Source organism: Larimichthys crocea, chromosome XVII (genome assembly GCF_000972845.2).
Source record: "Larimichthys crocea isolate SSNF chromosome XVII, L_crocea_2.0, whole genome shotgun sequence".
Taxonomy (NCBI): Eukaryota; Metazoa; Chordata; class Actinopteri; family Sciaenidae; genus Larimichthys; species Larimichthys crocea.
Window position 1 is genome coordinate 6185952 of NC_040027.1, and position 264558 is coordinate 6450509.

A 264558-nucleotide genomic window follows, 5' to 3' on the forward strand; every position below is an offset into this window, starting at 1 on the left:
TAATGTATCAATAAATGATTTATTAACCATTCACAAACCCATTAGTTGCAATTGAACCCTTTAAGTATGCTTTAGTAGAAAGTTGCGGTCATGTTGAACCGCATGATTCTGCTGTAGATCTTACTTTACAGCCAGACTTGACATGTTTGTGTTCCTGGCCCTGCTGCTAATTCAAACGTTTAACACTGACGTCATGAGGTAAGAGGAGTGAGGAAGGTGCGGACAATGGCGTCACCGCCAATTGGGCCACAGGCTCTATTGTTACCTTCAAGGGAAGTCGGAAATATTAATTTTAGCAGTTGAAGTTTTAGAAATGACTGCTGTGTATGACAATTGTGACCTCAAACAAAAATAATTGTAATAATAATAACAATAATAACATTCAGGGTGTTCTGTTCTATTCAAGTCATAACAGCTAGCCAGCATGATACTGAAGCAACTTAATGGAAGTAAGAGTAAAATTTCTAATTTAGATTCTTGATCCATACGTGTACATTTTTATGACATTTATTTTTTAAATAATAAATATGAAATGAATATCACACAGATTGGAGTGTAAAGATACGTTTTCGGGTTTTTTTTAATTGTTATTATGTTGTTTTTTTAAACTAATATGTTTGTTATGTTTCATTCAAATAGAAATGAATCAGACTGAGGTTTGTGTGACAGTAGCCTATTTTAATTGTCTACTTTCAGTGTAACTTAGTTTTCATCCATTTTCTTTTTTTCTGCATGTGTTAAAATCTCAACAGCCCTGATATGTGTCCATTTACTGCTTCTCCTTATTTATCCACTGCAGCACATCATATATATTTATTCTTTATCTCATTTTAAGATTCATTTCTCACCTTTCCCTGTCTGGAAATAGCTGCACAGCTTTTTTTTTCTACCTCGTAACCGACTGGGGATCAGATAATAAGACCAGAACCTCAGGTAGAGACCTGGGTGAGTGGCAGTGGTAGGGACTCTCACCAGCAGATGGCCACATAGCCAAAGTTATTATTATTGTTATTCATCATCACTCATCACTAAAGCACAGTGTTTGTTTTGAAGGTCAGGAATTTCGAGGTTGTGCACGGCACCTGAAAGCCTCTTCGAGGGCACAAGCTCGTTCCTAGACTGCGCATGCGCCGCAGCTTCTGTCCGCTCCTTGTCTGTGTAAAGAACCGTGTCACGGGCGGCGGACGGCGTGCAGCGGTGATGTCAACAACATCGGTCAGTGGGTCAGCCTGTTAATTCAAATAGTACTGCTTGTTACCGAGCCTCGTTCTGGCAGAGTCAGCGGCTGCAGTCACTGTCCACAGCTCGGCTTGTTCTCGCGGGCTTTTAACAAGATAACCAACCAGCCCGTGTCAGCTAGTGTTAGCATGCTAGCCGCGGGAGAGTAGTATTATTGAGCTAACGGACAGAGCGTGCAGCGGAGAGAGAGAGAGCGAACACACACACTAACAGAGGTGTGTGTGAGTGTGTCTGTGTGTGTTTCACACCGGACGTCAGCTGCTTTTGAATAACTGAAACTTCTAGATATATTTCCAGAGACAAACCGGGTTTTTCTCAGCGGCGCGTTCACCTGGAAGCTCGTAGAAGCGGCTCATGTTTTATGGAAGCTGGTATTGTTTTAATAATGCGATGAAATGCTTTTCTGGGTCAGTCAGCAGCTGGTCGCGGTCATCTCAGCCCGTTTCAGTTGACTGTCCTCACGGAGAAAACAGCGCCTCTCCGGGCAGCAGCGGCTGGTGTTACGGTTTATCTGGCGACCCTATTAACTGGCGACCTTCTGCCGAACGTGTTTAATACGTAGCTGTCACCGGATCAGGTATTTTTTATTTTTACATTGTAACGTTAATAGAAACCAACTGAACAAAGAGACATTCGTTGGACTGGTACGTAGCTTGTTAGCTGTCATAACTACGGCAACCACAGACTCAGTCGACTGACGGTCTCAAGTTAACACGGTCGCTCGTTGAACCGAAACACCGGTAATCACGTCAGGTCACCTCGGGCAGAAAGGTGAAGCTGATTCAAACACATCAAAGCGTCCGGTCATGTGCGGCCTTGGTGTGATCCAGCATTCTAACCTGTGTCTCTGTGCTCCTGTTGTGTTGTGCTCCTGTTTCCACAGGATGACACTGGCTTTGTCATCCTCTTCTGTCTCTCCCTCTGTCAACAGGCTGAGGTCTCGGTCTCTCCTCGGCCTTAGAGAATATAACACACCATGATCACGACAGAGGCTGCGAGAGACTTCCAGGCCAAAGAGCGCAAGTACAAAGAGCAGCTGAAGAGATGTCTGTCATCTGCTTTATCTGCAGACCTAAGCGGGTAAGGCATGTGACAGTATGCACTGAACTGCAAAGGCCTGCTGATCATGTACACATGTCAGTAACAAAGACCTGTATCGGATAGTGATACTGAACGGGTACAAAGAAGCTTTAATCAGGGACATCTCTGTCATTTGAAACAAAGATCAACAACAACAAGAAACTGTCTGATTAAAATAATTCTTCCCACTTTTAAAGAGGCATTCCACCACCTCAAACAGTACTGCTCAGCTTGTAAAACAGTTCTGTAATGTGTTATGGTGGGAGGGAAATGACCCTGATGATGTCATCATGGTAACATCAGCACAGTCAGACATAGAAACCTAATGAGAAAATCTGCATTAGAAGCACTGCCAGTAAAAAGAACAGACAGTGTACACGTGACGTCACCCACAGGTTTCTGAAGAGCTGTTGTGAAGCTCAAAATATGTGGCACTGACCTCTTCACCCACCTGCCAAAGCAACCACACTGTTAATTCTGCATAACCTTAAGCCTTAATATAATTTGAACAGGTGAGTTCTTATGGAGACATTTCTGTAGCCAACCTCAAGTGGCTGCTTGAGGAATTACAGTTTTTGCCACTGTCGCATTGGCTTCATTTCACAGCCACTGAGGCTGGTGCTTGGTTAGAAACTAGCGAGCTAGGCTTTGAGAAGGACGCAGAAAGTGCACTATGGGACTTGTAGTGTCCAGGATTTTAAACGTGATCAGGGTATATCTCCTCTGCTGCTACTTCAATTTTGACCTCAGGTGATGGAGTGTTTTTGTAGTTTTGTAATAACTTTCCTTTTAGTTTTATTCTTTCAAACTCCAATGAGAAAGACTAAAGACGTGGTTGAAAGCTTCAGAAACAAGTTATTAATTAAACCTTGAGTTTTTTTTGTCTCCAAGATCAGGAGTGGACTCTCACACTCGGGTTTCTATTTGTTTCTGTGCTAATGTAAAAGGAGTAGAGGCACTCCAGCAGTCAAAATGAATGAATTTGTTTTTGTGTGGTGTAGACCTTAACCCTTCTTAACTCATCATATAATCGATTTACTGGATGTCCCCATCTTTGGACCCAACACATGCTGACAGCCTTTCACATGCCAGCAGACAGATTTTTTGCAGTAAGTGGTTTTACGGGGTAGTGTTGTGCAATAAACTACTAAAATACGGCTTTAAGTCACAAAATACATCATTTTGTTCTTTTATAATCGTATTATTATTATTATTATTATATCACAGCCTTTCCTCAGATAAGAGGATCAGTGGATCTAGAATCAAAAACCTTACACAGGGCAGTCCAGTAAATTTGAGCTCACGTGGATTTAAGCAGTTCACTGCGCTTTAGTTCATGGGGACGTGAGCCTCCTTTTCGCACGAGTGTCTCATCACGTTTGGCACTTCTCATTGGAGGGTCACAGTAATGGACACAGTACCAGCATCCAAACTCATACCACCACGACTGGCCTTAAGCTGACTGATTTCTGGGTCACCCAGATCAGTCATTGAGGCGGGAAGAGAGATAATGATGGGGAAGAAGAAATGAAGCGCCTCAGGAGGACTGTGCTTGTGTTATTCTGAAGTGGAAAAATAGGCCATCGTATTAATCTTTGAATCTCATAGATTGTGTAGGTGTTTAGTGTCTGTCTATAGTGGCTCTTAAATGCATGTTTTATAGGAACATTTTGCCAACTTGGCTCCAACTATACTTTGTGTTATCTAGTCACTGATCACTGATGATAAAGTGTTGTAATGTATCTCCCCAGGTTGCTGCAGGAGGAGCTGGAGGCTGATGTTTCTCTGTATGCCAGCTCAGGCTCGCTCCGGGCTCACAGGGCTGTACTGTTGGCCAGAGCCCCTCATGTTCTCCAGGGACAGACGCACAAAGAGCCCACCATCATTCATCTGCCTGACTATGAGCTGCCTGGACTAAAAGATTTCCTTAGGTAGGCAGTGGGTTGAAGTGATTTGATGATCATAGCAGATGTTTTTTTTTTTTTTAATATGACCTCTATTTGCCCCTGTAAGAGAACGCTTACAGAGAGTGGTCAGGATGTCCTTCATTCTCAGTGTTACAGTTTCACACACTCTCTGACAGAGGGCGCCAGGCACACCTTCTTTAATCCGTAGCATTTGCTGGTGTTTGCATGTTTGTTTCAAGGAGCCTGGCAGCTGCTGCAGTTACTGAATAATAAATTGTGCATTATATTTTCATGTTAATATGATATACTGTATGAGTGTTCATAATCATCTGTAGTGCAGTTTTCATCAAAGCTCGGTGGTCTTTGATCCACCGATTTATGTCCATGTTCGCAATTTATAATAAGGACTAGAAGAAAGTAGTCAGCAGTTTGTTAAACTACTATAGAGTTTAAAAATGTTGAAAATGGAAACATCGCTGCGTTCAAGGATTGAGATTTAAGACCGGGAAAAATTCACTGATTACCAGTATGTCAGAGTCAATTTTTCAATGTGGATGTTGAAATGTTGATAAAAAGCACTCCGATAACTGCATGCTTGAACAGATCATTGTAATCAACCCTTAAAACCACTTTTTCAGCTGAGAACCATTTTTAGTAGTGTTGTTGATCAGTCAATCAATTGATCCAAATTCAGATCCAAATTGTGACAGTATAAATCAGGGGTAGTCAATTATGACTTCAGGAAGATAGAGATTTCCTCATGTTTAGGTCCGCAGCATCAACAGTGTCAACCTTCCTCCATTTAGCACACACCATGGCACATTGACTCACAGTTTGGCAGCTTGGCCCGCCCTACACTGCCTGTGATTGGCTGACATTCTTGCCCTCACTTTGACCAATCTCAGGGTCTGGTCGAATAGTCAATTTTGCTTATGAAGGTTCCTCACTGAGTGAAATGACCCAGAAGTATTAACGTAGCCGCCATTATAAGAGCTGTTTGAATTCTCTAACTGTTAAGGAAAGGAGCTCCAGTGCTTCCTTTATTTTCTCCTTTAGCATGGGATACACCTGACCATTCTTTACAAAAAGAAAGGAGGTAATGCTGTCCCACTTACTGAGATGCAGATCATCATGAAGTTACCCTTGCTGATTAATCATATCTTTGCCATAACTTGCTAATATGTTTCTAAATGAGTGGACAGGAGGGTGAGTGACCATACCAGTGTAACAAACACTTCATTTGATTTCTGTGACAGGTGACAATATTCATTTCTTATTTGTATTCTGACATTGATTATGAAGTCAGATTTTTCACCGGGTTGTCCACGTTTATATTTCCTGCATGAAACAACGTGGTCAGAGCGCACAGGGAGTATCTAGGGAGTATCTCAGATGAAGCGCTTTGTAGTCCATCTTCTGAACTTTGTACCACAGATCACGTCAATAACATTCACAGTCACTTAATGACGTAGTCTAGTGTGAGTGCAGTCGGATTCTCTGAACACCGCAGTTGTCTTTTCCTAACTTCTTATGAATTCTGCTTTACATCTTTCCTTGACCTCGTAATGTTTTCCATTGAGGTCAAGAAAAAGTGTTTAGGAAAGGACTTAGGAGCTATTTTTTTTACTATTCGACCGTGCCCTTAGTCATCATGCCTAAAGCCAACCAACTCAAACCAACGAAGGCAATGAGTACTGGCCAATCAGAGACAGGTAGGAGGTCCCTTTCGCTGAGTAGCGGTGTAGAAACACTGTCAGAAAAGAGTCTCTGCCAAAACTGAATAAAACTCAATGATATGTCAGTTCCATTTAGTGATGTCCTCTGCTGCGTTTTTAAAATTTTGCTGGAGGAGAGAGCGCTTTGGGGAGTTTAGTTATACTTCTAGAATATTTAAATAAAATATCCTTTAATGTGTTAAATAATTTAACATTTTTAACCAATTCTGGTTGTCATTATTAACAGCTGCTTCTTCTTCTCTCTTGCTCTGTGCTGCTTGCTGGAAGCAACCAGGATAAACACAGTTTTTGTCTCATCGCACATTGGATAACATGAACATTGATTCCTGTATATCTGCGACAGGCCAGTAAATTCTACAAAAGTGAAACGATTAGTTATTATTGAATTATTTATTGAATTATTATGTTATTCATTTGTTGGCCCCAGCCTCCTAATTGTGATTATTCCAGCTATTCCAGCTATTTCTGCTTTATATGACTGTAAATTAAATATAATAATTCAAATGAATTAAGTCCAACTTGAAATGGATGGCTCAGATTTTTAGTTTTCCTTTCTATGGACACACCTTGTTTGGTACCTAGGTTGTCTACCTTTGAGGGTCTTCTGTGAACAGCTGACTGGGAGGAGAACCTGTCATCGGCTGGCATTTATGGAAGTGGAAGAAGCTGTTGGGGCTGTTGTACTCAGACTTTTTCTACTGCGACTATGACCAGGGCAGATGACTTGAAAAAAGACAACAACACAGCCACAGAATGTTTCCGAACAGGTTGCTTCTGAGTTCAGGTTCTGGCTGGCCTGTGTGTCTCTGAAGTCACAGTGCATCAAATTTAAATAGGTGTGAAAGGCACAGTTTTAATTAACCTTTAGAGTCTCCCCCCCTGCAGACAAGTGTACACAGCAGACCAGAGCATGCGCTCAGCTGAAATAATCCCAGACACGGAGGGCTCGCTGCCAGTTCCCGACCCGGCAGACCTTCATAGTTCCACTGATTCAGGTAAACACATCAACATGCTTTTCTACAGAGAGTAGTTCAGCTGCCCCCTCCCTCCCTTTTCTTCACATCATGTTATCTTAGCAATAATCCACTTAGGAGATAATCGCATTTGGATCCCTGTTGTCGTTACTGCTAATTGCAGCACAGCCATGCTACGGATAATAGCTGTTTTTCACTATTTACAGTATTTTTAGTTAAGAGGTTTAATGATGGCGACCACTGCTTTTTCACACACACACACACACACACACACACACACACACACACACAATACCTGTGTTAAATGTCTCACCCACTCACAGCCTCTCATCACTCTCTCTCTCCTGTCCTTCCTCATTATCCCCCTGAACCTCACTCCAGACGCTGTTCTTGAGCCAGCCTCTGGCCTCGGAGCTGACCTGCTGGATCTGTACCAGAGGGGACAGCAGTGTGACATCACCATCCAAGTGGCAGAGCAGGTCTTCTCCTGCCACAGGTAGGACTATACATACACCCCCACCCCACCCCCACTACAGAGGTCGCACATCTGCTGTTGACTCTTGCCAGTGTTGAGCTGGTGGGTGGTCATTCAGTGATGCAGGGATAGTAGCTCCAGCCGGTAACCATGGAGACAGTGTCTCACAGCCTGTGCTCAGGGAGCAGCCAGGCAGCGAGAGCTAGTTGCTCTGCAGCAGTGATCTGTATAACGACACGATGTCAGCTGCTGCAGCTCTGATCCAGAGGCCTACTTTACTGTGTATGCACAAAAATACCATGTTTACATGTAGCATATAACACAGTAACACATATAAAACATGTTTGGAATGTGGGTTTGGAAGCAGTATTATATGAGAGGGTGTGCATTAACATTATTCTAGGCACGTAAGCAGCACTTAAGTGCCAATAATAAGTTGAAGCTCACCTTTGAATGTAAAATTGCAATTATACAACAATAACCAAATTAAATAAAATATATTTAAAAGATTCATATTTTGTGGCAATTTGCTCTCAAAATAAAAATGTTTTGCTCACTCTCTCTATTTCTATTGAAATACACACACATAAACCACACGTATAAACACTAAACTGAGTAAATACCACACATATAAACATTAAACTGAGTAAATACCACACATATAAACACTAAACTGAGTAAATACCACACATATAAACACAAAACTGAATAAATACCACACATAAACACAAAACTGAATAAATACCACACATATAAACATTAAACTGAGTAAACTTAACATGTATTTTTAGGTAAATAGAGCTGTATTTGCAACTTTTTATATAAAGTTAAAAGTTGACCCCTAGTATACTTATTCACATTTATTTACATGTCAGGATGTGAGATGGCAGAGTAATATTTTTAGTGATTACTCAGGTGATGTTGATTTGAACACATTCACATAGTTGACCAATCAGATTGCTTGGTCAGAACTACCTGTTGTATAATGAACTATAAATAATAGAAGCACTCGTATTAAGTTGTCACATTTGTACAAGTGTTTAGAATTTTTAAACAAAAATGTCAGAGGTTGTGCAGACAGATATTTGTACAGATGACACAGCAAAAAACAAACAGCTTTTTTACTTTAATCATATCACCTAAATCAAGTAAAATAAAAATAAAATAAACTAAATTCAAACTTAACATTCAGTTAACCATATTCTCAACACCATCAATTGACTAAGAAAGTTTATTGGTATATTTATAGCAGCTTGTATATAGTGAGTAGGAAGGAAAAGTCTGTCACTCCAGCAGCTGCCTGAGGGTCTGCTGTCCAGGTGAACATCGTCCATCACCCGATAACACCTGACAGTGTAACATGACCCACTGTATAATATTCTGTCACCTATCTATCTGACTGTCACATCATCTTGACGGCCTCCAATCCAAGTCCACTCACCACATATCCAATTTTCGACAAGTTTGTGAAGAGAGAAGTTTGTGGTGACTTGACTGGGAAGAGTTACTACTGACCGACTTCCAACACTAAGACTACTTAGACTCAGTATCAGGTTTATTGCCTAGTACATTTTCACATACAAGGAATTTGTCTTGGTGTTTTTGGTGCATGACAAACATTAGGTAAAATATATAAGAAAAACAATCAAGTATTAAAAAGATAAATATCTGTACAGTTAAGTATGTTTTAAGATGTACAGTTTGTGCAGGAATATACAAAGAATTTAGCAGGTAATGTGCAAAGGTTCACAGTCTGCAGAATATTTCAAATGTGCGAAATGAGATCGACCAAAAGATGTTAAATTAAAGGTGCGTGTTAATGTAATGTAGATCCTATGTTCATGCAACATGTAGCTTTCAGTGGGTGGAGGTTGAGCGTCAGAGTGTCAGAGAGCCCCGAGCCTTGTTGATGAGGCCAGTGGCAGATGGGAAGAAACTGTTCCTGTGGCGTGAGGTTCTGATGGATCCTGCCAGAGGGGAGTTATTCAAAGAGTTTGTGTCTGGGGTGGGAGGGGTCAGCCACAATCTTTCCTGCACACTTCAGAGTCCCGGAGGAGTACATGTCCTCAAGAAACAAAAGGTTATAGCCAATCACCTTTTCAGCAGAGCGAAAGACGTGCTCCAGTCTGCCCTTGTCCTTGGCGGTGACAACAGTTGGTGATGGAGGAGGTGAGGATGGACTCAGTAATGGAGGAGTAGAAGTGCACCATCATTGTCTTTGGCAGATTGAATTTCTTCAGCTGCCGCAGGAAGTACATCCTCTGCTGGGCTTTCTTGATGAGTGAGCTGATGTTCAGCTCTCTTGAGGTCCTGGGTGATGGTAGTTCCCAGTAAGCGGAAAGATGGCTTAAAGATAAGTCTGGCTTTATTCTATATTTCATTTTTCTTTCTGATTTCTCTACCCTGTCTTTGGGTCTCAACCTCAAAAGCCTGTCAGTTCCTCCTGAAGACTGGAAGCAGGTCACAAATATATTGTTTCATTTTTTAAATTAAGTCATTTCCTAACGCAGCTGCTATGTCCATTTTTAGCAAGAGAAGGGAATTTGTTGGGGCTATTTTCAGTTGCAGATTAATACAAATTTGGCATGCTGGTAAGTATGTCTGGCAGCAGGCTGAGTTATGTGGGATATGAAAGTACAGTGTGTGTGTTCATGTTAATGTCACCCGGTACAAAAGTGTGTCCCGTTGATGTGTTTTAATAGTTTTTGGACATCAATGGAGCTCTGTGGCACACAGGAATAAGATGTATCGGCTTTGGATGCAGACGCGATGCTCTTTAGTAGAATGACTTCTGCTCTTTATTTTTCTCCTCTCCATCCTTTGCTGGAGCTAATAAAATGCCCCTATAAAAATAAAAAAACACCTCAGGAACAATGAATTTCCACATCAGTGATACAATCCTGAGACTAACAAACACACACTTAGCATTTTTTGTCCAGCTTTGTCACTTTAAAGTCACTTAAATACATTCCAGCTGACCAGAAGATGTGAAATATTAAACTGCTGTGTGGATCTGACATGCAACTGCCCGCTTTATTGGGTTTCTAGGGCAATCCTGTGTGCGCGGTCTCAGTACTTCCGTGCCATGCTGAGCGGGAGCTGGATGGAGAGCTCCAGACAGTGCATCACTCTGCAAGGGTAAGCATCGTCTAGCAGCAGGTCACAGAGATCAATAACACACCTCAACTGCTGGCCTAACAATGCTACATTTCATCCCCGAACAATACAGCTGAATTACTGCATATGCTGCATTAATTATTCATGCCTTGAAACAGAGGTGGCTCTGTACAGTATGGGGTATCGCTCACAATGCCATTTTTTAACTCACACACACATACACGCACACGCACACGCACACACACACACCACCTACTGCCAGTGGAATCTCAGATGGCTCGCTCAGATTTCTACCAAGCAATGTTTGCCATGTTTTCTTTTGCGAGGCACATAAATGTCTCCTCATCCGCCCATCATCAGCACCACGCCCACCTATTTACTACCACCCGCAGTCTCCTTTCAGAGCGACAGAGGCAAATGAAGCCTATTTCCTCTCTCCAGGGAGAGACATGTCACTTGCTTCAGTATTACTGATTTGAGGGTAACAGGCGAAGACACGGCTGTCAGAATGGAGGAGGATTGACTTGACACGCAGGGAGAAAACCTGTGAAGTGGCCTTCGGGCTGCAGTCACATGGACTGAGTGCTGCATGATATATGGATTTAGTTTACAGCATTCCCACTTGTGTTTGCTTCCTTTCCAGGAAAAATGTAGTTTAGATAGTATTGACAGTGATCTGGGACTCCTCTGTCTCTGTCTGTGTTAGCCTGTAAACAGATTCTTTTGTCAACTGTTTCAGCTTAGGTCCAGATGAGATGGAGATCCTGCTCCAGTTCATGTATGGGGCCATTGTTGATCTGCCACCTGGAGCCAGTGCCAGGTACTGTATGTAAACAGACAACAGTCCAAAATTACAATCCAGCCACAGAAAACAAACTCACCTGTGTTTGGTGCCTCCTGTCCCACAGTCAGGTGGTGTTGGCGGCAGACATGTTGGGTTTGGAGGGGCTGAAAGACGTGGTGGAGATGGTTTTGACCAGAGACTACTGCCGCTTCTTCCCCAAGGTCAGATATACAAAAGGACAACTAGCGTGTACCTTAAAGGATGGATCTTCTAGTTACCTTTCTATACAGTGTATATGTGCCAGGTAGTCTCATATTTAGCATTATGTTGGCTTTAGGGCTTCACAAATCTGAATAAATCTGAATTTCTTTTCAGTATTCACACTTTATTATTCCTGATATGTTGTTTGAAATTAGAAATTAATCTTTCACCTTCATATATTTTTTTTTGCAAACATATGCAGTATATAACTCCCTTCAAATGTGCACAGTTATTGAACATTTAATAAGTGGCTTTTGTTTCCTAAACAGAAACATTTATCTACCACAATTTTACCACCAGATTTAATGCCTACGTAAACAATACAGTTGAATAACTTGCATCAAAATGATTTCACATGATTCTTAAAGAATTTTAATTTGGAAAAAGAGAGCATCACCACTTGACTTTAATGGATGCTCCAAGTTTAGATCCTGGAATTAGGTCGTGTTGGGCAGCATGGTGGCTTGGTTTGTGAAGATCCACCTGTCACCTGTCTCATAACTAGAAGGTCCTGAGTTTGATTCCTAGCTGGTGCAGGGCCTTTCTGTGTGACCAAGGCATTGGCTTAGGACTAGAGCTGCACAGTAGCTGCCCCCCTTCTCCTAATACAGATTCATACATCTGTTACTATGTGACAATACTTACTTGAAAGGCTGATCCTTCGAAAGTGATTATGCTAAATGCCATTATAGCACTGATCAAATGTTACTGATTCTAAATTGTGATTATAGTTCTGCTGATAATTTTTTAATTGTAATTGAGGTATGTCTGATCATGTCAGTCTAGTTGTTTGCCTGTTAGCAGTATGTGGAGTATCACAGCTGAAAATACCAAGAACAGATCCTCTTTAGTGCTTTGGCTTTACTTTTGTTGATTTTGTTCGCTCACTGTCAATAATAATGTTGTTTGACTTCTCTTTTCATTCTTTTTATTACAGATCACTCAGAGCAACACTTTCTAACATGAGCGTATGAATATAAATGTTCTCATTCTTTCCTTGTGCGTTTGCAGACGGTTGACGGCGTTCAGAGAACAGTTCTTGAGTGTCTGTCCCTCACACATGCCTTAGGCCTTCAAAGCCTCCACATGCTGTGCAAGAGGTGAGTGTCAGCTCAGCACTAATCGAGCAAGTCGCTTCTCGTTATATATCTCTTGTTATAGCTTTGAAACTGAAAATACATTTTGTATGTAAACATTTTGGGAAATTAGCCACACTTCGACCCTGAAATTTTAATTGCTGTCAAACTGACCTTAAAAATAAGTTAATGATGTAATTTGAAAAAAAAAAAAAGTGCAACACATTCCGACTTGTCTCCATTCATGCCACTGCAAGTTACATCTGCATCCTGTTGCTAGGCAACAGCATGTGGGTTCATACTTGTACTTCATTAAGTCGCTCGGGGTCAGGGTTAGTTGTGTAATACAGTTTGATTTCATATAAATTAAAACAGAAGTTTAAAGTCGAATAAACAGTATTTGCTATCCTTTAACGAATTACGCTTTATTTGTCTCACAGTGCTTCATTGATTTCATCTTTAACTTAAAAGGTTGAATTGAAATGAAGATGTCATAGACATCAGTGAAGCTTGCTTGTGCTCTTGGATCAGATTTAATAGGAAACCTTTATGGTATCATGTCTTTATTTTAACACTTTTCTTTCTATCCATATGTGTTCATACAACCTCACCATACTGAGTACACCTTACTTTAAGTTCTCCTGTATCTGTCTCTGTATCTAATCCGACTGTGCTAACGATGCTCTTGCACACTGCAGTGTGCGGGCAAGAAGGGTGTAAATGTAGGTCAGGGGGGTAGGATGTGTCGAGCAAGTCTGTGAGCTGGTTTTGTGTGTGTGTACGACGTTGAAGCGAGCTGCGGTGCTCTGTGCAGCAGTACGTACTGACCTTCTCATCCTCACTCATTGCGTTGTTCCCTCAAGGAAAGCTCTGCTGTGCTAAAGCCTCAGAGCCTGCGACTCATCTGGGTTACACTGCAGGAACAGAGAAATTTAATAATACAGCACATGCTCACAAAATGCTCACAAAAAGTTACAGGTAGGCCTAGTATTTGACACATTTAACCTCTGTTGTTATTACTCCTTTTTACATGATAGCCAGGTCTGTAAAGTGTGTATCTACATGCACACAGCCCATGATCATTAATAGGCTGTGCAACCATCAGCATCTCTGGGCTGCTTTGAGAATTCTTCTTGTGACTTCAAAAGAACTCTGCAACTCTGTTTTACCTCATGTCCAGTAAACCCACATTGAAGTGTCCTACTGTGCAGCTTCAACAAAACACTCTGAGGTTCACATAGGCGATCTGAGTAAAGGGCTACACTCCAATGAAACTTTTCCAGGACAAGGAAGAACAATGACTGAAACTATTCTCGAAACTTTGAGCATTTCCAGGGTTAGAGGTTATCAGATACTGAACTGACTCTAAAGCAAGTTATTCTTTGTATTTTCAGATGGGTTGCTGATCATTTTGTAAAGACTTGGTGTGAGAGAAACTTTTCCCTCTTGTCCCCTGAGCTCCACAGAGCCTGTCTAACGGCTGTAACTGACACCATGGTGAGTTCCTCCCTTGCAGAGTCATCAGCCGTGCTGTACTGTATTCATGTAATTGCACAAATATCATCAGCCCTATTCTCTAGTGTTTTTTTCCACAGGAAGGAAAGTCAAACATGATCAAATCAAAGATGACCTTTATTTAATTCTCAGTTATTAAAGACTGACTAATTTGGGAATATGATGTGCATGTAGACAGATGGGGAGTGATCCAGCCTTGTAATTGATAATTGAATCTTGAGTCTGTCTCTCATCACTACAGAAGAGGTGGTGCGCACTCTGTGAGCAAAGCAAGACAAATGTACTATTGTTCACTCCTGGCCAGCTGAGATTCAAAGCTGGCCAAGAACCATTACACAATCTGGGGAGTTCCTGCACTGATCAATAGGTCCTGGGCAAGAATAAGAGTTTTTTTTATGTAGGGTTGTTCATTTGTTTTTATTTTGTATTCTCACCTTTAGAGAGAGTTTCTTTAGCTGATAGATGTTTCCATTCAGACTGTACAGAATGCAGTGACCATGCTCTGTGGCACTGAGCAGTTGCTTGGCAGTCTCCCAGAAGTCAAGTGGGCCCAACAGGTGAGGAGTCTTGCCACAGAGCTACAGGAGGAGAGCCTCAGCGTCATTGTTCAGCACCTCCCCAAAGTCATCCGCACTCAGGCCTTCCAAGACCTCTGCAGGGTAAGGCGGCGTATGCATGCTCATTCATTGTAACATCCTTGGTGAAAAAACACTCAACACAGGTTTCTGTGCTTTTCTCAGTGTGTGTTACATGCCATTACAGAGGGAAGAGTTTACCCGAGAGCCCACATTGTGGAAAAAGCTGTGTTCTGCCATCAGAGAGGGCGTGACTGTGGACAACTGCTGTGATCTTTTTGCTGCTGTGTACTGTCTGTGTGGAGACGACATGGAAGAGGACTCTCTCCTGGAACAGGGAGGGCAAACGCAAGTAGTGGTGAGATGAAGTAGATTCATCATGCTGTTATTAATTGGTTCTATGTGGGTGTGATTTCTCATTCAGTCCTTTTCATAAAGGCCAGTATGAACACTGACATTCAGACTGTGGACCAAACAACCAAACAAACGCTTGAAAAGGTGTTTAGTGTGCTCAAACAAGTCTTCAAACCCTCTTAGCTTTTGACAGGGCTTTTAGCCACTTGTCTCTGCAACGGATAAAGTAAGTAAGTAAAGTAATTAATTACTTCTAATATACCTTAAGGATTTTAAATAAATAGTATGTCAATGAATAGATATAGATTCCAATTACTTACAATTCTCTCCAAGCAGCTGCGTAGCAGAGTTTGCAGCCTTGTTTGGTCTGTGTTATTGTTCTGATAACACTCGTTGACTTCTCTCTTCTCCATATAATGTTTTGTTTGTACGACTCCCTGGAGCTCCAGAGAATACTGTAATGAATAGTGTGCTGCAGAGGGCTATATGCATACAAGCTAAACAGTTGAACTACAATCCATTCCATCAGCCACCGGCGTCATCTTTTTGAGTCAGTTCATGTAACTCATGTTTGTAATAAGTCAGTTTGAACCCTCAGCAGACGAGTGTTAAAAGGCAACAATGTTTTTTATTGTTTTTAGTCTAGACCAAATGAACCAAACTGTAGGTATGATCACATCTTTACCTCTCCTGTTAGAAACCACCATGTGCTTCCATGTCCTTTACTTCAGTCTGGAGGAAGCGATTGTTGCAGCTTTGGAAGAGCAAATGCCACATTTACTTGGCTTTTCAGACCAAAGCATGGACTTGGGGTGAATATGTGTTTAGTTGCTCTGATTGTCAAAATGAGTTGTCCAACATGGCTTTGCAAACCTTCTTCAAACTTGGTTCTGATATGGGCCTGATGCTGCTTGGCTTTGGTATTGTGGTATAATGGTGGACAAGGGTTTTTATACTAACATATTTCAAACCTTTTTATAGTTGGTGATGGCTTCTGCTGTATACTTGAATATTATTGTGTACTGTAAGTTGTTGCATTATTGTTTTATAGATGAGTTATATCACTTCTACTGACTGTCAGATTAGAAAGGACCACCAAAGAACTGTGTTAATCTTTTATGGCTTTATTAGACGAGTGATGATTATCTGAAAACTGAATCTGTCTTTTAAATGAATGAACAGGAAATAGACTAGGGATATAAACATGCCATTGGCTAAATGTTTCACTCTGTTACTGTCGCTAAGGGAAACGGCTTCCAAGCTCGTAATCTACGTGCTAAAAAATGTTGAGGGTTTGATGAGGTTTTGATGAAGATTTGGATTGTGCAATGAGGCAGCCCTGCTCGTTTCTTTGGGTGAATGGTGGTAGAGATATAAAGGGATACGTTCTACAAGAGCTGCATCATCTGTAGCTTTAACAAGTCCAGTGAGCTCCTAAGCAGGGATTCAGCCATTGTAATGCCAAGGCTCACCTCTCCACATGCAAATGTTCCAGTGAAGCTCTGACAGTATTTTGCAAGGACACCACGGCTGCATCCTTGGCTTAGCGCCACCCAAGACACTTGTGATTAGTATAAAGAAATATAAACAAGCCAGAGTGTTTTTACCCCTATATCAGAATGATAATGAGTTGAGCTAGAACTGAAACAAAGTGTGGGAAATTGTCTGTGTGAGACTACTTGAATCTGTCTCATCACTGCTGAGGAGGTGGTCTGTGAGTAAAACAAGACAAATGTACTATTGTTCAGTCTTGGCCTCTTCTACTACTACAGACAACAGTAGTGAGTTCATTGTTAATCACACTGAATGTTTATATCTTGCATTGTTTACGTCCATGCTGGTGCACTGCAGTATATATACCTGTGGATTAGTGAGGAACCATTGGCAGGACTGTGTATTGTGTCACCTGTGTGTCTGTGTGCACATGCAGGGAGCCACTCTTAGAAACACTGCTCCATAGTGCTGCTAGAGGTCAAAAACTCAACAGGTCACCTTTAACAGCACATGACACAAATGATGCAACCACCCCCTTCAGTAACAAGAACATCATCCCTCCCAGTTTCATCAGAACTTAGACCTATAGCAGTTATGGTTAATAAGACTGACTGATTGATTGATTGTAGCTAATAATTTATTTGTGTCAAAATACATAATTTCTTCAACACCCAACTCCATTTCTCATCTCAGATGTTGATATGCTTGAGATGATGCATTAACAAGTATAAGTACATAAGTATAAACTTTTAATTACACGATTGAAGCCTCAGATAAACTGTAATCTTTGTTCAGTGTTGGTCAGATGAGAGATTACAAACTAACAAAGTGTATTGTGTGAGCAGGCGGGTTGAGCTTGTGAGCTGACTTTCAGGAGAAAGTGACCTGGCTGCACACAAGTTAAAGCACATAACCCCTGTAAATACTGTACAGTACAGCATAATGGATTAGGCAGAGGGAGGCTGTGACGTGTGCCAGCGGCCTTCACTAATCTGGCTGTGCGTCTGCTGGTTAGGGGCGTGTGGTTCATGCAGTGGAGGAAGTACAGATAGCTCCTCCCCACCTTCCAGCCCCGTTTTTATATTTAGGCGTGGAAACAGGAGTATGGGCATCAGCCGCTGACATCACTGATTTCGCTCAAGGGAGCTCGAGTGGATTCTGCAACAGAGGCAGAGGGGGGAGGGAGGGACAGAGAAAGGGAGGGAGGAGTGTGGGGTATTTGTTGCCATGGCAAAAGGTTCTTCAAGCAGCTGCTGATTCGCTTGTGCTGTAGCGCACCCCTTTCCATTCTTCTCCTCTGCGACTCTCTCTGTGCTCTGTGTTACCGCCAGCCATTCAGGCGAGAGATTTGTACGCTGTGCGGTCGGCTGTGGACCTTCCTGCTTCAGACCTTTTACGCGGTCCGCCACACGCAGGGATGGGAGACCCTGTCTTACAAGCACAGAGAAAGGATACTGGCAGGTAAGGCAGGATATCCTTGTTTCCAGCCACACACATGATATTTCTGCTGCAGCAGTGCATGTGGATGTATGTGTGTGTTTTTTGTTTTTTTCCCTCCATAACCCAGCCTAGCGCTGAGGCAGAGGCTCTGCATCACTACAGATGAACCAAAGCTCTCGGAGCAGATGCTGATGGCTGATTTAACACAGCTGCCTGGCCACTATTAATTCATTTAATGTTTGGTCAGTGCTTGTTTTGCTTCACGTGAGCCGTTTGAACTGTCTTAGGCTGAGATAAGTGGACGCAAACATGGTAAATGCACCAGACACGCCATGCTTGTTTAAATGGGTGGGAGTGAAAGGCAGGATTCCTGTCTTTGTGGGTCTGCACATGATTAGGAGCTTCCACAAATACAAATAATGTGTCGTTTCCTCAACGCTAAGCTAGTAATGTGTTGAAATGCACTGCATGAATAATTGATTTGGCTGGTATCAGTGTGTGCCTGTTACTGGTACATTTATTGCCAGTGTAATCAGATTCTTCTCACAAGGAAACATTACAAATGTACTTTATCAGAAAAAGTTAATATGACTTGATTTGCTTCTGATTGAATAAAGTAAATCAGCGGGCTCTGAAGTGAAGTGTACAAATGGCTGTGCTTTGTTCGGAATAGTCCTTGCCAGACATGGCTGACTGATCAATCCATTGATTTAATGTTTGTTTCCTGATAGTCAACAACCAAAGGGTAAACACGGGGTGTGGAGATGAGAATTTGTGAATGGACAGAATGGCTCCACTGGCTCACATAATGAAGAACTCAAGCAGCGTGTTGGAAAAAAAAAAATGGTGCAGCCTTTTTCATCTGTGTTGTGCTTGGATCTGAATATGCAGACAAAATACTAATTTGTTTTTCATCTTGTTTTGACAGAAGCTATTGATAAAGGGGACAATCGAAGACTTGCTAAAAAGCCTGTATTCACTAGCTCACAGGTAATATTATTAACATTTGTTTTATTTTTGTTTTAGGAACCATTGAAATATGAACTTTGACTTAGCTAATGATCTTACGGTGCCGATGCAGCTCAGAGAAATCCATTTAAGTTTGTATAATCCCCGACAATGCTTACAGTCTGTGGCCATCAGATGCCATATGGCATAAATGCCCCACCCTCACAGCAAAGACATCCAGTATGAAATGAGCAGCAGGGCCTCTCTAAGCAGATGTATAGCTAAGATAAGCCTGGCTGAAGTGATCCAGACAGGGACTGCCAAGATGTTAGGCATGAGTGGTTAAGAGCAGTGGCAGCTCCCACAGATCTCTCAGGACTCTCTTGGTTTGACGCAATCAAAACTGGAACTTTATCTGTCTCTAGGCTTTTTGTGCTGATTCTCTGAACCTGCAAGACACAGTTCACTGATGTAACTGCTCTACTGACACTAAAAGGCAATCATAAGTTTACAGTTTGTTTAGTTTATTTGCAAAAGTTCATAACAGCAGAACAAGAAAGAAGCATCATTTGCTAAAACTGCTAAAAGCTGAAAGTAACAAGTCAGACTAACTGCACAAAATGCATCATTTCAAGTGGTATACTTCAGTGGATTCAATAATCTGCACTACTGTTATTCAGTTTCATATGACTGTGTAGTCTTAAAGTTAGATGACTGATGTGTTCATTTGTTTCCTGCAGCCAAGGGCCGTAAGATGCCCTCCATCTGCTCCTGAGAGTCCTGTGCACAGGACCCAGAGAGTGTCCGAAAACACGACTTCTTCTTCCCGTAGTGCTGCATCAGCCATGAAGTCTGATGGACTAGGGACAGCTAACAAACCAGGAGATGGTCAGGCATCAAAGGCAAAGAATGTGAAGAAACCAGGAGACCGAAGTGTAGCAGCAAAAGCAAAAGCAGCATCAGGCAGCACACCAGTTGTCAATGGTACAGGAGCTACAGGGACCAGACGGGATGTAGCCAGTGCCAATGGCCCCAGAAGTTCTCACGGGGCTAAAGAGCAAGAAAAGAAGCCAAACCCAGGTGCAAGGCCTAAAACCTCTCCCCCGAGCTGCACGTCCACAAGCCAAACAGCGGTAATGAAAGCTCAGAAGAGTTCAGCGGCAAAGGCTGACAGCACTGCTGGCACCACCCAAGCTCAGCCCAGTGCTTCATCAGGCAGTGCCTCGCCAGAGAACGGTGCCAGCAGCCCTCGCAACGACGCCCACTCCATCCCAGGTTTACGCTCTTTATTGACTTCTACACATTTCATCATTGTGACTGACACCAATTACAATGTAGGACATCCCTGTAGCCAAGCTGCAGTGTCGGCAAGTCAGCTCCAGGTGTAACACTGGCTGGAATATGAAAGAACCTGCAAACTAATTAATATGATGAATGTTGTGGTGTGGCCAAGAGAGACTTTTGGAAGACAAGGGCAAGTGTCATGTATGAATGTTGATTTTTTTTTTTTTTTTTTAGGAAACCAACCACATGAGGCTGTCCTTGGCAGCCTGCTGGTGTTAGTGTACAAACTCACAGCAGAACAGCAGAGGTCAAAGCCCTGTACAGCTGTCATGGGGTGTGACTGATCACACTGAGCTTTTGTGCTGAGGATGGTTTTGGGGAGGTGGGGTAATCTCTAAAGTGGGCCTCAGCTGTCTGCCCTGCTGATACAAGCGCAGCATGTGTCATCGCACCTTGCCCTGAAAGTGACTTGTAAACGTCTGTGATGTGAGCTCACACACTAAAAGCACATTTCCCCACCCTGAAAAATGATTTGATTTATTCCTGAGTAAATCAAGGGTCATAGGTAAAGGACTTGTGTGTATTCTTGGTTCATTGTTCTCATTGTGGCTCATTTTCTGTGTTTTAGGTGCAAAGGCCAAACACCAGGCTAAGACAATGAACAAGTCTCCACTGACAAAACCTCCTCAGAAGTCCGATACAGCAAAGACCTGCAGGTAAGTTTAACTCCTCGTGTGTGGGCTTTTCTTTAATGGTTCAGGGGGAAAAGCTATAACTTAATAATTTCCTGTATGCAAGCCAACATTAATCCATCCATCCATTCTTTTCTGCCTATCTTAAGTATAGCAGTATGTTGTATGTGAATCCTTCATCAATCTTGGAAGTAATGATGATATGGCCTCTGGGGACAACAACCAGTATTTTGGGACTTTAGGTGTAGTCAGCGGATAACGGACATCCGGACTTCCTCTGCAGTGTAAAAATTTGATGTGCAAGAATAACTTTATGACAGATTTCTATAAATATGTTTAAAAAGATAATAAAAAGCTAAACCATCATCAGGCAATAGCCGATAGATTCAGAGGTTGTATTTCCGTCGCTGCATTCTGCCCAGTTTGCTCGTCCAAACAAACTCTTTATCTGCAACCAAGCCTGCGTAGTTGGTCAATATTACTCTGACTACAAACAGGAACATGACACCTCTGATTCACCTCTCTCTTCATAAGCATTAGTCTTACAGAGCCCAAAGTGCAGTGGAAAAGGTTGTATAACAACAGAAATGACTAAATGAGACGTATAAGGGTATATTAGAAGGACAAAAAACATTGAGGAGCCCAGGAGATCAAGATATTCCAAATCTTGAAGAAACATTTCTGTTATCCAGACAGATTGTTGAGAAATATTATACTTTTGTCCCCTTCACAGTCATCTACACTGAAGTAAACAACAATACATTCAAACAAGAAAGAACTATTTTTACTGTTTGTATCAGGTCACACTGCAGTCTATAGACTGTAGTTTGAACTTGAATTTAGTCTAAATAAGTACCATGCGTCCTCACTGCCGTTCTAACATGACCAGACCAAGATGCAATATGAGCCTGATGCCGATATATTCCCTCGTTAACCTGAAGCATTCTAACCAAAGAAACATATCTAACACTGCATGCTCAGTAACATAAATGTAGGGCGAATAAGACGGGTACAGCACAGTATCACCTTGTTGTTTTTTTTAGGGCACATGTGGCTGTCAGGCGGATAAAAGCAGCTGTGTAGTGTTTTCTGACAAGCCTCTTCTCCGTCCTTTTTTAAAGGTGTTTAAAAATAACCGTTTTACAATCGGCACCATCCAAACTCCATCTGTCCTGGAAGCACATGAATATTTAATAGTCTCCCTGGAAAGCAACCATGTACGTTTGCCAATAAAAAGCGGATAGCCCAATAAAGCAAATCTTGGTGTCTGTGGATTGGCTTCTTTTGAAACAGATGGTACAATTCAGATCTGTGTAGTAACTAAAATGTACGTTTCCCCTGCTGCAGCTGCTGTATAATTCACTCAAGGAGAGCAAGTAACATTGCACTCTCTTTAACCTAAAAATAGGTGACAGTTAAAGTGATTATTTGTACATTATGCATTTTTTAAACCTGATCTTCAATATTATAAACTATCATGACAATCCAAGCTAGGTTCTATAAAACTGTATTGTGTAAACTCGCTCTAAGATGTCACAGTGATGCATCAACCTTGAGCACACAGCAAAACTGTAAAATGTACTCTTTGTTCTCTTGTTCCTAAAGTTAGATATTGTTCAGACCAGGGAAGAACATCCTTCACAAGGGCACAAGCAACTTGAAATTCATTGCATTGATAATCAGCTCATGTCTCAGAGGCTTGACCTTGACCAAATGGAAGAAAAAACTGTGCTGCCCCCTGCTGGTGTTAAATATGAATTTGTGATTTACTTTACTCAGCAGCTCCTTATATTTTTAATGATGATGGAAGTCAGATGTATTAATTAATTGTGATCTTGTGGTAAAAGAATTTGTGGTCACTTTGATGTTTGTCATCTCTTTCACTAATCACAGTCCTTCCAATAAGTCAAGTGTGAGAGAAAGTGTCAAAGCCAAGACTGAGAAAACGTCTACTGGAGGGACAGCAGCAAGGGCAGACACCAAGGGAAGAGGCACACCAGACCACCATGGTGAGCTGTTCAAAGTCTGAATTATTCAGATGTCTGTAAATATACTGTGGCAGCGTATTAATGTTCTGTTCTGTCTTTGGTTTAGTCTCCAAGCATGGCTCGTCCATGAAAAAGCCAGCTTCCCCCAGGAAAGAAGACAGTAAAGATGGGTTAAAATCCTCAGCACCAGACAAAGCAGCCAGTGAAGCTCCTAAAAAGAAGACCACAAAACCCGTTCCAGCGACTGGCGCCTCAGCTAAATCCAGTGCTAAACCAGCAAAAACCTCTTTGGCCCCCTCCAAGCAATCTTCTGTAGTAGCTGCCAAGTCTGCCCCAAAGCTGAAAAGTACTACTGAGTTATCTGTGGATAAAGGTTCTCCAAAGTCTGGAGGCACTTCCAAAAGCTCAGTTTCTGCTGCCTCTAAGAGGTCAGGGACCAAAGGAAAAGAGGCAGTGAATGGTAAAAATTTAGACTGTAACACGGAGCTTGCTCCAATCGAAAACACTGGTGATGTTGCAGTGTATAAAGATAGTACAGAGGTGGCTGTATCTGTCCAGCCTGCAATGCACACAGCCAACAGCCATTGTGGAGGGGATCCACTCAGCCTTCAAGTGGAATCAAGCCCTAAGCAGAGTCTCCAGAAGACTGGAAAACAGTCAGAAAACACTAACAATGCAGGTGATGGGACCAGTGTTACACCAGCAGCTAACAACACCCCCTATATTAAATCTGCTCATGCAGCCACTTGTAAACAATCTTCAAGTTGTGTCATCCCTGCTCACATCGGCGGAGGGCAAATTCATGAGGTCAGCTCCCTGAATTCTCCAAGAGACACTGAACGTCCTATAGACACCCCCTGCAGCATGGGAAGCACCGACACTCCCTTAGAGGACACCTGGAGCGGCATCCACCATCAGGTCAGCCCTGAGTCTGAGACTGGCAGCACGCACACCACTTCCTCTGACGACATCAAGCCCCGCTCAGAGGACTACGATGCAGGAGGCTCACAAGATGATGACTGCTCCAATGACAGAGGGGTTTCTAAGTGTGGCACCATGCGCTGCCATGACTTCTTGGGTCGTAGCAGTAGTGACACAAGCACCCCAGAGGAGCTAAAGATGTATGAAGGTGGGGCAGGATTGAGGGTGGAGGTACGGCTGCGTGGTCGAGAAGCAGAGACCACTAGTGAGGAGGAGGGAGTAAGGCAGCGTCCTCGTTCCTGGTTGCAAAGAGATGAGGTTCCCGTCGAGGAGGAGCACTCAGAGGTCGAAGCCACTGTGACTGTCAAGAGTGTGCCCGACCACCAGCTCTTTTCCTCAGAGGACGAAGAGGAAGATGAAGAGGCAACGGAGGATGAGCGGTCTGAAGTTGAGGTGATTCCAGGTCATGGTCCGCCGCCACCAACTGAGGCCTCGCCACATTATCAGGGGATTATCAACCTAGCTTTCGACGATGACGGTGTAGATCAGGAGAATGACCAACCCGACTACCAGTCAACTTCTAACTTCCGTAGGTCGGTGTTGCTTTCAGTCGATGAGTGTGAGGAGCTGGGCTCAGAGGAAGGGGGCGTCCAAACTCCACCTCAGCATCCTGATGACGCTGCAACTCCCTGTGATGTTTTCGAGTCAGACTCCACAATTACCAGTGACCAACAGAACCACCTGCCATGCCATCTTGAAAATGCAGGTATGAAGCACAAAAAACACGACCAGGACCAAGAAGAAAAATCCTCTGTATTCCTCACAGAGATCCAGGAGCCCATGCAGGAGGAGAGCAATCACATCCAGGTTGATGGAGTGAAGTACAGCAGTCCCCTCCTGGATGCTGACACTAGAGATATCACTCCTCAGGAGCGCCCATGCCATCTGGACCTGCGGCACACTGAACAATACAACGGAGGGCTGCGCAAAAATCACACCCATCCCTCAGAAAGCAAGAAAGCTGATTTACATCTAGACTTAAATGAGCCTCAGCTGACAGGGGACTCTCCTGTACATGCTGCACAATCTCCAGCAGGTAATGTATGATCTACGGACTCTTCTAGACCCCAAATCTGACCCCATCTCTTATCCCTAAACTCCATCAGTGAAGGTATAGTTTATCCCTGCAAGATTCATTCTCTGCTCTGATTCCTAGACCTACATCCAACATACACCTATCCCTCTTTCAGAAAAAGGATATCATTGAGCATACTAGTTTAAAAACTAGTTATTAATAAAGTTCAAATTCAAATGAAATCAGTGGTGATCACATTTTCATGGCTAAAAGCTTCCTCTCATTTCAACGCATGGATTGCATAGCTGTTGTAAATTTGAATTTGCAACATCAATATCCTTTTAAAGATGGAGATTGGTCTCATCATAACAATCAACCTAAACTGTACATTTTAAACAACTGAACTACCTTTAGTCAGAGGCATTTAGGCCTTGGTAACTCAGTTTACACAGAAAAGGGGAAAGCAGTGTACTATTTACTAAGACTGATCATGGATTTGTCCAAAAGAATCTGCCTTGTGACAAGGCCTGTGACATAGGTATATAAATGCACTTTTATGTACATAAAAATAAGATTTTGATTATTTTTGTCATTTCTTTTATGCAGTGGAACAGTTGGCCCTTTGAAGCCATAGATAATTTGAGATATTTGAAGGTGATGTAGCATTTTAACATCAACATATCAATGCTAAATGAAATGTAATTTGTTGGTATAATTACTATTACAGTTAGACCATTGTTGGATCATTTCATATCATGTCACGGATAGTGATATTGATGAAGCTGGTGTTTCATAAAATTTAGACTCTACTTCCCGTAAACCACATGGCTTCTTGTTTTAGATGTTGCTTTTTCTTTAGATTTATTGTAAATGATAAATATGTTCTTCTTCTGCGCCTTAGCACAAACAAATCTGGACCTTGTGGTACAGTCATTTGCACTGTAGTGTCACTAGATGCTGCTCAGCGTTGCAGTGATCGTTCCTTTTTTCAGTAGTTATACTAACATCTTGATTAATTAATAAGACATGTTGATGTTAAAATGCTATATTAGCACCTTTTAAAAATTGTGTTCAGGTAAATTACAAGCAAGAGATTTTTTTCAAGCTTCTGTAAAGTGAAGCCCCTGCTTCAAGTGTTATCCTGGGAAACTTTTCCCTTGCATCTCCTTGCTGTTTCTCTTTATTTTTGTTGGAGAATGTACCTGTTTTTTCTTTGTTTTATTTTTTACTTTTGCACTGCACACATGCATGTCACTATTGAAATTCCTTTGTCATTGCCCTATACCATTCATCATTTAAGTGTGTGTGTGTGTGTTTTTTTTTTCTCCCATGGTCCATTACCTTTTGTCATACCCAGTAGACTTGTCTAGATGCATAGACGTTTTTAAGAAAAGTGTTTTGTTGTCTATAAGCTTTTGTTCAGTAGGTTTGTGTAGTGTCAGTAGCCTCCTCTGTAAAGTATGTGATGTGTCTCTCGAGCAGCTGTCATGGTTCTGCCATGTCTCTCTTTTTTCACTATCATATTCAGAAAAAGAAATCCCGCTGCACCATTACTGAGGGTCTGTCCCGATGCAAACATGTAAATGATTTTGTTGTCAACATCAAACAGTGATCAGTTACTTCATCTTTTTTGAAATTGTTAAAAATAGAAAACACAACAGATGTCAAAAGAAACTGAGTGGTGTGCCATCTTTTGTGCTGCTACAGTAAAAGCACTGTTGCTTGCGTTTTAAGTTTCTGTGACAGTATTTTAAGTCTGCTCGTTCAAAGACCTGCACGTAAATCTCAAAACATTATCGCTGTTACTTACTGACCAATGCAAAGTTCACTGGTGCTGGCAGTGCATGGCTTACTTTGTTTGAACAGGTGGATAAAGAGATTCATTCAGAAAAGCATTCCTCTGTGCTTTACCTTTAAGGCAACTGTACACCCTTTTCATCATTAATCATTCAGTCAGTTATGAATTTAAAAAATTAATTTAAGACTGTTAATGGGTATTTCCATTAACTGACTCCAATGTGACCATCAGTATCACTGCTTGGCCAATATGTTATCCTCACCTTACTTCACTATAGAATATCTTTTAAAGGACACAGTTGCATTAAGGGTAAACTTTCAGTAATGAGTGTTTTATTGTAGTAGGCAGTGACTTAATCTCTGAAATGAAAAAGAGAACTGTGGAGGAGTAAACCAGTTTGTCATTTTGCAGTATTGTCAATTGTTTTTAGGGGACAATGGTTGTGACAGACTGGATCAAACCTGCAAACATGACCGCCGACCATCCAAAGCCCTCTCTCCCATTTATGAGCTGGATGTGGGAGAAGCCTTTGAGCACTGCTTGGACAAGGACAGAAATGTTAAACTGAAGGCAGGCGAAGAAAAGCAAAGAGAAGATGATGACAAAAGCAGTGAGTTTGCAGAGCAGGACTGGAGCCTGCTCAGGCAGCTCCTTACAGACCACGAGTCCAGTCTGGGCATCATAAACCCTGTGCCTGAGGAGCTCAACCTGGCCCAGTACCTTATCAAGCAGACACTGTCACTGTCACGTGACTGCCTGGACTCACATGCCTTCCTGTCCCCAGAGAAGGAGACCTTCAAACGCTGGGCGGAGCTCATCTCGCCCATGGAGGACTCCTCCACCAGCATCACAGTGACCAGCTTCTCCCCAGAAGACGCTGCATCTCCACAAGGGGAGTGGACCATCGTGGAACTGGAAACACATCACTGACTGCACAGAGGAGAGCCTGCTGGACAGTTGATGCCTTCTCTATGAACATCTTTCCATTCAGTTTTCTTAATTTATTATAATTTATAAAATGATTCTGCCTCAATCTTTTTTCTTTTCCTGGACCCTGCAGAACTCTCTGGACTTTGCAGCAGCTTTTTTGCATTCCTCATGATGCCCTCTGGACTGTTTCTTGAACAAATGGGCTGTTATGCATGCTGATATTTTTGTATGTTTGACTGTTAAATTGATGTTGCTTCAAAGCCCTAGAAAAGAATAGAGTAAAAAAAAAATTTATTTCTTTCTCATGACAGTCTTCTGATAATATGTCGACTTAAGTTTCTTAAAGAAAAATAATATTGGCCTACTGGCTTGCATTTAATGTCATATTGAAAATAAAGATTTGTGTTTCTGGAAAAAAAAAATTAAGTGTTTCTCACTGTGAAGATTTGTGTAATTATTTGTTTGGGGTACATGGACAGGTTTATTCCTGTATGTATGGCATGCCATATCGAGAAAAGCACAGGCGTATCGATATTCATATTGCTCACAACAGGTGTGGAGCCTTAATTAATGTTATTACACCTGTGTATAAGTCAAACTGTCCGCCGTGTCGAGGCTCTGTGGACGAACTGCTACAAATGAGTCTAATTAATAAAGGCACACCTGTATCAAAAACTAACTATTAATCATACAAACCCACCTGTACCTTTTTTGACAGAAAATATTGTAAAAAGTTGTAAAATGTCGTTAAATGAAAGCACAGCGGCCTCTCGTGGCTGTAAACTGACGCTCGCGCTGCGTTCAGAGGTCTCGTGCGAGTTCAAATGAATGACGGTTTGTTTGTTTGTATTCTTAAACCAAACTACGCAGTTAATTTGACTTTGAGCTAGCAGCGGGTAATGACAACATACGAAGAAACGACTCCCCGGTGGAGAACAACAATTATACTCAGTACATCACTCCAGGTAGTGTTCAGTTAACTCTTCATTTGTTTATCAAATATTTTCAGGTTTTAGACAGAAATAATTACGAATATGACTTGTTAGCTATGTGACTAACGCAGTACCATTAAAATAAAAGTGTGCTACGATAATAACAAAGTGAAACGGTATTAATTTAACCTAGTATGACTTTTAACTAAGTTTAGAAGTCCATATCTATATTGTTATTATGTGTATTTGTTTTAGCAGAACCACGACACAAACAGGATGCTCAGCATGCAGCAGCACCGGATCAGGTTGTCAGACAGCGTCGAGTCTGGAGCCTTTATTTTCCCTCTGTCAGGTAAACCTGCTGTTACATAACCTCAGAGTCACTAACACCAACCTTACAGAGGACAACTAGTTCTACCTCAAACACAGCACAGTGTTCTTGATACTGTGTTCTTGATAAGCCGCAGTAAAGAAATAATGCCATTTTGATATGTATAAATGTGCCCAGGCGTTGCATTTCTGTTGGTCGACCCTCAAGACCTCCCAGAGCGTTTTGAGGAATCTGGACTCACTGAGAGAATCAAGACGTTTGTAGAAGTGCACCGGAACAGTTTCCTGCTTTTCTATGCCCCCTTTAACGGGGAAAGGGAACTGGAAATCTTGTCTGTGATTCAGCACAGGTAGATAAATGGCTGTGTTATGTCTTGTTTTGCTTGAAAGATACTAATGTAACTCTTAGATCATTGTATTTCTATTAACTGAAGAAGTCTGTTCCTCTTTCAGATTCTTTGGCAGTAATCTCAGGATCCTGCCTGTGCGAAACAATGTTGACATTGTGAGAGGCATGTTGACAATTGCCAAGGTAAGGATAAGAGGCAGAGACCAAATGTTATTTGGTGGTTCTTGATGATAAACTATACATGTTTGTTTGAAATAAGCCATTTGTCTCATAGGGCTCATTTGTTTGCAGGCCACCAGCAAGCCCTACGTAGACAGTATCCTCAACCGGATGGCTCTGGCTCGGGCTCAGATCGTTGAAAGCAGTCCTGTGTGGGAGATGCTAAAAGATCTTATGTAAGACTCAGCAGGTGATGCAGCACGTTTTCACAGACACCTCTGTTGTTTTATTTAGAACTCGAATATACAAAAAGCAAAGATGTGTGCAAAAGATGTGTTTCAGTATGTTAGCACAAAGTGTTCTGTTTTTACATTTTTGCCATATAAAAATTGCTTTATCAGAGAGAGCAAATAAAACAAAACCGTGTTTAGAACAATAATTCTGTCGTCCGATGTGACGCCTGGTTTAGTTCTGGGTTCTCAGCTTTTCCTCTGTGATCTCCTCGATACGGACGATAAGACTCTCCATCAGGTCGAATGTCACCAAAGCGCTCTGCAACACCTGAGACACAAAACAATAGTCAGCGTGCGGGTCCTACAGGGGCCAAAACCAAGGTAGTAATTAATAGGACAGAAAGTTTCTGTACCTGGTGCTGGACCTCTGGGGACATATTGGACACATTCTTGTGTTTCACTGTGATGCTTTTGACTAGTCTGGTGGATCTAGCAGCATCTCTGGCTTCTAGGGGAGCAGAAACAAAACGAGGTCACAGCATGAAGATGGACAATTGAGCTTTAATTTGTGCAAAGTTGCTTCAGTGTCATCTTGTTAGAAAGATTAGCAGCTAATGCGCACCTTTTGCTTTTAGCTTTTGATCCTCCCTCAGTGCCTTCACTTCAGCTGAATAATAGGTTCTTGATATGCCAATACACACACGCAGCATTTTAAGGTATTCATCTTTGATCCTGCACAGCTCTTCCCACACATCTGTCTGAAGGTAGGAGGAGAAGACGATCAGTTTTCTGCATTAACAGGCTGGCTGGCAGAACAGCAGTGACAGTGCTGAATTAGACTGACTTACATGGCTTCTCAGTTCTTTGTCTCTGATCATGAGAAAGCGGAGAAGATTCAGACTCTCCATTATCCTAGAGAAACAGAGACAGGGCATTGATTAATGGCTCAGTCTGGATGAAGTATCCTAGTTCACACAGGAAAGTCACGTTTCAGGAAGGTTTAGATGGCTCTGAAAAAACACAGGGGTCTTTACTCTCAATTAGATCTGAAGTTGATTTTAAATAGATTCAATTTTTTGTTAATTTTATGAAATGCAGTATTTGTTTTAGTTTTCCCATATATGTTACATAGGCCAAAACATAAACAGATACATATGTAGAGCTTGCATCTCTTGTATATATGTGGTCTGACCAAATAAAAGGATTTGAAAACATCTTCCACAATTTCTGTCTCACATGTGTAGACTGCCACTAAGTGACTTCCCCAACATCATCACATCACCTCAAGATTATGTAATGTGTGTGTTGGTTACAGTTATTCAATTATGCCTAATGTTAGTGACAAATGAGTCTGTGCACCAAACTGTTGTTGATGTTACTCACCTGTCCATACCGTTGAGCAAATCTGTGTCAGCACCTTGTGGCAAACTTAACACCAGTCCCAGCAATGAGAGAAACTCCACTCCCAGGAACCATTTATTGCCATTACCAAGCTGGAGGAAAGTTATTAAAGATTAAACACCTTAAATAAAATCAGCAGATCATACATTATCTGAGTGATCAAGATTTAAGGTGGAATACAAAGGCGGGAACTTCCGAATGATTCTAAAACGTAGTAACAAAATGACTTTATCTTACCTCCATAGAAAATTCTACTTGCTTCCTGATGTTCTTCACTATGTAACTCTCTACTCCTGCATGGCTGCTGGTTTTTAACATGCACCTGTTACAGAAAAGAGGACTTGTTAAAGGACTTCAGATCAGTGTGAGATGAGAGATAAAGCAAAGAAAAATCTGGGGATTTACACAATAAAATTGAGATATAGATCTAATTAAATCTGTTAAATGGAACATAAATGTGTAGTAGTTTAACACTGGAGCACATTAAGTATGATATATTGATGAAAAATATGAAAATGTTTGGATTAGCGCATAAGGTGGAAAACAACAGCTGCAGTTTCAACTAAGAACTAAGAAATGTTCAAAATTTCGTATAAGAATAGACCAAAAATAGATATATCAATAAACATATAAACCTCAGTGTATGGTAGATGCTGAATGCATTTGACGGGGTTGTTTTTTTAGACACGTGAATTTAAAGCACACATACAGATCATATAAATCTCATCCTAATGCACAGACTGGTGAGCCTCTCACCTGAAGAACTTGTGCTTTGCCTCAGCATCTAATTTATTGATGAAGAGCTGGAGAACCTGCAGTCCTGATTCCCTCTGTGGAAGCAGCAATCACACACACAAAAAAAAAATTCAACAAATTTGTTCTTGTTGCAGATGTAGAATAAATTCCTCTCATCAGTTATATGCTCACCAAGTGTTGCATTGGGCAGTCAGTAAGAAGTCGACGCAGGTTCTGTGAACAGACCACAAGTCACTGATTGGTAAAAAGTATTCATATAATTCATTTATTTAAGTCAACTACATCTGCTGTCAGCATGCCGGCTGGCTCACAATACTTATTATGGGCAGAACATTTGTAGTCTTAGTATTACCAGTAGATATTTGTTTGCTGCACATTTTATCAAACAATATATTTCAAAATGTTTAAGCTTAATCCTACAACCCAACTACAGTTTGACTACAGTCACCTGATTTAAGTCTCAGCACCTCCAGAAGTAATTGATGATGAACATACCTGTGCAGTTAAACTCATTTTGCGATATGTGACTGTAAAATTCTTAATGCAGCTTTAAGACTGTAAAATCTTAGCTGATGACATGCCACTCTTACCTGTGGTACACTATAGAAGCTCTTCAGCTCCAGTACACTCACTGGAAGGCTGTTGTCCTGCACACGCTCCAAGCTTTTTGCATACAATGCCTGACGGAAAATACACAATGAAAAATGAAAAAAAAATGACCTTTGTCTAATCTGTCAAAGAATCCCATTGACTCCTGTGACCTTACCAGCCCTTTGAGCGTGTGTGATTCCTTTTTGCTGTGAAAGACACAAGATTACAATAAGAAAGCAATCCTTTTCAAACATGAATTATATCGGCTCATATTGTGTTGACAGCATACCTACTGAGAAGTTGATTGATGTGTTCCATGTTGCACTGAAGAACAAATACAGGACTGGAACAGCAGAAAAGAGTACAATGTAAACAGTTTGTCACAGTTTCCTCTGTGTGTCAGTGAATGTGCAACATGAGCACGGCCAACATTGCTGGCGTTTGCTCTCACCTGAATACAGCTGGAAAGCTGTCTATGGTGATGAGCTGCACAAACAGTAGATAAGCGAGACAAGCTCTTGACTCTTTGGACTGACTGTCAGTATGGGCGCTTTTCTTCAAAGAGTCGAAGAACAGGAGCTCTGAGAGAGACTCTTGGATTGCAGGTAGTGTGACCTGGTTCACAGTGACACAGTTAAAATAATACATTCACACTGAAACAGCATCTAATGTTTAAATGCTTTCCCATTGATGGAAAAAAAATAAAGATTTTACCATTATCTCTGTCGCAAAGAGCCACAGGGACGATTTTTTGTCTTGGTTCAGCTGAGCCTCAAGCAAAGGTTCTCTCAAGCTCCTCATGCAGCTGCAGATAATAATACAATCTGTTTTATTAATGAGTGTTATTTTAACCTCAAACTAAAATGAAAAGTTATTCATAATAGTAAGAATTTACTCTGGAAAGTTTGAAACCAGTTTCAAGTCCAAACTATCATATTGTAAAACCTAAATAAGTAGTTTTTTTTTCTTTACTTCAGCCAGAAAAAAGGAAAAATGCACTAAAATAACAACAATAATGAAGAAATAATGAGAAATTAAGTACATGGAACTACAAATGTGAAATCATAACATAATTTAATTACTTATTACGTATAACTCCAACCAACCAACATTAAGACAGAAACCTACAACTTGAGAAGCTCAGTCCTCAGCTCCTTATCCTCAGAGGTGGTAACGTGGTTTCCATTTGTCCTCATCACCTCCTCTACGAAAGGCTTCGTAAACACAGCCAGGGCGTCGCAGCAGCGACACAGGCCGAACTCATCAGCCTCCTCCTGCTGCCCGGTGTAAGGAACAGGCAGCCGGGACAGCTGCTTCTGCAGGGCGGACAGAGCCAAGCCCACACATGCTGCTTTTCTCTCCTCCAGGCAAAGCAGCACTGAAGATGCAAGGTTGTTGTTGTTAGTGTTAATGTACAGCAGGGGGAGCCAAATATCATTTTTTAAAACTAGTACGTAGGGTGTTCATTTCCATCATTTCCATCCATTGTCTAACTGTAAACATTATGAAGACTTATCAGCTCTTTTCAGTGGAAGTGTCATCAAATGTGCTAGTGTGGAAATAATCATCTGTAAGTTGGTAACAACATTGCATCAGAAGTTGTGTTACCTGTTTGAAGGTGTGGAACAAGAGCTAAGATGGTCTCAGAAATGGCACCTGGTTCAATGTCTTCAATTATTTCAAGCAAGCTATGCAGGAGTTCATTAGGCCTGCAGGTCTAAACAAAAGAGCAAAAATTAAACTGATACAATAGGAAGCATGTCTCATTATGTACAGAACAGGGATCATTTGTACGTACCCTGGTCAGATGTGTGATGGCCACCTGGCTGTGATCAAAACTCTTCCCTTTTTTAACAACTTCATTTACAAGAGGTGCCATGAGAACACAACCCATGGACTTCACAATCCCCTACGTACAAGAGAAAACAATCAACATCCCTCATTAGTAACCAAAGAAACACGGATATTTGTTGGGTGTTTCCTTACCATTTGCATGCATTGCTACATGGTGCATGCAACAACTGCAGTTTCACACATTACCATGCACCCAAATAGACCAACTACAGGTTAAATTGTGATCTGATGGACTGATAAAAAATATTGCATGTGCCAAAAGGGCTCCAAGACTGTAGACTGTGAGCTGCAGAGAGAGGAAGGAAAAGGAAATGACACATGCTTCTAAAAGTACACTACACACAACTGCACGAAGCATGGAGAGATGGGACAGCCAAGGGCACTTAGAGGAGTGCTGTATTGAAGAAGGTTATCAGTGGAGCGAGAAATCTGACTAAATATCTGCTTGTTTCCTTCACACACCTCCAGGTCAAGAGGCCAGCAGGCACAGAGTAGTGGCTGCATGTTCGTGTTTAGCATAGTTGGCATAGCAGAGAAGTGGCTGCTGCTCGCTTCAGTAATTCAGTATGTAGCTGTTGTTACTCTGGAGGCTGCAGTGTATGTGCTTTTAGTGCTGTGTGATAGATTAACACTGTCAGTCTGCTTGTCACTGTCACTTCCTAGCTGTAACGTGTGACTACCACTAGTCAGAACTGAGGATTTGTCTCCGTGTGTTGTGTTGGTGAAGGGTGGACGAGAAATACCTGGTTGTTCTCATCCTGAAGGAATTTCAGAAGTTGTGTACTGTCACTCTCAGCGAGACAGGCAGATCCCAAACTCTTGAACATCTGGTAGTCTTCTGGCTTCAAATCATCTTCTGGAATGTCTCGCTAAATACATGATGAAGACAGAACAACTGTTATTACCAGATGTCAGCAGAATTTTACTTTCAGCATCAACCATGAGATACATATTTTAATGAAATAGATTTTGTTTTCTGACGTGTGATGTTAGTGAGCGGGAAGTATGGCGTGAGTATGATAGAGGGTTGGTCTGCAACCCTTTAGCTGACACCAGCAGCTTATTAATCAAATTAGGTGTGTTATTTGATTGATCTCTTAAAGGTATATTGTCAGAATATAGCAAAAATGGAATAAGAATATAAGGGTATTCAGTTGGTCACACCCTGTAACTTCACTACTCTATGCTACTAAATTCTACACACTGGTCCTTTTAAGTATACACTCACTTGAAGTTCATATGTACTACAGTGACTAAGAATATCGTTGACTCACCCATCTCTGAATCACGTCATCCACCTGATCTTCATCCATCATCAGTGTCTCCTCAGCCCCTCATAGGCAATCCTGTTATCGATATGTTTTTTATTTTCAATGCGGCACAATAGACACCGGCATCAGCAGCAGCATCCAAAATGACCAAATGTGTAACCCCGAAGGGAGCAAGAGATTCAGCCTGTGAGGAAGTCCGACATAAACCTCTTATCTCCCTTTGTGCTCAACATGTAATAGGATTAAACCAGAGGGTTTCTGTGTGGTCACAGAAAGTGTGGAACTGTCTGGAAGGATCCAGTCGAATAACGCTTTCAGTTCTGTAAAGGAAATAGTGCAGAGGTGGTCACACCACTCACATCCACTCGCTGAAATATTTGCTTAATTTCCTGCACTGTAGGTGGGGATATGCCACTAACAGTCTGTGATTAAAATAGAATTCATATGCATTTTCAACTTTTACTGTGGAATGCAACTGTCCCACTTTACACTTAACTCAAAGATTTTTTTGTTTTAGAACAAATAAAGTAAACCTGAAATACTGCTAACCATCTTTAAAGGCATGTTTAGGTGTTATTGTTGAAGTGTACATTACCTACTTTTCCAATGGCCACTGGTTTGCATTCATTTTACTGCGGTATTTAAATCAAATTATATAGACTTGGAATTTGTCTTCATCATCCCTTCTAACCCTTTTATCATTGTCAAAGATAGGTTGTCAGTGCGTGGTAATACTGTTAAAATATGCAGATTGAATTGAGAACAACAAAACTCACTTTCTAGTTGTAGTGAAACTAAAATGCTGTCCTGTAATAAATCCTCACGTAATGAGGGTCATAATGTTTTGGTGTTTAGTTATGCTCACTGACTTCCTTCTTCACGATGTGTCCTATATTTCCTCAGGAGTTTTAGCAACAAGAAGCAGGAGAAAAATGCACTTGAAAAAAATGAGATTTCTCACAATTTTTTCATTGTTGAAAACATTTGTGGAAATGTACACACCTCAACAAAAATATGACATTTTAGACCTTTAAACTTTAGCTTCTGGTTTGTGCTGCTGTGAAATTCTATTGATGCTCTCATATTTTGTCCATTAATACACCATGAGGGTAGGCTACATATTAGAAAACTCTCTCAGTATGAACACCCAAATCATTCTAAAATCGACTGGTCATTGCTGGGGCCTTTGTTTTAGACTGCACTAAAAGTGGCATCCTCGTGTAAATGACAGTGGTTTGATTTGGGAAAGGGTCAACAATACTATGATGTATGCCTGATTTGTTGCTTGCTAAAACAAGCGAAGCAACCGTGTTCCGCAGCACTGCTCTGAGCCTCATTGTAATCTGACAGCATGTTAGACAAATAAATCCACCTGTGGCGCGTGCTGACTGCTCCAGACTTTTCTATATAATTAAATAGACAAGCCTGTTGTACAGAGGAGCACAGGGATTAAAAATGCCTTTCCATGATTGCTTAATGACAACATATTGCTCCTCTGTGCAAACACAAAGGCTTCAAAGGAAGGATCATGGTTTCCCCCCAGCGTTGTCTCTCGTGTGTAATATAATAGAAGTACAATCACTGACTTCCTGCTCCAGCCAGTCTAGCTTCAGCAAAAAAAGCAGCTCAAGTCCTGATTTTACATGAATAGGGAGACAAGTGTGTTTGAACGGTCGGATTTAGCCGACATCTGCTGCTTAGGTTTGCTCTGTGTATTGCTGTGTGATGAAAGCCTTAGACAAAAGCCACAAAGCAAACACAGTACAGACTGCCGCTCACTCCATGTTTGTCACTGATTTTTGTCATTCGTAATTGCTGGTTGATGAGGTTTTATTTTGACAGTGGTTCAGGGTACAGGAAATACAAAAATAAATAGCATCTCACTATGTGTTTATGACATTGCTTGCAAGTGTTTTTTAAGCTTTCAGTTGCTGAAGTTCAGCAGATTAGATGATGAAATAAATGTTATTGAATGACTTCATTTCAAATAAAACAACTGTCTGCTGAGGAAGACTTTAGAAAGCTCCAGAGAAGGCGTGTACTTTGTAAAGTTTTACACACACTTTACACTCATTTCTATTTTCTAACTTTCTACTTTAAAAGCAACCATGTGAGCTTCAGTTTGGATGTATGTCTAAATGCCCACTTCTTTTCTTTGCTGCTTTCATAGTCACAGGCACAAACTACTGAGAAGCGCTCTGTAGAGTGAGTAAAAGCAGTGCTCCCTTTACAACTCAGGGGGGCACTGTTTGTCTGTATCATAACTGTGACATATCTATGGATTCCCGATGGATACAGGAGTTAAAAAAGCCTTCATTCATACTCCAGTAAAAACAAGAAACACCACAATGTGAAGATACTCCATTACAGGTAAATCCTGCATATACAGGCAGAGGTATCAGTTAAATGTACTTAAAGCCCCTAAATCATTCAATTTATTTCTCCTCAACATCTGAATGTATTTATTGTTAAAAGTTTAATTCTTTAAAAATGTTGGTGTGTGCAGTTTGATCCAATTTGATTGACTGCCACCAAACGACCTGCTAACTGTCATCAGATTCAAAGGGTGCTAAATTCTGATTGTTCATCCCATCTCAGAGGAAAACACAGAGGACAAAAACAAAGAATCAAATAAGAAAAAAAACTGATCAGAGGAGTGTGTTCACACATAAAAAGAACATTTCTCTGCCTTTAAATGATCCAAAATAAAAGAACTCATCATGACATCACTGATGCCTTATTTCTGTGTATTATTTGACTTTGTTTAAATAATATATACAGATACTGGACACTTAAATACGATGTGGCCCTTTCTGTATATTGCTACCTGTATCATTGTGTGAGAAGATAACATTTTCCAGTGTGAAATCTGACACACAGTCTGCAGCTTTATACCTGCAATTTATCTTAGAGCAGCAAGTACATTTATTTGGAAGCACTCGCTGAAGTATCCATTTCCATGAATGAATATCGCAAGCAGTCTTCAGGTCAGGTGAAGATACTATATGACAGTCTGAGTGCTGTCCAGGCATGTGGGGAGCGTTCGGCAGTGTTCGGAGGCATACATGTATCTCAGGTCACTGATATCACATGTCCATTTATATTTAATTTGCTGGACGACAACAACACAGCAGTGTAACAAGGTGCATAGAGGACGGTCTTGTATACATTCCAGCTCCAGTAGATGGGTTTAGGATCAGAGTTTAGGTTTCATTATTTTTCTCTGTAATGATATTTGAAGGTACACTATTTGTTTTTCATGGTTTATTATTACATGTTGATACATCCTGATTGAACATGTTTTGCTTGAAAGAAAGAGCAGGAATGACTGTATCATTTCAGTGGTGCAGCACATGCAGTGCAGTATTTATGGAGCAGTCTCGTATACAAACAGGCAGCAGTCCTATGAGAGCGAGATAAAGCCTCTCCATTTTCCCTTTTCCATCACATATTTCCTTAGTGACCTCTTAGACAACGAGAGGTTCTAAGTGAACTATTTATCCAGTCTGCTTCCCCCGGAGGCCTCCGCAGACTGCTGCAAAGCTCTCCCGTCTGCCCAAAAACCTCCCCAGGCCCCGCTGTGCTTGTCAAGAAAAGCTGCCATGTTTAGGGCCTGTCCCACGGGTCCTGCTTCAGCTTCACTGCTGCTTTCTGACACGCACACATGAATTTGATTTTAAGATATTTTTTTATACAGTCCAGATTTGCTTTTGTGATTGATGACTTACATTTTTTAAAAGGTCCGGCTCGGCCGAGTCACACAGAACAAATTATTCTTTTCATTTAAAATGTGGTGCTGTATACACAGTGAAGAGCTCTGACAACTAAAGGAAGAAAAACTCCTGCATTCAAGAGCACAAATATGATCAGAAAAATGTAAGCTCTTGTAAAATGATTCCTTATACATAACAGCCCCTTTCATTATATATTATGACATTATAATATTCTACTATTTCCTTTTTTTATTTGAAAAGTAACTGTAAGTAGCTGTAAAATAAATGCAGTGAAGTAAAAGGTACAATGTTTTTTAGTTGTACAGCTGTTGTGGAGTCTGTGGAGTATCTGAAAGCTCATCTGATGTCCACAGATTGAAAATACTTCATGTAAATACTGACTTGTTGTCTGATCGCTTGGTGAGCAAACTAAACACTCTACTTATCATACATACTGTCTGATGTATGTTATACATGTCAGTGTGTCAGTCTCAACCTTCTTTGTTCAAGTAGTAATGAATCTGTTGATATGCAAATATCTGATTGCTGATTTGCATTATCCATTGTCAATTACTTTAAATCAGTTTGTCCATGTCTCTGCTGGATAAAAGGCTCCTGTGCTGCATATGTGACACTGATGAAAGCTCTGCAGCTACAAATTAGCTTACAAGTATATAAAAATGATGCAACTCAGCAGTGTTCATCTGATCATTTTTCACCATTGTAAGAAGTTAGGTCAGTAACAAAGGTGTGTTTCTGTACAGTTGTTTTTTAATCATTTTCACTTTGACAAAAAGTCTTATCACAAAGCTTCACTTTCTTTAAGCATCAGTGAAGTTCCATTCATCTCAAAAGACATTTTTCACAGGGGGCATTTTGACTCATAGCAGGAAAAACAGCGGTGTTACTAATAACATTAACGATGGCTCAGTTCCATTCAAATGTCCCAGTGGGCCAACGTGCACAGTACCAAGAACCTGAAACTGAATCTGATAAATAGAATTCAGGCATTATTCATTTAGATCTGAGATTTACATCTGTTTTTTTTTCCTTCTGTGACATGTCAGGAGTGTGTGCAAGTATTGTATTGAGGTGGTAGCAGTGATCAGTGACATTAGACAGACAGCAGGTAAAGCTGATGTGCATGAAAAGTCCTCGTAGCATGGAGGCACTTCTTTGTGGTGCCAGGCTGGAAGTGGAGTTGAGAAGTAGAATATCTTTTAATCGGACAGATACTTCAGTGAACTGAGAGCTAATGGAGGTGGTGGTCTCACAAGGGAAAATCTTGACCTTGGCCCCTTTTTGTAAAAGCTTTGCTCCTGTAGCAAACAATTGTGGGGAGGGGCTGTGCTGTTTGAGTGTGTTTAGTGAGCATTTGTTTGAGCTCTGGCAGAAGCTGTCGCAGTAATGTAGTCCAGTCATTTTCATATCTTTCAACATGCTGTAAAGCTGCATTATCTACCAGTGTACTGTGAGGTGAAAGCTCCCAAGGTGAGACAAAGGCCCAGGCCGGACAGGACACACGCCTCAGTCTTTCCTGGGCTGCGTCAACAAATCCATACTGCCAGGACGAGGCAGACTTCACCAACGTCTGCTCAACCTTTTGTAAATCGGCATTTTGATGACAATTCCCAGTGTTGAGTTGTTCCCAATCAATACACACAGAGCGGACGCCTTAATAGACACAGATAACTGCTGCCTGTCTGCTGTATCTGAGGGCTGTGGAGACTGACACCCTGTCTGACTCTGATCAATAAGCAACGTGTGGCGCGGCGCACAAGCTCAGGCCTGCCCACTCTGCTATCACACACGGCCCCCCCCCCAGCAGCAGGGTAAAACTGCCCGGCAACTCCCCAAGGTGGATGAATCGGAGATGTTACATGTGAACTGGCTGTCAAAACGATTTTGTCATCTCCCCTTCTCTCCGGTGTTTAAAGATGCTGACACACTGTGTTTGGGGTACCAATGTCTTGTTGGAAGTGATGGAGGCTTTTAGCCTTTTTTTTTCTCCCTTTAACTCCCTTTATCCGTTTAAGTGTTCACTCGAGTGTTACAATTTGTATTTCACCTGCCACAGATGTCTCCTGGCACTTCTTGTCCACTCACAGCTTCCTTTCAGGTCATCTGATCCAGACCCTTCTTTGAATTTACAGACTTTACAACTTTACACAGAATCTTTTTATTTCACGTCACGTTTGTTTGTTTTTGTACATCCTGTATTATTAGTTAGTTCTCTCATTTATTTATGTTGAGATGACATACTTGTCATTTCAATGTATCCTAAAAATTGACACAACTAATCTATAGTTCCTTTGTATTTATCTCAGATGATGTTGAGTGATATTATCAGTATAGATAGTTCAGACTAAAGATAAAAGACTGCGTAAAGAAGGCCAGATCAGATTCATCTTGGGGTCATTAATGTTTCAGAGGATGCCAGAGGGAGAATGGGAGAGTCTCTGCATTGCTGGGATCCATTTCCTTTGACTGCGGCACTGTCGTTTTGGATCCATCCCACTATGTGCAGACCCATTGTAAAGTGGCTTCTCTCTAATGGATTGATTGGCAACATACTAGCACGTGATAAAAAGAACTAGAGATACTAGGTCAATGTGATGCTTTAAAGGTAGGCGGGCCCATGATTCACTGTCACCTCTCATTTTATTAAACAAGCTTTTCATTTATAGAAAGAAACAGGAAGTGTTCTTTAAAGCACAGACAGAACATTAATACAGTAACTATTCTACATCGTTTCTTGCTTCATCTTCCGTGGCCACGGCCCTGCGTAGACCTTTGGGGCTGTGGAAGTACTTCCCATCCTACTCCTCTATGCTGTGATCCCCACAATGGCATTACTCCGCTTTGATCTTGCTGCAGTCTGACACATGACCACACAGACCCCTGAATGGGCATTAGTGCAGGCTTCAGCAAACCCAACATCTGTGCCTCCCAGCACTGCCACTGCTCCAATCATTCATTAAATCAGAACACAAAAAGTAACTTTACTTGAATGCCTCAGCATAAATATTTGATCATGGCTGAGAATAAATCTTTGTCGTTTTGTACTCCTTCCTCCGGCTTCCCGGAGGTCTTTCCGGCCTCGCTCTCTCTTTGCTGTTTGGATACAGGCACATGCTTGGCATGGTCATTTGTGAAATGGATCTTGTGAATTTTTTAGAAAGATTTATAGCTGCAGTCAGGCCTGGTTAAGAGGATGACTGTATCACTAAGTCACATCTTGTGCTGCCATAATCGCTCACAAACCATATGCTGTTTGCATAGATAATATCAGCTGTGCTTATTTGACAGCTGCTCAACATTCCTCTCTCATAACACATCTTACTACTTCATTAACATTTTGAATACATGACCTGCAGCTTGTAATGTACATGCTTTGTTTTACTTCATAGAAAGTGTTCTCTCATTCATTTCATATTTGATGATGTTACAACACTGAATCAAGCTAGATTTCATGTGGCTCCTTGACACATATGAAGTTCATTACCAATACAAAATACATTTTCAAGTCAGTATTAAGGTGATGCAGTGTGATGTCGATTGTCCCCGTTCTTTTATGCAAAGCTGCCTGAGCTCTGTCGTGGTGCATGGGGGTCATGAGCAAGCAGCCTTTTTAAGACTTTGATCTGATTTGGCCACTCAAGGAAATGAACATTGTTGTTATTTTTATTTAACCATTGCTGTGTCGTTTTTAGAAGATGTCTTCATGGTTGATTTAACTGGACTTTAAATGTAAAATTCTTTTGTTTTCATGGTGGAGGTTTGGCCACAATACTCACTTCTAAAACTGCACCAGAGATGATTTACATGGTCCTACTGAAGAAGACGAAGACTTGTGCAAATGTGTATTTATGAAGTCATGACTGATTCATTTAGATGATGTTTCTGTTTCTGTTTCTCTCTTGATTAATGACAAAAAAAGACACATCTGTAGATCTATATCTACAAATCTACTTTGATTCAGTATTCTAATACAGTGTTTCTCAAACTTTTTACACCTTGTTCTACCTCAGAAGGTATTCTTCTATCCATGTACCACCATCATGACGGTGTAGGCTGGCCCTGTTCATCTACAGACAGGGGCAGGTGTATTCATAATAAGAAGCGTTTTAATTGTTGAGCAGAACCAGTTTAAGAACCAGAGCTGCTTGGGTGAAAAAGAGGTTCTCCTGATGGACACTTCTCTTCCTAATATTTCACGTTTTAACTCCTCTAACTATCTTACCATCACACAAGTTTTGTGCTACATGCATGACTGTGACTACAGATCAGCCTGATAATGAAACTAAATATTACAGGAAATGTAAAACTTATTTTTGAACTCGCTTGCATACCACCAGTGATATTTCTACAAATCCAACATGAGAACGGATTAATACTTTTAATAGGCACGAAGGTACATAGACATGTTTGCACTGGCAAAATAAGTTGGGCTCTGTACGGAGTGTGCTTTTAGCTGTTTTGTAGAATTTCACACATGGTGGCTCCATATCATTTTCATAAGAGTGTCGATACAATACTGTACCTTACTTTTAGTACTGATATCAGAAATACAAACAAGATGAGCCACACATTAGGAGTTTGTAACGTTTTCATGTGTTTTGTAAACATAGTCATTGGTACAAGTAGAATAATCTAAAAAATCTAAGATACATAAAATTATGATTTATAATCTCTTTGATAAAAGTAAAGGATGTTTTCATTGGTACCAAGAAAATATAAGAGTGTTACTTCTAGTATGTTACTGCACTGTAAACATATAGCATCTCTATGTAATCATCATCTATATCTTCGTGTATAACAGGAAAGGATTTGTGCATGAATCTCACAGCTTTACATTCCACACATCAAACTGTCAGCGATGTAAAAACCTTTTACGAATGAACAAGAATATCATCTACACACTAAAAGGCTACAAAGCTCTCTGTCATGTCACATGTTCTGAAGATTTGCTTTTCATGCGTTTCTTTCCCCTGAAGAGAAGAGAATCTTTTGTTATGAAGCCTTTTAGCCAGAGTGCATCCTTTTAATGTCACCTCCAGGATTCATAAGTTATTAGACATGACTTCAGATAAAAGAACAAACCAGGCCAACAAGGCAAAAGTGTGGTCCAGGAGCAGATGCAGTGAAATGATCAAACACAGTTTTTTTTTGTACTGTTACAGAATATAAAATGATGAATCCACTCAGAGCGCAGGGCACCGCGATGCTGAGTGGCCTTTGTGTTCTTGAGTGACAGCTCACATCCAAATTGTCCAGTGATATGTAATGCTAAATGAACCGGATAAACATGTCTTTAACCAACCCCCCTTTCATCAAACCTGTGGGTCCCCATATATCAATCCACCCCCACCCACCACCAGCAGCAGCAGTAGCTGCCCTCCATGGACTCATGCTGTTCAGGGCCCCAGACCCTCAAAACAGAGCCACGGCTAATGGAAAGCTTTCAATGCGGCCGGAGAAATATGTCCACTCTTATTTGGCCACCACCATTTTCTAATGTCACTCGTGTGTGTGTGTGTGTGTGTGTGTGTGTGTGTGTGTGTGTGTTTGTGTGTCTAAAACTGGGACCACACACACACGCACAGGCCATTATATACAGGCCTGAAAACTGAAAACAACAACACTGTTCTTCACCCCCACCCCACCCATCCTCAACACACACACATGCACTGGCCTGCATGTGTCATTTAAAATGTAAAAATCACTTTGTAATAATAGTGAGTCCATAATTCTTGTTGTTATTATTATTATTATTATTATTGTTATTATTATTATTATTCTTATTATTATTATTATAATATTAGTAGTTTTAATTATTCTAAACCTTTTTTTAAGCCAGAACAAACAACCAGGATCATGAAATAAAATAAGAATCACATAAAACAATACATGCTTTAAACCTGTTGATCAAAAATGACAATAAATCGATCAAATATTATTCAAAATGTGTATGATTCAGTGATGTCGCTTGTTGCCTGGCCATGCAATGCTTTAAAAGAGAGTGATCAAACTGGAACACATACAAAACAAGAACATTTAGACTGGGATCAAATGTTATGCCACAGCTCTCAGCTTGTAGTTCAAGAATCTAAAATACAGGATCAGAAGAGCTCTTCAAGAGATTCACCTGAAGGTTTACATCCAGCTTAGTTATGTGACATACTGTATATATGTGAGGTATACCTACATCTGTCACCAGCAGAAAAATGAACTGAACTCATCTGTGCTAAAAATATGACAGATGAAGAGCGAGTAAAAACAGGAAACATAGAACCAAGACTTAGTCTGATTCACTTCTGTAATATTTTCTAAACTGTTCAAATCCTTACCCAGCATGCAATGGACAAGAGTCAAGGTTCAGCCTCCATTCTAAACAAAGCTGCTAGGACACCAGTCACCTGAGATCTTTTTGGAAGACAAAATAAAATGCTTCAAAAATATCTAAAACAATAGTAGAACATTAAGGACGTTTCAGTGTCACACTTCTATATCTATAGTCTATATATATATATATGTGTGTGTGTGTGTGTGTGTGTGTGTGTGTGTCAGAACGAAGAGGCCGCCTCTCTCTCACACGTGTTCTGCCCGTCAGCTGCCTCGCTGGTGTCTCTTGTTATTATTTTCCTCTCATTCTGCTGCCTTTTCTTTGCCGAGTCATGAATAATTTGTGTCCGCGCCTTGTTGCTTGATGACAGCTGTGCAGTTGGTTTCAGTCTGTTTTTCAGATCAGGTGAATAATGAATAAGCCTCTGCAACAAAAGAGCTGTGTCCTACATCATGAGCCCTGCCTCCCTTCGTCTGTCCCAACCACCGTGGAGGGGACAAGTGAGGGGGAAAATTCTCCATGATGCACAAAGTCCTAAATGAAACGTATGTGTGTGTGTGTGTGTGTGTGTGTGTGTGTGTGTGTGTGTGAAAACATCACCTTCATCTGAGCATATTAATCAGTGCTCTCTCTCCGACAGCCTGCCGTTAGAAATCCTGTGTCTCTCTCAGGTTATCTCTCTTTGTAACTCCTCAAACCTGTGTGAAATCTGCTGAACCAATACCACATTATTATTACAATATACACAACAGGCCCGCTCACCCTCAGGGTGGTAATCACATTTGCTCTCTCATCACTGCGTGTAAAGTACATGTGAATCTGACCGTTCATCAGATGTTGCTGATGCTCAGCTGCATGTGTGTGATCTTATCTTATCTTGGAGGATAGTTTCATAAGCGTACTATTTTTATGTCCCATTTCAGGAGCTTGGTTTCTTTACATTAAAGGAAAATGTTTGTAAAAGGTGTTTGTAGATTTGAGATGAAGTCATTTTTACAGGCTGTACAATAATAAACGATCCAGTTTTAACATTAAAAAATCCAAGTCAAACATCCCTGAGATCTCTCTTCTATCATTTGTGTTTCGTTTTGTGATGAATATTGGATCATTTCAAATCACCAAACCCAGACACTGAAACTTTTTAATTCTAGCAAGCAAACACTCTTGCAGTCATGCCTCTGTTTGGATGCGTGTTGTGTGCACAGATGTGTATCTGTGTTTTGCATGAGTGTGTGCTCTTACAGACCAAGATGCAGGCCTAGATTTGAGCCTTTAAGACTGCAATGCTCTGATTACTCGCCCACTCCAATCGATCAAGACGTTCTTTATTCATATTTGATACATGCCTCGGGGCAGTGTGGTAATGCTTTAGAAAAAAAAATCCACCGCTGCCCTTTGAGGAAATCTGGTCAGCCTAATGGCACATTTGAAGGTCTTTGCTTGAAAAGCTTCTCTCTGAGATTGTGCATGAGGAGCATCTTCTCAGAGGAAATCATGCAACATCCTATGAGATAAAAACATCAGTCACAAACAAACTGCTTTCGAAATAACAAGCTGCAAAAGTTCTGAGAGAAGTTGGATGTCCCACCTGACGTGAGTCACCTGCCCAGCTGCTTCAGAGGGTCGTATCAGGCTGGGGGCTCGAGGCCTGTCTCACAGGCACTTAATGGCAAACTCAGCTTCATTCCAACAGGAGGAAACTCCCCTGAGACCAGATTCAACATCACCCAGTCTGAACAGAGAGTGTGTGCCCTTTTCACATGACAACATTTGTGTGTGTGAAGCTCAGTAATTTCCTGTATAAACTGCACATTTCCTGTCAAGTGAGCAACTCTCTTCTAAATCACACTTCACCGACGTGTTTCTGAGCTATGTTAAGATTAGGGATGTGAGGTTGTTGCACAAGTTGATTTTTTATTTAAAGAGAATAAAACGGCGTGGTTGACTCTGCACAGCAGCTCCATTAAGCTTTAAATGAGCTCGCCTTTTCCTCCCGTCTCTTCATCTTGGGGTTTAAAATATTCAGTGTTTTCGCAGGCCTGGTTGTTGTTGATTATTTGGGGGGAAGTGAGGCATAGAAAATCCTTGTGAGTCAGTGATTTCAATCAATGTCGACTAACTGATTCTTCCTCTTTCTTTTTCCTCTTCGAGAAGATGAGAGTGAAAGAATCAAAAGAGGACAGCTGTGAGGTCAGAGGCGTAGGAGGTGAGATGTTCTTCTGATAACTGTTGATTTATTTGTTTCAAACAGAAGTTTGGTACCTTCTGATTATGACTCATTGGAGCTTCTTCTTGTTAATCATCATACTTTTTGTCCATATTCAATCACTTTATTTAACCCGATTCACTTTATTGTCAGCAGCTTATCTGATCTGCAGTTTATCCACCTGAACTCCTCAAATGAAATCACTTTGTGCTCATCACTGTCACAGAATGTGAAGGTTCATCCCAGCAGCAGAGGATCACAGCTGCTGTGTCTGAGTCCTTTCTGTTGTTTTTTTTAAATAACAGCCATGAGGGTAAAAAGACATTTGGCTAACGGTAAAATCAGCTCAGGCTGTTTCAGGTTCAAACATGGCTGCAGTGGTCAAAACAAACAGGAGCAGAGGAGGCCTCTGGGCAATTACAATCACAGCAGTGAGACGTGTGATGTGCTCAGCCTTTGTTTTGGTTTGTTTTTGTGTTTTTGGTTTAAATTCACTGTATAAAATTATTTTTTTTTTATTTAAAAAATGGTTGTTGTTTTTACATTAAAAAGCTGTGGTTGCCAGAATTTCATTGTAATAAATACGACATGACCTTTTCCAACATTGCGGTTGTACAGTGCTTTACTGTATAATGAACAGTATTTATTCCCTTAAAATGCTGTAGCAATACAGGTTTGAAGTGTGACTGTGTTTTACTGTAGGGAAACACAGTCACACTTCATGGCATATTTTTGTTTTTTTGTTTTTTTCACTGTGAAATCTACAGGGATTTTTTTAACAGTGTAAACACGCTGAAAACAAAGATCTTATTCTCTTATATTTATATGTATATTATAACAAAGCACTTTACACATTATGCTATATTAAATAACACAAAATAAATTGACTCTCGGCCTGTGAGCTATGGGGTCTGCAAGGTGTCAAAAAATACTTTTCGTTGATGAAACCTCCGAAGAAATAAATGTCAGACCATTCCACTTTTACATTTTATTGCATTTTTAAAAAAACATTATTATTATTATTATTATTATTATTATTATTATTATTATTATTATTATTTCAATAAAAACCAAACAGAAAAGAACATTTCCTAGAGGAGAAAAATATTCTGAAAAAGTTAATTTTGACAATAAAATGTGCAAAACGTAAAAAGGTGGAAGGTAAGAGCTCGGCTGTTTGTTAAATCACACAGTGACGAGGCTGTTTTGCCAGCATCGTTTCCAAACCGACAACAGGGCGCTCTGTGGAGGAGCGCAGATTTTTCCCTCTGATGGTTTCACTGTCGATCCGGTTTTTCGAGTGGAGTACAAACATTTGGGCTTTTATTGTCCCATCAAGCTGATTCTATCACACGATGAAGTGACTGTGTCACACTCCATCATTCACGTCTGCAGTTCACAGCTTATCTCTGGTTGTCTGGACCTTCATGGAGAATAATTAGCGTTGCCAGAAAAATGTCCGTCGAGGTTTAATGTCTTTTTTTCCCTTTGTAAATAATAAATAATAAACTATATATATAACTATATATATCTATATACTCTATATCTAGTTATATATAGTTATATATATATATATACATATATGTTTCCAATGCTCCTTCACATTTTTACAAAAGAGGATCAAAGTGATCCAAGAAATGTCCAAACAAAGGCGCATTCGTCTTCAGTCTGTGGCGTCTTTGTCCTCACTCGTTTGAGGAGTGATCATAGAGACTCTGCAGTCAGATGACATGACATGGTTTGAGCAGTGAGGACAGATCACTTGAGTCCGTGCTGCGTCTCTTTGTGCCTCCTCAGGTCTACTTTTCTCTGGAAACCTTTGCCGCAGAGGTCGCAGCCGAACGGTTTGTAGCCGGTGTGTTTCCTGCTGTGGGTGATGAGGTTGGAGCTCTGGCTGAACGCTTTTCCACACACCTGACACTTGTGTGGCTTCTCACCTGAAGATAAAAACACATTTAAGTTGTTGTTTTTTTATTGAACGACAGCTAAATGATATTTTCTTTGCCGGGCAGATTTCAGACTTTTGCGCACAAGTTACGCAGATTCTTTGCTTTCCTAGAAATGTCACTTGAACGTGTTCTAACACAATCTGCCTTTCCTCCTCCACTCACCTGTGTGAATGAAAGTGTGTTTCTTCATGTCTGACTTCTGGTGGAACCTCTTCCCGCAGTACTGGCAGGGGTAAGGCCGCGTGTCGGAGTGGATGAGCAGGTGCGTCGACAACGTGGACGACCTCTTAAAACTCTTACCGCATATCTTGCAGTCGAAACTTCTTTCCTGAAACGTGAGCAGAGTCAGAGTCAGTCAGTGAGTTACGGATGTCAAGTCAGCACGGCCACCGTGACAGTGAGGTGTGAATATCAGGACGTGTGGGGTTTACCTGAGAGTGCACGGCTTTGTGTTGCTCCAGGCTGACTGCGTGCCCGAAGGTTTTGCCGCAGATTTCGCACGCAAATGGCCGGGTGCCACTGTGCGATCTGCGGACGTGGACCTCCAGACCGTGCGGAGTAGAAAACACCTGGGGAGAGAAAGAGAACAATAAGTTCTGGATGTTCTGGAAATAAGAAAGTTTTGCTTGAAGTAGAAATAATTTTTCTTCAGTAAATAAATAATTATTAATTATATAGTTATTTATATATATATACTTAATAATATATTATATCATATATCTTTAATCCCTCTCTTAAATCTGCTTGAGTCAGAGGTCAGGGGTCAGACAGAGCAGTGTGTTTTCTGACAGTCACATTGAGATCATCGGTTTTATATTGACTTTAGGTGACACCGGCTGCAGTTCAGAGGCTGTGTGACCCATCCCATCCTCACCTTACTGCACTTGACACACTTGTAAGCACCATTGAGGATCAGACTGGAGCACAGCAGGTCAGACTGGGCCTTCACATTGTGGGTCTTTCCATGCAGGCCTCCCTCAGGAAACAGCAGAGCAGTTGCGTGCCTCCTGTAGCCGCCGTAAGGCTCCTCACTCAAAGCCTGGTCCGAGTACAGGCCCGAGTGGACGTTCCTGTCCCCGTAGAAGGTCATCCCCGCCGGGCCCCTGTCCACCTCCATGCCAGGGTGGAGGCCCTGCTGCACAAGGGGCCTCAGCCCCGGCCCTGGGTAGCTACTCCATGCGTACGGCCGGAAGGGAACAGTGAAGGGCTGGGCCTCATCCACCAGAGGAGACAGGGATTTCTCTGAATCAACTGGAGAGAGAGAGGGGAGCAGAGGAGAGGTCAGATGAAATTTTAATGAAACCACTGACACGGTTGAAGCGGGGCGTTTCCAGGAACCCACAGGGGCCCGACGGGGGCACAAGGAGTCATGCAATGTTCTTTCAGAGGATGATAGTGTGGGAGAAAGCAGCAAAATAAGACAGAAAAGGTTTACTTGATAATAAAGTGTTTGTCTTAACATCCCCCAAAAGCTCAACACAGCTTCATTTAAAACAGATCAGCTGCTGTGATCAGTGAGTCTGAGAGGCTTCCTGTGACAGCACCGACCAGGAATAATACAAAACATTAAACTCTTTCATTCAGCTTCATTTCTACAGCACCAAATCAATGCACAAGTTACCTCATGACACTCTCCATACAGAGCCAGTCTAAACTCCTTACAGAGACCAGAACTTATGTGATCATCTAAACTGAAGTAATATTATGGCTCCAAAATGTGCTAAAGGATGAAAATCCGATTTCAGACAGACAAATATTCCTCCAGAGTGTCAGCTTATCAAGTGTGTTTGCATCCATAAGGTTTCACACTTTCTCCCCTCCGGCCTTTAATGTGTACACTGTTTTAGGTGTTTACAGGGTCGTAAGGTGTGTGTGTGTGTGTGTGTGTGTGTGTGTGTGTGTGTGTGCGTACCCGGTGAGGCAGAGGGGGACGGAGGCCTCCAGAAGTCCTCATAGTCCGTGGAGCGGCCGCACAGACTGTCGGCGCAGCTCAGCGGGGACTTCGGGGAGAAATCAGCAGCGTCAGCCAGGTGTGAGTCCGGAGAGAGGCCGTATCTGTCCACCGACGGGTCGGTGTCTTCTGGGAGCTTATCCGCCTCTGAGGGGAGAGACGGAGGACAGTCAGCGTGTTAACGAACAGGAGGCGAGGACACTGTGGTGCTGCTTTAATGCTGTATCACTGCGATCATACATTGCAATGGAGGAAACAGGATTATTATTAAATTAGAAAAATATTAGAGCTGAGTGATGAAATAAAATCAATCACTGTTTATTCATGGAAGTGATTTTCGTTTGCTCAAATCTCAGTGCTGATGTAAAAATCAGAAATTCCACTTTCATTTTTGCTTTTTCATTTTTAGGAAGTAAAAAAAAAAAATCATTTTCATTAGTCAGACTGTGTTACCAAACATATGCACATATTTAGATATATATCTATATATACATAGAAAAAAAAAACAAAGACAGAAATTGGATTTAAAATTAAAAATCTAATTAGAATTGACTGACTTTTGTTCAATAATGTTTCATAATAGAATTGATCTGTGGTCATAATAATTCTCCTGTAAAATCAAAAATTCATTTTAAACCAAAGAGAGAGAGAAAAAAGTCACATTTCAGGTTGAAAATAATATTTTTGAAAGTGACGCATTTTGCACAAACCTGAGCATATGTGCGCCAGAATAGTGTCCAGCCGGCTGTAGTCGTCCTCTAAACTCCGGGGCTGGTGGTAACTGTGCGCCTTCTTACTCTTCACCATGAAGGAGCGAGGCATCTCTGATCTGAGAGCACAACAACTGATCTGAGAGCAGAAGAAGGAGACGAGCCGCAGCAGTAATCCAGCTGCACGGAGCAGTGTTCGGGGTGAGGCGCTCGCTGCTCGCTGCTCGCTGTGAACCCTGCAAAGATTTGATCTCCACTGGTGGAGAGACGCCGGGGGCCAAGTTCTTTAAGAGATTTCAACCTGTCCACGGAGCATGCGCACACAGTACTCCGTCCCGCCTGCCAGGTGTTGGCGCGGACAGGTGTCTCTGCAGCGGCTCCTCCAGCTCACTGCGCGGCACGCAAAAAGCAGATCTGCCTGCGGGGTGTTTTTAGTCAGCACGTATGTTGTTACAGGTTAAATAGTGCGCGGAGGGGGCGACTTCTTATCACTTCTCCTTAATGCAAATACACGTGTGACGCAGTGTATGACTCTGTTTCAAGACACACCAGAGGACACATTCTTTATTTTAAGAATAAAACCAATCAGCGAGAATCTGAAGGACACACACACACACACACACACACACACACCTCCTGTCTTTGTGATCAGGCTGCAGCTCGTGTCTCCAGAGGAGCCTGTGGCAATAATCTAGAGAAGTGATACAGGCCTTATCGGCGCCTTACTCAATCTGACAGGGAGGGAGGAAACGCGGAGGCGCACCCCAGGGTGTCACAGCAAACATGTAGCATGTAGTGGTAATAAAAAGGCGGGGGGGAAGTCTGAACCAACAGAGTCCTTAATACAGATAATCCTCTTCACTTTGAACTGTCACACAGTCTGTACATCCCCGCAGCTTCAGGAGTTTTTTTCTCCTAAAATACGTGGAACAAAATTAGAATCCAGCTGTTTATTAAACAGGAATAATTCAGAATAAAATCCTCACATTAAACGCACATGACAGAAGTTTGGCATCGGTCTGGTGGTCAGCTGGAGGAGACTGTTATTATGTGACAGACACTCACCGTCCTCAGGCCTGCGGTGACAGTTTCACATTACGCTGGTCATTATACAGAGAAGAAAGAAGCTCACACACACACACACACACACACACACACACACACACACACACACACACACACACACACACACACACACAGTTTGCTTCTCTGTGCACGGATTGTAGCGCCTGTTCATGCACAGAACAAAGAGCGGGCCGTGCGTCCTGGTGCCTTTTATCCAAAGCAGATGCAACAAATGAATTTTTCAAAGCAGTGATGTGAGAAAGAGGAACTTTGATTACCACAAAAAAATAATAAATGTGAAAGCATTAATATTTCATTGGAAGTGTGTGTTACTGCTCTGTGTTTGTCCTTTTGTGCCGAATCTCATTTTTAAAAACAAATATTTTAGTTTGACCAATGCCCAAACATTTAGATCATTCTTTGACATTTGTAAGTTTAACATTTAACACAGACATATTTAATCCACAAATCAGCTCAAGTCAGTTTGGACCAATCAAATGTATTCTCGGATCACTGTGATGGCTCCAGGTCTCACTGGGGAAGGCAGAGCAGCCTATCAGTACATGAAGGACAGGAAATCAAAGCGCCACATGCCCCGGCTCGATTAGACGTTTGACGGCGTGATGGGCATCCGGACACCGTGCTGCTGAAGATATGAAGCCCGAAGCCGATAAAGGCAGCCGGAGAAGGTAGGCCCCTGCTGCCCGGAGAGGAGCGATAGGCCGACAGAGAGGACTGCGTAACAGTTACCAACTGTGACATCCTGTCATCACAACTTAAATACAGCACGGGCATAATAATGATCAAATAATAATAATGATAAAATAATAATAATAATGTTTTATTACCTGTTGTTGTGCAGAACTTTGTCTCGTCTGAAAAGAGTTTTGTCCATGTGTGTTTTTTGGTTGTGCTTGACTAAATTGATTTCCTTATTGTTTTTGCATAATCTAGTCAAACATGTCCTGCTCTATTTTGAAATTAAATTTATAAACCGCCTCTAGACGTGAAAGCACCAAATGATTCATGCCTCCCACACTGTGCCAAACTCTGATTTTTAACGTGCCTTGAACGTTTCAGGGCAAATATCAGGTTAGAAAAACCTAAATAAAATAAAAAGCTGTAGTATTAAAAATGTGTCATCTCATATCTGTTTGGGCTGAAGGAGATTTGATTTTCAATCATTTAAAATCCGAACTTACCGACTCAGGCTGAAATGATTCGGATTCAGATTTTTGTGGGCACAGTCAGGCACGTGTCTGTTTCAGACGTGAAGCTGCCCAGCAGTCAAACAGTTGACTAACTACCTGCCCTCCAGTGCACCACGAACATGCACGTTCAGAATATCCCGCAAGCATGATCAATCAGTGCAATATGAAGCAGAAAAAAAGACCCAGCGCTCTGACCATCAGCATTATCATCATCAACAGCAGCAGCCGGATCAATAAAACCATCTCCACAGCGTTCGGTGAGGATACAAACCTGGTTAATCTTTCGGTGCCCGGAGAGAAATGCGCTTTTAAAATGTGGTTTTCTGCATGAAATGATTAGTAAGTTGAGGCTCAGCTCTGAAAACCGCGAGAAATCACTTCCTGAAAGCAGCCAATCGAAGTCACATCTTCACAGAGGAAGGCAGCGCTGAGACAAAACATCCCACATGTGCTCACAGTCATCTGAACACTGCCTGCATTCACGAGACATCAGTCCAGCACTTTTTATCAAACGTTTTTATTGTGAACTCATCACACACACACGCACGCAGACATACACACAACACACTCAGTCTCATTTAGTCTCCAGAGTGTGCTGACTGCTCCATAGTGTTGCCATGTGTGTCCTTACTGCGCTGCAGACTCAAAAACAAAACAACAACAAAAAAGTGCCATAAACGTGTTCCTCTCCCACCAAACAACACATCTTCCACCACAACAACACGTCGTCCCCTATGATCATCATCATAGGGGACGACATCATCATCATCATCATCATCACAATCTTTTCTGGTTACTGGACATGAGTGCCAAGACTTCTGCGTTCACCTTTCACTTGAATACAGGAGTTAGTGTTCAATACAGACATTTAGAGAAATTAGTTACACATCCAGGTCCTTGCATGGAAAATCGAGAGGAACTGGCCCCGCAGATAAGCACTACGCTACACAGACACACAAAACACACACATTCTTAATATAATATATATATATATATATAAACAGACCTGTCGTGATGTAATGTGGTAAATATCTAATGTGAACATATACACATATACATACACACACATACACACACATATGTATATGTGTGTGTGTGTGTGTGTGTGTGTGTGTGTGTGTGTGTACATACATACATACGCTTACTTTGGTTAACACTGACAGCTCCTGGTTTCCCTCCACATCACGTGGGTAAAGTGTATTATGTGGTGTTATCTCGGTATCCATGCAAAACAAAATAAACGAAACACATTACTCATGTCATTACTCATGTCATCAGCGCATGTGCTGAACTGGGCTTAACTGCTGGGGCTCATCCTGAAAGTGAAGTCAGGCTGCGTTCAAACACCAAGAGCAGTTTAAAAAAAACCACCAGACTCCTCGTCTGCACTAATTCATCTTATTAATAAGCTGAATGATGACTTATTGTTTTTGTCCCGACACATTTCTCCTCTCTCGTGTCAAAAACAGGATCTGTGGTTGTGTTACTGTATTAAACTTATATGTCCCTTTTTTTCCTCAATCGTACAATATATTCTAAACACAGGATATGCAATAGATACATATTTTCAAGTTCAAAAGGAATTGAAAGAAACAAAAACATCATACACATTTACATATCTACAAGTATGCAGATGTCACATTGACCTCGCTGGTGAAAGGCATGCGGCATGTGCTAAGGCCAAAAAGATCAAGTCAACGCTGGCCAGTGGCTTTGATAAGCAGCCTCTGACTGAGCGCACTGAGACAATAGATATGTACACACACACAGACACACAGACACATACACACACACACACTTTGTACAATTCTTCCTCTGCATGATGGACACTTAGTAGTAACGGCATCAATACAATTTTGATGTTCATTTATAAAATGCTTAAAAATATAAAAACTCATTGGATGAAGTGTGTAATATAGCATAAAAGGTTTTATTGCACAGTCTCTTTGTCTGTGTTGTACCTACAGGAGGGGTCAAAGGAGTGACAGACCTCCTCCTCCTCCTCCTCCTCCTCCTCGACAGTTTGATTGGCTCCACGTTATTTAAATGTCTGCTTCTGCCAGTGGTGCTCGGTGTTTGCTGCTCTCAAGAAGATAACTAAATGAAAAACTACAAACAAACAAAGTAAATCCAGAAGTGTGATTCTTGTGATATGAAATGATGATGCATTTCCTTTCCAGACAAAGACTCCTCCTCTGAAATGGCTGCTGGAAACACCTCCTCGCCCTCAGCAGGCGCTGACAGCCTCTGTCCCAAACTGTGGCAGTCGTACAGCGGTCGGTGCTGGTCACACGGTGGTGGACTTGCTCTGTGGTACAGAGAGTCGCAGGGCCTCGTCATCTTCGTCGTCGTCGTCGCTGTCGGTGTCCCTGAGGTTGGGCTGCAGTCTGATACGGCCCCTGCTCTGCTGGGTGCTCTTCAAGGTGGGGTTCTTGACTCCGTCTTCATCTGAAGACTGGTAAGACCCATCATCCCCCACGTAGTGATTGACAATGTGGATGCCATCAAAAGTGGGCTGACTGGCCAAGCCCCTCTGTCCTTTTAAGCAGCAAATCTGTGGGAGTGAGCATGAAGAATATTAGGAGCACCGCAAAAGCTGAGCAAGCCTGCATGCAAACATGAGCCAAACACATAGACCGACAGATACGACATGGTTTATCATAATATGGTCAAAAATTTGGCAGTCAGTGATGTTTTAAAGTATCACTGGCACAAATCCAACATGCAGGCAGAGGTTCAACCAACAACCAAATGGGAACAATGGAGTAACATACGAGCTGTCTCCCAATTCCATGCTACATACGATAGTGTGCAGTAGTGCTTACTGTCACAGCCACCCTCTGCTTTCACCCCCCATTTCCATTTCATCCCCCATTTCATCTGGACATCACATGGTGGGTCAATAATGTCCATCAACTGCACACAGACATGTCTGGAGAGTAGAATCAGAATGTAGCATGGATTTGAAACAAAGCTATTGAAGACTTTCTTCATGAATGAGGGCTAGCTGTGTAGGAGGCGGTCCTGAATGAAGGGGGCTGTGCTCTGTTGTTCATCAACCAGGGAGGTCTTTTCTCTTCCAAACCAAAACTCTGGATGAACTTTAAGAACATCTTCATCTACTTTGTCTTTTTCTATTGCACCAAGCTGGACTAGGCTTCCTGCCTCTTGTGGCTGATGAAAGAAAAACACAGATTTCAGTCAACTGTCGGACTGCGGATGTGATGGGGTTTTTTCCATCAGCCACAAGGCTAAGCAATGAGACAGTTCAGCCTCACTCAGATTGCTAATTGACAGACCATCCAAATGGAATGAAAGACTAAAAGAATAATGGGGTAACTGGTTGGTCTGACTACTGAATATCAGGTTAACTTCAGATATGGAGCACCATCACGTCAATAAACGTGTCTAAGGATGCCTTCAGGACCGTCTCCCATGCTGTGAGTTAAACAAACCCAAATGGGGCTGGGGTGGAGGCTACACGATGGTCAGGGTCACTGGAGGTTACTGTTCCCACTCACCTGAGTCAGCCTGCCATGCGACAGACAGACATGTAGGAGAAGAGGCGTTCAGAGGCCGGTTCAGAGCACAGTACACAAGAAACAAAATCACAATATGCCTATGTTTATTGCCACGTCTTAGCGTTGAAAGACTGCCTTCCTGTCGCTGTGCAAAAAGGAAATTCTAACCTAATCGTCTGACTGGCTGCAGTCAAAATTTCCAGCAATACAATGCAGGTTGTGACTTCATACTGAGGAGGGGGAGGGTGGTGGGACTTGTTATTGAACCACTCGCTACTTTCAGGTTTGCTCACTGCAGACGATTTGTTCGCATGATTCATAGCAGGCCACTCTTAACCCAAGATGACCACCATGCAAAACCAGGTGAGAGGGGATATGAGTGCACTGCCTCAGTGTAGTCACAGGAATCAAATGCACGCAGTGCGATTGCACCACAATTCACCAACTCTACTGGTCAACCAGGGACAACTGATCTGCAGCTTTAAATCCATCCCAACAAAGATGGTCATCGACCTTCTCGTGTTCTCCATTACAGTTTATAGTTAGTTGATGATTTGCTGCTGCTGTGCATCTTTGTCTCTCTATCTCTATCACAGGTTCCACTGCTACTGTAATCATTTTATCATTCATTGTAATTCATTGTCATTTTATCATTCATTGTAATTCATTGTCATTTTATCATTCATTGTAATTGTACAGTATGTTTGTGTTGATTTGTTTTGTACACGTGACATCTATTGCATGTCTGTCCGTCCTGGGAGAGGGATCCCTCCTCTGTGGCTCTTCCTGAGGTTTCTTCCACCTTTTTTCCCTGTTAAAGGTTTTTTGTGTCACTCAAACCGAGGGTCTAAGGACAGAGGGGTCACTCCCTGTACAGATTGTAAAGCCCTCCAAGGCAAAATGTGGTTTGTAAATTTGGGCTATACAAATAAATTCTGATATGATTTGATTTACAATTTCTCACTAAACAAAGAATACAGTTGAATGTCTGAGTTGTACTTCTTCATGATCAAAGACAGTCTTAATGTTTAAACTGTCTTTGTCATTCATTTGGCTCTGCTCTGTGATTAGCTTGTTGTTCAAACATCTTGCAGTACCTTCAGACTAGAACTTAAAGCCGTGTGCAACGTAAAATGCCACACAGGAAGTTTCTGGGTGTAGTTAACACGTGTACTAATCTGTTAGCCTCAAAGTAAAACCATATCTGAGAGAATGTTGTGAAGTCTTCAAAAATGCGAGATCAAAGAGACGGCAACAACAAAATCTGAATTTTTACAAAAAGAAGAAGAAAAAAAGCTGCAGAATACGCAGAGCGGATACGAATGCACCTGAGGCTCACCTCATGTTTTAGCTCTGCTATCTGGTCTTTGAGGTCGCGGATGTACTGGCTCGAGTCTGTGTGATTCAGCTGGCCTTGCACCTTTCCTTCTTCTTTCTGTTGGTAGAAGACATGAGTAGGAAAATAAGCTGGAGGACTCAGCGATACAGGTGGTTTCCTAAATACTAAGGAAGGTCAAGAACTCTGCATCTGCAGAAGTGGTTAAACATGGAAATAAATGATAAATGTAGAATCTAAATCTGTGAAAACCCAGAGATATTAACTGTTAACAACTGTACAGGCAGGACAAACATCAGCAAGTACTAAAGCCACGCTGCTTAAAAAAAAAAAAAAAAAAGCAGTGGCCTCCTTGTGTGCAGGGGAGACCAAAGTGACAGATGTCAGGGGAAACAGAAAACGCTGTCATTTGTGCTTGATTTCCTCCTGGGGCCCTAGGGATGAGGCTGGTTGTTGGCTTTAACAGTTAAACAGCCCATGTGATGTTTACGTTCCTTACTGAAGACATCTGCAGGCATGGGAGACAAACATCACTATTTCAAACCTGTGAGACCAGCGAAGGGCACACGGAGGAGGTCAAACCACAGGCTGCAACACGTGAAAAAAAAAAAGGGAAGGTGTTTACACAGAAGTAGGGGTGGAGTGTCGAGGTAGAGAGGTGACAGAGTCTTCTCTGGCTGGCCAACACCCCAAAATACATACAGGTTGTTTTTTTATTCCAGCGGTGAGGTGGAGCTGAATATGGGTCCCAGTAGGCTGGGTTTCACACATGGACTAATCTAAACATGTGAGATCATTCCAAGAACCTGTTGTTTTTGAGGTTTGGCAACTCCAAAACACTTCAACGATAACAGGCAGGCAGTTAATGAGACTTCCTCGTGTTCAGCTGTGTGAATGCACAGGTGTCAGGCTGTGGCCGAGGACGTCGAACCCCTTAAAGTCTGTTGAACTTTGTTTTGTTCAAACAGAGGAGGAATAACAGAGCATGGCGACTTCAATTTGTTTATTGTACCAACAGCGGTGAAATGAGCAGCTGATTTAATCTAGCACATCCTCCTTTGAACATCACAAACATCATCATCACCACACCTCGAGCTAGTGAGCAAAATCACAGCCCAGAAAAGAAAATTCCCATTCGGTGAACTAGAATTTCATCTGATGACACGCGTCACATATCGTCGTGTATTTTTACACTGTACCCTTTATCGTGGTAATGACCAAATAACTTTTTTTGACTGTTCAAAGGATGTGTGATTCAAGTTACAGAGTAAATTGAATATATCAACTGCCTCATTTGTATCAAGTGCAATGGTGACATTTTAAAGTACAGACGTGTGAAGATGATCTGACGTACAGATGTGAGTGTCTTAGCATGATCATGTACATTTTCCATGAATCAATCTCCTTTATAGTCTAAAACATTTATTATAAATCTCTGAGCATGTCATAGAAACCTCAAAATAAACCATGCATGTCACCTTTGGTAGAGTTTCTGCTTCAAGATGAGAAACCACTTCCTATCAGCCCAGAGACAGTGGAGCTGCGGCATTAAACGGAGGCCATGACTGTGATAGTGAAACAGTCCTACACATGAACCTTTCTAGACATCTTAGTTTCAGTGACAATGTTTTCCATCATCGGGTGTTATCATTAATTTGTATCTGCTTACTCAATCTGTGCAGGTTTATCTAGTGTATTGTCGGACGATAACGTACCGTAACATTTGAATTCTTTTGTGATATCTGCCGCTGTTCTGCTGTACACACACCGAGTGTTGAGACAAAGCTAATCTGATCATACTTCTCACTTCATAAAGCCAGATGCAAATTCTCGCCACTGACGTGCGTCACTCTGTCTCTGAAGAGGAAGGCAAAAAAAAACTGATTTTTTTTTTTTCACAATTTCTTGTAATTGAAACAGTTTTTACCCACAACTTATAGAGCAAGTAACCAAACCACAGACCAAGAAGCCAACAATGGCACAGTGATTTCAGCCTAGGCAGAAATTACATTTCATGCCGTGCTTTTGAGAAAGCACGCTGTGCAACACCTCTGCTGCATGCCAACATGTCCTGAAAGTAAAAGAGTGTGTAAAAGGTGTGTAAGGCTTCTGCGGGTTATTGATATGCTCAGATGAGAGCTCACTGCGTAGATTCTGAAAGGCGTGAGGGGGTGCCAGTGGTAAATATCTGGTGTTGAATGTTTTTGCTCCATCACTTAGTAACAAAACCTCACAGACCACACACAGTCTGATGGTGTGCGCCTGTAAAGGGGAAGAAGGTGTTTTTTTGTAGGTGTCATACTTATAAATAGTCTGTGCCTCCAGCGTAGACCCTCTAAAGCAGCTCAGACTCAGAAATACATTTAGAACAATACTTTGAGGGACGTACTGGTGCACAACAGACCACAACTCTTTTCAACAGAGCAGTTCAAAGCTTCAACCACCTCATTTAGCATTTAAATAAACATTTCAGATGCTCTATAATGGGACTGTATGCTGATAGAAAGACATTTGAAGTGTTTATTAATGGACTATATTGTCATTTTGTCTTGTTCGTTGTCACCTATGGGTGCCCACAGGAGCAGGTATAGACGCTGACTAACACTTTTATCTGCTCATATTTACATTACAGTGCATTATTAACCATTTATATTATGTTTATGTACTGCTTATGAATGCTAAATGTAGCTTTTGTTAGCTCACTGGCATGCAAGGTGATTAAAAGTGTTACCTAGCATCAGTAAAATGCTTGTCACAGCACAGACATCAGTGTGTATCATGTGATGGATCAGATCTATAGTGGGAAGTGATGGTGGCGGATGATGAATGAGGTATAGAGTGTGTGACTCGTGTAAAGCCATGCAGACCATCTACACAGGTTTGAGGTGCTAAACTTCCTCTGCTGACACCGGAACGGAGATACTATTATTACAATCACTGCGTCAAAGATTTTTAATCAGCCATTCTTTTTTTCCATATGCACATTAATATGTGTTCAATACCAAGTAAAGCTCACACACTTACTCATTTGTGATGAACCAAACCTGTCTGTTGACTCATCCAAAGCCATTCATTTATTCAACCTGCTCAAGTCGACACGGAAACTATTCCAAAAAAGGCAACAACTAAACATCCAAACACATTTCATCCCTGGCCTCTAATGAAGTCATCACTACACATTTAAGCAATCACCAGAGAAACACATACCAGATGTGAATCTTTGATTAGATGATGAACACACGGATCTTCAGACACATATTTATCTCCCATTGTTATGAAAGGTGACATTCATTCCTTAACAGCCTGTTGACACACACTAACACTGTCTGCCTGTTCAGAAAACCCCTCTACTCATATGAAGTGTTGAGCCCACAAACAAACAGAATGATTTCTGATTTCTTTTGTCACTTTTATCTGTTCTCAATCGGGACGGCTGAGTGGCGGCAGTGCAAGAACAGGCCTGTATTTGTTTTGGTCACCCTTGTTGTGTGTAGCGTTACAATTGTTTGGGGATAAATACCACCGTCTTCAATCTTGTTTGTTGACAGTGATTCACACAGTTTGAATGTAAGTCTACCAAACATCACTAAATGTCTCGACAGTCACGTTCTAAAATAATAAAGTGAAATCAAACAGAGGCAAATAACTTTCTGCTCTGATTTTCTTTCAGGGAGCTCGAAGCAATTATTCTTGGTGAAATCACACATATTTAAGTTGGAAACATTCTGCTGAAGTAGATTTATCTTTTTACAAAAGTTTCAATTTGTAAAGTGAGACAACAGAAATCTCTACACTCCTCTGATTTGCTGTTCACCTTAAAGCAAAACCACTTATCTACGTATTCGTGCAGTCAGAGTCAAGCTGCGTTTAGACAGGACAAGGCACTGCGGTGAATCACAGCAGGGCTGTGCGGCGGTGTAGGGAGGGAGAAAACTACTTTCTATTATGGTTAGTATCAGAGTTCAGATAGTCTCTGTTTCAGAGACATTTCAGGCTAACTGTGGAGGTTTGACTGGTCTGAGCCTCCGCGGCGTGACGTCTGGCTACGTTTTTCCAACTTCTCCGCTACAGGTCGCTGTGTTTTTTGCGGACGCCCCTGCAGCCCACAGCCAAAATGGACGACTCCATATAAAGGGAAAAACCTGTGATTCACCATTCTGAATGCAGCTTGAAAAAACAAAAAGAAAAACACAGCTAATCTGCACTATCAGGACTGCGTGGGTGTTGTTTGATGTGATTTGACTGATATTGGGGTCTCCTTGGCAACGGAAGCAAAGAACACATCTGCTATCAGATTGACATTTTCATATTGTGAAATTATAATTAGTGGATAGAAATGTGTGGAGGGACTTTACCTGAATCTCCAGTTCTGAGATCTGTTGCTGGAGTTCAGCCATGGCGGCGATGTTGTCCGCTTCCCGCAGCCTCACTGCCATCACCTCTTCCTTACTCTGGAGAAAAACACAAGCCAAGGAGATGTCATTTCAATGAAAGCTGAAGAGCCAGTATAAAAACAAGTATCATACGGCATTTGTGTATTTTCTTTTTGTGTGTGTGACTCTTGCAGAGGGAATTTCCTGACAGATTTAGGAGCTGTGCTGTAGACAGCAGTTTAACAAAAATCTAGCAGCATCAGCAGACCCACCACACTGAAATATTACCACTGACAACAGAACACTTCCTGGTTTGGATCTGGATACTGACCTCATCACTTTTACATGTCAACACAAATGTTAGATTTTGCCACAACAGAGCTGCAGAGCTGCACAGAGCCATACCTTGCATTCAATCTCAGCTTGTCTCCGCTTGATTTCTTGTAGTTGCCCATGCAGGTCTTTATTTTGCACCGTCAGTGTTTGCACACACTCCTGGAGGCAGCGGCTCTCCTGCTCCGCCCGTCGCAGATGGTTACTGTGAATCTGATTCTGTGTGAGGACAGGTGGACCATTTGGGGATTAACAGATGAATAAATACATTTAAAAACATCTTTTACTTAAACTGTCTGCACTGCTTCACACGTTCTGAGCTATCTACAACAGATGACTGCTGCCCTCTGAAGGACACTGTGTGACAATACAGGAAGAGAACTCCTTTATGTTGATTAGACATATTTTAGATCCACCTAACTTACTCAAGTACAGTACACCATTAATTTCCTGTGATTATCTGAAAATGTAGCACACAGTATGAATCAAAAGAAGAAATTGGCTTGATCAGGGCAGACCTGTGTCTCCATCTCCAGCATCCTTTGCCGCGTCTCTCGAAGCTCAGCCTGGGCCTCAGCCTCGCGCAGCCTCACACTCATCAGCTCATCCTGCAGCTCGCTCAGGGTATTCTTCCTGGGGCTGTCCTTCCAGCGACCAGCGGTACGTGCCAAGTGGCGCTGAGGGGGAGGCGTTACAGTCACTTGTCCAGCATGTTTTGCACTTGTCCCACACAGATGATGTGTTTGAGTACGGATGTGTTGGTGCTCACCTGCCAGTGCTCTTCCAGGTCTCTGACTTGCTGCCTCAGCTCCTTCAGGCCCGTCAGAGCCTCCGCCTCTCTCAGCTTCACCCCTATCAGCTCTTCTTGAAGACGCGCCACGTTGGTGTCATCTGGTAGTGACGTGTTTCTCTAAGGAAGATATGCAACAGAGGTACAGTGATATAGCTGGGTTATATAAGACGATGTAAGCAGCGCATTGTGTCTCAGGCCACCCACCTTCTCCATATCCAGGATCTTGTCTTGCATCTCCTTGAGGGCACACTGAGACTCGGCCTCCTTCAGCCGGGCCTGCACCAGCTCTCTCTCCAGCTGCAAGACGGACTCCTCAGAGTATCGAGGGGCTCCCTTCTACAACAGGATATGAGTATGAGCACGGCCGGCAATGCAGAGCTACAAATGCCAACACGCGTGTGTGTGTGCTTAATGAAGGACTAAATATTCAGTCCTTGAAATAATCCCAGCTGTATTATATTTATTCTTTTGGAAGGAAATCCACCTCGATGCCTCTTCACACTACAAAGAACTCAACGTTCATCTCAGCTGACACAAACCATTTTGCCTTTCACTTACAGATAAATTATTCATGACTGCTCATTGTGGAGCAAGATACCAAATTATGTAAAACATTTTAATGCCTGTGCATAATCATCTGGAATCCGAGCATCAAAAATTAACGCATGTGCAGTGAGAGGATTCTGTGAGCAGGGTGCAATGTGTGAAATCTACCAGCCTGTGAGACAACTGCTTACACATTCATGAATACGTTTCACAGAATGCAGAAGACTGTAAATGGTGACTGAACTGTGTAGTACTGCGTGTCCCAATTTGAATTCATGCATGCCAAAACAGATCGTTACCCAAAGCCCGTGTACAAAGTGAGAAAAGCCCTGCTCTGCCACTGCTTGGATTTTGTTGCTAGGCAATATAATGCCAACTGGAAAGTGGAAAGGGGGGGGGTGTACCGTGATACACCTGAACTGTGGTGAAACACATGTTTACTGGCCCGGGTGTCAGTTCTAGCACACCACATGATCTTGAAATGCTCAGCCTCATTTGGGGGAAAAAAATCCCACATCTCATTGTGATGGCTGCTGTCCTGAACCGACCAGGATCTGAGCCGGTGCATACTGCCAGCTGGGAGCACTGTGGCCCGCCTCCTTACCGCATGTGGCTGCTGCTGCTGCTGGAGCTGCCTGATGGTTTTCTTGGCCTGCTCCAGCTGAGCACTGGCCTCCTCGCTCTGCTGTTTGATTGTGGCCAGCTCCCGCTTGACCAGGTAGTTCTCCTCTGCCTCCTGAGCTCGAGTCACTTGTCCCTTGGGACATAACGAACCGAGGAGGGGTGGAGTGAGCACGACAGCAAGTGAAACGAGAGGACGGAACGGATGGGCAGATCAGAAGTGAAGATGAGGGATTGGGGTTTTCTAAGGACATGCTTGTTTTATCTCTAGCACTTTATACTTTAATTCCTCAGCTTTGTTCAGTGTGATTTGAAAATCTCTCACTTTGTCTGCCACAATGTGGTACTTCATGCAATTATTCAACACTGTAATCACTTTTCATATAGTTTAATTCATTAGAACTCATCAGATTCTGTTATTACTGTCCCTCATTGTGCTAATCATAAGCATGCAATGCTAATGAAAGAGAAAGAAGAAGAAAGGTGCAACATAAGGGTAAAGAGAAAATGAGGAATATACCTGGATCAATCTATCTGCCAAGGAAGCACTTTCCTACAAAACAGAAATATCAACAAGAGACAGCAGAGAGACAATCCAGAGGACAGTTTAAAGCACACAAAAGAACAATTGATTGTTTTAAAGTAGAAATGCAATGTTCATTTCCCCTCCAGAAATGTTGGTTTGCAGACTGCAGGATGATGCTCAGGGGTAAAAAAGGAACATTGCATGCAGGTGTGGTGAAAAAGGTGCAAATAAGCTAGTGACAAAGTGAAAAAAACACAGTGGCAGGTTTCAGACAGGAAGAAGCACAGGACAGCACTAATTCTAGCAGAGAAGTGAAGTCTGATGCAACAAAAGCACAATGACAGTGTTGAAAGCTATATGTCGCTTGAGTGAATGCAAGCTCTGGTCTCTGATGTGGTTCATCCGAGCTTTTCCACAGTTAGTAAAGAGTTAAAAAAAAAGAGGCCCTGGGAGTTATGTGACAGAGACAGGTCAGAGAGCGGCAGCCTTGAGCTGGTTTTAAATAACGGACTCGATTAAGTGTTCCTCCCTGCAGGCGAATGTGGCGGAGAGGACGCCCTTGCTATCCACGGCAGACCTCATGCATGGTGCCTTTACCTGGCAGCAGCAGTGCCCATTCCAAGAGAAGGTGCAGAATGATACAAACAGTACAACTTGGCATGCGGTGCTTTGTATCGACTTCAAGCTGCCACTTGTTATACACTCTTTGCTCAGTTAGTGTGCCCGGCGAATTATAAAACTCACTACAGGATGTTATTTGTGCCACAGTCACCATGACACCAAGACAACATGAAGTCCAAGCTTCTGTTTCTGATAGAAAGTTTCTACCATCAGAAAATCCACCATACTGAACCAGTCAAGCAGCGACGGTTGATGCTTTTCACTTGCTTAGACTTTCAGCTAACACAGCACATTTAGTGAAAGACAAGACTCCGTCATTAGGAGGCGATGCATGATGTATGAGCATACACAGCTGGGTGGGTTAATGTAATGTTGATGAGCAGGGAGCACTGACTCATTGGTTCGTCTGGTGACAAACAATGTTGCACTCACTTTCTCTAGTGTGTCGATCCTCTGCTTCAGGAGCCTGTTCTCTGTGCGCAGCCTCTGCAGAACAACAAGTCATACCATCACAAAACTGAATACACAGTGGAGCCTTTGCAACAATCAATATTACTATCTGCACACACCTTTATCTCCACCTGCTCCTCCATCTCTTTAGTTTTGATTGTAGTGTATTCTTTCTCTAACCTGAAACAAATTCAAAGAAAAGCAGATGAATTCAAGACTATAAGAACATAGAAATATAACAATATAAAATGAGTCAGTGCCACTCAGCAAATGAAGATGAAAGAGAAATTTGTAGCGTGGTCTAAGTGACTAAAAAAACACTTCAAAAAGTTACGAAATTTTAGCAATTTTTCAAGCAGAAAACATAAAGCAATGCTTTAAGTTACTGAACATAAATGTCTTAGAAAGACCTGTGGAATTTGGTAATAATCATAGGGGAAATAGAAACAGTGTTCCATTGATGAACCTTCAGCTAATTCATTCCACTGAAGTGCAAGTGTAACGACAGAGAGTTGCGCTTACTTTTTCATCTTCTTGCCGTTGTATTTAACTTGATATGCAGCCTGGATGACCTTATCTGGTCCACTGTCGAGCTGGTGTGGGATGACCTTCTGAAAGTGCTGGAGCACAGGGACGAAACAAAGGCAGGATAAGTGCCTCACAGGCACACACAAAACAGTTACTTTCAAACCACTATGCACCTAGATTCCTCCCTTGAAGGTGGTGCACATTTTTTTCCACCAGAAACCTGACCTGGTGCAATGGCATGTTATGTGGAAGTCATATACCTGTAACATTCCCTCCATGTCAAGCTGGATGAGTTCAGTCTGGTTCATCTGGAGGATGGCCAGTCCCACACGAAAAACGATCTCCAGACCCTGAAGAGACAGATCAGCAGTCATCACTGAGGGGTCGTGTTTGAAAAGAATACATGAAAAGGTGTCGCAACTGCTCACAGATACTATTTAATATGTACTGTAGTGTTTGTTTTCTCCAACAGATGGCGCTAATGGATAACCTTTCCATGATGGTGTATCTTAGATGCAGCCATTCTTAAAGCAGCAGAAGAAATGTTAACCTTAAACCTTCTCTGTGAGGTTTACTGTTTCTTTTCTTATATTTCACGTCCACAGGTAAAAAAGCTCAAGAGTCAATGAAAAAGCCCTCAGACTATTTCTTCTAGAAAAGTCAACACATGTGAAAAATGCAATGTAAATAAACAATGAATATGCAAAGTCATAATACAAATTCTTCACAGACTGATACATGTAAGTAGATACCAGATATCACAGATATCATTCAAAGTAGGAGAGAGCTCTGAGAACAGCTACAGTTCCTTTTAACTGACCTCACACATGAAGATGTCAAAGATCCTCGTGGCGACGGGCAGAGGGAAGGAGGTGAGAAAGATGGTGAGGAACCAGGAGGAGGCGTACATGGAAGTGTGAAAGCTCTGAGCCTGGAAATGCATATGAAGCTCTGGGAGTTGCTCCTGTGTGGCAAAAAAACATGTGGATTTATACCGTTACTGCTGTGACATGACCCACTGTCATCACCCATCACAGAAGTCTTAATACCAAGTATAAGGCATCTACCTGGATCATACACTCAAACTGGTACATGCAGAGTCCCAGCTCGGCCATACTGGGTTTGAAGAGCTCTCGTAGTCTGTAGTCTTGCATTAACTTGACAAACACACAGAAAGCCTCCTCTTCTGGCATCTACAATAACAACATGACATCAAACCTCAAATCTGTGTTATTCACTAAACATGTTGAACGTGTTGTGGGAAGCTGGTGAATCACTGTGTTTGTGTGCACGTGTGGTGAAGACTGGATTATTACCTGCATGAGTAGCAGTCCTACAATGAACGCGCTCCCTTGGCAATAGCCAACCTCGCGATCGACCAGAGAATATGCCTGAGGTAACAGTGATTAGCTTTTGGTGAGTTTCAGTGATGGTCAAAAGTACAAGTTTCAACTCTAACTACAGTTTTTACCCCCGAAGCTGACTGTAAAAGCCAAAAATCCCTCTTTTTGTTATCTGTCCACACCACTATCAGTTTATCTGCACACATACAAACAAAGACTTGCCTTCATGACGTTGAAGAGCACTTCCTGGCCTAAGCTGTCCTTCTCCTTGAAGAATTCGTGTTCGGGGTAGGTACGGGCGATGTCTCTGCGAATTAGCTTCTCGCAGGGTGACGTCATCTTCAGGAGTTCGGAGTACTGATCCTTAATGGGCATGTTCTGGGCATTGCACAACAGCTGCCACACTATTGCCCGAAAGTGGTGCGGAACCCCTTTTCTGACAAGATCCTGTGGGATGAGAACAGAACAGACACTTTGTTACAAAGACATTAATGAGGTTTTTAAACGAGCATCGGGGACTGTCTGTCAAGAAGAAAGGGTCAGAGAACACATGGGCTTCCTGTGGAGACAAACAACAGACAACGAGATACAGCCATGTATCTATCTGTAGCTTTGTGCTCTAGTATTCATACGGTTTCCAATGTTTAGTTCAATCATGTCAGTGAGAGGTTTTCCATAGATTACTGTTGATACTATTTGATTAAGCAATTTCCTGTGCTGACAGGGAACACTGGTCTTTCCTGCTGTAGTGATATTTTGTGTGTGTGTGTGTTCAGTGCAGGGTGCATCTGGAGCAAAGGGGTCCACCCACACAGGCTTTCAGCAGGGGATCCCTCTCCCCGCTCCGAGGTCAGACAAGACAAATCAAGCTTTGTACTGGAACAATGCATGGCTTTATATCTTGACTGTCTAAGAGTGAAAGCTGCTTTCAGAGGCTTTACACCAACATAGATATCATGTAAATTAATTCCACTTATTTATTTATTTGATTTAATGACTTTTAACCAGATTAAATATATTCCTCTTCAGCAGTCAATGAAATATAAAGTATTGAAAACATGAAGACATCAGGGATTTTGCTGACACCACAGAAAAGTCAAGGTTCCTTCCTTCATGTAACAGAAACTGTTTCTGTGTAAGCCAAAGGGAAGAAGTCATCACATTTGTGGAGGCCTCAGCAGTTATGATTAATATTGCAAACTCGGTGCGACCATCTGGTCATTACAACTTCTGTTAAATTACATAATATCACCCATGCATGCTCACAGGTCCTTCGCAACACTTCCCCATTTAACACACGAAAAGGCAAGAGGCCTTACCCATGCAGGAGATGTTCCATCTTATTTGCATATGTGCGGCTTCATCGACACGTTCATGCAACAGCAACTTCATGTCCACACCTGGCTTTGCATGACAACAGACTACAAACCATGACAAAGACATGATCCTGGGGACTAAGCATGCGGCTCCTCCAGGAATGGTTTGAGGAGCGTTCAGGTCACAACAACCTGCTCACCACAATCTTTCACACCTTAGGACTTCCACAGCGGAACATTAAGAAACTACATGTTCTTTTGCAGAGTCACTGCCACCGACTTGTGCCCGTTATCAGAACGTTATCCAGCAAAATACTGAGCAGAGTTTCTGCTTGTTGTGTTTACACAACTCTCCTGTTACATGTGCTGTTTAAACCTAACTGCCATTGACAGTGACTGTGCGTATCACAAGACCTCAGAGGGTAACCGTAGAAACAAGCAGCCTAAAATTAGCTTCAAATGCCAAGAACTAAAATAACAAGTTCAATGACAACACTACGGGGTCACTAGGGACAAAGATAGCTTGAGGAATTATTTCTGGACCAAGTAAACATTCAAACAGACAGAACCATTGTAGCATTTAGGCCAGAACTGAATACAAATGCCTGTGAAACACACATATATCACAAGAGAGAGTGTGTAGCCTAGATTTGCCCTGAAGTTTACATCTACAAATAGTATAACTGCCCCTGTCTCATTCTTTATGACATGGAATACTGTTTTAGTCTGGTCATACTGGAAATGATCAAAAGTGTTTTTAACACATCTTCAGCAGACGGGTCAAATGTGTCTTAGTAAGCTGCTGTGTTTCAGTAAGCTCTTAAGCTGGCCAGCATGAGACTCGGCTGTCCCCTCGTAGGTAGTCGCGCGCACTCGTCTCACCTTAAGCTGCTTCTCCTTCTTCTTGCGCACCTCCTCCCACTCGTTGACGATTCGTCCCCACAGGATCCATGAGTCCTCCTCCAGGTGAGAGAGGTTGGAGGAGGCCGAGGAGCTGGACACCAGGGAGGAGCCACTGTTTCGCCTGGAGCCATTCATAGAGCGCAGTGACTTGCTGTCCGTCTCCAGCAGCCTGTGGTAAGGGCAAGAGGTAGAATGTACTGTTAACATCGTGTATACACGTACACACACATCTTTATTTTCCACTACCAAGAAATTCATCATTATCATTTAAAAAAACTTGAATGTCTTGTCAACAGACACTGTACATAGTTAAGAAGAGAGCAAAATAAATATATTTTGATAGAAAAACATTGAAAACTGACCGCCCAGCTAACAAACTGACCTAATGTTAGCTGACAGCAGCTACAGTCGAGGAAACAACAGGCTTATAGGGTGCAGAGAGGGAACAACTTGATTAAAAGTCAGTGCATCATTTAGAATATGCTCAATTACAGAAAAGTAATGACGTAATGATAGTAAAGTAGCTTTTATTAATATCTGTTCAACAAAACAAGCTGAAGTTTGTCAGGAGTGGAATTAAAAATGTCATGTTCAAAAGCTGAAAACACAAACAATGTTTACAGATGAATCAAAGCTTGAACTTTATCAGTGCAATAATCTAACATTTACAGTTAAAACATGTTGGACAGTATTTCTCTTGTTCTGGAGGTGGCACCGAACAAGCTGCACACTGAACATTTATACTGTCAGCTTAACCACTGACAGTATAAAGAACTGACAGTGTATGAGTGATGTCACCCACAGGTTTCTGAAGCACAAAATATGCTGCACAGGCCACCGCCATGTTGGCTTGTCCTGCTTCTTCCACCTCTGGCTGATCTAACAGCAAAGAGGTGGACCATTGGTGCTCCTGAGGCAGGCTAAATGACACCTGGGTGCTTTAAATAGGCCATCTGTAACAGCACCTACCAATTAGCTTCATTTCCTAGAATGTTGTTAACTTTCCAGGAGAACAATTACACAAGTATGACCGATCCCCAGATCAGAGAAAAAGTGAACACGTGCTGTGCCCTCAGATTCTGCTAAATGTAGAATCAGTAGCTGACAACTTGCGAGCTGTGTTGGAGGCAAACAGCGTTAAAGCCGCCCACATTTCTAGGGCAGTGCTAAAAATGGGGAGCTTATTTAAAAAGCCACTTGGCACTGATGTGTTGCAGCTTCATGACTGTAAAATGCACGGTTGCATTGCAGCACAGTGACTGTCGCAGCCTGATCGTTAGCAGTCAATTAGCAGTCAAATCCCCTTTCCAGATGTCAAGTGTAAAAAAATTCACACCGAAATTCTCTCTCTCACACGCACGTGCACGCTCACACAACTATAAATAAAATAAAGTCAGTCAGGTTAACTGCTGATTGTTCATCAGCCGTCACAATGGATTTATAAACAAGAGGAATTTAGGCACATTCTCGATTAATATAAGCCCCAAAAGCCTCTTAATCAGATTCTAACAATAACTAGCAGGTTAATACACACATTATAAACAACACTCTTATCCTGGCAGTGAGTGACTGCACAAAAGGAAAGTAAAACACTTTAAAGAGGAAGGCTGGCACTCATTTAAATTCCATTGGCATCAGCTTTAAGTGGCTAAAGACTAAACTACAAAAGATCTGTAAGAACCAACGATTCCACTGGAGGTCAGTGAAATATTCCCCGACTGCTTTTGTATACTTCATCCAGAGTCAGCATTTAAAGTGCATTGCTAGGAGATGAAGTCCAAACAGTGTGTTGTTTGTATCACTCTTATCAGTTTGTGGCTGGAGTTAATGACAGAGTGACCTGATCAAGGATCAGCGTGCAGAGGAAAGAAGCTGCGACTGTCCAACCAACCAGTGTGGCACCGGCGAGGCGCTCATGACAGGCACACAAAGGCTCAGACACCTGATCTCGGAAAAAGGCCGAGGCCTCTCTGCTGGAGCCTGTGACATCACTGAGGGTGCTCCCAGAATGGCTAGTGTTACAGCCAAATTTGGGTTGTGTGGGAGGAGTGAAATGGACGACCTAGCCTGCAACAGAGTGTCTTCGCTTGTGTGCAGCTCTGACGTGGAGCTAAGTGAATAACAGGGAACATCTTGTGGCTAGAATTTGGCAGGAATTGCAGGCTGTTCCAGCTTTTCAATCATCCTGTCGGCTATGGCAGTGCATGCTGCGCTACCAGACTGTGTTACACATGAACCTGAATATATGTCCTCCTCTGCTAATAATTCACCAGTAGTCAAACACAAGTCTGAAGCTTCTCAAGTACAAAATCAGACGAAAACAACTACTAAGCAGAATTACTTAAATCAAGCAACATTTGCACAGATTAAAGGAAGATTTGAACTGAATTGACACAAGCACAAAAAGAAAATGAGGTCTATTCTCTTTCAAATGTGTGGCTGATTCTAACACCATGACTTTAATTTGCAGTTCATTACAACAGGAGCTAAAAAAAAACACACCTTACCAAGATAAACTCATGATGTACTCCTCATATCTCTGGTTTCTATGAATTCTGGAGCGATGGCATGTCTGATTTACAGATTGCAGATCTGTCAGTAGTAGTCTTCCTCAACTGTGTGACAATACTGAAAGAATGCTTGTGCCTTTTTATCTCCTCTGCAGGGTGCAAAGGGCAAACACACATCCACATGAGTACCTCCCTCCTGTTGTTGCACCTGACTTGTCAACAAAATGATAAGACTTGTGTTTTTGAGGGATTCCAGTATGTTGCTACAGCATGGTTTTCGAAAGAAGAGGCTGCATTGTCGCTCAGAAGCAAAGTGTGGCAGCAGAGAAATGTGTCTTGTGAATAGGCCCAGCTGTGAGTTGGAGTCAAAGGGCAGGTGAATTATGAGCCCCCTCGACACTATGACCTCCGTTCTCCAGATGGGAGCCTGCTCAGAGCTTTATAGAGGATGATAGGAGGGAAATTAAACATTTCCCTGGTTAGTTTTGATCCCCCTAATGACAGGAAGCATCACAACAAGTGTCACTTGGCATTTTGGAGCGGTGGCCGTTGTGGGCGTACCGATGAGTCACTGACCTCTGGTCTCAACGGAGCTTTACTGTCTTCTTCACTGGAGTTAGCTGTGACACAATCCCGAACTCTGAACTGCACGCTTGGTTTCCATGCTGACCCAGAGTGCACTAGCCATGGGTGAGAGTAACAACAGAGGAAGAATTCTCTAAGCTGGCAATAGGGGAAGTGTTGCGTCATCCTCTAATGGTACTTCAAGCTGAACAATGGGGACCTCAGAGATGCCACAAAGAACACATCTTACTTTACAAAAGACCTTTACAGGTCAGCGTGTGGTGATTGTTACACCATACACCAATAGTTAGATGTTACATTCTATTTGTTGTAAGATATACATAGAGTTACACGACAACTGCAAAAATTCAAAGATGAGTGTGTAGGTTTAGTGACATCTAACAGACTGAAACCAGCTAAAACCCCTCAACTCAACCAAGCATGAAGGAGACACATGGTGGGCGTGAAAAAAAAAAAAGTCCCTGGATCCAGTTTGTCGTTGTGGGTTATTGAAACTTGGTGGTTCACATGGTGGAGTTAGTAGAAAAGGACCTGAGGCATCTGTGGATATACAAGAATCATTCTAATATACAAAAACACATCCATTGTTATTTTCAGGTCATCACACTAATGAAAACACGATATATTCCATTTTCTGCCATATTCTGTAAATAAATCTTACACACTGGACACACTTTATGACTCAGCATGCTATGATGCCGTTTCTTTTTACAAGTTCTAGGTTCCTGTTCCAAGAGGCACGTTTATTGACTTCTGCTCAAGTTGCCAACCAGAAAACAGCTCCAATCCTGACCTGGACCTGTTTTACTGAACACACTTAAGACGGATGCCTCGGTAAACTACAACAGGAGCCTGAACTAAAGCAGTTTGCAAACTGTGTGACCACGAGACATATTGTGTAAATACAACCGACACACACCTGGCTTGTTAGAAGCTGAGGAAGAAGACAGGAAGCAGTGGAACACTTGCCAACGCAGCACTGTGCAGTGAATCAGAAGTAACCAGAACAAAATCAGAAAATGAAATGCATGATGCATAACAGATTGGCACCTTAATATTTGATAGGCGGGGCCTCCTATTGCTGGCTCTGTTAGAGATGTCATTATTTAACCTTTCTCTTTCACTCCCTCTCTAACAGCTGCAGGCTGTGCAGTCTATCCTCACAGTGACTTTTAGGTGCTGTTAAGCCACTGGATGAGTCTTAAACGAGGCCACAGCCTAGAGAGCAAACCAACACATACACAGAGGGAACATCTTGAAACCAGCTGGTCCCAGTCTACACACTCAAACAAGGGACAGGTCAAACACCCTAAAATGACAAAGGAGCAAACGGTCAACTGACGATGAAGCATTAAAACTGACTCACGAGCACACAAAAGCAAAAAGTGGACAAAAGGACCCTAAAAGAACAAAAACTCTAAATCTTTGCCAACCAGCTCAACTCCAAAATCCACCAGAACCTGACAAACTGGAGACATCTGCTTCCATCATCTGTGTGCTCTCCAGTTAACCAGCTGGCATGTCCAAACCTGTCGAATGTCTCTCTCATGTCTGTCTGTGTGTAGATCAAGGAGGGGGATTGTGGAGGTGTCCACAGTGACTCTACAGCAGTCAGCAGTAGTGCACGTGTGTAAAGAAAACAAAACAATAAGATAATACTGACGAATACTGACATGAACATCTGAATGAAAGAATATCCAAATATTGGAAGTCAATCAAGGTGCACGACAGGCCAGCAGCAGCTGTGGAAGCTAAAGACAGCCTGCAGCTCTGTTACATTTCTGAGCTTGCTAATCTGCCTACTGGTGACAAGAGGGAGCTGTGAGCAGGAAGGTGAGTATGGACTCTATCCTCCTTATGAGCAGGCTGAGCTTCTTCCTTCAGGACTTGAAATTAGGTTATCATGAGCCAGGTCAAACCTGATCAAGCTCTTATATCCTGTGCCACTATACCTACTCAGACGGTAGACGGTCATGCTGAGCAGTGCATGTTCTTTCATGCATCTGACTTGATATTTAAGTCATCTATATATATATTTCATATTCTAAATGCATGTACAGCTCCTATGATTGACTGTGTTCTCCATCTCTGTATAACAGCACATATGGTACTGAACTGGACTCACACCGTCGAAAACCGGTTACGTTGACGGGCAGGTGAAAGACAGACTGCTTACCTGTTCTGCTCCTCGAGTTTGGCCAGGAGCTCCACATCGTCAGGACTGAGCTGCGCCGGCGAGGAAGGCGAGAGGGCGGGCGAGGACAGGGACGTAGAAGAGGAGGTGGTGGTGGTGGTCGGTAGGGACATGGGTGTGGCCACCTGGCTAGCCATCTGACTGACCGTGTGGGACACCGAGTTCTTCACCCATGAGAGAGTAGAACTCAGCTTACCAGCAACTTTGTCTGTCGCCACCTGCGGAGGAAGGACAGTTCATTCAGTGATAAAACTTTGTTTGGCAACAGGGTTAACATTTTACTCTGCACAGGGCACACAACGTCTTCACTTCTCTCCCTGTAAATAATGTGAAGCTTGCATTCTTGTTACAATGAATGAAATATTTATGGAAGCATCTAACTCAGTCAGAACTGTAAAAGAAAAAGCTCCACTGTTCTTATTTCGCAGCTGCTGAACATTATATCCAAACACACTTTGAGCGCTTCATGATCAGTTTGGTTGGAGCTGCATCTGTCGCACAGAGGCAGCAGAGTATCATCCGGATCAATACAGCTGCTTGGATTTCAAACTCGGCATCGGCAAATGAATTTGTCTATTTCAGTTTCCTCGATCGATACTGTGAGCGACTTGCTCGTCTTCCAGTAAAAGTGTTTGAAGGAGGGATTGAGTGACAATCAAAAAATAATTTGCTTTAATTCTGTCCTTTGATTTAAAAAGATAGACACTCCTCATTTTTTTTATCCTCCTGAATCACATTTCTTTACCCGTTACTGTTACCAAAGCGCTGCACATGGACATTTCAGAGGGAGACACTGCACATTCTGTTAAATGTCATAATAACCCACACTGCTATACAAATGACTATGACTGTGTATAAAAGCAGAGACTACAGTGAGCATGTGACTACCTGTTGGATAATATTGATGCATTTTTTTGTTTCTATTAGGGCCAAGTCAAAATGAACTGAATGGAGAATCTTCTTCTATACATTCCTACCTGCTATTCCAAATAATCCCAAATCACTGGCTTTCTGGCTCGCTAACACACTCCGCGAGGAAATCCGGTGTGTACTTCATACTCCACGGCAAGGATTAAAAAAAAGACGTGAAACTTTCTGTCCTGAAGGCAGTCTACTCTCTGAACCTTCGACTGATTTAATGACACACTGCTCTGAAGTCATATGCTGATCATACTGTCAGGGAGGGTCAAAGTACTCCACTACAGATAGGACTTCTTCAAGTCTTCCCTGAAATCAGTGTGCAACAGGAAGAGGATCTCTGTGCTCAGCAAAAAAAAATTAAAAAAAAAAAAAATTATGAAATTCACCTGAGGAAAAAAACAAAACATCACGAGCGTTCAGTTTCACCCCAGCAGGAAGTCTGGATACTGCCACCAGGCAGGAAACCAATCGCTTCATACATCTTACTGTGAGTAAAGCGATGAGTCATTCCTCTGCGAGTATCAGGTCTACAGAGGGCAAAAGACTTGACGGAGAGGGAGAGAAAAACAAAGGAGGTGGTGGAAAAGACTGTGGTAAGTGTGGTGACAGGAATGTGCTACAGTACAGACCGAAAATATGTTACCTAAGCTTTTTTTATCCTCCAGTACACAGACAGAAACACAGAGGGACTCTACTGTTACCACACAGCACAGAGATGGACTTTAAAACACTGCTGGTATTGCTTTTTTGAACACAATATCAATCAATACAATATAAAATGTCAACAGATTTCCCAAATGGAAAGAAACATTCTCATTAAACTGCACAGCTAAAAACTTAAACGCATTCAAACTTCCCAAAAAGTCAATAAATGTATGTAGGAATGGGAACTAATTAAAGTAATGACATATATTTTTAAAATGAAACAAGTTACAGTCTCCAGGTGCGGGTGGCCCAGTGGTTTTGATAGATTCTACTGGACAAACACAGGCTTAATCGTCTCTCCTACATTTCCTGTCTGCGTCCTCACCGTGATCTATCAACTGTAATGAAGGCAAGAGAACATATTTTCATTATGGTGAATCACAAAGTTACTGTACATATTCTATCTCGGTATGTGTATGTGCATGCATCGTCTGTGCCAGATCTATTCTGAAATGAGAGAGAATCAGGAAGCTGACACACCAAACTTTTACACCCTGTTCCTGAGCTCCCTTTGTGGGGGGAATATTTACTGACCTTCATCAACAATATGACATTTACAGCTAAACTAACAACTTCTACAGGCTGGCTGCAATAAATCACCATGACTGTGACCCCTATGCTCACATCGTAGCTGAAACACGTCACAAAAATACCAGTTTTGGTCTCTATAGCTAATTTCCCCGTTCATGACAACTGTACTGAGGGTGAATTCATATACAACTCACCTGTTCACATTATATTAAGGCTTAAAGTTATGCAGCATGGCTACCTTGACTGACAGGTAGGCGCTGTTACAGAGGGCTTGTTTGAGCACTCAGGCGTCATTTGGTCTGCCGATGATCCACGTCTTTCCTGATATTTAGATTAGCCAAGACGTGGAAGAAACTGATCTCTACATGATTTCTGAAAAACTCCAGTTCCAGTTTGATCACTCTCACACAAACTACTAGAATTAGACAACTTAAAGAGTGATTTAACTGATTCCGTGATATCGGTAAAGGAGAAGATTACCACGGGAGTACACAAACAGTGAGTCAATAACAATGAGTGTGAAAATGCAGGTTGCATTTACACACTCAGACTAACGGCAATAACAGGATCCACTGTGGTGACAGACATATCTTTATCCTGCAGTAATAGTTGTGTGCAGCATAAACTGACTCAGATGTTGATCAGCACATTTTCCACCGCAACAGCAGAAAGCATCCAATCCAACTGATTAATCCATTCAATGAGTTTATATTAAACGGCCACATTCATAATATATATGACTCATTTATTCGACTTTAAAAAGGATAACATAAATATATTCCATACAGTGTGGTGCATAATTCATTAATGTTACTAATATTAACAGAAACTGATGACCCTGAAAAATTCCACCCAATTTGCATCTTACATGAACATTTCATAAAGTCTTTTTTGCACAAGATGTGATGACTGTGTGGATAAAACCATACGTGGAGCTGGGTCAAGTTAGGCCTGGACCTTGCCTTGTTCACATCAGCTCTCATTAGCTCTTCCTGTGCCCTTATTAGTTCATTTGACTTGAAAATAAAAAAGCCCAGTGTGCTTTCATGTGATTTTTAAGTAGTCCAAAAAAAAGAGCTGAATAACACATTCATGAAGCAAAACATAAGCAGACCTAAACTTTAATCAGCTCAGCAAGGACAGGGGAAGGCCATGCTTTGAGACATGCCCATGTCCAGGTGGCTTTAGAAGACATTCCTGCCAGCAGGCCCAGCCAACTGAAGCAAGGCTTCCCTATAAATCCTGGATCCAGAGATTGTTTCTACTTTTGTTTGCCAAAGAACTCAAAGGGGGCCCTGAGATGCAGTGCGCATAGCTAATGAGACCCACAGCGAGGCAAGAAAAAAGCTTTAGCGAAACAAGACGATTGGGGAACTGAGAAAGACCAAAGGCAGAACCAGAGAAGCATTTCCTTTCTTTTAATTCAGAACGCACAGCAGCCAGCAGATACCTCACAGACCAGGCAGACACATAGTCACAAACTCTTACACCAGAACAAATTCAAAACTCAATCTGTAAAAGGTTTTTACAGCCATGTGCTGAGGTAAAAAAAATAAGACTAATTTATCCTGCCTTTCTCTGTCACTTGTTTTTCATCACATGCCATTTCTGGGCAGTGAATAAGAACAAACTGGTCGGGCTCAGCAGGAGAGAGCATGGTTATCTTAGAGGGGGAAAATACTGTCCATGTGCTATGTGAGGGTATTAAAACACAGGCCTGACCTACAGTAACACACTCACACTGAAGTAGAAAGGCCTTTTGCTTCACACACACAGAGGGAAGCTCAGATTTTCCCAGTGTACAATCAGCATTTCAATGGTCTGGCTGAAGGAGGTTCTTTGTTATGCAGCCACAGAATGAGAGCTACAACCACCGACTGATATCTTACAGTTGGCCTGCACTGCAAAAAGCAGCTCCCAAAAACATGTATTACAACTCCCTAATGTACTGCATGTTCCTCAGAGTGTATGCCGAGGCCAGGGGGGTCAGTGTAAATCTTGTGAAGCTTTCTGTCTAACTGCAACAAGTACAGACGTGTGTGTCCTCTGACACAGCCATCTCTGGTCTCTCACACGCAGCTTGCTGACTAACGAAAAAAAGGGAAGAGTTGTTATTTACAGAAGCATCTGGCCATCACTAAAGCTACTAATGAACGCACTGTGAATGAATTCTGAAGATTCATTTGTAGCTAAATCATCCGGGTTTGGCTGGAGGTGTACTGAAGCTGAGTACATTTCATCAAACTGGGAGCTGAATGCATTGAGAAACAGGAGTGCTTCCGTTTGGAGAGAGCTCATACTTTAAGAGTGATTTTTTCTACCATCCCTCACTGTGATTAATGGGATACATTTAGAGGAGCATTATAATTCAATTGTGGATGGTGCTCTGCCTCTGACTATTAATAGCCCCCACATTTAAATTTTCCCAGTTCACTGGATCAGCATGCTGTGAGGTACAGTATGAAGACTTCCATGGCAGCATCGGCCTATTTTGTGCTCTCCCTTATCTCTCCTCACACATCTCCATATCTTCTAACAATATCAGACTCTTTCCGTGGTGTTAAACCTGGTGTCCAGCACATCTCTGCTCAGGGCTGTGCTGTTGTTGCAGCTTGCAAGTCACCGCAGCCTGAGTTGAACACTGAGCACATAGCCTCTGCTGAGCAGCGGCAAACACAGGTCTGTCTACAGACAGTAACTTGAACAGAGGAGGGATGCATGAGACGAAAGGAGAAGTCTCTGCTCCTTTTATGGCTCGCTGCTGTTGTGAGCTGAAATGGAGATCTAGCATCGAATCCGACAGCACGGACAGAGTCTCGTCTTCCAGAAAGCTCGACGAGGCTACACGAACTTTAGCTTTACACAGTGATCGACGATGGCTGAACTCGACGTGACCGAGCAGGAAAAACAAATCTCACCTACCCTTAAAGTATTTTGTGTCCAGGCGATAGCCGGAGTCCTCGGCGAGCCAATTATCGAACTAGTTTTTCAACACTAAACCTTCATTGACAGCCTCGGTGAGCGGGCAGAAAAGCTAACACTGCGGCTAACCCAGTGGAAAAGTTCAGTTTGGACGCAGTCTGTTTTTTAAATGTAATGTCGCACAGTTCCCTTCAAGTGAAACTTAGCAGTCGTTTTATGAGTTAGTGTCCACTCCAGTAATTAGACAGAGCCCGAAAAAAAACAAGGGCACCCATTACCTTGAAGCGTTTTTAACCAGCAGCAGTGAACGTCGTCTGCTTCCCATGCACGAAAATGTAGTCCTGCTGTGATGAGAAGAAGACTGTTTGTCCAGCACTTCGCCCGAATACATTAGCTATAGTGTCCAAGTTAGCATAGCTACGTTTCCATTTGAAAGCTAGCCAGTGTAAAGTTAGCTAGTTCCCATTGAGTCCTCGGTCCAGCCCATGCAGCCGGAGAATACGTGTACACACTGTCTGCAGAGGCACACAGTCGGCTGCAGGCAGGCCTACCAAATGTTTACATCGCACAGAGCATGCGCCCTCAGCGCAACTCCCGAAACAACAGCACCACCAAGTGTTCGCGATCAGGAACTGCACCTGTATGGCTCTCATTCATTCATTCGTTCAATCATTCATTCATTCATTCATTCATTTATCCAGAGAGAAATATTGTATTTCCAAAAGAGCTGTTTGTGATTGTGAGGAAGGAAAATTAGAACGTCATTGTCGAGCAGAAGTGCAATTAGATACCTCCCGGGCTGCACCAGAGACAGCATCACTGTAGGCTCCTGTGATATTTGCATATTTGTTAAGGTACTAATGCACTACAGCACTGTATAATTATTACACTTACGTGCACTTTCCAACTGTAACTGCTGGACATATCTTAGTGTATTCATTTCACTCTGCTCATACTATTAATATATATTAATATTAATATAGTCTACTGTTACATATCTCTATACATATATACATTACCCTGCACTTTAGTGCTCTTACAGTTTTGGTTAGATGCTGAACTGCATTGCGTTGTCTTGTACTTTGTGCAATGACAATAAAGCTGAATCTAATGTAGTTGAGTACCATACTGTTGGAAAAATCTACTTTACTCCCAATGTACTTTACAAGGACATAAAAACATATGCTATAAAAAAAGCTCTTTTCATCCTTGGAGGAGATTGTCTTTAAGGTTACCAAGGAAATAACATCAGTGTAGAGTGTTTAAGTCAAAGCAGAGACTCTCAAGCTTTCTGTAGTTCTACATGTGTAGTGGTGAAATGCATATCTAAGTATCTGATCCTCAAAAACTTACCTGTACCATTGAGAGGAAAATACTTCAGTTTGAGCAGACTGGAGGTTCGAACACTCTCGTCTCAGTGCTGTCTCAGTCAAGGCATGTTTCTTTCTTCATAGTAGAATCAGAAAATGCCTTTAATCCATTAATGAAAGCACTGTTCTCACTTTGTGGTCAGTCCACACAAAATAAAACTTCAAATCTAAAATAAATAAATAGCAAAAAAAATATTAAATGAACTAGAAACAGTCAGGGTTCACACACCTGGCTTTCACTGAGCAAGAGCTGTCAACAGAAACTCACACTGAAGTAACCACATCAGAGCAAACGTGCTCTGATGAAAATGTGACTAAGCAGTCTTGATTCACATACCAAACAGCTATACAACCAACTTTTCAGGTTTTACATGGGAGCACTGACGCATATCTTTTGTTGTTTGTTAGACATTCCTCTGCTCACAGAAGCAGCTGACGTTGTAGGCTCGACTTGGCAACACCATGGAGACTGTGAGGCCACTCAGTCTGATACACTGTCTCAACAATTACATCTCAGCCTGTCAGATATAAATAATTAGATAGCTCTGAACACACAATGTGACAGGGTAGTTTGTGACGACACTGAGTCACTACAGCTTGCTGTCACACCACCAAATACTGTGTTTTGTTGCAGAACTACATAATTCAGGGCAGCACTGAGGTGCAGTGGTTAGCACTGTCACTTCACAGCAAGAAGGTTTCTGGATCGAACCTTGCATGTTCTCCCCTTGTCTGTGTAGGTTCTCTCCGGGTACTCTGGCTTCCTCCCACAGTCCAAACACATAAACCTGAACAGGTTAACTGGTGACTCTAAATTGTCTGTAGGTGTGAATGTGAGTGTGAATGGTTGTTTGTCTCTATGTGTCATGTGATGAACAGGCGACTTGTCCAGGGTGTACCCCGCTTCAGCTAGAATAGGCTCCAACTCCACCGTGACCCTGATGAGAAGAAGTGTACAGATAATTAATTCATCTCTCATGACATATTAACTTTCTCTACGGGTAATGCCTAAATGAGTATGTATTGAGCAAACGATAAGTAAAAACATACATCTCCATTTTTTATCTACATACAACTAATGCAGGGAAAATGTATAATTTTGTGTTTGACCACATTTGTAAGTTCACTTCATGGGGTCAGAGTTAAAAACAAAACAAAAAAACAAAGGTGGTAGAATTCAGTTTTATAGATGTTCGTTCTTTCACCCAAATTAATGGATGGATTCACCTAAATGAAAAAAAAAATCTGATTATCTGGTCATCTAGCATTTATTTGCAATGTTTATTGAGGTCATGTGCTGACACACTCACACAGTGAAGTGGTGCTTTGTGGTGCTCACAGCACTGAAAACTACAGTGAAGTGAACAGCATGTTCTCAGTCCATAGACTTTACACAGACAATACAGCAACCCTGCTGTTGACATTTCAGGACAATAGAGGAAAACAATTCCTTGTGTTGACAGGTATGTCTAAGGAGAAAGACAAATGCTCTTGTTCAATGCAGTGAACGCCACACATGAAATTCTATTCTCCTCCTTTGTAATGTGGTAACGTCAGAAGACTTACAGTAGATACTATCTTTAACATAACCAGTGAAACCATCGGCCAGATATCACCATCATTAGTAGTGAGAAAATCACTTATCACTCACAAATGTTTGTCCCCCCAAGGCTTGCCATATTCATTTATGTTTAGAAGCTGAAAGGATTATGAACATTTGGAAGAGTAGGAGTGTTAGTTGTTTGGTAGAAAGGAAAAGATGGAAGGAGGGAACAAATGAAGAAAATATAAAATTAGGGTTGGAATATGATCATATGACTGTTTATACCATGGTAACTCTATGGCTCTTTAAAATAAACTGTAAGCAATAATCTGTATTAGAAGGTTCATGCATATTTATTTTATCAGAAAACAATTGGGTTGTGTTTTCAAAAAATGTACAGTATCAAGATATACTGTTTATTGACAGTACACGATTGTAAAAGATTGTATCCACCTCACTCATCTATATCACTGTCAAACCAGTTGAATTTCACCCACCAACAACCAGGCACAAGAACAGTTTCTTCCAGCAGACCATCACTCTGATGAACAGTTAACACCGGACACACAAGGAAGGATGAGGAAGACTCCCCGTGTCTCAAACATCCACTATAGCTGTGGATGATTTACTGTTTAGATTCAGTTTTTGTTCTTTATACATGTATATATCATCACTCATACACAATGCACGAATGATACTGCACTCTATATATACTGTCACATCCACCTATCTCATGTATAGCAACCTGCTACATAGTGCATATTTATTTTATCAATCAGATCTAAAAAAGCTCTGAAAAGCACTAGAGCAGGTAGCTCTAAAAGAAATGACTTAGAACAGTTCCCATGGAGAGAGAAATGGAACATTTAGCCTTCAAACGAAAGGTTGTTTTTCACTGCAGTCATAAAAAAAGCACTGGTGTTACTAATGACAATAATTATGGCTGCTCTGTGCAAGTGTCTCTCATGAAAAAAGCCTGCTCTTCATGACTCAGAATGTGTCATTTCTATCACTGAATTTTGATGAGCGAGGTAAAAAGGCTGAAAGCAGGTTAGCAGGCTGGCAGCAAGTGTTTATGTGTCTGTATGTCTGTATATATGTCTATATGAAAATGTGAATATATTATAATGTCAAATAAGATAGATAGATAGATCTTTACAAATCAAAAACAAAATAAAGAAAAAATAGAATAACATTTTTCAGCATTCAGAACAGTTTCCCAATTTTCCTCAGACCATTTTAAATTAGATTTGGCCCAGAGAAGATGAAGGTATTTCTGGATCATGTTCACATATGGCTTCTTCTTTGCATGATACAGCTTTAACTTGCATTTGTGGATTTGGCACAGCAAACTGTGTTCACAGACAGTAATTTCTGGAAGTGTTCCAGAACTCATGCAGTGATTTCCATTCGAGAATCATGCTTGTTTTTAATGTAGTGTCACCTGAGGGCCTAAAGATCATGAGCATCCAGTTTTGACCTTTGACCTTGTCCTTTGCGCACTGAGACTCCCCTGATTATTTGAATGTTTGATGATATTTTACACTGTAGATGGTTGGATCTTCTTTGTAATTTTATGCAAAGAAGATTTTATGCTTGTACAATATTAGAAAAATCTGACTGTACCTGACCCAATATGCCACTCAGCTCCTGATACAGGCTACAGTCACCTCCCGCCTTGATTACTGCAACTCCCTCTTGGCTGGCCTACCTGCTTGTGCAATCAAACCATTGCAAATGGTCCAGAATGCTGCAGCGCGACTGGTTTTCAATCAACCCAAAAGGTCACATGTCACCCCACTCTTCAGTGACCTGCACTGGCTGCCTGTAGCTGCCAGAACTAAACACAAAGCTCTGACGCTAAGCCTACAAAACTATCTCAGGATCTGCCCCTGCCTATCTAAGCGTCTTACTAAAGGCTCACGTCCCGACCAGGGCGTTACGCTCCGCTCATACAAACCGTCTAGTTGTACCCTCGCCTCTCGCAAAGCGAGGTCACTCTAAACTCTTCTCTGTGGTTGTCCCCAAATGGTGGAATGACCTACCAACAGCTACAAGAACAGCAACATCCCTTTCTACCTTTAAAAAACTTGTAAAAACCTTTCTGTTTCGAGAATGCTTCCCTGCCTAACAAAACTAACAAAACTAACAACTACTCTGTGCTCCTTTACACCTTTGTCAACTTATGTCCTCCTCTGTAAGTCACTTTGGATAAAAGCGTCTGCTAAATGCAATGTAATGTAATAATGTAATGCTGAGGAACATTTTTCTGAAATTGTTACACCATTTTTAGACATAGTTTGTTGCACATTGGTGAACCTCTGTCCATCTTGACATCTGAGAGGCTCTGCCTCTCTGAAACGCTCCAGTCATGTTACTGACCTGTTGCCAATTAACCTAAGTGACTGTCAAATGCTCCTCCTTTTGTTGCCCCTGTCCCGATGTTTTGAGATGTGTTGCTGTCATCAATTTCAGAATGAGCTAATATTTTTCATGAAATGTTAAAATGTCTTAGTTTCAACACATGATGTGTTGTTTATGTTCAATTGGGTTTGTGAGATTTGCAAATCATTGCATTCACACACAGGGCTCACTTTAACTGACCACCCTTTCGGTTCCCAAACGATAAAAATGAGACATATACAGATCTGTTGCTGTCCAACAAGATTCTAAAAAATGATGATGTGGCCAGACTGAGTTCAGGTCTCTCCCTGACGCACAGAGTGCAGCTTCTCGGGTGCGTGGCCGCCCCGGCTCGATAGGGGGCAGAGTGGTAAATGTTGCAGCATGGCGTCTGCACGGCTCATCCTGTGACACGGTACTTACGGAGCATGCGCACGGAGATCTTCCTTTTTCCAGTGCAGCGGAGTCAAGCCCCAGTCTTTGGCTCCGGGCTCCTTCATAAGGAGACAAAAAGACTGCAAAATGGTTTGTAATCCGTCCCAATATGTGCCTCCATCAATACCTAAGACATACATGTTGTGCTGTGTGCTGTCAGACCTTTGGAAACATGTCGCTGCTTGTCAGATGAAGTTAGATTGGTTCCTGCTAATGCTCACCCGGGTCTGCCTTAAACGTGGCCTAACGGCCCCCTTCCCAAACTCACGGCTTCATGTCGGCAGTGGACTGCTTCACTGTCACATTTCCACGAGCATGTGACCTGTGAGCCCGCGACTCACACCCCCAAAACTTTAATTTGATCCAGTTTAACGTTAACGTGTCAGCTTATCGGCAGCGCTGCGTAGCCATGATGCTAACTCCTCTCGCTGGTTTCCATGGGCTCGGCATGCTAACGTTAGCCGGTGACACTGACAGTCCGACACTGTGGAGCCAGCGGACACACGTGGACCTGGCTTTTGTCATGTTAAATGTTTGAGGACGTGGTTTTCAGTGTGTGTCTCCTCCTGCAGGGTTTTGTTAAAGTGGTGAAGAACAAGGCCTACTTCAAGAGGTATCAGGTCAAGTTCAGGAGGAGGAGAGGTGAGGCACCCTGTTCCTGTCGTCTTCCTCTCCACGTCTGCTGTGTAAAGTGATGTTTGTGGAGGTAACTCAAGTGTTTGTCCCTTCCACTTCCAGAGGGAAAGACCGACTTCTTTGCTCGTAAGCGCCTGGTCGTACAAGATAAGAACAAGTACAACACACCCAAGTACCGGATGATCGTCCGTTTCTCCAACAGGGACATCATCTGCCAGGTGAACATGCTGAGATTCTGATTATACTGGAGAATCAACCTCAGAGATAATCCTATGATCAAATCAGTTATGTGTAGTCGTTTCTGACTTCAGTACAGACCATCAAATCAACATGTGTCGTATTCATATTACTACATTGTCACATGCAGCATGATGTTTGAACTGCTTCAGTCTTAAAGTAACAAACGTCTTTTGTTGAACACTGTCAGCAGTTGAGATTTTTTGGTCCGTGTCAACAATGTGCTGTAAATTCATCGTTTACTTGTCTTGCAGATCGCTTATGCCAAGATTGAGGGTGATATGATCGTGTGTGCGGCCTACTCACACGAGCTGCCAAAATACGGAGTCTCCGTGGGCTTGACGAACTACGCAGCAGCTTACTGCACTGGTCTGCTGCTGGCCCGCAGAGTACGTAGAAACCCGCCGTCTGCCTCGCGCTGACCCAGAGTGTTCAGAGATATCAAGCTCTCAGCAGTGCTTGGGCTACAGAATAACCAAAGCGCATGTTGATCTTCAACTTTCTGCCCACAGCTGCTGAACAAGTTTGGCCTGGATAAGGTGTACGAAGGCCAGGTGGAGGTGACGGGCGACGAGTTCAATGTGGAGAGCATTGATGGTCAGCCAGGCGCTTTCACCTGCTACCTGGATGCCGGGCTTGCTAGAACCACCACAGGCAACAAGGTTTTCGGTGCCCTGAAGGGAGCCGTGGATGGAGGCCTGTCCATCCCACACAGGTAACCTGGCACACGTGTTGAATTTGAACAGCTGTACTTGGTAATGTGTCTATGTGAGGAGAGGACGCAAGGTTTGGCTGGTCTGCTCATCATTCAGATCCTCTGATCCCTTTACTGTAGGGAAAAGCCACTCATGATCACAACAAAGGGACTATGAACTATATGATTATGTTGTAGTATAATATGAAGAAATTCTATGGTAGCAATTTAGATGTTCTTGTCTAGGTGTACATTTTTTGAAAGTGTTAAACTGCATTCCATTTAAACCCTTGAACATAACAGAGCTTTTCATAATGGTGTTGGTAAAACCCAACAATAAGTTTCTAAAGCTCAATGTGACGCTGGCTGCTGCCATGTGCTTCCGCCTCCCGGTTAACCTAAAAATCAGCAAAGGCATGGACCATTGGGACCTGAGGAGGCGGAATGACGCCTGGGTGCTCAAATATGCCATCTTGCTCTTAGTTGTTATCAAAATTCACCCTCAGTACAGTTGCCGTGAACGGGGAAATTAGCTATAGAGACCAAAACAGTTTTTTGTACCAGGCTGTAAACATGTTTATTTCTGCTGTGAAGCTGGATCTTCTCCAGTCACAGAGTTGGCACTTGGTTTGATTGGAAAGTTCAAATCTCCGCTGTGAAAAAGGCCGACTCATGCAGACTATCGGATTGGCTCATTTCCTCATCAGTGAATCTGAATTGAGTTTTTTAATTGGCGCTCTAACACTAACAGCAAACCTCACTGTTTTACTGCTGGAAGAGTTGTAAGGTGGTGAATGCAGTTTTGGAGTGAGACTGTTAAGTTGCTTCTATCGAGGCGTGCGTGTGCAGACAGTCAGATGTTGAGCTGTTTTTTTTTTTTATTTTTATTTTTTTTTTTTTTTTTTTTTTTTTTTTTTACATGAAATATTTATATATGGTCCTTATTGGCTTGTACAGCATTTATTTGGGCACAGTGAAGGGGTCACAACCACAGTGACGGTCTGAATTGTTCAATGTTCCAACCTGTCGCAGTGCTCACATTGGGTCAATGGGCGTCACCACTAGGGTTGGATTTCTATTTTCTGAATGGATCGAGTTCAGGATGAACGCACCTTTGACTTTCCCTCTCTGAGTTCTGGGTCAGACCCTCCTTCCTGTCAGATGTCTTCTAACTGCTGCAAACAGGGAACACGCGTTTATTGTCACATCTGTTGATTCTTGTATGTGCATGTCAGGGTGAATTAGATATCTAGTGATGCATGTGAACATGGATATGTAATAAAATGGAAATGATACTAAAACATGGTTTCACAGACAACTCGGTGAACTATATTAAAATGTGTACCTCTGTCCATTCTGCTTTTCGTCTGCAGTGTAGTCAGTCTGAGGCCACGTGTGGAGGTCGTGTTGTGGACGTTGGTTTATGTTCTCAGCCAGGTTTACATGCGTTGTACAGACTGCATTCATGAGAACGTTTGTTTGACAGGCTGCTTTCCTTTTTCACTGTTTTCAGTCACTGTGTGAACAGACTACAGTTGCCGATTAATACTCAGTGTGAACAATGTAACTCTGTAGTGACACAGCTGTAAATGGGGTGCATCTGTGCAGTCTTATAGATGTGCTTGCATTAGTAAGAAAAGGTGGACTGTACACACTGATGCAATGCTGTGTTCATTGTGCCTCAACATGGGACTTCTGGATGGTGATTTTGAATACTAGTCAATGTTTCACTGACCTGCATGAGATTTATCTTGTACACTCTTCTTTTCTCGCAGCACCAAACGCTTCCCTGGGTATGATCCAGAGAGCAAGGAGTTCAATGCTGAGGTCCACCGCAAACACATCATGGGCATCAACGTGTCTGAGTACATGAGCTACCTGATGGAGGACGATGAGGACGCTTACAAGAAGCAGTTCTCTCGCTTCATCAAGAACGGAGTCACCCCTGATTCGGCAAGTCCTCTTTGTGTATTAACATGCCTCTTGGCTCTGTGTTACGTTGTACCAAAGAGTCATGAGGCAGATGAACACTGGTCAGGGACGTGCATGAGGCTGGCCCTTGTGTGAACTTGTTAGCTCATGAGCTAAGAGCATCCACACATGTAGACTGTAGAGCTATCACATGAGTAATTCCTCATTAAAGACCTTGGTGCAGTGACCACATTCATTTATACAGGAAAATGATTAACAGTCTACTTGATTTTGGTCCAGTCTGCTTGTAAGATTAAGTGTCACTTAAAACGAGCCATTTTAATGCAGCCATAGTCCCTGTGTAATGAGGCCGAGGCTCCTTTTGTCAAAGTCATTATGACACATGATCCCAATGACTGTCTGAAGTTGTTCTTATGTTTTTGTTAATACACCTGCAGGTCTTAGCTTCAGTGCAGACATTTTGACATGCAGTTGCAATCCTTCCCTGACCAGGATCAGGACTGCATGGCATGTCTTTGGACTAGGCTAACAACATGTTGACCAGATGAATGATTCCACTTATAAATCATAGTAACCCAGGCCATATTAATCACTGCATAAAAGGCAGGAAGTTTGGAAGTGGGAGGGCGGGGGTGTTCAAGTGTTTGTGCCTTGTGAATCAGGAGCGGGATGTAGCTGTTTAAGTACAAAATAATGCTTCCCCACCAGGGGAAACGGCATCTGTAGTCTTATTAAATGTGTCCAGATGTACGGACTTAAGACAGAAGCTAACAGTGTAGTCATTTTCTTGGACATGAAAGTAAAACCTTCAGATTTTCTGAATATCTGGGGAAATCACGTGATGAAAATGTTTATTTTTTCCTTCAGATTGAGGATATGTACAAAAAGGCTCATGCTGCCATTCGTGAGAACCCTGTCCATGACAAGAAGCCTCCCAAAGAGGTCAAGAAGAAGAGGTGAGAATGTCAACATCTTACAAATATCTGACCACCTATCTTTCTAAATGAGTCTCAACCCTGCAAATGCTAATTCATTCGTTGTGTGACCTAGGTGGAACCGTGCCAAGCTCTCTCTGGCCCAGAGGAAAGACCGTGTCGCCCAGAAGAAGGCCAGCTTCCTCCGGGCTCAGGAACAGGAGGTTTCTTCAGACTGAGGAATCAGTCAGCCTGACGGATTTTCTGAAAAAAAATAAATATGTTGAAAAAGAGTCAAATCCCCTCGTGTACTTTTTGATATTACTCCTCATGATTCTTGTTCTAAAGTACCTTTAACTGGCACTACGGGTTATAGGCTCATATCTGATATCTACCCACTGACATGCCTTCTAAACACACGTCCAGTTTTGTGTGAATGGTGCTGACTCTTTGAGGGTGAAAATGGAATAAATGCTCAACCACCAGACAGTGCACTGCAGAGTTAAGCATACAGTTCATGTTAAATTTATTGATGTCTTTGTTTAAAAAAAAAAAAAAATGCGCTTGCTCCAGTATATTAATGAAGTCTACTAATTACATGACTTAATATGAAAGTGACATTCCTCAACAAGTGCTTCAGGATAAAATACATCAGTTAATCACATGAAGTTGAATATAAGAGGATATACTTGTTTCCACAGTGAAAATATTTCCAGTGTTTAAAAACTGAGTGACAGGTTTTGGTCTGTGCTTATTCATTAGGAGTCTTTTGTATGAGAGATTTTCTTCCATAACAAAGTCTTGAGATTGTTTAGAATTAACGAGTGCTCAATTTCCATCTGTTCTGTTGAACCTTTGAGTGCAATGCAAGCGTACAGCTGCTTCTCGAGCTCCTCTCTCACGTCAGATGGAGCCCCTCTCAGAATGTAGTCCTTCAGCGCTTCACAGGCTTTGGCTAAGTTTGGCCTGGTGACCTCTGTTGTACAGCGGTGCTTGGTGAGGTCACAGGAAGTGAGGCAGTCCGCCCCGTAAAGACAATCCTCGTCCACGTCGCAGCGCTGCTGTCTGATGCCTTCTTGGAAGATTGCTTCAGGAACGATGTACTGCGCGTCCATCACCTTCAGGTCATGGCGATCATTGTAGCCAAAACTGCTGGCGCTAATGTCGCACATGAGGAAGCTGCCAAAAGTACCGTGGAAAACGTCCTCGACCAGTTCCAGCAGTCCGATGGAGATCTTGGCCTTGTGTGGCCATGATGGGGTAAACCACTGGTCCATGCTGCGGCGTAGACCGGCGGGTATCCACACTTCGATGATCCAAGGCAGACTGATCCCGTACAGGGGAGAATATGGCACCTTCTCCATCACATACAGGTCTCCACAGAAGCCCAGCAACTTGGGTGTGTGCTCTCTGTCTTGCAGGACTAATGCTAACAGGAATTCATTGAGCTGCAGCAGAGCCCACGTGGAGCGAGCCTCGGGCAGCGAGATGTGACCGTCCTTATCGGCATCTGTTATAGACAGTACTTGGGTTGCCAGGTCTGCAAGGTTGGCCTGATCTCCCACTTTAGCCTGAAACGAATGAGAAACAGTTTTAAGACAGGGCTCATTCCTGGATTTTACTTGATCTAGTGTTCAGTGAGGGCTTGCTGACCTTCAGGTGGTTGAGAATCATCTCTCTGAACTTCTCCACAGAGGTCCCCTTGGTGGGCTTGTTGAAGGCCGCAGCCTCCTTCCTGGGCTCCATCTCACTTCCCAAATCATAATGAGGAGCCTCTTCCATCTGGCACTTAATGACTCCCTCCAGGTCTCCCCAGCTCCCAGAGTACACCTAAAATAAACAAGCTAGTCCTGAGGTGCAGTTGGATTAATAACAGGCAGTCTAGAGAGGAGTGTTTGATTTTCAAAGGGACTGACCTGGCTGTTGGGCTTGGCAGTGAAGCACTTCCCCAGATAAAGAGTGTCTTTCTCACACAGGCTGCTGCAGGCCGTGCCGTCAATGACTCCTTTTCTGTATTTGTCACACTGAAAAACAGTGGAAATGTTGGAATACAAACACAATACCATCCTGAGTTGAGAATATTGGACATATCAGATGGGTTGGTGTGGGAGAAATAAAATACTCACTATTGAATTTTTGCAGTCGTGCCCACGACACAGCTCTGTGTAGGACGAGTACTGGACATACACTATCCAGCTCCCCACAAACACTGCCAGCCAGGAGAAGAACAGGTACTTCATATGTAGGTAGGAAAACCTGGCCTGTTGGAAAACAGATTTCAAAAAGAATAAAAGCTTGAAACGTGTTAAAAATTCAGGATGCAGGAGAGGACTTGAGGACTTGAGAGGATCTTGTTATGTGTGGAGATTTAAGTGCATTAAAATGGCCACGGGTGATCTGAGGCCAGCCTGATATCATGGATTTTTCCGTTGACACACATCATAATGAAGATTAATGAGAGGACAAGAGCCATATTGTCTCAAGACCAATATATTTGTTCCATCTATCTACCACTTTGTGCTTACCATAAAAGTTCTATCTGGGGAACTGTAAAATACAGGACTGAAAAATAAAGCAAATGAAGATGAATGAAGAATCACTGCACTAATATTGACAGATCATCACCATATAAGACAGGATAAGACAAGATAGACTTTAATGATCCCACACTGGAGAAATTCACTTCACACAATTCACAGCAGCTCGTACATAAGGTGGATAAGTAATGACTCATAAGTAAGAAATATGTAGAAAAGCTCATGCTGGTGTTGAAGAGTCTGGCAGCTGTTGGCATGAAGAACTTGTGGTGGAGCTCCTTACATGGTGGAAGTAGCAGTAAGGCCCCCACAATCTCATGCAGGAGGTGAGAGGAATTGTTCATGATGGATGTCAGCTTTGATAACACCCTCCTCTCTCCACAGCAGACAGAGGAACATTAGCATTTCATTTTGAGTCATTGGCAACATGACAAATATAAAATCCAATATTCATTGTCCTTGTAGCTCTGTTTTCAGTCTCCAACAACTCCTGATAATATCTTCAATGATTTACTTCACTAGCTAGTTGCTAACTTTACTTAGTGTACAGTTGGTTTTATCTGTGGGCCCCTTAAAATGCAGGATGATTTTGAAACACTCCACAGAACTGAGTCAGGTGACAATTATCTGTGGGTGTGTAACTAATAGTTGCTTCTTTCTCAATACACACACTCATTTGACCCACTGTAAGTAAAAAAATATGAATGAACACGGCTTGAAAGGCCACACTGAATGCTAAAAGTATCAGAACATTTTCTGAACTTGTTGTTACAGGAAAAAATGTAACACTGAAAAGTATAAAATGTGACAGTTTAAAATACAGTTTAATCTCCTGTGACAGTGTCTAGACTGCTTGGCAAGAGTAAGACTTCTCTTTGGACCATGATGAATGAAATGTAACGTACACATGCTGTATGCTCAGTGTGCGGTCTGTCAGCTGGTTACAAGATGCTAAAAGTCAATACAGCAATCTTTTAATTTATGTTTACATTAAAGTCATTTGGCCTTTGAGTCGGGGAGATGGCCCGTAAGTGGAATATAAATGAGTTCCAAACTGAGTTGTATCACAGAGTACATCATTAATGCAGTTGCTTCTAAATAGGTGCTCAGTAATTAACAGTAAATGTTGTTTGTGGTCTGGCACAGCAACAGTGGAACATTTAGAGCGACTCCAGACTCATTACCTTGTCCTTTGATTTTCTTTCTAATTCCCCAGCTGATAAATACAGTCTACTTGGATCCATAATGGCATTCCTCCAATTGGAACAATTAGAACATTAGTGAAAAATAACAGACTTTTTAGCAGCCTTACTTTGCCATCTATTAATGATTTTTGTACTCAGTGCCTGACAGTGATGGACTTCCCCTGCCTCCACCTTCTGCCCCTTTCAGTTCCAATTTTCCTTATTATATTATCTTTATTGACATAAATCTCTCTATCTCCATCCCCCTTCTTCTTTATTCTCTCTGTAACACTGACCTCCATCTTAGTCTGAGATCTTTCAGAGCCAACCTTACAGCTTAATAGCAAATAACGCTCGTATCTGTCCCTAAATGGATCTCTTCAATTTTGTGCTTTTGACACCACATATCGAGCTTTCAGACAGCCTCTATATGTCACTCTGTAATCTAATTTCTCTCCTTTCTCGTGTTAGTCCTTATTATCCTCAATATGGACATATTATCACCATAGACAGTGTAAAACATGGACATATTATCCGTGACGTCACCCACCCACAAGAGCTGTTGTGAAGCTCAGAGTGTGATGGTACTGGCCACTGCCATATTGGTAGGTCTGTCTCCGACGCCTACCGGCAAAGATGCAGTGCGTGGGTGGAGCCGAACGGGGCCTTTAGAACCTGGTTACTGAAAGCTGCCACCTGTGACGGCACCCACCTGACAGTCAAAGCAACCATGATCTTAATTCTGTCTTAATATCATTTGAACAGGTAAGTTCCACATGGTGATTTGAGTTGTTAATTTAAAAAGAGTGCAGCTTTAAATTGAACAGTTTTGGTCAACAAATCAATTAATTAATTAAAGTATAATAAAGATATTTTGTATTTTTTTTGATACAGCAGTTAAAGAGTTAAAGACAATGTAATTCAAAGAATTTACAGAAAACATGATTTCAAGGTTCAGTGTGGAACATTGAGAAGGAACTATGGTGGAAATAGTGTAGAATGTCTGTAGTATCACCTAAAAATAAAAATTGTTGTATTTTTGTTACCTTAGAATGAATTTTTTTGGTGGCAGTTGGGGAGGAGGGTTGGGAGTGGGTAAAGGGTGTTAGTGTTTTATTGTGTGAAGGACTTTGTCCTACATGTTTTGTATGAAAAGTGCTATACAAATAAAGATTGATTAATTGATTGATTGATTTTTATATCTACAGACGCTGCAGATCTTCAGACCAAACACTGGCTCCAGATAGCACAGAGTTTCTCAGCCACTGAAGTTCTTCTACACACTTATAAAGGGAGGAGATGAGGGTTTGCATTCATATTGGACCTCCAATAGTTAAATTAAGGAATAAAACTAGGAAAAAATGATTGTCAGAGAACCACCAACCACCGTTGGTTTTATCTTATGATGTCTTCATTTGTGGAATACCTCATGATCACATCTTTCATTCCGACCTGCTCAGAATGCTTCTGCAGCTCTTTGTTTATTCTGGTTTATGATCTTAATTACAACTCTACAGAAATCAATATATAGATATATATATAAATTAAAAAATATATATGTGTATATATATATATGTGTGTGTGTGTGTGTGTTATATATAATATATTATATATATATATTAATATATAATATATATAATAATAATATATATATATAATATTGTGTAAGATAGGAAAATCTTACAGACACCTCACAGAAATAGAAAATGAGTTATTATCGATGACAAGCCATTCAACCCACACAATTTAAATGTGATTTCTGCTGCTTTATTCATTGATTGGTTTACTTACAAATCTGACCAGGCAGACCCCCAGCACTGACCACACAAGTAAGTGCTGCGTGTACCTCCCATTGATTTTTCCGTAGGTGAAATGCATCAACAGCAAAAGCATTATGGAAATAACACTCTACGGGGAAACAAATGTATGGTTGGCCTTTTTCTAATCGATATCTTGTGGCTTTCATTTCAACTCTGGCTGCTGCATTTCTATCTCTGGGATTATGTATTGAGCCTTTGTGAAGGGAGGGAGTTACACAAACATGGCTAATGAGGCGATATTGATTGTGGCTGCTGTGACAGCTATTAATTAGGGACTGACTAGAAACTGTGACCATTTGTTGAGTTGGGCAGAAAGAAACTGGTCTCTCTGATCTGGTTGAACTGATTCTTCTACACCCCCTCACAGTCGTGTTAGGGGAGCCTGCTGCTGCGTTCGAACCTTTTAACTCTGAAAGTTCTGTGAAATTTCATACAAAGAAGCAAGCACATGCTGTACGGTTACAGAGCACTACCTGATGTCGAACTACTCACGCAGAGAGGAGATTAAAGCTGATCAGGAGCAGCACGACGTTCTAACACTTGGTTTTTGCAGCCTGCACACCATTCATCCATTATGCATGGTTATAAAGCTATCCCTCAGAGGTTGCCGGTTAATGGGCTGCTGCGCAGAGCCGAGAAAGACATGAAAACAATGGAGATGGAGGGGGCTGGAGGAGTGAATGACAGGAGATATTTATGCAGAGTTTGCCTGATATCGCTGACAAATATACAGTATGTGCACAAAGAGCAATCCAGATAAAATATTGAAGGAAAGGGGCCATCTTAGAGAGTTACATAGCAGTAACAGTCCAACATGCTTCTCCACTTGTCACTGACTCTGCAGGAAAAAGGATGCCACGCTGTCTAAACAGACACTAAAAAATCTGACTCATCAGTCCAGACAGGCAGGCAACCCCCCCATCACATACACACACACACACACACACCACCACCACCACCACCACCTTCAACCTTCAACCCGCACATACAAAGCACGCACTTCCACACTGACTCAATACTGCGACATTAACATGACTATTTTTTTTATCGTTCTCTCTGTCATGATGCTGTAAATCGAGCAATCAAACATCAAAGCACGCTCACAGCAGGGGAAACCCCCACCCATATCTGTACCAACAAGTTAATGCAATGAGCAGGGCTGCTGAGGATTTATCTTCACAACACAATTTGTCTGCTCCAACATCAGTTCATACATAATAGGTTCTGTTCTTTTAAATCATTACTGAAACAAACTGTCATTTATAACTTCACGCACTGCTGCAGCTACAGCACTCTCTGTCTCTGTCTTTTGTATTGCTGTCTGCGATGTTGAACGCATGCCAGTGATTTTGTTGGATTAATATGCAGAAGTGGTTGTAATAGGGCCAGCTTAATGTCAACAACTGGCAGTTTGTGCAATTTATTTATGATCGGGAATGAACCTAAATATGCTGTGCACTTACCTAGAGAATATAACATCATAAATCCTGAATTATCCCATGATAAAATGCTCCATTTTGGAGACTATTTATATATTTATATAATATTAACATGACCTGATAATTGGTGTCGAAAAGTGAAAATGAATTCATCATCATCATCAGCTGGACTGATAGACACTAAGGTTTAATGGCCACTTAAAAACAAGTTCAATCAAACATATTCGTATCTGATCTGTACTTGATTGTAAAATAGATACCAAACAGAATCTGCATGTGATCCAGACTAATATTTCCGGCTTACAGGAATTGTCAGTTTTTGTATTTCGGTGGAAATAGCTTCTCTCCAAGGATCAATGAATGACACTTCTTAAGTTGTCACCGGGAGGCTGAGGTGGCCTAGAAAACTGAACGATGCTTGTGGCTGTCCCCTGAGATGGGCTGTTCCTCCTGCTATTCACTGCACTTGACAGTTTTTGTCTCTAACATGCAGGGACACGAACAGGAAGCACGCGGCAGCAAGCTAAATAGAGACAATGAATCGACCAAAATTAGTGAAGCAAATGGCTGCAGATGGATATCTCAAAACACAGACTGGATGAGCAGAAATATTCAGGTAGAACAGTCTGATTATGTTCAAGTTGGCTTTTTGCTTATGATCTAACTCTGTGGATCAGACATTTGGGTTCCTGAGACCTCCACATGTCCTTGAGGGGCTTCCCTTACAGAGTTTAATTTTACTTATGATGAATGCCACTGTGGACTTCACCCAATTTCACTTACACACTTAAACTGTTACATAATGTTCTTCAACATCCTCCCAGATAAGGATGATCAGAGCAGATTATCTGTGATTTCATATCAGTATGCATGACAGGAAACATTTGGAAATCAATCAAGTCAAAGTAAAACAGCCCATGCAAGAAGCTAACAAAATATCTTATGTAATGTGAGGTGATATTAAACTTTTGCAGCCTCACAAACAGCCTTTTCTGAATGGATGACTGATCCAGCCAGATGTATCACGGTCATGGTTGCTACAGCAACGAGCATCAGGAGGATGGTTGATTCCTGTAGAGCCGTCGAGCATCAAGTGACTTTATCATTCAAATGTACACAGTAATACCTGCAAATGAGCACCGATCCACATGCAACATGCGCCTCAATGATGAAGTATTTTAGTCTATGATCAGGCGCATCACTCCCCTTCTATAGCCCGGCAACATCCGAGTGTATACAGACCTACACGGACAGATCCGGGGTAGATTCCAATTCCACTTTCCAACAGAGTGCAGAGGGATTTCCCAGAAGCTTACCTGGATGTAGAGAGGCTTTCTGAAGAACCCCCATGGAAACAGATCTCTTGCCATGGCAGATGTAGAACATGTCACAAAAGCTGCTGAAGGAAGAAATTCGTCGGACACAACATACGGTGTCAGGCTACGCCTATAGGGCTAACCCTGGAAACGTTCCAAATATAAAACATCACTAATTCTGTCGGCGGCACCGCCAGCAGCGTGCGTTCGGATGCAGCGAGGCGGCAGACTGAGCTGCGCCCCCGACCGCAGCAAACGCAGCCTCATGTTGGCCATGAGCTCTACTGGGGCGCCCTGACCAATTACAGCAGGAGGGATGGGTAACAGTTTGTTGTTCATCTGAAAAAAAAAAAAATGGATACATGCTTGTCGGGGGAAATAAAGTTGTATATATAAAGTTGTCCATCAATGCATGACAACAATAAACTCTCAGATTAAGTTTGGATGGCATGCAGCTTGGATATGTTTTGGCTCTGTTTTGGGTTATTTATAGCCTAACTCTAATTCATTTTTCATGTAAACAGATATATATACACATACCATAAAATGCACAATGAGCACACACATTTTCAAACATTTGACATTTGAAACATTCATATATTGTATCACAGTAACACATATAATCACACCAGGAATGTCCAAAACCCACACATGCATACACTGCATTATTGCAGTAAAAATGATTTATTAAATGCTTATTGGTGTTTCTCGTGTGACAAAACACATTTCATACACTTCCTTAAAGGTCCAGTGTGTAAGAATTAGTAAGACCTATTGGCAGGAATTGAATATAATATTCATAAGTATGTTTTCATTAGTGTACAATCTCCTGAAAATAAGAATTGTTGTGGTTTCATTGCCTTAAAATGAACCCTTTATATCTACAGTGCGAGTGGGTCCTCTTCCACAGAGTCCGCCATGTTGAACCATCTGTTTTCTACAGTAGCTCTCAACAGACAAGCCAAACACTGATCTAGATATGTCCTTTTACTTTATTTTGTGACTCTCTCAGCCTGAATTCTTCCTACATGCGTGACAGGAGAGGGTGAGGAATGGGAGAGTATTCATTTGGTTGCAATCTGCAACTTCACTGCTAGGTGGCACTAAATCCTACACACTGGACCTTTAAAGTAATATTTTTGTAATAATGTCTGAAATGACAACATGAAATGTGAAATGGTTCATTCATTGTGACAAAGAAATATCACCAGACTGGTCTGGTGATATTTCTTCTTCTTTCAGCTCAGTTGTTTTGGTTTTACAGTCCGCAACTTTACTATTTTAGGTTTTTCTCACCCCAGCAGGCAGCAACTGTTAAACCTGCTGTACACCAGCACCATCCAGAAACAGACAAAATTAGTGACTGAAATGAAAACTGTGGAGCATTTAGAAGCTAGAGAGCCAGACATTTCCCTCAGGGGCTGATGGAAACCAAAACAGATCTAAAAGGAAAGTGGATGTTGGTTTTAAATTAATCTAATAAATGCTAGACAATGTTCACCATAACAATTTTGTGAGGTGATGAGACAGTAAGTCTGACATGAAGTTATCAGTGTGAAATGGCTGAATGCAGAGTGTACGATCTTATTAAGCTTAAGCACGTCTAAGGTGGCTAAAACTGCATTTTAGCATGGTGTTGTTGTAGCTGTATTGGTAAAGCAGAGGTGGAAAGAGTTAGACCTTCAAGCTTTTACATTTTGCTCTGCTGCATTTTAAAACAAACACACACAGCTCAATGGGAACCTCAGGGAAACTGGCTCCTCTGTAGATTTATGTTAGCACGGTGGTTTGAAAAAGTAACACACAGAATGAAAAAGTCATTTCAGGCAGACCAGGCAGACTATCACAGACTCATTGGGAGACGAGACAGATCTCTTGATGCATTCTTTATTCTCACAGCTCAGACGGAAGCTTGTGTCAGCAGGGGAGGAGGATGGAGAATAAGGAGCTGTCACATCCAATGTGGGATCATGAATCACTGCATCCATGTTTTGATTTATATTATATTATTCATTGTATTTTATAGTTTGTAGGTTTATTCACCAGCAGTATTAAACACGTGTATTAAATTCTGTCACTGAATGTGAGGGAAGCAGTGGGAAGAGGTGTCGAGCATCATCTCCTTTGTGTGATCTGATGATGAAGATTTGCATGTTAATATGACAGATTGAAAGCACAAATATCAAAGCATCACTTAGTCCATCATTTTGGACCAAAGCTACCTGAAGATTTGTAAAATTTCCAATATTTATTTTCCTGTCATATTCCTGTTGCACTTGATTCTGATCAATGAAGACATACAAGACTGTAAGTCTGCGTCTCAAGGGGCTGCACCAACAAAAGGTAATGGGCTCTCAGTTATACAGCACGTTAGCATGTGCATTATCATCCATCAAAACCAGACAACGGTCTTATTTTCTGTAATTCTGTTTCATGAAAAACTAACGGCAAGTGTGAAAACATAAACACAGTCTGTCTTCACAGTTAGAGACAACAGATTTAATTGCGCAAGAATAAAGAATTTGTGCAGGACAGCAGGGCTGTGAGAGCTGCATCACTAAATTCTTTCCAGAGAGTACATTAGAAAAGACAAAAACAAAGCTGGCATCAATGCCCAGAATATTAGATTTGCTGGGAGAGGAGCTTAGAGTTTAGAGGAGAGTGGATGCAGATAAGGTATTTTCTGTGATTATGTAATGCTGATTACCTTGAGGCACTTTGAGTGGGCAGATACAAAAAAAAATCTATTTCCATATAAGAACAAACAAACAACAACCTTGCTGATGTGGAGACGAAGGCAGTAGCACCACTGCAGTTCACACAGAATATGGTAGAGAAATATGGAGGTAGATGGGCTTTATCAATCAGATGTAGTCCTCTTTGGGTGCCTGATTAAGAATTATATGCACAATGTCTAATATAATGAAAGCTTTCTGTACAAACATAACCTCTCAGATTAATTAACACTGGAAAACATCTGCAGATATTTCAAATATCCATGCTTAAATCCAGTTTATCTTTCATTAAAAACAATAATCCCTATTTAGTCTCACAGCCCACACCTGCTCATTACCTTGTCGCTTCATCAAAACCAATAAGTTGCCTAGGCAACAAATGACAGGATGTGTCTGTCCTAGAGCCCACCAGAAATAATTCCAGCAGTCCTGATCTGGAACAATTTGTACCTGTGCTGCAGTTATCATTCACAGAGACAGAGAGGACAACCCTGAGGCAGGTGTTTGTGACAGTTTGAGGTTGACTATTCATTTTAAAGTGGATGCTCAAAATAAAACGATTTTAAAAAGAGAGATACTGCTTTATTAAACCTGTTTTGTTGAAAGAGCGTAAGAGAGAGCAAACAGGCATATATGCAATATAATATCATAACTGTTGTTAGCCTCCCCCCTCTTGGCCACACTCTTGTATTACAGTTGTACTGTTGTGAGTGGGTTCACTCTGACAGCGTCACACCAACAATGTGTTTCTTTTTCTGCAGCAATCTTTTCAGTGATTCCCGTCTATTTATCTGAACCAAGGTTTTTCAGATTGAGCGAGACTTCTAACCACAAGAGACACAATAACATCACCAGGCCTTTGAAGATGTAGTCTGGTGATTTTCTACATTTTTCTTCCTAAAACCAAAAGCAACAATTAATTGATCTTACTTACTTAAGTACAGTGTCTCTATGTGTGTGCCTCATATATCCCATTCCCTATAAAATCATTAAAAACACATCCTTCATGCAGACACACACATGCACACACACCACCTTGTTGCTGTAAATACTCACTTGAGCACCAAATGTGGAAGAATCCACAGCTGAAAATAGGCCCCAACAAAGTCTATTTAATAATTTCTCATTTCAGCTTCTTCAAAAGGGCTTGGAGACAAGTAACATGAAAATCAAAGTATTGGGCTTACACATGTTGGTTTGCTGATAAATGACTGCTTCCTGTTAACCGTCTTTTCTGATACCATCAGAATGTAAATAAAGATCTGCTTTTCTCATTCTCTGGATTACTGTATATGGAGAAAATGTTATGTTATGTTATTTATGTCATGTTATGTCATCTCTTGTCATGTTATTTCATGTAATGTTATGTTATGTCATGTCAGGCTATGTTATGTCATGTCATGTCATGTTATGTCATGCTATGTTATGTCATGTTATGTCATGTCATGTCATGTTATGCTATGTTATGTTATCTTATGTCATGTCATGCTATGCTATTTATGTCACGTCATGTCATGCTATGTTATCTCATGTCATGTTATGTTATGTCATGTTATGCTATGCTATGTTATCTTATGTCATATTATGTTATCTTATGTCATATTATGTTATGTTATCTTATGTCATGTTATGCTATGCTATGTTATCTTATGTCATATTATGTTATCTTATGTCATGTTATGCTATGTTATGTTATCTTATGTCATATTATGTTATCTTATGTCATATTATGTTATGTTATCTTATGTCATGTCATGTTATGCTATGCTATGTTATCTTATGTCATATTATGTTATCTTATGTGATATTATGTTATGTTATCTTATGTCATGTCATGTTATGCTATGCTATGTTATCTTATGTCATATTATGTTATCTTATGTCATGTCATGTTATGCTATTTATGTCACCTCATGTTGTGTTATTTATGTCATGTCATGACATGATATACATTTTATAACACAACATAACATTGCTATATAACTGATGAAATATTTTATACACCACATATGGAAAGACAAATATATTTCTGGAACATCATTTCTGGAAATATGCTGTATTTGCTCAGATCTACATAACAGATGGTGTGCATCGCTTTGAGTGTGCCTTATGTAAATTATGATGACTAATGTTTTCATGATGAGCCTGTAGAATTAGACATGAAATATTTTTTAGAGTGACCCTGTTGTGTGCCACTCTGTAATGCGATACATTTTGACGATTGCAACCTGTAACAAATGAAATTGTTGTTGCCTAAGTATGGCATGATTAGGTAAACACTGGCCAGATGGAAGTGCTGCAGGCTGAGGTGATAAATCACTCCGGTACCAGAGTCCTCTCAGACTTGAGAACAAGTCACAGCACAGCAGGAAGCACACTGCAGCAGGCACACAGGCCAGGCTTGTAGACACTGAGTTTCTGGGTCAGTCAGCTGTGCTCAACAATACTATATGCATTTTTTTTTTTGTCATGTGCATGGTACGGGGATTTCTAGAACACAATCCACTTCATTGTAGATAAGTGCATCAAATGTATTCACTGACAATCTAACCCAGCAGCCTTTTATGGGTCATTCCTCAAACTAGATTACCCCAAGGGAAGAGGTCTTTTTGTCCTGAAATAGTTCTTATGTGTTTTAATACTTTTTTTCTTCTTGTCAGTTTTCAAATTGGGAAAACATGTTCAAAACTTGTGAAAGCTGAGCAAAATGTTGTCAATTTAATTCAAGGCACAGCTTATAATTTAATATTTTATTGCTTTGAAATTGAACTGTGTAGGGACAAATGTTCAGCAGGTGGTGTGTGTGATCATCTGATGAGAGCAGGACCACCTGAAAACCACAGAACAAACAATTCAGACAACATTCAGTTTTAGTATTATATCAGTAATTTAAGTTTTTTTCTGTGATGCCTCCAATCTGTTTTTATCTCCACGAGGCTATGAAGGTACTGCATACTGATTCTCCTGGCTGGATGTACATTATATCCACAGCTTCATATTGTTTGGGTTTAGGTTTTTGTGCTCCTTGGAATTGTGATTTCGTTGATGTTTCTGCATGTGGTTGGCCTGGAGGAAGGAGACAGACAAAGTCCTAGTCACACTGCAGTAACAAGAAAAGAAGCGTCAGAACACCCAGGAGGTGAATGACCTTCATGCAGGGACATGTGGCAAAGTAATAATAGCACAGGAAGTTAAAAAGTTAGAGCAATGTGAATCCCTCATACAACTACAATATCATTTATCACGGATCATCAGCCTATATTTATGTCTAATCACTGCAATCAGCAGCCACTGATTAGCTTTGCTTGACACCAGAGAGATGCGCATACTACAGAGGTGGAGCTGCTGGAGATAACAGTAGAGGGGCACACCAGCAGCACAGTTCTCATCAGTCACGGTGCAGCAGTATTTGATGGCTCTCTGTTGGTATTTGTGCACTAAATCTTGACACCATAAATGCAGCATGGCTAGATCATCACTGCTCCTCCTCTCTGCACACAACCAGAACCCCGAACAGACTGAAGCCAGAAAATTCAAAATAAAAACTTGCCCGGTCACAGGAAAGTATCAATTTGAAATGGGCCCTTGTGAGAAATGTGATGTAACTATGAATAAAAAACAACAACTGCAAAACAAAATTCAAAACATAGTCCCCACTATGACTCCCAGAGAGGTACTAACAAGAAAATCTAATGTTTTATGAAGCACTTTAAGTCTTTATTTACAGTAATATTGTTCCTGTAAATACATATACTTAATAAACATAGACATAATTTGATACTTATGATACTTAATGTATAGTAGTGCAGAGTGGTACTGGACTGTGTTGAGTTTTTGTTCTGGAGTGCACAGCACAAACTCAAAACTATTAGATAAAGTTCACATCGGGGTTTGAGGTCTGCAAAAGGAATGAGGATAAAAGGGTACTGGCTGACATTATTGGCTCTCCTGGCTACATTCAGCCTGTTAGTAACTCCAAAGATAAGTCTAAAAACCAGAGGTGACCGAAGCTTTGGAGTCAAGGCCCCCTTGACTCTGGAACCACCTGCTGGAGCTCAGGCAGGCAAACTCTATTTCCTCTTTTAAATTTTGTAAAAACACACTTTCCAGAAGCACTTCTATTGAATAGTTCATTCTCCTGTTTTACTTGTTGTAGTGATTCATATCTTGCTTGCCAACTTTACTGTATCCATTTTGCTTTTATTGTCTGGTAATTCCAATTCAAGATGACAAACAGGCAGCAGTGAGACAAGATAATACATGTCCTACATAGCATCTTTGTGAAACATTGGAGAAATATGGTGGACACTCATTGTGAGTGGGACAGATTCTTGAATTGCTTGGTTAATGTAGTTACTGATAACACAACAACAGAAAAATTAGCTTAGGTTAGACTCTGAATCACTAAAATGTTAAGCTGTGATAACGGTTTAACGTTGCCTATAGACAGAGTCTACAACATGCTTCTGCTTTTTCTGCTGCTCAGGTGGATCATCTTTGTGCATCACAACCATTGTTCAAGGTGCTGATCCTGGAATAACCAGGAACATACAGTAGATGATCAATGTGAAGATCATTCACATAGAGCAGAACAGTTCTCCATTTACTTTCTAAGTAGGTCACTGACATACACACTGACTAAGTTGTTAGAACACTGCTCTATAGCTGTTATTGTTTCTTGCTAGGTGATCAGTTATAGCAAAAGCATACAGTACAATACACTGTGTATTTGTGCCACTTGAAAGACGCCTTTGTTCCTACAAAGTCTTTATTTTCATAGCACAGATCAGTCCAGAGTTTGTTTTAGATGCAGTATAATATCATGAATAGCTCACAGTTAATCTTTTAAAATTCTTCCTCAGGTATGATCTGTTCTGTATCATCTGTTTTCCTCCTAAGGGACAACGCAGCAAACTTTTGCTCCATAAGTACTTTATCACTTGTGAGTAAGTGTAAAAATGATCCATTTGCTTGAGGCTTTTATGAAGCCAGTCTTATGACTTACCATTTGTAATGGTGTGTACTGAGAATAGACTGTTTTCAGATGACTTTCAGACATGTGCTGAGGTTATGGTCTATAAAAAGCCAAATGTCACCAGCAGTGCACTTCATTTGCGAACAAAACCAGCGTTTCATTTGCTATAGCAGCAGAAAGGGAGGTCTATATTCCAGAGTGGAAAATTATTGGATGCTGAAGTCAAGTTTAGAGGCATCATCCTTGGGTCTTATGCTTACTGTGATTGCTGGCTGTTGTGTAGTAGGTCACTCAGCACTGCAGTTTTAGGTTGCAGGTCGTGCTGCTTAGATTTTTAACACTCGCCATGAGTAAGTATGACGGTGAGCTGACTCAGAGGGAGCAGGAGTTACTGAAAATGCGCAGAGACAGCGACACTAAGGCTGCCGAACTTGCCAAGATGGAGAAGATGCTGCAGCAGACCAAGAACCTGTTGGACAAGAAGACAGGGTCTGGTTCAGAAAGCATGGAGTACCAGGAGAACATGGGTCTGTATCACACACTGAACATTTGAATTGCTTAAGTCTTAAAATCACTTGCGGGTAGGTGTGGTGGATGACTGTGTTTGCTCTTGTTAGTGGAGGACCTGGAGGAGAAAGTGCGCTCCAGCAGACGATACAGAAGAAACTCCCTCCATCACACGCAGATGCTGGAGAGCCAGATGAAAACAGTGAAAGGTGAGCTGGTGGGAACGCTGGACCACCTTCAGGAGCTGAGGAACGTCCTGCGACGTTCACAGCAGAAAGCAGAAGAGCGTAAAGCTACGATGGAGAAGCTCGCAGCGGGGCTCAGGTGAACCTGCCCCGGTTGCTTTCAATTCCAGTCAAGGTTTTGACCTTTTTTGAAGCACCAGTAAACCGACCAAATGTTGGACATGACGCCCTGTACACTGCAAAGAAAGCTGTGCAGAGTTTACATCCAACAAGACCTAACCCATGCACTGGTGGGAGAAGACTTGAGCTGCTGTGTTGGTCTTCTGGTCTCTGCAGTGAGGTCATTGTTTGGCATTCAAAGACTAAATTCAATAGACTTATTCGTAGTATCTCACAACCTGCCTCTAACAAATGATTAAAATAGCCTCTTCTTCCTTACATCCACCATTTCTTCCCGCTCTCATTAATCTTCATGTTGGCATGCCTTGAATTTTGCTGCTTCTCTGTGTCTTCTGGATGATAACAGCTAACAGCTGCTTTTAACTCTGGGAAAGCCTCAGAACAGTTTTCTATATTAACTATATTAAATTACACATTATTCACAGTATTCCATATTTCTGTGATGTTCTTTTCAAGTCTGAAAGATGGAGATTGCACTCATATCACAGAAGCAATAATGAATATTATTTAGCATCTAAGAATATATCCTGAGCAGCCTTGATGAATGTTTTTTTCTCCGGGCTGCTGTCTGCACATCCATGAAAAGAATATATCCGTATGATCTACAATGTTTTCCGCAGAGAAAAACAAAGTTGCATGTCTTTTTCTGTAATGCATTTATATTCCCTCATGACGGAAAAGTGTCTTTCAGTGTTTGGACTCCCTCTGGGATCAATAGCCTGTTGTCTGTTTCCTGTGGTGAGTCATCTGAAAGCTGTATTTGTGCCTTCCCTGTGGCTGAGATGTGATCACACCTAATTTAGCACAGCTTGTTTCACAGAGTGTCACATGTTGTGAGGTTGACCCTGACCTATAAGCGTTAAACTGTAATTATAACACCATTACAGGGCAAAGTAATATAGGCTGTTCATTAAGCACAGCTTCTTTCTTGGGTTGACTTTTCCTCTCTCTCATTTTGAATAATGCTGACGATGAACTGAAGCTGATCTGTGATTATTTGGTGATGAAACAAGATAATGAGGCGGAAACAAATATTTATCATCTCATAGCGTTCCTACAAAATCGCTTTGTTCTTTGAAACACATCCAGAGCATCATAACAGATCAGTCTGTAGGGGGCACTGGAGACCTCTCAGAGAGCAGTCTGGAACTGGATCATGTTCTCCTCCTTCATCAGAGTGCATATTATCCAGAACAGAACAGATCTAAAATATAAGACAGATATGTGTTATACTCTATTTATGTATGTATATACCTTCAAACCACAAAAATCCTAAGTGACGACACTATCCATTTATTTCTTATTGCTATTGATGTGGTGTTATTACCTAAATACAGTCATCATCATCATCATCATCAGTACTTATTTAGTTTCAACAGAAGTGTAGTAGGAGGCCCACAGAAATGCATTACACTGTACCTGTTCTTTTGTGTGACAAATAAATTGAATTAATTTGAAATGAATGTATATATGAATACAGAGATGGTATATGTCAAAAGTTTGGACACTTTCATTCAATGTTCATTTATTGTTTTTCTACATTGTAGTTTAACACAAAACATCAAAACTGTGAAATAACACACATCCAAATTATGAGGTAAACAAAGTCAAATATGTTTTATATTTTAGATCATTCAGAACAGCCACTTCTTGCTCGGTGACAGCTCGGCACACTCTTGGCATTCTCTTAGTCAGGTTCATGAGGTCGTCACCTGGAATGATTTTCCAGTAGTCTTGAAGAAGTTCCCATTTATACTGAGAAAATTTGTTAGCTGCTTCTCTGTGGTCCAACTCTACTCAACGAAAAACCCTTACATAGTCTGGAAGTGTGTTTTGGGTCATGCAAACTGACTCGACTGAAACCAAAATTCTCAGTTTTTTACTCATCAGACCAAAACACAGATTTTGATTGGTCTAAGGTCCATTGCTTGTGTTTCTTTCCCCAGCAATTCTCTTATTCTTCTTGGTCTCCCTCAGTAGTGATTTGTCACATTCTTTCACTAACACAGTTACACACTATGCACACACACACTAAGCGTACAGAGGTGGGAAGATCTAGGTTAAATTAATAGACAAACTGGTACAAATGTGTTCTTTATTGTTGGGCAGCAGCAAGACAAATAACTTTTAGAGAAACGTTGGAAGAGGAGAAGAGAGGGTGTAAGGTGGACTATTCCATTCTATGTTTCTGTAAGTTACTTGTTATATTTTTTAGTAAGTTGACCTGAAACACCCAGGACGCACAGGGTTGTGGGATGAGCCATGCATCACTCATTACTACACACACTGTCTGTGTACAAAGATTTTCTGTCTCTATGCACATTCTTCACTCATGATTGTTCAGCTATTGCTATTGGCTACATTAATGAGGGGAAACCAGAGTGAATATTTAAAATTTCATAATTTCATAAAGAGCTGCTCAAGACATGATGTCGTCAAACTTTACTTACTTTTACCTCTCTTTTTTGGCCCCCTCCCTATGTTTAACCTAAGTGCCATTGAGTATAAGCTATACTGTATATGTGTATGTATATATCAAGTGCAAACAATGACCAAAGACTGTCATGATTGCACACAACATTTTAGATCTGCTTTTCATCAGGAACATTTAACTAAAACAGCTCTTCTTAGATTCTCTAATAACATAATGATAGCTCCTGATACGGGTCAGTGCACTGTTTCGGTGCTTCTGGATCTTAGCTCATCTTTTGATACTGTGGATCACTGCATCCTGATTAAGGCTTAGGGAGTGGGCGGTGTCTCTGGGAAAACCCTGGACTGGTTACGCCTCTTGCCCTAAGGCAGCTGGGATAGGCTCGAGCCCCACCATGACCCTGATGAGGATAAGCAGTTACAGATAATGGATGGATAGTTGATGAGGCATAGATGGGAACCTAATCAGGCAGGTCAGGGGGAAACTAGAATAGAATAGAATATCTTTATTGTCATTGTCACCTGTACAACGAAATTAAAAGTGCCATCCAGTCAGTGCAAAGATTTCACCAAGTGCAAAATTTACAAAGTGCAAGAAATACATCAACAACAACAACAACAGCAGCAACAACAACAACATCATGTGGGACAGATTACTGTGTGAATGATTGTCAGCGTGCCTTAGTTTTAGCAGCATTTAAACAGGTGATTGCCGTGGGGTAGAAACTGTGCATAAATCTGTTTGTCCTTGCCCTGATTGCTCTGTACCGCTTTCCTGATGGCAACAGTTCAAACAGGGGGTGGCCAGGGTGTGAGGTGTCTTTTGTTATATTGTGGGCTTTTTTCACACACCGCAAGCGGTGAAGATCTTCCAGCGTGGGGAGGGGGCAGCCAACAATCTTTTGGGCGGTCTTGATGACCCCCTGGAGCGCATTCCTCTGAGCTGCTGTGCTGCTAGCGTACCATATACATATGCAGTATGTCATTATACTTTCTATGGTGGCTCTAATCGCGATTAATTACAGAAATTTTTGCGATTAATTAGTTAATTTTTTTTAATCGATTGACAGCCCTAATCTATATACCTGTGGTATAAATGGTACTAGGAGGAGGGAGAGGAAACAGGTTAGTCTGCCTGTGAATCATTCAGGTCTTTGTTTAAAACTATTCCCTCCTTGCCTTGTGGCTCCAATAACCACAGACATTGTGAACTTAAATCTTTCTTGCACCACATTACAGCTGCCATATTTGGAATTGTTTGTGTGAGCTGGTGCTAAGATTACTTCATGTGCACAATGAAAAACATTGTCTACCAGAACTATGACAGATGTCCTTGTTGTGACAGTTCTGCAACATTCACTGAAACCAAAACTTGAATGTGGTGATCATAGCCTTGTTGTCACTGGATTTTTGAAATACTTAAAGATCCTTTTTTTAAAAAAAAATTTATTCAAGTTTCCAACAGAAAACATACTGCAACTAGTTTTGTTCAGTCTCTGAGACATCTGCTACTTCCTCAGTAGGTGGTGGAGGTGATTGGAATTTCATTTGGGGAGCTCACAGCATAGCATTTCTATTCAGAGCAAGTTCTAGCAGGGTTGTTGTCCTTGGATGAAAGTCAAAACCTTGCCAAGTAACACCAAAAATATTTCCTTAATCTTGAGTCTTTGAGTTGCCTGCCCTTAGCCTAACTTTAGCTATGGTATAATTACCCGACCAGACTGTAATCATAATTTATTTGTCATAATAATGATTTACGTACCATAATTGTCATGTGCAGATATTGTCAGATACTAATGTAATCCACTATTCTCCAGTATTGATGTTTTGTCTGACAATTAGGTTAAATGACCTGCAATAAGCAGCTGGGTGTCATCATCTTAGTATAACGTAGGTTTTCTGATACAAATTTGTGTCTTTTGGGCCCAAACTAAGATGTCATCATTATAACAGCCTCAGGGATAACTTTGTTCAGAGCCACAGAAGACAGAGTGAGTACACAGAGTACAGGAATCTTCTTTGCTTCCTCTGTCATCATCCTCTCCAGTCCCTTTGCCTCTGCTATTATGTCAGTAGAGGCTGCTGAGCCCAGCTACCTTACCCACTTGCCAAGGTCCAGTTCTAGCATGGCACCGGCTCTGCTCCCCTCTTCTCTCTTATACATCCCCCTGCCTTGGAGCTGAAAACCTCTTGCTGGTGGTCCAAAATTCCTGAGGTACACACTCCCCGGTGCTCTGAGCTCATGGTCCAGACAGCACGGCTAACAAACTATGCTAACACTAGCTAACAGCAGCTACAGTTGGCAGCAGTTTACTTCATTGTCCATCAGGAAACTATAAATCACAGAGAACTGAGGCGGAGCAGCCGGAGGACATCGAAGGGAAAACCAGAAAACATTCTCTCCATAAAATATGATCTAGTTTCACCAAAATCAGTGAAATAGTTGGTGGTGTGTGACTTTGTTGTTTTAAAGCGTTAGTTGTACGTGGAGCACAAAGTTACATAGTGCAAGAACAGCTTATGGGCGCAGAGTGAGAATGACAGATACCTGATTCACCCAATTACATGTCAGTGTAACATCAACAGGATGTTCACATATATAGAAGATTCAAGCCCATTTAAGTCTTAAACTGATACATTAGCAATGATCAAGTGAATCCCACTGAAGAGTTTTGTAGTGCTTCTGCAGGAAATAAAAACTGGTGAGATGCATCTGTAGGCAATTTTCTGTCTCGGTGGTTCATGTATTTTTCCCCTTTGCTTATTCAGGAAGAAGCCTTGTTATCAGTGTTCCAGTGAAATACTCCTGAGGGCTGCTGAGGGATGCCTTTGTGTGAGATTTTGTGGCCCTCTTGGTTAAGATTGCAGCCCATACCCTTCATAGTGCAATATGAAGTGCAGGAGCATTTGGACTCACTCAAGTTAGAACAAGTTGTCTTTATTTGGCAGACCGTTTACTCGCTATGTTATGATTGTGTGTGCACTTGTATATGTGTTTAGTCCTGTCGGGGCACAGTGGTATGTCTCAGACATGGACTGCGTGAGTGTTGTCTGCATTACACAATAAGGCAGAATGTGTTGATGCAGCACTCACATGGGAGTTGATGGACCTGCCCGAGCTGCCTGAGCTCAGAAGAATTATTTGTGCCTTTCCTGTCTGTCAAGCTGCCACATGGGAGTCAGAGTAGTCACAAATAGCAGATGCTGACAAGCCAGTGACATACAATCACACCCCAGACTCCAACACTCGCTAAAAACAACAACAATGTAATTGCCAAATCAACAATCTAACCAGAGAAGAGTTTTGTGCATCACAAAACTTACAATGTAATGACATCCCAGAGACAGAGATAACTGTTTTTGTCATTCCAGATCCACATGTGGAAACAGATGACTCAGCAGCCCATATTAGATCCAGTGTTTATGGATCTTACAGGCTATGTTGGTGTCTTCAATATGTTGTATGTATGGTTTTCCTTGCAACTTAAAGTATTTGTCTCTTTTGTAACTCAGAGTTCCATTAAGTCTTGCTGGGACAAGTTAATGAGATGATGACAAGACCTCCTGTAAGGCTGACATATGTCTTTAAATGCTTTCAGCTTGATAGATCCAGTTTAAGCCAAGTTTTAGTTGGATGGATTACTGTGATTTTTTTTTTTTTTTACAGACATTCATGATCCTCAGAGGATGCATCCACCTAAGTTTTCCACTATGGAATAATATATAAATATATGAAGACAAAGTTGTAGTTTTCACATGAGTTATGGCCTGCTCTTCTTCTACTGACGATGATTAGGGCCCAGCTGTAGTCTCGCTGACTAGGTGACACACCCTGAGATGACTTCCTGGATTAACAGGACTTTTTTAACTAACCAAGTAGTTTTGGTGTCATGTAGCAGACGTGTTGTGTAGTGTTTTTTTTTTTTTTTTTTTGGTTTTGCATGATTTTTGGAAGGTTTAAACTAACAACATATTAATTCATTTATTAGCTTCAGTTGTGCCGGTTAGCAGATTTTGTTACCAGGCAAGTTGCCTTGTTTACTTGTCTTTATGCTAAGCTAGGCTAACTGGCTATAGCCAGAATGAAAATGAGAGTGCATTGATTGATTGAATTTTTATTCATTTTCCTTTTGCAGATCATAAATTATCCTGATAAATGGCTATGATATCAAAATGAAGTTGCATAAACCAGTTTGCACTGATGATGTGTAAAAGAGAATGGAGTATTACAAGTAAATGCTCCTTAGTTGATCGGTCTATCAGTCTACCAGTCTGATCCAGTTGCCACTGTGATTTTTTGGTTTTAAGAGAAGGCCCATATGAATAATGTTATTTTTTAATCCAACATCAAGTAACAACAAGTTACCCAGGATTGTCTCTGCATGAAGGCAGTCACACAGCAGCCCTTTCTGCAGACTGGGTTGGGTCGCCCGGGCACGCCTCTCCGTCAGAACGCGGATGTTTGTGGAGGTTATAAAGCCGACCTGACTGCACACAACCTGCAGCAGCGTCAGCTCCTTCAATCCCGGCGTCTGACTTCTGTCCTATCCTCATCAGGTAAGAGAAATTGTTCATAATCCATAAACTGCATGTTTGTATTTGTTGTTTTGTTTTGTTTTTTTTGTTGCAAAATGTTATAGAATAGGCTAACATAATAACACCATGCAACTATTCAGATCACATTTATGAAATGACTTATTTAACTGTTTGATAAAGTAGTTATTATTATCATCAGTGGGATCAGTGGGATAAATAAAGTATACTCTAAGTATAATCTATTATTGAAGTATTCGAGTAGATGCACGCTCACATTGGAAGCAAATCGTTTGGACAATGTATGTTTAAAATGCATTGAAATATTCAGCACAAAGCGAATAAACTTGTTGTCCCAATGCAGCCAACATTGAGTGGAACACTCACAGGGCAGTAATTACAAACTGCACGGGTAGGGCCTATGTGTTTTTTGGCTTTGGCTGTGGGGAGTGGCGCTCCTTCCTCAATTATACTCTGCATCGCAGTTTGGCATTAAGAGGACGCTTCCTGGTACAGGTAATTCTTCACCACTTTATATCAACACACTACTGAATCATTATGTACCTGCAGTACAGATTAAGCAACAAGATGCCGAGAAAATACAACGGAGCACAAAGTCTGTGTTAATAGAAAAAGATCACTTTTAATGGACATGCAATAAAGCGACACAGTGCACTATGGACGAGATGACTGCTTTAATGATATAAACTGTTTATTTTGCCGTTGAGATTTTTAACATCAGTGTGGATGATTGTATTTCTAGAAAGTGAGACCATTTTATGCACCCATGTGAGAACCTTTTAAAGTATATTTATAGTTCTGGTTATTAAATTCCTTATGAAGTTTACTGTTATGGTAAGTGAAGTTTATTGTTAAACTGTATACGTGTGTTTGATCACCTCATTTGACCTCATTGCAAAATATTTGAGAGAATATTGGCTGATATATCGATATCAGTTTTTGACAGTGGTTCTGAAACTGTGGGGCACGCCCCTCCGATAGGGCATTTTGCCACTGCAGGTTGAGCATGGAATACCAGAGGAAAACTATGGCGTGATGCTGTGTTGATTGAATGAATACTTATGTAGGGAAAATATTAATGCTTAATTTTAATGCTATTATTCTCTCACCTTTATTTACTAGAACGGTTACTTGACTTCAAGAATCTCTTGGTTGTTGTTTTTTTCACAACTAAAGATAATCCGTTAATAATCACATAAGACAACAGAAAGGTGTGAATCTCCACATTTAAGGAGCTAGTTAAAGAATGTTTAAAGAACAACTGATTTGAGTTTTCTGTTGATCAAAAAAGGATCCATTTCTAATTGACCTATGTATCTATTTATAATTAATCATAATTCATTTGCTGTGTGATGGGTTATTTGTTAATGCAAGTGTGTCTCCTCTCAGGCCCTGAGCATTATGGTGCACCACAAAGAGTTTGAAAATGCAGGGTCAAAGCCTGGCCTGCAGGTGTGGCGGGTGGAGAAAATGGATTTGGCCCCTGTCCCTCGTGAACTTCATGGAGAGTTCTACTCTGGAGACTCTTACGTACTGCTCTACACCGGCCCTGGTTTTTCTTACAACGTTCACTCGTGGCTTGGTATTGGATTTAGATTTTCTGCCGACACCATAAAACAAACCTATTATCGAAAATACATCTGTTTTATTTTTATCTGTTGTACCACAGGGAAGGATGCTTGCCAGAATGAGAGAGGGTCTGCTGCCATCTTTATGACTCAGCTGGACGACTTCCTGGGTGGAGCCCCGAGACAGTTCACTGAGTTTCAAGACGAAGAGTCAGACGCCTTCATGAGCCTCTTCAAGTCTGGTGTTAATTACAAGGTAAAATATTATATATATATTAACTAATGTAAAGCCGTAAATGTAAATGTAGATGGATGTAAAGCTAAAGGTGTTTTGTTTAATTCTGTCTCTGTGGAAAGCAGAACTCGTCACAGTGTTATTTTGGAAACTGTGTGGCGTTGTGGTTGGTTGCTCCCTCGGGTTTTCTGCAGAAGGTTTCCGTGGAGAGTTTGAACCAGCAAACAAGCCAAGCACAAACCTGTTTTCTAATGCCAAAACACAGAATGGCTGCAGGTGTCATGAGATGTATGCCACTGAAAAAATAGACTTCAGAGACGTGGAAAATATAATTAAATTTAAAAAGATAATTAAAACACTAATTTTCTCAAGTCAGAATATTCTGATATTTTGGCAAATCTACTTATTTGCTTTTCTTGCCAAGAAAAGATTAATACCACTTTCATGCTTTTGTATGCAAAATATGAAGAATAGATTAGCAGACTGTTAATTGTCTTTTTTTCAGTGTTGTACAAACAAGCTATAATGTTTGTACATTTTTAGTTAGTGTGTGAGAGTGGTATCATCCAATTCTAACTATACATGTCAAACTGTTCCTTTAATATTAATCTTTACACCCATGATTAGCAGGCTGTGTTTTGAAATCTACATACAGTTGTATATTATAGTTCTAATGTTTTTTTGTCTTGACACTATTCCCGCTAAAGCCAGGTGGAGTAGCCTCAGGCTTTAAACATGTGGTGACCAATGACGTCAGCACCCAACGTCTGCTGCATGTCAAAGGTCGTCGGCAGGTCAGAGCAAATGAGGTGGACTTGTCCTGGTCGAGCTTCAACAATGAAGACTGCTTCATCATTGACTTGGGCAAGGTGATCAAGAAGAGGGACTAAAAACCTAAGATATGTTAGAATATAAAATGACATGCTTCATGTGCTTCATCATAACTTTATTCCCATCTTTTCCCCTCTGCTATGCTAGACTATCTACCACTGGTCTGGCAGTAAGAGCAATCCCTACGAACGCTTGAAAACCACTGAGCTGGCCATTGATATCCGTGACAACGAGAAAAAAGGCCGTGCGAATCTAGAAATGATTGTTGAAGGCTCTGAGCCTGAAGAAGTCATTAAAGTGAGTTTCTGTTTTTTAGATGAGGAAACCTCTGTGATAAAGAATTTATCAGGCACATTTACTTAGAAGGATGCAAATGCAATGTTAGAGCCTGTGTGTTTATTTATAGGTGCTGGGACCCAAGCCTGACCTGCCTTCAGCAAGCAGTGATGATGCCTCTGCTGATAAGACAAACAAGAACATTGCATCTCTTTATTTGGTAAATATACCCAAATATTCAGCTGTTAAATGAATAAATGTCACAGTATCTAAAAAGACCAGATGATAAATGTTTTGTTTATCTCTATTTTTTAGATTTCTGATGCTGCTGGATCCATGAAAACAACTTTGGTGGCTGATAAAAACCCATTCAAACAAGACATGCTCTCCCAGGATGAATGCTACATCTTGGACAATGGAGCAAACAAGAAGATATTTGTCTGGAAAGGTATTAAAACATGACATATATCCATTTCTGCAACCTCATGTTCTTTGCATACATGTTCTTTGTGTATTTATCAAAGCTCCAACTGGAAAAATATGAGTCTGAGTTGTCTAATCATTGCACCACACTACATATTGCAGGGAAGAATGCAAACGCAGATGAGCGTAAGGCAGCGTTTTCTGGTGCAAACAAGTTCATCCAAGACAAGAATTACCCCCCAAATACTCAGGTAATGTGGCCATGCAGTGTATGTCTGCCGATTATTTTTGCATATGCTTGCTCATCCTGTATATTTCTGACACAAACAGATCAGGGTAATGCCAGCAGGGGGCGAGACCACCGTTTTCAAGCAGTTCTTCTTCAACTGGTTGGACAAAGATGAGACCACAGGCCCAAGTCAGGCCTACATCATCGGTAACATTGCCCGTGTGGAGCAGATTCCCTTTGACGCTTCCAAACTCCACAGCAACACTTCCATGGCTGCCCAGCATGGCATGGTGGATGATGGCTCTGGGAAAGTCCAGGTAAAGTTTCTAGTCTAAACACACTCATGCTGTTGATTCATTTCTTTAAATTTTAACATAGATGTGACAATGGTGGGTGGTGGTGGTCTGTAGATTTGGCGTGTTGAAGAAGGTGATAAAGCAGCCGTGGACCCATCCACCTATGGACAGTTCTTTGGAGGTGACTGTTACCTGGTGCTGTACTCCTACAATGATGGGGGCAGAGAAAAGCATATCATCTACACCTGGTGAGTGCAGCCTTTTCAGCATGACCGGACTTACAACCCCATTCCAAAAACATTAAATATATAGCTTAAAAAATGTGAATCATTACAGAGTATATATAATTATTGCTTTTGCAGGGACCACAGATGAAAATGAGCCTTTCTGGCTAACTGTGGTATATTTTCAGAAATGTAATTAATATGCATTGTCCGTGTCATCTTAAGTATTTAAGGTATAAACCATAGATCAATATGATCCCACCAACCGTCCCACCGCTTTCCATTTCATAACTTGACAGTAATCTATCGCTGATTCTTGAGAGTCGGGACAAAACATGTCTCACATAGACAAGTCTTATTTATATCAAAAATAGAGAAATTAATAATGATTGACATACCAAAGTTAGATCTAAAGAACTGTGAATACTGATGTTATGTTTTAGCATAGATAATTAGTTTTTGGGGGGATATTTGTTTAAATGTATGACCAGTGGTTAGATGGCCCATGTTATTTCTCTTGTCCTCAGCAAGAGGTCACAATATTCACCAGCCCCCAAAAACTTTAAGAACCTCTACAATTGTGAAAACATTTATATCAAATCAAAGATATGGGTTGTAAATGTATAAAACAATGCATGCCATGAACATTTAAAAATAATTCTCTGCTATTTCTTATCAGTTATCACAATTATATCAGTTGTCAAACATGCAGAGTTCAGGAAGAAATCCTGAACATCTTGTGTTATACTCTTAGAATATTGTAATGGCTGTGTCTCCCACTACTTCCACTGGACATTGATTTTTTAAGCCAGTGTATAGATGTTTTCAACATCTGGTTGTAGGAACACACACTGCACCTTTAAGAGTCAACACCGTCAGATGTATGTTTTTGTAATACCTTCTTCAGTTTTTGTTGTTTAAGTAATAAACGGTCATCAGATCCACATCCTCTTGTGTCTTATTCACTTGAGGATTTTTTTTCTTTAACGGCAAAATAAAAGATAAAGTTTGAAAATGCACTTCTGTGTATTCATAACAATGTGAAATTAAGCCTTTAGTTTATATATTATATTTTATTGCATATCAGAGTAACAAAACACTATTACAACATACATCAGAACTTAAGATTCTTGTTGGGCTATTATAATTATATAATTATATACTTTTAGTGTGTCTGACGGAGTTAAAGTTTTTAAGGTAAACATGTGAATTTGTTAAAAATGTTTTTTAACCTCCAGCCTGTACCTTTACATGGTTAAATAGCACAGATCTTAATCTACATGAATACCTCTAATCAATATAGTGTAAATTTTCAAAAAAAGTTTTTCAGAAAGTGTTTTGTCTCAACTCAAGAATCAGTGCAATATAACAGTTTTATTCTATACTACATTTAAAATTTGAAACCTGCTGAGCTACATGAAAACATAAAGAATCAGCAAAGTGCAAAGCACAACATAAACGTCATGGCAATCCATCCAATAAGTGTAGCTCTTTATTAATCTCTCCTGGGGAAATTCCATTTTAATTAATTTAATTTAATTAACATCTGAAGACTGCAGTTAATTCAGTTCCCAGCTGACATGCAGTGAACATGAGGCTTTGTGACCTCCTGGAACAACTTTTCTGTCTTTAGGCAAGGGCAGAAGTGCAGTAAGGATGAACTGACTGCTTCAGCCTTTCTCACCGTCACCCTGGACGATTCAATGGGTGGAGTAGCTACCCAGGTAAGATATTTACCATGAGAACAGGTCTTTCTTTAAAGAAATATTTTCTGTAAGTTTATCTACTGCTTTGTCTCGGCAGGTTCGTGTCACCCAGGGCCAAGAACCTCCTCATCTTGTGAGCCTGTTTAAGGACAAGCCTCTGGTCATCCACCTGGGTGGGACATGCCGCGTGGGTGGCGAGAGTGAGCCTGCCAGCACGCGACTCTTCCATATCCGCCTGAGCTCCACCAAAGCAACACGAGCTGTTGAGGTCTGCTTTGTTTATTACAATGACTGTGCATGAACTGTTGGTTATAATGAACAATTCACACCATCCTCCCTCTATTTGTGTCTCACCAACTCAGGTGCAGCCCACTGCGTCCTCCCTCAACACAAATGACATGTTTGTGCTGAAGACACCTGACTCCCTGTTCCTGTGGAAGGGAAAGGGAGGAACTCCAGAGGAAATGACTGCAGCAAAGTATGTTGCTGACCTGCTCGGAGGAACTGTCACTGAGGTGGAGGAGACAGAAGAGCCAGGTGAATGCTAAAAAACAGCTTTGTTTTATGCAGGATAACTGTGTCAAATATTTTCTGTGTAAAATTGTGGTCTTCTTCTTCTTGTCAGATGGTTTTTGGACAGCACTGGGTGGGAAAGGAGACTACCAGACCTCCAAGTCCCTACAGAAAACAATCAAGGCCCCACGACTGTTTGCCTGCTCCAACAAGACTGGCAGGCTGATTGTGAGTATTTTTCTAATTCTTTCTTTCTTTTTTTTGTCTGACTTTTTTTTCATATAAAATTTATAATCATCAATCATTATAATCATCTCTACCTCAAAATCTAGGCAGAAGAGGTTCCTGGTGAGTTCACACAGATAGATCTGGCAACTGATGATATCATGGTCCTGGACGTGTGGGATCAGGTATGTCGCCTTCATTTTGAATGAAATGATTCAGTCTCACTTCTTGTAGATCAAATTTTTTATTGCCGCCTTATCCCTTAAACCCTTGTCATGACTCCTCCCTCCAGATCTTCATTTGGGTCGGAAAGGATGCCAATGAGACAGAGAAGGCTGGATCGCCCAAGATCGGTAGGACGAAAGGAGCTATAGGAGATGAGGAGAAATTGCATGAGATCATTTATTCACAAACGTATCCTTGTGTTTTATTTTCCTTTCAGCCCAAGACTATGTGGATTGCGACCCTTCTGGCCGCAGCGGTGTTGCCATCACCACCATTAAGCAGGGGGCGGAGCCATCTTCATTCACTGGCTGGTTCCATGCCTGGGACCCCAAGTTGTGGGACAAAGATCTTTTGGAGTGTATCCAAGCCCGTATCAAAAAGCAGTAAAAAAAACAATAAACATAAAAAAGCATCACATTTTCTGTTGGACAAAGAATAATCAACCTCTAAGCTACTGTAAGTTTGGAATTTAAAGTTCTGTATGGTTGGAGAGGAGCTCGGAGATGCATGGAGCATTAAGGTTTTAACTTGCATTGTGCAACTCTAATGTACTTAGTATCTGTTGTGTTACTTTTTTAAAGCAACACAACAAATTTATGATTCCGGTTGTGAAATAAGAAAAATACAGACAGAACTTTATAATCCACCCTCACAGTATCTTCCATATATTCAAACCTTTTCTGGGAACATTTATGGAATTTTCTTTTAAACTTGTTTTTGTTCTGTTTTATGCATTAAAATGATGGAACTGTTTACGATCAAGTGGAAAAGCATGATGCACTTGATGCATCAGTTCACTGTGACCTTTAAGGAAGAATTTTAAATTTAGAGTGTCATCAATGACATACCGACATTTTAATCTTAACAAATTTATTTCTGTTTTTGACTAAAAGAATGTACATTTTTACACAGAATTACATAGACTAGTATGCAAAGACAAATTTAGATTGCGAATCTTTGTGATTGAATTTGGAATTTGAATAAAAATGTTACCCTTTTACCCAAATCAGTTTTGTCTGATGTGCTTTTTCTCCCAAGTCTTTTTCTTTTCTTCTGGATTAAAAAGTGGGCTTTAAAAGTGCTGTCATGGCTATGTCTATATGTCTTTTTCTTCCACTACTATCTTCTCTTTTGTTCTCTTCCTTTCCCCACTGCCTCAGCTACAAGACAAACACTGACTAGGCACAATGACACAGAAGGTAGTACTTACTACAGGCTGCTCCTCTGGAATTGGCCTCGCCTTGGCTGTCTGCATCGCAAGAGATGAGAAAAAAAAGGTTCATGGGTAAAGTTGGCGCATTTTCTTTTTTTTTCAGCTGCACAGATCTGCCATCTGAGCATGCTTCAGTTAGCAGCTATTGGTTCAGAAATAGAGTGGCTGCCATGTTTTACATACTATGTTTTCAATATTTTGCCATGTGAAATCTCATCTCACTAATTTTGAGTCACTTTAACCCAGAAACACATTTTGATGATACTGAATTTTTCTCTTGGGACACAGAATGTGTTTCTGGATAAAAGTAATATTATGAAATATTATTTAGGGTGGTGTTGCAATGCCTTTCAAGCTAAGTGTCCATTGACAATTTTAGTAAAGTTAGAGAGGCCCTTAACTTTGGTAATGACAGATAATAACAGCAAGTTTGTGACTTCTACTTATACTACTGGTTCGTTATTGTTATGGAATTTTCTATCCTTAGGTTACACAAGGTCACGTGTGGGTCTTGAGGTCCTCAGTATTAATTGTTTGGCTTTGACTGGGTGCCAGTCTATCTCAACACTGTGGTGGCCAGTGTCAAAGAGGCCTGTTGCTGCCTACCTAGACATAATAGATAGCTGGCCGTTGACGTTGAGTTCGGGAGAATGTGAGACCGACTCAGGCACTTCTGATGTACTTTGGGGATGTAAATTGTACCAACACCAACTCAACTCAGATTATCCTGGAAGAGATGTTGCAGTTTGAGTTTAATAGTTGAGAGACAAATTTAAGAGAAAGCATCTGTTGTCTCTTGTTAGACTTTCATTAGCACTTTTGCACCCAATTTTTTGTTGTTGTAGTCTATGCCACCATGAGGAACCTAAGTAACTGTGAGCCACTGGTTGAGGCAGTTGAGGCAGAAACTCTGGGCAGGACTTTGGAGAACAAACAGTTGGATGTTGTGATGAGGCCTCCATCAAAGCTAGTGTGGACAGCCTGCATGAGCGCAGGGTGGACATTTTTAGTAAGCCCACAACATTTGGTTCAATGCAGTCAGAAATACTACAAGTACAGCTATGCATATTTCTCATACATAAACAATCATTCATAACATTCTTGCTATGCCTCTCTCTCACAGTAAGTAATGCTGAAATGGGTCTAATCGGACCCATCGAGTGTCACCCTATTGACGAGATGAAGACTGTTATGGACACCAATTTCTTTGGGTTTGTGCGGTTGCTGAAGGAAGTCCTACCTGACATGAAGAGGAGGAAAAAGGGCCACATTGTCATTATCAGCAGCGTCATGGGCATTCAGGGTGAGGACGAAACGCTGTCTTAACAGTGTTTCACTCTCTTTTGTTTTTCAGGAATTTTATTCAATGACATCTACACAGCATCCAAGTTTGCACTGGAAGGCTTTTGTGAAAGTTTAGCAGTACAAACCATGTGCTTTAAGCTCAAGTGAGATACATTTTTTAAAGCTGCTTCTGCACATTTTATTCCTTACCAGTTTCTCAGTGAGATTCACATTATGCACACAAAGCTCAGTAAGGGAAACATCATTCCCCTACAGAACCATTCCCCATTCCCCTGCAGAACCAGCACTTGTATGTATCAGAAACATTGCAAAACTAGACCCACCATTGTCTTACTGTTGAGAAAAAAATATGCTAGCCAAAGTGTGTCATGGCAAAAACGAGTACAGCACTTCCTGGTCTGGGGCAAGTCCTAACACACCGTCAACCAATAACCGAATATTAAAGGGAATAGCTCTGCAGGGTGGTGTCACATAGGAGAAGGGGAACAGGAGCATGTACCTAACACAAAATGTTCCATTAGAGCAATAGAAGTAGCATTCACTCTCAAGTTTGTTCTGTGTTTTTTTTACAAAATGTTGTTTGAGCATGACAAGGTCTTCATGCTGAATCTAAATCCTGAATTTCCTCAAACTTTTGCGCTGGAGATGCCGAAACCTTTACCTTGGAAATGACAACACCAACAAATAAAGGCTATGGCTTATCTATCATTATTTTTTGATGAGATACATTCATCAATTGTAATTACCCTGTATTTTATTTTTAGCTGTACGACTGATGAAACACTGAAACAATCATTATTGCAAACAAATAAAAATGATGAAGCCATAAATAATTCTAAAATGCTAAATCCTTTTAACGTGTGTCTGTGAGCTGCTGCTTAACATACATACTGATGCATTCAGCACTACCTTTCTTACATGTTAATTCTCAAAGCCCTATATTACACAATATGTAAGTACTGTAGTGAGCAAAACTATAAAGGGCAAAGACAAAGGCAATGCATCAGATAAAGCACTCAGATTGTTAGAAAGGCTGGACTTGTACATCAGTTTTACAGTTATTCTACAGAATAGCACATTATACACTGTATTCTTATTACCTTATATATTCTATTGTAATTTGGGGTTATACTGTTGTACATCATTTAAGATTATAAGTGTGAAGTTATAGTGTTAACTTTGTTTTCATGATATTCTGTGTTAATTATCTAATTAAGGTCTGCATCAGTGGCTGTAGGTTATTATTGCCAGTTAAGCTAATATAAGTAGTTTCTCGTCTTGTTAAGCCTCACGGGATGAATGTAGAAACTTTGTGTGTGTGCAAAGGGTGTATATGTCTGATTATACTGTGTTTGTTATCCCTTTAGTTTCTGTAGAACCACAACCAATAGAAATAGTCATCCACATCTGTCCTTATCACCATATGTACATCACAAACCTACAATAAAAGAAGCAGATCGGATCCTGGATTGTTTTATTGTGTTCTGACCAGCACACAGTGATACAGATCCAACAGCCTCAGTCAGAATATTCTCAGCTTCTCAGCTACACAAATAGTTCATAATTATACTGCCTTATTAAAGGGGTGATGTGTTTTTTTTAATGATTGTTATTATTATTATTTAAGACGTTTAAGCATTTATAAGAAATATTTAGTAATGTGTTATATTTTTATTTATAATTATTTTTATTTTTTTTTATTTTTAGACTGAGCTAAACATTAAAAGCTATTTTTAAAAGGTGTGTTTTTGTTTGGAGATTTGAAGGTGGGCAAGTCAGTACAGTCACGGATGTGTTTAGGGAGAGAGTTCCAGAGGGAGGGGGCAGCTACAGAGAAGGCTTCGGTGCTTGGTCCTGAGTGGTGGACTAAGAAGGTTTGCATCAGATGAACGGAGGTGAAGGAGGAAGATTTTGAACTGAATACGCTTGTGGAACCTGGAGCCAGTGGAGTTTCTGGAGGACAGGAGTGATGTGATCACGGGTGCGGGTCTGGGTGAGCAGACATGCAGCAGAGTTTTGGATGTACTGTAGTTTATTCAAAGTTTTGGATGGTGTGCCATAGAGGATGCTGTTGCAGTAGTCAATTCTGGAAGTGATGAAGGCGTGAATAAGGGTTTCAGCGGCCGAGAAGGAGAGTGATGGGCAGAGGCAATGTTCTTGAGATGAAAGAAGGCAGTTCTGGTGATTTGGTTTATGTGATGTTCAAAGGAGAGGTTATTGTCAAAGATGACTCCGGGGTTGCAAATGTGGGGGGATGGAGACAGGGTGGAGTTGTCGATGATGAGGCGGTACTGTCTGTGGTTTTGGTGAGGGATTTGGGGCAGATAATGATCAGGTCAGATTTGTCACAGTTTAGTTTAAGGAAGTTTGTCTGCATCCAGGATTTGATGTCGGCGAGGCAGTTGGAGAGAGTGGAATTAGTGGCAGGGGTGATGGAGGTGGTTGAGATATGAAGTTGGACATCATGGAAATGTTGCGAATGGTGTCGCCAATGGTGGTGAATGATGTTTCCAAGGGGGAGCATGTAAAGTATGAAGGGGAGAGGACCAAGCACCGAACCCTGGGGGACACCTTAGGACAGAGGAACAGTGGAGGAGGTGCAGTTGTTGATGTGAATGAATTGTTGTCGGCCTGTGAGGTATGATTTGACCAGGAGAGTGCTGTGCCAGTGATGCCGAGGAGGACTCAATGTGGGAGAGGAGAATGGTGTGGTTTATGGTGTCGAAAGCTGCAGTGGAATTCTAATCTGGTTGCCATTCAGAGGCCCTGATGAATACTTTTTTTTCATCCATCAATCTTCCTCGAGCTTCTGATACACAGAAAGAGCTGCTGAACAAGCAGATTACAAAAAAGGAAGTCATACAGGCTATCAATGACTTACAAAATAACAAGGCCCCAGGGCCAAATGGTTTGACCCCTGACCCCTGAATTCGCATTCCCAGGTCTTAATATGGCCCTTCTATGTGTGCGTGTGTGTGTGTGTGTGTTTTGTTTGTTTGTTTGTTCTTCGCTACTTTTGTGTGTGTGGAGAGTGTGTTCTGTGTTTATGTTGAGTATGTGTTTTTTTAAGAGGGTGTATATGTTTATCATGCCTCTATATTTGTAACTCCTTATCTGACCCTTTGAAATGAATAAACATAGTTTAAAAAAAGAAAAAGACCGGTGTAATTCACTTAGTGAACGGTAGGTGGCGGTAAAAACTAGCTAGACCACTCAAACAAAATTGGTGACACCATATCCGGCTCTTCGTTTGACGGTGTATCCGGACAAATTGAAGCTAATGTTGCCCAGAATATAAAATTATAAATGAATTGTTAGCAGCTTTAAGATTGTTTGACATGCATGGTTCATTTGGTCGATGCAAGAAAGAGTAACCTGTAGTGTTGCAGCGAGTTTTTCCAACTCGTCGCCTCTCCCCAGCCAAACATTCAGTCACTTCAGGCAGGGGCACTTCATTGTTAGCTTAGCTTTAGCCTAGCTTTAGCCATGCTCTCTGGGTTGCGGCTCGCTTGTGACGGGGACCACCGCTACTAGCCTGGCAGCTAGCTGTTTAAACACAGTTTTCCAGTAGTAACGCGTCGAATTGTTTGATTTGTGCTTTGGCGGTCTTTGGGCCTTTACTTTCCCGTCACACTCCGTGTGTGTGCGGCGGTCTGCAGGAGCAGCTCCTCGTTTTAACGCATACAATTCGCTCTTAGCTAAGTTGGCAAGATAGCCAGCCGGCTAACTTTGAGGAAACGTCTTTTTTTTTTTTGAAGACATAAGTTGGTGATGACGTTGTCCTTATTCGGGAACTAAACGTTAAGTCCGTGAACTGAAGAAGGCCTGACATACTTTGACCACTCAAGTCAAGACCCGGAGCTTTCGTTTCTTTTTGGTGTATGCTTATTTGCCTGCCACGATGGCTTCTTCCTCTGGAAACGACGACGACCTCACCATCCCCAGAGCAGCTATCAACAAGATGATTAAAGAAACTCTCCCCAACGTGCGAGTGGCTAACGACGCCAGGGAGCTTGTGGTGAACTGCTGCACGGAGTTCATACACCTCATATCTTCAGAAGCCAACGAAATATGCAACAAGTCCGACAAGAAGACCATCTCTCCTGAGCATGTCATCAATGGTGAGTCCTGGGCCATGTTTGTCTTTGCTCACTGAGGATACAGAGGAATGCAGGAGGGTGTGTGTCCGCCCCCCTGCCCTCCATCAGCATTTCAACCACAGAGAGTAATTATTTCGCTTTCACCTCTTGTTTTCTCACCACAGCCCTCGAGAGCCTTGGTTTCGCATCGTACATCACTGAGGTGAAAGACGTGCTGCAGGAGTGTAAAACTGTAGCCCTGAAGAGGAGGAAGGCAAGCTCTCGACTGGAGAACCTGGGAATCCCAGAGGAAGAGCTCCTCAGACAACAGCAGGAACTGTTTGCCAAGGTATGAAGTGAAAGAAGTCACTAACAAACCCTCAGTTCTCTGTGTATTGATATTGTGGATGAGCATCTCCATGTCACTGTGACAAAGTTCATGCCCACCCTGTCCCACAGTTTTGACCAATCACTGTAAAGATCTCAACTAGTTTATTTTCTCTACATAGGTCATATTCATTCATTCAGTCATTCATGTGTTTCCCTTGGACATCCATGCCCCACTTGCAGTATCTCTGTGTGTGGCCTGCAACACAGTCACTGATTTAATGTAATCTGGTGTGTGTGTGTGTGTGTGTGATTGTGTGTGTGTGTGTGTGTGTGTACAATTATGTTGGGATTGACACATGAGTAGTATTGCAACATGTGGTATTTAGTAAGGGGGTGGGGTTGTGATCTAATAATGTCCTTTTCAGTGCAGACTGTCTCTGTGCTCAGCTCTAATTAATGGTTAATATGTGTGCTTCATTCATATAAAAAAGCATTGCCCTTTTATCAAAAACTGATAGCAGTACTTTGTTAATATAACTCCAATAACCCTTCTTGCATTACATCATAATAATCAGCCTCAGTCATGTATTGCAAAAACACATATCATTCATATCTTTCATAAATCAGACATTGTTGCTCAGCTCTAATTTGATGTCAGACATCCCCACCATCGTCCTTATGTAATCGATTAATAAGCTCTTCACTCGCCCGTGTCTCTGCAGGCTCGGCAGCAGCAGGCGGAGCTCGCCCAGCAGGAGTGGCTACAGATGCAGCAGGCCGCCCAACAGGCACAGATGGCAGCGGCATCCGCCAGCGCCGCCCAGCAGGCCGGCTCTTCTCAGGACGAAGACGAAGAGGATGACATGTGATCCCGGGAATTTCATTTCGACTTTGTCCGAATCTCCTTCCTGGGGCAGCGTTGGTGCACAAATCTCCCAGCGCTGTGATCAGACAGAGACATGAGACGTGTTTTGACCGCTGGATAATGCACATTGGAACGGACAGTGAAGAGAAAGATGGTCACACGTTCAGACGCCAGTACCTGAAAAATGATTTGGATTGAGAGGGTGTTAATAAAGTTTTTGATTAATCTCTTCTTCCCCATTTTTTTCCCCCAGTTGCTTCTGTTTAATTATGTCTTGACATTTTGTTGTGAGTAATTTGTAGAGTTCTGGATGTGCTGTGGACACACTGAAGGCAGACACTGCCTGGAATTCGTCAGTGAATTTTGGTGATGATGCAGCAAGTGTTCGCTCTTCCAGGTACTGCACCAGAAAGCTTACTCCTGTTGTCCGTTGTTCTAGATCACTTTTGGTGGTTGAGGAGAGCCGCTCCAGAACTATTCTTGTGTTTGACGGCCATTTTTACTGAGACTGTTTTCTTCCCCCCAATCCTGGGATATAGGAACAATTTAGGGGTCGTACATATTGGAATTTTTTTTCGTTAAATAGCAAACTAAATGGACATTCTGTTTTAATTTGAGCTCAATCAGATACTTTACGTTGCATTTTCTTTCTACTTTGAACCATCCACAGTATTGCTAAACAGCCTCACCTTTTACAAATGGAATATTTTTGTCTCATAGAACCAAAGATCGAGGACAGCCAGACAGACGGATGTTTTTAAAGGTGTAGGTGCTACTGTGATTCTCGTTGCTGACTCCAGGTCAGTGTAAACAATGTTAAGGAATATTATTAACCGAAGACTTTGTAAAAGACGCTTTGATATCCAGGCTGAATTTGTTATTTCCCTTCTCGGGGGTGCAGTATCAAAACATTTGCATTGTGGCTGTGGTCCATCCTCAGTGTAAAAGATAAGTAACCCAGTTGTGACACATTCACTCGCCTATGCTACAAAGTTGTATTCTTTAAGCAATAAAGGAGTCATGTTTTATAAATGATTGTTTTGTGTGTGTGTTTTTTATTTTTTTATTTTATTTTTTAATTTTTGAATCTAAACACACGATGGCTTCACTCTTCCCCCCTGCACTCACTCAGCCTGATAATGATTTCTGACTCTCGGGAGAGTCAGGTGTGTGTGAGCAGGTAGACAAGCAACAGAGAAGCTCTTAACATGCTGAGACAGCTCACTCGAGTGTCGCTTTCTTAAATTTTATAAATGAAAATGTCAGGAGCAATCATAGAGAACATGAGCACTAACAAAGTGGGGTTTTTTTTTGGATTCTTTATTTTTGTTTTTCAAGTTCATGAGCGGAGCATTAATCTGTGAGTATTCAGATCTTATTATTACTCTATTGTAATGTAGTAAGTATTTTTTACATAATGCAACAAATGTTTAATTTGAAAGCTTTATTCCATCTACTCTTAACTGAGCTCACACCACATATCTCCTCATATCTCCCTCTGCCATAGCTCCCAGTCATGCCAGTGCCATTCGCTACTTGGCCACCAAGTGCATTAATCGCCACAGGGCTGCTGGCTCGTGCCTTGGGGACTGAATTAGTGCAAGCAGATCCACAGCTTTGATGAGCCTCTGGTAAAAATGCTGGATGCCAATGACATGGTTTTTGCTGTGCACATACTTCTTCCCAACAAGGAGATAAGCCCCTGGTTTCAGTACATGCTGGCTGTTCTACAGTTAGACATTGCTTTTAAAATGATTAATCAGATTGGTAAGAGATGTGTCTGTCATATGTGTAGTATGGATCCATGCTACACTTGTTCTTGTGGTGTCTTACAAACTGATTCATGTCCCTGTTTTTGTAGAAGATGATGTCATTGTCACTATTGATGCTGGCCTGGCATACAGGGATGATTTGATATTTGAGTGGACCACAAAGTTTTACTCAGTGGAGAAAAGGCCACTCAGGTGCGTCCTAGCAGTCCCTAAGGTAAACCTACATGACTGCATTTACTACATGCAAATGAATTCTGGTCAAATGTGCTTAGTAACCTGTAACAGTCCATGCTTTTGCAGAGATATGAAAATGAAGGCTGCTTTTATCACTGTGACCCTATACCATTGATGGAACTGGGAAGTGTGGCCCATCATTTTTTTTGATTAACCTGCGCTTGCCAGTGAATGACACGATTAACATCGGCATCGGAGCAATAAAGGACATCCAAATAGTGTTGAGATTAATTCTTAAAATTTGACTTCCCTTATATGTTTAGATGCGTGTGTTCACACGTTTAATGTCTGTCCTCTGTAAAGGCAGAATAGAGGCGTCACTAAAGTGTGGATGGGCATAAAGACTGTGTACAGTCCCTCGATATTTGGGGCAACAGTTTGGTACTGGCACAGGATCAGCAAGAATGGTGCTAAATTTTAGGTTAAAGGCACAAACATATGGAAGCCTAGAGTGTTGATGATGATGATGATGATGATGATGAGGTGAGGAAGTAAAATTATGAAATAAAATATGAGATTACACAAATAAATTAACTGGGAAAATGTTATGACATATAAAAGATTTCCATAATTAAAAACAAACACCAGTAAAAACTGATAAAAAAACAATGAATATAATAAGCTGATTTTGAGTAATTTCTCATTTAGTTTTGGTTCATACATATTTTGCACTTGTATTTTTTATTTATTTCAGATTTTTCTAAATTTGATATTGAGCTTTTGGGATTCCATACAGTCCCTACATCTGTACAGGCTTTTAGGTATTTTATTGCAGATTGGATACACTGTCATCTTCTTTAAAAGGCAGAATGAAGTTATACAACAAAGCTCCATTACTCAATTAAGAGTAAAGAACCAGGCTCTTTAGTCACTTAGTGCAAACTTACAGCCACAGGTAGACCTTTAGACATACTTTTAAGAGGTATCCAGTGCTTCAGTGTCGGACGAGAGCTGCGGAAATGAAAAGTGCATAACTGGCTTAAAGGACCAGGTCAATTCTCTGCCTGTAGCACAAGTTACTTGTCTTTTAAGAGCAAATGTAAGTCAGTATATTGTGTATTTGCCTTGTAGGGTGATCCTTGCTCTGGGTATCTCTATGACATTCCTGAATGTGCCACTGGAGTGGCTCTCATTGGGCTTTGAGTGGATGTGGATGCTGCTGTTTGAAGATGTTCAGCAGGGCATCTTCTCCTCCACACTCTTCTGTTTTTGGATCATCTTCTGCAGTAAACACCTCATGGTTTGCCTTTGATTTGTTCCTTACTACGCTTTTCTCTGTACTTTCATGCAAGTTGTGGAAATTTTCTCTCAAAAACAAACCTTTAGGAACAAAGTCAGAGGAATCGACTCTCAGTTGTGACGGTGGCAGGTTGGTCTGGTGGTGTTCGGCATATCTGTTCTCCTTATATTTGACCTGAGTAAAAGGTAATGACACGGCAACTTTTGATGACACTTGTGTTATGTTTATATCTGTCTTTAAATATGAATATGCTTCATCTCTGAGAAAGGGGGGGTCATTTGACCAACCCTTTCTACAGTGTTTGGACATCTAAAATAGGAACAAACTTCCTGCAATATCAGAAGTTATTTATATAACAACCTCTTATATTATAAGGTCTGATATCTTTACTTCAATATCACAAATAAAAAGTCAAACATTAGCAGGTGAAACTATATCCTGGCTGTTTTTACATTCTTGCTGGTTATAGCAGGGTATAATCTTCAGGTTCAAGTTTTTGATGCTGGTCACTCTAACGTGTGCAGCCATGACTGTCATCTTCTTCATCTTAAATCAAGTAAGCTTTACCTGTCTAATGATCAACATCGAAGTTGATCTTAACATGTTTGAGCTCTTAAAAATGATTTAAAATGTTCTTGTCTTCACAGGTCAGTGAAGGTCACTAGCACTACACTCTCCAAGTCCACAGTGCTTTTCTCACAGGGATCTATAGCATGTGGAACCTGTACGTTTTCATCATCATCTTCCTCTATGCCCCCTCACACAATAAATATAAAAGGTTGAAGAATAAAGGTGAAAAGTCAGAAATGTTTCTATTGATACATACACCCCTACATCACATTTAAGTGAGCTAGTTGCTCACTCACCGGCTTGTCCATGGCCTGAAACCTTTTCCCGGAGGTCCAAATTACCTGTAGTACACTAACACTCGCCCAGTGCACTGAGCTCACAGTGTGTCTGGCTAACAAACTGCGCTAACATTAGCTAACAGCAGCTACAGGCGGCAGAAGTTTAATTTACTGTCCACAAGGAAACTCAGTGAAATAGTTGGTGGTATGATAACCATGACTATGTTTTCATTTGTGTATGTTAATCTGAAAATAGGAATCATGTTTTTATTACTTTAGAATAAGCCTTTTATATCTACAGTGGAAGCGTGTCCTCTTTCATGTTGAACTACAACTACAAACTCAGAATGGACAAACGGACTAGACCGGACTAGACCTTTTCTGTTTTTCCTGAGTTTCACAGCCACTGTAGTTTACCCTAAATGCTTCAAACAGCGGGGGTGAGATGAGCGGTATTCAGTTGGTTGCAATCTGCAACTTAACCACTAGATACCACTAAATCCTACACATGAATGGAGCCATCGTTAATGTTATTGGCTTGTCCTGCTTTGACATATAAATGGTCTATATATCTGTTATCTCTTATAGTTACAGCATCTTGAAACCATTTGTTTGAGTCTTGATTCTAGTTGTCATTGAAATGAGATGTTACTCATGTTACCCTGGCTGCAGTGATATGCTTTTTATCTATCATACATTCGTTATCATACATTATCAGGTATGTGATTCAGACTCATAACATGAGTTAGTAGTATGTTCAATATGAAGTGATGTCGGCAGGGGGCGCTGTTTCCCATCCAAACAGGCTCCAGAGAAGAGTCCCAGCCCAGCAGCTGAGCAGCCGCCAGCAGCAGATGACTGTCCGCGTCCCTGTGCTTCACATTAGCGGCTCACTGTTTATTTTGTGCGTTGTGAAACTTTTCGTTCGACGCACTCACAATCCACGTTTTGGATGACAGCAGCTGCGCTCGCGTTATTTCATGGTTCGACTTTGAAGAGAACAGCAACTCCTGTCTGGAACCGAGAGGCTAGGTAAGTATCAGCACAGAGATTACATTAACAATCTTTTCAGCAACTGTAAGATGACATGACAGTGGACAGTAATAATGCTGTGGGGAAATAACAGCAGCTGGTATAAACTATGGCCTCCAGTCAACCAGCATAATCCAGACAAAAAAGTGAATGCACCACACCATGAGTGTTTTCATCAGGTCGACGTGTTACCTGTTTGATTAGAAGAGTTCCAGTCTGTGCGCTTTAAATGTTGATAAAGTCCACTCTGTCCTGTGTGCTCGGTGAACAGGTTAACACGAGTGAGCGGCAGTAGTGACAGATGGTCACACAGAAAGAGGAGTAAAGGCCTGCTTCTTACTAACATGGTGGTGGAAGTGTATTTCTGTGAAGTATGGTAAATTCTCTGGAAAAGTCAGAGAATCAGCTGGATTTAAAAACAGGTTTCTCATTAAATGATGGCATTTATTCCAAGGCCTACCTGTTGTTGTGCTTTCTCTGATTCAAATGTTTAGTAAAAAGACTTGAACTTGTAGGATAATCATGGAAACTTACAGTAACACATCAGAGCTACAGTGGAGTAAGAGTTTTCTTATGGTCTGTTGGAGTACCATAATGAGAATTAAGAAACATGTTGATTGACAATAAATTGATGCAACTATTTTGTATAGAAACTATTTTATGGATTTACAGTTACCATTCTCTGTCTGAGATGCAAAGGTAGTATTTTGAGGTTTTGAGCTGCTGATTGGACCATTTTAAAGACTGTGACAGGTATTTTTTTAAAGATTTTTTTAATGTGTTTGACTGAGCAAGTAATCGATTTGCTGAGAAATAAAAAATGAAAATAACTATTAGATCCTCTTCTAGCACTACCAACAACTGGAAATGCTGAATCCACCCCCCTCTACAACTGTCACTTGATTCTATCGGAGTACTTATTGCTGCACTAACATGTCCTTGTCACACCATACCCTAATTGTTTCTCTTTTTGTAAGTCGCTTTGGATAAAAGTGTCAGCTAAATGACTGAATGTAAATGTAATGTGACGAGCAACATTCTACTGGAGACAAGGCAAAACTACATGAATTATTAAGGCATCCATGCAGCTGTAACTAAAATAAAATCTGTTTTAGTGTTGTCTGAGGCATATTTCTAAATGTTATCGGAGTCACTGTGCACCTGATTCTGCTGTTCTGGCTTCTGGAGATGTGATCTTCCACACTGACAAGAACAGTTTATGAGATTGACTTCCAGGTGTACCCGTGACATTATCATCATTATCATAATAATGATTTTTACCGTTTGAACCAACGTGACCTTGTGCCTACTTACACAGGCAGAAATTACAAAAGAAGGAGTCACAAGTGGTAACTAGACAGTCAACCATCTAATTTTGTTCTTTTTTCAGGAAGAGGCTCTCACATATTAATTACCTTACCACGTGAACAGAAAGTTTTCACTTAACAGTGAGATCTTTTTTTGTAAAACAGCACAAATATTTAAAGGTTTGTTGTTCCTATGATGACCTGAGTCTGTCAATACTATTGTACTTCATGTATTTTATGTAATATATTTATAGTTAAGTGTAGAATTTAACATTTTTAGTCACTTGAACATCAAATCTTTGCTGTATCATGGCATTTCTCAAACAGTATTGAGTTCAGTGAAATCAAATAATGTGCTGTAGAGCAGAAACAGAGAGGAAAGGAGTGTTTTTAAAGGCATACCAGAATATTTTCTTTGTTTTTGTTTCAGTTTGCGGGAGATTTATCCACTAACATGGCTTCTGGCTATTGACTCTACCTGAGTGGGTTTCTGGTGCTGACATGGGTTTGGCTGTGTTGCCTGGTTACACCACAGTCACCGGTGCAGACTTTAGCGAGGTTTAATCTCGTGAGAGTGCCCCTCCACCCCCAACCCCTTCCCCCTCTATCCCTCGACTCAAATTCCATGCTCGGCCTCCGGGGAGCTCGCCTGTGCGTCACTGCTCTTGTCACAAAGACCTTCAGAGAATGGTGAAGCCGCCGTCAGCCATCAGCCTCGAGCCCTGTTAGTCCACAGCAATATGTGAAATATGCTCAGCCGCTTTGACTCACGGCAGAGCTCTCAGCCTCCTCGTGATGAGGGTGTTACACATTCACACAGGATGAGTAGATATGTCACAGATATGAGGCTGCATGAAACTCGAAGCATTAGTTGCTTATCAACAAGTGATGAAGGCTTTCACAATAGATGCCATGAGTTCTACTGGTTCCCCTTTTTTAAACTGATAGTATATTTGTATGCACACTAGTGTCCCTGTTATGTCTTTATCATATTCAGGATGGAACAAGATGTTACATATTGTAGTCTTGCAGACTGAAATGAATTAGCAATTAAGTGATTCTTCCTAAATACTTCATTGCCATGGTAACCAAGGTTAGGAGAGAGTCAAAAACCCATAGTATGGTTCCCATAGATCCTTGAAAGTTTGTTCATTTGAGGGAAAAAAAATCAAGGCCCTTAAAGTTTTTGAAATAGACATAGATAGACATGAGTCATTGAAAGTGCATGGATTTATTTTATGCAAGCATAGAAGTTATTTTGATATTTTTGTCTGCCTTCAATGTGACACAGTGTCAAGCCTCTCACCCCTTTTAATTGTATGTGAGCTTCTGTGAAGCTGCTCGTTCTCACTATAAAAATTTTCAGCACTGTAACAGTAATTAACCTTGATCCATGTCTGAAACTATGACACGTTGAGTCCTTGAAATTGAGGAAACTGGGCCTGGAAAGTTTTTTAAATCTCGTTAAATTTGCTATTTAAGAATGTGTGGGGAACTTGACATAGATATTTCTAAGAAATAACCCAGAATGCATATTTCATAGTGAATTATTGATTCAAACAAGAAGTCTAGTGTGACCTTTGTTACATTACATAGACTGTCTTTTATTGGTACAACATCTGAAGTGGATGTACCTGGTTGGGGAGAATATGCAAGCAAGGATATTTCTACCTTTTTGTGGGGATAAAAGCCGAGATCTGTGTGACTGGGGTGGGATGCTGATGTTAAATGGCTGAGTGCTGCCATGGCAACCTGGCTGTAGCATAGATGAAATTAGCCTTCTGTAGCTCTCAGCGTTGATGCTACTGGATTAGCAGACTGCACAGACACACAAACATTATGCTAGCTCATACTTTATTCTTACTGCCTATTCTTACATCGGTGTGGCAGAGAAGGAATTGTTGATTTCAGAATTGTTGCTGTCTGAATTAAGAGAATAATGAAAAACTTTTAAAAGCTTTTTAATTTTATGAATGAACTTTCATTGAATCCCTGGGACTAACTGGAAACTCTGGAACCATTATAAACGTTTCTAAACTGTTTATACTGTAATTAAATAGTGTAAGCAGAAAGTGCTGCCTCACTGTTGCTCTTCCTGTCCTCTGTGGCAGGATGTCCTTGCAGCTATCAGGTCAGCGCCCCCAGAGTGACAAACAGGCCTGTGTTACAGTAGCCAGGTCACCGCTTAATGTCATCCTGTAGGACCTGTCATCTTCCCGCAGTGGGCTATTTATAGGACATGTGCTTTGTCCGGTCCCGCATGATATGCAGCTCAACTGACACAATTACACAAAGCAACTCCGGGTCCCTGTGGTGCATCTGTGCAGCATCAGGGGAACGAGTCCTCCTAATTAAGCCATTGTCATTAAATTGAATTATCTTCTCTTTATGCCTTCCTCAAGTTGAATGCTTCCTGTGGGTGAGATATGCACTCATGAGTAATTGGCTAGTTGGGCTGCACTATGGATATCTCTTAGTGTGTTTTAATCAAGCTACACATATTGAATACATGTGACTCCTATAGATCAAAAAATCAAAATCATATACAATCAATACATATACTTTACTTTTTTTTCACCATGATAATAGAATATATGAGTTACAATAGCACATTTAAAGATTTATTTTAAGTAGGAAGCAAGCACAAGCCACGTAGATACCAATGTTATAAACACACTATCATGTTTTCCCCTGATATTGTCATAATGACTGAATGAATAATAACTATAATATCTAAAACTCATTAGCTAGTGAGGAAGCAGAACAGAAATCTTTGACACCCATATCTGCACTGTGTGTGACCTTTTAGAAGTAAGTATGTGTTGTTGTGAAGTGTGTGAAGCTTTAAAATGATGTCACATTCTTTATTATACGCTGTTTAGTCCTCATTAGGCTTCATTGTTGTTTATGCTGACCTGAAACGCACAGCAAACCCTACATCAACACCACCACCCTGCACTGATCCCGGACAGTCTGGTCAATTATAAACTAGACGAGGAAGTAAGAGATTGCTAAGCAACCGGAATACGGCAGATAATAAAACATCTCTGGTTTCAGCATTGTACAAAAACAGACCTCAGTGTGACAGTTTATTCTGCTGATGTTTTCTGTATGTGATGATTTCATTTCTATATCAGTAACTTGTTTTTCATGCCTTCGTCATCAGTGGTTATTAAGCTGTGGGGTGGAGTGGTGGATGACATGAAAATATGGATGGAAACTATGATGAATGAACATACAGTTTTGATAAATGGCCAGTATCAAGCAACCTGTCATGACTTCCTGGCCCTGAGGTCGTCAAGTGTTTCTTTGAACGGTGTGCTCTCTAGTTCACGCCACCAAACCCCGCCTAGACGTGTTGTATGGCGACACAGAGTCTTCATTACAAATGACTGGCCATCTAACTAGTCTCACTGGAATATGGTAATGAATGCAAATGGAGCAGAAGCTAGATTATCTTCACCCACAATAGATTTGTCATGTCAGTACTCAACATTTTCCCTAAATGAAATGTTTGTGAAGTGTACTGGTATTCCATCACACTGTGGGGGCTGAAACTCTGACAGTTTTGTTTCTATTCAGTGTTTTCTGACACCCACCACTGTTCCACCCTCACACACACTGGAAAATCTGACTCCCTGGTGCTGAAAACCTCATATTTCATTGTTTGTTTTGCTGTCATGGCCAGGTATTCATTAAAACTTCTGTGCTTTTCTTTCCAGATTTCCGCAGGTCACACAGACTGGGACTCCGATACATGCTCTTTGAGATCTTTTCCCGCACAGGTCAGTGTCTCTGTCAGTAGACTGGCTCCCATTTGTGTCAACTGTTGCCACCAGCGTCCCCAGTCTGTAATTGAGAGAAGGATCAGATAGCAAACATTGCTCCAGCAGTCAATCCATTATTAATCACATACAGTCCCCATGAGTCTTTCATATCTATTTAGACTTGAACAGCCTGTGAGGTGCTGCCCTCTGGTGATCAAAGCAGAGTTCACACTGCTGTTGGAAATGGCAACAAGTGGGTTATTACATTTTGACATAGTTCGCACATTTTCTAAGTCATACTGGGAGGTAAATAAGACACCAACAAACTACTGAAATTTCTTCTATTATTCAAAATGAGAAATCTTATGAAAGCCCTGAGAGGCAAGTGAGAAAAACAAATCTGTTGATTGAAGGTTCTCAGTCATTCCGGTCTTCTTTCTTCTGACTGACTGGTGGGGAGATCCGAGTATTTAGTCTAGGCAGGATTGTAGACCTGTAGACATAGTGGAGGCAAAGGCCAGGTCCAGAACTGATGAAGCTTCACTCATCTACAACCAGTCCAGTCGCCACAGGTCAAACCCTTCTTGAAGAAATCTGGTGATCGTAAGTCTGAAAGTGTTAAACCAGTAACAATGTTGCTTTATATTAGACAAAATAAAACAATCCTGTTTCACAGACGGATTAAAGTCATAAACACAGAAGAGAAGAACAATGAACAACAATGGGGATTTAGCTTCTGTTCTCTTTTCTTTTTATATACTGTCATGTGGAGTGCTACTCATTGGTTGCATTATGGGAAATGTATTATCTCTTGATTTGGACCACTGTATTTGGAAGTTGGACGAGCGCACAATTAAAAGGTCATAACAGCAAAACTTTATTTTGCTAAATGTTCCTGTTTGTAGATTCTGTTGAAGCAGTGCTGATCAAACATCTCAGCTAGTAACTCTATTTAAGGTTCAAATCTTTTTCTCACATTTAAATTCATAGGTTTCCATTTTTAGCCCTTAAGTTGATAATTGATTGATCATTGGAAATTTGCAACCACTTTGCCTAATCCTGCCCTTCCTACTGTAGTGTGAAGGAGTAACTATAATGGGCAACATAACATAAAGATTCACCCTCAGTACAGTTGTCATGAACGGGGAAATTAGCTATAGAGACCAAAACTGTTTTTTGTACCAGGCTGTAAACATGTTTATTTCTGCTGTGAAGTTGGACATTTTAATATAGGCGTTTATGCAGCTTGAAATGTTCTGTAGCCAGCCTCAAGTGGCCGATCGAGGTATTGCAGTTTTTGGCGCTCCCACATTGGCTCCCCTTTTCAGGTTTAAACTTGGTTCTTCAAATCCTTCTGAACTCTGTCCATCAGTAGACGAAGATGCACACACACTGAAGTAACTCACTCCTGTACTCATGCATTTTCTCCACATGGTGGCAGTATCAGGCAGTCCTTGATCTTCATGCCACAGGTTTAGGACAACCCTTCATCATTGTAGTGCACTGCCCACTACTAAACAGTTGGTCAAATAACTGACTTTGAGAAGAAATCCAAAAAACATCTTTCCTTATTTGGTCATAGCTGTAACGGTCAGTCTTGTACAGAATATCATCTGCATGAATGGCTCATCTGTGCATTGTATTGCATTGTGTCATAAACAACTGTACATGTGTTAATGAAGAACACAGAGTCTTTCATGCAGAGGATTTTCTCCACGTGTAAGTGTACAACACAACAAAACATCTTTCCATAGAGGGAATGTGGACTAGATTGTAGTAGATTTATGAGGACAGCTTTGAGCTCCGTTTAATAGATCAAGAAAATAACTATATTTATATATATATATATATTACATTCTGAATACTTCTGAATACACCTTTTGAATAAAATAGGTCAGTCACTCATCGACATGGAACAGACTTGCTTGCATGAACATCAATTATTAAACGTGAGAGTCGATACGCAGATGTTGAACAAAGACTCCTTTTGCCAGTGTACAGGTGTGTTATTAAGTAGCTGCAGGATGTCGGCCTATTGTGCACAGCTGGCAGAAACAGAAACCTACTCTGTGTTAATGGACCCAGCGCTGCTTTCCAGTGGTCAGTAGCTTCTATTTGGTGGCAAATAATCAATGCTCCCAATATCTGTTTGTAATGATCGTTACACAACAACAAAGTCCCAGGTAGGATGCTTAATGGTGTCAGGCTGAATGAAAATTTGGGCTTTGTGCAACTTGAGCTTTTGAGTGCCGGAGTGTGTGTTTATATGTGTAGGAGGAGGTTTACACGTTTACTGCATTATTGTCACACCCGAGGGAGATCCCAGGCCTCTTCAGGCATGTTCTCCTTCCTGTTTCATAAGCATCTGCTCATATATGGGCATCTTCCTTCCCTCTGCTCGGTTGCACTGCGTCCGCTTCCTGAACAACCACCACCCCCTACACTCACTCCAAATATGTTTCCTCCCCCCCCCCACCTCCCCTCCATCTCACACACACACATACACACACATACACACTCCTACTCACGTTGGTTAGCTGTGGGCAGAGGCGGGAGTGTCTCTTCCCTGTGCAGGAAGTAATGTGGTTAATACTCATTTGATCACTGCTTCCAATGGCTTGCATCCATAACCAGCAATCCAGCACTGGTTGTGCATTTGCCTTATTGTTTTCTGCCATCTACAGGTTCCACCACAGTGTGAGGACAATAGCTCGTACCTTGGTTCTTGAAGCTGTATGTTTACCTCATGCCACACGTGTCACGCTTCAGTTTTTTTTCTTGGAAGTGGAAGAAAATACCTATAAGAGACAGAATACATCCAAATCCTTTTGTTCCCATGTGCGATGCTCTTGGCAGCTTTCTTATGTTCCCAGGAACTACAATGTAGTCGGCACTGCTTGCAAAAATAAATCTTGGACTTTCAGAGATTTATATTCAGTTATTAATGTGTAACTCTGGGAATTCTAACCAGGACCGGTGTGCACTGGGTGGCCTCTGCGTGCTCTGGATGCATGTGAATACCACTCGAGATTAGCTGTCCTATCTGCGCGGCTATAATGTAGACACATGTTGGCTTTGAAGTAGGACAAACAGCCTCATCAAGTTTTTGCCAGAGGCCACAGAAAGTGAAGTATCACCAGTGTGCAGCTGGGATCCTTCAGCCACTGAGCTCCAATCTTTTTTTTCTTGTTCACCTGGGAAAATATTTACAATGTAAGCCACATGCTTTAGATTCATACTAAAAATGAATGGGCTTATTAGTAGAGGAACATATCCCATGTGATGCTTCGTGGGAAGAAAAACGAATGTCCGTCCGAGCCAGTGTTGTGCCTACACAAAAGCATTAGCGTGAATGAATTATTACTGCAGTTTCAGATGTGTAATTATCAGCCCCGCCCCCCCTTTGCCCCTTCCTCCTTGTTGTCTCCTCGTGACATATTATCAGCCCACTCAACAACTAGGTCACTGCAGATCTGTTTCCATGGTTAGAATTTTCACACAACTGCCTGCCAGGTGCTGACTACACTTCTGTTGCGAGGGGGGTTACATATATGTACTGTTTTAGCTATGATAGCATCATGTCTCTGGTTGGTCCAGTACTTAATACTTGAAATATCTCAACAACTATCAGATGGATTAAGATAAAAATTTAGTGCAGCCTTTGCGCCCCCCAGACGATGTATCCTAATGACTTTGTTGATCTGCCGACTTTTCCTCTAGTGCCAACATCGGGTCAGAATTTCAGTCTGTCTAATACTTTGGGTTACAGCCAGATTCCTGCAAAACTTAAGACATTACCTCAGCTGTACCTCAGTGTTGGTGCTGATCAATTAATGCTAGCATGCTATAAAGTTAAACTAAAAATAGTAAATGTTATACTTGCTAAACATTAGCATTGCCTTTGTGAGCATCTTAGCATGCTGACAGTAGTTCAGCCTCACAGAGCCACTAGCATGGCTTATCCTGATGCACAGTAAGGTCTTTGGGAGGAAAGTGCTTCTGCATAGCAACGGTACGTCCGCTGTTAAAAACCCTGTAATCATGACCGCGGGGTCTCGACAATAAACAGTCCACACAGCTTGCTTTATCTGCCTATGTGCGGCTGTGTCCGCTTTGAGACACTCCTGTGCCACGTGTCTGCCAGACAAGAATTCCATCCCTGATCTTTGCTGCTGGAGCCGTCCAGGGAATGTCGGCCCCCAGTTAACAAACATAAGGGTCTGGCAGTAAAGACAGGAAGACCAAGTAGCAGTTGGGATGTCACCCTGCCCAGCCACTGGTTACATACTGCTCTTTCCTGCTTTGATTTTTTTCTTAAAAACATTTTCCTCCACCAGACAGTGGCAAAGGAAATATTTTCCAGTCCAGAAATAAGTTGCTTTTAATTGCATTGCCTTGCAAGTGTACACTTGGTGGTCTGTGCCGCTGTAAGAATGTGCCTTTGATTGATGTTCATTAGAGGCGAAACAGGGTGGTATGCTGCTCGGCATTGCAGCCGCGTTCCATTGGAGTTACACTGATCTGAAAACAAACCGCTGCAACTGGCCCGCACATACTTTCCCTGTGAGATCCTCGTCGGTGCTTTGAATGAATACGGCATTATAATGCTCCAAAATGCATGACTGAAAAAGGCCCAGTCATCATTTGAAATCTCTGCATTCACTATTTGAATATCACATTGTGTAGGTCATTGTTGACTTTGGTTTGGGGAGAAGATGTGGAGTCATTTTGGACAATGAGCAGGTAATCATTGCATTCAACTGTGCATGTCTGCCCTTATAAGGAACAGGTCTCTTGACGTCTCTGTGACCTCATGACAGCAAAAGTGTTCTCAGTCATGTAAATGATTTACTGCAGTGTGATAATGTTTCATTGTCAAATCCTGTTCTGGCTGTTCGGTTTCACTTCCCGACAATGACCTAGCAGGTCAGGACACTTCAGGAAACAGAAGCAGAATAGTTGACACTAAAATCCTGCAAGAAATCCTGTGACTAGATTTTATGGATTGTGGTGGTTGGTAAGCATGTAGGCGTTGACGTGCAGCTTTCCTCCTCTGTGAATTTCTTTCATGTCATAACAACTGTCAGCATCATGTGTTTGCACTCGTGCTAGTGAGCAGCCTGCATTCATGAGCTAAACGTGCCTGTATGCTGGCATGAATGCACTCCGTAATGCCCTTTGTCTTTGGACAGATTTTATATAATAATATCACAGTCTGTTGATGGTGGAATGAAATCTCTGCACAGCAGTCCTTTAAGAAAGTCAGATTCTCCATCTGGTCCTTTCTCATCTTGCAGAGCTTCACCATGATATTCTGCACAAATTCAAGCAGGAACTCTCGTTCTGCAGAGTCTGATGGACTCTTCTCACTTTGCCTTGTCAGAGGATGTCTTTGTCCACCTGGCTGAGAAACTCTCTTACTCTTTGTTCCCTGAAAATGAAACTTTATAGAGCCCCAGTTGTGGAACAAGTACTCACATTTTCAGACATCAAGTCTTCATTGGCATCATCAAATAACAATGTGAAAGTTGTCTTATTGTATGTACCTACAGAGAATTGTCACCTGAGCCTGCAGCTCCCCTCGGCTCTGCAGAGATTTATAGTTGGGTTCAGATTCATTGTTTAGCTGTCGGACTGCAACTACTGTTCTGGTTCCCTCTTGCTGCTCTCAAAGCAGCATCTCCGGCAGTGGCGGCGGCGGGGCGGCGGCGGCAGCTCTTGAAACTCTAAAAAACCCACTGTACCTGCTCTGCAGCAAATAACAGACAAAACATAGCGGATCACTCAGCAGCTTGAGAGACAGGAGTTTGGAGAGACCAAAAAGGGGATAAACAAAAGAGACACATGATATGTAATGAATGATGGAAACTTTCATACAATATTGTTTCATTATTATTGCAGCATTTAAATGTTGTGGCTGCTGGTGGAGCACTTTATTGTTCTATTTGTCTGCAGCCATGCTAGCAGCTCTGTGAGGCTACACTTTGACATTTGAGCCAAATGCCAATGTCAACATGCTAACATGCTCGCAAAGACAATGCTAAGACACTGATGTTCAGCACTTATAACGTTCACCATGTTCACTGTCGTATAGCGGAGGCTGAGGATGCTGTTAGCACGGCTGTAATGCAGCATATTTTGTGGTCTCTTCACAAAATATCTCTTAATATGCAAATTAACAGTTAAATATAGCTGTAATATAAAATTAAGTAAGTGTTTCAGTCTAAAAGGTAAAAGCGCACTGTGCCATAAAACATACACCTGTTAATCAGACTGTGAAATTCATACATTTAAAAAATAAATCCTCCTGAAATAAGTGCTTGCATTCAGCAGGAGAGCTCCTCAGACTTTCCCGTGTGCTCACTCTAAAAATGTGCACTTTGCCTGCAGTGACCCTTGTGCACAGCTGGGTGAGGTGGATGTTTGGGATTCCTTCTCGGTTAATAATACCTGTTTCATTGCCGTGTATCTCTCAGCTCACTGTGTATGCAAACTCTGGTAATTATGTGTAGGGCCAAAGGGCGGATTACTGCGCGTCAAGACTGCAGGCTTACTATCAGGTGGCTTCCAGACAGTGAGATGTCATGAGACAAAAGCTGCATGCCTCCCTAAAAGGACACTTTGGACACGGTGTCCACCCCAGCGCCTCTTACGTACACAGCCCTCTCTCCTCTTGCCTCCCCCACGACGGCTCATTATGTGCAGTTCAGTGCTCACTCAGCTTTGAGGTGCTCCAAAGTTCACAGGAAGGAGGAGGTGGGTGTGGGGTGGAGAGAGGAGTCATTCCTGTTCCTGAGGTCAGAAGGCAGTGTTTTTTTGTCCTCCCCTTATTCTCTCTCTCTCTCTCTCTCTCTCTCTCTCTCTCTCTGTCTGTCTTTTGTCCATCATGATAAGCAGTCAGGTGGCAGCAGTGAAAAAGACTCCCCATCACCACCATCACCACCACTCTCTCTCTCTCTCTCTCTCTCTCTCTCTCTCTCTCTCTCTCTCTGTCTGTCTTTTGTCCATCATGATAAGCAGTCAGGTGGCAGCAGTGAAAAAGACTCCCCATCACCACCATCACCACCACTACCACCACCACCTTCCTTCAGTGCTGCTCATGTGCTGATTAGATCAACTACACAAACCATAAGTCCACTTTCATTTTCTATCGATTCAGTCTGATTCTGTTCACACAGTATGCATACGCTTCAAACTATGTCATGCAAACTTTTACAGCTCTTTAGATACTTTGTGATCTGTTCATTAGAGCCTTGCTGCACCCATCTTATCTAAATATAACTGAGTGCTAATTAAAACTTTTAATGCATTGCTTCTTGTGGCATATTCAATTCAATTCAATTTTATTTTTATTGTGCCAAATCATAACAAAAGTTATGTCATGACACTTTTCACTTTTCTCTTTATAATAATATTTACAGAGACCAACAGTTCCACCATGAGCAAGAAAAAACTTCCTTTTATTCAGCTTGTTGGTGGAGATAATAATCATTATAACAGTATATGTAGTGGACGTCGAGCAGAACCACAGCAGCAGCCACGATCTTAAGCTAAGTTAGTAACATGTATTGATGGGACATGACTGTGTAAAGATGGAGTGATGCATCATGGGAAGTCCCCTGGCAGTCTAGTTCTATGGCAGCATAACTAAGAGATGACCTGAGCCAGCCCTAACTATAAGCTCTATCAAAAAGGAAAGTCTTAAGTCTTCTCTTAAAGGTGTTGTCTGTCCCCCAAACCCAGCATTCTGAGAGCGCAGTGTTCCAGAGGGGTAGTAAGGAACTATGAGCTCCTTAAGATCTGATAAGTCCTAAGAAATCTATTGGAGCAGCCTGATAATGCAATCTAGAAGTAACAAATATGAAGACTAGTTTTTCTGCATCTGCTTGAGACAGGGTGTGCCTGATTTGATCTGGATATCTGATTGTCAACAAGTTTACTCTTTATTTTATCCTCACACCATATGGTGGATGAGGTGGATTTCTCATATAAATCCTAAATAGTCAGATTTAGGTGACAATCCTGCAATATAACTTTAGGCTGTGCAGCATTCAATGTGTCAACAATCTACATTAAATAAAATGTGCTCATGCAGTATGTGAGAGCGTAGCTGCCAAGATTACATCTATTATCAACACAGGATAGAATTAGATTCTTTTATTTGGATGAATGTTTTTAACGCATTCAAACTGCATGACAGAGTTGCCTAAATTAAAGATGGATGAATTCCAATTAAAGTTTCACACCAAACATCACAAGAACAAAGTTCTTACAACCAAAGATTATCCAACAACATTCAGACCATTCGATAATGAATTTTGTACAGAAAGAAATATGTAAATGTGTGTGTGTGTGTGTGTGTGTGTGTGTGTGTGTGTGTGCGTGCATGCAGGTGTGTCTGTTTTTTAGACATGTGAGAATAGGGAATTGGGGAAAAGGTGAGAGGCCTCTGTGATAGTAGCGGCGTGAAAATGTCAGCTTTATGTGTAACTCTAAGTCTGCTGATGTTTATCCTCGAGCAACGGACCGTGTCAGAAAAGTGCTGTGGCCTCTTGGATTGACATGTCATTCAGTTCTCCATGCCCTCCACACGGCTCTGTTTACATCCCACATTGCTAGATTTGAAGCTTGATGTGAAGCAAGCAGAACACGATCAGTGTGTTGCAGTTAAAGGTGGAATGAGAGGAATTCTCTGCAGCCTGTTTTACATTCCCACGTAGTCCCAAGTACAAAGGGCTTATTTTCATGCACAGAGTGCACCTTGTTTTGCAAAATGCACCGATTTCTGTTATTTTCATGAATGACCGGGTGGTGCATTTAGTTAAGAGTGTAAATGCTGGATTATTGTAACAATGAGAGCTGTGACTTGGTTGTTTGGTGCTGTGTGAGAGCGGCGGGCTAAAGGTGGTGTGAGAATGAGGGGCTGTGGGTTTACTGAATTCCTATCCGGTGAGTGGAGCATTGGTTTCTGTCTAGACAAAGCTCAGTTGTCGGGGAGACCCATGCAGTTCCAGGACTGCCCCGGGCTCCAGGAAGTATTGGTGGGAGAGAGTAGGCTTTTTTTCTCTCTCCCTGCTCACTTTTCCCTCCTTGGGGGATTTCAACGAATGCAGTGAACTGCTGAGAGCGGGCTTTTTTTGTTGGTGGTGGGAGTTTTTCTCCCATGATAGGGTGGAGACAGCTTGGTGCATTTGTGTTGAGATTTCAACGGGCATAAAAATCTCACTGCTTTCATGTCTCCCACTCAGCAGGAAATAGCAGCCTTGCCCACCTTGAACACAAACCAGTCACAGTCACAGATGCACACGCACAAGATACAATTTAGTATCCATCAAATCTGCGACTTCTTACCTGACAGCAAACCACAAAAACAGTTCTCGAGCTGTCTGTTCATGGAGCCACTCTGTATGGCTCTATTGTATTTGAGTGACTGTATACAGCAAGATAAGGCAAAGACAGGCGGCATGATGGCTCCCACAGCATCGGATCAGGGAGCAGACAGGGCTGACTAAGGGCTCATTAACTGTTACACTCAGCTGTGCCCTGAGGGCTCTTTCTTGGAGCCGTGTGTGCTGTTCCACTGGAGCCGAAACAGTTTCTTCTCTTCAGAAGATTTGTAGTGATGACAGCGGAGTTATTAGGTGTTTCCAATATCTAAGTGGAGATAATACGGTGTGGAAAAAGACTGAAATAACACCGCAGACCCTGCTCTGAAGTTCTGAATTGAATAAGGGTCTGGAAAGAGTGAACCTGTTTGGTATGCGGGGTCCAGATTATGCCAGCCTCCATTTGGAATTAGCCGAAGTTTAGTTTGGGACGTTATTCATTCATAGAATGACAGACTGTTAAGTTAAGATTGACAGTAAATGATATGCCAATATTCCAACCAAAACCGTCTCGTGGGTAGCATTGTGAATGCTTTAAATGCATGGAGGACAAAAGGTGTTCTCACTTACAGTCCAACAAAATATTGTTGGACCAGATGGTTTTATGTTCCAAAATCATTAAATGAATCCACCTAATTCTTCTTTGCTGCAAATGTCACACTGCATCACATGCTTATGGATGGCTGAGAGATTTATGTTTATCTGGACAGTTTGGAGATGATTTATAGAATGTTTACAACATTTCAACTGTTTGTCTGTACATTTTATAACAGATTATCTACAAGTTATATGTGAAAATTCATGAACAAACCCGGACCAAGATGTTTTTTGTGCCTAAACCAAACCAACCCAAACCAAATCATACCAAAGCCTATACCGATACCAATGTTTAAAATAACAACTTGGCCGATGCCGATGTTTTTTCTTTGTTACATGTATTAGAAACTGCATAACGTGGATCTTTCTCGTAGCGTTCCAGAAGCGTCTATGCTCAGCTACGCGTTGAATACGTGTTTGTTCTATTTTTGACGCTTGACGCGAGCAGCACGCGTCAATCTACACAGAGCACCTTGAGTGGGCGGAAGCCAGAAACAGAAAAAGCAAAAAGAATCTGGTGGATTTTCAAAATAAAATACCCTGTGCAAACTGCTGGTCGTAAAAAACAGACAAAAGCTAAACTAATTATCTACGTAGCATATTTACACACGTAGAAGTATGTTTAGAAGAACATTGATCGGAAAAATCAAATTTGACCAAGTAGGGCGGTGTGTAGCTCAGTTGGTAGAGCAGCCGGCTCATGTGCGAAGGGTCAGTCCTTGCTGCAGAAGCCCAGGGTTCAAATCTGACCTGTGGCTCTTTCCTGCATGTCATTCCCCATCTCTCTCTCCCCACATTCCTGTCACTCTTCAGCTGTCACTGTCAAATAAAGCTTGAAAAAAAAAAATCTGAGCAAGTGAACAAAGTCTGGCGGGCTAAACGCTCACTTCTGAAATGCTCCTGGTGGGATTTGAAGTCACGTGCAGGACGGACCAAAACCGCGGTGCGTACACGATGTGGCAGAGACGTGTGCAGTGGGGTTTCGGAAAAAAAAAAGACGGCATTCATGCGACATGTAAATCGACATATAGTCATCAGCCACTGCCATCGGTGAATGTCATCTTTATTGGCCGATGGGAGTTAAGGAGGTTCAGCCGATACCGATGTTCAGCCGATGCATCGCTGCATCCCTATAAACTATGTGTAAACAGCCTATTCAAATAAAGTGTTACCGGCTAAGCAGAATCAGCCCAAGAGTAAACATTTTACTTTTCATTTGTAAAACTTGTTCCACTCCTTGCTATACATACAGTAAGTGTTGTTACTAAATGATTTTGGAATGCTGCCTGTCACAAAAATGACGATGACTAGTCAGACTGTGGCAATGACAAAAGAATGGACAATGCATGAGTGACGTCACCCATAGATTTCCAAAACACCAAAATATGCGGCACTGGCCATCGCCATGTTGGCTTTTCTTCCTCTTCCACCTCCGGGCTAATCTAGAAATTTCCAAAGACATGTTTATTTCTGCTGTCAAGTTGGGCATTTTAATATGTGCACTTATGGAAGTTGAAATGTTCTGTAGCCAGCCTCAAGTGGACGTTTTTTTACTTCATTACTCAGCCACGGTGGTTAGCACTACAGCTCTGTGAGGCTGTCCGTGGGCACAGTGGTGCATTGAGCTAAATGCTAACATGCTGATGTTTAACAGGTATGTTTAGCATTGTCATTCTCCTAGTTTAGCATTGTAGGATTTCCTAGTTAGCACTGAACACAATGTAGAGCAGGGGCTGATGTTAATGTTGTAATTTGTGCACAAATGGAAATTTGGTGCTAAATGAGATCACATAAGTAATTACAACCCATCCTGAGGGGGACATAAATCTGTGTGATGAATTCATGGGAATGTGTGCAATAGTTGTCTAGAGACTCCCACTCAAATCCACAAAATTGGGATACATGACTGTGCAAGAAAGCTCTGGACATCGTGCATCATCCATCAAGCAGAACTTTGACCTGCTAGAGGAGAAGTCAGGAGATCATCACAGACATTAGGATACATCCTCCTCCTATACAGTCATTGTGTAAAACAGCAAAAACGATTTCAGTGATCACACAGTAAACAGGTCTAGCATGAGCTCTTTTGATCACACTTGCTCAGAGTGACTGTTCACATGCAATAGGTTTGCACGATCACCCACACCCACATTCATCTGTATGACAGCATTTCTTTATTAATAGAAGCAGCTGGTGGCACAATGCACTGCATCTGGCCCTCCAGATTTAGCTCCAGACATGGCGGGGCATTTTCTTTGTGGCAGCTTTTCATTTCTGCTCTCTGAGTGTCAAATCAAAGCAATATCTCCTAAAGCAATCATTTTCTTTGGAAAACAATCAAAGCAGAGGAGGGAAGGAACTCTGAGCACATGCAGGATGATGTGTAGTAAGAATGAGCGGCACCTGGTTTAGGGCTTTTTAGCTGCTTGTCTTTCTATTCACTTCCAAACGCATGAAAGAAAAGTTGCCAGGACTTCAAAGAGAGCTCTAATCCGTGGATGTTATTCACTGTACCTCACTGCAGGGTGTGTAGGAAGGCCCATAGATGAACTTATTTCTCAGGGAATCAGAAGCACATTACTCAAAGCTTTGAACTTTTAAACAGCCTGTGTCAGTCACACGCTCAAAGGAACCAGTTTTTCTGCACGTGGGGCCCAGGTGGGACGGGGTGGACAGAAACTGGAGGGAGAAGCCGTTGTCCCAAAGGTGACCTCACCTAGGGCAAAGGTTGTTGCATGCCGCTGCAGAGCTCTGGTGAAAGGTGTACGGTCGAGAGAGAAACTCACAGGCCGTGACTCAGCGGCTTGGAATCTTCGCTCCCATTTTAGTCTGCAGCGTAAACACCGACACCTCATGTGTTTCTTTTCATGTCTTCACACAGCAGGTCTTCAAAGCTTGTTGGACGGCACCCTTGACGCCTTTAAAAATCTCATCAAAGCTCATAATCAATTATGTTCTTGCGCAGACTGGAGTGTCGTAGCGTTAGTCATACAAGTCGTCTCCTCCAAAACTCAGAAGCGTCACTGTGTGTTTGTTTCTCTCTGGGAGGCCTCTGTCTCTTTCCTCTGCACGCCTGACTGGACAGTCTGGCTCCCAGATAGCATCAGGCTGTCTGAGATTAGTGCTCATGAGGGCGCAGTTAAACTTGTAAAAGCTCTGGACTCCTGTCCCGGTGCCTCTGTTCTTACACAATGCCAAACAGCAATTGTGAGTGTGGCACAATACTGATAGCCTGTCTGCATTGTCACCGTGCCTCTCAAATGTGCCTAAGCCTCAGAGCTTATTGTAGAGGCAGCCACAGATCCTGGTCCAGGAGCGGACCGTGGAGCCTGCCGGTGTTGTTGCCAGGCAGTTTAGCAGTGCAGCAGGCTGATAATGGAGCTGCTCAATGTCCCGAGGCACACAACATTTTTGGAACTGGCCAGCTGATAACTAATCATTGAGACTGCAGCGCTCTGTCTGCCTTCTGTTTATCACACACTGAAACACCTCTAATCTGCGAGAGAAAGGTACCTTGGTTTGTTTGTGTTGTAAATGTACTGCTACTGGTTTGATGAGGGGAGACGAGTCAGATGTATAATAGTGGAACACAGTTCATTTCATTTATGGAAATTCCTAGCTTTTTGCAATTCTGTCTTAGAACACTCACATGCACATTTGTACAACAATGCATTCTAATATAATCTGTATGTATTTTTTCATTTGCTCTAAAATGTCAGAATCAGACTTAAGGAGGATGTTTTCAAATTGTTTTTGTTTGTCCACTAAACAGCAGGAAATTTGAGGACCTAGAAGCTGGAACATTTAAGAATTTTGTGTAGTAAATAACTCAATTTTGTTTGTTAATAAATTCTCTGTTGATCGATCCATTTTGTTACACTGTAATAAATGTAATAGACACACTGTGGTCATCTCGTGACCATAGAGTAACACCCTCCTGACGGGCCATTCAGCCTGAAACCTCTCCAGATGATCCAGATGCACCTGGTCCACACTTAACCCAAAAAGGTCACGTTACCCCGCTGCTCATCGAGCTCCACTGGCTACCTGTAGCAGCCCACATTAAATTCAAACCACTAATGCTGACTACAAAGTAGTCTCCTGTTCTGCATCCACCTACTTTTGTGCAGGAATATGTTACCTCACGTCCATTGCTCTTCTCCAATGAATGACGTCTGGCTCTGCCGCCGTACGTTTAGGGCAATCCAAACTTTTCTCGTTTGTTGTTCCCCGTTGGTGGAACGCACTACCAGTTCCTACCAGATCAGGGGCGTCCTTCTCTACCTTTAGAAAACTCCTGAAGACCCAGCTCTTCAGAGAGGACCTCCTCTTCTAGCACTTCCAACTGGACCTTGATTCTATGCGAGTAATAGTAGTAATTATGCTACACTGACATGTCCTTGTTGCACTGTACCTTGATTGAATAAAAGCTTCAGATAAATGATTTAAATATAAATGTGAAATGTGGGTAGTGCTGAAATTGTTGATTAATTGACAGCATACAACTGACAGCCATTCATTCCTTATTGATGAAGACCATGAGATGCTGTTGGAAGCTACAGAAGAAGCTCGTAAGTGAACGCTGAAGACAGTTTTCTTTGTCAAACTATGTGACAACACTTTTGAGATATAGGGGAATATGTACAACATGAGCAAACAATCTGAAGACGTCTGAGTTATTTCATAGATTTAAAACTTGTCAAGTTAATCGCTAATGAAAGTATTTGTTTGAGTCTGTCCTACTAGTAACGACTTATTCCAGTTTTTCTTATCATATCAGCAGTCTTGTCAGAAGCATTACAGCATTGCATCAGCAGCAATGTTTTATAAGTGACTTTGCATACATATTGTGATGTGTACTGATATTAAAAGATTATTGGCAGTATCACTGTACAGACGCAGACACAGTGTGTTCAGCACGCAAATGCACATTTAGTCCTGTCATGCTGTTGATTTGAATCCGGTGTAAGTAAGTTTTAGTGTATTTCTGCAGGCAAGAACATCCAAGACCTGTGTCAAGTTACACACCACGGGGCAAACCTTACTGTCATAAACGCTGCAGAAGGACCCTGCAGGCACTGTGGGAGCCCACCTGAGTAAAGCCCAGCAGCCACATCAAAGAAATCACGCTGCTGTAAGACTTCAAATACGTTTTTATCAATGCGTTCAGTGTGCCACATGTTTATGTTCAGCACACATAAGTATGCTGGATGCAGGCATGCACACCACAGCTGAAAGCATTGCAGACATTCTTTTGGCTGGATGGATTTTAAGGGCTCAGTCCACATACAAAGAAGCACACACCCTGCAGTGACAAACTTCCCCGCTTGTTTGTGTGGGTTTTTTTTTTTTTTACAACAATTCACACATTTGTTCTTTGTTCTAATATAAAATCATATGGGAGTTAGTCAATAGCTTAAAGTATATTTTCATGCTTTCCCCATGCTGCTCTTAGCTCTGCTTCAGTGTTCAGTGGGAATATGCTTGTTTGCTTTCTTGCTGAGAGTTTGACGAGAAGATTGATGATGGACTCTCATGTCTGTTTGCTACATCCAGGAGACAGTTAGCTTAGCTTTGCAGACTGGAATAAGGGGGGGGGGGGGGGGGGGGGCAGCTAGCTTGTTTTTTGTTGGAATTTAACAAATGAGCTAAATTGTGTTAACTTGTGATCTTCAGAGCAGCTGGTAGGCAGATTTTTTTTTGTAACCTCTGGATAGAACTGCACTCACTTTTCCCTCTGCTTCCTGTCTTTGTGGTAAACAGCTGTGCAGTTATCATCAATCTCAGCAAGTTATGTATGCTGATGACTCAACTTTGTTCTGTGCTAACACCATGGAGCTGAATCTCTGTGAGCTGCAAACCACTATTAAATGGATGAGAGTGAACCAATTAGTACTGAGCTCAAAACTCAAAACTAAACATGCATTTAGTGAAGGGAATATTACAGTGCACTTAACTCGTCTTTAGAGGTGATATCAGTTGATCAGGTAGACCAAATCACCAGTTATAATACATATTAGCTTAATTAGAATATTGTCTTTAGATGTCATTGGGAATAATACACCACACTTATTTTTTCTTGTCACGTGTATAATACACATCAAGTGTGGACTGATCACCAACAGTCCACAGACAAATGATATGATTACAACTTCCCTCCTCACCAACATCAGACAGACAAAAAGTCACAAAAACTAGTGATGATTCTGTTGTTGTTCTGTTGTTTGGTTATTGCTATTTTGGAACGTTTTATATTCTTTTTCTTTTTATTTGGCTTGTTTTGTCATTGTTGTGATTTTAAAGTTTTTATTAATTGTCAGAAAGACTATCGACTACTCTGTGGAAGCTAAAAGGGATCCAACTAATAATAATATATCAATTGAACTTTTCCTTTAATTTGTAATATTCCATTAGAAAACCACTTTTACATTTTCCATAGCAAAGGCTACAATCTGCTAAATGTGTACTGTATATCTATAAATACTAATAGAACCTTCATGAGGCCCATTAAAATTAGATATAGTTTGTAAGAATGTTATAACCCCTCAGAAGCAGCAGGGTTACTATAAAACTGGCCACCACATTTCTATTAAACAGAGGATTACTTGAATTCAGCACATTTGAGGCTCAGGACCTCACTGGATCAGGCAGCTCCTTGAGAAGTGCTGCACAGCAGAGCCTGTGTGTGCCCACACCAAGGGGGGACGAACCATTCCTGATGCAAGTGCGCCTTCTAAACTCGTTCACCTCGACTGCTACTGCAGAAGACATGCCACATCTGGCATTGCAGGCCTGAGGCGAAGAGTCTCCACAGGAACCAAATCTGCTACTGGTGGAAAATGCTGTGGCAGCTTTATTTCTATGGATCAACTTTTTAACCTCTCCGTCTCACTCTTTTATTCTCGAACATCAATTTGAGTAAAAAATGCAGCATGAACACAGTATAACAACAACTTGAAATCAGTGTTAATAGGCTACAATCGCATGAAGCCAAACGTGTTGTTTAATTGCAGCTTTTACCGTCCTGATTCAGCAGATGAATGCACAAACCTTTGCTTGTATGCATTATGGTTGCATTTCTCCTGCGTTAAATGCAATGCAGCAATAGTATGCAAACAAGATGGAGAAGAAGAGTTCAGAAAAAAAAAACAGACACTAGTTATAACATGCAAAAATCTAGACAGCTGTAACTGTAACCTCGCACTGATCTATCTTTAAAAATATATAAGCAATGTGATCGAGTACTGTCAGGCGACTGCATTAGTGCTACTTTTAAGGCAACAATAGAACAGTAAAACAGAAAACACTTAGCCTTGTTAAAGTCCTTTACAGCTCATTATATCTTGAGTGCCTCCTCCCGAGCTCTATAGTAGCTGCTGGCGTCACACAACATCTCTGCAGATGTCATGGGGTGAGGGGAGGTGAAGACCAACTCCCCTGTGATGCAGCTCTACCTTTTCCTGTGTCCACTCATGCCTGGCCGGTGCAGCTGAAGGCTTAAAAACTACAGCTGTGTTGACAGGAGAGCCATGAGTGTTAAGTGTCGAGTTCCCTGGAACAATGAATGCACAGGTCAAGCAAGAAAAAATCACAAGAGCAGCTTGTGTGGGGAAAAAAAAAGTACAGTTGTGGTTTTAATGTCATGCTTTCTGTAGAAAAGCTTCAAATGGTCCCTTAGCAGCTATGTTTTCTGTTTCCTTGGTTACTGGCCCGTGTGTGTAGCTTTTATTTTTAGGCTTCCACCCCCACATTTTATCATTTATACTTTAGAGGGTAACTGGCGATGCTGCTTCCTGTGGAGGAAGCGGAAGGGAGTGTGTGGGGGGATTAAAGGGATGCATGGTCTTGTCTCCCCTCTGTAGTCGATTCTGTAGTGCATGTTTCATCTCCCTTCCGTTTCAGTGGAAATGTCCCCCTCCTCTGTAATATCCTGTACCAAAGCACAGAGCAAACATTAACCACACCACATGTCAGAGATTATTTTTGCCAGTCCTGCAGAGCCACATTCTGGTTTGTTTTCTTTATTTGTTCAAGGAACAAGAGCTTCAAGTTATCAGTGCTGCACAATTGTTGGGTACACAGAGAAATTCTCATTTATTGCTCAACAGCACATGCACAATGATCTACTGTAAACTGAACACACAATGTTCTTCTTGCAATAGAAACTGTTCCTGACTCTACAAATCATGTTTGTGCAAAAGACTTTGTAGCCTCTCCTTCAAGTAGTTCAGGGAGTGATGTAATTATCTGGTAAGAGCAAACCATTATATCCTGGAAGTGGGAATTGTGAAACAGGATTCCGTTGGGTTGGGCCACAGCTTCTACGCACATTGAGTCAATTACATATTAAGTCAACTGTCACTTCTTGGAAGTTGTACAGACATCAAACATTTGTAACATTTAGTAACCTCACTTGTTGTCATTTCTGCAATATTGTGCAATGCTGCTCATTCATTAAACGAAGTGCTGCAACCTAAGATTTTCATTGAAATACCTAAACAGAAATATACACTAATGACATTCCCACACCCAAAGTTTTGATTATAGTTTTAAGGTTTGTAATAAGCATGGAAATATTGCATGTAAAAGTGTCATAACTCTACTGTTACATAAGAGATTTCTCTTATGGCAATGGAATCCTACAATATTTGCATAACTCACAATCTTCCTTGACAAGCTACAGTCTATAGGATATGTATGATAACACATTGAGTTAGTTTATTGCTAACTTTAGAAAGAGACTGCTGTGGCTGCTGGTGCCAAATCAAGCCTTCAGACTATCAGTTATGGGATGCCACAGGGGTCTATCCCTGGCCCGTGACTATTTACATTTTATACATTAATATCATTATTCTTTCCATTCACTACTTAAAAATCCATTGTTATGCTGATGACACATTTCTGTATGTTCCTGGTCCTGTTCCCACCTATTATTTAAGCTGTGAGTTAAACTTTATTGTTAATATTTCATACTTATTGCTCTATATATCACTAATCTGACAGAATAATAGACAGCTTCCACACTACCTCACATCTGTATTGTGTTAAATATCTCATAACTGCATTATAAATTATAATATGGTCAGAATTGATACTATGCACATTTGAAATCAGATGATTTGCAAACAATTTTCAAGCTAGATAAATACAGAGATCTCGATATCTAAATAAAGTTACTAGTTACCAATATGATACAGATTTCTTGACTTTGTATAAAGGCAGCCTCAGCAGTATTTTTTGCAGCAGCCTGGTCTTTGTGTGTCTCTAATCCCACAGGAATATCTTGTCACCAGGAATCATTTGAATAGATTTATTACACTTTATGCAAATACCAACTGCATTTCTACACTAATTAATGTCAGTATAGTAAGTACATTATTTCCCACCTATTCCAGGTTTGAGTGCAGCTGTCCAAAAACTGCAATGTCATCAAAAATGCAGAGCTCCAGTAGCATAGCTCAGGCCAGGAGGACGGTGCAGCAGCTGAGGATCGAGGCCAGCATTGAGAGGATAAGGGTACCTTTATATTCATGGTCATTCACACCACTCTAAGTGTTCTACTTTTACAACATGTATGCCAAGGTAGTTGAGTGTCTGGGCTGATTTCTTTGCAGGTATCCAAGGCTTCATCAGACCTGATGCGCTACTGTGGAGAACATGCCAAGAATGACCCGCTGCTCATGGGCATCCCCGCTTCAGAGAATCCTTTCAAAGACAAGAAGCCTTGCACTGTTTTGTAAGAGAACACCTGAACTCTAGCTGCTTTCCTTTTGATTCTTATGTGGGAAAAAAGCTGATAGTAATACTGTCTCAAAGTTATTTTAAGGCCAGTGTATCTTCCCCCTAACCTTTTCCAAGGAATACTTTGCAATCAGATAACAGATACACCAAAGAACAGGCAGAAGTCTGAAGCTGTGGCCTTGGATCAAAGCTTTAGCTCAAACAAAGATGAGTAAAAGTTCATGTAAAGCTTCAGTCATGACTTTTATTTCTCTGCATTAACTTTGTCCTGAAAGATGCTGTGCCATGCCATTGATGGTAGAGTTTCTCACTTATTTTTACAGCATTCATAAACAAGTCTCCCCTCAAGCATTGGTCCAATCAGATTTAGCCTCGTAGCTTTCACCTGTGTCGACGTGTGTGTGAGAAGAATAAGTGATAACGCACTTTAAATCCACGGTAGCTTTATTGGATGCCGCAGCAAACACACAGTACCTGTACGAAAACCTGGAAAGCTAACAACACCGAGCGGCAACACACTGGCATGTGCATTCAGTCTGGTTACGGTGTCTGATGAGGTTCATACAGAACACCAAAATGGACTACATCCTTCCCATTTTAGTTGGTGCTTCTATAAGGAAACAAACACATGTGGTTGCACATTAACATACAAATGATGTCTAACATGGCTGCTTTAACTGGAGGCATTTCTGTAGCCAATACAGACCAGCAGTAGTTTCAATAACAACCTGAACACAAACTTAAGCATCCAATTTATACTTTCATGTTATAGAATGATCACTTCCTGTATGAATAACATGACAACAAACATGAAATGGGTCAAGTGCATCAATGGTAACTGAATAATTCAATTAGAGAGCGATGGAGTGCAAAAACTCTTTTCCAAAGTTTTTTTTTTTTTTTTTTTCCAGAACAGACCCTTTACAACAAAATGCAACAAAGTCTAACACAACAGTTACACATAAGAGACCCTTAGTGTACGTCTCTGTCCCTCTTTTAAAAGTAGTCTCTGGTCTGTGGGCTGTTAATACCCAGAGTTCATTGTCCATACTTTGGGTTTGGCTTACAAATTCCACCTGCTTGTGTCACATATGGTGTGTTAGCGTATGTTACCTTGGCAGAAGAGCAAGCTACAGGTCTCTGCTGCACGCTGGTAGAGTGCCTGCAGCATCTGCGGTGTGGAAGGGGAAATGTCTGGCTCAGCTGGGGCAGCTGTCTGGTGATCAGAGTCTGCAGTGTCCACCTGTGGTGGTGGCTTAGCAACCGGAAGGATGTGGCGGCGATTTCTCCTGTAGATACCCCCATCAGATTGGATGATTTAGGAGTGTGGCACACTTCCTTCACGATCCCCAAGCGGTCGTGTCCCTTCGTTGTCTGCATTCTGATGACCTGTCCTTCTGCCAGTGGCTGTAGCGGGTGACTTGAGGCGTCGTAGTACTGCTTTTGGATGAGTCTTTTCTTTTGGTGCTGGGCAATGACCTGCTTTGTGTTCTTTGGAGCTGGTGCTAGTACTCTGCTGCTGACAGGAAGAGTTGAACGTGTCTGTCGTGACATCAGACACTCTGCAGGTGAGCCCAGTGTTTTGTCGTGGGGGATGTTCCTGACATTCAGCAGGTTGAGGAACACATCAGTCCCGTCTCGATGAGAACGCTCCATCAGTTGTTTGGCGCTGCGGACTGCCCGTTCAGCTGGTCCATTTGACTGTGGGTACTCGGTGCTGCTGGTGACATGAACAAAGTCCCACTGCTCGGCAAACTCCTTGAAGTGCTGGCTTGTGTAATATCTTGCGTTGTCATTGATAAGGGTGTGAGGTGATCCATGAACAGAGAAGTGTCGCTTGAGCTTTGTGATCACAGCTGCTGAAGACGTGTTACGAAGGAGGTCGATTTCAAACCACCCTGAGTATGAGTCTACCAGCACCATATATTGTTGTCCATGCCACTCGAACACATCGGTAGCAACTGTGGACCAGGGCAAAACTGGAACTGGGTGTGGCTGTAGGGGTTCTTTCTGTTGGTGTGCCTGGGTGCTATTGTAGACCGAGCATGACAGCAGCTTCTCTGTGATGTCTCTGTTCATTGTTGGTCAGAAGACTGTCATCCTCGCCCTGCACTTGGTCAGCTCCAAACCTGGGGGACCTCTGTGCATGATATCGATGTAGGGAGCCAGCAGGGAGTGTGGAATGACTGTTCTGTGACCCTTAACGACAATGCCATCCTCCATTGCCAGCTTGTCTCAATAGAAGCATGTGTTGCTGTCCATCTAGACAACAAGGCAGTGTGACTAAACCAGCAGTCTGTATTCTGCTGCCTCCGTAAGCTTTGGTTGGTGGTTTTGCTGCATTTCACTATCTGCCCCTTTGATAGTTGTTCAAAAGTGTCTTTTGATATTACATTGCATTTTGCTCCTGTGTCTACTTTCATCTCAATGGGCTTGTTGGGTACTAGCAATATACTGTAACAAATCCTTCATCTCGTTCCTCCGCCCGAGGATTGACAGTGTCCACACACATCAATTAACTCCATGCTTTCCACATAGAAAGTGTCATCAGTTGCACTGTATTCTAACTGGTGCACTGATTTCCTGTATTGGTTTCTCTGCATATTTCCCGAAATATAGACATACAGAACACCAGAATGGGCTACAACCTTGCTTTCATCAGGCTTGCTTCAGAAAACAGTTGTTGTAGTATGAACCAGAAGATGAATTGTCAAAATAGTCTAGATGTCGCTCTTTTTTTAAACTCTATTAATTTGTACTTGCCTTAAAAATGTATGTAAAATTTGTCCAACTCCAGTTCTTAATGTAAAAGTCCAACTTTCTCTAAAAATGAAACATGTACAGATAAGTACCACTATGAGCATTTGACATTACTGTACATTACTGTACATTACTGTAAATTGCATACATCCTTTCACATTAAGAATTCCTTAAATTACATATTTAAAGAAATATTCATTATAAGGCCATCATTGCTATAAAAGGACTTTGTGCCATCTATATATGCCATCATATATATACACACACATTTTGCTAGCAGCTTTCTGTTTTCTGTCTGCAGAGCTGAGGCTTCTTACTATTCAGGCACTTTGACAAACCTGTAAACACCAGAATACTGTTATACTCTTGAGTTTGAAACATTCCATGTTTACAACTGTTCTGAAACTGACTTTGATTTTCTTATGTGCACGTGTGACTGACAGTGTGTAGCTGTGACTTTATGTATCTTGCATGTTGGTTCTCATGCAAAACAAAAGCAACTAATTTTGCAATTTTACTAGCCAGGGGCTTGAAAATGAAGTGGTCCAGCTTCAACCTCTTAACTACCTTTTAGTCACACAAGTGCTGTTGTCTAATACTGTGAATAACATAATAAGGCCCTTAGGTGAAGGGGGTATATCTTACTTTAGGTTATTAACTACATGTGACAACATATTTAAAAATGACTCATGTTCAACAATGAATCACATTAAGATATATCTCATGTCCATAAATATTGTAGTGCATTCTATATGTTTATGCTTGCTTTTAACTGTTTAATGTACTTTTTAGGACTGTACTGTTCAATATCTGTTTTGTGACATTAATTCAAATTTTTGAATTAAAGCTGAATGTGTTGTTTGGATTAATGGTGTATTTGATAGATTTTTAGTAGTAAATATATATGATTTTTTAAATTTTATTTATTATGCAGTTTCTCACATCTGGTGAATGTAGGTAGCAAATAACTGTTCTGCCTTTACCATAAACGTATGGGAGTCAGTATTATTTCTATTTTTTTCAATGAATGCAAGATAAAAGAACAAAACTAAACCTTACAGCGGGTAGCAGGTTATAATCTTAGTTGCTAAACCAGAATATCTGATTAGTTTACATTCTGTGGATTCCAAAATTATTTGCTTATGCTTGTGTTTGATTTATGCTTTTATTGATTCTTCTTATATGTGAAGAAGTAATCTGTGTAAATTAAAGCTGCAGTGATATTAACAATAGGTCAAATGGCTATGTGTACCATGAGAGGGGTCATTCTCAGTGACAACTGTTATCACAACTGTGCAGTCCCTCTAAGCTCTATGGCGTCTTTCACCTCACCTCATTGTTTTGCTTTTATGGCCCACAACTTTACTGTTGTGGTTCACTCTCAGAGGCTTTTATCTATAACAGCTTTGAAAACATCCTGACACCAAATACCAAAGTTAGCGACTAGCTGGTAACACTAGAGCTAAAGATATCTCATGAATTTATGACCAAAACAGAGCTGAAAGGAAAGTGGAAATTAGACTTTCATTTGTCTGGTGGACAGAAACCCAATTCTAAATGAATGCTAATGCTGATCATTATGATGCTGCATGATTAGGTAGCCATATCAACTGAATGAGGTGATAATGTCAGTGTTTTGTTTGCAGGTTGTTCTGCTGCCAGGTGCTCAACTCAATCAAATAATGCTGCTTAAAAATGAAATGAAATATATATATATATATATCTATATTATATATATTTATAATTCTATATCTACACACACACACACACACATTTTTAGCCATATCAAATGAAATGCCAGCAGAGGATCCCATGTGAGGTTAGTACAGTTTCGTCTTCTTGTTCCCATGTGACAGTAAGCATTACTGGTGAGTCCAGCGGCTGTTCTCATCAGTGGCTTGACTTCCTGTAAGTGTTCACGTGGGAAAAACTAGACACTCAACCTGCTACTTACATTACATTCTTTGCATGACTTTGTCTTTAAGATGTATTAAGTAACTCTGTTTGTAGTTTATATCTGTTTGTAGTTACTCAGTACTCATGATGTCATTAATACAGACTGCATTTTTGGTAGTAAATCCCTGGCCAAAATTACTTCATTAGACTAAACTACTTTGACCTCATTTGCACTTATTATCACAGGTCGCCATGTTCAAACAAGGTGACAAGTGTCTCTAGTATCAGGTCAGGAGTACATAAACATTCGTGTCTGCTCTAATTTCTCTTGAAGGTTCTTCTGTGCCCCTGAGCCATGACCAGCGTGTTATGCAATAATCCCTGAGCTGCCCTTTCTGTCTGTTCTCACTCTCCTCAGGTGTGATGTTACATCCACAATCAGGTCAGGCCATATTTGTTGGCCCACATTGATTCAACCCCCATTTGAGTCAGATGATGGATAGCAGGAGCTTTGTAGTGGCGTTGTTTGTGGTGATTGTGTTACCTGTCAGTGCAGTGGAGAAGCTCCAGGATAAGCCAACAATCCTGTATCTCCAATATCTCATCTACTTTTAAGTAGCCCCTCCTTGTGTGACAGGAGGGCTCTGGTTAAGGGAGGGTAAGAAGCGGCTCTTTCTTTTAATGATCAAATTCACTTTCGGCTGTAACTTTACACTTATACTGCTCTGGTATTTCTTGTATTATTGTTTCACTTTCCAGGGAAAAATCTCAGGCTTTGGTGGTTTTTGTGTTTAATTTAGAAGTAGAGGCACAGTGTGCAGTTAGAGTGACTGCCTGACTGTTAGACTGAAAGGACAGAGTTCAGTGGAGTGCAGGGCTGCATGCGTTGCCCTCTCTGCACTCACATTTGCAAACTGCACTCTTCAGCTTCAGTCAATTTAACGCAAAGCAAACCCTTTGGCAACTCTCTGGCACACCCAGTCTTCCAGTCAGTCCTGCATTTTGACCCAGTTTTTTTCTTCCCATCTGCTACCTACCACCTGATAAGACCACCAGGGAGGATTGTTGTGCTCTCAGTTACACCAACTGCATGCTGACACCTCTGCAGCACGTCAGCCTCTCTGTTTATGCTGCCTGTTAATTACAAGTGCTACTATTGTCAGCGGTTAGGGGGACACCTCTATTCATGGGGCTATTTTTTGCCATGAAGCTAAAGTACTGTACAGCTCTAGCAATGGAGACCTGAATAGTCCTGACTCATGTATCCATTGTCTTGTGACCCTCTGTGTAAAAGGCTTTGTCCCTCCCCATTCTGCGCAAGCACCAATAACTTCTGGTTTTCTCTTTTCGCACAGTCTGGAATGAGTCTTCGACAACTTTTTTCCACTTCTTGACTCTCTGCTATTTTTAAACCAGTCAGCAGTAAATTTAGCTCTGATGGCGTAGATGCATAAGCCTGTGAAGAATGAGCTGTCGCAATGACTTCCATCCCACTCACAGTTTTGTACTACAATGGGAATTCTCCTCCCATCAGTGTAACCAGATCCTCAAAATGTGGAAGGGTCACATTTTACTCGAGTTCCCATGCAGGAGTAATGCTGATTTCAAGGAATTGAATGCCAGCAGCAGATTTAGCACAGAACAGGCTGTTATTTAAGGTTGGAAATGACAATGTCTGACTCTATGCCCAAGTAAAAAGAAAAAAGATAATAATCATTTTAACAGACTACCTAAAAGAAAACATAATGTTGCTTTTGGTACAAGCTGCAGAAAAGGTCAAGTAAACCTACCCAGTTACGTGTCAGGACAAAATCCAAACTCTGTGAGGAAACATGCTGAGCTTCATTAGTTATGTGGGCGCAAGAGGCATGCACTGTCCTTCAGGACACCGTGTGACTTCCCACAAGCAGGCTAAACCTGTAGTACCTACAAATCATCGAGGCAACCCCGTCAACTTTGGCTTTTTTTGTTTATTTCATTCAAATGAACAAAGCAGAAGTCCATGAACTGTGCACAATAAATATAATTCATTAAATTAAGAGCACATAAAAATCAGTTAGTGGACAGGTCTAAACATTGCATTGCCCTTAAAAATAATAATAATAATAATAATAATGATAATAAACTGAAAACTTTCCCTTTTGAGTTAAATACTATTAAATAAATGTGCTATTAAAGAAATGCTTAGAATTGGTTAAATTTCCATGAGGAGTTCTTTGAGCTCAGAGCTCTGACCAGTCCACTCCAGCGTGGTCCAGTTCTTAGAGTTTTGTCAACTGAGGCTCTCTGTCTGCTTCCTCCCCAGTCCTGCGCTTGTGCTTCCCACCACGTGTGCTTGTCCACTCACATGATTCAGTTTCCTGTAAAGGCTTCTTTCTTGGCAGAGAAAGGCGCAGTCATACGTTGGAAATCCTGGAACCCAGACTGCTGAGTCACACTTCTTGGCCCACAAGTTCACCCTGACCTGGTAAATTTGTTGGAACGTTTGGCTTCCTTGTGTTCCTTTTTTTGTTTCTTCTTTCTGCCCCTCCCGTCTCTCTCTCTCTGTCTCTCTCTGGGGCATTTTCCAAAGAAGTCCAACAGACATTAACACAGGCCCTGTGCAGTTACTTTTCCCCCAAATGCACACAATACATTCATATTCCAAGCTGTTTCATCGGTCAGGTAGGTTGATAACAGGCACCCACTGATCCAGACAGCGACTGTCTCTGCAGAATCTGTTCACTTTGCTCAGTGCAGGGTCTTTCCACTGCGACGACTGAGGATTCTGCAGAAGAAGGGACAGAACAGTTACAATCTGCAGATTTATGAAATGTGCAAACAAGCAGTCTGAAGCAGTCCAATGACCTCTGTACTGAAGCTGACACCGGCTCAGTCAGACTGCAAGGAAGTGAGCAATATACAGCAGCGCTATTAGCGGGCAGACATGAGTAATGACACTTACAGTAACTAGAACACAGTGCAGGTCCAAGGGCTCCCCTCCAGGCTTTACTCCTCCGAGGATTTCTGCCAGACGCCTCATGTTGCTGACGCGCAGGATGTTGATGTCGTTCTCGCAGCAGAATGCCTGGATTAAGGTGAAGTGGATCTGGAGAGCCACATCCTCCTCTTCATCTGTGGCCAGCAGACATAACACCACGTTGTCCGGATCCCTAAGGGCAGCAATGACAAGAAAGAGCTGTAAGGTGACAGGAAGTGAATCTCACATTTATCCTTAAATATACTAGAGCCGACTACAGCAGTCATGTGAGGATTGACTTACACGTTTAGTGACTTTGCTGCCTCATAGACTCCAACTGTGATGCAACCCTGTGGTAATGCAGAGCTCAGGACCTCCTCTAGTGCTTTGGCCACCGTTTCCATCCTGAGGAGAGACACATTTATACACTTGATGAGAAAAGATGCCAGCAAGACAACACACACACACACACACGTCACTAGCCAGATTTATATCCACTAATGTAATTCTCATGACGTGGATGAGAGCTAATGATGTAATGTTGCATGCGTAATAAACACACTGCAACGTTTCCCAAGAAGACACGACAATATGCACACGTCAAACACGCAGCGGACACGCACGTCAGCTCAAACAACTAGCACATGTGAAGCATATAGCTTGACGTTAGTGACTGTATGACTGTATGAGAGCGAAAGCTCACTCCACACAGCAGTTTGACATTTCATTTAGCATTTTGCTAAACTTCTTCCACCAGGAGTCTTGGCTGCTGCTGTGGTCCTGCATGACGTCCACTACATATATTACTGTCATTATTGTTACCATATCTCCATTACAGTTTATAGTTAGTTAATGATTTGCTGCTGTTGTGCATCTGTGTCTCTCTATCTCTATCACAGGTTCCACTGCTACTGTAATTATTTTATCATTCATTGTAATTCATTGTCATTTTATCATTCATTGTAATTCATTGTCATTTTATCAGTCATTGTAATTGTACAATATGTCTCTGTTGATTTGTTTTGTACATGTGACATCTATTGCACGTCTGTCCGTCCTGGGAGAGGGATCCCTCCTCACTCGAACTCGAGGGTCTAAGGACAGAGGGTGTCACTCCCTGTACAGACTGTAAAGCCCTCCAAATGTACTTTGTGACTTTGGGCTATATAAATAAAATCTGATTTGATTTGAAAACTAAAATGCAAACAGTGAAAGAGCATGAGCGTCACTCACCTTTCTGAAGAGTTCTCTCCACTGTTTTCTTCAAAAGTCATATTGCACATCCGAGCGGTTTGGTGTTGTACAATATCCAGAGTGAAAGCTGCGTACGTCTGCGTGCTGCTGAGCCTCTCACGGTGTGTGTGTGTACTGGCTCCGCTGCCCGCTGTAGTAGAAACTCTCTGCTCCTCATCTGCATAGACCCAGCCCCGGTGGTCACGTGGTCACACAGCGCTCACGTCCATCTTGTCTCTGTGTGTGCAGCGACACCCCGTGGCGGGAACTTACTACTTCATTACTACCAAACAAAAGCAGTTATTTGTATTTCATTTACATTGGAAATAAATGCATCCTCAGCCTGTACACACCAGACGTCATACACTGACAGCTGTCACCTCCAGAAGTTCTCTGATGGTACAGCCATCATTGGACGTGTTGCAGAAGGAAATGAGTTACAGGGGAGTCAACAGCAACACAGACATCCTGTACACAAGTCGTCTCTACTTACTGTGGAGACTAAGTTCTTTGGAGTGTGCCTTACATCCATCATAAACAACTCCTCTCACCCCCTGCATGAGACTGTGAAGGCCTATCACAAATCAGCCTAAAAGATATATATCCACCTTTTGCATCTTATCTTATCTTATCTTAGTTGCAAACATATTTCTTGCAAACAGTGTGCAGTGAAATGAAATGTAGAGTTACCATCTGTATAGATAGACTGTCCAGAGAAGTCATGTATAATTAAATAAAGACAAAATACAAAGAATGGAACATGCAAGAGAAAATATATGCAAAGGAAAACAGGAAAACAAATACATAAAGGATATAAGTACGTTGTTAAAAAGTGGATATTGGACATGAATATGAATTCTGCATATGGCTGAATTCCATTTAGCTGCTTCAGTTTTAGAGTCATGTGTTGTTCACGCTCGCTCACTGTCACACTGTGACTTCCACACTGTGAACATTCAAATCCTTAATGATAGTAACACCTGTACTCTCCCAAAGTCTCAAACCTGACCCACAGTGCAGGGTCTGGACGTGGCATGCAAAAACATTGTTCTTTCAAGCACTGTACGTTGGTCGCATAAGTTTATTTTGAAGTTTGTCATCTGTGAATAAACTGATTATTGTACTCAAGTTGGACTCGTGATTGACAGCTGATAGAATCAACTGATATTAACTCAGACATACCAGTGAGTACTTATTGCAGCAGTCTTTGCTACCGCGGCTGGTTGAATTTGGCGGTATCACTGCAATTATTTCTGCCACTCTTCAAAATCTCCTGCCACGCTCTTTCCCCCCATGAATATTCTTCTAGATCCCCTGAACGCCCAGGGCGCAAATATGCCCCAAACCGGCGCTGGTACATACTGTAGTATACATATAGGCCATAAAAAATAAACAAAAAAAATTTTGATTTAGGAAAGAACGGCAGTCATAGTGACTTATGTGCTGTTAGTCAGACTCTATTCATTTCTTCAGGGACTGACAGTAAATAAAAATGTAAGCGCCATGAAGTGAAGTGTGTTGATGTGATGATGTTTCAGTATAGTCACGTAAAACATGTTAGAGCGCCTCTGGCGGGAACCTTGCGTAAGTTACGGTTCCTGCCAGAGGAAGAAACATTCCGCTTGGAAGTTGTCCCAACTGACTTGGGATCAGTTTCCGCGGGTCGTCGTTCCCACTCACATCACAATAATAACTGACCGGAGACCAGCTCACTGAACCCCCTCACCGACGGTCTTCTCTGCATCTTCCTACCGGCAACGTGGCAAGACTGAACACTTTGTAGAACTTTGTTCCCCGCATGTAACCTACAATCAGTGGACATGGCTCGCCCTGTCGGACTGTCACACTGAAGTCTGATTTGTTCAGTTGTATTGTATTATTTTCTTTTGGAGTATCCTGAAGATGGACGAGATTTCCTCTTTTCCAGCTCCGCAGCTGTCAGACTACTCAGGGCGTGCGCCTCTGTTTACTGTCAGCTGACTGAGAGCTCACAGGCTGGGACAATGCAAACAGAGCGGACATGAAGGAGTATTATTCATAATCTATTCATAAAATCTATGACTTTGATTTCTTTGTCTTATTTCATGAGATAGACTTGTTAGCGCTGGTTCCCGTGCTGTAATAACTTTGTTATATAGGTCACTGTATCCTGTGAACTTTATCCTCTTGTTATCATGCTGACTTGTTATCAGCTCATGTTGTGACTTTCCTGTGAAATGTGGCAGTCCTGGATGCACTTTGACTGGCATGTCTGAGCTGTGAGATTCCAAATCTGAACACCTTATTTTGGCGGATTTTACTTCAGAATAAGGAATAAGAACTTCACATCACTACAACTCAGGTGATCAGGTAGGCTGATCTTGTGTTAAGAGGTCAACATGGATCATAGAGGTCACCCCAGAGGCCACCACTCCCACAGAACCAAGGACAGTGAGGACTACTACAAGTATTCTCAGCAGGACAGGGACCAGACCTACCCACCATCGAACCCCAGAGAGAGGGACAGGCACTGGGCTCCCCATGATGCCCGCTACAGGACTCATTTCACTAGCCCGCCCACCAGACCAGAGCAGTATTCTTACAGCACGCAGCAGTATCCTTATTACCATGGCCCTCCGGAGTACCAAAGACCTCAGTCCAGGTATGTACATCATGTCACGACTAAATATTAGGAGCAAGTTCATCATTTGTATGTGTATCATGAAGACAAAACACAAAAGTTATAGCACTTAATAGTATGGTGCATATCTTGGGACAGCATGGCAGTGCAAAAGCACCTAACCTGCTGAGTTGAATGCATGCTGGAATACTCATCAGACCACAGTCATAAGAAAGAAGAACACTCAATTAAAACCTCTAGATTTTAGATTCTATAGATTCCATAGATCCCATCTTCAGGATGAGAGAGTTAACAGATGAGCACAATGCACAGTTAAACCAAAGGTCTTTTATTTTCCAGGCATGGGTATGACTATCAACCTCACAGCCACTGGGACTACAGAGACAACTATGGTTATTATGACCATGACTACTATAGAGGACAGCATGGACAACAAGGTAAAGTGATACAAAACAGCTGTGTGAGACAACAAAGATTGTGCGCTCTATGCTCTATGTCTTGGTAAAGATGAATAAGATGATACTTATGTCACTCCGGTCATAAAGATGCTGGTCAGTGGGGTCCCCAAGACTCCTGGAGGACAGACCGTTACCATGACAGATCACACAAGCAGGAACACTCAGGGAGCTCCTACAGTGAGGAGTACAGGTGAGCCGTGACATTCAGCTTCATTAAAGTCAACTACTGAGAGCAGAAAGCTGATCACACCTTAGGTGATACGCACTGCCCAAAGAAGATGTTGTGGTGGCCAACACTAGCTAAACTAGCTAATAATGTATCAAGTCTGAGACAAGACCATGACTTTGAGGGGTTGAAACTGTGTCAAGACCAGGACCTGACAGTAGATAACTGAGCTACCTAATGTTCATCGAATCTCTTTGGGTAAGGCTATCTTAGTAAGTGCTGCATAGCAAAATGTACACACTACTCTGTGTTTTCTTTGTGGTTTAGGATTTTGATGTGTCATCTGTTTAAGATTTATGTTACAGAAGATTTAGCTAAGATAGCCACATCCACTCACTCTCTTGTGTGAAAGTCTTAAAACCAAGACCGCCACACTGACAGAAACCTTGCTGCTGTTTATAACAATGATCGTAGTCTTTCTCTTAACAAACTGCTTCCTGGATTGTAGAATGTATTAGTGTGTTAGGCAGGGGTCCCCAAACCTTAAAGGATCCCCACAATAAACTCATATTAGACCACAGACCCATAATTTCTGTCATAAGGAATGCCCTCTGAGCATTTTTTAAAATTTTTAGTCAATAATCAAACTGAAATTCCTATAATTTAATCAACTGAATTCAATTTAAATGAATTTAGTAAGAGCAGGGTGTTGGCGCAGTGTTTAGCACTGTCGTCTCACAGCATGAACCTGATTCAAATGGCCTTTCTCTGTGAACTGCATGTTCTCTCTGTGTCTGCGCTGGCTTCTCCGGGTCCTCCAGCTTTCTCCCACAGTCCAAAGACATGAACCTGAACAGGTTAACTGGTGCTTTTAATCTTAACTTTAAAGTAATGTGAATGCTTGTTTGTCTCTATGTGCCCTGTGATGAGCTGGTGACTTATCCAGGGTGTACCTCGCCTCTGGCCTGTAAGTTCGCTGGGATAGGCTCCAGCTCCACCATGACCCTGATGAGGATAGATTAATTTATTACTTTTAATCAAAACACCAACCTCTTCTTGTTCCTTTTTCCAAATCTTCCATCAAAGTGTAATGTGTTCTGTAAGTGTAAGTGTAAATGTGAAAGTTTGAATATTCAATCCCTCCTTTTACTCGAGAGCCTACTCAAGGACCGCTGTTGGTCCCTTCGACTTCGACTTTGACTTTGACTTCGACTGCAATTTATTGATCCCTCTGGGATGACTCCCTCAAGGAAATTGAATTTCCAGTAGCATACAGTGAAAAAGAATACAATATAAGATAAACAATAGACTCTTATCTAAATATAAATATATAAAGTAAACAGTAGACAGTAAATAATACACTCTTAACAGTAAACAATAAAACTCTTGGCTAAAAAGCCTCTCCGCTACAGGATTTTTATCCTGGAAAGTTGTTCCTCTGTGATGATTCCCAGTCCAAATGTAGCACAGGCTGTGTCATGTGTGGAAGCTATCAAACTGTATTTCTCTGAAAATTAAATATTGTGTTGCTTTAATACTTTCAGGTCTGACAAAGGGAAAGACAGCTCCCAGCAATACCTCAATGACTACGAGGACAATCCCTCCAGAGAGAATGAAGAGGTTTCTTCTTATTACCTGGGGACATTAGAAAGCTCCAAAAACTCAGGTTTATCCTCTAGCAGCTATGAACTGAGTCAGTACATCAATGGAGCTGAACACAGTGAGCTTGTTCACACATCTGACACAGGTGAGTGGACACTTGAAGCTCTTTTTCTCTCAGGTCCAGCTTCTCTCAGCGTTTCTCATGAAACATGTTCTTTTGTGCCTCCTCAGAGCACGGATCTGCTCATCAGATATCAGCACCTCTCAAGTACTCAGTTCCTCATGCGACTGTCAGCTTCGGGCCTGCAGGCCAGCTGATACGGGTCACTTCTGGTTTGTCCACACAGGAGAACGTCAGCCAGTTGGAAATCCACAGTTTGGAGGCAGGTTCAACACGAGCCTGTGCTGATAACGTTATTAGATTTTCTTCTTTTTAAACACCAGTACTGTTTCTTGAATAAGACAGGAGATTTTTGTCTCTATGTGTCCACAGGTCATTCTGAGTGCTACAAAGGAACAGCAGGAGATGAGAACATTCCCAGGACCTCTGACCAGGTATTTATCATTTGTTGTGCAATTCTTAACTGAAAACCTTCTCTTATCATGTCACCTCAGCTGTCCAGTCATGCCGCTTTGCACTTCACAACATAGGAAAAATCAGGCCTTACTTGATTCAGTGTGCTAACCAACTACTAATACAGGCTGTGGTCATCTCGTGACTTGATTACTATACCACCCTCCTTACGGGTCTCCCATCCTGCACGGTGAAACCTCTTCAGATGATCCAGAACATGACGGCACGCAATCATCCCAAAAGGTCACGTCACCCCACTGCTCATCGAGCTGCACTGGCTACATGTAGCAGCTCACATTAAATTTGCATCACTAATGCTCGCCTACAAAGTAGTCTCCGGTTCTGCACCCACCTACTTGAACGCCCAGACATGTGTTATCTCATGTCCGTTGCATTCCTCCAATGTACAGCGCCTGGCTCTGCCACCTGTTCGCTCAAGGCAATCCAGACTCTTGTCTGTTGTTGTTGGAATGAACTACCAGTTCCTACCCGATCAGGGGCATCCCTCTCTACCTTTAAAAACCTCTTAAAGACCCAGCTCTTATAAGCTCTTACTTATTGCTGCATGTCCTAGTCGCACTGTACCATGATTGTTTCCCTTCTTTGTAAGTTTAAAGTGTCAGCTAAATGACTACATGCAAATGTAAATGAAATGAAAATGATCACCGTCACCTAAATCACCTGATTTCATCATTTTATGCAGTCTTACTCACAGTCAGAAAATCCTGATCATTATTAGTTTTGTGGGACCTGTAAAGCTTAGAATTCAATGTTTAAATCTTCTGCTTTTTGAAGGGAGGATTTGCACAAAGTAGATGCTATAGAATTTGCCCACCAGAGGGCGGGCGTCTGCATGAGAGGTGACAAGCTGCATGATAAGAGTTCTGCTGCCCTCTTGTGGAATCTACTGATACTGCTCTGCAGGCAGAACGGAGTGAGTGAATCATTGTGTGGATCATGATTTGACCCAACATGAAAACTTTACTCATCATGTTTTTTTTTTCTGATATGATTGTCACTAAGTTTCAATTGTTTCAGCAAATCGTTGGCTCAGATATTGCAGAGCTGCTCATGCAGGGCTCACATTCAGATGGAAGCTGGGAGTCAGACACTCCCACACTCATTGACTTCAGTGACGGCACGACTGCTGAAGGACCACCTCGAAAAGAAGATGATGACCTGCTCACAGGAAACTGGAGCAGCTTCAGCTCTGAGTCCTCGGTGAAGGCTTTGCAGAGCTATACCAAACTGCTGCTGGCTGGAAGAAAGAAGGTTTCTACCTTTTAAACTCTATCTGACCACAAATATATTTTATATTTATTTTATTTATGGATGTCTGTGTGGGTTATCTTCGGCTTCCTCTTACAGTCCAAACACATGAACCATAACAGGTTAACTGGTGACTTGTCCAGGGTGTACCCCACCTCACACCATTAATATCAGTCAGCTGGGATCCAGCCCACCATGACCCTGATGAGGATAAGCAGTTACAGATAGTGAATGGATTTATTTTATTTATTAAATAAAAGTCCTTAGTTCTGGAGAAAATTGAATTAACATTGTTAATACTGATGCATTAATGTGTAAACAGCATTTTACTGTTGTAGCTGGTCGAGAAGGAGATAGTTCTAACTATTTTATCTAGTTAAAAACTACCTTCAAACAGTCACATGATAAACGAATGAGGGGTAATGAGATGAATTATGGGAGATGAAAGAAGAAAAATCAAATATGCATTCATCTTTTAAACAGTTCTTTAATCTTCACTTCTCTTTGGACCTTCAATTTAAAGAAAACCCTGACAATGTATAATAAGTATAAATATATGAATATATTGTTCTATAATGCTTTCTGTGTAAAATATTGACCTGAAAAGTCACCAGTAGCTGACAAAAAAAGTTGTGGGGTAAAACATACAATGTTTTCCTCTGAAATGTAGCCACCACTGTTAATCTCAACCTTACTCCAAGGATATGATTACAACATCCTCATATAAAAATAAATGAAACAATGTATTCTTTAACTGAGTGACCTAAAGCTTTTCGTTACATCTTCATACTAGTGGCCATGGATGTCATTCTGTACTGCCATCTGAGTGTTTCCATATTGTTTCCAGGAGGCCTTGGAGTCAGCCATGAGCAGTGGCCTGTGGGGGCATGCGTTTTTTCTGGCCAGCAAAATGGACAGCAGGTCTTACACCACTGTACTGAACAGGTGAGACAGGCAATGTCATCTGAGACATGACAGCTGCAAGAAATCAACATACAACCACACATGCAAGTGGTAATTTGTGAAGAAATGCTCCCTCTGACTAAACTTAGACGCTTGCCTGCTTCAAACTTCAGTGTCACACTTACAAGAAAATGTGGCCGGTATTTATGTTACTTGTATTTTGAGTATCTCCTCCTGTGTGTGTTAGTTTAAGTCAAGCCCCCAGCAACGCAGCTGAGCTGTGAGGTGACTTTGGTTTTGTGGTTGCACCAGGCATTGAACACTGGCTCAAAAAGCATATTGCACATACGCAAACATTGTAAAAAGGCAGCTGTAAAACAGTGAAGACATTTCTCTGAACCTCACAAACCTCAAACAATCAAAATTCGATCCTTTATTCCAACAGCATACAAACTCTAGAGGAGCTGTACAGTGAAACTATTTGATCCCATTCGTGTATGTGGGAGTTTATACGTTCGACTGGAGAAGGACACTTGCGTTATGAGCAACTTCAGTGAGAAACTTTCATTGGAATGTTTGAAATATTCAGTTCTCCTCAGTTCTTCAGTGATTTTAGACATGTGGATGGCAATGTCAGGTGATCAGGTTGTCAGTTGGTCAGTTGCTATGAAAGTTTGTACAAACATTCATGGTGCCCAAAGGGTGAATCCTATTGACTTTGGTGATCCCTTGGAGACTCTTTTGTTAGCGCCACTGTGACTGTGTGTGTTGACATTTGTGGTTTTGAGTGAAATGTCCACTCACGAAATGACTACTGGATGGATTGATATGAAGTCTGGACACACCCATCAACGTTCTCTTCAGGATCCCTAGACTTTTTATACAGCGCCATTATCAGACCAAAACTAAGTTTATCCGAATACGGTTAAATCCCCATCAGCCTCAGCTGTAGCATGTGTCTAATGCTAATTAGACACATGCTAACATGCTAACATGCTAAGCTAAAACGGTGAAACATTATTCCAACTAAAATTAGCGTGTTAGCATTGCCCTTGTGAGCATATTCTGACGATAGCAGTTTTATTTTGCTGCTAGCTGTTTTTTGATATTTGAAATATTTGAACATTTAATATGTATATCCTTTTAAGGAACAAATGTATAATAAGGAATAGAACAGAATAAAATAAATTTCAGTTAATGAATTGATGCAGTATTTGGCTGCAGTCAGAACTAAAGAGAGAAGACCTACAGATGCATATACTTGTCCCATGGCTTTCCTTCAATCGTGTGTCCAAACATAAAGTTCCTTATTTAGTATTCAAATGTAATGAACTAAACATTCCATGTTTTTGCATGAGGCAATAGATTTGATCTAGTGTCTACTGCTATTCCCAACATGTCATTAGCAATGTAATGGAACTGTAATATGGTCAATTGTAAAAGGTGGGAAAGTCATTATTAATAAAGCAATAATTTATATTTCTTTGAGCTCCTGCCATGACATTATTTCCATAAGTTTATCCTGACTTGACTGAGTTATTTATAATTTATGTCGGGTAGTCTTACAGTACAGAAGAGATCATTAACACCAGCGTGTAGAGTGTAAATAATCTGTCTTGACTTACACTGAACTCAATTAATGCATTTTAATCTCTGCGTCAGTTACAGAGAACTAGTTCATTTTCAACAGGACAACTTTGCCGAGTGTGGATTCTAACAAATATTTCTACTATATCACTAAACTACAGCTTCTAAACTATTTATCATGCTGCCCAATGCATACTTTACAGACTATTTTGGTGTCACCAGTATGTCCTATGCTTCATATCATGTCCTCTGATGACACTAGGGGAATGTCCTGGGGGAAGTTTTGGCGGATCGCCACTGATTTTGATTTGTAATTGACAGGAGTGGCAGAATTTGAGCTATCAGCATGGTGTCTTTTCTGTACAGAGTAGCAGCAGGGATGTTCATTAAATGTGACAGTAGCTCTGTTGCTAGCGTGTAATGAAGGCTCTGTTAGGATGTGCAGTGATTAAAAAAAAGCTCTTTTGGCAGGTTTACAGGAGAGCTAACGGCCAGTGATCCCCTCCAGACGATCTTCCAGCTGCTGTCTGGGAGAGTCCCTGCCGTCACTGTGGTAAAACATCCACAACATAAACTCTTCACACATGAATCGTCACAGTTTCAGTTATTGTAGTCTGTATATTATCAGCCAATAAGAGCTTTGATAGTGATGTTTTGCGCACAGTGCTATGGAAATGAAAAATGGGGGGACTGGAGGCCCCATCTGGCTGTCATGCTCTCCAATGAGACGGGAGATCCTGCTGTCCAACAGAAGGCCATCGTGACCATGGGAGACACTCTCGGTATAGATGCACTGACAGGTTGTAATGCTGTTTCTGCGCAGATACTTGATACTGATTGTTTTTGCATGTTCTTCCATGTGCAGCCTCCAAAGGCCTCTTACATGCCGCCCACGTGTGCTATCTAACAGCCGGCGTTCCCTTTGGGGCGTTCACGCAGAAGGCAGAGAGACTGGTACTGCTCGGCAGCAGCCACAGGTAAGCTGCACCTGCTCCTTGATGCCATTCATCAGTTTAATTGCCATCTATCAGTCATAATTTTGATGGAGGTGTACAACAGGAAGACATTTTCTGCCATTTCTATTAAAGAATTAGAATTATGAGAAATGACCACTAAGCAAGGTATGACACTCCTTTTTCAATCTATTGTTATACTTATGTATGTTTGAGCTACTGTGTCGTGTTTTTCTGAAATTATTTTGTTTCTGTTTGGTTTGGTGTATCCTCTCCTCTCCTGTAGGCAACCCTTTGAGTGTTTTGCTACAAACCCTGCCATCCAGTGCACTGAGTTGTATGAGTACTGCCAAACACTTGGGGGCAGAAGCTTTTCAATACCATCCTTTCAGGTAGTACACCAGATCTCACTGATTACTACAAACAGTTTTATAAGTGATACAGTTCTTACTTGTTACTCATCTGCAGACTTACTTAAAGGTCCAGTGTGTCAGATTTATGGAGTTCTATGGCATATATCTTTATAGAAAGAAATAGAAATAGAAAAAGAGATAGTGTATAATCACCTGAAAATAAGAATGCACACATTTTTGGGAGTGCATGAGGGCAGTGTTACAATGCCACTAAATCCTAAACACTGATCCTTTAAATAAATGTGATAAGTGCATGTGATGCTGAGTGTTCGTGCTTTGTGTTCAGGTGTATAAGTTCCTGTATGCCAGTCGACTGCTGGACTGTGGGCTTGCATCTCAGGCCTTTCATTACTGTGAGGTGGTAGGACAGGCGATCCTCAGACAGAGGGAGCCTTTCTTTGTGCTGACTGGAGAGGTTATTAAGGTATTCACAGACTCCTATACATCTTTTATTATGTGTAATGCATTTGAGTGCTGTAATCAATCAGTCCTACATAGATAAACTGTATGCGTGTTTCCTTTCTGCTGCAGCTGTCAGACAGGCTGAGACACTCTGAGGGTCAGTTCAGTGAAGCAGGGGTTAGTGGAGCCGAGCAGGAACCAGACTGGCTGAAACAGCTCCGTGAGAGGTACCACAGTTTACAGGTGAGTGGTCCAGACAAGTCAAGACCTGGCTGTCACCAAATCTAAACCAATCAGACGTGAACAACTCTAAAAACCAATCCTGCCTTTTCTTTCACATCTGGAGTCAGATAACACAGAATAAACTCTATGGAATATGTTAAACTTGTATGAAGTTGATACAAATCTGAAACTCATGTTTATGTTAAACACGACTTATTATGAGTAATGCAAAGTCTGTTACTATTTAAGTTTAAAACAGAAAATCTTCCAGCCATAGAGTATCTGACAATGCTAGCAGGTCATGAATAATATATTCTAAAAATTAGGCTTTGGGCCGCATGGAATCTGACCAGAGGCCAGTCGTACTTTGGACATCCCTGCAATATACCATTATATTCTAAGTATTAGTATCTGAGCTTAGTATTACTTTGCAATAAATATAGGTATACAGATGTGTGGTAAAATAGGTGTTTCCTGCATAAACAAGCTGTGTGAGAGGACATACATTTCTGCTTGTGCTTGTTCTGTCCATAGATGGTCTGTGCAGAGCCTCCAGGTGTTGTGCTATATTTGTTGTCATTTGTGCACATAAATTCCTGATTGTATTTTGATTTTTTTTAAATGAATCTTCAATCTGAAGTTTTAGAGTTATGGCACCTTTAATAGTCCTATTCAAACACTGTCCCACTTTTAAAATGAATAGAGGAAGTTTCTGTCTGAAAATCATCATCTAAAAATTCAGTTGGCTCTCTTCTTTGCACCAAAACCCTTTTTTAATCCATGCTAGATCTGTGACACTAGATTTGGGAATGCCAGTCTGTCTGTTGGACTGTTGGTCCAAACTGAAATATCTCAACAACTACAGTACAGACTATGCCCAGGCGATCCTACTGACATTGGTGATCCACTAATCTGTGCAGTTTATTTATTTATGGTATCCTGTTGATATGACATCATCTGAACAGGACAACTATTACTCACAGACCCACTGATTGATGGCTTCTTGATAATATTAAGTGAAGGTCAATTTATGCCCGGCTTTTAAGATACCTAGCAAATGAGGAAAAGCAAGTTTTTGTACAAACGGTTGAACAACAAGGAGTTTGAGCCCTGGCTGAGGTCTGTCTCTGGAAATATCCATGAGGCGCACTGCCTTGTTTGTCGGAAGGCAGTAAGTGTAGGCTCAATAAGGACATGCAAAGTGCTAGCCTCAAAGTCGTGACGGGTTATGCAGAGCAGGGGACAGACGATTAAAACTGTAGATTTACAGCTAAAACTATTATCATTTGGCTTATGAGCAAATTCCTGCAAAATGAATGACAGCTGTAGTTTATGTTTAGTATTAATTAGCAAATGTTAATATGCTAACAGGCTAAACTAAGATGATGAACATAGTAAACATTATACTACACTACTGATGTCAGCATTTTACACTACAGTGGCTCTCACTGTAGGCTCTTGTTTGTCCTGTTTAGACACTAAATTGCCTGAATGTGTTATTCTACTCAGACGGGGACTTACGACTGTACTGAACCACACCAGCCACCTCCTGAGGAAAGTGATTTGGCCCATGAGGATAGAAAAGTGTGCTTAGGTAAATTCTAATTGTCTCATTACCTCAGATGATGCACTGTGTGACTTGTTTTCCACTAGAGAGCAGCGTCGTCTGCCTCTGCTCTCACATACATCTGCTAATGAATCCTCTAAAGAATACTGAATATTCTGTGTAATTTTTCTACAGAATCTGACTTGGATGATCCAAGCCGTTCCATCCAGAGTCCAGAGCCTGAACTCCTTTATTACAGAGGCAATGAGGATCAAGACATTTTTGAGCATGGAATTGAAGGAAACACCAAGGAAGTGACGGTGCCGTCATGGGATGTCAGCGGTGCTCAGGGCTGGTACAAAACGTTCAGCAAACATGCCGTGTTCACGCCAAGCACATAGATGAAAACTCTGACTGCACATGTGATACCCAGTCCTAATGGACCCTGTTATGTCACCGTTCTCTCCCTGTTTTGTCGTCTAGGCCACACGCCAATTACCCAGTGCCAGTAACGGTGCTTTCTGCTCCTCCAGTGCCCACAGCAGCTGCGAGCCAAGACTTCAGTTATCATAACACAGATAGTGCTGAAGTCAGAACTGCCTCGCCACATTGTCCTTTGAGTAATGTGCCATCAGCAGCAGAGGGTAAGACGGCCTAATGTTAGACAACATTCATTCCTTTCTTCATTGAGCTATTTACTATGGGCTCTGAAGAGCCTCTAAAATCTGTGTGTGATATTTTGATTCATTTCTCCTACAGGGGTTGGGTTGTCCTCAGGAGCAGGCACAGTGAGTAATGTTTGTAATGTTCTGTACTGGTGAAATAAGCAAGGAACACAAAGATGAATACCTTTTTTCTTTTAGATTTATATTGCTTGGAAATATAAATGTTCCCAAAACATCAGCTGATGTTTGTCACTTTTGCCTTTGAAGATGGGGGGTCAGATGTTGGAATTTGACATCAATCAGCAGGGACAAAGCCAGCATACCATTCCACAAAGATTAAAGACCTCCGAGCAGAATGAGCCTCCTAAGCAGGTGGGTGGAACCCCTGTCATATTGATACCTATAAACCACTTGACATGTGTTGTTTGACATGCGTCCTATTTTAATGCAGAGTGCCAAGGCGGGATGGTTCAGTGGCTGGTTCAAGTCGAAACCCAAAGATGTTCAGAAGCAGAGTCAGGAGCAGGGAAGCCCAGCTCAGACAGTAAGAGTCAAATAAATATACTTTTATACACATCTTTTTATATACATTATATATATATATATATATATGCATTCTGGTAGGTTTCTCAGGAGCTACCACCTACTACTGGCTTCTGTCCTCCTCCCCCACCTGCCATTGTCTCTCCTGGGATGTTTCCATCTCAGCCTTCCTCCGTGGGGATCAATCCCTTCTCAAGGAAAGCAGGTAAATTGTGAAATGATTTTTAACGATACTTCACTTGTCAGTGTTGATAAATCGTAAGTTATTTTTTGCTTTTGAGATTTCAGCTATGAAAGCCATAAACGTTCCACATTCTCCTTATGTTATTTGGGCTTTCTGAGGTCAATGACCTTCTGTGTTGCTGCCATTAACACAGTTGGTCACGAGAGTTTCCAATTTCATATTCTGGCTGAAGCAAATTGTTTGCCGCTTGCATTTTTTTTTTAGCACTGAAATTTAAAACATTGACAGTAGTAGTATTAGCTGTCACTGATGACATTTTACCTACATTAAACTGTTTTCTATAAATATCCACGTCTTCTTCGTAGGCCAACAGCTTGGGTAGAAACCACTAGCCCAAATCACAGGTAAATGAAGCCACTTAAATATATGTTTTAAAAAACACTTCATCCTTTTTTTTTACAGTTACATGAGTTACATTATCTTTAAACATTTTGTGTTTGTAGGATCAGTGACCACTGAAACCAGAGTGGGAACATCACACCACCTACTGTACGTGTAACAATACTAGTCATGAGAGCATCACCTGAGCTTGGACGATCACCAGTAACATCCATACCACTCCCCAGTGCCCACATTTCTTTTTTAAGGATGCCCTTTCAACCCCCCCCCCCCCCCCCCCCACTTGCCGACTGTCATGTTCCATCGTGGATACAGAAATACTCTGGATGGACTAGCTTAGTAACTCGTATTGCAGTGACTGAAACAGCTGAGTTGTGTTTCTTAAAGGCTGACAGCAGGGAACTTAGTGGACACAGGACATATATGGGGGAAGGGATATGTTAATTGACCTCAATGACCATTTATGTATGAGGGATATGACCTGGAGCTGTGGTGTCATCAGACTCTCACAGCTCAGATCACCCATAAATGATTATCTGTGCAAGAGAATCAGCTAAATTTAAAGCAGCAGTTGACAACTTCTCAACTAGCTGGTGTGCTAACGGTATCTGCTTATCAACTCATAACAGAGAACAGTACCTCTGACCACAGCTCACAGCTCTTTATTTATGTTATATATGGGGCGGCAAGCCACCCCATATGCGGAGGCTCGCTGCAGAGGCCCAGGCTCGAATCCCGACCTGTGTGGCCCCTTCCAGCATATCATTCCCCATCTCTCTCCCCACGTTTCCTGACGATCTTAAGCTCTCCTATCAATAAAGACAAAAGGCCAAAAAAATAATATTTAAAAAAAATAAATAACAAAATGATGTTATATATGCACTCAGATGTTTTTCTGTGAGCCTTCTGTACACTAAATGGTCTTACTAGCTATGCTAGCTAATGCTGGCAGCCACCAGCATTAGCTAGCAGTGTTGCCAACCCTTTTCCAATAAAAGTCACTAGTGTTAGCGCTAAAAGACACCAGATAACCTTATATGCTTACCCGCAACATGCATGGGAATGAATTACAATATAATATTTGAAGATATTTCCCATATTTTCTGTGATGGGCGTCTGAAATGGAATCTAAATAAGTTGCTAAACTTTCCATTAAGAGGGCCTAAAAAGTTGCTAAATCTAGCTAGAAAGTTGACAACTAGTTGTTGCTAGTTTTAAAATGGTTTACTTCTACTTAAGTTAAGCAGTACACTGTAAGTCTAACGTATATAAATCAATCAATCCCATGGCACCATTTTTTAATCATAAAATTTATATGCAATTAAACATAATTAAACAACAATTAAAAATTCATTCAACAGAGTTCCACGCTTGATATGTAATCCAATGCTGTGGTCATTTATTAGCCTTACAGAAGCCATCGTTAATCTTCTGGAACCAATTATTTTAACATCTGTAAAGTTTATTTTTAATTATGTTTAAATGTGTTCTTGTTTTGTCACGCTGTTGATGATGGACCGTACCACCTGGTGGGAGGGGGAGGGGATTAGGGAAAGACCTCAGGCCGGCAGACAGCCAACACATTCAAATCTCCTAGCCAGCAGATTTTCATAGGATCAAATTGTTCATGTCCTGATAATATTTACAATGCCTTCATCTAAGAAGATGACTTTATTAATAGTGTGTGGGCTCCTTAAAATGTATATAAAACGCACAGTAGTACATAATCTCGGAATACATATTATAACAATCTTTTTATGACTGTATCACCCTGTAACATGTTTTGATGTAACTGAGTATTTTTATTTCTGTCATATGGCTTAATGTATATTATGTATTATGTCAATGCTTTTTTGCACCGCTGTACCAGCACAAGAAATATATCAATTAGGAGTTCAGCAGTCACATACTGAATAAATAGATTACGCAAAAGAAATAGCTGGCATTTCAAACGCAGTCTCTCAGTTAATGTAGAACAAGTGACAACATGGCAGGTGCTGTCTCCTTTTACCATTAGTCTGCAGCTGCCAAGTGTCAGTGGGACACACTGGCTTGGAATTAAGCACACACACACACAACCAGGATTACCACCAACCACCGCTTACTGCCTACCAATAACATCGAAGCGTAAAAACATTCAGAATGGACAGATTTATGAAGACATTTTCATATGGCATTTGAAAAATGTCTTTATTTGTTTGGCATGATTCTTTAGAGAGGGGCCATGATTAGTACAAGAATAAAGTCAAATCAAAAGGACTAACATCATTTACTTAGAAAATCTCTGCAGTTTGAGCTCCTACATGCTAAAGTTTGAAAGATCCTCTTACCAACCAAACATGCTTGTGCATAACAACATAAAAGGAACCATAGATTAACATTACATGCGTATCTTCATACACTACATACAGTACATGTAGATTCAAAGACTGTGGGGTCATTTTCCACTTGATACTTTGTGCGTCCCACGTGCGTACAAGAGATTTCCATCTGAGCTAATTACATGGCCACTTCAAACCATCACCTTCCTGTTTTCTGGTTGTGTGCAGTGCAGTAAAATCACGTGAAACACAAATGTTGATGATGAAAAGAAACTAAAGCTAAACTGTATCAAACAACATCCAGCATGGAAACAGCTGTGCTGCAGAACATGATCATGAATACAAAGCAACATGAGTAAAATACACACAGTAATATATACTCTTGGAATACATGTTAGAACAATCTTTGTATTTATGGGTCACCTCATAACGTTTACAATGACTGAGATTATTTTGAGCTTTATGGTTTATGTATTGTCAATGCTTCTTTACACTGCTGGAAAAGGATCAATCACCAGTCACATACTGAACTGATACATTATCTTGTACCCGTGGTGTATGAGCACAGGATAATTGGTAAAGGCGTACTAACTTTACACAGCGTGTCCGCTGGCAAAAAACAAGCTTCCCTGAACCATTCAAACTCTCCTGGTCTATTATTATGGTCACAGTAATGCCTCAAGCTAGAGAAAAAGTGCATCAAACTCACGACAGTTCACCAGACTATAAAATGCACCTGAGAATATAAACACATAGCCTACTTACATTGATTCATGGATTGAAAACGTTAAGCTGCATCACCATCTGTCAGGACAACATAGTGTAGCAGCAGCTTCACTTGAGCAAAGCTTTAATCTACTGTATGTTTGGCTAATGTCTCGATGCTGAAGTTGTGTATTTAATTCTCTGTGTATCTATAAATCTATAAAGGGTGATGAAGTGATGGGCAATATGAAATGCCAAACTTAGTGCCAATCATACTTGAATTGAGTCAGCATGTCCCACCTTGGCCACCAGATTCAGAATGACCCAGGACTGGTGTTTAGTTATTATTCAATCTGAAATTTGCTAAATCCTTTTTACGGTCTAAATAAAGTTAAAATGTTCTGTGTATTATTAATTGCATTTATAGTCTTAATGCTTTAGTATCCTCTTAAATATTACACCATTAAGCTGTCAGCTCAGGTTTCAGTGCTGAGCTGGTGGCAATTTTTATCCCATAACATTCTCAAGAGAACCCAGCACCATGGGGAGGAGGGTGTGTGCGTAACCCGTTTTAAAAGCATAAGGAACAATTATCATAAAAACTCACCTCAACATAAATAAACTGGTGCCCTATGACCTTAAATAGATGGATGTATCTGAAACTGAATATATTAAGAAATGATCACACTGATCACACATTAAGATACACAGTTTTGAACTGAGCGCATGGTACTGACACAGTGATGGATGTTAGCTGTCTTTAAACACATTCAGACATTCTTGTCTCTGTGGTTCAGCATATGCTGTGCAAGCTTTGCAGCACACTGGAAGGATTTGTCACACTCCACACACACAAAGATCCTTCCAGCGCAGGTCTGCTCCTGGTGAAGCTTCAGCGTGGCCAGGTGACTGAAGTTCTTGCTGCAGCCCGTGCAGCTGTGGGGTTTCTCTTTATTGTGGATGTACTGGTGACGAACAAGGCGGGAAGCCATGGCAAACGCCACGCCGCACTCGGTGCACTTATGGGGTCGCTCTCCGCTGTGAATGGCCTCGTGCTCGGTCAAGTTGGAGGACTTCGTGAAGCACTTGGAGCACACCGAGCAGATGTAAGGACGCACTCCCCTGTGGATCTTCTGGTGCTCTGCCATGCGACTGGCCAGAGCAAAGGCCTTCCCGCAGTCGGGACAGGAGAAAGGTCTTTCTCCCAGGTGCTTACGCTCATGTCGTTTCAGAGAGAGGGGTTTATTAAAGGTCTTGCCACAGTGCGTGCATGGGAAGGGCTTGTCGTTGGTGTGCATGTTCCGCTCATGCTTTCGCAGGTCAGAGGAGCGAATGAAATCCTTTCCGCAAGTGTTACAGACGTAGGGCTTCTCACCGGTGTGTGTGCGGATATGCTTCCGGTAATCTGAGGACCAAATGTATGTCTTGACGCAGAAGGGGCAGTGGTATGGTCTCTCACCAGTGTGTAGACGCTTGTGCTGCTGCAACGTGCCTTGGTGAGAGTAAGCCTTGCCACATATATCACACACATGTGGCTTGAGGCCAGTGTGTGTTTGTAAGTGACTCTGCAGGTTGCAGAACTTCTTAAAAGCCCAGTGGCAGTGTGTGCACTTAAAAGGACGCTGCTCCGTGTCAAGTCCATTGCGTTTTTTCATCGCGACCAACAGTCGAGGGATCTTGTCGTCTTCAAGCTTTTTAAGCTGCTTCTTAACATTGTGACTATTTACATTCTTCTTTATGGTCTTATTCCCACCTGCACCTGGAGAATATTCCTCAACATTCAGCTCTTTGAGCTTAGATGCTCTCTGTTTGACTGGCGCATCCATTTGTACCTTTTGGCTCTTGAGGTATTTCGAGCAGTTCCTTTTCCTCTTTTGTGCAGCATCCAAGAGCACTTCATTAGATCCATATATTTTATTGTCAATATATTTAGTGCATTGTAAAAATTCTCGCCCGCTGCAGTCCTGGTCATCATTAAGTCCTGTTTCGTCACCCGGTGAGAGCTCAGCAAACTTCTCCACAAGAGACCATTTAGGCGTTTGAGGGTTCAGATAAAGGATTTCAGCATCACCGTTCTCTGAAAGTGAGTTCATACCTACACAAATACTGCCGAACGAAGAGTCAGCCTTCACACTGTGAGCGCTGATTAGGATCTGTCTGTTTGGCAGGGAAGGAGTGACACAATGCCTTTCTTGATGTTTCCTCTTACTTCTCTTTTCATCAACTTGTCTGTCAGACATCCCTGGGGAGATTTCATCAGCCATGGCCACTTGTGCAGCAATACATGAAATCATCTGCACCAGTTTTAAGCTGTTCAGGGAATTCCTGATGCCTCTTTAAAAAGACCTGAAAACTGAAACACACAGAGCATGTTATTACCGTCCTCCACGTCAAACCACAATGGATCTTATTTCAACATCCATTTCTACAATTAAATCCTAAATCTGGATATAAACGATCAAATCATATTTGGAGTCTTTTCTTCATAGTATTACTATCACCGTACAGATATTCAGTATACTCCTCACATAACTTTGCACATTGCAGTCATTTAACACCCAACTCCCCAAGCTCAACACACGTTCCTCCAGATATTTTGCATCTGTTTCTATAACAATAAATCATACTACCTCCATGGCTTTTAACTTCAAATATTGAAAACATTTTAGTGGCCTACTTACCCTGCGGTCTCTGTGCGAGCAGGTGAGGTGTAGCAGATGCCACACACAAGTTATACTAGCCTAGGGGTCTAGTATAACTCTGTGGGTGATGTCCAGTGGTGTTAACGGGCGGAGTTTGGCAGCTGAGCAGTGGACTCTGGGTCAGCATCTATCCTGCTAGTCAGCACAGGAATGTTATGTTAAGGGCCAGGCTCAGCTTACCTTTCACTGACTTAGCTCACCGCACGTTTGTATATAGCCTGCAGAGGAAGTTACACAGTCAGACTCACAGGCTGAGAACTTCCCGTTAAACTGAAGTCAAAGTAAAGACTCAACTTTTAACCGTTTGTCAGCTGCGAGGTTAGAATGTATTCACATGTTTATGCTAATATTTAGGTAATGTACAATAAAATTGAAATTTAAAGTCAAGCTTCATGTTCATGTTTTGTAAGAATATTTAACTTTTGTTCTTCTGCCGTGTTGTTACATAAACACTGCGCATTAATACTTTAATTGACTTATTAGGTTATGAGGCAATAAGTACGCTAAGGAGCAACTAGTACTAATTAACAAATTTATACTTTAAGTGACATTCCCATTGAACTGTCTGCTTCATATCCCAAAGTGGGGTTCCCCCTCTGGGAGGTTGCGAGGCAGCAAAGGAGGGTCGCAAGATGATTTTCAGAAATCAAATAAAATTTAAAAACTTTTAGAAATAGCATACTTTAGCCATAATTGTAACAAAACATTTTTTTTTTAAAAGTTAAATTTAAAATAAAAGCCTTTGGATCTTTTTTGTCCATTCTGACCCCTGAGTGATTACGACAGATTAAGGACATTAGCAGCAACAACAACATTAGACAAGCTCTATTAGCATCGTGCTAAACATTACAACATGTAACAAGGACAGATCATCTGACATCTGGGGATCCGCAAGTCTCTGGAACCCCTGTCTTAGAGAACATGTTATTGTGGGCATGTTTTTGACACACAATGACAGACAGATTGTCTTCAATTTAACCTTTGAAAAAAAAGAGGATTTTTTTCTCTTTCATGGAAACAGTTTTTGATTTTAATCTCCCGTCCTGAAGATAAGGCTATAAGGCTAGTTGCATGTCAACTGTATTCTCTCAAAAGAGCAAAATATGGACTGTCTTTAATTTGGTGTGACTTTTTGGGAGTGGGGTGCCTGGGAAACTGGATGCAGGCATGGCGTTCCGAGAATACCTGTTACATGTGCTGCTCTTATTTTCAGGCGATAAATAAGCTGCAATTCAGTTTTCTGTCAGTAGATGGCCTTGTTTCCCTTTAATATTGGTGATTTAGGAACCATTTCAACAGGCTGAAGCATTCAGTGAAGAGTTACTGAGCATGCCATGGTGGTGTATTCTTTAGTATTACTGCTTTTATTCTCGAGAACTGGTTCAACAGTTTTTGGGCGTTTCAGTTTTCTTACATTCTTTTATCCGGAATTTCTGTTGAAATAAAATCCACTAATTATACAAAATCCCTCTGGCCTGCATGGAGATCAGTGGCCTACAGGCCAAGAGAGAGCTGTTTTCTTCCATCAGGACAATTGCCCTCACTTTTATCCTGCAGAGATAGACATGGTTTGAGCAGCCAGCATGTGTAAAGTAATTGAGAGAATCTCGTGAGACTAATGTCATAATTAAATGGGTAGTGCTGGTCTGCATTTTCCCAGAGAAGAGCAGACTGAAATTGGACACGTGACAAATCATCCTTACAAAGCTCTGTTTTAAACTCAGATGCACTTTGTTCATCTGCACATATCAAGTTATAATCTCCGTGGAGTTCAGTTTCCCACACAGCCACACCACATTCTGGTGCGTTTCCTAATATAAGCTTTCAGAAATATTGAACAATGTCCCTCGTGTTAACTAATGGTTGTATGTGGACGATATCATAATCATAATTTTGGAATATGTCATGACAACACAATACATCAGGACATCAAAAAAAAAAAAGAAGACTTTTGGGAAAACTACAACATAAGCACAGTTGTGGGTTGGTGAAATAGTTAGGACTGTGACTCTGGTGCTGCACACTGTCATAGTTATGTAACTGTGTCACTGTGCATATGCATGTGTTGTCCATCTGAAATCAGTACTTCATTGATGCCTTAAATCCCAGATTTTACCTTCATTTAATCTGCCAGTAACAACAAATAAAAAAATGTATTGAATTGATACTGAACTAAAGCTGACTCATGTCTTTGTATTAACCAGAAGCTGTCACTATAAAGCTGTGATCTATGTCGCGCAAGTGTATTTCGTAGTGACGCAATAGATGAACCCGGATTCCAAAGCTGTACTAACAACCAGCTTCAGGAGCATCACCCAGGAAGTCTCTGTTGGGATTAAAAAGATTGTGGTTTGTTAGTTTACTGCATGTTTGTGTTTCTTCCAAGATCCCCAATAAAGAAAGTGTTCCTCTCTCATGACTCAAGACAAATGTGTACTATCTGTATAGATCACCAAAAAACACAATGCATATGCTTTGCTAGAAAGTTGGCCATGTATGAATATATATATATATATATACATACATACATACATATATATATACATACATACATACATACATACATACATACATACATACATACATACATACATATATATATATACTGGCACACCGCTAAGAAAAAGTGCTTAGTCATTCAGGTGGTGGATCTTGAATTTCATTGTGGAGTGGACTGCCCTAACTGAAAACATACCCGGTCTTGGAATTTTCCACAGAACTCCTTTCTGTGGAAATTGTTGGATTTGCTTCGCTATGCATCCAGTTGCATAAGTCAAACCCTACAGGACATCTACCCACATTGTACCTCCTAATGCAGACCTGATGAAGTTATACCATGCAGTCTCTTCATCTTGCGTATACTGCCTTCTTGTGACACTGTAGCCTCATCTTACTAAAACTTTAGATTTTATTTGTTTGCAAATTAAATTTGACATAATTTCCTTTATGGCAAATAGGACTACTAAAAGTGGTCAAAATAAACAATCATATTGGAATCAATATCATAGCACACAAGACAATCAGATACTGTTGTATTAATGATCCGACATAATCATACATATCACATCACAATAAGCATCAGGCTTTGACCCACTTTGTATTTCACTTTGCCCCATTAAACACAAAAAGGTTAGAATGAGTACATTCTTTATTGAGCTGTTTCCATCAGTGATTACCAGCAGATGTGATTACCATCATATTAAATCCATGGGAATGCTAACAAGCTTGACACTGTCAGTGGCATGCAGAACTGACAACTCTAATGTGCCGTCTAACTATGGTATAAAGAAGTGTTGTACGAAGCACTGTAGAAAAACATGCCTTTGCTGGAAGTTACCAGATTAGTGATGTTATTGTTCTGGTCTCCAAGGAGAATCGGGTGTAGTGGAAAGTGATTTCTAACACAGGGTGTTGAACTGAGTGATCATAGTTTATGGGCAGTTTCCCTCTTCAGAATTTCAGGACTGGACTCTGAGCCCTAACATCCATTATCAGGGTACTGATTCCTAACTGAGTGTATTAGAATTAAAAACTGATTTTTCTATACGACACCAGGAAGCTTGAAGCATGTATTGTCTTCTTCGCCCTCAGCCTTTTGTTAAAAAGCAGTTGGACTGCTTGTGCCTCCGGCTATTTTCACACCTGTGGTTCTCTCATTTTACATGGATTTTCATGCTTTGCTCTCATCATGACAGAACTAGATCCAGATCCAAAAGGCAAGACTGAACTTATTGTCATTAAGGTTAAAAGTATTTTAATCCGTTCGGGCAGTTGAATTTGACAAGTACTTGGCTGTGACAAGCATCAGATCATTAAAGGCTTAAACAGTAATTTGAGGACTTACAATGAATCCATTCAGAGACAATCTTTATATTTTCCATCAACAACACACACTGTGTGAGGTGTGTTAATTCATGTATATATATATATATTTGGAACTACTCTTATTTTTTTTTTTTTTTATTACGTTAAATTTGGTCAACTTCGTATTTGACACCTGTTTGAACTATGGGAGTAGTTCTCAGTTTGAGCTCACAGTCCAGGTAACCTGGCTAATAAACTGAGCTTACATTAGCTAACAGCAGCTATAGTTTGCAGCAGTTTACTTTACTGTCTGTCAGGAAACTCTGTAAGTTTCATCAAGTTTTACCAAAATCTGTGAAATAGTTGGTGGTGTGTGATCCTCGTGGGAACCTAGAACACAAAGTTACAAATCTTATGGACTGATGTACGGCGGATGCTGCTCACCTGATTACACGTCAGTAGAAAAGTTACACAATGTTGCTTTTAATCACATTTTTTCTATTTTGTTTCATACTTCTACATCTTCTTAGATGCATTAAAATGCATCACAAATACTGTTTAGAAGCATTAAAAAAAACACTTTTGTCAGACCTATATCAAAATTACAAATGCTTGCAAAACCAAAGGTTTGATTTAAGTCAAACAATAACATCCTACATTTGTCCCAGGCTAGTTTTATCTTAGCACAGTAAGTGAAGCTCGGTGTGTGGAGCAACACACAAACATCAAGATGGTAACACTTTGAAACACTTTTTTTTTTTTTAAACATATGAAATATGTTTTTCTGAAAACTCTTGTGAGGAAATCTAGCTGGGCCGCTGAGGTCATCTGCTTATTGAGGTGTTTTCATGTTATCCTTTACGTCAGACTCTGTTGGGTTTTGCTCACCCAGTGCTTACTTGTTTGACCTTTGTAAAATTCCATTATCTTTGTGGCTGGAAGGGTGGGGTGGTGTTGCCCTAGTGGCTCCTGAATGTCCTGGTATGGGGGATTGTAAACTGCAGGATGAGATCTGGCAGTGGCAGAGGTGAGAAATGCCATTAGAGGGCTATGAAAGACAGCTGGAAAAAAGAGCCTAGAAAGTCAAATCAGTCATGAAAAAAACTTGCTTTGGCTTATATTGTGGCTCACAGGCAGAGCGGGTCGTCCACCAATCAGATGATCGGCGGTTCGATCCCCGGCTCCTGCGGTCTGCATGTCGAAGTGTCCTTGGGCAAGACACTGAACCCCAAATTGCTCCCGAAGGCTGTGCCATCGGTGTGTGAATGTGTATGAATGGTTAGATCCAGAAACTGATGAGCAGTTGGCACCTTGCATGGTAGCCAATGCCATCAGTGTATGAATGTGTGTGAATGGGGTGAATGAGATATGTAGTGTAGAGCGCTTTGAGTGGTCGGAAGACTAGAAAGGCGCTATATAAGTACAGTCCATTTACCATTTACCATTTATATTAAATTAGTATTATTATTATACAACCAATTCAATATGTTGTCAGAATGATGTTGTTTTGTTATATTTAGACAAACAATGAAATAAATACCCAAAGATAATTAAAGATGATGCCGTGTGCTAGTCTGCTGTTTTTTTTTTTTAATTGCCAAGTAGCCAGGCACACGTACTTGACACATGTTTAGCAATGAGTAAGACAAAACAGGAAACAAGTGAAAGCAGTGTTTTAAGTGTCTAGTCTGGTCATGTCAGCCAAACACAGAAGAGAAAAACAAGTGAAGCTTCAACTCATGTTTACAGCTTCTCATGTTTGCAGTGACTTTTAGTGCAGCTGCTGTCAGCTTACTTGAGGCTGGCTTCAGAACATTTCAACCTCCATAATGTTCAAATGTCCAACTTCACAGCAGAAATAAACATGTTTACAGCCTGATACAAAAAACACTTTTGGTCTCTATAGCTAATTTCCCCGTTCATGACAACTGTACTGAGGATGAATTTATATACAACTCACCTGTTCACATTATATTAAGGCTTAAAGTTATACAGAATTAACAGCATGAACGCTTTGAATGACAGGTAAGTGCCGTTACAGATGACTTAATAGAGCACCCAAGTGTCATTTGGCCTGCCTCAGTTCCACTGATGATCCACGTCTTTGCCATTTTTAGATATGCATGGCAGGTGAAAGAGGGAGAAAAGACAACATGGCGGCAGCCAGCACTGCACATTTTCAGCTTCAAAATTTGAAGATCTATGGGTGACGTCACTCGTTCACTGTCATTGGTTGAAACCCCCCTGAAACGAATGTAATGACACTACTACTTTTGTCCAATGGGGCCGCCATAATCAACTCAAAATTCCTTGATGATGCTTTAAAGAAATGGGATGCAAATGATTAATCAGAGGTCCTGGTAAGCAGGTAACCTGGTTTCCCCCACTTCAAGGCTTGTTGCTAAGCTAACTGGTTGTTATCTCTAACTTAATACATGTAGCTCTAAACTCCAACTATTCTTAATATGAAGCTACACCAAAGAGACCTGAGTTTAGCTTAGAATCAGGATCAGATCTAGCACAAAGAAATGGTGGCAATAACTAGCTTGGTTCTAAATAAGGGTTTATTTAATTTACCAATGTAAACCAACTAGTTATTGTTTTTAAGGAAGGCTATGTGTTGGACTATTCCCTGTCTGGGAGCTGTAACCTCCTTGAGTCTTGTCATCACTCTTATGTTGCTGTGGCTGTTTTCCCTTTTCAGTCTTTATGCTAAGCTAAGCTAACCACCTCTTGGTTGTAGCTTCTTCTTCTGCATCATGGCATTTTAACGTAGAGAAAAAATAATAAGTTATTTATCCAATTACCCTATGAATTGAGATGTCTGCCATGTTTACATGATATTTTGTATGTTAACGTGCACTCAGCTTATTTTTAGGCTTGTCACTTGCTTTTCAGCTCTCTCGTGTTTCTTATCACTGGGTCAGCTGTGGTGCACGTGCAGCAGGACGTGTCCACAAGGCATTTTTGTGCTGGTTTAAACTGAATTGAACCATGCTGTGTCCCATTATCCAGCTGGAGAAAGTAAATTTATCAATAGACCGGCCATAGGAAACGTTCAGGACAGTGAGGGCAGTTCATAATTGAACAAATTATACAAACTTCCATGTGTTTATAATGCTGATGACGTTATTCACAATTTGTGGTGGTCTGATCTCTGTCCATGCTCTGTCCGGGGTTCTTTAACCTCTCTGTCTCACTGTGCAGTTCTGCTTTCACAGCTGCTCAAGTTTCCAACCATCAGTTCAGCCAGGCTGCAGCAGTTTTCACTATATGTCCCCAAACCCACCGCAGCGGGGGAGGAACCTCTTGAGGGGCTTAAAGTGAAGGAACAGAAAGAATAGCCAGTCTGTTGTCACCAGTCATAGTTGGACTTAAAGGCTCTCTAAGCAGAACTCCAATTATGTGATGAGTTTGGAGCTAATGCAGTCGAGGATTGTCGCTCATCTGCTGTTTGAACTGAAGACATCTGATTAAGTCTCAAATCTGAATGAGTTGCAGTTCAAATGGCTCTTTATTTAAAATGAATAGTCTGTGTTGTATGATGAAAATGAAAAAGTGAGATTATGTAGTGTGTCTTAATATGTGATACACTGGCCTTTATGGAAATGATTTTTTAAAAAGTGCCACAGTTAGTCAGCTGCACTCTTTGTTCTATGCACTATACATTTTCTTGACCTGCCTGTTGTTATGTAACAGCCTGGTATAGAGCCCCACCCCCACCTCTCCTCCACACACCAGATTGCCTGAATTTTAGACTCCAGCTTCCATGGAAACCAGGCTCTAGGCATAATGGTTTCTTCATGAGACCTCCTCTTTGTCCAGTTTATCTGTCCAGGTTATCATATCTGAAATATCTATGTTTATCCTTGTATTGTTGCCAAAGTGCTTCATACTGTTGTACGGACAGCACAATGAGGTCAGATAACATAAGAGAAGCTGAGAAGGGGCTCAACTTGTAATGCAATCGGAACATTTCTATAGGTTGTGTAACAATATATATGTAGTACAAAACATACACACATGAGAAAAGACATTTCAATGTCTGCCTTCTCAGGCATCGCTACAGTATGTGCTGAAAGCCTTAATTAAACGCCTCCAATGTTTCCCTATTTCTTGTTATATCTGCAGTATGTCCATATGTTTCTTTGTAGGTTGCATTTCCATACAGTAACATAATCTGATCTTAGCTTGGAGGAATGATTTAGGAGGCCAATGTAACGTGATTTGGATTTTGTTTGGCAGTGAACGCAGAGCCAAATTGAATTAGCTGCTCTCAGACAGCTGTCAAATACTTTGCTACAAGGAAATACTACTACACGCAGTCCAGTTGTAAGACCATTGATGCTAAATCAAGAGGACGGAAATACAGAGCTATAGTGTAACATACTATATACTGTATATATTGTACTGATATACTTAAGGGAAAATAAACTTAAATTGCACATTATTGTGATCAAAGCTTATTAATAGATCTTGGTTGCAAAGTTTGTTCGAATTAATGAAGTACTCTATCTAAATGTACTAATACTACTCAGTTCAATTTGAAATTGCTGCAGTGACTCCACCTTTGTCCCTATAAGGTAAACTGTGCCCAACCCGCTGGTGTGCAGTCCCTAAATCTGTCCATAGGCAACAAACTCGTTCTACGTCATGGTATAATTGTATACATACTAAAGCACGGCATGAAGCTAACACTAGAGCTGCCAAAGCTTACTTTTTTGTGTACACAAGTGTACATCAACCAGTATGGTTAATAAGTATACTAGCACATTGATACATATATTTCCATTTATACGTATAGATACATACATACACACATTTGTATACAGTAAATGTTTGATGAAATTGAGATGACTATTCCTTCACTGCTACTTGCATCGGGTGGAAGTTGTGTCAATGTCTCAGTCAAGGACATAAAAAGATACAATAAGAGACACAACTTTTACTAGGCCACACTGTCCCCTTACTGACACCAGTGATCCCAGTTCACAGCCCTTAGACTAAAATAAACTTTCAAACACGTCCAGTTGTTCATGTTACACTTAGGCTAAATGCCCAAAAAGCATAAATCACTCAAAGACAAACTTAATTTAAATATAAAAAATAATATTATTAGTTAATAGTGGTACATTTAACAAATAACTGGCATTGTCTGTTGGCCTGAGGGTTTGGTCTAGAGTGCACTAAACAGCTGTGGTCAGGAGAATCCATTTAAATATCTCACTACAGCATGATTTTAGAAATGACTGGCAGAAATGAAACATATTTTGAATTTACAGTAAAATTATTATTATAAAGAAGAAAAACAAAAAAACAGTGAGGTCCTTTAAAGTGTAAAAACTTTTTATTTCAATGGGAAAAAAATAATCAAAAAACACAATAATAGCCCCTTTAAGTTTGCTGGGTGCACTAACAATGTGTGGAATTAAATTCTCAGTGGCCATCTCATTTCCTTGTTTTGGCAAGAAACCACGTTGGGCCTGAATGTGAGGAATGAGTTACCCTCACCAGCCCAGTACATACTGTATATTTACTCTGGTCAAGACTTTGTAGGGATTGTTATGAAATGGAGAGGCCCCATATGACATCTATAACATGACAAATCAAGTGAAACTGGAGGCAGTCACGACACTGAATCAGTTCAAATAGAAACAACATGGTGGGGACCTTTGAAGGAGAATACAGTGCACAAAACAAGTATGCATGTGTCCTTTAATGTGATGTTGTAGGTCAATCAGGCTCACACTGAGTTGCGAGTTGAAAGATGTTTTTATGTAATGCTGACAACTATTTACTCTAATTACTAAATGATATTAATTCTGCAAATTTGTTTAAGTAGCTAATGCAGCATGGTGCGTTCTACATTACTCTGTACAACTGCACAAAATGATATCAGCTCTCAGATTGAAATCCTGTCTTTACGTTCCTGTCTTTAAGAACTAGTCCATAGGCTATAGAGACATACTGTACATCATAACAACATACCAGACAAACAGTTACACGCATTATTTCTGTATTGACCTGCCACAAAAGGCTGAGTGCCGTCAGCAAAGGCTGAGTACTCACGTTGATAAATATGTCAAAGCTCTTTGACATCATGTTGATTTTGTAGGTAAGGCAGCCACTCGGTTTGTGAGTTGTTTAAATAAGGAGAAGGATGTGAATGTTGCCTCGTCTTAATTAACCACCATTTGTTAAACGTTACAGCACTGTTTCCCTTCCCTTGACGTTCAGGTCAGGTTTCAGAGATTAATATCAGCTGATAGTCTGGATACGACAAACAGGTTCTTGAAAGAATACAACTTAAGGCAAAAAAGGATAAATGGGGGAGTCAACACCAGATATAAAAATGCTAGATGTTTATTTAAGTGTTTGTTGTGACAATAACAAGTGAAAACAGACATGCATTCTTAAAAAACAAAAACTACAGAAATGTGCATGACTTATTCTATCCATAACATGATAAAAATCAACACTGTGACAGAGACAGGCCAAGACTGATAAAAACATTCAAATGCCTTTGGGATCCTTTGGGTCAGAGTTACCATCTACAGCAAACCTGCTGCATTCGGACTGTTGTTAGTACAAGTTAAAACACATTACCACAATATGATTAATTACAAATGATCTTTTACCATGGCATCATGACTAAATGCAAAAAGGCAGTGTTTGTGCCTGCGGTAAAGATTTGCTTCAACAAAGAAAACAATTATCTTTTCATCTGTCAAGTAGAAAATTTAAAAACGTCTTGGTCGTCGTTGGTCTGTTCATTTGCTGTAATCTGTGGGCTCCTCCCCCTCTTCTTTGAGTAAACATGTGCGCACCAAGGCCTCCGTGACAATGTAAGGGTCGCAATTGGCGGATGGACGGCGGTCCTCAAAGTAGCCCTTCTTGTCCTGCCCCACTGAGCGAGGGATGCGGATGCTAGCACCACGGTTGGCCACACCGGCTGAGAACTCGTCAATGCTGGATGTTTCGTGATAGCCAGTGAGGCGTCTGGCATTGTCGAGCCCACCTTTGGGATCGTAGGCCCGGATGTGATACCTGTGTCTCTTTGCCAGCCTTTCAATCGCCTCCTCAATGATTCTGTGACGAAAAGAGGGTACAGGAACGCACTCAAAACCCACAATTCAAAACCGAACCACAGTTAGACATTTAAACAATTAAAACATTTTCTCACTTAAGTCCACCATCCTCTCGCATGCCCTTTGTGCTGAAGTTGGTGTGGCAGCCAGCACCATTCCAGTTCCCTGATATTGGTTTGGGGTCAAAGGACACAATCACACCGAAATCCTCACACACTCTGTGAAGGATGAAGCGGGCAATCCACAGATGATCCCCCATGTTGATGCCTTCGCAAGGCCCCACCTGGAATTCCCACTGAAACAGAAAGAGCATTGTAAGCATTATTAACCAAATAATCATTAAATGGTATTTCACACTGTGACTGACTAACTACAAATGGATGGAAGGCGGACAACAGAAAAACAACAGGGCGGTACCTGAGCTGGCATGACTTCAGCATTGGTTCCACAGATCTTAACCCCAGCGTACAGACAGGCTCTGTAGTGTGCCTCCACTATGTCTCTTCCATAGGCCTTATCTGCTCCCACACCACAGTAATACGGTCCTAATCAGGAGGAAAGAAACTAAATATTAACACTCGGTCGCTCACATATTAAATTTCAGTAAACAAAGAGGTAAGCTATAATCCGATAATCACCTTGGGGACCTGGGAAACCGTTGGATGGCCAGCCGAAGGGATGACTGTCTGTTCCCAGGAGAGTGTACTCCTGCTCCATGCCAAACCACGGGTGGTTATTCTCCACCATGCTCATGATCTGTTTACAGGTTTTGCGCAGATTGGTCTCTGTTAGAACAACAACAAGGATTAGCTGAAATGCAAGACAAGTGTAACTGCATAGATATTTAGGTTGTTTTTTTTAACGGCTTACCTGCTGGTTTACGGTTGTACTTGAGGACCTCACACAGCACCAGCTTGTTGGGGTCTTTCCTGAACGGATCCCTGAACATGGCTGCAGGGATCAGAAACATGTCGCTGTTGGATCCCTCTGACTGGTAAGTGCTTGAGCCATCAAAATTCCACTCGGGAAGATCTGACGCAGAAAGACAACTGAAATCAATGACCTACTTCAAATTCTTAAAAATATCTCTAACCATATCTGACTGTGGATGTTTGTATTGATCATACAAGAGCCATATCTTACCCTCGATCGTTTTGGGTTCAAAATCCAAAGTTCTGGTCTTGCAGCGCAACCCCTCTCCAGATCCATCTATCCAGATATACATGGCTTGGACCATGTCCCCCTGAGGGAGATCCATGTACTGCTGTTTAACAGCTTTGTTCAGTTTTGAACTTGCTGAGGTGGCCATTTTCTTGACCCCAAAACCTGGAGTGAAGAGGGCAGATGATAAGTATTACACAGCGAAACCAGTGTCTGAGAGGACATGTAAAATGGTGAATGTCACGATAAAGACACATCAGGTTAAAGTCCATATTATTTAAAAGGAAAACTTAAAAACGCCATAATCATCTGTTGCTCTGACTCACATGGTTCAAGGAATGAATAAGAATAATATATATAACATATGTTATTGTTGCACAGCATCTGTATTAGGGCAAAATCAACATCTAAGCAAAAAAATAAACAGGTTCAAAACAAAGCGGAGATGGATCCAGCAGCACATCTCTGTGAATATGTCCACTTACCTTATGTTAAGTATAGAAAAATATCGACAGATTATAAGAGTCTATTGACTTGTGGTCGGTGCGATGCTTTCTATTGTTTTTCATTCCTGCTTCCTCCACTGCCTCCACGCTGGATTTATACAACTGCCGAGCATCTCCGCCGCCTCTGATTGGCCAACAGAAAACGTGACCTGTTCATGATAAAATGACACCCGAGTCACCCGTTCATCGTGGCGAACAACTGACAAAAAAAATAATTAATTATATTAAAGATAGAAATCCCAGGGAGTTTTTTTTCTTAACTTTCAACACATTTTCATCAAATCATGTGCAAAGAGTGAAAAGCAAACGGACTGGATTTAAAAATGTGACACAAAGAGACAAGCAGCCATGACATAAACAAGTGCTGCGCCATCTAGTGGCGATAAACCGACAGACGGACAGAACAATGTGTTCCCAAAGTGTTGTTGGTTCATTTTACCTACATGTGGTTAGACATACTGATACATCCTGTCCTGTTACACAAACACACATCATGCTGCTGCACTATTCAGTGTTGGAATGTAACAAAGGAGGCTGCATTTAGGTTACTCAAGTACTGTACTTGATCACAAATTCTTAATACTTGGTCTAAGTGCTTGGCCTGTCCTTTCTGAAGTTAAATAAACGGTTTAAATCCCTCTTGGATGACCTGGAAATGAACTGTCACAAAGCTGACTGCTTTTCTGACCTCATGAAAAGGTGACTTTATCAAGATATGTGGCTCTCAGAGGACAGCAATGCTATTAACATATTTATAACTTATTTATAACCTATAGAATGAGTGCTGTAAAACTACCCAACAGTATATGAAGTAGCTGAGGTCAGCCTTAAATATCTACAGCAAAATGTGAAACACACCTTAATGCAGCAGTAATATGAATCCAAAACATGAGATATGATGATAAAACACAGACAGGGACAAAGTAAAGTCAAGTAAAGCGTCTGAATACTTGCACCGCACTGTGCTGTAATATGTTTGAACAGAACTACACAGAGATTCGGGAACCGGGCGTTCAGCTACCAACTGAGGAGTGCAGTGCCAGCCCACAGCTCGTTTGTGCCTTTTAAATTCAAAATAGAACTCCTTGCAATTTAATGGGCATTGTCTGAAAAAAAGTGCATGCACATAAACTAACACATTTAAGTAAGTATGTATTCATATGAAAACGGTCCAATTTTTGCCTCTGAAATAAAGTGGAGTCAAACTAAAGCAACAGAAAATGGAAGTACTTCAAATGTTCAGTTTATTTACTCTTTATTTCGTATTACTTCTATATGTATTTCCATTATTATTTATTACATTTCCCCTTCATGTTATCATTTTTCACTCTTTTTAAAATGATAAATGAAAATGATTGCAGCTGATTGATCACATGATTAAATGTGATCATTAAACTGAATTGAAAATTGGATGATTATTACAGATTCATTCAAATGAGAGTAGCATTTTATACTAAGGTTGATGTGGTGTTTAATCAGCCATATTTGTTTTATTATGATAATATATTTTAGATCATATATGCATTCTAATCAAACTACTACTAAATAGTTTTATCATGCTATAGCTAACACCTTACTAATCAAATGTTTGCAAGCAAGCAAGCATTTTACATTTCTGACAAATCATATATAGTCATATTGAAAACATTTCTAACCGGATTAAGGAAGAAAATTTGACATGCGGCTCCTCCCAAACAAGTTTGTACACACAACTGGCAGTATAACCCTAAGACAGACCTGTCATAACTTGTCAGATATGTTTTCACTTCTGAAGTTTGAAATCAGGTGCTCTGAGTGTTATGTTGAAAACACAGAGTTGGTTTTCTGTCTGAGAAAAGCCAAGACTGATACAGATGCTAGGCGAGGAAACAAAGCTATGGCGTCAGAGAAAGATCGTTATAATTCAAATGATCTAAACTGACTAAAAACTTCATGCTGAAATGTAAACACCACTGAATTCAGAGCACTGGAATCCGTCCATTTAAACCGATGTGATGTGATTCCCCCCTTTGAAATTTCCAGAAGGTCATTTGTAAGTAAGTCACAGGGAGCTAAACATTCCACAACATATATATTTTAAAATTAGGTATACAGTTGCTTAACACTAGATACTGCAGGTCGTGAATAACCAACCAACATATTTCTGAAAGAAAACACACAAACTTGACCACAACAGAAGGAAACAGCTGTATAAAATCAACAGATAAAAGCACTCCAATGAGCTGCCGTGAGACCAAAGAGTCACCTTTACTTCTAAGGTGTATAGCAGGCTACAGAAAACGTATAATTAATGAACAATATTATAGTTCACGCTCAAAGGGGATTGCTAAAGCTTAAATTAGGCAGAGGATTTATGTCTGCAGACAGAGTGATCAGGCAATGAAGTGATAGGCCCTAAAAAAGAGTGGTTCTGCATCATTCCATGCTTATTAGATTGTTGTTATTGTAGCCAGACTATTGATATATTAAGTATATGAATAGATTTAATGTACATAATATAATCAAATAAACCAAATCTGTGAAAAGCTTCTCTATGGTTTTGTGTGACCAGGCTCTGAGAGAGTGTAGTGCCATGGAGTTTTGTTGAATCAGGTAGTGCTAAGCCTGAAAAATAATTCCCAAGACATTCACTTATATGTGGAAAACAGCCAAGGTAATTGTGAAACTTTTACAGCCAAAAAGAAAGGGCAGGTTTGGACAAAGAGACAACATGATTTCAGATAAAGTAATTATTGTAGGTGATTTTAACATCCATGTGGACAACCACAATGATAGTCTGAGTACTGCGTTTATCTCTGTATTAGATTCAATCGGCTTCTATCAGAGTGTAAATAAACCGACTCATTGTCTCAACCACACTCTTGATCTTGTTCTCCCGTATGGCATCGAAATTGATAATCTAATAGTCTTTCCACAGAATCCTCTTCTGTCTGACCATTTTTAAATAACCTTTAAGTTCATACTACTGGACTATAAGCCTTTGTGTAGAAACTCTTACAGCAGATGTTTATCTGATAGTGCTGTAGCCAAATTTAAGGAAGTGATTCCTTCAGCATTGAATTCAATGCCATGTCTTAATGCAGGAGAGGACTTATCTGCTTCCTTTAGCCCCTCACTTTAGCCCCTACTGCTATGATAACGGATAAGAGGCAAATGCTGACTTCATGAGCAAACAGGGTTTATTCAACAACTGGGGGTGTAAGACAGGCTAAAGAGCAGGGAGGTCCAGATGGCACAAAGACGGGGTCCAGGGAAAGTGAGGAGGGGGAAGCTGGGATACTCGTGAGGGTAGATGACGACGGGGAGGAGAGGAGGAGGAGAGGATCCGGGAGAGGAGTGGGTTCAGAGGGGCAGCGTGCTGAGCAGGAGCACGGGAGAACAGAGTCAAAAACAAGGCAGGAACACAAGGAGACAAAAGAAATACCAGAAAACACACAAAAAAAACTGTGAGTCTTCAAAAAAACACAGGGAGTTCAAGGTTGTAGTCGCAAGGACAAGGAGCCTGAGAAGTTACCGCGTGGTGAACTGCAAAGATCTGGCAATGAGTGGAGAGCCGGAATATTTCAACAGGAGAGTGATTAGTAGATGAGCCTCAGGTGTGCCCTGCAGCAGCTGCCTGCATCTGGGACCCACCCTTAGGAGGGAGGGAGAAACACACAAGGAGGGGAAGAGAATAACAACAGGAGCAGCACAGACATGGATGTAACAATTGCAGGCTCATTACAGACAACTCTAGACTCTATTGCACCTCTGAAAAAGACGACAATTAAACAAAGGAGGTTAGCACCATGGTATAGCCAGCAGACTCGTAAATTAAAGCAAGAGACATGTAAATCTGAACGCAAATGGTGTGCCACTAAACTGGAAGATTCTCGTTTAGTCTGGCAAGATAATCTTAAAACATACAGGAAGGCTCTCCATAATGCCACAGCAGCCTATTACTCTTCATTAATAGAGGAAAATAAGAACAACCCCAGGTTTCTCTTCAGCACTGTAGCCAGGCCAACAGAGAACCACAGCTCTATAGAACCATCTATTCCTTTAGGTCTAAGTAGCAATGACTTCATAAGCTTCTTTAATGATAAAATTATTACTATTAGAGACAAAATCTATCACCTCTTGCCCTCAACAGGCATTGATCGGCATTCTGATACAGCAAGTTTGGAAACAGCTGTAAAACCTAATATATATATATATATATATATATGTATACATACTGTATTTCTCCCATCGACCTTCATCAAATAACTTTATTATGATAATTTCTTCTTCTAAGCCGTCAACCTGTCTCTTAGACCCCATCCCAACCAGGCTGCTCAAGGATGTTTTACCTCTAGTTAACCCTTCTTTATTGGATATAATTAATTTGTCTTTATTATCGGGATATATACCACAGTCCTTTAAGGTAGCTGTAATTAAACCTCTTCTTAAAAGGCTCACTCTAGATCCAGAGGTTTTAGCAAATTACAGACCGATATCAAACCTTCCCTTTCTCTCTAAGATATTTGAGAAATCTGTAGCTAATCAGCTGTGTGACTTTCTCCATAAGAACAATTTATTTGAGGATTTTCAGTCAGGATTTAGAGTGCATCATAGCACTAGTCAAAGTTACAAATGACCTCCTAATGGCATCAGACAAAGAACTCATCTCTGTACTTGTACCTGTCCTGTTAGATCTTAGTGCTGCATTTGACACCATTGACCATCAAATTATTTTACAGAGACTGGAACATCAAATTGGCATCAAAGGAACCGCCGTAAGCTGGTTTAAGTCGTATTTCTTAGATCGATCTCAGTTTGTTCACGTCAATGATGAATCCTCCATGCATACCAAAGTTTGTCACGGAGTCCCACAAGGTTCTGTACTAGGACCACTTCTATTCAGTTTATATATGCTTCCTCTAGGGTACATTATTAGGAATCACTCCATTAATTTGCATTGTTATGCTGACGACACCCAATTATATTTATTGATCAAGCCTGATGAAATCAGGCTTACCTAAACTTCAAGCATGCCTTAAGGATATAAAAAGTTGGATGACCTACAATTTTCTAATGTTAAATTCAGAAAAACTGAAGTTCTGAAGTAATTGGACCCAGACACCTCAGAAACTCTCTTTCTAGAGACTTAGTTACTTTAGATGGGATCACCCTGGCCTCCAGCTCCACCGTAAAGAATCTTGGAGTTGTTTTTGATCAGGATTTGTCCTTTAACGCCCACATAAAACACATTTCGAGGACTGCTTTCTTCCACTTATGGACTATTGTAACTCTTTGTTATCAGGCTGCTACAATAAGTTTCTTAGTGTGACTTTCTCCATAAGAACAGTTTATTTGAGGATTTTCAGTCAGGATTTAGAGTGCATCATAGCACAGAGACCGCACTAGTCAAAGTTACAAATGACCTCCTAATGGCATCAGACAAAGGACTCATCTCTGTACTTGTACCTGTCCTGACACCATTGACCATCAGATTCTTTTACAGATACTGGAACATCAAATTGGCATCAAAGGAACCGCCCTAAGCTGGTTTAAGACGTATTTCTTAGATTTAGAGAAGACTTTCCTTTTTGATAGCGCTTATAGTTAGGGCTGGCTCAGGTCATCCTTTAGTTATGCTGCCATAGGACTAGACTGCCCCTTACTGTCAGCCTTTAACCTCTGAGATGGATATCTGTAGAAATGCAAAGATCAAGGAATTCATCTGTAGTTTGTACTTTTTCTTGCACATTGTACTCATTGTACTTATTTTGCTTGTCTCTATCTGTTGGACATCAAACTGCATGAATGCTTTGCTTGTTCTTGTGTATATAATAATAGTTTTTGGGAAGCAACCTGAACTCTTTCTGCTTCTCGTGAAGCCAGAACACTGCAAAACCAGTTTCTCTGCAGATCAGTTGCAGCAGACATCCAGGACAGTATTCCTTCAAGCAACAGTATTAACTGAAATCAACCATGAATCTGTATTGAGGTCTTATGGTAAATGACATTTATGTGGGGGGTTACATTCAAAACAAAGTGTGCAAAATGTGCTTATAAAGGTGCAGTAAAAACCAAAATATTCACATGGTCACATCAGCAAAATGATCTTTACATTAATGAGACATACATGTCAGAGTTTCTGTGCTCTGTCGTCCAGCAGGTTCTTGTGGATCGTGGCTGCTGCTGTGGTCCTGCACAACATCCACTACATATATTATAACTGTCATTATTACTACCATATCTACATTACAGTTTATAGTTAGTTAATGACTGCTGCTGCTGTGTCTCTCTATCTCTATCACAGGTTCCACTGCTACTGTAATCATTTTATCATTCATTGTAATTCATTGTCATTTTATCAGTCATTGTAATTGTACAATATGTTTGTGTTGATTTGTTCTGTATACGTGACATCTATTGCACGTCTGTCCGTCCTGGGAGAGGGATCCCTCCTCTGTGGCTCTTCCTGAGGTTTCTTCCACCTTTTTTCCCTGTTAAAGGGTTTTTTGTGTCACTCGAACTCGAGGGTCTAAGGACAGAGGGTGTCACTCCCTGTACAGATTGTAAAGCTCTCAGAGGCAAAATATGTTTTGTGAATTTAGGCTATACAAATAAAATTCGATTTTGATTTGATTTGATGGTTTATAGGCAATGCAACCAGGTAAACAAGTTTAATTCTGCCTGTTTAAAATGAAAATTGTATAAAGTGTAATAAATTATCCAGATCAAGTGATTCCGGTGCCTGACACACACACCTGCATCAAGATGGTGTGTAGTCGTGGTTATTTGACCATTTTCACAGCAAGAGCACCTATGGTGACATGCACACTGACAGCTTGTCGTGCGTGTCCTTGGAGGCCTCACTGCAGCTGCTGACCCTTTAGCTGTGTTTCACAGGCTATCACAGAGGAGTCCATGTCTGTATATTTCCTTTAACACAGGCTGTAGGGTCACGCAGACCTATAATATTCTGCCAAAGTCATGGAAAGGCAAGCCGGTCTACAGGCAAAGACTCAGCTCAACTATGTGTTGTATCATTAGTGAAACTTAGTGTCACATGCTGTTCACAAAATGTTTAATCCAATCTAAGATAGTTGTTCACTTACATAATTATCTAAAATTATAAAACCTTTCAATGCCTTCACATAAAAGTATGGCTGGACAATGTTCTTTGTCGTCATTAGCAACAAAAGATGTGTGGTCAGACAGTGACATCTAGTGGCTAAAATGCAGAAGAGTAAAAATATGCTCTCCGCCTTGTGAATTGTTGAGCTGTTTGTTAAAAAATATATGAGCTTGCAATCACTATGTTTCTGCATTGTGAAGACATTTCACAACTTTACATACTACCTGACTGTTATAATTTGTCATCCGCGTGTCTGTGCTGAGCAGTCGATGAGCAGCAGATAACAAACAAGGAATCCTCCTTCAGTTCATTGTTCAAAAGACTTGGAATGACTTTTCTCTTAAGCATTTATTAGATCATATTCTGCTAGAGACATTCGTTCTTGAAAATCTACCTCAGTGTGATGACTCATGGAGATCTTTATGGTCAGGCTTTAAATGCATTTAAAACACAGGTTAAGATCTATCATACAGCCAGTGCATGAAAACACAGGGACATGCGAAACATGCATTTCTTGTTTTTGCACTGAAGAGAGAAGAAGAAGAACATTGTCAGATTTGTGGCTTCAGATCATCACACTTTGAATTAAGAATTGTCCCTCAGCATATTGTAGTCACTGTCTGTAATCAGTATAACTCATACATTTACTAATTCTTCCACTAAGATACTCCATATTTGCTGTTGCACTGTAGCTGAGTGCTTGCTCATAAATTGTTGGTCTCTGTAGAAAACATTATAAAGAGTCCAGTCTAGACCTGTTCTATACGGAAAGCGTCACGAGTTAACTTTTGTTATGATTTGGCATAGATACATACTTTCTGCAAACAGATGTACAGACTATGTGACTGGTTCAACATGCCATGTGACAACCTTTAACCTCTGAGATGGATATCTGTAGAAATGCAAAGATCAAGGAATTCATTTGTAGTTTGTACTTTTTCTTGCACATTGTACTCATTGTACTTATTTTGCTTGTCTCTATCTGTTGGACATCAAACTGCATGAATGCTTTGCTTGTTCTTGTGTATATAATAATAGTTTTTGGGAAGCAACCTGAACTCTTTCTGCTTCTCGTGAAGCCAGAACACTGCAAAACCAGTTTCTCTGCAGATCGGTTGCAGCAGACATCCAGGACAGTATTCGTCAAAGCAACAGTATTAACTGAAATCAACCATGAATCTGTATTGAGGTCTTATGGTAAATGACATTTATGTGGGAGGTTACAGTCAAAACAAAGTGTTCAAAATGTGCTTATAAAGGTGCAGTAAAAACCAAAATATTCACATGGTCACATCAGCAAAATGATCTTTACATTAATGAGACATACATGTCAGAGTTTCTGTGCTCTGTCGTCCAGCAGGTTCTCATGGATCGTGGCTGCTGCTGTGGTCCTGCACAACATCCACTACATATATTATAACTGTCATTATTACTACCATATCTCCATTACAGTTTATAGTTAGTTAATGATTTGCTGCTGCTGTGCATCTGTGTCTCTCTATCTCTGCCCGAGGTTTCTGCCTGTTAAAAGGAAGGTTTTCCTCGCCACTGTCTCCATGTGCTTGCTCATGGTGGAACTGTTGGGTCGTTGTAAATAATATTATAAAGAGGAGATTCCTCTCCCAGGACGGACAGACGTGCAATGGATGTCACGTGTACAGGACAAATCAACACAAACATATTGTACAATTACAATGAATGATAAAATGACAATGAATTACAATGAATGATAAAATGATTACAGTAGCAGTGGAACCTGTGATAGAGATAGAGAGACACAGATGCACAGCAGCAGCAAATCATAAACTAACTATAAACTGTAATGGAGATATGGTAGCAATAATGGCAGTAATAATATGTGTAGTGGACGTGGTAGTCCACACATTTGTTACTTCTGTCTGGTTGTTTCAGTCGAGATAATGTTAAAATATATTTTTCCCAACTATATCTAAGTTCCCTGTTAACAGCCAACCTTCCATTTCTAATTTATTCCTATAAATTCACAAGTTTCCAACTTTGAAAATTCAGAATTTTGCAACCCTAGTAATATTCAATTCTAGGCCTCTTATTTAAGATTTTAGCCAATCTGGAAAGAAATTCAGTCAATGAGATGAATAAGGTCCTCTTCTTTATGTGATGTATTGACTCTCACCACAGGGTGGTGTAATTACACCACTTATAGTCCACACAGTGTTTTTACTCCTCTGAAAGACTGACAAGAGCCAAAAAACCATCAGGTACACCAGTTTTCCTCTTTTATTGTGTGTAATAAATCTTTCTTTAAAAGGTCAGGGGCAGTTGATCTAAGAGTTGAAATCTTTTTATGGCAGTTGTCTGCCATCATGCAGAAAGCTTTTTGTCTTACAGTGCATCCTGTGACATGAGCCATGATAAATAAGTTGCAGGAAAATTATAAAACATCCCGTATTTTATTTGCTTTGCAACAACAAACAAATACAGAGGCACACTATGAGAGAAAATACTCTTTCTATCTGTCGTGTTTTACAGTAATTCATGTTTGAGGACAGATATATTGGCCTGGTAATTTGCTCTGTCTCTCTCTTTTGGCTTGGAATACTAAATATTTGGGGGGAGGATTTAAAAACCATTAAGTGGGCCACATAAAAGAGAAGCAGACGCAGTGATGGTCATTTCACCCCTCAAACAGAAATGGTAATTGGCTAATTTCTGCTCTAACGTGTGCCATAAAAGCCCTGCCAGCCCTTTTAATTACGCCTCCATGAAAAGACTTGCTTTGCACAATAAAAAATGGTGTCAATTAGTATGCAGAACAATGTTTAACATATCAGAAAATTAATCTACACAGCACTTTGAATTAAAAGTTTCTTTCCAGAATAACTAGGGCAGGCCAGCTGAGAATGCTATTGTATGTGGTCTAAATTACTCCTTTGTTAGCGCTGTTGAAAAGCAATTAAAACAGGGATTCAAGTGTGGCCGTATTCTTCACAAACCTGTCAGTATTATGTACTGAAAATAAAAAAAAGCTCTATGTCTACTATCTGTTCAAACTGAAGCTCAGGCTCATTTATGTTAAGCCTTGAAGTGAATTGGATTCTGAAAGGATATAAGTATGGAGAAACTGGAAACTATAACAGAGAGCCGAGGATGATTCTTGCCAAAGGAAGTCCTGTTTACTCATGTTATTGTTACGCTAGAGATGAGCTTATCTGATACTTGGCTCTTATTAATGATGAGGGACTGTGCGGCTTGAATTTAAAAGCTGCCTCAGGCCATGTTTTTATGCAGCTGGACTATATTTCTCCTCCTCACATCCTCCAGCTGTCTCATAACTGTTTTACAGCATCATGTTTTTGTGTTAATGTGGTGTTTTTTTTATTGTAAAAATATACAAACTTGCTGTTTTTATTTGTTGCTTTTATTATGTAGTATTAGTCTGTCACATCTAACTCTTTATATCGCCTCATACACATCCAAATGATCAGATTATCAAATCATAAGCCAACTAATGAGATTAACATGGTCAAAAACAATGCAATTTCCACCAGGTCTCAGGTCTAATCAATGTCACCTAGCTTCTTCACCTAAATGCCAGCAGCCCACATCCTACAGAGAACCACCCCAGAGGCAGTCGACAGTGGCTCATTTCCCTAAAACACACTCTTTTAATTAAACAAACGAGCATAATAAAGGAGAGAAAAAGAAAAGGAGATGCTTCCACTATTCCCGTGTGAGGAGAAGTTCATTAATATTTAGAGACCCTGTGGGCTTCCAGGCATTTTCTGCCGCTCTGCTTGGCCTTTGCCAGTAATAAGGCGGCAAGGTACAGGCAGCACACTGGTACTGCAGTGCCTAAATGACTGTACACTTAGCTCTTGTTAGAGATAGAATTACTGTATACATTATAAAGACGCTCTGAATCATCCTGAATACAATCGGTACAACTAGAAGATTTCTGGTCTGCAAATGTGTGTGTGAAAGGAATAGTTTGACACCGGGGACATGCTTTTTGTGCTTTATGTGAGATGTGAAAATGAATACAGCTCTCTCTGTATCTGTCTGTTTAATTTGAAGCTACAGTCAGGGACTGGTTTCCTTAGCTTAGCATGAAGATTGAAAGAAAAAAGAAAAACCTATATAGTCCAACTCAATAATGCATGTAAAACCAAAACCTAGTATTTTTTACACTAAACAAAAGATGAGGATGATGATACAAAACACTTTGGAGGTGCTGGCAGAGCCAGACTAGCAGTTTCCTCCTGCTTCCAATGCTAAGCTAACTATCTCCTGGCTCCAGCTTCATATTTATTAATCTTTTGATCTTCTAATCTTTCAGCTAGAAAAAGTTGAATTTAACCTTTAAAAGTTTTTAGCTTTCTAGCTTTGTTCTGGAACATTAATCTTTCAACTGTATGGGCTCAAATAAAGGTCATTAGGAATTTTCAAATGATGAATAATCTCAAAGCTTGTGGTTTTATATCACCCTTGTAAACCTGTGAAAAGGCCTTGTAAATGTGCAGAAAAGAGTTGTGGTTGTAGAAAATATTTGAGGGCACCTGAATAAAATTTCCACACACTTAACAGATAAGTAAGAAGATGCTGAAAGAAACTGATAAAAAAACAAAACAGATTTAAAGCAGAAAACTGTGTCTGTGATTTCCTTTATCTTTACTGAGCATTTTACTGTCTTAAAGCATGATGCAGTTTTCAGGAAAAGAGTTCTGACAAACCTGATGTACTGCCACTGATAAGCAGCCATCACACAATGTCAGCAACTAGCTGGTAAACATAGTGGAGCTATACAACAAACAACAAAACAGAGCTAACAGGAGAGTGGATATTGGTCTTTAACTCTTTAGACAGAAACATTACTCCAAATAAATGCTAATGTTGCTCTGTTGGATGTGCAGCTGTTGGCTAACAAGCAGGTTAGCCATGTAAGATGATAATCTGTCAATGTTTCATTCACAGTCTGTCTAATTTAGAGCACCACACATGTAGTATATTTAGCATTTATTACGTTTGGAAGCTGTTGTGGGAGGTTCAGCAATTTTAATCATTTCTGTGTTCATATGAAGTATTTTTAAGCATTTAATAGTGAACAATTCTGGGAAAGGTTTCTCAAAATAACATTGCCATTTCAGTGTCTTGAGAATACATTTGATATCCATTTTATTTCTCCTTAGGGGCTCAATGCAACTTCTGAAAAGCTCCGCAGTAAATCTGACTTTGATATCAAAGAAAACTGTTGGTTGTGTTGTGGGGGCGTTCCATACTGTAGGCTTGTTGTTGTCTTTGTAGTCGTCTTGTTGCATGTCTCTTAATTGACAGCGAAAGTAGACCAGAATGTTATGGATTGTGGGTGTTATCTCCAGTCTAGCATCCCCTCAACGCACCACACAACTCATTTTCTCACTTTGGTTGCAGGGGTTCGGAGCCCGTCTCTTTCTTACAGCCCTCAGAAGTCAGGGAGCCCTCAGCCATTCCAGCTGTCTGTCGGGTGTCATTGTGAATCAGCATCATGCAGGGGTGTAAAAGACAATCACACAGTTTTACATGCTACATTTGCCTTTAATCGAGGGGAAATCGCGTGCAGAGGCGAGCCCCAAATAGAAATCTCGAGCAACACTTCTGTGCATGTGTAATTAGGACAGTAAATCTCCTAATTAGCTTGTTGCGTTGTCAGTGGTTATAGCAGCATCCGGATGGGGTGCTGGGTGGAGGGTCTGGGGTGTGTAGTGGTGATAGTGGAGGAGGAGGGCAGGGGATGATCCAGCAGATGGCTGCATGCTGTCTTGCAGGCACAGAGTCGTGTGGAGTGGAGGCTGTGTCAGACGTTCCTCGGTAAGGCCACTGCCAGGAGCCCACCGACCCCTCCCAACCCTCATGCCTCAACCCCGTTCTCCTCCACCCCAGCAGCCACAGAAACAGACGTTAAGAATAGAGGAAGTCTTGTCACATTGCATGTAAAGGCATCCTGTGTTCTGAGGGGTGATACACACTGGAAACAAATCAGCGCTCGGCTGTTTGTTTTTTTCCCCTAGTTATTAGTCCCTTTTGGTCAGATACTGTCACAGATCTGCACTGCTTACAGCTGAGTTTAGGCCTCAACCTGACATAATCCAATGTGGGCCCTATGTTGGGTCCTTATGCTGATATTGTTAAAGATTTTATGCTGTTATTCTACTGAATAAGTGTTGACGAGAATGATTTAGTGAGATTACAAAGATGTTTCTCGTAGGATGGAGGAGTGTGACTCCAAAACATGACACCAAAGGCTTGGAATAGATTTTAATGTACTTTGGTTTAGGGAAAACAAATCCTAAATCAGTAAATAAAGACAGAGGCTGTAACAGTCGTCCTTAGTTGGTCGCTGTTACAAAAACGCACCCTATTTAGGACGAATCATTGCCGCTGCCCTAAGTTGTGCCTCAGCCCATCTGAAATCTGGTCTGACACAGAGAACAAAAGCAGTTTTGGGGACTTCTTCCTCCTCCAGATGTTGAACTTGATTCAAAAAGAAAAGGTGATTTTGAGGGGGTTGGGAAAAAATGGATGGGGGTGGGGAGTGGGCACAACAGCAGCTGCTGCAAGAAAGAGAGCTGACAGGGTTGGAGCATTACAGTGCAATGCCAAAAGGTGACACAAAAACACAAAAAGCAGTGTTGGGCAAAGTGAGTGTGTTGTCAGATGTCAGATGTTGTTGTGGTTGATGATTTCTCACTACGCCTTCTTGTTTTTCTCTCTCAAAATCACACTTTGTCCTCAAATGTAGCACATGCTAATGGAATAATCTTGAAAGAAGTGAATGGTAATTTAAAAAATAGAAGCTAAAAGATATTTCTGTTACATTCATTATTTTTATGAACAACTGAGGTATTTGTGAAACATTCCGATCTGAACTCTGTTCTTTTCCACCAACTCTGGTTTACTAAGCCTCTTCCACACCATCCACCCTCACCTGTGGTGTCCCTCAAGGATCTGTTTTAGGTCCTCTTTATTTTCCTTTTACATGGTGCCTCTGGTTTTCACATTTCACACACACAACATCAAATTTATGCTGCATGTTTTACTTTAACGGTTCCTCTATAATCTCAACATAGTCTTCTATCATCCAGTACAAATTGAGTTTGCTGTATGTATGTGGACAATAGTTAAAGTTATAATTTTTTTCAGTTGCAGAACTCCTTTGACTCTTTCACTTGAACTACTGTCATTCCTTTATATCCAGCTTGTACGTGCTCATCTCCAGCTCATTCAAAATGCTCTCAGTAAGCCTGTAAGGAATTCTAGGATAGGGTGATGTGACCCTCTTGGTCCACTGTCCTCAGGTTTCCAACTCAAACTACAGCCAGATTTAAGATACTTTATTAAAAGTTACTTTTATTAGAAACACTTTTATTTCAATGCTTTCAGTGCTTTCTCATTATGTTAGCATTTGTTATGATTTATTCTCTTTGTTATTATTATTCATGTTGTTGTTGTTGTTATTATGACAATTGTTGTTTCAAGTCTTTTCTGTTCTTCTGTTAGCATCTTCTGTTTCTGACAAACCTACAATAGTATTACAGTATAGAGTATATATATATGTCACAGTGTAACTGGAGATTTACTGTAACATCCCTATTTTATAACAATTAATAATTTAATGACAAGTTTGATGTGAATATTATTTTGTCAGAGATCAGTTTGCCAAAGGCACAAATATTCAGAAAGTGTTACGAGTCAAAAAATGAATACAATTTGAGAGGCAGAGTGTCCTATATACAGTATATCTCATATAGTTTAATTAAATGACATCCAGTGATTGAAAAAGATATAGTTTCAATTAAAGAGCTTTAATTGAAAAAGGTCATTTCAAAAACTAAATGTTCTATTAGAAATTCAATTACCTCGCAGAGAAAAGGAATATAATATAATTCTTCATAATGGACTCTGGAATGTAATAAGTCGGCCAATTAACTATTTTTTATTTGATTTAGGTAGATTTTATGATCTTTGTTCACAATATCAATTACATGGAGAGCTTTGTGTAGGCAATGTTCATAATGGCTGCAAATGGCAGAGGAGGAAAGAACCCTTGACTAATTAATGCATCCCTAACCAGCTTTCAATTATAACACAAATCATGCACTAACACACATCTAGGTCAGGATTCTCAGCCTTTGTTCAACACATAGTTTTTGACAGAAAACTTGTCTTTTTTAAACTAAAGCCGACATTCTAACAAAGATGTATTAAAGGTTATAACACTGCAAGTGTGCTTGTGCTCTGCTGAATGAGTTTCCGGCAGTTGGAGCAGTGCTTTTAAACATCGTCAGGTGAATCTTTGCTCCGTCTGGCTGCTTGTACACTTCTGACAGATATCAATCAATCCACAGATGAGGTCAGCTGTTTTAATTTGCTCACGCTGCGTCCTGGAAAATGAATATTCAGCACTTTGATGATAAAGCTTTGCTGTTTATGCACACTGAACACATTAATTTGCTGGCACTGTTACTTTTCTCTCCACAGCACATTTACTGTAACATAACGTACAGGCCCTAACAGGTAAGGTTATGCTCAGAAATTTCTCAAAAAGCAGAAAATATGAATGTGCAGCCTGGAAGACATTTTCCTCATTTAGCAGGGGTGGTCTGCTTTTTTTTCAGCGAAGTTTGACCTCCTTGTGTCAGTAGGCCACACTCAAATAGGAAAAATGTAGAAACTGATAATATAATGACTGACTTCTGCTATTCATATATTATTTCAAAATGTGTCTGTACATGTAGGCTTAAAGACCAAACAACTGCCACAAACACCCGATACATTTATACAGAAGAAATCTCCCAGACATGTGCATCACACAGTGTGTGTCTGTTGTAACTAAATGTAAACTACAGCTACCCAAGTAAGTATGCTACACTTTAAATATTTTTATAATTGAACCAGCTATATTTACATGTATTATTGTGTCATGCATACAACTGTGCCACGCCTGTGGCAGTGAAATGAGTTCATATCTCAGCATTATCCAATAATGTATTTGTGATAATAACATTAACATTTAACCCCCACGCTGAAGTCTAAATGCAGCTGTATAGCAAAATTCTAGTGGAGAAATAGTGACTCTTGAATTATTATTATGTATCTATTTATCTAAATGCTGGAATCAGCCTGTGAAATATTCACCCTGTTCAAGGTTATAATTGTAAAATGTGTAAACTCTTCCTGTAGGTCACTAAAACCTCCAAAAGGCTGCAGATGACATCATGACCTTGATGTTCTCATTGGTAGTTATGGCCTTTCTATTCCACGAGTTCTACTTTTCATCATCTTTCTTCTAATACTTTGGCCTCATGTGCATGTTGAATGCAGGACCTTTTGTATGCTCCTCTGGTTTCACTGTCAGGACATAGTGTGGTAAAATAACTCTGACTGTCTTCTTCCAGCAGGAGTTTCATGACTGAAAGCCTTTGATTCAACGTGAAAGGCAAACAACACCCCAACTGTAACCGTAACAGTGGTGTTGTAAAACTATTCTTTACAAAGATGACAGGGACACAGATTCTAAAATCTAAGAATTTAATCAGAGGTTCATCTTTATTTTGTTTACCTTATTTTGTGTCTCCTCGATTCAGTATTCACCCAAACCGAAGCTGACATGTAAATAAGCAATAATGTATTCTATTGTTACAGCCTATGAACATTGTCTTCTTTTCTGTTGCATATGATCAGTTTTGTACTGTTGGCTGGACAAAACAAACAGACACGACAATGTCTTTCAATGTCTACCATGTCAACTGACAACTTTCATTATTTTCTGGTATTTTTTGGACTTAACAATGAGTCAGTAGAATGAGAAAAACAATCATCATTAAATGATGATGAAATTAATTGTTAGCTGCAGCCTCAGCTTTGTTCACGGGATGAAACCGTTGAAGGTTTAAAGCCAAAAGATAGCAACATCTGTTGGAGTCCAGCAGGGGGCAATATTACCCAGGGAGGGAGGTGAATGTGAATTTTTTTCCACTACAAACAAAAACAGTGGAATTAAATTATATGTTACATGATATAAATTAAACTGTACTCAGCAACAGAAATAAAGAAAGAGATAAACTATGACAAATAGCCTGCTAACATTAACTATCTTTGATTATAGCATATGAAGTGATATACAGAATGCAATAAACTGCTCCTTTATGTTGAGGATCCACCTCAAATGTACAAATGTCTGCTGCAGAATGACACAAAGTAAACATACACCTGCTTTACAGACAGGAAACACTTTGATGAAGTAAGCTGCACACAAACCAACTTTATTACACGTTTAGTCTCAAATCCCCAATGTGAATATTTGTGTTTTTTGACACACACACACACACGCACACACACACACATGGTGTAACACTACAAGCTGCATAATTTCCTTCGCTTCCTGAGGCAAAGAGGAGTGAGACTACCACATGAGCAGTGGATTATTATCACTGCATAATGTGTTTTCACCTTCGCAGGTGAAGTGAAAGTGTCATGGAATTATTCAGAATTATTACCAAAAACAGAACAGGGAACCAAAACATGACCTGTGATGGAGACGAACAAGACCATACAGGTTGCTAACACAGAAGGAAGTGTGCACATGTCGAGACAGATCTGGAAAATTGCTAATTACATTTACTTCACCATTTTAGAGGGAAATATTGTACTTTATATCCCACTAAATTTATTCGAGAGCTACAATATGAATATATATTTAAAATCTTCACATGAAACACATCTGCATCTATAAATATGATTAATTTTCATTGAGGAAAATCCATACATCTGTATTCAGTAATTAAAATTAGCTCCAGCCTGTCAAGTTGCAAAATTAAAATGTTATTTACATGTTAATCCATTCATACTAATACTACTACAACTGATACTGATACTACTAATACTAATTATCTAATACTAATTCTTATAATCTATGTAATAATGCCTTCTCTGAAAAGGACTATTTTCCATAAATGAAAGAAAAACTTGTACTTTTGATATCTTGACTATATTTTGCTGATTACACTCATGTTCTTTTATTTTTATTATTACTATTTATTCATGTATTCTATTAATCTTTTTTTTCATGTCAAGGTAATTTCAAGATGTGTTTAACTTCACACACTGCTTCTAATATGTCTAAGGTGATACCTTCCACACATTTCTACATACAAATAAAGAACATTAAGAATACTAATTGGATCACTGTTTAAAATTATAGTGACATAAGGCAGCATCTAATGACATCTGTCATCAAACATTTTTACTCTAAGTGTGTGTTTCATTGTTTCTTCTTCTTCTTTGTTCACCCTCTGAAGCATCTATGTCTCAGCCAGGCCACGGGGTGTCTATCAGAGTTAAGTTGTGGAGGGAGATTAAGCTTCTCTGTGTATGTGTGCGTACACTGTGTGTCTGTGTACTCCTGTGCCTGTGTGCACGTGTGTGTGTGTGTGTGTGTGTGTGAGTGAAGGGTTGGGGCGGCAGCTGGCCGGGGTTTTTTTTCAGTGCACCCGCCTTGGGGAGCCCCCACTCCAGCTGTGATTGATGCGCTCCTGTTGCTGACCGTGCAGAGGCCAGAGCACAGGGACCCGCTGAGGCTGATGTTTATTTGTGGTCAGAAACCGCCTCGGTCAGGGGGCCCTGGTCGTCAAACATCTTAATCCTCACAAACACAGCTCTGGGTCTGATTTTCTCCTCGGAAAGGACACATCAAGTTCTCGTTTTCGCTGTCGACTATAGGACACGGAGCTGAATCTCTGCGTAAATGAGGTTACACCATTCTATAAGAAATGTAACAAAGCTTAGAACATAAGCTCTGTATTCTTAGTTTTTATGTTTTGGAAAATGAAATTGTGTGAAATTGTGTGAAATTAATATTCCCTTCACAGGAAAAAAAAAAGATCTGTTTTGAGAAAGCTTGTGTGTTTTGCTCTGACACAGCCAAATATAGCAGCAGACAGTGGAGTCTAAACACTCAGGACTTATGTTTCTGTGGGAGAGTGGGAGAGTGCCAAGTACACTCATGTCTCTTTGATCACAGTGGACGTTGGCTTCTCGGCACTGAATGAAGAATGTTTTTTGTATGTGACATTCTGGAGCACTTAAAGGAAATGATTGGTCAAAGTGCAATCAACAGGCGAAGGCAGAGCTTCATACCTAACTCCCTGCGGGGCTGTAGAGGTAAAACCACCAGGTCCAAACTCACTGGGGGGAGAGACGGGCTGAGGGGTTGTTTTTGTTCAGGTCAAACTGTGTTCAGATGGAGGGAAGAGCCTTTACAATTATTGTTATTGTGTTATTTCAGAATTGTAATTATTCAGTTGATTGCACATGGCTCATAATGCAAAAATATTTAATTGTTATCTGAGATAATGAGAAAAGAGACTTCACATCTATGAACACTCTCACAGACACAGCCTGTTGGTCTTTATGTTAATAATAAAAAATTAAAAACAACTGTAAGTCTCACAAAGTAAAAACAATCTCCAGCTTCTAGAATGAAAGCAACAACTCTGACATATAATATAAATATATAGCATATAGTAGCATCACCACAATAAAAAAAAAAAATGTATATATATAAAATTACATATAAGTCTATGTTGCTATTTTGTAGAGAGAAAAGCTTTTTACTGAATTTACTCGGCTGCATTTATTTGATATAAATGCTCCGTTACAAGTTAAAGTCCTGCCTTATATAAAAGTATGTATTATTAACAAATGTACTAAAAAGTAGTACTAAAAATGAAAGTACTCATAATACAGATAAATACCCTGGTGAGTGTTGTGCTATTACATGTTATGTTTCTGTATTAATATTAATGCTACACAATGTGTAAGTAGCATTTTACTGTCGAAGTGAAGCTCACTGAAATTTTTTATATACAGAGTGGTTTCTATGTCAGTGTGTCATATTTTATAATCTCATGTGTGGTCATTTGATTATATAAAGAAATGTAGTCAAGTATAAAACATGAAGTACAAGTAAAGTAAGAGTGCCTCAAAATATGTACTTCAGTTTACATTCCATCATCGGCCATAGTCAGTTGTTACTTTGCTGATTCCATTTATTCACTTAATTATGCACAAACTCTGTGATCAGTTAATGATAGAAGATTTATTGTTACTCACAGCTCAATATTGAAATGCTACTTTAAGGCACCAGTACTAATACAATAATAATAATAATAATAATGATAAGAACACCCCATAAGGAGCCATCCTGCGGGGTTTTCTTTGTATCTGAGTATATTTTTTATTGTGGTATCTCTTCTCTTTACTCGAGTAAAAGCTCTGATACAGTCCTTCTCCTCTGCTTCATGTGTGTAGAGCGTCTCTGTCTCATGGTGGAACGTCTGCCTGCGTGTTTGTTTTTATAGAGACCTGCCTCACAGTACCTCTCTCATTCCACATTACACCGCAGGTTAATGGTCGACTTTTAAAATTAACGACCCCTAAAGATATACAAGCTCCAGAGGTTAAAGGCATGATGTATAATTTCATGTCATCATCACAGTTGGCCACAGTTTTCAATGTGATCTAAAAGCCAAAGGATTGATTTTTTTGTGTGTGTGTTATTATGCCACACCATTATTGCACATAGATGGTGGCTAGTTGTGTTAAAAGATAAATATGCATCAGTTTGCTCCTTGCCTCTGAATCCCACTATTGTTATCTAAATTGAGCAAATCCTTTAGCAATAAGGAGCCGGTGTGATGGCTAAAATGAATGCAAAGTGATTTCAGCAGTGTTTTATTGATTAAGATCACACTGGGCCTCCATGCTGCATGGTGACAACAGATGCTATACATCCTTCCAGGTTCAAATTAAGCTTCTTCCACTTGGCATGTCAGAGTGTGACAGTGATGCTCTCGCTACACTGTCTAAAACATTCAGTGGATTACCAGGAATAATAAAACCAACACCCCACACTTTAAACTGGATGTGCCTATCTGATGCAAGGGGGGAGATTGATCTCCCATAATGCTTTGTCTTGATGAGACAATGAAAAATGGCCCTAGCCGGCGACATGTCAATATCGGGGCTGGAGATGCACCGACGGTCCTAGGTTCTTATTTAATCCGGTTTTCTTTAAGATGATAGCTCTTGTTACATTTTCACTGCCTGTCTGTCAGCTTGACATCGCAATATTCCCTCTCTCCTCACTTTCCTGCTCGGTTTCATTTATTTTAAAACGCCATTTCACACACGGCTGACTTTAACAAGGCATTATACAGCTCTGAGGGAAGGTCTGGGAGATAGAATTGTGACAGATACAACATTTTTTATGGTGGAAAGACAGAATATTGTAAACAGCAGAGTGTATAAATGTGGCAGAGTTCAGAGCGGAAAGCTGCTCATGTATGTATAGATGTCATTCAGTCTCCTCTTCTCGGCGGCAAAGAGATGTCCCACTGTCAAATACCCCCCCCCCCCCCCCCCATTTAAGGTTAAGAAGCAATGAAGCCAGCAATTGTTCAGGCTTCATTCATTAAAATGCAAATATTATAATTCAAAAATCTCTGATTACTGAGCATTGATTATGTGTCATTTAGTTACAAGGTGTTATTGGAAATACATAAACTATGTCACACAGGCAAATAATATGCAAATAGGCAATTTCAAACATGCAGTATATTTTCTTTGCCAAAATGCATCACATTTACCCTGACCATAAAGATATTGAGAATAGGTGTGCATAAATGCAATACTTACACATTTTACATTGAATATGCTTTTGAAATGGTTAGCCCTGTGAAGACAAAGAGGTAAAACATAAATGCTGCCAGTAATGTAGCAAATCATGACAGAATTCCCATGAATTTCCCAGGAAAAAGGCTCCACCCTGATATTAATGCTTTAGTATTTCTCCCCTGTCTGGTCTGGATGTAACCACTATGGCGTTTCACTGTGAGAGTGCAGTGACAGTAGGGGTGCAGTTGCTCCCTGCACCCTCCACGATGCAGCTGTGGGTGAAACATGCCATGGCTGACATATCAGTGATGTTTATTAAGAGACGAGTCTATCAGGTCTCATAAGCCAGTTCTCGCAGGCGGCAGATCTTTTGTTTCTTCCGGAGGGTGTCATCAATCTTGCGTGGCTGCGCTCTCCTGAGCGCTTGATGGGAGATCACGGATTCCTCCCTCCCATTGCAATGGGTTCAGTGGTGGAGGCAGGTAGACAGCACACACACACACACCCACACACATATATATACACACACAAAGTGAAGGCTACATGCTCTGCAGAGCACCTCCATTCTGAGAGGGAAAATACTGAGGGAGGCTCTATTGTAGACATGACACTGTCTCTCTGTGCTGCTAAGAGGAATAACCTTGCCAATAATAAAACGCTCAAAAATGCAGTACTTATATTTTTATTTCGACAAATCATGAGGACTTAGACATATCAGCTCTTATTACATATTCAAAAGGCATTCAGTATATGTTTCATTTTCATTTCTGTAAGTGACACTGCAGGTTTCATACTAAATATATGACTTTCATTTCTTTGGCTGCTGTCTATCTGATTTCCCCTCCTTACAGACTCTCTGATTTTTTAGAACTGCAACTGATCTGGATCCCTCAAGACTTGTCGACATCGCTAATAGCTGAGGGCATTTTCTGAGGGTGCTGAAATGTTTTCGTCCTAAGCACTCTGTAACGCATCATGTAAGATCATCTTTGAAATGCAACACTGTATATGATGAACATACCAGCACATCTGAGACTGTCCTTGTTGTGAAATTCAAGAGCTTCATTATTACACCTTAACATTAATCATTCATATCAACACCCACTTAGATAGCTGGTGTGAACTTTTTGGAAATTATGAATCCCTACAACCTTGCAACATGTACTACTGTAATCAAACACTGCAGATATTGGGAGAAAACATAAACTCCAAATATGAAAGGAAATAGCACAAATTTCAAAATAAAACACCTTTCCTTTTGTGACAAATATCTACTCTGTAAGTGTAGTTAGGGCTTTGAATGTATATTGATTATAATTTCCCTCACGTTTGGAAAGAACAGTGCTTAAACTAGGACACACTGAGGAATGAGATGAAATAATTTACTGATAAAAGTTTTAGTGCAGACTCATACATACTACATCTGCAGTCCTGCTAATCTAAGACTTTTTGTGGTTATAACTATATCATAAATTGACCATTAACAGCCTCAGTAATTATCAATAGTATGATATTTTTAGGAAACAAAGTCCAACAACTAGCAACAGAGAACTTATGTGTAAATGTCACAAATTATTCTGTAAATATTACACCAATGAGAATTGAGCCTGCAGCACATTAATGGGTGCACAGAATATGTTAGAAATAAGAAATATAATATTTAAGTATGAGGAAAATAAAGGTACATCCGACTAAAGTAAGTACTTACCGAAATGTTTTTATGGTGCGGCCCTGCAGCAAGTGTCTCTTGCCTGTAATATGAAATTGATATACTTGGCATGTAGAGACTTTGAAAAAAAAGTGCCCTCTGCAACAGCTAAAACCAAATGAAAGTAGATAACGGCATCGACTCAGAGCCTTCTGCAGTGTCATAACTTGTATGTAAATCTCTGTGGCTGAGATCATAGACCTTCATTAAGTGCTCTTTAGTAGATTTATGAAGTGATCTGTGCAAAAGTCGTTTGTAGACACTGTTCGCTTTAGACCTGGACATGATGAATATACTCCACTTGGCTCTGGCTGGACTGCTGAATCTGAAATTGGTGCTGTCCAGAGAATGCTGCTTGTTTCCAGAGCTGGATGGAGCACTCCTGTTTATTCTTTGACTCTACTCCACCGTGTTGACCTTTAACAAAATATGCCACCACTCTTGCAAAGGTCATTCATTCCTTTAAGTATTTTTTTGCCATTATGATTCTTTTACAGTCTCTGCTGCTACAACATGGTTACCTTTGTCAAGAATATGAACTGTGTAACATTAAGCAGCTCTTAGTGCTTCACTTCTTATTACAAATGATATTCAAACCACATAGAAAGGTTAGCGTGTCTGGCGATTCCTCATCTTTCTCACTATAGTAATGAATTGAAGGGATCATTTCATACTAATTGCTTTTTCAGGATGATAATCCGAGCAATAAAGCACAAAAGGCGTTGCTTGTCTGCAGGGAAATACGCCCAAATGAAATAAACACTCGTTCACTTTTGATTCCAATCTGTTCAGCCTCAGAACAGAATACATGCCGGTGCCTGGACAGAAAGAAGGCAAAGAAGTTTGAATCAATATTTCCTATTAGGGACGCTGATGCTTAAACCAACAATGACCAGCGCTGAATGAGGTCCAAAGCATTGTGTGTTCAGGTGTGTGGAGTAATTGAATTCTCTATTGAAAAGGCTCCTCTGATTAAACTAAAGAATAAAGGGAAAATGCAATCAAAGAGACGGTTGCCTGGGACAAAGAGTTACCTTCAAAGTTTGTCATCAAAGTTGTTTTGATTAATGTGGGACTCGGTTCCTCCAGTGGAGCTATGTGAGGAACATATTATTTTTGCTGGAGGTCCTAATTCGACTTGTTTTCTTTCTCTTAAAGTTCATTTTGCACAACATGCGTGCACGCGCCATGTTCTCATTCATGTGTGTTTATAGCAACCAGGTGGTGTATTGTGTTAATAGACGGATAAAAATCAGTAAGGAAATGGCCCTCCCAGCGCTGACCCTTCCACCACCCCGGCTCTATCTGTCAAGCTGTCCTCCCTCTGACTTTTCACCCTCTGATCCCCATCTCCTGCTTTGGAGTAAGAGAAAACAGACCAGCACTCCCAGAGCACATTTGCAAGCCAGTTTAAGAATGTTGCAGTAATGTAGGTTCACTTTGCTAAACACATACTGTTTAGCAATTCCTGGTCAAAATTCTCATTCACTGAACTGAAAAGTAAACTTAGTGGTGCATTACAAATAAATATGGTTGAGGATTTGTTCTTGTTTTGAGGAAATAAAATGCTTCTCACACTTTGAAAGGAAAACACTGACATGTTTGTGAAAGATGTGTCTGAAATTCAACTGTCTGTCTGGGAGTTTTTCACAGCACTGACGTTGGATAGTGAGGACTGTCTGTTTACAGTTCTACATTTGGACGGACCCATTGAACAGTTAAGATTGCACTGCGCTCATAAAGTGGAAGCTAGGCAATCTGTCCAATCCAGTAAGCTAACTAATTTCCACTCGGTAAGTGGGAACTAGTTGTGGTGATGGCAGTTGACCAGACCAGTCCATACCTACATGCAGTGATTGAGATGAAATTCCTTTGTGACCAATTTAATAGCATAACATATGAATACTATATTGTTTTTTTCCTTATTAGAAGCACAAATCCTCTGGCCAGTCAAGTAAACATTTATGTTATGTCACCACCAAACTATGATTGGTGTCATTATATAGAAGAAGGATTGATCATCTGCCTGCAACAAAGTGGATGAACCTGACAACTAAAAGCTTCTTCAGTTTCAAGGAAACACATTTCTAATCTGTCTTTAAAACACTATTTTTCTGTTTCATGTCTGTCCAATGTGTTGACTGTCTGAATGTTGACCTTTTGTATTCATTAACTGACCTTTTCCTATGAGCCGAAAGAAGTAAAAAATAGGTTTTAGCTTCACTTCCTGCACTACTTTGTGCCATGGGTGTCATTTGGTAAAGTCAAAAGAGCCTCTGCTCCCGGTGGTCAAACCAGCTCTATTCTAAAAAGGTGTTTTATGGTGGAGACATATTGTTTCACAGTAAAAACTTCAGTTACAACATCATTAAGACTTCTCTGATTCACTTCGATCTACAGACACAATGGGCACCCGTCACATCATTAACTAACCTGTGATTAAGAGCTACTGAATTGGTCTCAGGTTTTACCATTTACATTTTCAAATCATAAACTGGGTTTTTTATTGTTTGATCGGCAAAATGCAACACAGCACCTTCTAGGCGTGGTGCCACTCGGCACTCAGAGTTATTATGTTATTTCATTGGAGGACCCTCTTTGTATAATGACACCTGACTGGAGCATTAGCACTCCCTACTGCTTATCTCAATGAACCAGCTAATAATATTTGCATAACAGTAGTTGATGGAAACGCAATTTTTTATACATATATTTAATTTTTCTAGATTTTCTGCAAATTTCTTTAAGATTGACGACATATTTGGATGGAAAGATGAGTAATGTCAGATGAAGCCAAGAATTCATGGCCACTGGAGAACACTGCTGTAGGGGGCGCTGCACAAAAGAAATATGAATAAAAGTAATTTCAGTTTGACTTTAAATGCGCTGCCGTGTTGACATTGGACTCTAAGGAATAAACAGCCAACAGTACACAGCTGTTATTCATCCATGCATAATGTGAAGGTAAAATCTGATTTGATCCCGGCTGTATATTTTTGCTAATCTCTCTCCGTGTCCTCAGCTCCTTGGATATCTCTGTATCAGCTGTAGATAAAATTTGCTGTGATAAAATGCTGGTGCAGGAAAAAAAAGTAAGAATTGGTTGCTGTGCTGATTGCTTTCTCCTGCCTCTGTGTCAGATAGTGGTCAGCAAGAAAGTCTGTAGCTGCTTCATCCCGTCTCCACCTGCCCATTGCTGTCTGTCTGTCTGTCTGCAGCTCCTCATTCTGTTGGCCTGGCAGAGCAGAGAGGAGAGGAGAGGAGAGGAGAGGAGAGGAGAGGACTGAATGGATGACTTGAAGGCTGAGAGAGACCTCTCTTTTTAAACTCCAATCTGATAGGACAGGCACAAAGGAGCCAATCACTGTTCTGCTGAAGTCGGTATATTGGAGACACATACATTACAGGGTCAGCGGGTGAAAGAAAGTAAAGGTGAGAAACAGAGAAATTAGACAGGCTACTTTGTAATCCTTTCTGGTGATTTTGCTCTTGCACTCCCTGTAAACTCAAACTGATGGGTGGTTTTGATTATTTTCTCCCCTCTCAGCTTCTGCTCTTGGTGAAGCAGTGACAGCGATTAACAACTCTGTGTCTTTGCCCTGATGAAAAGGTACTGACATGTTCATTCACGGTCTCACAGTTTCTTTTTGCAGTATTGTTAGTTAATGCCTGACCTTGTCTGTTCCATGTTACAAACAGTCGCCTCTGGTGGCTCATGGGGAATACTGAAGGAGTGTCTGAGATACAGAATCAACTGTTATATGACAAATAACCATGCATCAAGTGAAATATTCATATTCAGTCTCATATGATAATGGAGCTCTATGGCACAGGGAGGCCTTGGACAACACTTGTTACATGTAGGATCAGTTCTTTGCTGATTTTGGTCTTTTTATTGGATTTGTTGACAAGATAAATAAATACAGAATATCACCAGACTTATTCTAAGATACAACCAGCTGCAAAGGCCTTCCATCAAATAATAAAGCTTACCAGCTGAAACAGGAATATTATGTTGCTTTTAATTTACAGCTCTTTGTCATTAGAAAAGTGTTGCACAATGTACAGAACAGGCTATATTCTAGAATTAAAGGTCATGTTATATAATGTAATGTTAAAGGGTCACATTACAAATCTGGCTTGATAGAAATGGTTGACAGTGTGAACTATTCATAGTATGGCTGATATAATAATATTTTTACTGGAAATGTTATTGTTCCATTCACCTCCATTGTTTTCAGATGGAGGAAGAAATGTCATAATAGACGTATCAAAATCTGGATGAATAAACCAAAACTCTGCATGACTAGAGATAAGTGAGAAATGTGTTGTTTTTTGTAGTTTGGGTAAAATGACCCATCAATCAATAATTATTTATTAGCAGTGGTAGGAATGGTAATAATATATGCTGTGTAGAGATGGCTGAGATTTTTTGGATTCTGCTGTAACATTTTTAGATCATAATTTAAATATATATATATAATATAGTATATATATATATATATATATATACATCTGAATTTCTGGCTCACTGTCATGACTGAACACTTCAACAGACAGTCGGCCAGCGTTCACTCCCAGCCACATCCGTGCTGCCTCTAAGAGGAAATATTAGGCCGAAACATCTCAGGCGTGATGTGCCTATTAGATTATTCCAGAGACCAAACAACAGAGCAGGGAGAGGAGGCAGCGGAGAGGGTGGCAGACTGGGAGCAAAGCCTCTCTGAGCGCTGGCAATCAGGTGGTATTAGGCTCCACCAGTTAGAAGCATCAGTGAGGCAGACACAGCTCGGTGTTAGCCGTACATGTGTACATACTCTCAACCATCATCCCAGACACAATAATGGAAAACCAGATACCTTATCAAGCTCAACTGTCAGGCATGAGGCCGAGCCGGAGAGATTAAGTGTGGGATATGTGTGACGGTGCGATGCATGTGGTCGGGAATTGGGGTGGGAGGAAGTGTATGTGAATGTAAGTGAGAGGATGGAGGGGTTAGCTGCAACTTCCTGAGGTTTGGTTGCACAAGAGTCCCAACTGTATTATGTCTGCTTTGTTACGGAGACAGTGCAGCATGGTTTTGTTCACTTTATCCTACTGGGAGATCCTTAGAGTGTTTCTTGATTGACGCTGGAGATCCACCCACTCTGGGTTGCTAATGAGAAAAGCCCCGAGGACACAGAAATTCAGCAGACATTACTCCCTGACCTTTGTGAGGTTTGCTAGGGACGCTGCGGCAAGGCGCTCATGCAGCCTCGGCGTCGTACGCGTGTCAGTCTCCTCGGGGCCCCGCTCGGGGACGCGGAGTAACACTAGGGAGCCTCGTTATGTGCGCAACATCAAAACGAATCAGCCTCCGTCCGCCACCCCTCATCTCAGGCCCCCACTGCGGGCTGCAGGGTGAGTGTGTGGAGGTAATGAGACCATGGTGCTCCTCGGCCCCCACCGCCACCTACACTACGAGACACTAACAACTACTGGTGCCCCAGGGATGTCCGTGAGATAGGCAGTGAGAAAAAGAAAGAGTGAAATGAGGGGAAAAAAAAGAGTGTGAGAGAGAAAGAGAGATACCAGGCAGTCCACCTAACCAGCTGAAGTGGAAGTTATCCTTATGAAGTGTGTGTGTGTGTGTGTGTGTGTGTGTGTGTGTGTGTGTGACTCATGCACTGCCAGGGGTTTTCAGGGGTCTTGAAGTAGCTGTGCCAAGTTGTGTGGAAGTTTCTCTTGTTGCCAACAGGTGCTAAGCAGACAAGCCTTCTCCCTGCAGTCACACAGGGAGCACTTGTGAATCTTTGTTAATCAGTAATTCATGCGATCAAACATTTGTTGACTATACTTTATTTTTCAACTATGAAATATGGACATAACTGTAAACACCTTGAATGCTATGCTCTTGTCAGCTGTCATGTTACAATGGAACAGCAATTAGACAAAGAAAACACAGACATTTTACTTATTGGAGCAAAAAATCAGAAAGACAATCAGCACACAAATCCCTGAAAAACGTTTCTTGTTCAAAAAAGATAATGCATGTTCCTGCCAGTAGCATGCTTGATTTCTTCAAGGCTCTTCTCTCTAACCAAGAGAACCTTGGATAAGATCAGCCAGAATACAGCACCCTGTCTGCCAACCAAGACCAGAAAGAGAAGAACACAGTGTTACTCTCCTTAACAAGCGTCTTCACTGAGTTCTTGTTGGTTTTAGAATAAATATAATTATTCTAATCTCTCTCTGTGTGCATGCTTTTTGAACAGACTGTTTGTTTTATGTAGGATAAAGATCTAGTTCGTTTAAAAGGTTATTTTCATTGTAAATATTAATCATAATGTGCAAAGTAAATTGTTTAGGTTTATGCTGTAACAGTTGTGACGTAGTATGCTAGGTTGACCTTTGTTTAACTTTATGAAATATCAAAAATATCACATGATAAACAAAAGAAACTCACAGGGCTTCCCTGGTAGAAATACTTCCTGTCACACGTGAAATGTTACATTATTTTGTCAGTATATTTTAGTGACGGTAACAAAGTTGACATGAACTTACTTACAATACATACCTCACTGTCGTTTGCATAAAATAATTTAACTGATTAAAATACTTCAATTTGATCTTAAATGTGAAGACACCCTAATCATATATTTTAAAATGACATATTTTGCTGTTTTTAGAGTCATTTTACTGCTGATTGTTTCTTTGGGACACCACAGGCACCAATTTCTAAGATTGACCCAAATATCCATTCAGTGTGCAAACAGCACTGGCAGTAACTATCTTTAGTTGTCCAATATCATGAGTCATAACTGTGGGAATCTTCTTCTATTGCTAACTGCCATCCCACATGAAGTGAATGCAGCACTGGCATTCACATAATTAAATGGTTGGTTCACCCAAGTTAGAAAAAAACAGATTTTCTCACTGCAGATAGTTTTGGGGTGTTTTTACTCAAGTTTTGAAATATCCGTGTTGGAAATTTATGCCTAAACTCCCCCTGAAAACCCCTAAGAAACAGTGCCACGGTAACTCTGGATAATGCATATGTCAACAGTGCTATACTTTCTATGGAAGAAATCTAATTGTTCGTATGAAGACTGTCAGCAAATTTTTCAATCAAACAATCCATTATTGTTAACTTCTGTGTGTGAAGGTCATAAAGTTTGATTTGGTTTGATTCCTTTTCTTCTCCTCACTTATTGTTACTCTTTCCAGAGAGAAAAAAACAATCTCACCCTCCGTGAGTAAGTCTTGGCATACTGTGTAACTGGAGCATTTGTTTATGGCCTAATTAATGGGCAACTGAGAGGCAGAGATGGCACTGAAAGCCATGTTTTGAAAAATCTTCCCACACTTGGTATGTCATGTGTTTTCCTCGGGTACGCCTCTGCTCATCTGACAAGTCATTAGACATGCAAACAGTCTAATGCAATTGCATTTATACAGCAGCATTCAAGCTGCAGCATTTTAGAGGATTCATTGCAGTCAACTGACTCTCTGTCCATGCACCACACATCATGTTGTGTGATGACTATCATGAAATCACACAATAATGAGATCAGATCACAGCCTTTATTTTATTTGAAATAAGTTGTTAGTGACATACATCCACCTCTATAACCTGCAGGTAAAGGCTTGGCAGAGCTCGGTGCTATCCACATGCTAGCTTTTTCTTGCCTTCTTCTGTATATTACAAGATAGCAGGATATATATATATATATATATATATTACTTTTAAAATGAATTGAACAGCATGTGATTGCCCTCGTGGATACAACATAGTCCAAAACATGCAGGAAAGACTGAACAAAGAAGGAGCCTCAACTAAAACAGGAAGAGGACTGCCTCGCTCCATTTGTTTGTAGCCTTGAATTGTTAAAGGTGAACAAATACAAAATGCTAAGAGAGAGGTGCTAAAACTGGAGTTACCTGCCACACAGGCAGGTTAGCTTTCTGTCTCGGATTCATTACGAGCTAGTTAGGTATTGTTCACTGCCTGGTGCTATTGTTTCCTGGGGCAATTACACAGAGCTGTAGTTAACCTGCTAAACACCCTAAAACACATCCTCAACCATAAGACCTATATACATATTCTTGGTCTCCTTTGATTGGTCAGAAGCTAAGGAATATGAATCCATTGTAAGTAAACCTGTTTCTATTTTCCATTCCAGAGGCTTCCACTGGCTGCTAAAATCCCAGAAAGGTCACTGTGACTCTCCATTTTTTGGAAGTAGAGGTGAAATATTTTGGCCAGAAAATGGATTGATCAAATCAAATCAAATCAAATCACAAAGCACATTTGCCTCTGAGGGCTTTACAAACTATACAGGGAGTGACACCCTCTGTCCTTAGACCCTCGAGTTCGAGTGACACAAAAAACCTTTAACAGGGAAAAAAGGTGGAAGAAACCTCAGGAAGAGCCACAGGACAAATTAACACAAACATATTGTACAATTACAATGAAGGATAAAATAACAATGAATTACAATGAATGATAAAATAACAATGAATTACAATGAATGATAAAATGATTACAGTAGCAGTGGAACCTGTGATAGAGATAGAGAGACACAGCAGCAGCAGTCATTAACTAACTATAAACTGTAATGGAGATATGGTAACAATAATGACAGTAATAATATATGTAGTGGACGTCGTGCAGGATCCACGAGAACCTGCTGGACCGGAGAGCACAGAAACTCCGGGGATGATGTCAGTGTTACCATGAAATGTGAAGTCTGACTGCTACTGCCTTTAAGTCTCCATGTTTATGTTGCAGTTGGTGAGCCTGTGAGGTGAGGCAGACTGACCTGAATCTGGCTTCTGACAAACACGTCATGAGCTGTGGAACAATAACTTGCATTCTTCACAAGTTTATTCTCGGTCTATTGTTCCGTTTCATCATTGCCTCTGAACGAAGTGCTCTTCCTGCCATAAGCAGTGCCGGACAGTGACAGCTCTGAAGTACTGTGTAAGATCAGGGTCAGATCAGCACAGTTCAGTTGAGAAGTACAATTAACCATCAGTGAAATAGAAAAGATTAAACTTACAGAATATATGTCACCTCTCGGTGTGAAGTCACCCTCTTAAGCCAAACATTATTGTTGAGACACAATGGATCTCAGCGCTCAAGTGGAATAAAACCACAACTTGGCAACAAAGTTTGTTGGACCAGTCAGATTTTAAGGTGGGCTTTACAGGCACAAGTCAAGGTTGGCACTAATGAAGCTGTCCAGTCAAAGTCTGTTTTTCAACCCCAATAGAAATGTGTGCAGATAACTCACACTCCTGCCATATAACATAAAACTATTTCATACTGATGCCATGTTCACATATCAACTTTGCTATTAATTATTGAATTAAAATAAAATTATATTCCCTATATTTCAAGTGTTCCTTCTGTGCAGCTGATTCAAACATACTGATGCAGTGTGTATTGTACACCCTAACACAGACCTTAATAATGCTAAATGCAACGTTAGCTTCTGTTGTTCCGTGTTCGGTCACTCGTTTTAGACCTGCTAGATTTTGGCTGTACTCTAATTTCAGCACAATTTAAACTGGTGAACAGGAGGAAGTGTCTCTGGCAGCATGTGGCACAGCAGCTCAAGCTGTTAGCAGCTGAACAGGCGCAGCTGAGGAGCAGTCTCCCTGGGTCTCAAGGGGCTACTGCAGCAGTCTGTCTGTCCTTACCTATTTCACTTCTTCCCTGCTCTCTTTGGGGACTTCGCCTGTTAGTGTAGTGTTTGCTGTAAGAGACGCGTCTGCCTTTCCATCTGTGCCCAGTTTGAGAGTGAGCTAAACTGCAGTCAATGTCACACAAGAAGTTGCTGAATTATTAAGAGTTCCAGATTTGCTGTGCACTGCACATCTTTGATCCATCTGTTGGAGGAGCATTCATATATGGCAAAGTGTACCTGCTGCAGTTGCTGGCAATCTGTCGCAGATCAAAATTTGATGGTTCATACATTTGTTGTCACCAGAAAGAAGTTTGGCTCTCATGGTGTTTGACTCCATGTTACAGAGCTAGCTTTGCTCCCATTTCCATTGTTCCATGATGACACTGTGGGTAAAATCCTCTTTAACTGTGAATATTTTAAAGCTAGTCAACTGAAAGATTACGCACTTATTAAGAATTTGTTTCCTGAATAAAGGAGAAAGAGATAATCAGAGAGAGAGAGAGAGAGAGAGAGAGAGAGAGAGAGAAGCATAAAAATAGCAGCCCACTAACACCTTCCTAATCATCTGGCCCATTTCCTCAAGGTGATGTGGTATAAAGGTTAGTGCTGTATGTCCTCACTGAGAGCGAGCGGTCATTGTAGCGCCTCTGGTTTAATCATTGCAGCTTTAATCAACAGATTTTTATTAAGTGAATAGTCTTTGTAGTAGAACATCTCAGCTGTTTTAATGCCATCCTCTGACCTGTATTTATGGTACGTATCATTCTTCCTGCCTTTTTAGTCAGAAAAGACAGTGCAGTATCAGACAGAGAGTGATGTGGCTGAAAATGTTTCATATCACCCTGTATGCTATTTCTGTTAATATTCGTTATGTGCAATGTCTTAAACACTTTACATGAAACCAAACCATTAAAAAAATAAAAATAAAAAATACAAAAATTTATACAAAAAGCAGTCCTTGGTCATTTGCTATAAATGAAACATTTTCTGCATGTTCTTTTGGGCTCAACATTTCCTGGACTTGAACACTGAAGTTCTTTTTTTCTACTTACTGTTTCATGAAACACAGGTAAAAGCTCAGAAAAAGCTCAAATCATTTGAAAGAAACATAATGCAAATGAGCTTTTCTGTCAAGATAATGAGGAAGCAGAGAAGTCACAAACTGTTCTGTGAAAACATGTTCCTTAGTTATCAATTCAATTCAATGCAGTTCAATTTTAGTGAATAGTAATTTGAAGCGTGAACTGGACATGCTTTCTGCTTTTTCTTTGTGGTCTACGGTGTCAAAGTCTTCCATTTTGCCTGTCCACCATCCATCCGGACCACCTCCCTACAACAAAAAGAAGCTCCTCCTTCACAATGTTGCAAAGTGACCATAGTCCAGATAGAAATGTTGTTTCCCGTCAAAACACAACTGTCTAAACAAATTATTAGCATTTCTGGGAGGATTGTTCCATGAGACACAACGATAAAAATTACTATCTGTGTGTTGGAAGCCAAATGGTTACTGTGCCTACCACATAACCAGCATGCTCCTGGTTTGATTCCAGCCAGCGATCATTGTTGCATGTCTAAACACTCTCTTAATTAGCCATTATCACACACTTTCATTTTGCAGTTTTCTTGCCCTCTCTACTCCTGTGTGTACACCTGAAGGAGGTCAGCCTCCTCTCCACACAGAGGCACATTGGCTTTTAATGTAATTAAAATCTAAAACTAAAACATCAAACTGATTAAAATGGTCATCGAGAAAAAAAATATTGCGGTAATTATTGTTACAGCTCCACTGATGCTGGTACTGTTGTTGTATTGTGTTTTAGTGCGTTGTGGTTGGAGCCTCCCAGTACAGAGGCTCTTCACTGTGTTCTGTGGCAGACTTTGTACTTGACATTTCCATGATTCATGTCTGGTGTGATGGCTGGCCTCGAGGCTCACAGAACCTTTACTGAGACAGAACCAGGCTGCATTTGTCTGCATGACCAGAGAGCATCATCAGACCGCAGTATACTGTGTGCATGCACATATTACTGCAGCAGTGGTTAAAAGTCTGGCTTTTGATGCTTATTAATGTCTAACACATAATTCTGTAGGCTCTGTTTGGATCCACTGTGCAAACTATATTATTGCCTTTAATTTATATCTTCATTGTGGAATTGTATCACTGTTAGAGTTGGGGTGCAGTATATACAGTTGGTAGTGAACTTTTTTCTTTACAGAACTTGTGTTCAGAGTGGTACTCTCTACTTTTGAGAAACCCACACAGCGTACGCTCGCTTTTCATGTTTTAGAGAAATCATGAAGTCAGCTCTGCATGCATATGTTTCAGTGCTTTGGGGAAATGATAGTGGCTATGAATAACAAATAGATGTGAGTCAGTGCAGTTGAAAAGCCTTGGCTTTGTTGCCGTTATTAAAGCCGTGGTAGCTGGAGAAATGGATCCAAAGTATGCTGTTGATCTTTTTGCGAACAGATATCAAAGCCTGGACAGCAAACGAGTGGTAAGTACTGGGGGACAGGGGGGATCCCTGGAGCAAACTGAGGGTAAAGATGAAGGGATGTGGAGGAGATGAAAGAGAAGAGAGGGAGAGAGAGATAGTGAGAAAACTGAGGAAGAGAGGGAGAGAGAGCCTGTGTGCCTTTGTGTGTGTCTGTATACCAGTGTCTGCTGGAGGAAGGACTTCAAAGACCCAGCAGAGCAAAGGCTGCTTCGCTTTTTCACTTTTTTTTCCACCAAAGCTCCTCTCGCGTTGGATCCCCCCTCCTCTCCTTTCTGATTATTCATCTGTCTCTCCTCAAAGGCAGCCAGGCCTATTGGATTCTGTAGGGCACTACTGACATGAATATTTCTGCTGCATCAGAGACATTTGCTGTCGTTGCCTCACAGTGCTTCAACCGTAATTGAGCGCATGATCCCTGAAGCTTCCCACAAAGTTTATTGACTGCAATATTGGCTGCATTATAGACAGCAATGCTGCTGTCTCTTTCTACCTATTGAGAATGGAGCCTCTGTGCTAAAAATGCATTTTTTTCATTGATAGTATTGTGGTTTTGAAATTGCACAGGTTTTACCAAATCACAGTCATTCATTTCAAGACCCCATTAAAACAATTTTGTGGCAGATTTACTGCTGCTTTGGTGGCATTTGAGTGTCTGCAAGGTGCAGCTACTCCTCACTGAATATTTCTAACAAATAACCTAAGCTGGTTTAAGTCCTGTTCATCGCATCAATCTTTTGTACATGCACACTACAGTTATCATCAGTTACATCACAGAGTTCCACAAGGTTCTATGCTTGGACCAGTTCTATTCACCTTATGTTCTTCCTTTAGGCAACATTATTAGGAATCATTCCATTAATTTAAATTTGCAAATAATATTATAAAGGATGTGTTCTAGACCTGCTCTATATGGAACGTGTCACGAGATAACACATTGACCTGTGTTTTGCTGTAAAATCAATGAAAACTGCTGCACACATTTTAGTTTAGTAAATCTGGCCTTAAATGCCTCATCATTAGGTGATCTGTTGTCCCGGAAAAATTAAAGGTAGGGTCAATACCACTCATTATTTTTAGACTTTATTCTTTTTTCGGATCCCCATTAGCATCTACAAACGAGTCCACTAGTTTTCCTGAGGTCCAAAAAACAAGAAACTGCTAAATAAGCCAAATACAAAAAAGAAGTCACCAACACACACAACAGAAATAAGAGATTAATACATTTTTATTTTTGTACATTTTAAATAAACAGGACAACAAACACAAAAAGTCAGATGTCTTGTAAAATCAAAGGCAGTCATTTATACAATTTATTTTATTTAAAAAAAGAAATCCTTTATAAATTAACCTTTATTTGCTGAGTTACCCAATTTGGCTAAATCCTATTATAATATCATTATATATAAGTCATATATTTTATTTAAATAATTTTCTTGTGTATGAAATTTTAACCAAACAAATGTTGGAATTGGAAGCATTTCTATGTTCATCCAGTACAAGAATTCATCCTGGAAAACAGACAAACAAATAGGCTGGAACAGGTGACATCTCAGCCTGAATAACAGGACAGAGTGCCTTTTAAGTTTTTAGGGGCTTACAGCCTTGCTGTGGGTGTTGAGGTGCCTTTTTCCAAGCGTGTCAGTCTTCAACTATGTGACTGATTTACTCTCCCCAGTCATGGAGAGAGTCTTTCAGATGCCATAATGCTGATCATGTTGCTCTTTGAAGAAGAAGAAGCTTCCCCGGAGGTACAGATGGCTACGCGCCTTCTCAGATTGTGTAAGGGGAGATGAGGGGCGGCGGGGTAGAGTGTGTCGTCGTCGTTGTGGTACGTATAGACTGAGGAGGGGGGTTATTTTTTGGAGAATTTGACAAAATCAAAGCTTTGTTTGTGCTTAGAGGCATAGGTGAGTGGGTACAACTGTGCCTGCTGCTGTCATATAAGGAGAGGCTGTCAAGGCTCTGATGGAGCTCATGGTTGTCTCATTTTGACTGGTTCTCCTTTGCGACACACTCAAGAAGTATTTGTCTCCTTGTCTCAAAGCTCGGTGTAATTTTTATGTCTCCTTGCTCGAGAGTCAAAAGGGTCTGCAAACTGGAAAAATCAGCGGGACTTAAAAGGGTGTCGTAACCAATTAACTTTCCAAAATATTGAATCCAAATGTACAGGTGTTCAAAGTATCTTTATTTGGCATGCTTGGTGTTTTTAGCTGAGAATTCTAAAGAAAGACATAGTTAATTTATGGAATTATCACTTATTTTCAAATAATTTCAGGGCTGGAGCACTTAACAATCTTCTTTTGGAAGGTTGTGTAAAAAGTCAGGTTGCACAGAAAAGGTCACACATCCTACTGCTTCTTCTTTCAACAAATTGTCAGCCTTCCCAAGATGCAAAGTTGCTGAAGAGCAGCATAGGCAATATATCAGTGAGTGCCTCTTGGGTGTCTCAATACTGCCCTTGTTCAAAGAGTTTGACAGATAGATTTTCTCCCATAAGTTTTTAGAGCACCCAAAGGACTTGATTGACTTGTGAGTGCAGTATATTGGCTCTATGAATTTACTTTAAGACACTGGTTGTCAAGGTGAAGCGCTCACAGCTCATCACATCGTACAGGCTCACATTGTTATTATATTGCAAACCCATGAAAATGGGGCTCATCACTTGGGTGGATCAACAAAGAGGACGGGCCATATAGCATGAGTGCACAGTTGTTAACATTTAGAGGGGGTGAAATAGTTACGAGGATATAAAATTTGATTGCCCCCTTTAGAGAACTTAGCAGCAAGTGTAAAGTTTGCACTCTGTGGGATCAATGGCTCCCTTTTTCTATTGTACACTATATCTCAATATCCGTCTGTTACTTCTCTCTGGTGGGTTGTAGATCTGAGTTCATGTTGAAGTAATAGCTCCCTCTCTCAGAAATACTGTCTTTTGATGCAGCATGCTTTAGATCCATAGTGTATTTATTATGCTGTAAAACATATATTCTGAGAGTAGGGAAGACCTTTTCCTTGTTTCTAATATCAGCCCAAATCAAAACCTTAATATGAGTGTGTGAAATAACCATAATTCCCTCTCATTGTCTATAAAGTGATATCTATCGTTTTTATGGCATGTACGTGCCACAGGCGTGAAGTACATCATTGCAGGATTGACAAACGAGTCCCCGGGGCTTTGTAAAACACACTGCAACGTACTCGACCTGGGTTTGCCCAATTCCACACTGTGCGTACATGTCACCCCCCTACATGCAAGGCTTGTAAAGTTTTTATTTGGGAAGGTAGGACTGTAATTAGCAGCGAACACAAAGGCAGTTTTAGTGGGGGGCGACGTGTTAATGGGTTGATGTGTGGAGAGCTAATCACCACTCGGCCGTTAACCACACGCCGGCACCACTGGGCTCATTCCAGGGGTTAACTAAACTGAGCCGTGACACATGGCTGGGCTTTATGGGGTCCAAGCAGGGAGAGGAGGCCCACGGATGACGCTAAAGAGCCCATAATAATGACAGCAATTACCACAATCTGCTTAAACAAATGGGAGCTCGCCGAAACCTCATCATACTCTGATCAGATTGGCCCTAATGAGATAAAGATGCCAATTAATCCTGTGTTAATTGCTGTGGCGCATTCTCGGAAAACACTGAAATATGCACATGCAAATGCAAGGCAGGTCCTGCTGCGCCGTCCAGGATCCAAACTGCAAAATGTTGAGAGCATATTTACATAATGATTATGATGATGATGATGGTCGCGTGGATAATGATGATGATGATGATGACGATGCAGATGAGTGTTCATATCTGGGCTGTATTTCCCGTAGTTGTTGAATGATGACCTTCTCTAACTGATCACTCGCTGTTCTGGCTCTAATCGGAGCGTCGATGAGCTATCACAAGACAGAGACATGCCCAAAGTCAGACTGACATTTGCATTAAGGTAATGTTTGGTGAGTGATGCAGTCTTCTAATGATTCAGAGCGGGTAACCTCTCTCAACACCGTGTCTGAACCCCAAAGTGCTGAGATGACACTGTACAGTTGGTGACCTCATTATCGCTATTACTGCAGTCAGGAAATTTATAACATACATGTCTGTGATGACAAATTCTATAAATTATTGCATTAACTCCTGCTCAGAAGTCCTTTGCTGTAACACTCTCCTCAGCACCGGTGCCACCACAATCCATTTTCTTTCATGTTCTCTAATTGCCGTCCTCATAGTTTTGCTCTTTTTCTTGCCTGTGTTGACGTGCCCTAATAGTCAGTCCATCCAAAGTGGCTGCGTTGTCGCTTCTGCCATTATACAGGCCATTTTCATTTCATCTGCAGAGGTCCTGGCTCCATACCACACTGACAGCATCCCCCTAAATCATCCTCATGTGTAATTGCTCCCTACTTACCCAAATGGCTATGGCCTTCTCTATTTGCCTAAGAGCATTTACTCAGGCTTCTCAGGAATTCATACTCCGGGTTCAAACCTCTTTGACTAGTCCTTTATGCCTAACTCAGTGTCAGTTGCTTCATTACTATCATTCATTGTGATGTCAACCTAAATGTGTTGTTTTGCATATTGTGCTTGTTGAGGGAAAGCCTTGAAATTTTCATGTTTTAACCATAAGGATTACAAGGTCCTCCTCCGTGGGTTTTCTACACTGCTATGTTTATGAATTGTTTATGAGATCTTTCAAAAACCACAAAAACTAGAACCCTTAGGGCAAAACTATTTACAACTTTTTATTTTCATCATGTGGCCATCAGTTCCTTCAGTTTACATGAAACAGAACTCATCAAACAAATTGTTGAAATCCTAACAAAATGACTGAAAGCAGGTCCAACGTGGTCACAAGCAGAAACCATAACATTGCTGATAATGCACAGAAGAACCGTGAGCTGGTGGATGTTTTCAATGGACAGTTTTTATTCATAATTGTCTCAGTACTTGTACTTTGTGCAATGACAATAAAGTTAAATCTAATCTAATCTATTCTCTGTTGCTTATTCTTTCAAATACATTTGACAAACCTGGAGATTTGTTTCCAGCCTGTATGGTCATATGATTGTTCTTGTTTGTTGGCCTATTGACTTATTTTTTTGTCAGGTCTCTAAGTCCCAAAGTAGTTTTCCTATAGATCTGAGTCCTGGTTGATTTTTGGACACCTTTGGTAGTAACAGAAAGTACGTCATAGAGTGGTTAGAAACGAGACCACATTACCACCATATTTTCCAGTAGACAAAAGAAAACAAAATGATTTATCACTGCTTGTTTTTATGAAGAAGGAAATCAAAAACTCATGATCCAATTGAATTTTTTGCATTTCCCATCACGTCTAGCATGTGCATGGATTGTTTCCTGTGGATCCCTTCAGTGTTGATATCCACTTTCACTCATGGGAAAGTAACAATAAGACCTAAGAACTATTTTTTAGGTTATAAGTAACTGCTCTGACACCACTGCTAAAGTCAAGGTTTGGTTAAAATGACTTTGTAAGGGATCATGGTTTAGCTTATAATAACTATTCAGAACAATGCCATGCTTTCTGATTAAGATGAAGGAACCATCTAAGAAACCAACATTGACTCACAGTAGAAAACATTAATCACTCGATTGACCCCTTCATCATTTGATTGACCTTTTAATCTACCAGGACTTTCTTTTTATGAACACTTTTAATGTGTCAATATGCATCCAGTGCTTGTCAGGGTGTTGGACAGCGTCTCAGTTGGGGGACTGGGGGAACTACGTTTGTAACTTGCCAAAACTGACAATCCCAAAACTAAGTCAGCACTCATGTGCTGAACAGCCAAGTGCAGGGATGAGAGAATAAGCAAGATAAACTTCTGTGTCAAGCTTTGATGTCATATATCACACACAATGAATTCCTTCAAGAAAAATGAGTGCCATTGAGCTTTTTACCCCTTTGAGGGAGGCAATTTGGAACAGATCTTAACTTTTTTTACCTAACTTGTTCATTTTGAACATAGCACAGAACAGCACCATTAGCCTCTATCCTGTATTTGCTCACGCCACACAGTAATTCTCACAGCCTGTTTCTGACATTTTTCTCTCAAAACATTGGTTTTTGGACAAAGACTGGATTTGATGTAGAATCCTAAGGATTATAACTTTAAATGAACTGACACTTCCCGTCCAGTTGACATTTTTTGCCTGACAGCAGTGATATTTATCTTGTACAGTTGACATTTTTTGCCTGACAGCAGTGATATTTATCTTGTATTTGTATTTATTCATCAGATAAAAGGTGACTCGAGAGAAGAGACAAAGATGGCTATAAAGACACCCACACACACACACACACACACACAAAACATGTACTTGCACACACAGCAGCTGGCAGATTGTGGCTACCCCATTACAATGATAATAGCTATGTCCATGGTGATGTCCCACTTTTTAATTTTGATTTTGGGAGGTGAGTGAAGTCATTATGCTGCAGCCCTCGCTTGGTTTTATGAACAATCCAGTGCCCTAGAGACTTTCTCCTTTACACACACACACACACAAACAAACAGCCATGGACAATAGATAAGCACACACACATTCATGCACACTTACACACACATCACAACGAGTCAGTCCCCTTCCCCCCAGTGATTTGCCCTGCCATTAGGCCCGCGAGTTCCAGAGGGCTGCTGAGCGAATGGGGTGTCCCAGACCCACTCAGCGTCAGAAACACATCACTTAACCCTAACGCTCTTGTTCGCCTTCGCTCGGCACGAAAAGCCAAAAGCCTTTTCCAGTTAGGCCCTGCCTGTCTTGCCTCTATCGATTTTGTGACAATGGGGAAAGTCCAGCGTCAAATCACATAGCAAATCATTGAGAAAAAGTTTCAATTAGATTTTTTCCCCCCTTTCCTCTCCTGAAATTAAAGGCTACAGCGGATTCTGCTCTGTCCTCCTCTGCTCCGTCCTGTCATGGGGTAATGGGTTGATGGCAGAGGCTACACAGGAAGAAGAAGAAGAAGAGGTAACAAGCCCCCGGGCCAAAGCCTTTTGGAGAAACATGCTTGAATAGCTCTGGTGTTCAAAAATGTTCACAGCAGCCATTGCATTCATCAGTGAAGCATGTAGCCAACAGTAATTTTCACATAATCATAATTAAGAGACCGGCTCTATGAAATCTGTCACAAAAGAAACAACCTAAAAATAAAAGCAATGTGAATTTATGGCACTGCTTATGAAAGAACAATCCAAGTAAAATATAACCAGTCGAGATAAGATGTGGCTGCGACTTTAAACCTATTTGTGCACACAGTTGCGTTTGATTATTTGTCATCCTCACATGTAACGGCACATAATGAGGAGTGTGGGCTCGGCAGTGATTGGATTAGTTGAGGTTCCACGTCTTTTGACTTCTACATACTTCTAATGGAGATGGAACTGGCTCTAAAGTGATTAGTGTCTTATTTAATCATTTCAGGAAAAATTTGTTCTAATCAACTCTGCGAGTGTGCAGCCAGATGTTTGGAGTTTCTATAATTGAGTTATTTCAGTCAGACAAACAGAGACGTGTTTGGTCTAATTAGACTCCGTTGTCAGGGAAATCAAAAATTCTTCAAGCGGGAGCTGAATGCTTTTAATACGCTATTGAGTGATGTATCATTTTTAGAATTAATTTCTGATGCAATAAAAACTTGTCTGATCTTTGGATGTTCCTGTTCATCAAGAGCTGTCAGTTATTTCTGTCATAATTCTCTCAGAACAAACTGTTTAGAAAGCGAATTGTTTGTCTCTGTTTGATCTTCCTGGAGCAATCAGCCGGTCACAGATATTTATAGTGCTCTTCCTCAATCTGGGGATGGAATTAATATTCCTACAAATGAATGGGCTCTGTACTCCTGTCAGCGTATGTTGGGATTTGAGATGATTTGTGTTGTTGTGATGTTAAACCGTATCTGAGAATCTTCTCAATTTACACATACATACAAATTTTTCAAAGGAAAGCATCATTATTTAGACTGGAAGAATGGGCTGATTTTCTTCCTGGCAGCCTCTTAGCCTGTGTGACTTCATTACCCCCGTCAGGCCCGCCAAGCACATTGGCTAATTACTCAGTCAGTCCAGCATTGGCAGGTAGTTGCACACATATTGATCAAAGTGCTTAAGGCTGGACCCTCAAGCAGAAATTAATCAGGCATGATTTTTGCTGAGGGAAAATATTAAATCTCTAACTGCTCCATGTTTGATGTGATATGTTTACAAAGCATTTTTTTTTACTGGATTAATGCCCCGAACATAAGATGACATCAGACAGTATGAATCACGGAGCGATGATGGGTAAAGCAGTCACTCCCATCGCAGTCCAGTTATGAAGTCAAAAAGTCCCAGATTTCTGGATATCTTCTAACTGGATCCAAAACATACAATCTCTGTCATAGAAACAGCACAAAGCAGCGCCAGCGAGCTTATTGTGGAGCCAGTGCATGTTTTGGCCACAACCACTGTTTGTTGGACACAAAGTGTGACAGAAAATTGTGTAACTGATCAAATTATATTGTGATTTTAACACTGAAAATCACAGTGGCTCTTTCTTCATCCTGTCAGAGAGATGCATTCTGGGTAAAAAAAAAAGAAAAAAAGAAAAATGTGACTGTAACTGGCAACTCATAGCACAGTATACTGCCATATCCTCATCCTTTGTAGAGAATATATAACTAATGAATACATCATCATCATCATATATCTGATCATGACAGATTTGTTTCATTTTTGCATGAATAGATTCTGCAGGTACATTAGGTGGAGATCAGGGAAAATAAATCCTGGCCAACCAGTGTTGTATAATATACACGTACACACAACTTAACAACAGTTACTATATTATTAAGAAATAGATGTGTTAAGATCAGGGCAGAAAAAGCATCAGAGAAGACCCCATGTCCCCATGCCAGACTCCATATCATGTCAGTACTGACCGCATTCATAGTTCATACGGGAAGTATTTCAAAAACTGAAACTGATGGAGAAGTGGGCTATTTTCATATTTTAACCTACATTTAATATTATTTACAATTTGTCTGTCATACCATACTGTGAAGCTGTAGTGTGGGAAGCTGTGTTACTGGTGGTTTTATTATAATAGCAATATAATAATAATAGTAGTTGTAGTTGTTGTAGCTACTATCAGCAAATAGTACTTTACAGGTAAGAATTATGATTATAATATAGAAACAAGAAAGAAAACGAGAAGAACAAGAAACATGCTACCAAAAAAATAAATACAAAATCAAATTAAAGAAAAGGTCAGGTGATGTGATAAAAGTTTAACCACAAAAATGATGAAATAATGATAAATAACTTAATTAACCTTATTTTTATGCATGAATTGTCAGAAAAATAGACTGCATTGAGCCACTGCAGAGAGCTGCATAGATTCAAATGAGTGTGTGTGTGTGTGTGTGTGTGTGTGTGTGTGTGTGTGTGTGTGTGTGTGTGTGTGTAAATGTGTGTGTGTGTGTGTGTGTTGCATGAGACATCCAAATGAAAAACATGTCTAATAAGCTTGTGGTTTCTCTTGAAAACTCTCTGCCATTGTTGTGGTTTGTTCATTTTTGAAGACTAACACATGCAACGTTCTGAGAGAACACACGATACACTGAAGTACCCACCATAAAAACACATAGTTACTACTACTGCATTATATTTACTGTTTACTCTCTCTCTCTCTCTCTCTCTCTCTCTCTTAATATAGTATATATATATATATATATATATAGTATATTATATATATATATAGTAGGCTGTCAATCGATTAAAAAAAATTAACTAATTAATCGCAAAAATTTCTGTAATTAATCGCGATTAATCTATCAATAAATGTATCAATAAATTAAATGCCTTTTTCTGAGACTGAAGCTTATAATGAACATGTATTTATGTAAAATGATCAAATTAATGTAGAATAAACACAGAGAAAGTATATTTAAATTCATTCATTTTATTGGCTTAACATGCACATATGCACAGTGCAAACATAAAAAAGCCAGAATGAGGAAATATACTGACGAGTGCCACACTCCTGTAGTGTAGACAGGGTGTTTTGCTTTGAGGTGATATGTTAAAGTCATGTTACTTCTGTGGAATTTAAATTCGGATTTGCAAACTGTGCAAATTGCCTTGTTTTTGTCCAACGAGCGGTCGGACAACTTTTTAAAATGAAATGTTCCCCCTAAAAGTCCGTCCTTATCCATCTTTCTGCCATAGACTCTCCTTTAGTTAGGATAAATCATAGACATAAACATAGACTCTCCTTTAGTTAGGATAGATCATAGACATATACATAGACTCTCCTTTAGTTAGGATAGATCATAGACATATATACATAGACTCTCCTTTAGTTAGGATAGATCATAGACATATATACATAGACGCCATATTGAGCAGGTTGGTCCGTTGCTGCGATACGTTAACGTGTCCGCCATATTGGATGTGGCAGATCTCCCCGTAAACTAAAACAAGCAGGGCCGGTTTTAGCTGTGGGCAATGTGGGCGACCGCCCAGGGCGCAGTCTCCGTGAGGGCTTTAAGTTAATGCCTCTTATACACCCATTCACACACACACACTAATATATCTGGGAAACAAAGCTCTACTTTCCACATCCAAAATGGCGGCCGCCACCAGAAGTAAACAATATCGCGTTAATTGCGTTAATTTTCTTTAACGCGTTAATTCTTTCAAATTAATCGACAAAATTAACGCGTTAATTTTGACAGCACTAATATATATATATATATATATATATATATATATACACATATATATATCACATTTTCTGGATGCAAATATGAATGTTTGGCAAAGGACAGGAACTTTCTAAATGAATGAACCATCTGTCTACTATCATGAGTGAATTTAAAACAATCAGATCCACAAACCACATGACATGCTGAAACCAGCCAGGTGAAGAGCCTTTGGTGCGTTTCTTTCTCTTCTTTCAATGAAAACATAGGGCTTTGCTATTTTCTTCAGCAGCTGCTATTGTTGTTTTCAAGCAGTCACTTCTTACACATCTCGTATCATCAACTGGTATTTGCTCATAGGACCATTGTGGCAAGGTTACACGACTATTGGTAAAATATTCAAAGGTCCATTGTGTAGAATTTGGGAATATCTAGTGGTGAAGTTTCAGATTGCAACTGACTGAATACCCCTCACTCACCCTCTGGCTTCAAGCATGAAATAGAAACTACAGTGTCCATGAAACTCACAAAAAAAAACAGGTTTTGTCCCTTCTCAGTGGAAAAGGACCCGCTCCTTTTGTTGATATAAAAAGCTCATTCTTTAATGTTGGTTATAAAGGAATTAGCAAATAAGTTTTGTATCAGAGCATGGACCACTGCATCATTCACATGCTTCTTTAAAAATTAAAAAATAGTTCTATCAGTTCAGTTATTGAAAGTATTCATTGACTTTATTTGATAATATTTCCAAAATGTAAGCCGATCAGAGTTGGCAACAGCAGTTGCCATTAAAAAACTATTTTAGATGATGATGATGATGATGATGCTTTCAGGTGATCTTTGTAGTTTCCCTCTCATTGAGAAACAAATGTACTTTTCAACCCAAATTCTACCCACAAAGACAAAGAAATAAGATTTGACTTATGGGGTGAAGCCTGGTTTCTTACTTAAGCTTTAATCACAAGTACAGTACAGTAATATGACAATTTGCTCAACAGCTGATCTTAATTTTTCTTTGGGGGACTGTTCTGTGTGATGTGTACTTGTGTTTAGTTTATAGTCAGTGTCATCATTTGTAGGCTCTGTGCTTGTGTCCTGATAAGCAGGATGAGTTTTAGTGTGTAAGTTTGGTTAGTGTCTGGAGTTAAGATGGAGGTATGTGCTCTGTAGCCCTGTGGATTTATCTGAGGTCATTTATGTAGCTTGGTGGGCTGCCAAGAAGCCTGGATTGAAAGGTACGTCAGCAGCGTGATTAACGGATAATGACAGACCCGGGTGTCGATATGTTCTGCGCTCAGATTTGTAGTGTGGGCATTATCACAGGCTCAGGCCCAGTATATCATCCAAAGGGAGTCAGGAGAGAAGTGTGGTGGGAGAGCAGTACGGAGGCCACAACTATTCTCTGGAAGGAAAAAAAAAAAGAAAAGATTCGAGGCTCCCTCTGTGCCACATGAAACTTATTTCTCATTTTCGTGCACAGACAGTAAATACCTTGCTTTTCCGACTGTGCTCCTGACCTGAACCTGTGACCTGCCCTTGGTCTCTGATGATACTCCCATGGTCCCTTGCTCAAGGCTGCCGAGCAGGCGGCATGGCCGGTTCCAGGCCTTGTAATTCACAGGCTTCTAGATCGCCTGCCACAGTGTATTGATTTTTGTTTCCCCAATCTCCAGGAGAGAAGCAAAGAAAAGATTAAAAACACTGTCAGTTTGAAGTTGAATAAGAATCCTGCACAGGGGAGATACCTTGGAGAGCAAGGGGTCACAGCTGAGGTACGTATATCTCTTTATAGGTTTAACCCTTCCCTGGCCTGTAATCCAATTATCAGCACAGAGAAACAGCATAGGGCCACGAATTCTGAACATAATTATTATTGTGATATCTACATGTTCTCATTGCTAATGAATAGAGCAGCTGTTTACTGTATTACTAAAGCAGGCTCTGGGTCACAGAGTAAGACTAATCTAATCTAACTGTAATCTAATATTTTAATAAGACTTTCTCAACCTGTCTAAAATTCTCATGACACCAGTAATAATGGTTGTCATGTGAATTTGAGATCAATTTATAGGAGCATGAGCCATTTTGTGTTTAAAAGTATTACTTACAAAAATCAGTAACGTGTCACCATATCCCAGTCCTAATGGTCTTTTTAAAAATTATATAGTAAGTTACATTTTGGGTAAAAAAATAAGAACATTTCAGGATATGTTTAAAGTAGGCATTTAAAGTACAATATTGATATAATATAATATGTAAATGAGCAATTGTTTGTCAAAACATCATCTTTATGAGGTGAGCATGTCTTTTTTCACCTAGCTAAAATTAGGTTTTAGGCTGATCCAGATTTTCATCCAGATTTGATTATTATGACTTTGTGTTGCATGCCAATACTAAAGTTCAAATGGCTCAGAATCCTGCAGCTAATCATTTTGACCATGTTGCACCAATTTCAGCTTTCCTTTTATTACATCATTTTAAATGGGCACACAATTTCATATCTGCCCGATCTCCTTAGACCTTATATTCCATCCATGCTCTCTGTTCTAAGAATACAGGGTTCCTGTCTGTCCCCAGATATATAAAGAAGAACTTTTTCTATCATGCCCCCCATCCTCTGGAACAACCTTCCTGCAGATATCAGACAGTCAGACTCCCTTGACGCTTTTAAATCCAAATTTAAGACTGTGTTCACCTTAATTTTCACTTAGCAGCTTATTTTTGATTACCTCCAGCCTGTTACCATTCTCCTTCCTGCAAATCACTCTTCTATATTTAAGTTTTCTCCCTCTTCTTCATAGTTTCTCCTCCCTGTCCTGTCTTTTCACTCAGGCTTCTCTGTGCTGGACCATCGGTCGTCTTGGGACCGCTCGCTCTCTCCCGGCAGTCGGTGCCTCATTCCAGATGTTTGGATTTGGATCTATGACCTCCAGGAGATTCAGCCTCCCCTCAGAGTTTCTCTCACTGTTGTGTACATGTTGTCCTTGTGTGTCTCTCCCTCTGTGTGTGTTTGTTCTTTTCTCCTACCTGCAGTGACGTAGAAGTGTGCTCCCAGGTGTGTCAGTACACTGTGACATCACTGTGTGGGTATGAGTGCAACATAAGAGGTCATTGAAATCATTCTTTTCAGTATCCAGTCCCTGTGAAGTCAGTGTTTTTATCACGTATGTCTGCGCTACATGTCACTTACACTCCAGTGTCTGGGCCAAGAAAAAGTTGTTGATGACTCATCCTGCACTCAGAGGCGTATGCTAATTTTGAACCCAATTAAGATTTCTCACTTATGACACTGCCAGAGCAGAGTGCTTCCTGCTGCTAACTGAGTCTGTCGTTAGCAGGCAACAGAACCGGGCTCAGCAGCTGGATAGGACTGGGTTCCAGCACAGCCTGGGACAGCTTGAGACTGGAAATAATGTCACACCCCTGAGGTGATTTACACTTTCCTGATGGAAAGATTGTTAAGTAGGGAACTGCTAACTGTCGTTAGCTCAGTCAGCCATGTAGGTAACCAAACTGACTCTGTCCTGGAATTCCAGGAGCCAAACCTGTCAAGAAAACCACCTCAGTGGGCTACTCGGTTTTGAAGGTTGTGTTAGGCCCAAGCGGCAACCTCCGTGGTGGGGATATGCAGCCAATGTGGAAGGACCAAAAACTGTAATTCAACAAGTGGCCACTTGTCAATCAGCCCGCTTTAGGTTCACGGATGATCCACGTCTTTGCTCATATTTAGATTAGCCAGCAGGCAGAAGAGGCAGTACAACCAACATGGTGCCACATATTTTCAGCTTCAAAATGGCACTTCTGTCTATTATTTTTGCTGTCATTGGTTTGGCCCAAGTCTGGCTGTGTTCAATGGACGGTAGATAGAATAGATCATAGCCCTTTCTGCAGTGCATAGCAGTAGGGGTGTAGTGCAGGTTACTCTTTAAGTAGAACTTTATAGAAGTGATTTTTGGAAGTGCTCATGGTTGTGGTTGAGCTCTAAATCTTGGATTCATGTGATGATACTGCATTGAAATCTGCCATACCAATACTCATGACATTCCCAATGATTATATATATGAATATGAATATGTATAAATATTAACAGACCTATCCCTGATGTATATTTTTCTTAGTCTAAATCAACAGTACCCTTCAATAGAAGGTTACATTAATCAAACAGTGCCATAAAAGACCATTAAATGTATCTGATGCAGAGTGCCAACAGAGACGTGGCCAAGTCATACCTGCCAACATTTAGGGTTCAAAACACAGGGAGGTAGTAAATACATAAGTACTAAGTGCAGGTGTATTTAAATAGATTTAGGAACGGCATACTGTCCTCTGACATTTTGAAGACAGTTAAGTTAGCTGGTCCGCGTGCAGCTACACACACATCAGATTGTGGGTCGCCACGTTGGATGACAGATGGGTTCAATTGTATGTAGTGTGTAGATTATGTGTGTGTAGATTGTGTTTCATAGATGATCTGGAAAGTTGGGGGTGACGTCAGAGAAATATGCAGAACTTTTGGACACGTATGATGATTTTTCATAATAGGGTTTGAAGGCCATGCAAATTACCAGAGTTTCCAAGGAGAAACAACAAAACAGCAGGGGCTCGGAGTACAGGGGGGGAAACCCGGGACAAACGGGAGTGTTGGCAGGTCCACCGAATCTAAGTGAAAGCAGTGTTTTGGGGGGGTTCGTTTGCCTGTGTGTGTAGCTCCACTTTTCTACATTACAACAAAGCAAGCTGTTGTTATGTCAGCTAGTCCTCTCACTATACACACACACTGACCTGATTACACCCTGTCAGTCAGTGTGTGATAGCATGTTTTATCACCAGTAACTGCTGTTCTTTGTCCCTCCCACGTGTTTTACATTCTCAGGACTCTCTCTCTCTCTCTCTGTGTGTGTGTGTGTGCATGCATGCGTGCGTGTAGCTGGCATTTTGATCATGGCAGTCAGGCCCTATTCATCTCTGTGGTGTTGAAAAGGCTCCTTATTGGCACTGACCCTACACGAAATATTGTCTTATCAGCTGAGCATGAGTTGCCATAAGACATTAGGGCTGGCACATTTCTCCCGCTCCCCTCCCTAACAATCCCCATCCACTGGAAAGAGATCACAAATACAGCGCTGTCACTCCCTGTCCGCTCTGTTTACTTGATTTCTATCTATCTATGGTCAAAACAGGGATGTCAAATCAAGTCAGGCTCTATGGATGCCTTTTAAATATTACTGTAGTTATTTTAAAGGAGAGATGCTTCTTTCTCAGTCTTTACAGATATACTGGATTAAATGTATACACAGCCTGGGTTTTATAGTATGCACAGACTTACTGTACAGGTGATAAGTCTAATAAAAGGTGACAGAAGACATAAGAAAACAAATTAGAGGGTGACAATTTCCTCAGATGCTGTCACCCAAGGTTCAAATGGCAGGCACTGTGTTCTATTATTTATTGAGTTAGTTGATGAAATGTCATCTTTGATGATGTGATGTTCACAGGGAAGGCTGACGCCTAAGAAGTTTAACTGACACGCGTCGCCGTAACCTTGCCAAAAAACAAGCACTCTTCTTTAAATATTGAAGGCCTACAGAAGGAGGAACACGGAGTCCTTTGTGCCGCTTGTCATCATTACACACGTCGGCTGGTGTAAATTAATTGGCTGGATAGCACCCTTGTTTTTTGGTATGCTGATTAGAGGAAATGGGATACCTTCCTGTGTAGCTTTTGTGTACACGGTTTCCCAGAAATCAAAGTGTAAGATGAGAAACACGCTGACATTGAACAGATCACTATGAGCACCGCTTTACTACATTATCATACTATAAAGATTATGAATCAACTGAATTTGCATCAGCTGACAATGTACTGATTATTTGACTTCTTGCAGTCAGGGTTTTTGACTAAATTATGAGCATTTAATTTAAATTTGTACAAAAATAGGCAGCTCAAGAGAGTGAGAGGCAACTGACAGGATACACGGCACCATAAAAATTCCACAATTTACAGAGCATGATATTGTATTTTATGTTATTCATAGGAATTTGCCTTCAGGCAACTTCACAAGCTTAAAGTCTTGCACAATATGCCGGGCCCCCTCAAAGGGCATATTAGTGTTTGCTGTTGCATATTAATTTAGCATCCAGAATGACTGACTGGATACAACCCACCATGCTCCTTTATGCCTTCTTCTCTCGCCCTGGAGGGGTAATATTGCAGGATTATGAGCCCTATGTGTTATATTTATACATCCCACTCTTTCCACTCCTTTTTATCTCAAGCAATTATGTCTTTCACCCCATCAATCTGTCACTCAACATCTACTTATACCCGGCACACAGTTTTGCCAGGAGACTCGTCTGTTCATTCAGCACTAAACACTTGACTTTTTGATCAATCCTCATTTACTTTACCGCGCGTGACACACACACACATGACCAGCTGTGCTGCAGAGAACGAAGGGAGAATTGTTGTATGTAAGTCGTTAAAATCGAGTCACATGTAGTTCACATTTGAACTGAAAAAAACAAAAAACAAAACAAGCTATTAGCCAGGAGCTACATTCAGCATTTACATCATGCTCAGCGGTCTCGTTGGAAAGTTATTTTTTGCCATGTTGACGTGTCTCCATATGGCTGTACAGGTGTGAGGGGAGAATATGTGAGGAATCTATCACTACTGTACCGCAGCGGTGCTAGTTATTTTTGTTTGTCCCATCCTCTTTGGTAGAATTGGGAGGGGGGCCGAGGAGCGCGCTGAGCGGAAAATGTGTGAGTTGAGGATCAATGGGAAAAAAGGCATAAAATGTTCATGTGCATAAAGAAAACAAGCCGCAAACAAAAACACACACACAAACCTTCACATCATAAAGACACACACACAAACCTTCACATCATAAAGACACACACACACACACACACAAACCTTCACATCATAAAGACACGCACACACACACACACACACACACACACACACACACACACACACAAACCTTCACATCACACACACACACACACACACACACACACATGCAAACATTATAAATACACAGCATAAGCCCAGGTGGATTTGGTGCAAGCTGTTTTCACTGGCAGCAACTCCCCCCTCCCCAGTACACCCCCCACCCCACCCCCCCACTCCCAGATCCCCATCCCAGCCCTGTTCAGCAAAGCTGTCACAGCGGCAGCACTCATAATGAAGGGTAAAATATTTTATTCAGATTTATTAATTTGAAAATGAAGCATGCCTGTCGACAGAGGGACAGTTCTTCTCAATCTGTCAACGCGGAGCCACTCGGCGCTGACACCAGGATTCATTTGTCTTGTCGGCTCTGACAGTCGGATTCTCCCAGTGCTCTACGGAGAGGGATCGCCCAGGGATTTTTTGAGCTGGATAAAACACATTCCGACAAGGAACAGCCTCTTTATTAATGCAAATTAGGCCAGAAAAATTCCAGCAACAGCTACTTGGCTCCAGAGCCCTGGCTTCCATTCTCTGTTATTTTTCTTCTTCTTCTTTTTTTTTGGAAAGGGGGTGAGTATTAATAAAAGCAGCCTCTGAGTGTTTGTGTTTGAGAATAGGGCCTGCAGGAGGACCTGTCACACTGCAGCTGTGACACTCTCCACACACATGGGACCTAGACCAAATTTTTTGAGCCTTCCCTGCACTTTTAGGTGTCCTCTCCAGGTACTTATTAAAAAAAAACTTTCACAAAACAGAAAATTAAAATCCTGAGATATTCACAATATTCTAATCATTCACATACACTTAGACATTAATTAAGGTTAAGCTTTTGGACTGCATCTGTTAAATAAGTCCATATTAGTCGCGCCCTTTGCCCTCTATGTTCAGTCCGTCTTTGCATTCTGATTTATGGATTTTTTCCTCTGGTGTGTCTGTTTAGACCAGAGGCCAGCAGACTCACGAACTGTGGCTGACTTGTGCTTGCCTGGATGAGTGCAGGCGAGTTGTTGTTTTATTTCGCTGAGAGTCCTTTGACATTTATCTCTCTTCACCTGCTCCGTGATGGTGATTCCAAGTGACAGGGTCTCCTCTCTCTCTCTCACTCTCCCTCTTCTTTCTCCTTCCTTTACTGTCTGTCCTTTCTCCTTCTTCTTCATCATCTCTCCTTCTCTTGTTCCATCCCTCTCTATAAGCTCGCTGCAAATCTCTCTCGGATATGTGCATCCGGACCCTGGCCACTGTTGGCACTGCACAAAGTGAATTGAACTTGGTGTGCTGTGGGACCCTTAAAAAGGGGACGCTGTCAGTCAGAGACGTTTGACGGGAGGCAGTATGAGATGGGACAGCAAGGGTGAAGATGTGCATGATGGGATTGCTCCCTTATTATGTTTAAAATGAGACAGCCACTCCAATCCTTGAATTACTTAAATGGACGAGATAGGGAAAGAGCGCGTGCTGCCACTGGAGCTTCACTGTAGCGCTCAGATTAGTTAATTGCTTATCCTCTGGAACAAGGTAGAGGTTGTATTTCACTCAGGCAGACAGGGGGCATCACTTATTCAGAGTCCTCCCACTGTCAATATACTGTAACAGAGAAGGGCTTTTCTCCGGCCTCCTGCAGTGTGGGTTGACTCTTGCTGGAAGACAGATGTAGCACATATGGAACCACCGCACACTGTAGCTATTTCTGTGAGCGTCCATTGCGGCTCACACTGCTCCAAACATTGGAATGAAATGTCAGCGGGAGAGGTGGCTATTTCCATTTGTTTTTGTATTGACCACCTCTTTTGGGAAAAGTCACCTTAATTGCAAAAGCTTCAATACTTGACCTCACCATCAGTTCATTAACCCGACAATAAAAGAAGCCCTCATTCTGCCAGAACTGCACCCGGTCTACCCATTTGAAAACCATCTCACTTCCACAACCCTTGTTTTCCCCCCCAGAGTAAACGCCTGTGCTAGCCACCCACTTTATCAATTGCCTTCATAATTTTAAAAGCCTTTTTTATGTTGTTGTTTTTCTCTCATATAGTAAATGGAGCCATAATTTAATATTTTAATGCATGTTAATGTGTTGTTTAACCTTCTAGCAACAATCAGGCGTCTCTAAAAGGTTAACCTTGAACGTGAGCCAGTGCAGACAGCAGCACAATAACGCGTCAATCTTTGAAAAACATCTCTGTCTAATGGATTAGTGGTTGATTGCACAGCCCCATCTCGAGGTAGATGCCGTATATATTGGATAGGCATTAAAACGAGCATTTCTCAATTTTCTCGCTGCCGGCCCTCAGGGTCAATGGATCGCTAGGGCAACAAAACGCTGAGTCAACGCTTGCCTCTTAATTTATCTTGGGGTTTGATTATAGCTTCATTTAAGTCTCCGGCAGCCCACCAGCGCACAAACATTAAACAGGTTGGATTTAAACGAAAAGAGAGGTGTCGTCAAAGTTGAGTTAAGAGATCTTTTCCTTGTTATAATACCTGACTGGTTAGAGTATAAGGTATTGTGAAAACATGCCAGACCTGCTGACATGAGAGGTAAACAATATTGTAAGAAATATGACAGGTAGCTCAAAAAGAAGAAGAAGAAGAGAGATGTCTTACAATGAATGAGAGAAAGGGCATGCTGTGGGCTACTGGTGTGTGAAGGGTAACTAGACTGTCAGTAACCTTTATGTGATGGGTTGACATTGTATCTATCACATTAAGGATTGGTCAGGTGGAAAAGCCCTGATCAGGCACAACCTAATGTCTTGCTCTGAAAAGACGAATTCTGTTTCGGTCATTCATTGTGATCTGAGATAGTTCATTTTAAAAATGTGTGAGTCACTGCACTGCATTTCTAATTACACAGTTTAAGTCACTTCAAGGTCTTAAATTCAACGGAGATGTCTGAATGTCTGTCAGCATGTGAAAACCCCAGTCCTTAACCAGACAAACATTCATCATGTAGTCACAGAATTGGTTCAGAACTATTAGCTCTAATATGAAGTAAAGTCAATCCAAACAAACTATGGATTCTCTTATTTTGCTTATTAGCAAATTATGATCTGATCACAGATAAAACCAGTGTATGCCACTTGAAAAGGTTCAATTACATTACGTTACGGACAGTGGAGTTATTTTCCTGCTCGCAGACAGTTAGACAAGAAGATCAATACCACCCTCAGGTCTGTATGGTACGTCCTAAGCCACTGCCAGCAGTCGGTGAGCTTAGCACAAAGACTGTAAACAGGGGACAACAACTAGCCTAGCCCTGTCCGAGGGTAACTAATACACCACTGAAACATACTAATTAACATTTTATATTTAATTTGTTTAATGTATACATTTTATGGGGGGTTTCTGTACCGGACTGATTTTGTAGTGTCTCCACTGATTACTGACAGCATCACAGTGACTAACATTCATGAGCAAGTTAAAAAGGCACGACATGTAAAGAAGACAAACACATTTACCAAAGTGCATATTCCAGTCGGGGCTAGGATTTGCAAAACTGAGATTTGCACCGTTGTTTCTGCATGTGAGAAGTTTTTCTGACAGAAAATCATTGCCACTTTAAAACCAAACGTGATCTTTCCCTGAACCTAATTGAGTAGTTTTGGTGCTTAGACCTTACAAGTATGACTGAACACTGAAAGTAAAAAGTCAGCTTAGTCTAAAAGTGAACAACAATGCAACAATGATTTAATACACTAGACCATCCTTTTGTTTTCTTGAACTAATTATGGCATTATCTTAGGAAAACAAAGTTTTGTTAGATCGTGAGAAAATGGTCCCGTTATCTTGGGATAACATTTGTTATTTCGAGACCATGACATAAATAACTCGAGACCATGAAAACAAATGGCATAAACTCGTTATCACGAGAAAACTACGAAAATAAAATGTATGAATGTGTGACCGCTTAGGGCTTCCGTACATACAGGCTGTGAATTCCAGGTTTTTGGGTGAAAGATCCTGCATATGATCCAGTCATCCACCACAATCACCACACTATTTGATTTTGGTGCTATTTATAGTACCTCATCTGACTTCCTGAAGGCTTCAAACCTACCAGTTTTACTGACAACTTTTTTCTTGTTGTTTGCTCTTGGTTTTCTCCTCATATGATTGCAGATGTTCAAACTCAGTAATATTTTGAAGCAGAAACAACAGGTACAAATCTCACAAGAGTTTCACTAAATCTTGGGTTACCATGACTGCATGTTGTGTTGGAAGCTTGCTGCCTCCCCACACCTCCAAGCTAAAAGGTCCTGGATCTCTGAAAGTGAAAACTGTCTGTATGTGTGTTAGCCAGAGCTCTGTTAGTCACAGGAGTAGTTTATCTGTCTATCTGCTGGTTGTGTCCCAAGTTTCCACAGTTTATCCACCCATCCTCACATCTGTCTTCATCCTTGTTCTGTGAGATGCATGTGAGATGCCTGTGATACACTGCTGTGACAGTGGTTGAGCAATGGGCCTGTCTTGTTCTGGGGTCCCTGCTGAAGCACAGTTCCCCTTTGTTCTGTGATGTATTGATCCATTCAGACCTCCTCCCGAATGTACTCCACTGGTGCTCACTCTGTTCAAAACCAGCTCGTGCCATGGATCTTCGTGTGGTGCTCACTCGCACATGGCAGCTTAGAATGACTCGATTTTCCACTCAGCTGTAATGACTGAACATTTTATTTTATCATATAAAGCCATCAGACCTTTTGTCATCTGCATCCTTAAAAGACTTAATGGAAGATCTGACTGTCTCTTCCACGACTCCACAGAAATTGTTAGGCAAGGGCTAATTTTTGCATCTCTATATCACACTTTTTTAATTTACATAAAAAGCACAGGTAATGCTGTAGCTAAAGATTCACCTCATGCTTCTTCCAGCTCTCTTTCCATCATGCATTGCTGTACATACAAACAGAGCAGACATGGATGTACCATGCATCCATTTCTCAGTCCAGACATATTAGAATCAAAGAGAGGGTTATGTGAATGAATCCGTTCTATTAATGCTGCCAAAAGGCGTGCAGGATGAAAGGGAGGATTTATCTTCACAACCTCATCACATGGTGTGACCCGGGGCCTGGAGTAGAGAAGTCTTTCTCTCAGGTGCCATGGAAACCGGCCCACCTCTGGCAGCTTGTTCCGTCCTCCAGTCGCCCTCTGTGCCTTAGATATCAGGCCTGTTGAATGTCTGAGTTCCTTTTCAAACAGATGAGTCCAAAGCCGAAGAGCTCTTCGATTGATGTACCACCAAACTGAAATCTAACATACCTAAAGAAGCTACTAGTGCTGCGATGCGAGTTACATGATCAACACATTTCCAGATGCTGTGATGGCTCTGTTCAGTCTCAAATATAAAATTTAAGTCTGAATGCTTGGTTCTTCTTTTGAATGATGCATAGAGTGAAGAGTAAAACCACAATCCACATATGACCAAACATGACTCATTAGGTAAATTAAGTAAAGAGTTCAGATAAAAGTTCAGATAAATTAAGAAAATAATGGACAACATGCAGGTGAGGCAAATTTGGAACTTTAAATATCCTGTGAGCATGTTTGTGCACAGTACCCCGCTGGCACTTAGCCACTCCCCATGATCTAGACAGAAAAGAGCAGCTAGCTGATGTTGAACATGCCAAACTTAAACCACACACAAACCACACAGAACCACCAAAGACAAGCAATATTCTTCTCGTAGTTTTGGTCGTAGTCCATCCATGGGAATCGCCAAAGGGTTTGCATTAGTTGATGACGTTATTGTTTTTATTGTTACTCTTAGTCCATTCTCAAGGTGGATGCAGCAAGATTTATGATGTAGCTAACGGAAACGGATGTTAGCCAGATAAAAGTCACTTAAAATGACGAGTGTAAATGGGTAAGTGCCCTGTGACAGTCTGGCAGCCTGTTCACAGTGTACGTGACCTCTTGCCCTGTGCATGCTCTGATAGCTAGCCTCCAGGGTAGGATAGACAAGGATAGACTGCTCAGAAAACACAATTGACACAATTTTCTTCTTAAAATGAAAAAAAAAGAAGGATTCATCTTCTCATCCTCTCTGACACAGTTCAGCCAGTAATACATTTGGGAATGTATATTTAAGGTCAAACAAATGAGGCCAGGCTCGAATTAAAAATCAATCATAAAACTGAATCTATAGATAATGTAATGTTAACCTAATACATTTCACAATTGATTTATTGCTCTTCCTCTGCATATTTAATAATTTTAATAAGCACACAGTGTGGATGGTTATTTCCAGTCAAGTTCTGTCTTACCAGTCACCCTGGAGGCTCTGCAGTGCAGAGGTGTGAGCGCCAAAGCTGCTGTTCCGTCCCACACCTGGGCGTTATATTTGCCACTGCTGTTAGAGTCTGCCTTTGTTACTTTTAATAACTGTGACGGTATCACAGAATCCCACTAGTGTGGATGGTACTCTGGCATGAGAAATTCATGCATGCAGTGCCACGCTCCACAGTGCATCGCTTATCTTTTCTGTTGCAAATTAAGCTTTCTACAGGACATCTGTAAGCATTTCCTGTTTTATCACTAGTGAGTGGCTGATCATACATCAGCGTGGCAATGAATGGATGAAGATCACTGCCAGCTCTGTGATTTGTTTGCCTTGCCATGTAGCCTAAAAGTATCAGCATATATTTAGATTCCTAAATGCCCTGCTAACGTAACTTAGCAGATGTTGGGGAGTCATATGGATGTTGGTGTAACAGAGACCCCCTCAGGTATTCTCATTATTCTACTACTGAGCAGATGGCAGGGAAACTTACCACACTTACCATTATCCATCATACATATTCTGCTCCCAATTTACATAGCCGGCGCTTCACAGGAGCTCCTACAGGGAGAGTACCTAGCTCCAGGATTGCACTGCAGCTCCACCTGAGGTTTGGGAAGACAGTCTGAGATGTCACTGCCACTACACCTCAAACTCAAATATGCTAATAGTTGTACAGAGGTATTCCAATGGGTGTAGTTGTATATTTTGTATTGTGAGGGGGGAAAAAATCTGCAGCTTGTTTGATTTTTTTAAGTAGTTCAGGAAATTAATCAGGAAATGTTTTGTTATGAAGCAGCCTTAATAAGATGGTAAAACAGTGTTGTTTTTTTTATTGTGTTGGAAACACGAGCTGTCACTTACAGAGTTTCAGAATTGATGCATTTACTGTGCTGGCATTTTAAAACATATGCTGCAAAATGTTGAGGCCTTCAACCTCAAATAAAGAAACTTGTTTTGTCATTTAAAGACCCTGAAAATCTTTTCTTCATTTTTTTTTTTAACCAGCTTCTTTTTTTTCTGTTTTCTTTCTTTCTGTGACACACAAGCACACAGTTCTCCAGCTGGAACAGTTTTACAGTTTGCTTATTTTAAATGAGCATTTTCTGTATTTGTGTTTTTGTCTGTTTTCCTATAGAGATGGGTGGGCCTCAGTTGGATGATATCATGTGCTTCATTGCACCAACTGGGATTTAGAAACGGCTAAATCAAAACCTTGCAACCTGCAGACTTTTTAATTGGTAAACTCTTCATAAATAATATCTAAAGATATCTTGTTTATTTAGTTGTGAATATTTAAAGGTAACCTGATGAGTTTTTGGTCACTAGGAGTGCTAATGAGCAGTTTTCTTAGGATTAGGATTAGAATTATTAAAAAAAAAAATTGTTTTACGAGGATTGTTGGTTTGTTGGGCTTGAGGATACACAGAATATGTTTTGGTGAGTATTACTTAATGTAAACAGAAAGGGCATTTTTAACATTTTCAAAAAGTTCTTAAAGGTCTAGTGTGACATATCTATTATAGAATATAGCAGAAATGTAACTGTAGGAGCCAAAACATATATATAGCTTGAGTTGTTTATTTTTGTGGTTGTTCATCATCTGGTAATTGTCACAGGGGGTGTGGTTTCACCTTATTTGCCTGTACACTTGATGACGGGACTAACAATGTACTGCTCAATGACAGTATAACAAATGGACAGTGCATGAGTGATGTCACCCATAGGTTTCCAATACACCATTTTGAAGCTGACTGCCGCCATGATGCTGTGCTGCCTCTGCTGCCTCCCGGGCCGGTTAATCTAAAAATCGGCAAAGACGTGGCTCATCAGTGGGCTCAAAACAAGTTGAATGACGCCTGGGTGCTCGAACGAGCCATCTGTAACAGCACCTACCTGTCAATCAAAGTGGCCACGGTGAGTTATATAGAAATTCAGTCCAGTTGTCATGAACGGGGGAATTAGCTATAGAAACCAAAACAGTTTTTTGTACCAGGCTGTAAACATGTTTATTTCTGCTGTGAAGTTGGAAGTTTCAACATGGGGACTTATGGAGGTTGAAATGTTCCGTAGTCAACCTCTACTGGACATTTGAGGTATTACAGTTATTGGCACTTAAAATCGCAAGTGTCGTTTAGCTCAGTTAGTGGAGCGTCCGCCAATTTTCAGGTCCGACCTGTGTTCCTTTGTCGCATGTTGCATCTTTAAAAAGAAAAAGAAAAAAAAATCGGCTTCATTTCACAGACATGGTTAGGCTCTAATATTTTCTGTTGACCGTATCATCTTGGCTTATATAGTTTCATCATGTTATGCCAGTTTAAGTGGTTTGTTATTCTTTCGTTAATAAACACTATAAAACATATGTAATGGACTGATTAAACGGTCACCGATCAGCCTCTTAGCTTTTTTAAAATGGGTAGTGGTCACTACAGTAATATAATTTGATAAATATTGTTAGGGTTAGTGTGACCTGACAATAAGAATCGTAACATAGAAAACAGTCTTTTATATCTACACACATGTCAGTCTTTTCCTCGGAATCTGCATT

The 264558-nt window shown here is 40.9% G+C and overlaps 15 protein-coding genes and 1 pseudogene across 29 annotated transcripts; 9 read left to right on the plus strand and 7 right to left on the minus strand.

Annotated features, from left to right (window-relative positions):
* Positions 1–1091: 1091 nt before the first annotated feature.
* btbd8 (BTB domain containing 8) lies at positions 1092–28095 on the plus strand. Of its 4 annotated transcripts, none has more exons than XM_010734351.3 (19): positions 1092–1215; positions 2171–2319; positions 4071–4250; positions 6848–6957; positions 7318–7432; positions 10460–10549; positions 11268–11348; positions 11437–11533; positions 12585–12673; positions 14044–14146; positions 14641–14823; positions 14927–15097; positions 17919–18048; positions 18956–19017; positions 19716–20250; positions 20888–20975; positions 22845–22960; positions 23046–24956; positions 27164–28095. In XM_010734351.3, the coding sequence occupies exons 2-19, from the start codon at positions 2216–2218 to the stop codon at positions 27661–27663; spliced, it is 4665 nt and encodes a 1554-aa protein (XP_010732653.2). In that variant the 5' UTR covers positions 1092–1215; positions 2171–2215; the 3' UTR covers positions 27664–28095. The 4 variants fall into 4 exon arrangements, with proteins under 4 accessions (XP_010732653.2, XP_027145882.1, XP_027145883.1 ...); XM_027290081.1 differs by having other exon boundaries at positions 1148–1215; positions 2123–2319; XM_027290082.1 differs by lacking the exon at positions 1092–1215 and adding an exon at positions 1227–1454.
* Positions 28096–28450: 355 nt separating this feature from the next.
* Positions 28451–30862, plus strand: cxviih1orf146 (chromosome XVII C1orf146 homolog). Of its 4 annotated transcripts, none has more exons than XM_027289891.1 (6): positions 28451–28628; positions 28851–28947; positions 29104–29275; positions 29379–29457; positions 29566–29669; positions 30407–30862. In XM_027289891.1, exons 1-6 carry the CDS (start codon positions 28563–28565, stop codon positions 30426–30428), a joined length of 540 nt encoding a protein of 179 aa, XP_027145692.1. In that variant the 5' UTR covers positions 28451–28562; the 3' UTR covers positions 30429–30862. The 4 variants fall into 4 exon arrangements, with proteins under 4 accessions (XP_027145692.1, XP_027145693.1, XP_019117524.2 ...); XM_019261979.2 differs by having other exon boundaries at positions 28452–28628; positions 28854–28947; XM_027289892.1 differs by lacking the exon at positions 30407–30862 and having other exon boundaries at positions 29549–29637.
* Positions 29697–35675, minus strand: glmnb (glomulin, FKBP associated protein b). Its single transcript, XM_010734352.3, has 18 exons — positions 35543–35675; positions 35012–35137; positions 34213–34323; positions 34023–34131; positions 33543–33792; positions 33129–33219; positions 32866–33029; positions 32704–32757; positions 32590–32620; positions 32414–32503; positions 31995–32036; positions 31824–31897; positions 31305–31389; positions 31050–31159; positions 30515–30578; positions 30289–30424; positions 30080–30174; positions 29697–29994 (listed from the first exon to the last, which is right to left on the minus strand). Exons 1-18 carry the CDS (start codon positions 35582–35584, stop codon positions 29899–29901), a joined length of 1770 nt encoding a protein of 589 aa, XP_010732654.2. The 5' UTR covers positions 35585–35675; the 3' UTR covers positions 29697–29898.
* Positions 35676–48397: 12722 nt separating this feature from the next.
* On the minus strand, positions 48398–55654 carry gfi1ab (growth factor independent 1A transcription repressor b). 2 transcript variants are annotated; one of them, XM_019261961.2, is made up of 7 exons: positions 54962–55654; positions 52415–52533; positions 51666–51851; positions 50628–51004; positions 50185–50322; positions 49916–50081; positions 48398–49741 (listed from the first exon to the last, which is right to left on the minus strand). In XM_019261961.2, the coding sequence occupies exons 2-7, from the start codon at positions 52524–52526 to the stop codon at positions 49563–49565; spliced, it is 1158 nt and encodes a 385-aa protein (XP_019117506.1). In that variant the 5' UTR covers positions 52527–52533; positions 54962–55654; the 3' UTR covers positions 48398–49562. The 2 variants fall into 2 exon arrangements, with proteins under 2 accessions (XP_019117506.1, XP_027146104.1); XM_027290303.1 differs by having other exon boundaries at positions 48399–49741; positions 52415–54214; positions 54328–55654.
* A 1204-nt stretch (positions 55655–56858) lies between these two features.
* evi5b (ecotropic viral integration site 5b) lies at positions 56859–82825 on the minus strand. 7 transcript variants are annotated; one of them, XM_010734355.3, is made up of 20 exons: positions 82547–82825; positions 77172–77407; positions 71880–72069; positions 69904–70128; positions 69655–69729; positions 69406–69531; positions 69159–69302; positions 68599–68688; positions 68333–68430; positions 67930–67990; positions 67793–67846; positions 66734–66766; positions 66197–66349; positions 65251–65382; positions 65023–65163; positions 64772–64930; positions 64326–64472; positions 63903–63998; positions 59551–59646; positions 56859–57244 (listed from the first exon to the last, which is right to left on the minus strand). In XM_010734355.3, exons 2-20 carry the CDS (start codon positions 77324–77326, stop codon positions 56978–56980), a joined length of 2442 nt encoding a protein of 813 aa, XP_010732657.2. In that variant the 5' UTR covers positions 77327–77407; positions 82547–82825; the 3' UTR covers positions 56859–56977. The 7 variants fall into 7 exon arrangements, with proteins under 7 accessions (XP_010732657.2, XP_019117530.1, XP_010732658.2 ...); XM_019261985.2 differs by lacking the exon at positions 82547–82825 and adding an exon at positions 82269–82432; XM_010734356.3 differs by lacking the exon at positions 82547–82825 and adding an exon at positions 78167–78185.
* A 5134-nt stretch (positions 82826–87959) lies between these two features.
* On the plus strand, positions 87960–92725 carry rpl5b (ribosomal protein L5b). Its single transcript, XM_010734395.3, has 8 exons — positions 87960–88109; positions 88592–88661; positions 88758–88873; positions 89147–89281; positions 89405–89607; positions 91362–91539; positions 92386–92474; positions 92569–92725. Exons 1-8 carry the CDS (start codon positions 88107–88109, stop codon positions 92669–92671), a joined length of 897 nt encoding a protein of 298 aa, XP_010732697.2. The 5' UTR covers positions 87960–88106; the 3' UTR covers positions 92672–92725.
* Positions 92726–92821: 96 nt separating this feature from the next.
* Positions 92822–101096, minus strand: dipk1ab (divergent protein kinase domain 1Ab). The gene is made up of 5 exons (XM_010734362.3): positions 100729–101096; positions 94559–94693; positions 94349–94456; positions 94086–94262; positions 92822–94003 (listed from the first exon to the last, which is right to left on the minus strand). Exons 1-5 carry the CDS (start codon positions 100780–100782, stop codon positions 93191–93193), a joined length of 1287 nt encoding a protein of 428 aa, XP_010732664.1. The 5' UTR covers positions 100783–101096; the 3' UTR covers positions 92822–93190.
* Positions 101097–116169: 15073 nt separating this feature from the next.
* scinla (scinderin like a) lies at positions 116170–124048 on the plus strand. The gene is made up of 17 exons (XM_010734365.3): positions 116170–116300; positions 117687–117879; positions 117967–118121; positions 118808–118969; positions 119079–119228; positions 119338–119427; positions 119523–119655; positions 119793–119881; positions 119961–120176; positions 120270–120403; positions 122013–122103; positions 122183–122353; positions 122448–122622; positions 122711–122826; positions 122931–123008; positions 123116–123176; positions 123266–124048. The coding sequence occupies exons 2-17, from the start codon at positions 117699–117701 to the stop codon at positions 123433–123435; spliced, it is 2172 nt and encodes a 723-aa protein (XP_010732667.3). The 5' UTR covers positions 116170–116300; positions 117687–117698; the 3' UTR covers positions 123436–124048.
* Positions 124049–124138: 90 nt separating this feature from the next.
* LOC104921762 (retinol dehydrogenase 8) lies at positions 124139–127213 on the plus strand. Its single transcript, XM_074527732.1, is given in 7 exon segments — positions 124139–124325; positions 125013–125019; positions 125107–125202; positions 125205–125564; positions 125616–125709; positions 126007–126175; positions 126177–127213. Coding segments are annotated over 7 exon segments (894 nt in total). The 5' UTR covers positions 124139–124235; the 3' UTR covers positions 126255–127213.
* A 1561-nt stretch (positions 127214–128774) lies between these two features.
* Positions 128775–131875, plus strand: dr1 (down-regulator of transcription 1). Its single transcript, XM_010734366.3, has 3 exons — positions 128775–129687; positions 129831–129994; positions 130698–131875. The coding sequence occupies exons 1-3, from the start codon at positions 129468–129470 to the stop codon at positions 130842–130844; spliced, it is 531 nt and encodes a 176-aa protein (XP_010732668.2). The 5' UTR covers positions 128775–129467; the 3' UTR covers positions 130845–131875.
* Positions 131876–132099: 224 nt separating this feature from the next.
* Positions 132100–134275, plus strand: LOC104921763 (protein wntless homolog; annotated as a pseudogene).
* A 1411-nt stretch (positions 134276–135686) lies between these two features.
* Positions 135687–161674, plus strand: gng12b (guanine nucleotide binding protein (G protein), gamma 12b). The gene is made up of 4 exons (XM_010734367.3): positions 135687–135966; positions 140996–141058; positions 160419–160539; positions 160638–161674. Exons 3-4 carry the CDS (start codon positions 160447–160449, stop codon positions 160761–160763), a joined length of 219 nt encoding a protein of 72 aa, XP_010732669.1. The 5' UTR covers positions 135687–135966; positions 140996–141058; positions 160419–160446; the 3' UTR covers positions 160764–161674.
* A 5696-nt stretch (positions 161675–167370) lies between these two features.
* On the minus strand, positions 167371–169769 carry gadd45ab (growth arrest and DNA-damage-inducible, alpha, b). Its single transcript, XM_010734368.3, has 4 exons — positions 169613–169769; positions 168683–168784; positions 168365–168572; positions 167371–168187 (listed from the first exon to the last, which is right to left on the minus strand). The coding sequence occupies exons 1-4, from the start codon at positions 169660–169662 to the stop codon at positions 168074–168076; spliced, it is 474 nt and encodes a 157-aa protein (XP_010732670.1). The 5' UTR covers positions 169663–169769; the 3' UTR covers positions 167371–168073.
* A 1495-nt stretch (positions 169770–171264) lies between these two features.
* Positions 171265–184383, plus strand: sec16b (SEC16 homolog B, endoplasmic reticulum export factor). The gene is made up of 24 exons (XM_010734398.3): positions 171265–172253; positions 172572–172669; positions 172778–172880; positions 174401–174603; positions 174690–174841; positions 174952–175013; positions 175828–175966; positions 176071–176304; positions 177149–177246; positions 179263–179344; positions 179456–179573; positions 179657–179768; positions 180031–180136; positions 180444–180581; positions 180689–180802; positions 182291–182375; positions 182523–182682; positions 182811–182971; positions 183087–183115; positions 183260–183364; positions 183444–183536; positions 183617–183740; positions 184085–184123; positions 184223–184383. Exons 1-23 carry the CDS (start codon positions 171991–171993, stop codon positions 184099–184101), a joined length of 2796 nt encoding a protein of 931 aa, XP_010732700.2. The 5' UTR covers positions 171265–171990; the 3' UTR covers positions 184102–184123; positions 184223–184383.
* A 383-nt stretch (positions 184384–184766) lies between these two features.
* Positions 184767–190171, minus strand: znf648 (zinc finger protein 648). The gene is made up of 2 exons (XM_019261963.2): positions 189826–190171; positions 184767–189497 (listed from the first exon to the last, which is right to left on the minus strand). Exon 2 carries the CDS (start codon positions 189436–189438, stop codon positions 187915–187917), a length of 1524 nt encoding a protein of 507 aa, XP_019117508.1. The 5' UTR covers positions 189439–189497; positions 189826–190171; the 3' UTR covers positions 184767–187914.
* A 9824-nt stretch (positions 190172–199995) lies between these two features.
* glulb (glutamate-ammonia ligase (glutamine synthase) b) lies at positions 199996–202544 on the minus strand. 2 transcript variants are annotated; one of them, XM_019261975.2, is made up of 7 exons: positions 202385–202544; positions 201882–202064; positions 201609–201770; positions 201377–201523; positions 201156–201283; positions 200834–201033; positions 200421–200739 (listed from the first exon to the last, which is right to left on the minus strand). In XM_019261975.2, the coding sequence occupies exons 2-7, from the start codon at positions 202045–202047 to the stop codon at positions 200421–200423; spliced, it is 1122 nt and encodes a 373-aa protein (XP_019117520.1). In that variant the 5' UTR covers positions 202048–202064; positions 202385–202544. The 2 variants fall into 2 exon arrangements, with proteins under 2 accessions (XP_027146105.1, XP_019117520.1); XM_027290304.1 differs by lacking the exon at positions 202385–202544 and having other exon boundaries at positions 199996–200739; positions 201882–202047.
* Positions 202545–264558: the final 62014 nt, after the last annotated feature.

What these genes read in the sequence shown, in the direction of transcription:
- evi5b (XM_010734355.3), bottom strand. Translation starts at nt 77,326, where the DNA reads ATGGCTAGCCAGGTGGCCACACCCATGTCCCTACCGACCACCACCACC. An exon ending in TAGGACTGCTACTCATGCAG is followed by an intron (nt 69,532 to 69,654) that starts GTAATAATCCAG and finishes TTGTTATTGTAG; the next exon opens with ATGCCAGAAGAGGAGGCTTT. An exon ending in ACCTGGAAGAGCACTGGCAG is followed by an intron (nt 64,931 to 65,022) that starts GTGAGCACCAAC and finishes CCTCCCCCTCAG; the next exon opens with CGCCACTTGGCACGTACCGC.
- gfi1ab (XM_019261961.2), bottom strand. Translation starts at nt 52,526, where the DNA reads ATGCCTCGCTCCTTCATGGTGAAGAGTAAGAAGGCGCACAGTTACCAC. An exon ending in TCTGGCGCACATATGCTCAG is followed by an intron (nt 51,852 to 52,414) that starts GTTTGTGCAAAA and finishes CTCTCCCCTCAG; the next exon opens with AGGCGGATAAGCTCCCAGAA. An exon ending in ACAAAGCCGTGCACTCTCAG is followed by an intron (nt 50,082 to 50,184) that starts GTAAACCCCACA and finishes CTCACGTTTCAG; the next exon opens with GAAAGAAGTTTCGACTGCAA.
- scinla (XM_010734365.3), top strand. Translation starts at nt 117,699, where the DNA reads ATGGTGCACCACAAAGAGTTTGAAAATGCAGGGTCAAAGCCTGGCCTG. An exon ending in AGCCTGAAGAAGTCATTAAA is followed by an intron (nt 119,229 to 119,337) that starts GTGAGTTTCTGT and finishes GTTTATTTATAG; the next exon opens with GTGCTGGGACCCAAGCCTGA. An exon ending in AAGCAACACGAGCTGTTGAG is followed by an intron (nt 122,354 to 122,447) that starts GTCTGCTTTGTT and finishes TCACCAACTCAG; the next exon opens with GTGCAGCCCACTGCGTCCTC.
- gadd45ab (XM_010734368.3), bottom strand. Translation starts at nt 169,662, where the DNA reads ATGTGCAATATGACTTTTGAAGAAAACAGTGGAGAGAACTCTTCAGAA. An exon ending in GGAGAGAACTCTTCAGAAAG is followed by an intron (nt 168,785 to 169,612) that starts GTGAGTGACGCT and finishes GTCTCTCCTCAG; the next exon opens with GATGGAAACGGTGGCCAAAG. An exon ending in TGCACTGTGTTCTAGTTACT is followed by an intron (nt 168,188 to 168,364) that starts GTAAGTGTCATT and finishes CTTCTTCTGCAG; the next exon opens with AATCCTCAGTCGTCGCAGTG.
- dipk1ab (XM_010734362.3), bottom strand. Translation starts at nt 100,782, where the DNA reads ATGGCAAGAGATCTGTTTCCATGGGGGTTCTTCAGAAAGCCTCTCTAC. An exon ending in GAAAGCCTCTCTACATCCAG is followed by an intron (nt 94,694 to 100,728) that starts GTAAGCTTCTGG and finishes GTTTTCCAACAG; the next exon opens with GCCAGGTTTTCCTACCTACA. An exon ending in ACGACTGCAAAAATTCAATA is followed by an intron (nt 94,457 to 94,558) that starts GTGAGTATTTTA and finishes ACTGTTTTTCAG; the next exon opens with TGTGACAAATACAGAAAAGG.
- dr1 (XM_010734366.3), top strand. Translation starts at nt 129,468, where the DNA reads ATGGCTTCTTCCTCTGGAAACGACGACGACCTCACCATCCCCAGAGCA. An exon ending in TCCTGAGCATGTCATCAATG is followed by an intron (nt 129,688 to 129,830) that starts GTGAGTCCTGGG and finishes TTCTCACCACAG; the next exon opens with CCCTCGAGAGCCTTGGTTTC. An exon ending in AGCAGGAACTGTTTGCCAAG is followed by an intron (nt 129,995 to 130,697) that starts GTATGAAGTGAA and finishes GTGTCTCTGCAG; the next exon opens with GCTCGGCAGCAGCAGGCGGA.
- btbd8 (XM_010734351.3), top strand. Translation starts at nt 2,216, where the DNA reads ATGATCACGACAGAGGCTGCGAGAGACTTCCAGGCCAAAGAGCGCAAG. An exon ending in CAGTGCATCACTCTGCAAGG is followed by an intron (nt 10,550 to 11,267) that starts GTAAGCATCGTC and finishes CAACTGTTTCAG; the next exon opens with CTTAGGTCCAGATGAGATGG. An exon ending in CAGAGAAAGGATACTGGCAG is followed by an intron (nt 18,049 to 18,955) that starts GTAAGGCAGGAT and finishes TTGTTTTGACAG; the next exon opens with AAGCTATTGATAAAGGGGAC.
- sec16b (XM_010734398.3), top strand. Translation starts at nt 171,991, where the DNA reads ATGGATCATAGAGGTCACCCCAGAGGCCACCACTCCCACAGAACCAAG. An exon ending in TGTGCCATCAGCAGCAGAGG is followed by an intron (nt 182,972 to 183,086) that starts GTAAGACGGCCT and finishes TTTCTCCTACAG; the next exon opens with GGGTTGGGTTGTCCTCAGGA. An exon ending in AGAATGAGCCTCCTAAGCAG is followed by an intron (nt 183,365 to 183,443) that starts GTGGGTGGAACC and finishes ATTTTAATGCAG; the next exon opens with AGTGCCAAGGCGGGATGGTT.
- gng12b (XM_010734367.3), top strand. Translation starts at nt 160,447, where the DNA reads ATGTCATCAAAAATGCAGAGCTCCAGTAGCATAGCTCAGGCCAGGAGG. An exon ending in CCAGCATTGAGAGGATAAGG is followed by an intron (nt 160,540 to 160,637) that starts GTACCTTTATAT and finishes ATTTCTTTGCAG; the next exon opens with GTATCCAAGGCTTCATCAGA.
- cxviih1orf146 (XM_027289891.1), top strand. Translation starts at nt 28,563, where the DNA reads ATGACAACATACGAAGAAACGACTCCCCGGTGGAGAACAACAATTATA. An exon ending in TTGTCTGTGATTCAGCACAG is followed by an intron (nt 29,276 to 29,378) that starts GTAGATAAATGG and finishes TTCCTCTTTCAG; the next exon opens with ATTCTTTGGCAGTAATCTCA. An exon ending in GCATGTTGACAATTGCCAAG is followed by an intron (nt 29,458 to 29,565) that starts GTAAGGATAAGA and finishes ATTTGTTTGCAG; the next exon opens with GCCACCAGCAAGCCCTACGT.
- glulb (XM_027290304.1), bottom strand. Translation starts at nt 202,047, where the DNA reads ATGGCCACCTCAGCAAGTTCAAAACTGAACAAAGCTGTTAAACAGCAG. An exon ending in CTGAAGTCATGCCAGCTCAG is followed by an intron (nt 201,034 to 201,155) that starts GTACCGCCCTGT and finishes TTTCTGTTTCAG; the next exon opens with TGGGAATTCCAGGTGGGGCC. An exon ending in CGAGAGGATGGTGGACTTAA is followed by an intron (nt 200,740 to 200,833) that starts GTGAGAAAATGT and finishes TTTTCGTCACAG; the next exon opens with AATCATTGAGGAGGCGATTG.
- glmnb (XM_010734352.3), bottom strand. Translation starts at nt 35,584, where the DNA reads ATGATGGATGAAGATCAGGTGGATGACGTGATTCAGAGATGG. An exon ending in AGGACTGAGCTTCTCAAGTT is followed by an intron (nt 33,220 to 33,542) that starts GTAGGTTTCTGT and finishes TATTATCTGCAG; the next exon opens with CTGCATGAGGAGCTTGAGAG. An exon ending in CCCCAGAGGTCCAGCACCAG is followed by an intron (nt 29,995 to 30,079) that starts GTACAGAAACTT and finishes TTTGTGTCTCAG; the next exon opens with GTGTTGCAGAGCGCTTTGGT.
- znf648 (XM_019261963.2), bottom strand. Translation starts at nt 189,438, where the DNA reads ATGATTTCATGTATTGCTGCACAAGTGGCCATGGCTGATGAAATCTCC.
- rpl5b (XM_010734395.3), top strand. An exon ending in ACAGGGACATCATCTGCCAG is followed by an intron (nt 88,874 to 89,146) that starts GTGAACATGCTG and finishes CTTGTCTTGCAG; the next exon opens with ATCGCTTATGCCAAGATTGA. An exon ending in GGCCTGTCCATCCCACACAG is followed by an intron (nt 89,608 to 91,361) that starts GTAACCTGGCAC and finishes CTTTTCTCGCAG; the next exon opens with CACCAAACGCTTCCCTGGGT.